At 40.1% G+C, this 225,964-nt stretch overlaps 9 protein-coding genes across 14 annotated transcripts; 2 read left to right on the top strand and 7 right to left on the bottom strand.

Annotated features, from left to right (window-relative positions):
* Positions 1-25,430: 25,430 nt before the first annotated feature.
* On the bottom strand, positions 25,431-30,776 carry plk2b (polo-like kinase 2b (Drosophila)). The gene is made up of 14 exons (XM_026344064.1): positions 30,553-30,776; positions 30,338-30,445; positions 30,112-30,228; positions 29,725-29,854; positions 29,370-29,553; positions 28,996-29,194; positions 28,698-28,845; positions 28,412-28,506; positions 27,979-28,111; positions 27,698-27,778; positions 27,222-27,381; positions 26,748-26,877; positions 26,494-26,604; positions 25,431-26,377 (listed from the first exon to the last, which is right to left on the bottom strand). The coding sequence occupies exons 1-14, from the start codon at positions 30,736-30,738 to the stop codon at positions 26,186-26,188; spliced, it is 1,974 nt and encodes a 657-aa protein (XP_026199849.1). The 5' UTR covers positions 30,739-30,776; the 3' UTR covers positions 25,431-26,185.
* An 831-nt stretch (positions 30,777-31,607) lies between these two features.
* si:dkey-190g11.3 (uncharacterized protein LOC567059 homolog) lies at positions 31,608-34,412 on the bottom strand. Of its 2 annotated transcripts, XM_026342579.1 has the most exons (6): positions 34,303-34,412; positions 33,642-33,818; positions 33,179-33,283; positions 32,869-33,009; positions 32,722-32,772; positions 31,609-32,628 (listed from the first exon to the last, which is right to left on the bottom strand). In XM_026342579.1, the coding sequence occupies exons 2-6, from the start codon at positions 33,804-33,806 to the stop codon at positions 32,443-32,445; spliced, it is 648 nt and encodes a 215-aa protein (XP_026198364.1). In that variant the 5' UTR covers positions 33,807-33,818; positions 34,303-34,412; the 3' UTR covers positions 31,609-32,442. The 2 variants fall into 2 exon arrangements, with proteins under 2 accessions (XP_026198365.1, XP_026198364.1); XM_026342580.1 differs by lacking the exon at positions 33,179-33,283 and having other exon boundaries at positions 31,608-32,628.
* Positions 34,413-35,038: 626 nt separating this feature from the next.
* On the top strand, positions 35,039-45,229 carry rab3c (RAB3C, member RAS oncogene family). Of its 2 annotated transcripts, none has more exons than XM_026342267.1 (5): positions 35,039-35,136; positions 36,904-37,128; positions 40,189-40,307; positions 42,818-42,942; positions 43,076-45,229. In XM_026342267.1, the coding sequence occupies exons 1-5, from the start codon at positions 35,119-35,121 to the stop codon at positions 43,264-43,266; spliced, it is 678 nt and encodes a 225-aa protein (XP_026198052.1). In that variant the 5' UTR covers positions 35,039-35,118; the 3' UTR covers positions 43,267-45,229. The 2 variants fall into 2 exon arrangements, with proteins under 2 accessions (XP_026198052.1, XP_026198053.1); XM_026342268.1 differs by lacking the exon at positions 35,039-35,136 and adding an exon at positions 35,535-35,696.
* A 1,761-nt stretch (positions 45,230-46,990) lies between these two features.
* Positions 46,991-125,528, bottom strand: pde4d (phosphodiesterase 4D, cAMP-specific). Of its 4 annotated transcripts, none has more exons than XM_026342746.1 (15): positions 124,870-125,528; positions 68,265-68,456; positions 66,460-66,496; positions 66,301-66,377; positions 65,804-65,853; positions 62,445-62,557; positions 55,246-55,339; positions 54,561-54,736; positions 54,293-54,391; positions 54,028-54,192; positions 53,712-53,811; positions 51,742-51,896; positions 51,417-51,539; positions 50,963-51,145; positions 46,991-50,868 (listed from the first exon to the last, which is right to left on the bottom strand). In XM_026342746.1, the coding sequence occupies exons 1-15, from the start codon at positions 125,130-125,132 to the stop codon at positions 50,362-50,364; spliced, it is 2,334 nt and encodes a 777-aa protein (XP_026198531.1). In that variant the 5' UTR covers positions 125,133-125,528; the 3' UTR covers positions 46,991-50,361. The 4 variants fall into 4 exon arrangements, with proteins under 4 accessions (XP_026198531.1, XP_026198533.1, XP_026198532.1 ...); XM_026342748.1 differs by lacking the exon at positions 124,870-125,528 and adding an exon at positions 93,404-94,542; XM_026342747.1 differs by lacking the exon at positions 124,870-125,528 and adding an exon at positions 76,047-76,720.
* Positions 125,529-125,601: 73 nt separating this feature from the next.
* LOC113150303 (cAMP-specific 3',5'-cyclic phosphodiesterase 4D) lies at positions 125,602-188,700 on the bottom strand. Its single transcript, XM_026342750.1, has 4 exons — positions 188,555-188,700; positions 176,338-176,396; positions 162,500-162,738; positions 125,602-125,903 (listed from the first exon to the last, which is right to left on the bottom strand). The coding sequence occupies exons 2-4, from the start codon at positions 176,380-176,382 to the stop codon at positions 125,870-125,872; spliced, it is 318 nt and encodes a 105-aa protein (XP_026198535.1). The 5' UTR covers positions 176,383-176,396; positions 188,555-188,700; the 3' UTR covers positions 125,602-125,869.
* A 6,636-nt stretch (positions 188,701-195,336) lies between these two features.
* On the bottom strand, positions 195,337-199,201 carry elovl7a (ELOVL fatty acid elongase 7a). Its single transcript, XM_026344056.1, has 8 exons — positions 199,074-199,201; positions 197,154-197,242; positions 196,833-197,023; positions 196,593-196,673; positions 196,425-196,481; positions 196,219-196,324; positions 195,973-196,109; positions 195,337-195,839 (listed from the first exon to the last, which is right to left on the bottom strand). The coding sequence occupies exons 1-8, from the start codon at positions 199,136-199,138 to the stop codon at positions 195,591-195,593; spliced, it is 975 nt and encodes a 324-aa protein (XP_026199841.1). The 5' UTR covers positions 199,139-199,201; the 3' UTR covers positions 195,337-195,590.
* An 828-nt stretch (positions 199,202-200,029) lies between these two features.
* On the bottom strand, positions 200,030-209,994 carry ercc8 (excision repair cross-complementation group 8). The gene is made up of 12 exons (XM_026343911.1): positions 209,630-209,994; positions 208,416-208,511; positions 208,238-208,339; positions 207,593-207,716; positions 206,428-206,509; positions 205,608-205,676; positions 205,423-205,489; positions 204,722-204,825; positions 204,268-204,392; positions 202,964-203,161; positions 200,935-201,030; positions 200,030-200,395 (listed from the first exon to the last, which is right to left on the bottom strand). Exons 1-12 carry the CDS (start codon positions 209,704-209,706, stop codon positions 200,330-200,332), a joined length of 1,206 nt encoding a protein of 401 aa, XP_026199696.1. The 5' UTR covers positions 209,707-209,994; the 3' UTR covers positions 200,030-200,329.
* A 178-nt stretch (positions 209,995-210,172) lies between these two features.
* On the top strand, positions 210,173-222,430 carry ndufaf2 (NADH:ubiquinone oxidoreductase complex assembly factor 2). The gene is made up of 4 exons (XM_026342988.1): positions 210,173-210,287; positions 218,901-218,990; positions 220,002-220,042; positions 221,896-222,430. The coding sequence occupies exons 1-4, from the start codon at positions 210,173-210,175 to the stop codon at positions 222,136-222,138; spliced, it is 489 nt and encodes a 162-aa protein (XP_026198773.1). The 3' UTR covers positions 222,139-222,430.
* Positions 222,431-222,837: 407 nt separating this feature from the next.
* Positions 222,838-225,387, bottom strand: smim15 (small integral membrane protein 15). Its single transcript, XM_026342990.1, has 2 exons — positions 225,308-225,387; positions 222,838-223,990 (listed from the first exon to the last, which is right to left on the bottom strand). The coding sequence occupies exon 2, from the start codon at positions 223,960-223,962 to the stop codon at positions 223,738-223,740; it is 225 nt and encodes a 74-aa protein (XP_026198775.1). The 5' UTR covers positions 223,963-223,990; positions 225,308-225,387; the 3' UTR covers positions 222,838-223,737.
* Between the last annotated feature and the right edge of the window lie 577 nt (positions 225,388-225,964).

Here is a 225,964-nt window from a genome sequence, read left to right on the forward strand (position 1 = left end):
CTAATGTGTCAAAAAAAAAAGCTGTAGAAAATACATTTTAAATAGAAAACTAACCTTTTTTCTTATGTTGGAAATTGGACATACTGTATGACGTGCTGCATATTTAAAGACAATTTTAAATGTGACTATATGTAGCACACTGAACTAAGCACTCATTTGTGAGATGGATTATAATAATTCACCTACTGTTCACTTCTGTCCACGTCAGTATCCTGAAATGCTTACAAAGTCCAATCAAACAGACTAAATAGCACTTTTTACTCATATTAAATTGTTACATTTCAACATTTCTTAGCAAAGGACAGGTCCTCAGTGTTAGTATTAGATGATGAACAATACCAGTAATTATTATAATCAAGTGATTCTTTCACATCTGACAGAAAACGTGACTCAAGATATTTCATATTCCCCAAACAGGGTTTCTATGAAGACAACAGAAATACAGCACCTTTGAGATGTTCTCTTCTCCAAAGAATGTAAATAAATCTCTCACATTCCAGTTATTAATTAGACTTCCTTTCCACATACTCTGCTTTACCCTCTGGAGGAGCTGATTTCCTCTCCACAACCATCCATATGCTTCCTTTAAGGAAGGATGCTATCACACCTCCTCCTCTTTGAGGGTTCCACCCTTTCCTCACTTTAAACTCTGTCAGGTTCAGTTTGGGTGTGTAGTTTTAATGCTCTGCTTTGTACATTAAGTACTGATCCTATCTTAGTGTGAGGTACAAAGAGACATATGTGGATATTATGGGCGTGCACCTAATAATTTTTATTTGTGTGCATAGATATTGTGCTGCGTCTGCAAAGCACCATGTGAAGAGTAATAGAACCTCAGAATGAGACAAAGTGAAATCTCAATATTCATACCAACAATATCATTTTCTCTGGTAAGCTTAATCCTATAAAACACAGCGTGTTAACTTGGATCCGGAGTCGGTGTGCTGGTATGTGCAACTGTAGAACAATGCATTGTTCATTTCAATGTATTATTTCAGAAAATATGAAGATGTCATACTGCAGACACTTCATATTAAATATATTTCTGTTGAAATGAGAACAATGTGGGGGAGCTTTCTTTTTTCATAGTCTCTAAAGGAGGCTGGATGAGACTCATAGTTGCAATAACGGCAGTTGAGCACGGGGGGCACCATCCACCCACACAGGCCTTCTATATCTGTGGATTCGTCTGTGACTCACTGAGAAGAAAGCAATGGCTCTCTGACTAAGGGGGAAGAGGAGGAGGATTGTGAAATGTTGGTCGGCTCAGGCAGAGAGAGGAGAGGATAACTTTGCTCAGTGAATCATTGTTGGGATCCCATGAACACACAGGGTGCTGAAGCCGCCCCCTTAGCTCCAGAGGAAGCCTCTCCCAGGGCGAATAGGTGAAAGCCAGGGAGCTTCCTCCTGCAGGGGAACATTGACCTTCATAAAAAATCAGGACATCTGGATTTGCAGAAGTGTGGATGAAGTGGGGGTCACTCGTGTCAAACATCACTGAAAAAAAAAACACAGTTTTAAAGTTGCACCGTCAAGCATGTATGGTTTCAGCAAAGAAAACCAATCTGTTCCCCGTTTTTTCAATAGCTATGCGACAAAATGTATGGCACATTTGAAACCTTACTCCACATTCCATGTGAGGCTTATGCTGATTTTTCACACTTGTGTGGGAACATCCCTGTGAATATGCCTTGGCTTGCGAAACCACCATAGGTGCGAATGCGTAGTTTCCACACACCTGTGCGTGTAGCAAGCCAAAATTTGTAAAAGCCTTTTATGTCAGATGGCCAGATTTAGCTCAACAAGACGATAGAGGAAATCAGTGGGCAAGAGAAGACGTCTTAAAACGTCAAGCACGTAACATGTGAAGCGATTATTCAAGGGGAACGTACAGCAAGAAGCACCAACACACAAGTCAATGAAATAAAAGTACTGATATGTCAAATAGAAATACAACCAAGTCACCAATAGTGTAGCACATACTGGACACAGTAATTCTCTCTTCTTACAGAAAAATACCATTCTACCTTTTAAAATGAGCTTCCCTGTAACCAGAATTGCATTTCATTGACTGAGAAAGAGTCACCTTTGTATTGCATGATTGTGTCACTGTATCGGCATGCTTAGTGCCAATGATGTCACATTCTTAACACTGCGGATTGTTAAGCTGCCTGTGCTAATAGGAAGTGTGCCTCGTCTGATTCATAACTTTGCCTGAATCGACTCCCTGCTTGAACACGAAATTCATTTAGTCATCAGGGATTACAGCAGGATTTAAAGAGGATGGGACAGCGTATATAGAAAGTCGTGAAGCACCGGTTTTTCAAGTGAAGGCATCAGAAGACGGCGTCGGCACAACTCTATATAGTTTCTTTGTGTTGTAACTCAGTCATTGATTGTATTGAAATGATACAACTTTTACTTTCAAAATTGACTTGATATTGTGAGTTAAATGCATGAACAACTGAGAATCCACCTTACTTACTAAAATTAAGTTGTTTGAATAGTCAAGCTCTCCAGAGACTCTTTTTTTTATTCTTTGAAGAACAGGATGGAGCCTTCAGTACATGCATGTTGTTTCTTTCATAATAACAAAATAATTCTAATCAAGGTTAGAGATGAATTCAGTCCCAAACACTCGTACAAGTTTTTAACAAACTTACTGGAAACACCCTTAGATGTTTTTGACTGCATCTGTGCATTCTTCATGTCACACGAGGACCTCACACTTGGCAAGGTCTTCCTGTGAAAAGAGATCTAATCTCTGTAAAGCTGAACCATCTTGAAATCATTTACACAGTGTTTTGGTTGAGCCTTGGTCAAGGCTAGGAAACGCTGTGGATAGATATCCAGTACATTATATTTATCATAGTGTGAGTTCAAGTCAGAGTCACAATTACACATTTACATTTTATGGATACATTTAACTGCACATGCATGCAAACGTAATAGCACAATGACCTATCTACACTGAAATTATTAGTATTAGTAATTTTACATAACGTACTTACACTGCTGTAGTAATATAGGGTACCACTGAGGCCCTAAATTCTGTACTTGCTGCAGAAAAAGATGGTTGCACAGATGCTGAATCACAAATCCTTCTTCACCACTCTCTTCCCTGAGGTGATCGGAGGTCTGATTCACCTATCTCTGCAACAACTGAGGTCAAAAGTGCTGAAACAAAACAGGATGAGGATTTTGATTAAACTGAATGAACTCTCTGTTTGGGAATTGTTGTGGTGAAAGCTACTTCGGACGATAAAATCTCAAAGACAAACAGTTAATCCAGATGTTGACCTGCAGACTTTTTAAAAACTTTTTTTTGACAACCTTAAACCACAAAATTACTACTCGCTCTAATACAGTTATTTGTATGTATATAGGGTGAGTTTCGCTCGATTTAGTGTCATATATATATAAGTAATTCATATATTGGTGGTGTACTGTTACTGAGTGCAATGTTTTTCTGTCAACAAACACTGAGGACTTTTCTCTCCTGTTTACAAGACACAGTCTAAGGTAGACGTCACCCAGTGTGTCAATGTTTAATGGTGCTGCAGTGTTAATCCAGGAAAACAAAGGATGAGGTAACACTTCGAGGCAAAAATCGACTTTCTTCAAGGGACATTTTGAATACAGAGGAAGGGGTTGGGGGTGGGGAAAAGAGGAGGAGAGGAAGGGGAGGACCTTTCAGGCCTTGGTTCCCACTGACTGAATGCAGCTGGAGGTGAAAAACAATAATGTGAAACAAACAGTGAAAGGAGTAAACAGAACCACTCCCTCGGCTAAGTCCCTGTGGTACCTGCAGGACAATGTGACAGTGTGACTGTGTTTAGGCAGACTCATCACTTGAAACTGTCATTAAATCCCATCTCATGAACTTCTGTGTCAATTTCAATTAAAAACATTCACTTGATAGCCAGGAGGTCTGTACATTTTTGGCAATACCAGAAGCACATCTCTGGGGATGGAAATGTCAGCCATTCACTTTATCTGTCCACCAGCGTTGGTCCAGGCTGAAATAGCTCAACAGCCATCAGATGGATTGCCATGAAATTTGGTACAGACACTGGCACACACCTGAGGATGCAATTTACTGTGCTCTGTCATTTCCTTGACATTTCCTTTAGTGGCAGCATGCAGAGTAGAACATGCTAACATGTCACCGGTATGCCCAAATCCAGCCTTAATGAGCCTGTGTGAATTTTAAGCTGTCAGGCACTGTCAATAATGACGTTACATTATTGTGTGGATGTGCTTTTCTATATGAATCTGTAATTTCTGTGCTTTTTTTTATGTTAGGACAAAAATCCAGTTCAACTAAACCATGATGAATATTATGCACAAAAAGTGTTCCGTTTTTTTTCTATGAGGTCCTTTTTGCTGACATTTCCTGCTATGCATGTCATTACAATCACCAGCAGCCGAAGAAAAGCTTATTAACATTATTGTTCTCATTATTTTCCCTCAGTATCTGGTTGAGTTTCCGGTGTGTTCTGAGTCATCAGGGATAACTATCACCGAGTGAGAGAGACAGACAGACAAACCGAGAGAGGATGGGGGAGGCTGCAATGTTCTTGGCGTATAAGGCTGAAGTGTGGTTATTTTCACATTGTCACAACCTGTTACTGTTCTATTCTCTACAGTAACTGGTACAAGCTGTCTTAAAAAAGGTATTTTTGTTATGTCATATTAATTTTATTTATTCACAACAAGCTAAATTAAAATACCCCGACACCTAGATGCAATATGGCATGAGACATTTCTTAAAGTCATTTCAAGAATGGAATATATTTTGCATCATCTATTGAGACGTCTCTCGGTTGCTTATCAAATCTAATGTTCAGTAAATGCAGCGTTCCAGCATCTGAATATCTGCTGACACACTGTAAAGACTTATGTTCCGAATAAAGTAGTGGTTAAATATTTTTGCTAGGCATCCCCACAATGGATACACACAGCGTAGCGTATCATTTTTACCTCACAATGTAAGTTCATGTCTTTGATTAATGAGTCAGCTTGGGTTTGTAAATATTTGCCCCCCCCTTTATGCCTGATGGAGCCTGCATTAAACAGACCTGTTTACCCACACACTAGAGGGAAAGAGCTGCCTCTGTGCCCTCAACCCCATCATCTGACTCCTACCTCTGTTTACCGAGCTACATGTGTCCTCATTAAATCGCGGAGTGCAGCTGGCTAGACAACACACAGAGGCTTGTTGTCATGAACCTTGTGGTTAGTGGAGGAAAGTTCACCGCATCAAAAAGCCCCTAGTTCACTTAAGAGCGCTGATGGTCAACCACACACCAGTTGCTGGCAAAGATATGTTGTACACACTCTGGGAAGTTGTGTCTTAAGCAACAACTATTTGACAGGGGTACTCAACAATACCAGAACAAGTCTTTATATTTTATTTCATTTTACCATCAGATAAAGTCACTTTTCAAACATCTTACTGCACTATGTATATTACTATGCAGGACATGGTCTTTACAGAGTTGTGCAGAATATAGAAAAAGAACCAAGATGCTGGAGAGAAAGAAGACGGGACCAGGTTTCTGACCTTTAGTACACAGACTGTAGATGGGAAAGAGCAGCACAATCTTTTCAAGCTCTCTGAGGAGTCAGAGAGGATTCTGGGCAGCTTAACCGTCTGTAATTACATGTTAGTCCATTTGGATGAGAGGACAGAGCAGTCAGCAATGGCAAAGGGAGTGGGAACGGCTGGCACTCTGTGCTTGTGTGTATGCAGCAAGAGAAAAAGTCTGCAATCAAATTTCTGGCAGCAAAATGTAATCACAGGAAATCCTGAAAGTTAATGTGCTCATTCTGACAAATTCTCCATTGTGACTATATTAATCAATGGTGCATTAACCTGAAAGTATTCTGTTAGTTATCACTGGATTGTTCCTGTGATCTGTGTTTGATTGCTTGGTCCGGGTTTTGACTTCACGCCATTTCAGAACATAACTATGTTCATTTTAAATAAGTTTTGTGTATGCTTGGGGTCACTGTCTCACAAATCTTCCCCCGAGCTGCAGTTCTTGTCCACAATAAATCAGGTTTTCCTCCAGGAATCACTGTAGAGAAGCACTTGATACTCACCACCTCTGTTTATGATGATGTGCAGTGTTTGGTTTAAGTCTAATATATCATCTAATCTAATGGGGAAAAAAGGTCAATGTTGATCTCATCACACTATAGAAACTTCAGAGTCTCCCACATGCCTTCTGGCAAATTTGCTTATTGTTTATCTTCACCACTCTCCCATAAAGATTTTATTGGTGACCATCCTGGGTAAAAGTTGTTGTATGTAGGCGGATTTACTTATGTTTCAAATCCCTTCCATTCCTTAATCATAGTTTAATTGTACTTCACTGAATATTTATTGGCTCCAACACTTCAGGCATTTTTTAACACTTGCCGAACAGTAAAGCAGTCTTATGATTGAAACAGGTAATTAATAATCGAGCCAAAAACAGTCAAACCCAAGCCAAGCCCTATCCTGAAACTAGTAGAGGGAGATGGAGGCACTACAGAGAACAAACTGGCAAGAAAACTGCAAAAACGACATCAGCAAACTAGACAATCAGGTACACTGGAAGAAGGGGAAGCGCCATTAATGAATGCTGAGGTTAGAAACCAGATCAGGGATGGGCAGAGGGAGCGGCCAGAGTGAACGGAGACATTAGTGGAGAAAAACAACCAGCAGAATGATCAGAGTGTGACTATGTGTGTGTGTAAATCAAACATGGTAAGTAACAGACACATGGGGCAAGGGGAGCAACACTGTGTGAGTGTGTGTGTGTGTGTGTGTGTGTGTGCTTCAGGAACCAAGGCCGTACTGGAGCAGACAGTAACTGCAAACTTCTTACTCTGAAGCTAACCTTCAGTATTACTGAAGGCTTTGACCAAACCCTGGAAACCACTTTGTAAGGAAAATATTCACTTTCTGTGCAGCGTCAAATCAAGTAAACCTGCCTGTTTCCACCGTCACGTGACTACACAGTGTATGTTAAAACAATCAGTGTTTTTAGATGTAACTTTTAAATCAAATCAGGTCATCATCATTATTACATTGATCACTGCATAGTCTGAATTTGCTGTCATCTGTCTTTAGCCCTTTACAATATGTTCGCTCTCAGCTTTCATTTTATTTGGTTGGATTCTGCGTGTTGAAATGCTGCAGTAGCAGCATTAGCAGTGAATCATGTACTGTAAGCAGGGGAAGCTGTACAGTAGTTGACAGAGGTGACCTTAAGAATAAACAGCTCCTTGATACATCATTTCTGTGCGTCGCCATGGATACCACGACAGGAACCAAGCCAAATCTGAGTTATGATGATCTAAAGCAAACAGACTGTGATGTTACTTGCTCCCGAGAACTTTGTCATGGTAACAAGTTTCGCAGGAGTGCATGGTGAGACTGGATGGCATGGATGAAGTTTAACTTCTCTTTGACCCGAGAAATCGAATCATTCTGTAGACTTGGCAGCTGTGACAAGCGATGGCAGCTTTCCAGCTAATATTGAATTCTGAGGGGTTGTCTTTTTGTAATCCATTTCACTCAATGTTAAAAACCCTAAACTCTAATCTAAGAGAATAGATTTTAGCCTTGTATTAGTATCATTTGTGGGCTCTTTTCCAGTATGATTTTCTCATTACCTGTCAAACTGTCAAAATATAGATTGTGATATCATCATCCAATATTGTACTTGAAGTGACACTACAGTTTTTTTCTAGGCCCCTGATTCTTTATCATTTGTTATCTTCCAATATCTAGTGTGATGCAGTTATTTTACCATAGTTTTATTAATTTCCCTCCAACAATTCACAGCTGCACAGCGTGTCCTTGGGCTACAATAACCCTACAATAGAATGAAAGTGTTACAGCGGAAAGCGGAACGTCTTTCCAATGCAGCCATACTGTACCTTGATGTGTGTGTTTGAACAAACAAGTAAAGGAAGCACCTGATGGACCTTTGTGCCAAACACCACAATATTGATTGAGTTACAGTTTCATAAGGTATTCTTTGATCACAATCGCAAGGAGAACAGAGGTACTTAAACGACACCGGCCTCCAGTAATGATGAATAACCAAAGATAAAACCTTTAGAGTTCAAGGGGGTTGGCAGTTAAAATTAATTTGAATTTCAAAGCTTCAGCTGGACTTTGGGAGAGACCACAACACATCAAGAGGACCAGGAAAGCTTTTTTTTTTTTTTACAGTATTCCTTTAGGGTTGCATAATGTATGCCACAGTTATGTGACCTGGAGGCATGACCATCAGAGGAGCTGCTACGCAATTCAGACAAAGGCCACAATGTAAGGATGAAAGGTATATCCAGCAGCCCTAATCCAATGAGAGACATTTTAATGTCAAATTAAGGACTGCATTTGGTAATAGGGCATAAAATGTCAGAGCAACAGAGCAATGAGTAATGCTCTGCTGAAAATAAAAAATGTAATGTGGCCATCCCACACTAAAAATGTCAGTGTATGGGAATGTTGGTTATGTTTGGAATCAATGAACTATTGAAAATGAACGTTACAACCATACTTGGTACTAACCTATCAAAAATTACCTTGACAATCAATGACGTTGCGTTGTTATTGAGTTGTAAGCTTGACTTGTGTTCAGGCAGAGAGAAAATGGAGCAGACACACTGAAAGAGTGCGATGGCGTCAGGAATGCATTCAGTACACCGCAGTCTGATTATTTTTCTCGACTGCTGCTCCCAGATTGTGGTTTTCATATCAAGACATTCTGTGAACCCAAGCATCGTTTCATTTGCCGTGGCAAATTTTACAGAGGAAATGTCAAGCACTGACCTTGACAAGCAAATACTTAAAATGCCACGTGCGATCCTTTAGAGGTATCGTGTTTGTGTCTTCCTTGCAGGTACATGCTGAATGAGGAATCCAAACTAAAACTAGTCCAGTGGTTTCTACATTGTTAAACAGAGAGTCATACAATTCCCATGAACTCTTACTCTTTATAACTTATGCATATCCAGACCTGCATGAAGTAATGTCCTACTTCTAATAGTTAGACTGTCTGCAACTGCTCACTGTAATACTGTTATTTCTCCCTGGTGTTTTTAAGAGAGAAGTGGCCTTGTCTCACAACAAAATGTCTTATGGTTTCATGATTGTCTGATAATTCCACTTCTCACTCGTGTTTGGCGTTTCATCTCTTTAATGATTCATGCTTCACGTTCATGACCTTCACACTTAACCATTTTCTTTCTACAATCCATTCACGTCGTAAAGGATTTCTTGTCACGCCCAGTCTTTAACACCCCTCCCTGTGTTTTTCCTCTCACACCAGCTTCCTCTTCTGTCCTGCACTGCCTTCATCTCTCTGCTTCTCTCAGCCTCCTGTTCACATTAGTATTCTGTTCAGTCCCAGTCGGTGTAAGCAGGGGGCTGTGGCTGTCTGCTCCTCTGGTTTGAAGCCACTGGAGTGAGACACCCCAACACAGCAGAGCGCTTTATTCATGAGTGTGTAATTGCTCAAACACACAAACCTCACACTTAAAAACTCTGCTAAATCTCGCCCTATCTCTATATCTCATCATGCCCCCACCTTACTTTCCCTCTGCTCCTATGTACCGTTGCACTGTGAGCTGCACCTAGTGCAGTCGGCAGTGACAGATTTCATTAAGTCTGTATTGCCGCCTGTCTCAGAGTCTGCCTTGATAAGTCCTTCAGGAAAACACAGACTCACGACATCACGACACAGGACAACACACAATGCAGCATTCAACAGCACACGCTCACACGCAGCATGACAAAGCATAAAAGAAGAAAAAGAGGAAACACAGCACAACACATCATCTTGACGATCACATTGAAATGACAAGATAATCAACAACTTTTTCTACCAAAAGATAAATGTGTGGTTTGCAAATACACCAGCGCAATTATTGTATATTTCTGGTGAAACCCACATACTTTACAGTGTACTATAAGCACTACATCCTGGAGGACTGGGCTGCACTGTAACATAGTTTTTATTTCACTGAATACCTGTTGTATCTTAGTAACCCAGATAGCATTTGTAAAGACATTCAAATGTTCACTGGAGCAGGATATGCTAATTCTTACTTCAGAGCAGAACTCAAGCAAAGCAAGATGCTTTAGTAACACACACACACACACGCACACACACACCACTCCATTCACCACCACAGGCATCACATAAGACACCAATTCATAGCTGAAAGCTTGATTTTTCTGATGTCGGCTGTGTCACCACACAAACTGTGTCAGCTCTGCATCACTTACAGTGCATTCTTTGAACACAATTAATTGTGAGATTATAATGTTTATGCATTAGCTTTACAGCTTTTCTGTTGTTGTTATCCTTTTCGCTTTGAACATCCTTTTCTGCTACTCAGGTGGATCAGTAAGATGAACCTCGTAAACCTTGGTGCTTAGCCACTCAGTAACGCCTCCACTGCCCTGCATTCAGTTTTTGTCTTTGAGTAGATGCTGTAATTTTGTGGCTGTCTGTGTGTGTTGTGCTTCTTGGTTATTAAGTTGTCTGGTTGGAAAAGCATTTATCACACGTGCGGCACTGAGCACAGATGGTGAGAACGTCAGCTAACTCACACTGGCTGTCTCCATCCACTGTACAGTTCTAACATCGAACTTTTTTGTTACAGCACAGGGCAATCAAAGCGCCTTTTCAGCTGCAGACCTCTCTCTCACTTGATTACCAATATGACAGACATTGTATTCCCAGGAATACAATACACTGTGATAAAGTAATTTCCAGCTGTGGTTCTGTGAGAGCTCAGTGACGTTCTAGGACAAATCAGACACCGAAGTTGTACTCTGCATGAAGCCTGCAGTGTGAGCAACACTTCTGCCACGTCAAATGAATTTGTCATGCAGGAAAAACTAAATGCTGAATAAACTGAACAGCAGATTGATGGGGGGGCTTAGATTCGTCATTGTTTGTAGAAACAGGTAATATTTTATCATTAAAATAGTACCATTTTACAAGTAGACAATGTGGCAGCCTCACCTTAATTCTCTTTTACCTGCTGATGTAAACAAGTGAGTTTGCTTTGGTATTGTTGGTATGCCATTGAGCAACTGATGACTGGTATGAACAAGCTTAAGGTATTTGTAGAAGTAATGATGCTGCTGGAAATGAAGTTAGAGGCCTTGTGTGTGGCTAATGTGGTACACTTCACTGATAAATCTGCACCTTATCTCAAGTTCTGTTGTCTGGTTTAAAATGAACACCAAATCAATTCCATTCAATTTTATTTAAAAGAACCTGTTTTCCGGGTTTGGATGTGATTAATTTGTGTATTTTATTTATTTATTGGATTCAGATTTGAGTTTGAACCCTAAGTATTTTTCACTTTGGCAGTCCAATACAGATGTTGTTAGCAAGACAAATATATATCAAACGCCTGTTCTGCCCAACAGCAAATCTGGCTTTAATTCTTGCCTGGCACGTAAGACATGCCCAGACATCTTCCGTAACGGCTCTGTTAAGCCTTAACAGATTAGTCGAATGATCCTGTTACAACACAGAAGTAAACACTGAGCTTTACACATGTAATTATTATAGCACAAATACTCAGACAGCTGCTGATAATGTTGGAATAGGACTTAGAGTAGCACACCTCCATAAAGTCTAATTCATATTTAATGCTATGGCAACAAAGGGATATGTGGCAATTGTGTGGGCAATGGCAGTCCAGTCAAAATTAAATTAAAATGAAAATAAAGGACTTACACCTAAATCTGAAGAGAACGGCAGTCAATCAGTCATGTTGACAAATACCCTCAATCATGTCTACATTTTGGATACAGAAGTTTAAATGCAACTACAACTACTACATTGTATGTTCTAAAACCTTAACATATAGAACAGCACTCAAAATGTTAACCCTGAAGTCTAAATGGAATATTAAATAGATATTTGAAGCTGCACTAAGAGAGAGCTAATTGCTAAATGTTATTATAAAATTACATTGGAAATCTGAATGCATCAAGTTGATGATTAATGCTCATCATTCAAAACCCAATGTATTTCTATTTGAGTACTGACATTTGTCATGCACTTTTTAAAGTGCATGACACGTTTTTGCAAATACAAAATAATTTATAGTAATTGTTTTTTGGGAACTAAATGATCAGCACCTCTTATGAGGAGATCTTAGCAATAAACTTCTCATCTGACTATTTTCCTTCTGTTTAATGAAAAATGACTCTAATGTCTTGTCTTGTAGTTTCTCTGATTACACATTAGGTGGAATGTGGAGTTTTGCATATGACGAGCGACAGAAATTCACTGGTTCAATGTAATTTGTTTAAACCTCGACTAAGCCTTATTTTATTTATCAGTAATGTAACAAGGTTAATAGTATGGGAGTAAAGCCTATACAGCAGCAGTACGCTATTTGAATATTCTCCCATCATATTTACAAGAACTTGGAACATTACTTGACAGTTTTGTTGCCAGTAAAGTTCCATCTGCAAATTTTGTACTCAAAATAATCTTTAACCAACAGAAGTGTTTGTTGTTATCCAGCTAAATGCACAAGTGCACCTGTCGAGGAGACAATGGTGTAAAAAGAGCTCATCCATCAACTCCTCTGAGCCCTTCCCATTTCTCTCGCCCTGATCTCTGTTTCCTGTTGTGCAGGAAGCGTAGCTAAATCCACCACACCCACTGGTCCGAGGGTAAACATTGCGTGGGACTGAAACATAGAGCCAGAGAGAGGGAGCAAGAGAGAGTGAGTGAGTGCAATAAATGAATGATTAAAACCAAGTGGGGGTTCAGTACAGAAAGCTGATTTCAGTGCACCAAAACAATTTTGCTGAATGTAACACACAAAACAAGGGTTTGCAGCTGCACATTTCCATTGTAAGAGGCTAGCAATGACTCATCAACTCAGGAAACAGTTTGGCAGGAAAAGAACCACTGGGTTAATTTAGGATGCAGGAAGTCTTGTGCTTAGACAGCCAACTCTTTCCTGTTGGAAGGAAAGGTGTGATTGCTTACCCACTCACTGATCTGCAGCTGCAGACCCTTTTTCATGAAGCACAAACAATCCATCATTACCAGATATTGTAGAAGTGTAACTGGGGTAAGGGTTTTTGCTGTTAAGGGTAAGCTATCAGTTAACTATGCTCTGGTAGTAAAAAGTAAATCTTTGTAAATTTTTAGTAAACTTGCCCCCCCAAGCCGGCCCTCCAAAAGAGTCACACACCCGAATATTTCGCTGGACCGTCTTTAGCTTTGATTACACACATTCGCCATGGCATTGTTTTAATAAGCTTCTGCAATGTCACAACATTATTTCAGAGTTGCATTCATTTTTTTTCAGAGTTGGATCGCTGGGCAAAGTCTTCTCCAGCACATCCCAAAGATTCTCAATGGTGTTAAGGTCTGGACTGGGGTGGTGGCCAATCCATGTGTGAAAATGATGTGTCATGTTGTGTCGTGCTCCCTTTCACAATTTGAGCCTGATGAATTGAAATTGAATTGAATTGAAGCCTAGTATTGTCATCTTAGAGCTAGTGGCATGTACCACAACAACTTGAACCTAGAGTTGCATACCACTGGCCACTTTAGAATTTTGGTTCATTGACATAATTTGCATTGTTTATCTTTTGCTCTTGTTGACAAAGACCCTCTTCTACCTTCTTAAGAAGATGTGGATATCAGACTGTTGCTTGAGGCAACATTGCTGACCACTACACCACCATGCCGCCCACAATGAACATTCAGATCTGTAATATTGAGGCAAGATACCTTTTGTTGGAAATCATCTTGGTAAAATGTTGCTATAACTTCATTTTTATTTTACTGTTGACCTGAGTGACAGCTCCTATTCAAATATTAACAGCAGAAGACAATTACCAAATGTGAGGTTTGAAATGTTTTAAAGACATGTTTCACCAAATGTTTTATTTCTTCTGAAGCATAAATCAGTGATTTGTTAGAGGCTACTTAGAGGCTGAGGTAGATATTCTGAATAGAGGCTTTGTACACATGTTTGAGTGAGTGGTGCAGAACATGTGCTTATCAGTTAGCTGTCTGTTCAGCTTTTATCCCAATCCTGAGCAGTTTAATGATTCAGCATAAACATGAGAAAAAGCTACTGAAGTTGTGAAGATGGGTTTAACAGTGGTCCCACAGCTGAATAATGAGCCGTCATTTCTGCTGACATCTTTCAGAGACTTACACAAGCTGCTCAGAGCTGCACTTTTTGTGAACCTGTATCTCCACAGTCTATTCCAGGAAACCAAAAGAACCCTCTGAACATCCCTAATTAACATTCTCAAGGTCCCCTCTGATTTAAAAACATTATTATATAATGTGTCCAGCAACAGAGAAAATTTGGAAATTAAATGGCAGCTTTCTTGTCATATTTAGCAGTCAGCTCTAAAACTATTACTACCTTTTCTCAGTTATTTGGTACTTGTCAAACTCTGAAAAGAGCTTAATGACACAGTCTTTCTATTTTTCCTCTCTCCTGTGCTGAGACAAACAACCATGCAAAACAAACACACACCATCATACACACACACTGTGCCCTAATTGACTTGCTATCTATGTAGCTTGCAGTTTTCCCCCTGTGGTCTGATATAGGATGAGATTGCGTCCTTTAATCAGGAGAGTAGTTTGTCAACTTGAGAGCATGATTTCGTGTTCAGATTTTGTTATTCTTTCAGAACCCTTGCCTCACATTCTCTCTGCGCGTGCTCAGATTTGTTCTGCTCATGTTCAAATCTGTATTTGTGCTCTCAGATTTCCTGTGCTCCTGCTCTAAACTTTCTCCTCCCTCTCAAAACATTTTCTCTCACAATGTTTCACTCCTCTTGAATTTCTGCAAGAACCAGCTGAGTGACAACCCTAACAAAAAACACCAGCCAATAGAAATGTAAATAATCATCTACATGTCAGTATCCCAGGTTAGTAATGTTATGCTCCATTCATTTTTACATTAGCATCAAGGCTAATTGCTTTCCAAAACACAACAGAGACAAATGCAACACAATAACATCCTTATTGTTTCAAAATGACTCTACATGAAATTATATACGTATTATCAGTCGATGATTGTTGACTGTATGGATTTTAAAAAATAACAATAAATGTCTCTTGTTTTATTACAAAAGGTGGTTGATATGACATGTTTTCTATGATATCTGGTTGAAACAGGTATTCTTCTGTAGTCTATATATTCTGCAGTGAGGTTGCAGGTTGTGAAAGCCTCATTAGAAGAGTTGTTGCTCTCAAGCTGCTGTAGATGTTTGCATTGGTTGCTGATTTTTGAAATCACACAATAAAGTCTGTATTAATAACTTAAGTACTACTACAATTCTGTATTGCAACATCGGTTCGCTTAATACAGCAGCTACCACCTAGGGGTGCCCTTAGTTGAAGTATGTGTTCATTAATGTATGTATTAAGAACTACACACAGTTTGCAGTCCATCTGTTGCAGTACTGGCATATACACCAAGGTGCATCGTCCTTTATAAAGTTTTACCTGTATTATCTAGTATAGCAATCTAATTCAGCATCATTAGTTTTAGGTTGGTGGAACTGTTCCCTAATAAATTGCAAACTGAGTGGAGACTGACTTACCAAAGACAAATACCAGACACACTGGTTTTCACCAGACATCTCTTCTGTCGTGAGTTGAGAGGTCAGGTGGCTGTAAAGGTGCAGTTCATTAACCAAATGGTGGTAGCATTTATATATATATATATATATATATATATATATATATATATATATATATATATATATATATATATATATATATATATATATATATATATAGCCCTTCTGTGCTTAGAGTAAGACAATGGTTCATTCTTGGATCCCAAGATGAACCTAAAGGTTCACAATATCATTAATTGGAGAAGAAGCAGGTAAAAAATCTCATTATCTTTATTGTCCCCAAAATGATGTTTGTTCCTAACTCTTTCCCACACCAAGGCCACATGTAATAAAAGTTATATATATATATATATATATATATATATATATATATATATATATATATATATATATATATATATATATATATATATATATATATATATACTTGGTCAGTTTCAGGTTGAATTCTATTGGCTGCAGATTATTGATAGGGTTGTCACTCAGTTGTTGGAAGGGTTTTGAGAGACAGCATAATAAAATAAAAAATGTGAACATGAAATCATTAAAGAATGCTCTCCAATTGACGCTCTTTATTTAAGAAAGTGATCTCCTCCCTTACTCTGACAGTTGATTGCAAATCGAGTGAAACCACAGGTCCTGCAGTTTCATTTTAAATACAAAACAGAGGCCATTAGTCAACTTTTCCTCAATAGCTGATTCATGCTGTAAATCACAAATTCATTCACCTGTCACTCCAAAGTGCAATGCTACAAAGTCAAACTCTAACAGTGGTCTAAATATAAAACCCACAAATGCTGTTTTAACTTCTATTTGACTAGCTATGAACGAACTGATAATAATCATTACATTACATGCATTACCTAACCTTTTAAGCATGAAAGCTCAATGTATTTATTAACACGTGAGTCTGCTGAGGCCTCTGGCAGTTAAATGTCTTCCGCTCTGGCACAAACAGTGAAGTCACTGCAGTCATATAACATTGTCTAGCCAGTGCGTCAGCGTCAGAGGAGAGATTTCCCTTATTTAGAGAAGCAAAGAGGGGGTGGGGGGTGTGACATATGTTAGAGATAAAATGAAATATGCATTTGTAGCTGATTTGATGATTAAACCAGTGATCTAATGTTGTCTGCCCCCTGTGAATGAACAAGTGAACGTGATCTGATTTTGTGCGAGCCCTGTGACTGATGCAAGCAATGAGCAATGACATCATTTTCATGTAGGAGCAAAGATGAGAGAAACATTTCTCTCATCTTTATCATGACATCAGACGGTCTGAGACATGTGCATGAGGGCTGACTCAAAACAGAACAGGAGACAATGTTCAAAATACCCATTGGGAGCTTTTGGCAAGTGGCAGAGAAATGTATGCTGTGACACTTTTCATTTGACTGTGTTCTCCAGATGAACTGCTCTCCCAGCTTGGTAACACTGTGGCAGCGGCAAAAATAAAACGACAGTAATTACTGTGCTCATTCTGTTGCTTTCTGCAGTATTTTCAGCACAGTACTGTACTGGAAATACTAGATTGGATAGACCTTGTTGCATGCACATGTGTGTCTTTTTGTGTGCATATCTTTGTCTCACTGTGTGTATTTCCACTGGATATCAATGCATGTTGAGACAAATGCATTAGGCCGGTAGTGTACATATCTAATCCCGCTTGTCTCAACATAGCTGGCGCCTATCTCATGACTTCAGACACACATATCACCATGTGATATATGGGTATCACTTTTATCCTGTAGTTTTGGACAATGGATCTTCACATTAAGAAACATAAGGAACAATGAACAACATCTTCTTCTGCTTCCGAGATTGCAGAGGCAGATTGCTGTTAAAACACTGAAAGACACAGGGATTGCCCAACTACATACAGTATTTTCCTCATTCTTGATAAGGGAGGTTTGTTGGATGGCACTTTGAGGTGTGTCTGGACTTGTTGATACTGTTACTAAAGCTTGCTTATGAAAAGGATTTCACAAACAGAGCCGCATTTGTGCTTCTCATATACTGCTCTTTCCCAGTTTTTGATAAAAGAGGGAGCTTGAAGCGCTTTAAGACCGTGTCCAACTAAATCCACAGACTGCTACAAGACACAACTCCATTCGTAGAGTTGTAGATTGATGTGCAGAGCTGTCATCCACAGCATGTGCATACAGTGAAAGAAGACAGGGGTGAGTTATCCCACCGAAACCGACTCTCACCACACCTTAGTTTTCCAAAAACACCCACCTCTCTCAGCATAGTCACTGGCTACATTATAATTATACCTGTAATGTAGTTGGTGAAGTATTTAGATCTTTTAATAGAATAAAATATGCTATGTAGTTTAATTTTAAATATATTATGTGTGTGTGTGTGTGTGTATTATGGAGTGGACACACACATTTGTAAGAAACTGAAACACTAAAGTAAGGTACAGACTTTGTAATGTACATCTGCTGTGTTATGAATTCTTATACATACAAAACCGTCACTAAGGGAAGTCAGTAAATCACTGTACTTTTACCTTCATCTACGCCGCTTTTGTTCTTTTTCTAGCTGAATGTTTTGGCACCTGGAGAAGAAAACCTGGGGAAAACCCACACACATACATTAGATCCCCTGAGCCACTGTGCAGCAGCAAGCTGCATGTGCAAATTATTGCCAAAACACACGTTCAGATACATTTAAAAGGTGTTAGTCAAGTCTATATGGGCCTACAGATGGGCTTTTAGCTGACTCACACACAGATGTAGAGACAAAACGTGCAATTACAGCCCGTCATCACATCACTCTGGACTGAAGGTGAGTAAAGCTGTTTGTCTGTGCTGCTGCACTTAGCCGGGGGTAGTCACACAGGTGAACTCACAGTAGCCTCACAGTGTGTGGTGACACCTGCTCTTTAACACACAAAGTAAAGTCATCTGGAAGCAGGCAGCCGGTCCTTATTTGGATAAGAAAATAGATGCTGCGAGGACAAAACAGGAGGTTGTGTTTCTATTTTATATCATATTATGTAGTAAAATAGAATTCTTACATGCAATTTAAGTATTTTTGGTAATGGCTGCTTGACAATGAAGTAGTATTTTGAAACATTTGTGTGTCTTTTTTATATTGTTGTCTACTGTGACATTTTATTGCATGTGGCCTTGGTGTGGGAAAGAGTTAGGGACAAACATCATTTTGGGGACAATAAAGATAACGAGATTTTTTACCTGCTTCTTCTCCAATTAATGATATTGTGAACCTTTAGGTTCATCTTGGGATCCAAGAATGAACCATTGTCTTACTCTAAGCTGTTTGACATTGGTAAGGCTAGTTGTGTGTTGTTAGTTAATATGATGTCTTATTAGTATGTCTTTCCTTATCTACTTTCAGACCCTTGTACTGTTACACTTTTTAGGACTTGGATTACACCAGGATTCTACAAGAGATTGTTGTCCACCTCCTCTCTCTCCTTCCCTAAACTCATCGAGCTTATTGTTCCCATCTCATCCGCCACGCTAAACAGAGGATATCCAGTAGGATGTGTTCCTGTTCACGTCCTCTGAAAGGAATACAAACTATGACAACAGCCTTTGTCCTGTCACATGCTTAACTGTAAATAGCATGACAGTACTTTGTTAATTTGCTACTTAAAGGTTTATTCATAAATGTATGTACTTTAGTCACTGTCGCTGTCAATCAGCCCCGTGTCTGTCATGCTCAGTCAGTTAGTCCCGTATTTCTATAAAAAAACATTTTGTAATATAATGGCTGTATTTCTGAAACAGAACATTACCACAGCAACTTAACAAATCTTAACCGTGTTGACATGTGTGTGTAAGTTTTGTCATTAACACTTAAGTAGTTTAGATTTTTGTCACCCTTCTGTCATTAAATTGTTAACATATTTTTGGTTATTTTTAAATGTTGGAATTTAATTATAGTCTAGGCTGTTGTCAAACTGTCAAAATAAAAGGATGAGATAATACTGTTTGAGTAACAACAGGTTTTATCTGGGTGGACACCTCCTGTTGGAAAAAAAACATTAAAGGGAGTATATAACTAGTGGCACAAAAAGGGTAGAGATAAGCCAGATAAACAGTGGAAAAGAAAACCAACTGAGAAGAGTAAAATATTGTTCTTGCCAATGCAAACATTGATGACAGCAAATAGCCTCGCCTCATCTAGTATCCAAAACCTTTAAGACTTATTATTCTTAAATTTAGTTAAAAGTGCAGCATTTTAGTTGCAGACGTCATCATTCTCCAAAATCAATCAAGTTTGGTATTTAGTTTGACATAAAACAGTTTGTAACGACAAGCAGCAAACTATTCAAATACAACTCGGAAAAAAATAATCACTGCAAATATACAAATGTACGAAAAGTACAAAAAGAGACGTGTTCACCAGTCACATGAAATAATATGATTAACAACATTTAACCGAGAACGTGTGCATGGAGCACAGGATGACTAATAGAGAGCAGTTAAATGAATTGCAGCTGGGTATTCACGCGCGGGCAAGGATGAGAATACCGGTTGCCATGGAAACAGTAGCGTGTCTCCCACTCAACTCAATGGCAGAGCAAGTGGAGACTGGCGATCTGTTATCAGAGATCATGCATTGATTGGCTCATTGATGGGACTGTCACATGAAGCCCTGGAAATATTACCCTTCACCTCGTGCCAGCCTCTCGGTTTCCTCTTTGTCCTGGTATTTTTCTTTTCTGTCACACTGAAGCAAAGAGAATTTTTTATGGATGAGTGTCTAATGAGGGTAGGAATATACAAAACTGACACACACAATTGGAGTGAAACTCCTGTCTGTATTCACTGGAAAAGATTTTTCATTCATTCAGTCATTCTTAAAGCAGTTTCAGGTGCGTAATGAGAGGTGGTTTCTTTTTTTCTTGCTTTGTGCGAATACATTCAGCTATTACCCTGCATGTAACAGCATGTGAATGAATAGTAGTTCAAAGCCCTTCAGTATGATCAGCTGATTATGTCACAGAGCAGGAAAATGTATGTGTTTGTCTCCCATCGAACACTTTTAATTGAACTATTTTTTTTCCCTCTTCAGCAACAAATGCTTAGAAAATGCTTTTTATGTATGTGTGCACCCTGAGATGCCAGTGCGATGAAGCGTCGTCCAGCTGATGAAGCTTAAGCCTTGGCCCTGTAGAGTTCATCTTGCACTAGTAATGAAGTTGGTCCTCGTCCAACCAGCTCCACAGTCTAGATCTTTTTTTTTTTGTGCATCTTTCCAGTGCATGCTGAGAGAACAGTAATCTGGATAACATTACCTTTGGCATTTAACAGATCAAGGCTTTTTACTCTGTGCTCAGACGAGTGCTAAACGCACATGGGTTGTGTCACAGTTACATTCTTTAATAAAACCTAATGAGTCAGTAGTCTAAACCTCTGCAGCTAGGATGGTTCTGATTGAGTAAGTGACTAGTTGAGACAAATGAACATTCCTGAACAAATTACTACACAATTACTAAAGAACAAAAAGCAATGTAGAAAACACAAAGGCTGGCAGGGTTGCTAACATGGAGTTAGCTCCTATAATAGCAGCAAAGTGTGTGGGAAAGTTATCACATCGTGGAATCTATGGAACTGAATCAAAGCAGTCACCTTTTATCAACAATCTCCATCTGACAGCGACACATTTGTATGAAAAGACATGATTTATATAACCAATGCATGTAAATATACATCTGTAGCTACCAGATACTTAAAGCTCCTGCATGAAGCCAGAGAGAAACATTAGTGCTCAAGTGCAGCCCCACCTTAATCCAAAAAGAGATGGTGTGTGCGTGCATGTGTGCAGGATTTACTTTGTCCTTCAATCTCTACTCTGAGTCACAGGACTGAAACCCTGCTTTGAAGCCTCTGGAGTTTCCTCCCTCCACAAGACAGAGTTATATTTAAACACTGATCTTTGCTAAATGCTCAGCTTTCCGAATGTAGTCATACCAGCACTGCTCAGTCTTTGAGCCCCGTGACTTTAATGGCAAAATGGTAATATAACGGCGGACTCATGAGAGGAGGACCTCCTTATATGTCAGGTTGTTTTAATATTTGCATGTACATTTATTGCATTCAATGCTCCACTTCCGCTACTATTTATATATTATCAGGTTAGCAGTTTAAAAAAACAAATAGATATTTTTCAAGCAGCTCCTTTCATCTTTAAAATTACAGATTTAGTTGTAACAGGTTGTAAGCAACTAAATATCGAACAAGTTGAAACTTTGCAAAAGGGGAATTTGAATATGAGAAAGGAAACTTACTATAGGACGCCCTTTCATTTGCTGGTATGGTTGGAATGCAATTTCAACTTTGTTGCAAGTATTCCAAATGACAAGCTTAACCAGTAATTATCTCCCAACCCAGTGCATTTCAATGATCATCTGCAAAATTACTATGCTATAATGACAGGATGCAAAGGTTGATGCTGCAGGACTTTTGGACAAGCTTTAGTTCCCACAGGAATTGCAACCAGAAACCTAAAATGCAGGGGAGAAGAGATAGTTTATTCTGTTGTTTGTGGGCACTTTTGCGAACTATGGATTTGTGAACGAAGTTGTGCATTTAACTGAGCTGCGATTGCGAGTTTTCATACAGAGCATAGAGGAAATGCAGGACATCTGTATGTACAACATACAACAGCCACTATAAGTTTGTTTTTTCTTATGAGCGATAGCTCCAAAAGGGTCAGTGTGTAAGATCTTCCTTTCTTTCAGAGTTCTTTCTCATTTTCTTCTCTTCAGGTTTGTCTTTGTCCTCTGTTATAAGGCTTTCCACACACAGCCATGTGATTTTTACTGTATTAAAGAAGTCAGCAGGTCATTACCCCATTTCGAGGAAGTCACATTGTATACTGACATCATGGTGGAGGGTGCAGTTGGAGGAGATGTAGCACAGTCTCCAATAGAATCTGAACAAAAAAATCTGTCACTCACATGTAATGATTGGCCTCTCGCCGTTGTCGTCACTGCGACAATCCACCGGAAATGTGACGTGGGCTGCGTGCAGTAGTTCATGTCTGTTCACAGTGACTGAGTTAGTTTGACACGTGGTTCAAGTCTGAATAGAGGAAATCTCCATCATGCAATTATGTGATAATTACATGCAAAACACGAAGTCCACATAGTTATGTGAATGAGTGAACCTTTGTGCAAATGTTATATAGGCATTGATTACATTTGGGTATTTCCATGAGCGTACAAAAGGGCCTTAACTACTTTATTCCTTTTTTACTCTTTGTTGCTGAGTTTGGCAAAGACTTGCCAGCACACTGGGATCCATAAATAAATCAGAAGCTAATGTAGCTACCCAAAAGGTTCTATTTAGAGCCAGGAAAAAAGGACCTTTTAAGAGAGCTGATTGTAGGAAATTACAGGTATCAGATGAGGGAGCATTAACGTCACACTTCTAAGCCTATTTATGGCCATGACATATAAAGACTTACTTATTCTCAACATTTCGTGCATTATAATACTGGGGAAGTATCTAAATGGGTTGAGAAGCACCTTTTTGTATGATTGTACATACTCAGGAGACAACTTTGTTTGGTAAGACAATAATACTGTATTTGCACCGGCAACTTTGGAGGTTTGACTGCATTGCTCGTCTCTAACATGATTGATAATTCAGGCTACAGCAGAGAATGGAGAGAATGGACAAGCTCCACTCATCTCAGCTACCTCTACAGTACATCTGTTTTTGTGCACGTAGTAGGAGGAGGAGCACTGACATTTGAAATGCAAAGGCCGTCTAATCCCCCAAGTGCATCCCATGAGTGCACATATCAAAACTTAGTTCTTTTTCTTTCTTTTTTTTTTTTTTTTTAGCAGAATGTGCCTACTATCACTTTTAATGCCAAACTGACTCACCCTTCTGCCTGCAGAGAACTCCATGATAGAAGCTGAGGTATAAAGATCCCCTTTGTCACTCCAGCTTAGACTCATTCCAGCGCTTAGGCTGTCTGCACACACGAGACTGTTCCTTACTGTCAACGTCACATAACAGAAGGTCAGCTTCGTGTGTGTGATACTGAAAACTAGCAGTGTTAAAATGATTTTTCATGACAGTGACACTTGAAAAACATCAAGCCAACTCACACCCATAGCTTTTTAAACTTCACAGTGTTTTCTAATGAGCTTATGTCTGTTGGATTCACAGACGTGTTGAAAGTTCCCATGAGGTCAATAAAGCTGATCAGTTAATATTTGCTGCCTCACGAAAGAGATCCTGACTTGACCTAGATTTTTGATTTCTATAATTGTTGCAGCTGCTGAATCTACATCAGATTAAAACCTTTTTCACTCACATAAACTCAGAGAAACATTCATTTTTGCTCTTGCTCTTTTGGAAAAACCCAGCATTGTGTCATTAATTTGGTTCAACCCACTGTGTCAGATACAGATGCTGCACTCGTGTTCAGATGTTAGGACCGGGGGTTAAAAATGCCTTCGAAAGCCAGAAAACTTCACATCAACAACAGAGTCTATTTCGGTCTGACTGAAGCATCCATTCCAGGGGCCATTACTGTCAAAACACACGCACTCAGACCTGGAGGTGTCGTCATGAATAATTCCTGCTCCTTCCTCTTGTAGGCTACTTCCTGTTCTGCTTCTGTCTGTGTGGGTATGTTTATGCATGAGGCATTCATTATTGAACTCTGAAGAGCACAGATATTCTGAGTGAACATCTAAAGGGATGACTCAAACATCCACGTTCAAGTTCCATCATTATATAAACAGGAAAGGTGAACAGGTGTCGAACAGACAGCTGGATAAAATACTCATGTGGAGAACTCGGAGAGTGCATCACAAAAGTAACAGAAGACACGAGTTACGTTGGTAGCGGACGCATGTCAGGACATGAGTTCTGACATTCAGCAAGTAAAAGCCAATGCAGATGTCTTTTACGCAGCCTACACTAATTTTCAACTCTCACTAAATTGGTGAGTGGTTGCTTGTTTCCATGGTTACAGCCAGTGAATGGGAAAGGATGTCCAAGAATGATTGTAGTCACTTTGCCTCAAAAGCTCTGATGCAATGGCTGACATAGTATGACCAAGTCTGTCCTTTTATTAGTCTCTCTGCCGTCTTTGGCTGTATTTTCTCCCATGTTCTAAACAAGCCTGCCTGCCTGTGTGTTTATCAGTGGCTGTTGGTATGAGACACAATGAGTGCCTGTGTGTATTTGTGTGAAACAGAGTCAGCCACATTGCTCAGTCAGTCATCTTTGCCATCCTACATTTATCAGAAGGGGACATGACCCAGAGTATAAACAACCTCACTGTAAACATTAACCTCTATCATGTATCCACATCACTGTAAGTGCCCATTTCCTGTTGCAAGCACGGGTTTAAAGATAAAGTTTTTGCTTTGACTCGGACTGATCTTGCACAGATATGAGTGTAATTAGATTTGATCTAATTCTCACCGCACTGTAACACAATAATTCCTTTTTACATATAAGGACAGGTTCATCTAAATGCGTATGAACCCTAGTACCAGGCATGTATATTAAAGGCAAAGAAAATGTAAAAGCAGTAAACACCTAATAGCAGAGACAGAGACAAAACAGCTTTATGTTATTGATGTTGCTGAAAATACGGACAAGTACTCAGAGGTAGATTTTTTTTTTTTTAACAAAATGCTCTTTATTATTAAATAAATAAATACTGCACTTTTTTACACAATAAGTTATTCAGGACATTTTCCACCAAAGTGATAATGGCTCTTAAAGGATCCCTAGAGGATCTCTAGGATTTCTTTTTTTTTTTTTTAATGTCATTCTCTCCTCTTACTCAACCCTCTCCCTTCCCTCACATCACCCTTCTGGTCCCCAGCTTGATGTGCTGAGCCCATCTGTCAATAAGGAGAACAAATCACAGTTTTGAAAGTTAGTGTGATATTACACCCCTCCCACTCTCTCTATCTCACACACACACACACACACACACACTCATACATATATTCAGCACAACTCTGTGGCGTCCACGTTAAATCATTTCTTTGCGCTGCTGAGTTAACTGTGACATACACTGTACATCATTTACAATATTCCACAGTCTAGCTCTGGTTACATTCAGAGCATCAGTTCATGGATTGCCTCTATAAACAGCTTCAACTTGACTATACACGGTTAAGCTGGTGCCAGCCCAGCATATCTCTTTACTTTCCAAACATCCCTCTTTCTCTCTCCCAAATCGATTGGGGTCGTACCAACATGCTCAGTCCATTCTCTCCTTCAGCAATCAACATACAAATCAGCCCTTGTCATTCCACAGTCATTGTGCTACATTTCATTTTCTCAGTCTGCTTCAGTGTCTGTGTATATATTTTGCACCTCTGCTGAGTCATGAAGGTGCAACAGTGTAGGAATGTTAATTGATTTCGCACATGTCCATCCTTGGGCCACCTGCTGTGCACAGATCCTAAATGTCTGAACGTTCGGTCCACTGCAGCAATGCAGAAGCACGATCCATTGGTCTTTCCAACAGTGTCCACAACACGCTTTTGTGGGTTTAGCTGCATCTCTGCAGCAGCATGTTGAGGGAGTACACCATGCGCTCACGTAGATCATTGGGACAGCCAGATGCCAGCAGGGAGCTTAGTTTGAAGGTTTTAGAGACGCGGTCCTCATTGATGTATGTCAGCATGTACTCATCTCTCTGGCAACACAGGATGATCTTGGTGTGGTCATGGTAAAAGTTGACCTTTGGAGATAGAAAAGTAAATTATTAGCTTATTCTCCATTATTTTCTTGCATAACGCAATTGCAAGTTATCTTATTCGGCTGCTTTTCCTGTGATAGTGCATTAAATGCATTTACCTGGAAAGTGCCGTCGTTAAAAAGCATCATAAGGGCGCGGTCTGACTTCAGCCACTGCAGCAGGTAGAGTCTGGGCATGTGTGCATCCGTCATACTACCCAGGTCCCCACCCTAGGAAAACAAACGAGTAACACATCAAAGTTAGACATGCTTCAACTTGAAGGAAACCATTTGTAATTGTAGTTGAGTTGGAAATACAAAAGAAGTGGAGCAGCAGGAGAGATATAGATTATAAGATGGAGATGTGTACTTACATCCATGAGGTTCTCCTCCATGTAGTGGGAGAAGTACTTGAGCACAGTCACTTGGCCTACAAAGTGTTGAGGAACTTCACATGTGGGGAAAACAGAGCACTGCCCCAACTCTGCATAGTAATGGATGGTCCTGAATAGATTGAGAGGAGATAAAGGGTTATGCAACCACTTAGATCAATAAATACTAGAAAAAAACAAAGAAAACATGAATATACTTCCTAATATTTCTGTGGTACTACTGAGTTGGCAGAACACAAAAGCTTTTTTGTGAAATGGGATCTAAATATAAACTATGGCAAACAAAAGACAATATGCTGAAGTTTAAAAAGTCACAGTTATTAATTAAAGTCACAGCACTAACATCCTGGATACCTCTATGTACAGTAGAGCAAGAAGCTTTAACTTCTCCATTATACAGCTTTTTGTGACTAATAGCTCAAAATAAGGTGGAGTCCTGCATAGAATGGTACATACTTTCGATCTGGCAGGAGGCTCATGTGAGTGCCATTGTTGAAGAGAACTCCCACGGTGTGATCAGACAGCTGGTAGCCAAAGCCATACTTGTTGGAGTAGTCCACCCATTTAGTCACCCATTGAAGACTGCAGCAGTTTGAGCCCTGAGGAATGTCACTCACTGCAGGGTGAAAACACAAAAGAAGGATCAGAATACAATCACAAAAAAAAAAAGATCTTAAGAAGTGACGACCTTCAAAGAGGTATAACGTATAGTCTGAGATTGTAACAGAACTCCCTCCTGGTTTATCTAATCCAATACTGAAACTCAAACAATGGGCTATGTCTCTTTAAAAACACCATATGTAACATGATTCTGCACTTCTCATTTGGTCTTTAGACACTTCAAGCTCATGTGCAGATAATGAGCTTTAGCTGTATGTAAAACTACATGTGCAGGTAAAGCTTTTCCTAATCGTTTCAATAAGTTGACTCACCTTTAGGCATATTCTCCAGACATCCCCTCAACACACTTGCAACAGTCTCAGCCACACTCCCTGTTGTGCTGTCTTCCAGACCTTCAGGAACAACAACAGGGGGTCATTTAGCTTGACGTCACATTGGTACATTACAAGAAATAACTTTGCACTGTGTCATTCAAGCACTAATTACATGTCTGTGTTTAATTCACAGCTGTGCATTAAAACAGACCATTGCATTAATTCAATTCGTGTCTGTGTGTGTGTGTGTGTGTGTGAAACGAGGCTGGTGAGCTTACATTCGCTGCTGCTGCTGCAGCTTCCCAGACTCCCTCTGACGATCAGACGGATGGTGTCTTGCGTCGTTGGGGACTCACCCTCTGTTGCCGGGGCAACTGGGCTCTCGGCAGATGGCGGAAGTAGACTTCCATTCTGAGGTGGCAATCAGTGACGACAGGGTTTAGAATCTGTGAGTTTAGATCATCCCTTTCTACTATGACTCAGCGGTCACCCACTGATGTAAAGTGGTTGGCTTAAAGGTTGAAAATAATTGCTTTTAGTAAGTTCTGAAACTGCGCTTGTTATAAACTTTAGCACAGCATCAGAATGAGTCATTGGATTCTCCTCTCCATGATATCTCAAAGCTGCCTATTTATTAAATGGCTCTGCGAATAATGTTCCTGAATCAACAGCACATACACGGTTGTAAATATCCTGTTTTTTTGCGCTTACCTCAGAAATCATTTTGCTCTGTCGTTGACTAATCACAGTTCTCTCCAGGTCGTGCTGCAGTTTGTAGATCTCTTCTTCCTCTTTGGTTAACTTATCTAGTGAAGACAAAGACAGTACATAAGCATCAGAGTCAGAGCTACTGTGCATAAACCGACCTCAGTGGTAAACGTGACATGATTGTAATCACCTTAAAAAACGGATTCACTTTGCAGCAACCGTTACCGTACAATGTGAAATATAACTAGCTGGTGTGAATTATGTGTTCAGTGATTGATGTAATACTCACTCAGAGTCTCGTAGTATTTGACCTTGTCTCTCTTCCCACCAAATAGTGCAGCGGCAGCTTTCTTGAAGAAGCTCTTGGCGGGACTTGAGACATGGAAATCTGGTGCTGAATGGCAACAGCTAGGCGGCAGACGCTCTGGACTGAAGCCCTGTGGAGAACAAAAGTGGGTCAGTGAATGGCTGGTGGGTAGGGGGTGACTGTTATACTCCTACACAGTGACATTTAGAGAGAGACAGACGGAAAGTGGAACTGACAGAGAGAGAGAGAGAGAGAGAGAGAGACGGGAATCGTGTCTAACCTGTGTGAAGAAATCATGCCTCAGAATGTGGTCCAGGTTGGGTCTGTCCTCTGGAATCTTGGCTAGCAGGCCGGCAATTAACTGCTTAGCCTGTGGTGACAGGGAGGAGGGCAGGGAGTAGCGTGCTTCTCTAATACACCGGTACGTCTCCTTCAGGTTGGTGGTTTCAAATGGTGGCCTGCCCAACAGCATTGTGTACCTGCAGCAGTACAGAGGTCAAAGGTGAATACTGACAGTTTATCACACAAATTGTTAAGCTACTGGAGTTAAAACAAAGTCAAAGTGCATTTTTACACAGTGATATGATTATTTGTTAAAAAGCAGTGATAATTATTAACATTAGTAATGCACGAATGATGACTTTTGCCACTTACATTACGCAGCCTAGGGCCCAGACGTCTGATTCACAGCCATGACCCTGCTTGTTGAGCACCTCAGGGGACAGATAGTTGGGAGTCCCACAGATCGTCTTCCTCCTGTTTCCCGCCGGCTCCAACTTGGCAGCAAGACCAAAGTCCCCGACCTTCAGCTCCATCGACTCACTTACAAAGAAGTTACCTGTGGGGAAGAAGGGAATGACGTGGTGAGCACTTGATATTCAAGCCAGGATCAAAGACTGGGTTAGCACCAAAAAAAAAGATATCTTCCTTAAGCAGAATGCATCTTTACAAATCTGCACAAAGTCTCTAAGCGATGTTCTGTGTTCAGTGCCACAGAAATATTCCTTACCAAGCTTAAGGTCTCTATGAAGGATTTCTTGTTCATGCAGGTACTTCAGTCCAGAGACAATCTGTCTTAGATAATACCGCACCTCTGGCTCTGTGAGCACTTTGCGAGCCTTCAGGATGTGGGCTAAAGACTGCAAAAGGACAAAACATAGAGAGTAGAATGATTATGCTGCAGCTTCCTTAAATGTAAGCATAGAAACACATATTCTCTGTTATTGTACATTCTTTTATCTCATAAACCTTTTGGGAGTTAAACAGCTTTGCAGTAATACTGTCTAATACTGTCTGTCTGCCTCACTGAGTTTGGGTGCAATGCAGGTGTTATCCAAATCTGAAACAGCAGTGGTCCTAATAAATACAGAGGCTGGATACAGATAAAGACACTTACTTTTCTACTACAGTATTCCAGCAGGATGTAGATGTTCTCCTTGTCTTCAAAATGGTGATAAAAGTGCACTATGTGTTTATGGTGCAATGCCCTGTGCAGCTCAATTTCTCTGTCAATCTAGCGGAGGAACAGACAAAATGGTCAGGATTGTAATTGAATCAACATGTTTTTAAAATCTGTTGTCCAGTAGTACCAGTGCGCACAGGCAGCCGAGCTGCGCGCTTACCTTCTCACGTTGGTGAGGTTTGGAGACGCGCGCATGTGGGATGATTTTGGCTGCGTAAACTTTGCTGGTGGAGAGGTCGGTCATCTCGTAGCATTTAGCGAACCCTCCCTGGAAAGAGGGGAGGAAAAAAACAAAACAAAACACTGTTAACATGCTTTGTCTTCAGTTTATGGGGGTAAATCCAATGCGTGCTTCAGATTCTAGGCTTGCGCTACCTTTCCCAAAACTTTGCCACGGCAGTAACACTTCCCCGTGACGGGGTCGGTGATTATCCTGGCCATCTCTGCGGGCGCGCTGCGCTCATCCATCCTCTTTCGCCGAGGTTCACAGGACCTCTGCGAAGACTCACACATGCCGCTGCTGTTTGAAAGTTGGGGTCCGATATTTCTCTGTACTTCCATCTGACGTGCCTTCTCGTGCCTTACTCGAGAGTGTATCCCGGAGCCTCGCTCTGTGAGCCTTTATACTCTGGCACTTACCCCACCCCACTGTCTGCCTCCCTCACTCTGACGTCAGTGAAATCAGAGCATGAGGTCCGCCTGATATCGATTACCCTGCATGTACATTGGTGCTGATGATGACACAGACATGAAATCAAAGGGAATAAACCAGCATGTGGATTTCGAGTCTATAATTCCTACAGATGCGTGTGACTGCCTGCATCACCAGGCGCCAGCCATACTGATACTGAAACTGATTAGTTCTATAGTTTGCTTATTTTGTTCATGAAGTCCAGCCTGGTGAATTGACCTTTTACATTTTTGGGGCAAAATATCATTCAACGTGTCTGAAGTCTGGTGCATTTAGTTGATATAATACCCACTATGCAGAAGTCATACGTTGTCTGTATTCTGCTCAGGTTCATCTCATCCCATGTTTTTGGAGCAAACTGTTTGGAGCAATAGCGCCCTCATCTGGAGATGTTGGAGACCAGTACAGAGCAGGTTGCAGCTAAACTTCGTTTGCCTTGGATACTCCACATACCAGACTTAGTGTATCTTCATTGCAAAAGACAGTTAACAATTTATTAGACTTTAGTTAGTGGAGTGTGAGCAGTGGTTCACGTGGAAAAGCTGCACTGGTGACAAATCAGTGTGTGTATGATGTCATAACCTAAAAATGATTAAGACTGATTAGTTTCATCCTACTGTGCACTACAGATGCTACTGTACAGCACAGTAAGAGAAAGCACAAGACAATACCAGAAAGCACTCACAGATTCCTCATGAATTTGTAATCTCTGTCATATATTGTTCATGAGAAAGCGAAAGTCATGAAATTCTAATATATGCTTAAAAATAACCTGATAAGAATAAAAAACAACACAACACAAACAAACTTTCTTTCGAGTTTTATTATTTCTTTCCTCTCACGTGCTAACAAACAAACAAAAACTCTGAAAGAGGGGTGCACACATAACTGTGGTTTCAGACTGAAGGACCAATCTGATTACCCAGTTACATCCGAGACACAGGATCAGGTGACAGATAATCACAGTATTTACACCACCTGTGATCTGGCCGTGAAGAACATAAAAGCATCTGTGGGCTTAATGCTGACTGGCTGGCTCAGAAACACTGAATGATCTCAGAGTGGCCTTGAGCTACATATAAAGGCATTCATTTCTTGAACAAACACAAATATCACGTAGCTGGAATCTAACTGCAGTTTGACTAAAGCAACGTGGGACATAAACATCGACCAACAAAGCACTGAGCTCACAATCCTTTCTCTAGCAAGTTACTAAGGAGCATTTTTTTTAATGTTGTTGTATAAATAAAATCATCTGCAGTGGATAAGCCCTTAGAAAGCCGCCGTCATATCCTAGTGAAGCACAATGGTATTTGCAGGAAGATTGTCAGTAGCAAAATAGATTTGGTTGATTATGGCAGTGCAACGATTAAAGATTGTAACAAGTAGCTACAGCAAGTGATGCTGAAATAATCCCTACATCATGCTTAGTCAGAGTTCCCCCTCTATTTTATAAGGTTCAAAAACCTGATTACATTTCAGTACATCTGTGCTCTCTAAATAGTATCTAGAGGGTTTCGCGCTGTTCAGAATGACACATGTTGTTGACCACTTAACCCACAGACTGTGACTTATTACACTGCTGTGTTCCGTACATTTCTCAGGTGCCATCGCACGCTGCTAATGTCATAGGCAAAAGTCTGATCGAGACCAGAGCCGGCAGACGATTGATGCGGCCAGTCAGGGAAAGGAAAACGACAAGCAATGACACGAGCGTCATCAGGAAGCTCTTTGAGCAGCTTCTCACCCAGCAGCCCCATCTGTGAACCATCCAGAATAGGATGAATGGGTCTTAGCGATCAAAAGCATCTGCAGCGGGGAAATAAATAATTCTTCAAAGGAGGAAAACTCACCACGCCTGGAGCTAGGAAAGCGGTCACATTGTTGTACGTAGATAAATCAGTCTATGAGAGGAAAAAATAGACACAAGTATGGTTAGAGCATAACAATTTGGATCAGGCTTAAAATAAAACTAGTTTTTTTTTTTGAGAAATTCTTACCTTCCAGAAGTCTTTCTTAACGAAGGATGCTTGGCTGCATGGCACTCCAGTCCAGCGAGCTTTGTTCCTGGCATATGTCAACAAAATGGAGTTAATCTCAAAGCCTGTGCACTGGAACCCAGCAGACGAGGCCGCAAACACCTGGAAGATCGAACATGACGATGTCAAATACCTCAGTACTCAGCAGGACATACAAATACATGAAAACACTCCAACCTTAATTCAAAGGTTCAATGTATGAAGTCATGACGCCTAATTTTGCAGTCACATTCGCATCTAGTTTCTAGCCTCAATTGCAGCTAAGACTAACCAGTCGTCCATCTCCTGATCCCAGATCTGCTAAACGGCCTGCTCGTCCCTCAAGCAGCTTCATAGTGTTCAGTGTCTGATCTTTACTGGAGGGCAAATAGGGAACCTGGAACAGCGGGCAAACATACAGTAAGTCACAACATGTGACAGTAATTATTGAAGACTTTCTCCGAAGTTCAGAAATGGAACACGTCTCTCTAATTTGTTTCACAGAAACTGTCACACAGAGACAGTCAAGTCTCTTGAGTGTTGAGCTTTAAAACTACATTGTCTTCAGATAGACGATGTTGCAGTTCTCCATAAAACATCATCGTGGTTTCAGGCCACACTTTGTGTCTGTGTGTTGTGTGTGTGTGTGTGTGTGTTGGCTTCTTTTCTTAGACTGCAAGTCAACATGCAGCATTTCATGTTTGAAAGTGTAGGAAGAGGCAAAAACTAAAATATCACAAGGAGATCTCGAGCACCTTGAGGCTCCATGGGATTTTGCGAAAACCGGGCATAACAAAGAGACTCCACACTCCATACAGGCCTGTGAGCAGAGCGCCTGTGCAGGCCGACAACACAGGATGGGGTCTGCTGGTGGTAAAGACTCTGCGGTCTTGCATGATGACCTCAATAGAGTCCTCCATTGCAAACTGTTACTAAAAAACATCAAAGATACAGTAAATGAGTGGAGGCCACTACTGTAACTTGTAATTCTGTTATATAACAACAGGGATTTGGTGTCTTGCTGTGTTAATCATTAACACCAGACAGTCTGCCAGAGCTGCCAAGAGAGAATGTCACCACATCACCTCTTCCAACAGCAGATGGTGCCACAGAGGCCTCAATCCTTCTAGAAAAGTTTTGTTTACTACGCTTAGTATTAAAAACTATCGACAGCTCTGTTTGTTAACTAACTACTGATTGATTCCTGGTGTTATTCGTGACAAAGAGCAGCTACAGCAGCACCGATTGTTTCCAAATCCGCCGTCAAACACGCTCACAACGTGTTTTTAGACTTTTAGAATTTGGAATCGGTGAAATAAATGCGAAAGTAAGAAGAATGTGCCAACATATGAGGAGGAAACCCACTTACACGGTGCAGTTTTACTACATTTGTGAAGCTGTAACACGCAATCTTACCATTGGCAGAAACACACGGGTTTGTGCAGCCTGCACGAAACGCCCCCTGCGTCTGGTGCGCACCGAGCAGCCTGCACACGCAGATCCTCCAGTCAAAGAGCAGTCAGTCAGTCAGTCAGTCAGCAGCAAGATCCCGCCCAATAACTTCATAAGAGCCCAATCAAACTTCGGATAACTCGCTTGACAGCCACAGCGAGGCTTTCTTCCTCCGTCCACACTTATGTAATGTGTGTTGTGCCTCTTGGCTCTTAGCGCACTGGGGCTGATTATAAGCAACGCTGGCCTCTAGTGAGAGGAAGGTAGCAGGGGGTAGTTTAATAGTAGCCATTTAAAAACAGGTGCTCACAGGTAAAATAAGGAAACAGCTGCTGACGTGAGCCCGTTGAGCTTCACTCCCATTAACCAATATAAGATTCACATTTGCACCACATGTATGATCCAGGTCTTATAATGCACCTGAAAGGAGTCGACGCGATTACAATTTCAAAGATGTTGCTCCCCCCCACACCCCCACCCCACTTCCGCTGCGGATTCATTTAGCATTCACTCGCACTGAAAGGTCTGTAATAATCCTATTCATCACCACTCAGGCCTCTCTTATTTGCTCGGCCGCTTGCTCTCTGAAGCGGAGCTTGGCTGCATGGGCGGGGAGACGGACGCACGGCTGCAAGACCCGGCGAGGGTGACGCAAAAGGAGAGAGAGGCTATTATATTTGCTTCCTGAAATAAAAAATAATTTATGCTGCCCAGCTGGGAGGTTATTGACTGCTGGAGTGGATTTTAAAACAAATAGGGTGGAAATTTGCTGGGGACAAAATGGACTTATATGGGAAGGTAAGGTGTTTTTAACTATAATAGAGAAAGAGCATCAAAAAACCGTCATATACTTTCATATACTGCCTGTGATGCATTATGGAGACTGAACAGTGAGACTGGACGTCTCCAGCTTTAGTGATGCTTCCTAAAAAAACCGAACTAGAAAAGGCTTTTTTTCTGCGCTTCCACCGTAAATCATCCAGCTGTTGACAGCTGTGGCGCGTTGCATGCCGAGTATTGTAGTCGGATCTGCACTCTGGACGCCGTCCCCCCCCACTCCTGGGCTCGTGCTGAGCAAAAACTACAAGTCCCATCTGGTCGAGGCCAGCGCCGGTGACGTCAGAGAGGCGCACGACACGCTCGTCCTCCTCTCGCTGATGCCAGCCAGCCTCGTCAGCTCCGGGGTGCGTGCCAGATCCGAAGCGGAGGGGACAGCTCCCAGGTGCTGAAATCTAATCGGAGCCTCACAGAGACACAGAGGAGGGAAGAAAATCTCCGCCTGCGTTAGACACAGATAGAAAAACGGTGTTCTGCAAAACAGGGGCAGATACACGTAAGAGTCGAGGCCTTCAAACCAGGTTTGTTCTCCCGATGCCCTCAACGCGTTTCGCTACTTTCATTTATCCATTTCTGGTGGAGGACTGTCATTCGTAGGTACAACAACCTCTAACGTGATGTGGCCTGCAGCTTCCTCCTCAAACACGTCATGCGATTTAATGTGAGGTCGTTTTTTTTTTTTTTTTTTTTTTGAATGCACTGAAATGTTGAAAGCAGCGGTGTCGATGCGCCTTCACGGCTTCACTGGTGTCTGTCTTTTTTTATTTCTCCGTACACGGAAGCAAAAAGAAACCCAGTGCAGGATGGAGGTCCGGCATCTTTTATCACTTAGCTTGCACATGTTTGTCATGTAATGGCTCTAATGGCTTTTGTCCAAACGTTCACCTTGGAGCTAAGATGACCGTGCTGTTGTAGTGCTGCTCGTAGTTGTCTCGTCCTCTTAGGTCGTCGAGGGGCAGACAGCTTGTACTGAGATGCTAGGCGGATGCTGTGGTGTCAGATGCGTTGCTAAGGTGGAAAAAAACCCCCATCTCTATGGCCAGGACCAGGCCTTATCAGTAAACTAGAGCAGGAAGGTTTGATGTCTGATTATTATTCCAGTAGAACAGCTTTTCAAATCACACATTCAGATCTGCTGACAGTAGAAAATACATTTTAATGGAAAATTGGTGACATCTCTAATACCTTATATGTACATGCTTATTTTACAGAGCAGATAAAAGACAAGTACTGGATCAAAACAAAAAAAAAGCAATAACTAAATAATCATCATTTCGTTTAATTCAATGGTGTTTCACTGTTCCTGCTTTCTAAATTCCTGGTTATCTAATACTCCCCAACACGTCAGCTTGCTGCGTTGGTCATGCTGGTTTGCCTGACACAGCCGTCTGTCTCCTCTGATCTGCGGCCTGGACAGAATGCTTGTGCTTGTGCTCTGTGGCCAACATCTAACTCTTTCTCCCTCAGCTACTTACTGGCCTAGAAGCAGCTGGGGCGAAATAGTTGAGAAGAAAAAAACAAGTAATCTACACACAAAGCATTAAAACGACCTGATATAATGCACAACTTTAATACTAGTATGATGTCAGTATTAAATGTATAGTGAAATGATCACCATCTGGTTTATCAGCATTAGATTGTCCAGGTGTTCAGTGCTTTTTATAAGACACGTTCTCAACGTGAAATGGGGAACACTTGTTTCACCGCCCTCTCTCTCTGTTTTTGCAGATGGCTGCCACTCAGGACATGAAAGGAAAGGGAGAGGGAGGGGACCAAAACTTTGACTACATGTTTAAGTTGCTGATCATCGGCAACAGCAGCGTGGGCAAAACATCTTTCCTGTTCCGCTACGCCGATGACGCCTTCACGTCTGCCTTTGTCAGCACGGTGGGCATTGACTTCAAAGTGAAGACTGTGTACAAGAATGACAAGAGGATCAAGCTGCAGATCTGGGTATGAAACATTAAACGTCTGAGCAATAAACATAAGGAGATCAACTGTTTGTAAAGCCAAACTCCATATCAGAGTTGTATATGATCTAATGGTAAATGTCTGTCCAGATTACAAAGTCACAACAGCTTCAACAAGCCACAGTTACATTTTCCTATTTATCATGACAATCATGGACACATTTCCATTTAATACAGTTAAATCAAGAACACAGTATAAATCTGTTTTCTGTAGTAGTCTTCCTGAGGAGGTCTACTGAGCTCCAAGGGGGAAGGGCTTCGTCAGAGACGCCCTGCCCCCCCTATTTCTCCTTCTCTCTTCATTTTTGCTGTCTTGCAGAATGACACTGGTGCACTGTCCATTCATGCCAAGAGGCCACTTTCTCCCGATCTCTGCCCATATTGTTCTCTGTTGATCAATAGGTTTTTAAGCTGTGGGCTTGGACATACTAAACAGTTGTAATCACGCAGGATCGCCTGTGCATTCATTCAGTTTTAGTCAGTATTTTGGCAGAAGGGCTTTGCACTGCTCTGTGTCACCTTTTCATGTATAGATAAGCATGAACATGTAATTCAGGACATTGGATTCATCACAATCTTTTAAAGGAACAATTTAGACAAAAGCGAAAACAATTTCTCAAGTTAAACATTTGTTTCAGAATCCGAACTTTGCACCTTTATAATATTAGAGTTTGAATTTTAGCATTGCAGTAGTTCCCCCTAAAAAATATGTTCAGCTCTTTTTTTTCAGTACTAAAAACAGGTGCCTTATCATCTGCGGCTCTAATTAATTGAAAACAGCTTCAGGAAAGGCTGTGTTGTGTTTTCAGTGGATAAGACTCTACAATGTAAGGACGGAGACAGATGGAAGTCTCAACATTACTGACAGGAGACTAGTAAGTGTTAGTTTGACACACAGCCTGGAAGAACACAGAAACAACACCTTCCTTACAATGTGTGGGAAACTGAAGAATGTCTGCGGCTGTTTAATTAGGAGTTCATCAGAGCCCCTGAAGCAGATTGTAATCCCACTGAGATACTGGGGAGATGGAGAAGTTAAAGTTCCACTCCTTTGCTCTGTTTATTCTACTTTTGTCCTGTCGGATGCACACTCTCTTTCTTTCTTCCTGTATTTTGGTGAAAGTCAGTTTTCCTTTGGTGGTTTTCCTTTGTGTTGTCAATAGTTGTACTAATTAGTCATCACCAGACAGAAGAAGAGAGAAGAAGCACTCCAGCACGACGTGAGCGCATTGTTTGATCAGTCAAATGACTGGTCAATCGGGATAATGTGTTTTTATCATTAGCAAAGACAAACACAGTCAGAGAATAAAAGGACTGTACTGTGTCTGTCTTCTTCAAGTGGACTCAGACAGAGCTCAAACTTATAGTAAGTGGCCTTTTAAGGTGATGGCTCTAAGCTAATGTCGTTGTGGCAGCTGCACCATTAATTTGCTGAGAGATAAAGCATCATAGCTTTGTTCCTGTTGTCATATTAGTTTGAAGTGAATAAAGCACAGCGTGTGTTGCCAAGATGAACCATGTGAAGAGTTGAAACTCACTTTACTGAATGAAGAAGAGCGTCAGACTCCATTTATTACCCCCCCCCCCCCCCCCCCCCCCCTCTCTTGAAAGAGTCAGCTTCTTGGATTGATTTTGCATGAGCTGCAATGAACAAGCCAAGCTTTCCAAGGAGCTCCAATTCTCAGGACTCAGCATGTTTCTGTGCGTCCTGATCTGTCTTTTTGACCGAGAACAAGAAAACCTAATCACCAAAATAGCCTGGAAATGCTAAGGTCACTGTCAAGCATTCAGCCGAGACTCAGTAGATTAATCAGATGACTGAAACATACTGTATGATGACGTGGTCCATCCACACCATCATCACCAAGTAAAACTCACCATTATGTTGATCAGAATGTCACTGTTTATATAACACACGCATACACAACACACAATAGCTACTGGCATTAAAAATGCACACACAAATCCACATGCATTATTTTGTGTTATATTGTAAACGGACAAAAGCTTTTTAGCTGTGGTGTGTGTGGAGCCTCAGCGGGCTGCGAGCTCTGTCTCTGTGGAGTGAAGGTCAGAGCTGTCCTCTGGCTATAACAGGCACACTATTGCCGCCATGTGCAGACTGACAGGGAGCAAAAACACTGTGGCAAATACAATCCAGTGCTGCCTGTCGGGCTTCTGTTTAACAAGAGCCAAGTGGAGCAGCCAGAAGTCGACCATCGTGATTAACAGAAGCCTGCAAACACACTTGCAGGTGGAACAACGGCAGAGTAAACATACAATACAAACAAGAGGGACGCCATTGGAATTCATTATTATGTAACGTAGCATAAAACAACAAATGTTCGTATCTATAGACCAATAGAGGAACATTTTCGGATAAGCAGTGAAAAATTAAACAGCTCGTAAGCTCATAGCTTCAGAAATGTCTTTCACTTCCACACACTATATAGAAAAGCTTCATCTGCTTGGATTGGGCATTAGCATTTTCATTGACATCTTGTTGCACTGCAGCGGGCACTTGTTTCCAGGGTAATCCGTGTACAATGGACCGCTCCTTGAATGCTCTGTAATCACTCGCCCGCCTTGCCTTTGAGCCTCCAAATGAACAGCAACCGGCTTCTGCTGTTTAAATCATTTTACTTCTATTTTTAGCCCCTTTCCCTAGAAATGCATGTCATACACCGACCGGGCTCCGAATATTGCACCACGGAGCGTTGAACACTGCTGAGTGATTATTTTATTGACAAGAGGAAAGAATCAATCAAATCAGCCAAAACTGAGCCATTGTTTTTGGCATCTCATCAATGCGAAGCTAGTGAGGCGATTAGCGTAGTGATTATTTCCACATCATGAACACAATAAATGAGTAAATGCATCTTTAACAGCACAAGTTTATCTCTGATTTAAACCAAATGATGTATCTGTAAATAAATCTACTCATTTACCATTATGAACATGCATATACTGTACATGTGGTGTGCAGGGTCTTGTCAACGTTTCTAAACCTGACAGTCTGCTAACTCATGTTGTCTGGGTCTAGGACACAGCAGGCCAGGAGCGCTACAGGACCATCACCACTGCCTACTACCGTGGGGCCATGGGCTTTATCCTCATGTATGACATTACCAACGAGGAGTCCTTCGGTGCTGTGCAAGACTGGTGAGTGACGTTGACATGTTTTGGACAGATTTGTGTGACAGTACCATCTCTAGGAGTTCATTGTTGTGAGCATCACATCAACATCATCTAATGAACTACTTGTCTCCATGATGAAGCTGCTTGATATTGCAGATTTCCTTCTGAAAGTCGAAACAGCTTCCTTTCCTTCCCTACTTCCTCCTAACAGCAAGACTTTATCTCTCTGACATTTGACAACTTGATATGCAGTGTATGCTTGTCCATCTTTGGACATTTGGCAAGGTCATGGCTCTGGTCCATTCATGAGTCACACAAGCGTCTGCAGGCTAAACAGTAACTCTGAGCCAAGCCTAAATGTCTGTGATTTATGATGATGCATTCATGTCTAAAACGGGACTTGGAAGGAAGGCTATGTTCAATCAGCTGCTGAAACTAGGTTTCTGGGTTAGTGCTCTTGCTCTAGAAACAACATATTTTCATCAGAACAACTCGTACAGCACAACAACAGCTTTGATGGAAGAGCATCTGCCTTTAGAAATAAATGTGTCTTCCGGTTTATGCCCTGACTCGTCTCATTTCATGTACACGCTGCTGAGCTACAGTTATCTCCCTCTGCCAGCACGAAGAGATAACAGAAGCACAGGAGGAGCATTTTTTAAAAGCAGAGCTTTCTAAATGATCCCGGCAACGTTGTCTACAAGCTGGAAGGAAAGGATGATGTGACGCACACTGACTTGATATTGATGGTAGTATTGTGGACACTTCACCTGCATGCCACATGGCTCGCACCCATTGTGGGGCTATGACAATCATAATAAGGCCAGTGTTTACTTAGCTAGCAGTGCTTGACAGCTGCTTCAGGAACCAGCTGTCATCGCCAAAGCAGCTGAATTTCACCGAGCCTGGTGTTGTTTTGAATTGAGGGATGAAACATACAATGTTGTACTCTATTATTAGCATGACTAATAAAATACGTCGTATTGTCAGCCTGAATTGTACTAAAATTAGTTCCCAGTCATTGTAAGCAAGAATAAAAAGGTCTTTTTATTGAGGGAGGTCACAGCCAGGCACACCTATTATTCTGTCTGACATTTTGATGGACTACTGCAGTCTGGGCACCGTCTGCAAAGGGTATCTTAATTAATAGAGCCAAGTGTGTCACTGACGGTGACAATGCTGGAGAGTTATGTGTGAGTTTACTTACTAAGACAGTACATTAATGTCAAATGTGAACAAATGAAGCGGCTCTCTTTTCCCCTTCACATAACCAGCATCATTCTTTTTTTGCCTTTGCCCTAGGCTTTAATTCCACTTTTCTCTTTTCCCCGTTCCTTGTGACAAGGTTACAGAAAAAAAAAAACGGGTTGCTATGGCAACAGCTCCTTCCCTGTCTGTGGCTGAATTAAGCTCGTGACGTGCTCTTTTCCTGTCTGTGACAAAATGGGGGAAATATTGCAATGCTGACATCAAATGTAGGTCTTGAACAGTCTTGGAAGTATTTTCTTACTTTCATTTTTTTTTGTACCACTGATTAAACAGGTAACACATAATATTCTGCTTTGTTTGATGTGATACAAACACCAGAGGTTTTCTGTCTGTTAGTTATTATCAGCAGTTGGATTCAAGATGAGCCACACACCACTATAACAAGTCAAAACTGGACCCAGAGACAGGGAGTAGACGCTGCTCCCTCTCCCTTTCTTTGTTGTTTCTTCATTTCTTTTATTGCTAGCTATTTTTTCTCCTCTTTTCTGCCTTTGGTATGTTCACTGCCCTACTTTCAGTCACACTGCAACATCATGGGGAAATTGTGTGCAGCCTGCAGAGGTTAGAACAGTGCAGTGATTCACAGTAAATGTCCTATGCAACATTTGGAAGGGCTCACAATAGAGATTATGTCTTTAAAATATGTAGAGAATGTGGTACAGACCGTGTCTAATGTCATTAACTCTATCTAATAATTATTTTACTCAGAGATGTAGCAAAACATAAACTATACAGAATATCAGGTTCTTTTAAGCTCTAAAAGAAATGTACTGGTAAATGAAAAAAGGCTCTGTCAATTTTAAATAACCATACATAAAAACAACAGACAAACTAGTGTTTGCCATATGTCATGGTAAGTAAATAAAATAACCTGTGAGCTACTGTGATCACAATCACAAGCAGGAAAAAATTGAAAGTTGCACATACATCACATGACAAAAGCCAAATAGCTACAAAATAGCAAATAATAACCTACATCACAGAAAGGATGGCTGTGTATTTTCAGCAGTTGACCCACTTTTCCCCTGCTGCCAACAGTGACTCAAATATTTCATGATGCCAAACGAAAGGTGATGTAATCACTGTTCATGGCCAGTCCACATGGTGGAACACGTTCTTCCCTCTGCCATGTTTGAAGTCAATTTCTGAAGGATCCCATCCAACAAAAAGGGGCAGAAATCACTTACTGTATTCACAAAACACAGCAACAGTGAGAATCAGACTGTGATATCATATATATTGTATTGGTTTCTTACTGCACACAGGTCGACCCAGATAAAAACCTACTCTTGGGATAATGCACAGGTGGTACTGGCGGGGAATAAATGCGATATGGAAGAAGAGAGAGTGGTCTCAGTGGATAGTGGCAGACTGCTGGCAGAACAGCTGGGTAAGTCTTAGAGCGACCTCCATTTCTTACATACAGTAGGTTTCCTGTTGGGATTTGAACACTGCTGAATATTTTACTAGTCTCCTTTAAGTCTCCATCTCTTCATATTCTCATGTTTCTTTTTCTATCGAAGGTTTTGAGTTCTTTGAGACAAGCGCCAAGGACAACATCAACGTGAAGCAGACCTTCGAACGTCTAGTTGACCTAATTTGTGACAAGATGTCCGAGAGTTTGGACACTGATTCCGCTGTCACCACCGGAGCCCCCACAGCTAAACTCACAGACAGTGCTCCGCCCCTCCAGCAGCCCGGATGCAACTGTTAGTGACTGATGAAGCAAACGAAGGGCAGTGCAGGTCCCGTAAGGTGGTAGAGTGTGCAGTTTTGTTCACCCTCAGCGTTATCACTCCTGCTAGTGCTGCTTTTGCTGGACTACAGTTCAAACCCTGTTTAGTAGTAGAATTATAAAATGCTGTCGTATTATCTCACACTTATCTTATATCAAGAGCAAATAACCAGACAAACAGACATGGCTATTGTAAAATGTGTAACATTACAGAGTAAGTGAACTATAGAGACACAATATTCTCATTCTTCAGCTAGTTAGTATGGTTGTAAGCCAAGTAAGTTAAATAAGGCTGGAAATAATCAGAAATCATACTGTACAGTTAATCCTGAAGACCTTTAAAATCTTTAAGAGCTAGAATAATCATAAAGTGAGGTAGAGTCGACGAGTGCTTTAATAATTCTTTTATTTTTTGTACAATTTTGGTTTCTTTTATAAGTATATTATGTCTCCTAAAGTCGCTAAATCTATGATTTAGTGCACTATAGGATGTAGCGGCTTTCTTTCGTTTAACGAGCGCGAGCTGTTGCGAGTGCGGGTCTGCATGAGTGTGAGTGTCATGTCTGAGTCACAAATGAGTGCAACTTTGTCGTTCAAAAATCATCTACCTTGGATAAAAAAGTGGCCTTTTAGCATTTCCAACACGGCCTCTGTAAGTCCCCCCATCATACTTACTTTTGGAATAAATCCAGTATGTATAATGTTAATGTGAGTACTTTTCCACATTTTGCTGTCAGTAGATGTTTAACTCCTCTGATAAGTATCTTTGTAAAAAAAAAAAAAAACTGTGCTTAGCCTCTGATGTGACCCTTTATAGTTTGATGCCGTGAGCATGCCGCCAATAAGTCAATCATATGGCTGTTTTATCTAAAGATAGGCCTTACCTGAACTTCTGCTGAAACCTCTGCTCCTTTTTCAGTAAGAACATGGATCCAACATTTCATTAAATAAACATCTCACACTGACAAGTACAGTGTATACTATACAAATCAGCTCTGGCATGGAACGAACAGCCATATATTAAAAGTACTGTTGAATTTTTGAGTCAGCATGCTAAAATTTCATGTTTCTTCTATGAAATAAGTCCCACCTGAAACAAAACTATCAGACAACTGCTTAGAAAACAACATAAACATACATTAGTTTGAAGTGGGAGGCTAGCAGCTACATAGAGTACTGTAGTTTTCTTAATGACAGCTGAAGTGCATATAGTTTAAAAGTTGTAGCTTATTTGAAAACCCAGAAAGCCTTTCAGTTCATCAAGTCATTTGTGCCAAAACATTACAATTCCTTAATCATCGTCAGTTGTTTGTTGAATAGTTGATTAAAACCTCCAAAAAATTGCATGAAGTCAACCCTGACTATCTATGTAGATTTATATAATAAGATAATGTATATAATTCTCTATGTTACAGATCTAGAAGCATCGTCATAGCATTTGCTGTGAGATGCAATGGGCCAATAAGTGCAATATTTTATGAATTAAACCCTGTACATAGTTTCTCCTGTCCTCAAGTACAATGACTCTATCTGCAGTATGTGAGTGGCAGTGTGGTCAGAATGAAAGTGTGACCTAATGTGTGTGTGTGTGTGTGTTACTGTGTGCGTGTACCTGCCATAATGAAGAGACTAATTAAGTAATATAGTGTATTGTTTGTGTATTCCTTTTGTACAGATGTATTCACGTACTTTATGCTGTTCTTGCTAACTGTTGGGTGTTGACTGAACTTGTATTATCATGTCAAAATGCAGTGTTGTTGTAAAAGATAGTCAGGGAGATAACTTAGTCCATGCCATATGCCATACTGTTGTAATTCCAAGAAAAGGGAAACCCATAAACGATCCTGCGCATATGTGTGTACACGTGCTTGGTGCGTGTGCATCTGTGTATGTGTGTGATATTATAATTTTATGCTAATAGCCATTAAATAAATTATTGTAATGATCTGAAGTCAAGATTCATTTCATAGAGAAATAGATAATGAGACTGTTTAGATGCTCAAATATCATTATAGGACACTGAGAAATCACATAGAAATGTATAAAAAGTATTTTTTGCAGAACAAAAAGTTTGTTTTGCAGACTAAAGGGAACAAGTCAGATTCTCTCACAGGGTCTTTGTTGAATGCATGAAGCCGAGACTGCTGTCTCTGTAGCTCTGCCTTATTTCATTTCTAGGCAATGTACACCACCTAGTGTCACAGTGATGTGTCTGCACCACAATCTGAAGATGTTGGTTGAAGAATGAACTCTGCAGTATGAGTCAAATATACAGCAGAGGTGTAATGTATCTATATGCTGTTGTAAAATTTGGAGTTACAGCACTTAATTACTTTTATTATCTGTAGCCTTTTACAGTATTTCTACAATACTCATTATGAATCACTCTGTGACAGTGTATACATATACTTGGGGGGGGGGGGGGATGCTGATTGAGGATGCCTTTTACACGATGCAGAGTGTCCACTCTTGCCAAAGCATTCCCAGATTATCACTTTTCCAACTTTATGCTTCACTGATGGTGTTAGACGGGCATATGTCGTCTTTTCACGAGTTCTGCTTCTGAGCATTTTACTGCAAGTTCTTCTGTTGGATCCAAACAATTCAAATTTAGACTTATCTGTCCACAAAACTTGATTGCAGTTTTAGGTTTCACCGTATGTGCATCTTAGCCCACTGCAACCTTTTCTTCCAGTTTGCCAACCATAAAAGGATTATTTTGTGCCAATTCTACCCATGAGATCAGCTGACCTGAGTCTAAGTGTCTGAGCACACTGGATTCAATGTTGTTTTAGTCAATGTTGCAGCCAAGTCAGGGGCAGTGGAGCATCTGTTTCTCAAGGAGGACACTTATAAGTACTTGTCTTCTTGGACAGATGCAATTGGGCCTTCCACTGCGTCTTCTGACTGGATCCGGTTGCACCATGTCTCTGGAGGCTAAAGTGGACAGTATACATTTGAAGGGCATCTTTGATTTCTTATCTATAGCCTTTTTTTGTCAAGAGAAATATACACTGCCTGTCCAAAAAAGTCTCACTCTTGATTACAACACACATTTGTCGTAGCATCGCTTCAATAAGCTTCTCTAATGTCATGAGCTGCATTTTTCACCAAGATCTTGTATTAATGATGGGAGAGTCAGACTGCTGCTCAAAGTCCTCTTCAGCACATCCCAAAGATTCTAAGTGGGGTTAAGGTCTGGATCTGTGGTGGCCAATCCATGTGTGTCAATCCAAATGATGTGCCATGCTCCCTGAACCACTCTTTCACAATTTGAGGCTATTCCTGGCTTTGTCATCTTGGAATCTGCCTGTGACATCAGGAAATAAAAAAATCCATTGATGTAATAACCTGGTCATTCAGTATATTCAGGTAGTCAGCTGACCACTTTCTTTGAGCACATTACGTTGCTGAACCTAGACCTGAGCAACTGCAGCAACACCAGATCATAGCACTGCCCCCACAGGCTTGTACAGCAGACACTAGGCATGATGGGTGCATCACTTCACCCACCTCTCTTCTTACCCTGATGTGCCTTTTTTTGTTTTTCATTTCATTTTTACATTACTGAAATGTGTTTCAACATACAATAATGTCTTTGTGCTTCCAAACTTTTTCATGCCAGTGTGCAAAAACAGTAATGCAGTAATAATGATACAATAATATGATACAATATAAAGAGTGATGACTCTGAAACAAGGAAAACAAGTGAGTAGGCAGAATCAACCCATGCTTTTATTTAATCCATTGCATATAAAAACTTTTTTTCCATTCTTTTTATTTGTTTTTTTACATAAAGTTGAATGATCTACAGTGCTATCCAATAGACTGCAATTAACAAGGAATCCATTAAAATAATATTTTAATTGTCCTGTGAAACTTCCAGACAAGTTGGCATTCTAAAGACATAACCCAAAAAATAATTGTCCTGAAGACCTTTTTTAAGTTACAGTTTGTGTTTTCCTTTCATACAATAAAAAAATAGAACACATAATGAGAAAAGAACCCACTGTTTCCATTGGTCCAGGGCTGTTTAGAATCTACAGTATGTGTGTCAAAATAAGAGCCCCTGTTTTGGGACAGTGATGCACTCACCCCAATCCCTTATCCTTCCCTCCCATACCCCCATTCACTACAGAAATATACTAAACCCTTCTCCTGTCCAGGCAGAAAGATGTCAGTGGTTTTGGATATTGCAAGTAAAGTGAGTGAAAGTGTGGGCCGAGCATAGATAAGTAACACACTGTCAGTGATTCAGCCATAATTAATGCAGCAGTGGCTGAACATGCAGATGTGTCTCAAAGCCTCTGTGCTTAGCAGGCCATGGTCGAGCACCAACTATACACTCCTGTCACGCCCTATTCAGTGTTTGCTGCGATACAACCACACAGACAACACTGCAGTAACTATGTACGGACACATAGAGGCAAAGCTACTCCAGTTTCGTTTACAGGTTGGGTCACATCTGTGAGTGTAGTGTCAGGACGTAGAGAAAGTGTTAGTGGTCCAGACCAGGCCTACTGCAAATGGGACTCTTGGACATCCGGCTATAGGCCACACATCACTCAGGTAGTAAATCTATGACTTGTGGTCGACCTGAATCTCTACCAACCTCTACTCTGCCAGCATATTTTCTAGCCACTGCCACACTTTTGGCTGTGACAGTAAAAAAGGCAAAATCTTTCAGCTTCACGACAGGAGATCAGGTCAACCCAAATCAAAAGATTCACTAATGCAGCAAAAGAGAACTAGAAAATAAAAGAAATAGAAGGCTAAAGAAAATGACATGAGTTGAATTTAAGGCACAGCCCATGGGCCAAGGAACAGTTTCTTTTTAAAAAACAATTTGGCTTTGCCCCTCTCTTGACCGAGATAGTCCTCAGCTCAGCAACATGTCGATGGATCATTTTTTACACAGAAGCTCGTGTAATAAACATTCTCTCAACAAGAGGTACGTAATACAGCCACGCCATCACCAAAAGGGATGATTAAGAATCAACCATTTACAACAAACTGCATTATGATAGTAATAACATTAATAATTATATATTATATACAGCACAATAAATATATGTTTGTAAACAGCGATAAAACCAGAAAATCTTATTACAGGTAAGGGCATTGGGTGAGGATGAAAGAACGAGACAAAAAACAAAAACAAAACAAACAAAAAAACAATAACATTGGCACAAAATAAAAGATTAAATAAAAGGTTTTGAAATGACACATAGTTAAAACAAGCGCTCTTTATAAAAGCAGTGTGCAGTATTCAAGGTGTCTGTGTTGTCTGCTCTTTTAAACATTTGTAGATTCTCTATATTATATGTACACAGAGAAAAAAAAAAAGTTATTCGGGTATTGTAACTGGCAAGCCTGTACTGTGGTCTATGCTACAGTGAACTATTTACTGCACCACCATACTGCAAAACCGACTTAACAAATAGAAAAATATACCAATAAATAACAGCATCAAGTTTAAAATGCAAAATGGAAAAAGGAAAGAGAGTCTTGGCCGAGCTGTGATATAGCACTGTTCAAGCTAAGTATGCAGAGTGAGTGTTTTGGCGAGTTTAAACATATTAAAAATATTAAGGTGGTAATATATGAATATATCAGTGCATTAGAGTATGTACTCAGAGGATAGTCTTATCTGATGACTACGCAATGGAGCTGATTGTCTTGTCGAAAAGAAAGACAGGAACTGGGTTTAATGCTGTAATGGCAAAATTAAACATTATTCTTATAAAGAATTAACAGAAAACAGTGGCTGAAGACAAGCAGCTATGCAGTTGTTGGTGATGTGTACCTCAAAAAAAAAAAGGGGAACAGAAATAAAACAATAAAGGCTTTTATAACATTGGTATAAAATCACCCCAGTCATTTTTTTAACACCATTACTAGTTCTGCATACTTGGAGCACTAATCAAGCATCTAAAAAAAAGGTGCTTTTTGTATCAACTACAAAGCATTGCATTGTCTCGGGATGTGTTCAAAAGAACTGCAGGCAACAATAAGAAAATGTGAAGGCTTCATCCACATCACAAACTATTTCGATGAGTGTAAAGAATTCAGGTTTTAGCTTGTTTCTAAGTGAAAAGTCACAAAAAATAATCAATATGAATAAATTCATAATTTCAACCCACATGACTAACCAAATCTGAGTATTGTGGCATGGGAATAGTAGTATAAATGCTATTGGAGCAAGTGCAAACACCTCCGAACAATCTTAATGTAATCCAAATGGATATCGTTTTAAAACACTGAATATCTGCGACTCATTTCTGCCCATTGGTTTCCAAAAGTTCTCTCATCTTCTTTGCTAACAAAAGAAAGCCTAGGTCTGCAAAAGTAAATTCTAGAAAATATCTGAATCTTACATACAGTACAATACAAAAATTAAAGAGGTCTAGGACAGCATCATGGCTGTTTAGATTTGAGCTTTGTGTCAGTCAGGTTTTCAAGGAAGACTTCCACATCACAAATGTGTCTCGAAAAGCTCCCCAGTGTGCTGCAGCTTTCATCTCTGCGGCGTCCCATCAGGTTTTCAGCAGAATGGCAGCAAACCACGCCTCCTAATTTGTAGTGGGGCAGAAATGACCTAACAGAGAGGGAGATTCTCCTTGAACACACCGTTAACTGTCTCTGTACAGCATGGGCACTTGATAAAACACAGAAACACTGCTAAACGTTCAGGCAAGGCTGAGATGTTAAAGTGGAGGGAAGGAAAATATGATATTATGTACTGGATGAAGAGCACTGAGCAGACCGAACTGCTCGTCCACGCGCTAAACTTACAGTGGCAAAGGGGAGTTTTAGAAGTGAAATAAAGACACAGCACTTCAGTACAAATGGGAATGGAAAGGAGTTTCCTGAGTGCAAAAAAACTTGACAAAGTACCGGTGGGTGTGTCTGGATTGGCCAATGTGAAGAGCAGCGCACGCTTTGGAACCATTAACATAGATGTATAAAAACACACAGACAGACTCCACAAAACCGAAAAAATATTCTATAAATAATCATCTGTCATTACTAAGAGGAACAGTTAATCAGGTGCTGTCCATAAACTGCTATGTGTCAGGTGATTTCTCCTTCTCCTCTCCCCTCCTCCTCCTCTTCTGCTGCCTCTTCCTCCACTACACATGGTTGTGAGCAAGGGGTCTCTTCCCCTTCCGCTACCTCCTCCTCCTCCTCAACTTCCCCCACCTGTTCGTCCAAAGGAATCTCTGTTGATTCAGAGTCCTGTGTACAAAGTGTTTTAGAGTCGGTACAGCTGTTTTCCTCCTCTTCCTCCTCCTCATCATCGTCGTCCTCCTCCTCCTCCTCCGGCTGGCTGCCGCTGTCCTTCTCAGTGTCCGATTCCCCATCCTCCTCCAGGGTGAGCTCAAACTGGAACTTGTCCCCTCCCGGGGGTCGAGTGCCATCCTCAGGCTCATCCAGGGCAGGAGAGGGACTTTGGGGGATGGTGCTTTGGTACCACTCCCTGTTGTCTTCTAACGTGTCCAGGATGTCTTGGGCATCCGGATGGACCAGGTCAGCCCATGTTTCCCACAAAGGGTGAACAATATAGTCAATGAAACCAACCTGCAGGATACAGTAAGAGGAAAGTAGCTTATATTCAGTGTGTGCACAGCATCCATTTGAATATACATAACATATGTGTGTCTACATGTGTTACCTGGCTCTTTTCTACTGAGGCATTGTGTTTATCACACATGGGGCTGATCTCCATGCCCCTCTCTCTCTCTCGATCTCCCTGACTGAAGAACTCCTCCATGATGCGATCCGTCCACTGCCGGTAGAGCTGGAGAGGCTTGGTGGGGTTGCTCAGGTCTGCACAGTGCACCATGTTTTGAAGAACCTGAACATGACAAACAAAGCCTGAAACACAGTGCTCTTCCTAGGACACATGATCCATAATTTAGGGTTGGCTGAAGCATTAAAAAAGGAAAAATGGAGGAAGCTAGCATACTGTGTTATTCTCCCACATGATGTCACCATTATCGACTTTTTTATCGATGTGAAATACATTCACAAGTGTTCACAAATATTCAAGATGAACCAAAGTACTGTATAAATATGCATGCGGCGATACAAATTGTGCTGCTACTGGTCACAAGCTTTGTTCTGACCTGTATCCTGTCAGAGTAGTTGTCCAGCAGCAGGACACCAGAGCTCGTCACCTTCTTAGTTTCCACCATTGTTTTCAGGTCAGCCAGTAGATTCATGTGCTTCGACATGTCTGTTGCTAGCACCTTAGGACACCCAGAACAAACCATCAGTATTCATTCTAATAAATACAGAAAGCAGTTATTAGCAAATGAATTACAATGTTGTTAGAAGCCTTTATTGTAGGGTGTGTACGTCTCTGTATAATATTCCAACAGTTAACTTCCCCACTGAACAAGCTTCATTTAGTATAAACTTTGTAGCAGACAGGTGAATCTTTTCACTTACTATGTCAATGACCATCTTTCGCAGTGATTGTCTTTGTTTTTTGGTCAAGTTTTGAAAGATGTCACAGTTCTCCTCTTGTAAGAGTTTGAAACCAACTGCTAAATGGTGATTCTCCAGCACCGATGAATCATTGTACATTAGCGCCAGCTCTGAATCTGCAGGGAAGACACAAGTGATTGTACTTTGTGGAAATGCAGTCTCTCAAATAACATATATCATAACTCATAAGCATAATTCATAATAAAATAACATTGATGTTTATATAGATAGGCATGCATTAGTTACTTTTCAACAGAACTGGGTCCTAATTAGAGCAACAAACTGTGGAAACTGTGACACACTGTACTGTACAGCTGCAGCAAAAGAAAGCACCAACATGTTTTTCTGCTGAAAGGTTTCCCCACTCTGGGTCATTTGAAGGTCCTCTAGCTGTATTTAGATTTTCCATTAAGATGCATTTGTCTTGGACACAGTGGAACAGAGCGACAGAAAGGAGAAAGGGGATCCTGCTCTGTTGCTCTGTGGCTGACAGAAGATCAGTCTGGTGGCTCCTAACTAGGATGACTCACCCTGCCTTTACTGTAGGGATTCCCCATTTGGGCTTATGGGAAGCACAACACATTCGGTGTGTTAAGTGTGTGAGACTGCACAGTGCCTTTTCTATTCTGATAAAGTATTACTAATACTCTTATGCAACACGCACATTCATAATAGCTTCCATAATGGGTTTTTAAGGCAATACCCGGTGCATATGAGTTCTATTAGTTTGTGTTTTCCTCTAAATTTCCACACTGAGGTGATTTTTGTGGCAACTCCAGCCGTGAGCGAGTTAGTCAGTTAAAGCAGAGATAGCAGGGGTTCAGTCCCTTACATGAGTTACCAACTCCATGAACCCAGTCTGGTTAAAAGCACAGTTTGCTTGCTTTTAAAGATAAAGAGATAGAGATAAAGAAAGTTTTAAGCAATTTTCCTGAGACAAAGATAGATGCCCAGAAAAATACCCAAGATCAGTACAGCTCAGTAGCCAGAGACGGGACAGGACGTCACTGAGGTGTAGGTGAGATTGAAAAAGCTCTGACAATCTGGAAAAAATATTAATGCCTAAATATTTAATGTTACCAATATGAAGTGGAATGGGGGGGATTTGTTTCCTGCAGAACCCCAGACTACTGCAGAGAGTGGGAGTGTGGTTCATTTGTTCCAGTTTATTGTGGAAATTCAAGATAATGTAAATGTATTAATGATATTAAATGTTTCCTTTAGTGAATCGTAAGGCTATCAATAAGTAATCTGCATAAAGAAAAATTTTACGTCATGAATTTGTGTCCTGAATTCCTTTAATTTTATTATTTTTGGCATAGTGCTGCTGCAAGTGGTTCTATGAAAATGGCAAATCACTCACAAAGTGAGTTACTGGTAAGAAAAAGGTTGAACGAGTAAACGATAAAGTAAAATCAGATTAGCAGGGTAATTTTAACTGGTTAGCTCAGCAGATACCTCAGGACAGAGACAAACGGCACAGTTTAACATGTTTAAACACTATAACACTGGATTTAAATGAAAAAATAGACTTATTAAATTATTTATTTGTAAAAAAAACAAAAACAAAAACAAAAACAGTTTCCCCTATGCACAGACTTATCAGATCGAATGTCTTTGGGAGGATGTTTTCCTTTTTGCTCCTGAGAACACATTAGCCTGAATGATGATGTGCTACACGTGAACAGCACTATATTGATCTCTTCTTTGAAATCCTGTGCCTTGGAATCACATGTCAAAGGCATCAAATGTGACTAAGAAAAGCACATAGGGTGAGGGGGGGTTTGGGGGTGTATGAGACAGAGGCTACAGAGCGCATGTTCCCACCTGTGTATCAGATTGTTACTGCCTGTTCATGTTTATGAGCATGTACTCACAGTACTGCTGAGCCACTGACGTAGCTGTTAACACAATACTGTATTTAGACTCACTGGTGTTGATGAGGAACTGGTTAGAGACTCCAGGATGGTCCACGTCGTGAATTGCACTGGCAAAGATGGCAGCTAGGATCTCAAGGTCTGTGAACACAGCCTGGAAGGAAAAAAAAAAACAAGCAGAGAGGTGGAGAGGGAGGGTTTTGATGAGAGAATCAAATGGTTGGACAAAAATATCCTTGCAAGTAAGAGCCATTGATTGAAGCAGGCGTTTGATAGAAGCTGATTGTGGAAGCGTGTTAAAGCTCACGTGCATACATTAGTGCATGTGTGTTCATTTGCTTCGCATATGTGTGCACACGGGTGCCCTCACCTCAAGGGCAGGGGTGGATAGCAGCACGTGAGTTGACTGGGTGACATCAGCAGCATGAATGTTGTTGTGGTAGGCCACATCGCCATGATAATGGTCTTCTAAGGTCATCAGGTATGTTATAAAGGTGTCGAGTGGAATTTTAAAAGTTTTTAACAAGTCTCTCTCCTACAAACCAGAAGAACACAATACATGTTTATGGTCAGGTAACTTCAGGATGAAAGAAGCATTTATTTAGTATTGAAAGGTGAATAAGTGTTGTTATTACCTGGAAAATTGTGTACATCATGACTGTCAGAGGCCGATTCCCAGAGAACTCCGAGATTTTAAAAACATTAAGGCCCCATTTATTCACATGCTCCAGCTCCTAGAAAAGAAACAACCTTATCATTTTTGTTCTCCTCTTTTTATTCATTATTAGCCTGAAGTAATGTGCATTTCAAATAGCATGTACTGCACTTGTGTACATTTATTTATTAAGACTGCTGCACAGTCCTTGACATGTGAACACCATTTGTCAGGGTACAGAAACACACCTTAGCGAGCTCATCCTCTGTCTCTGTCTTGACTCCAAAGCGAGGGATATTGGAGTTTGTGAGGCTAGAGGAGTGTTGCAGCTTTTTCACCCCGCTGATCTGTGACATGGGCTTATTCTTCTTTTCCTTCTCCTTCTGTGTCTGAGGGGACGGCATCTCAACTTCATGTTGCTTGTCTGGAAAGAAACAGAAACACACCATTTGTCACATTTTACATGTTACAATGAAATTTGTCCTCTGCATTTAACCCAGCAGTGGGCAGCTACATACAGCACCCGGGGAGCTAGCGTGGAGTGTCTTGCTCAAGGACACACCTGGTGTCTGTGACGGGGTGTGAACCCCGAACCTTCTGTATCTCAGGCCAATGATCTACTCATTGAGCCACCAGGCCACCATGATACACAAGCGTAAAGTGAATATGGACATGATGATTCCCCCACTTCATTTTGGGTTTATGCTGTGACGGTAAATCATTCAGAAAAAAATCTCATGTGTTTATACTATTAATTACCTTTGTTCTTTAATTATGAGAATTTTACAAATATGCATGTGTTTAGCAACATAAAAAACAGGAAACCACAGACTTACTCCCGTGCATTGGGTCAAATTAATGCTCACTGTTTAGTCAGGAGGGTGATTACTTTATTCCAAACCAATGAGTCTATCTTACTTTGCCATTACTCACCCAGGAAGGTGCTGGAGATGAACTCAGACACCTGGTTCCCAGAGCGGCTCATCTCTGATAGGTGAGTCAGCTCCCTATTTAACATCCTCTTGAACTGAAAAAGGGACACACATAAACAGAACATGTGTAATATACAACAGAAAAATCGGTACTCAAAAGCCCAGTACACATACTAAATAAATAAAAGAAGGACTGCAAACACAACTGAAGAACCAATGCTCCCTTCAACATAGATATCTTCTAATTATATTTGAGGCAAACTGTGTGAGGTACCTATACAAGAAAACCTTGGTTTTAAAATTGCATCTGGGGAATACATCAAATAATTCCACAACACAGACTATCATATTGTGTTGGCTGTGTCTTTTTACTAATAGAATAATAATAAATTCCAGTCACATCACAAAAGTGGTGCCCAGGTCACCATTTTTTGTGCAGCACACATATATACATCAGAGGGCAACTGGCTGGGCTGTACATAATCAGTAACCCATTTTCCCAGTTTGTTCCTTGCAATTTCAGTTCTTTGTCACACTGCCTGTCCCTCGCTCTCTCTCTCACACTCACTCATTCTCACTTCTTTCTCCTGTACCTAATTGGAGTGGCAGATCCAAATTTAGCTCCAGTTTTTGATTTGAAGACCAAACTGACTGGTGTGGAGCAGAATGCTTGAAATCTGGGATTTTCCAAAGCGGATGTGAAACACTAGTTACAGAGCACGTAGCAAAATAAAAAAAACCTCTTGAACAAGCATCTGTATAGGCTGATTGATGACTTCAGTCCAAATGCATAATGTTTACATTGATTAATTATATTAATCAGTTATATAATATTAATATATATTTATTTAAATCAATACTAGTTGCTTAAAATAGATTAAACTGCATTAAACCACTGCACAGAGTGCTGGCTGTGTAACTGTGTATTGACATCCTATTGAACACTAATGTGCATTTACTGGCTGACATTTTAAAACTGAGACACAAGAGGCAAAGAACCATCTGTGTTATCATCCGATAACACCAGTCAGCAGAGTAGAACAGTGACAAATACATGTGACACGGAGCCATGTGTACATTAAACATAATTATGAATACAAATATGCAAAATGGCAGTGAGTTAGGATTAAGGTAAAAAAAAGAAAAAAAAAAAAATATATATATATATATATATTTTATATATATATCAGCTCTGTGTAAACTTAAAACAACCCTCATTATAGCACATTGCAAAATGCGAAGCAACCCAACAACTCTACTCTACTAGTACTGTGGACCTAAAACAGCCTTCACAGATCTCAAATGATCATCAAGTATATTTACAGGTGCTTTTATATCCAAAATCACTTATGTACCAAATGTGTCTTTCTGTGCAGTAAATCAACGTCATTCAGTATTACACCTGTGAACCATTGTTCGGCGGGCGACATGTTGGTGAAGCTATGTAACGTACACTCTGTGCTTACAGTTGGTGGTCAAATAAACCTGCATCTAAACCTGTCAACAACAAACTTCAGTAATATAAAAAACACATCGACTCTGTAGGAATGAATCTCAACAATCCCACTAAAATAGTTCACACACCAACTTAAGACCACACCTTACCTTTATATATCCCCAGGACACAGAGAGCAGATAATTAGCTTCAGGCATTTTGACAAATGAACAAAAAGGATCCAAAAACAGAGAGGTAACTGTCTATAGCCAAAAAATACAATTTTAATGGTCAATGTCACAAGAAATCCACAGGTCTCGTCAGTAAAACACCTCAACCCAAAGAGCCTCTAGAGCTTGGTTCAACGTAAATTAGGTGCAAAGTCGGTGTCCAGTCCATAAAAGCAGCTTCACGTTCCTGCCCTGCAAAAATCCACAGATACAAGCCCATGTTCCAGGAAAAGCAGAATCTGAGAGAGACGTAGTGGGTATGTGGATCTCCAAAAATCCGATGAGTGTATACCATGACCACACACACACACACACACACACTGCGATACACACACACGCACACACTTGGATACAGGGACAGACTGCTGAGGTTGTGAATAATTGATGGTGGTGCGGATGCTTGGTAGATGCCAAAGCACCAGGACAGCAAAAATTTTCTATCAACAGCTCCCAGGCTGCCTGCTTCTGTGTATATGACACAAGCTCCCATGTGAAGAGCGCAGGCTGCTTCTCTCACAGTGTCAGACCGCAGCAGCAAATCAGGGTGCAGATAGAAGAAAAATGTGAGCTCATCATCACCTCTGATTGGCTTGGATTGGAACAGACTTGAAGTCACCTGCTGTGTGATTGGACGGGACCACACTCAGTGGAAAATCTCCACCTTCCTTTTCCCTCAATTCCTGCAGTGCAGCGGGATGTGACTGTGTGAGTCTGTGTGTGCATATGTTACATACATTATTAAGCTTGTTTGTATGCAAGGCATATTCTCATTACATGCAGCAGTATGGGTGTAAGCATACACACTTGTTGACTGATCTAACCTTCTGTACAGTATGATGAACAGGCCCAGGTTACCTCATCCAGCATGATACAATCTTGAAAAACACAGTATTCACGGGAGGTGAGTCACAATAACATCACTGATGAAATGATGTCAATAAATGAAAACCCATTAATCTAGTAAAAGGAATGAGCGTCACAGTTATCTGAAGTGGGTTTACCGGGACAGAAACATAAAGCACTGTGTCCACACAGGTTGTTGTGTCTGTGAGGGGGCTCAAGAGATTATCACCTTAGTTGAAACCAAAGATCACTGAAGGAGGTTTCCATCAGTAATAAGACAAATGTCATCCTTATACAATGAGGTGTGTAAATATCAATAATACTTTATTATTATAATTTATGTCTATGGCAGACATTTATAATATTTATTTGCCATGTTATTTCTACTTTATTTGAAGAGGGAGTCTCATAGACATTTCCATAAAAGAATATAAACAACTGTACATATAACTACCTAAATAGCAAACAATAACCATTACCATCATCTCTACATTACAAAAAATATGCTCCAAATCATTCAGATTGTTGTAAGGGTTATAAAAACATCTGATAATAAAATGTAATAATCTCCAATGGGGATTAAGAGATTCAGTTCTTTGTGCAGATAATGGAATTTAAAGAGCTGCACAGTACCTAAAACCTGTTCATCTGAAACTAATGATTTGAGAAGTCAAAGGTTAAGTAATGAAAGTGGAATAAGCAAGTGGAATGAGATTATGAAAAATAAAATAAAAGGAAAAGCAACACGGACAAACATCCACCCTCCAAAAGTTAAGATGAGAGGGACTTATCCAGGGTTTAGGAGAGAAGTCTGTTCACATTTTTAAAGGAAGGTATATGACAAATGTGTAGTTTTGCTGTGGTATCACATCAGCACTGGTACTGACAATTCTCTGGGACTATATCCAACCCTAAAGAAGGAATGAAATGTGAGACATAATAAGCTTAATGATGACAGGGTATAGAATCTACAGGTAAAGATGAATGTCTCTTAATTCTTATGAAAACACTTTGTGAAGTGGGAATAATCTGCAGTCTATAAACTAGCGATCCTTTAAAGACAATGTCTCCTCCTCCTCCTCCTCTCTGTTAGTGTGTGTGTGACAGCACAATTGTGCACATATAGTACATGTGTTGTATGTCCATGGGCTACATGTATTGAAAAGGGACCAAATCTGTCTCTGCTTACTTTACACCCCACCTCTACAGCCAGCCTGGCACTGTGAGTAATTTGCAGCTATGCTGGAGCAGATGAGACCACCGGCTAACTGAGATTCAGCAGCTTTGATTGACTCAGAACCAAGCAGGCCAGCACAGGCCCATCACACACACACACACACACACACACACACACACACACACACACACACACACACACACACACACACACACACACACACACACACAGTGAACTCCTTGCTAAAGCCTATACCTATACACAATTGTAATGCTCACAGAAGCCCTCCTCTCCTCACAAATGTTCTCTCTCTCTCTCTCTGTCAAACAAATACACACACATATTGATAGCTTAGTCGAGAGGTGTGAACACAAACTATTGGGTAAAAATTGGAAAGTGTCACACTAAGCTTAGCTGTGACTTGTGTGTAATTTGTTCTTCAGAGGAGTTACCAAAAATATCTGTTCCCTGCTGTATATAGACCACGACACCTCCAGATCTGTTGCATTTGTTTCTTTTCTCACATTGCACATTTATTCTAGCAGCAGACGCCCCCTCTCTACAGAATACAGAGTGAATACGAACACACTAATTGCCTCTACTGTTTTCAATGACTGTACTGTATCACTGACTGAGACAAGTAAGTCTGCTGTCCATTCATGATGTAAACAAACTATGGAGAATGAAATCTTCTTGCAGATAACATTATAAACAGCTAACAGTAATGGTAATGGGTAAGACACTAGTGTGATATAAAGTCCAGTCCACGAGCAGTTGGGAGTTAGGAAGCAAAACATGGCTGTGGATCAGGAGGTAGCAGAGGCCATCTACCTACTGCAGAATTGGTGGTTCAATACCCAGTCTTTCCTGTTAGCAAGGGTCCTAGGTACCAAATCCACAATTACCTCCTGTGCATGTGTCCCTACTTAAAAGTGATAAAAGCCAAATGATTAAATATACATTTTAAATACAGAGACACACATCTCTAGTATTAATGTTTTAAATCCGGTTGGACAGGGTGTGAAAGTATCCAAGCATATAGTGAGTGTAAAAACCAAAACCACACGTGTCCACACCTGCAGTACACACTTTTTTAAGCCTGCAAATGGCCTGAGTTCGAGAACCCTGTTGAGGAAACGGAGTGACTTGGGTATTGGGAAACTATTTCTAGTGTTTGCAATGATTGCAAAAGTTATTCTAAGTAGGAAGGCTTTTACCTTATCAAGATTGCCATAAGAGGCACGACAACTGAGAGGCCATCTCAAAATTTCATGTCTAGACTGTCAAAAATGCATGTGTTGGTAAACAGGCCACATTTCAAGCACTAAGCATGAGTTGCTGTGTGTACCTGGGCCACATGTGACCCCCCTTCTAACGAAACTGCACAGAAAATAGCCCAAATGATGCAGATTCCTGTCCAGCTACTGCGGCTTTTCTCAAAAAACAACAATCTGTCCTGCTGAAATCATGGTGCAGATAAACTGAGATCTACATTTGACCTGTTACAACCTGATGTCAAAGCCAAGATCCAACAATGGCAGCTTAACAAACTGGATGTTGACGCAACCAAAACACAAAAAGGTGCTGCTTCAGGAGATCCAGCCTTCACTAAAATGTATTCTTTCAAACCAAAAATATCTCGAAAAAAGACGTCAGAGTATCTGAAATCATTTATCATCCAATTGTACCTCAGAAAATGGTCCAACCGTGACCATGAAAGGGCATGCTGATCAAACTTTACCAGCACACACTGTTCCTAAAGTAGAGTGAGAGGAAAGCCAGCTGCTGATTCGAGAAACACCTACACCCACACAAAGGGTGGAAATGTAACCACAGGAGCATCCTAAACTAGAATCACAAGATAAGTCACGAGTGCACTACTGAGCTCAATGGTAAGGCTATGTCTGAATGAAATGTATTAGTTTTAGAGCACCGTGAACCAAATGTTCCACTGACGTCTAGCATAGCGATTTGAAAATAATCATATATATTTCAACTGCTGTGTGAATGCAATAACAACAATAGTGAACATGTCCTCTCTTTAGTGTGAGATCCCTCTAGGCAACCTGGTTTAACCTTTTCTTACTGCATGCCCTTCTACCACATATTCAGCGGTGATATGCATTTTTGCATATGCCAAAGCCTGACTACCCCAGCACCAAGCACAGGTAGTGATGTTCAAAGTAATGTCACCGGACATAGCATGCAGAGGAACTGAAGAGCAGATTTAGCTTTAATTTAATTCAATTTACTTCAAGGGAATTCCATTTTATTGTTTCTTTTTTAATCTCAGACTTCCCCTCACTGATGAGTTAAAGCTAATGTTGAGTGCTGATAAATGAGAGTCTGCAGGGTACAGACGCAAAGTAATGGCTATGTGTGGGAGATATAGTGACTGTATTACTTTTGATGTGTGTGCGTGTGTGTGTTGCTGGAGTGAGATAGCAGGCTGGTTGGGCCTGTGGCTGTTGCCATGACAACCGAAGATGGCTGTGCTGGTGAACAGTGGTAAGGTATTGCATTTACCAGTTTTTTTTTTCTATTGTTTCACTTTTAAATAAGTCAGATGTCCTGGTCATGCATGCATCGTGGTGCCATTAGAGGTAAGCATGTGCATGTGTGTAATTCCTTTGTCTGTCCTCCCTGCCTCCTGTCTAGGTCCATCCCTCCTTGTGTGACATCACAGTGTGTGACATCACCAGAGCCTAGAGCTGATCAGCATTCAAAGCAGCACAGCAGCCTCCCTCCACACACACAGACACACACACACACACACACGTACGTACTGGAGGTGAATGAGCATGCTCACAGCACAACCCCCTGCCTGCATGACGATGCTATCACTAACACAAAAAGGCAATACAACACAAACAGTCCAATGTGCACTGTGATGACTGACTGGTCAAAAATGTATGGAAGGACATACGAAGAACTAATAATTACTGTAGATGTGAGCTCCTCGGACTCAAGCTTGTATGATTTGGTAAACACTTGAAAAATTAATAGGGAGCAGGCCCCACACAGAGGAGCAGGTTTGACTAAGACTATACTACACACATCAAAATCAATCAAATCAACCTCCAATGCAATGGATCTATCTGCTGTTGATGGCCTGTCTTTGAGCAATAAACACCATTTTGCTGGTGCAGACTGTCCATACAATATATAGTTAATTGGTGAATTGTAGTATTTACACATTTACCTATTTCTTCATTGATACATTTAAGGATGAATGAAATGTTGTTAACATATTTAAGACTGGTGCATTCGTTAGGATTATGCCGTTTTAAAAATCATTCTCCCTTATCTAACACAGATCCTGGGTAGTAGCTTCTGTGTGTTTTAATCAACTACACTGGCAGTGCACTGCTACAACTGTTCATTTCCAGACTAGACACAAAACAAAACAAACCCTGTATGAATACCTCCAACAGGTGCCATTATGTGGAACTCTGGGGTGAAACTATTGGAAGTTGAAAGCTTTATTTAAACAAGTTGGCATAAACTTTTCTTACCTTGTTGGAGGCCATCTCGCTGACTGAGTGTCTTGTCTGCAGCGTCTCAAGCTGGTCCAGGCACCAGTCCAGCTCCTCCAGTGTCTCAGTTGCCAGTTTCTGGTAGGCCTCCTCTGCAGGGGCAAGACAGGAGGGCAAGGGGTCAGTAAGGGCCCGCTTCAGAGGGCTAGTGGACGGTCCAGGCCCGGGGTCCCCCACCCCACGTACAACTAAGCTGGGATACCCCGAATAGACACATGGATGACTCTTCATACTGGACAGATGAGTCAGCTGTGCAGGCCTGGGAGTTGGGCCTTGTTGTCCTGTATCCTAACCCACAGATGAGCAGTCACAGGTCAACTGCAGAGAAGCTTAATGATTCTCTTGATGAAAAGAAATCCCCAGTGTAGTCCTACAGTTCAAATCCCAGGTTCTTCCTTTTAAGAGTTAATCAGATACAATCCCAGGCAGAACAGCTGCAGGTGATGGATGACAAACAGCCACCCAGTTTGGGTGTCCAAATGAATATCAACTATAAGGAAACTACAGCAAAGAATATAGAAGTAACCCACAGAGCAAAAAAACAGAAATGTCACAAAGACTGACTCACTCACTATCTTTCATATACAGCACACATATCACACATAGTGATCTGGGTGTATCATGGAAAGTGTCACACAGAGTTTTACACTGTCATTCATAAGAGAAGGGTAATTCCAGTCATGTAGCAGGATGAACAGCAGTCTGCTTAGCAGGCCCATGTCTGCCATAGGAGGGATGGAGGGAAGACAGGGACGGTGGAAAAGAAGATCCGGTGAAAGTCTCAGAACCAGTCAAGGTCCGTGTAAATACTGTCCAGTGCAGAACAAACACGAGATCGTTCACAGCATCCGGACATGGTTAACAAATACAAAGACATCTCACACACACTGTCGCAAACAGACACACATGCATACACACGAACACTCATACCAGACGAAATGCTAACCATAACAGATCATGATTTTCTCTTCTTAGCCTCTCTGCCAATAAAAGTATCCATGGTATCCAGGAAGCAAAGGATAAAATCCAGTGCTGTGTGTGTGCCGGGTAGTGTTTCCTATAGATGCTGTGTGTATAGGGGGTGGGCTGCTGTTGCTTCAGCGTCCCTGGTAGCCAAACGTGCTGCTCTCCCCAAGCTGTACCTAAAGCCTGAGAGGACTGCACTGTGGATGGGGAAGGGAAAGTGACAAGACATGGACTGGAGTCATAGAGGAGTGGAGCTAGACATGGGAGCTCCCTATGCTGTGTGTGCATGCATACTAATATGTGTTCTGAATACAAATACACCAAAACAGAGAGGTAAACAAATAGACGGCTGATGATATGGTAAACGTGACAGAGCTTTAGCGTCACAAAGTCCCCTTCAGTTTCTTTTGATTTGAAATCGAAGACATGCCTTTCTCAAAGTCAACCTATGTTAACAGAAAATGTCACCTTGTTGGAAGCCAATTAATATTGATGCCTTGACTAATTTGGGAAAGCACAGGCTTTTAATGTTATGTGATCTGTGATCAGGGAGGGGGGGTCACTTTAGCTGTAATTCAATTACACAGACAGAGGAAACAGTGGCAGAGGACCAAATGTAACCACATGATGCCCTTTCAGCTGCACATTTTGGGTACAGTAGCATTTCGACTCTCTCCAAGGTTTGGGAAAAATACTGTGTTCTCTGGGCTGCATGTGTAGGTTTTGCAGGGGTATCACCACTTAGACTGACAGTTTATAATATTATATTGTAATTGTAATGCACACCTTTGCGCTTTTGTTTCCATGCAGGTGGTGCACATGCATGACCACTGAGCACCTCTTAAAGCTCTTTTGCCACCTTGCATTTTTAGTAATATTGCCCCTATCCTGCTTTATTGTCTTTGACAAATCTCTCCCTCCCCTCCTTCTATTAGTCTCCCACACTCTTCGTTTTTTCCAATGATCTCTGAACATCCTTCCTCCTCCCTCTTTTGTCTCCTTTCTGTCTCTTTTCTGTCTCTTTCTCTCTCTGTCTCTCTCCCTTATGTGGTGTCAGTGGCTGGGGTGCTACTCTTTCTGACAGCAACTGCACTGACGTCAATGACATTCTTCTCATGCTTAGTGCGACATCAGACACCGGCACTCGGAGAGGCCACTCTGCTGCACAGACGCGGGGCTACAGCCAAACTATGTACCGGAACAGCTCGACAGTGAAGTCGGACTGTGAGCAGGAGAAGATGAGAGGAGGAGGAGGAGGAAGAGGGGAAGGAAGAAAAATGCAGAGAGGAGGAGAAGGGAGAGGACGCATGTCAAGGAAGACTATATACTGATGTAGTATTGGTAACTGTTGTGTTAATTCACAACAATATAATATAATGATTATTTGTAACATTTTAATGTAATGTCATCATTTAGATATTAGAATGGCAGATAAAAATGTGTGTGACAAAAGTGAAAATATTAAGGATAATAATAAATTATTATTAATTATTATTATTATTTCACCCCCATGACGCTGTCGTGATATGTGATTCTATGTCTGTGCACACGACTTTAAGATCATTTTACTAAATGAAACACAAGGAAATGTATTATTAATGGTGATGATTATGGTCTCTCCAGCAAACACTATCTAGGTTACAGCCATTGATACTGCTAAAAAAGCAAAGTGACTGTCAAGGGCAAGACTATTCTAACCATCCAACACTGTCTGTACCATGTCCTCCTCATAAAAAACGTCTTAAAGTAGGCCAGGCAGGCCGTGGTGTAGACACTGTCTGTCTGGTGTTAGTCAAAGTGACAATTCTTTCTTGAAGTATTGGTATTATTGCACTTGCATAACAAAGCTGATGGAGAATGGGAAGATCTTGAGGATCATCAAAGTTAACATCCAATACAAAACTGTACCAAATAAAAACACATACTGAATTCTAAATTTCTGCAACTGTTATTAGCTGTCCATAACTAGTTATTCAAACATATCATATTTGCAAAAGGCCACACTGTTCTACTGCTCTTGTAGAAAGTAAACACATCACAGACGGAAAAATAGCAGATCTTTGATTCAGAACTTTTTTCCATTATTTCACTCATTTGAACCAGATGTTAGTGGTATCAGTATTTGTCAAATAACTGTGTTATGATGTCTCATAAGTGTGTCCTGGGCAATTTATTAAATGTTGATATACTTATTTACTGTATATACTTATTTACTGAACGTAACGTAAAGTGATACCTTTAATCTTATGTTTAAGTCTTTTTCTAAGGCAAAATCTTTACCTGATTCCCAGATCACACATCAAAACACACACACACACACTCACACTGAGCACCGAGCTTAAGTCATCATGGCTCTGTTGCAGTCCACATACCTGTAAAGGTAGTTTTGGTGATAGGCGGTGGGTTACACATGGGTGATCTCCTGTTGTAGGGGAAACAAACACACACACTGAGACAAATCCCTCCCAAAACAACACAACTAATTAGGCTCACTCAAAATATTTTATTAAAAACTCTTTATATAGCTCTAAGCCGTAATGAAGAACCACTTTTTGCTCATTTGTCCTCATGTATGGGGGACTTTAAAAAGTGCTGTTGTTGTAATACTCAATAAGAACAGCAGAGGGGGATCAAAGCCAGACTATTAGTAAGCATTGGATACAGTACAAGCAGGTGCAGCATGTGAATGACTTCACATCATTGCTGCTTATTTAGTTGAACATCTTAGTCAGAAAGCGACTGTGATCAAACATTATAATTAACTGGCATGATTATTATTGTTGTATGTAATACAGTCATCCCTCCTACTAAAGCAGATTTCATTTCTATTACAAAAAAACAGTAAATCCTGGCAGCGTTGGCAACTTACTTATTGGACGCTCTGTCTTGCTGTAGATTAGTTAATGCACCAAAGTTGTTTCGTACAGTTCTCAAGCTGGCAAGAACCTGAGAGGAACATAAACTGAATCAAACATCAAATTCTGACAACATATGTATGAAGTCAATACACCAAAGCACAAGCACTCACCTGTGCAAATGGCGTTACAATCATATCGTCACCATGACTGAAAGAAACAAAGACAGTAGTTTTAATATTAGATGTAGGTTCACAGCACAGTTGAGTGAGTGTTTTATAAATTTGGAGGTTTGTCATCACCAGATTTATCTTAGTGTCTCTGATATACTCCATCACAGTGACATGTTTACGCCACACTTTAGCTACCAGCTCAGACCCTGTTTCACAACAGTTTGTGCAACAGTTTCAAAACATTTCCAGCTTTTGGGAGGAGCACTGAGGGGATTTCTTGCTGGACATGTCTGTCCATATAGGACAAATTAGTAAATTACATTTCCAGCATCTAACAAAAAGACAGGACACCGTTACACATGCGAGGTGTCTTTTCACCTGCTGTCCTCTCAGCATTCCTCACACACTAGTTACCCTTCCCCTACTTTTATTTATTCAGGGAAAAGTCAGCTGAGCACATTCCTGACTTAGCTTGACTGTTTGCCCTGGTTGTCAAGTCCCTGCACACACGGCCCCTGGAGTAGGTGGGGGTTGAGACACTTGCCTAATAGCACCTCATTGGGGTTTGTTAAGGGAGTAGAGAGAATATTAGTCACTCAAACTCCAACTCAAGGATTTTAACCCGTACACTTTCAGTCAGAGTCCTGCTGACCACTGAGCTATGTTATGACTGTCAACACTGTTAACATTTGCTCAGGTGACAAGTATGTGTCATGGAGCCCCTTGCCTACAGCTTCTACAAGACCACAGCCACGTGCACACCCACCGACATGTGAGCTGACGTGCCTGGAACGAAAGTCAAAGGAGACACAGACTTGTCATGTGCTCCTGTCTCAAGATAAACAGCAGGTATTCAGGGTAAAAATTATGGGCCACATCATTTCTGAGAGTGGGAAAACAATATTTGCAGAAAGATAAGATGGAAATGACAACTTCACTTCTAAAGCTTTTTAAGGGGAGCAGGTTGTTCTAGATTTCATGTAAAGAACTCTTCTTGTGAAGTTTTCCAACTGTAAAGTCATTGAGATAAAATACACTCAAAATATTTATGTCACTTGATTGTGAAGTTGAATTGTTAAGCATTTTGCAATGTAATAGGAAAAATACATTTGAATGCATTGTGCATAACTGGATTGTGGGCACAGGTCAAGGTAGGGTCATTGGTTTAATACAAGAGTAAGGAGGAAGGTTACTTTCATGATTGTCTTTTATTCTGGCTGGAACGACACTGTGTTTTCAGTCAATATGTTTATTTCCTGTGGCACTAAATGTACAGTACATGTAACTGGATAGCCACCACTGTGTGGAAAATGAGGAATTCGCTATAAGCATACACACTGACTCACAAGGTGCCAGCTGCATATCTTGAAAGTGCCTTATTACGGTGAGGTGATGTGAAGTTAGCATTATAAAAGAAAAAGATCAGGAAAAACTCTGAATTAAAACTCACAGTGCACAGAGCCATCCTTTTGGATTAGCGAGTTACAACATACAGACATAATCTGCAATTTGGAAAAATATCAGAGGTACACTAACTAGATACTTTGCCATTGACTACCTTATTTGTATTACTGAATATGGCTAAGAATAGATTAGTGACACCACACAATCAGCTGTTGGTCATGCACATATCCTAGCAGAGCCAAAGTAATCACTGACAAGCCAAAGGTCTAGTTTAATAAGGCTTTAGCTGGGACACAAACTCAAAGGGGCAAAAAAAAAAAAAAAAGAAAAGAAAAACATTCATTATAATAGCGTCCACTTTAGCAAGATTCAGGTGGAAGCTATATGCATAAAGGACTCACATATCACTGGCAATGGAGGAGTTTCGGGACATAGACTTGGGCGAGAGGTCGTAGTCACTGTCGGAGCGGTAGAGGAAGGACTCTCTCCGTTGACTGTGGACAAAATTGGCCTGCAAAATGAGGCCTGAGCCCGGGCTGGCCATTGGGTCCAGTGGGCTGCGACCTGATGACGTCCCATTGTCCACATCAAAACTGCAAAACAGAACAGACAGAAACAGAAAGGAACAACGGTCAGAAGAGTTGATGTTATTTTACTGTAAACGACAGAACATGTAAAATCAAAATGTAGAAGAAGAGGTAACGTTAAGGAGATTCAATTTCCGCTGCAAAACTTAATGAATTTACCTCATAGAGTTCAGTCTATAGCTTTCTGTACTTGACTAAATGAGATATCTAAAAACATCAGAGGTTTTATGCAAACATTAATTACATGTGACAGGTCTTGATTATTTCAGAGATTACTCACATACTGACTAAACCCACATGAACATTTTCACTGCAACAGGACAGACTCTCCAATCCATTTCTACTGTATATGTCATGAGCTGTGAAATTCAAAGCATTGCACGACATGCCTACACCGCACATGACGTGCACAGCGTAGGTGTGTGGGCCCTATACTAGGCTCCACACTACTCATGCACTGATGGCTGACGTAAATTTAACATAAGTTCCATCTATTAAAATTCTAATCAGCTAGTCACTCATTATCTGGTTGATTGCATGATTATGATTGATGGCAGACTAATTGGCACGACACAAACTAATACAGCAATATTTAAAAAAACATCTACAAGTACTTTGTTTATTTCAAACTGGGCACAGGGCCACAGGAAATACCTCCGGTCTAACACAGCCACTGACTCACAGCTAAAAATGTTTCGAAACCAGTGACACCATTTCCCACTGTGATGAGCTCCTTAATCTCCCAGGTGATTGTTCGCTCAGGTGATGACTAAGGTCTGTCACTAGGGATATCTGTCTTACTTCTAGTGCGACCAAGCACTCTGATAATCCCACCTGATGTGGATGCTAAGGTCAGGGGGGATTCCCCTAAGCCCAATGCGTAATACGAACGCGAATGACGTCTCCTTTGTCATCACCGTCGTCCTCACTATGGAAACAGCCACACATTTAATCCAATATTATCTACGCCTTAACCGGTTCGGGACACCCTGCTCATGTTCCTGCTGGTATGTGTATGTATGCATATGTTGTGGAAGCAGTAGATGTCCTAAGGAGAGAAAAACATACAAGTGTACATATAGTAAGAATTGCAAAAACAAACTTTAGGAGGTAGAAGTCGTCACATCACTGACAAGACTTACACAACCTGAGCTCCAAGCATTTATTAAGGATGGACTCCATCCTTAACACTCTCTTTCTCAACCCATCCACCTGTTGTAGTCAGTGTATCCATTATGCTGCTATATACAGAGGTGTTTCTGTTATTTAGCCTATTCTTCTTTAAATTAATGGACAAAATAGCCGGAAAAAAAAAACTGTTGGTGTAACACAATTTAATCCAACAGCACCAAAACTAAATCTCTTCCACAATGATCAAGCAGTTCAGTCAACAACTCTCCAAATCCAAACACTATCACCTTAGTGAAAGGATGATTTCTTGCAGGACTGTTGCAGGCTCTATTCATTTTAGTTAGGTGTACCTAACGAACTGCCAATTGATTACAATGTCTTCTGTATTAACTGGCTCCAAATGATCCAGAAAAGCGGATGCAAATGCAAATGACAAACACTACTATGAAGTAGAAACTTTCTAAAGTGTCAACTCCTGTTTCTTCTCACATCACCAGAAACAACTGGTTACAGTTGTGTATCTGACCACACGACTGTCATTTGTCAACACAGCTACATTGATGACAGGACATGCCAAGCATATTTTCCACAACAACTAAATGGCTAAATGCTGTCCTGTCCTATCTATCTGTGGTCTCTGTCAGTAGCAGCAGCTAAGTGAGTGTGAGCTTTGGTTGTGGAATAGGATAGTTTGGCTGTCTGCCGATGACTAAGGAAAGGGCAAATGTATTGTCCTCATTCTCTTCTCTCAAACGAGCTCTTAGACACAGTCTTGGACACACACACACACACACACACACACACACACACACACACACACACACACACACACACACACACACACACACACGGGCAATATGTGAGCTGCAGAAACTTTTCTCCTCAGTTGTTTGTCTTCTCTTACAAACATTACTGTGACCTGAGTCCTTGACTCCTCTCACACTGCCTTTCTATATTTAGTTATATTAGATCAATAGTACGTCAGTCTAAACCATTATTAACTGAACTGTAATCTTATAGACGCACATTCTCACACACAGCCCCCTATTCATACCTCCTTATCACATCCAGTGATCCATCTGTGTTTTTTTTACTGCAGGTGTAAAAGCACAGACTCACACAAGTGACTTATAAGTTGTCATTCCAGACACGGGCTAGTCTCTTCTCCAGCTGTTCAGTGTGATAAGTGTGTATGACCACATGGGTGTGTATCATTTTGTGAACAGGACCGAGACTGAGATGACGGAGAGATAGTGAAAGTGTTAACATAACACCCAGCATATGTTTAACAACTGATTCCTTATCACACTTACTCTGACGTCACATGTTACACTCATTCTCAGCCAAACCTCTGACACTCCACTCACAGTGTGTGCACAGTGTGACTCCACAGAAACGCCCTTTTATAGAATGACACAATCAGTCTTCACAACTTGCTTACTGAGGTATTGCACTAGCGCTGGAATAACAGTGGGAAGGAAAGGAGGATGCCAACTCTCCTATGACTGTCTTATGAGAGTCAACAGAAAAACACAAGTGCCACTCATAAGCGGATTATTACAGAGAAGGGAAGTAAATCCAGCATCACTTAAAGGCAGAGACAATAGGAAACCACAGTTTACCCAAAAAGGCAGTGATCCTGAACTGAGATATTACTGGCAAGGAAGGAAATATTTGGTGTGCAAACACTGGCTGGATGACAGAGAGCTCTTTCTGGCTGCTCCAGATATCGCATCTGCTGAACATCACTAACACATGTCCTCAACTTGTTGTTCATCCTCGAAACAGTTTGAAGTCACACCACATAATGTTAGCACTGTGTGCCTTATTCATTTAAACTAAACTAATTATGTCACATTTTATTTGCAATGCAGGACATAGTCTTCAAATGTGAAATCTTATTATTATTATTATTAAAAAAACAGAATTCTACAAGAAATATTTGACATTATTTTATATTTAAACGTAACCAAGTTTAACTGAGCACGGCAATAGAAACTGATCTAACTCCTACACTTATAGATAGACTTAAAAATAATGGATGCTCCGATGCTGCTCAGTCACATTGATGCATAATGACACAAACTTTCTCTCTCTCTCTCTCTCTCTCTCACACACACACACACACACAACAGACACAAACACACAATAATTGGCATAAATCAAAGACTCATTCGTTTTCAGCCCTGGGTCACACGAGTAATTACAAACACCACAGGCGTTGGTGCGCTGCAGCTGTAACAAGACGTACTAGAGAAAGAGGTCAGGGTGTTAAGTGTCTTTGATAAATAATCAGCTGAAGGGAGAAGAGGGAGTCTCTGTTTTCCAACAATCATTTACAGCTGGCTGGCCATGAAAATGTCTAATATCTAATAACAGACATGAAGCAAATACAAAGACAATGTTTTTGTGTTATCCTAAAATGTAAAGAATATAAGGCTTCTACCCTTCTCAAAGCATTTTACACTGTTTCTCATTCACTCCTTCACAGACACAGTCACACACTGATGGCAGAGCTGCCATGCAGCTGGTTCCAACCCATCTGGGGCAACTTGGGGTTCAGTGTCTTTCCCAAGGACACTCGACATATGACAGGAGGAGCTGGGAAATCAAACCACTGACCCTATGATTGGTGGACAACCACTCTACCTTCTAGAGCCGCCCTGCAATAAACAGGCTTCAGTGGAGTGTTTGTAAAGTGTGGAGTAGTGTCCATCAGAGCAGAGCTGTGTGTTGAAGCAAAGAGAGGGAAGACAACACTTATTTTATTTTAGAAAGCTATGAGGACACAGGGGAACAAGCAGTAGATGAAGGACAAGCGGACTGTACTGTGTGTATGTGAGCATTCAAGTGTTTAAATCTGTATATATGCAATATGTGATACTCAACATGCACAAAGTTTCACTGACATTTTCACAAACAGAAACTTATGACTAGAGAAAAGACTCTAAAGATGACACTTAAATACGTGACTTAATGTACGGTGTAACAACACCATGCAGTTGGAAATTTTGGTTTCGCAGCAAATCACAGAAAGGTGCTCGATGTACTCTCAAAAACAGAGCGACGAATCCCAACAGAGACACTACAGGAGATTAGAATGTGTTGATTTACTAAACTTAATTAAAAATACTGATGTGATGAAAGATCATGTGTCCTATTATGAGATCACACTCACAAGAACTGAGTAAAATATCTCTGTTCTGTAATTCAATTAACTTAGTTTGCTGTTTATAAGAGCAGACAAGGAAGTCTTTGATTTAATTCACATGTTGACAGAATTGTATTCTCTGTACATAGGATAATGTTTGTATCTTAATTTTTTCTTGGTCAGATGAAAATATCTATATATTTAAAATATATTTTAAATCAATTTATTGGAGTAACCAACTTACTGAAAGATTTTTTTTACATTATTGTAACAATATATTTGGTTCATACTTAAAGCTAATGTTAAGTATGTATGTAATAAACAAGAAGACCTCAGAGAAATATCCAGTTGTAAGTTATGTGAATATGATGAACAGGTACAGTATAGAGAGGCCATTGCTCATTTAACTCCAGTTAAATATAGAATATATAACTATAGAATCAAAACTCCAAGAACTTCTGAACAAATAAAGAAACAAAAAACTATTTTGTGTCCAACTTTAATTCCTTGTACTAAGGTAGTGATCTAATGTTGTTTTGGTACTGATACAGAAACCCCGGTTCTAACAGACAGTATTGTCACAGCTATCAAAATGTGAAACACCCAGATGTTGGAAAAAAAAAAAAAATCACAAAACTTCTGTCGATTAACTACCAGACAGAAATGTGTGTTTTCTCCCCTTGAGCCATCCTAAACACAGTGCCAACTCACCCAAAGACTTCAATGAGGAATTTTTCATGGTACAAAATCTCTGGTGGAGAACAAATTCATAATGTCTTAGAGCATATACTGTATCATCGTACTGTTTTCCCCAGCTTGGTAATAACACAGAGTGAGCAAAAGTACAGTCAAAGAAAGGTGCTGAAAATGGCCTAAACGTGTAAATACACCAGTGAACTTAATGTTATATATATTTTTCTACATGAAACAGAGGTAACAGGAAAAAAGGAGTGTTGCGTCCACAGGGCACATGACTGAATACTCGCTGCTGACAAGATACAGTTTTTTCTCTATCTGGCTCATACTCACACAAAACATTTCTTAGTCACACATTCACACATGAGCGGAAGCACCCATGCAAAGACACACCATACACTAAGTGAAAATAACACCCACTAGACAGCAAATGCTACAGAATGTTGGTCTTTTTCAAAAGGAGGGATTTGATGCCACATTATGAATTTCAGAGATGATACCACTCTGCTATAAATTACTTGGTGAAGTTAAAGAGCCTCGTTTGCATCAAGGTTATGCAATATTACATTGTTTTGTCTCTCAAACATTTTCCTCACAGATTTGCACACTCTAGTTTCCTTGCTTTCTTTCTTCCCTGTCAGGTATAAACAAACCAAATCCTCCACTTTAGTCATGACGCTGCTTTAGCGCTCGCCATCACTGTGCCATTTAGAAAACTCAGTCAATCATGAGAGACCTACAAAAAGGTCACCATGGCAATGCAGCAATGTCATCTCAGATCACATGGTTGCAAAGAAAGGAAACCATTTCTGTTCCTATATACATAGAGGTCCACTTAACTATGAATCTTTTTTCAGTCCTATTCATCATGACAGGTCTGGCTTAGTAAAAGGTCAAATCTGGAAAAATTATGTTAGATAAACTGCACATTGTTGGGTCCTGTAGAGGACAGATAACACATTATCTTCAACATTTGCTGTCTTCTTGAGATGCACAACTGGGGACTGACCAAGGCCAGATGCAAACAATTAAGTTCATAGTCACACATTCCACACTTCTGCACGCTTTATCTCAGCAAATCAAAACATCCCTTCTGCCCTCAAAAGTGTGGCGCTATCATTTTCATAAACATTCACAACACTCCATATTTCCAAAATTCAAGCCATGTTTACTGAGCTAACGTGCTGATGGATGCTGAAAAGTCTGGGTACACAAACCTGCACTGACACTGTTGAGTGGAGTGGGGTCACATTTGATTTTGGTCGCTTCAGAGGACACAAACACGTGACTGTCCTAAATATACACATGTAGGACGCACAAAGGAAATTGTGCATTCAACAAACACACAAGCAGGCACAACCTGTCACAATCATTCAAGAAACCTATACATAGCTAAACCTGTTCATTTACTGGACTTATCTTAATGAAATTAGTTTATCAAGGGAGCACTCACCACTTCCTGAACACAAACAGCAATACAGTCACCTGTAATTCATGTTTGGTTTTTGTTTTTTTAAGGTATGAGCTGACTGTAAATCTCAAGAAAAGAGAAAGCAATTATGGAAGACAAAGCCATTATGAATTACTGAAAGAAGCCTTGATAAAACAGTAAATAACAGAAGAGAGGAGGGCAGGACAGATGGAGGAGGCGGTATGCTTTGTCCAGCTTAGTACTGCTTTTGGTAGCCATTCAAAAAGATGGCTCATACAAACCTAACACTGCCAGATTCTCAGCTTTTAACATGAGAAAAAGATGCATTGTGCAGTCAGCTCTAGCACTGATGTCAGGTTTGCATGTAGTCACACTATGGCCGTACAGCCATCACACGCTGTCTATCATCTGCACTGCTCAGAGAAACTACGACCCTTGGGGACCTAATTAACGTCTTCATTTCACACGTGCGTCATTTCCTGCCAGGAAGGTGGTGGAACACTTACCATACTTTAACTTCCAGCTACAGGGATGTATTTTTTAACTAAGAAATGAGTTCTGACAGGCAAAGACAAGTTGAGACAGAAGCGGGAGGAGACAAGACGAGGAGGGCAGGGCGAGCTGGGCCCCTGGCACTGAGTTCTGCTCCATGCATTTGTCTGGAGCCATGCACAAGAGAACAACAAGAGAATGTATGGAGTGACACAACAAACTCCTCAATGAATGATGACCTTGCCGTTTTTTGTGGTGTTCTACACAATATATCTGGTTGAATACACAGGGAGGATAAAACTTTAGGGTCACAACAACTCCAGCAAGAGTCATGGCATTACTGAGCGAGTGTGATAAAGTAACATAAACAAGTTAAGGAAAGGGAGAGTCTAATCTTCTGACCCCAGAGCATATCATGCCTTATGCAGACAGACAGAGAAACCACAAACTGCCATGTCTACATATCTGCAGAGGGTTTTTGCAGTGAACCAAGGAAGAGGTTTTGATTGAAGAAGTGAGATAGCACTCAACATTTAAAATATCTACAAACACAGAGCAGAACAAACTAACAGGGACAACGGAGCGAAAATAAGGGACTTGGGATGAACATGAACACATAAAGTAGACACACACACACACACAACAGGATTAACATGGACATTTTCCAACAGGGCAAAGTTCCCCATCTATTTACCATAGTCCCTCCGTGTTCTTCAGTGAGCTGGTAGAGCGAGACCGTGGCTTAAGAATGATACTCATGGTCTGGCTTGTCCTTCCACATCCAGACACAAACCGCATATGCACACTGCCCACACACACACACACACACGGAAAGCCACACACACCCCGTTTGGGCCACCTGGAGCAGCCCACTGTTCAGCCCTCTGCTGTGGTCGGACCACAGTCCCCACTGGTCTGAAGTGATCCAGTGGGAGCTTTCTTCCCTCAGTCCAGTGGGGGCGGTCAGGCCTGTCGAGCCGCTTGAGACTAAACCTGAGTTTAGTCAGATCAAAACCTCCATCCAACAGGATTCCACACTGCTGCTCCTCCTCCAGCTCCAATTGTTTGACAGTAGCTCCTTCTTTACCCTGCTCTCTCTCCCTCTCTGTCTCTCTCTCTCTCTCACGCGTATCTTTCTTGCCAGATCAGCATGCGATCTTCCTCTTTCCTAATCCAGCCATGCACTCACTCTGCTTCTCTCTTTCAAGTCCTTGTGTATTTTTTTTTCCCTGACTAGTGGAAATAAGATCTCCTCTTCCTCCCACATTCCTTCTTTCCCTCCCTTCTTACCTCTGTCCCTCTTGCTTTGTCTTTTTATGTCTGTGTCCCTGTCTCTGAGTTACATGACTTTCCTATGCTCTCTCTGTCTCTCTGTGTGGTGTGGGAGGGGTTGTTTTGGTTATAGTAATTCCTTGAAGGGCGGGACTTGTATCCCCTAGCGATTCTAACAATCATCACAAGTGTCAATCACTTGGCTGCCACAGCACCCTAAAAGCAACAGCTAAAGCATGCAGGTGATCTGGAGAGAGTGTGCACAGTTACTGTAGTGTGCTGGCCGAGTTTTAACATGGTAATCCAATATGACAAGCAGTAAACCGAGACAACAAAGATATACTGAAGATTTCCTGGCAGGAGTTTTTAGTATGTAAGTATGTGATTTGTATGTAGTGATAAAAGTTTCCAGCTTATAAATTCTCCACATGACAGAAAACAATTGGGAGAACATATGAGATCTGTCTAAAATGTGTCACAAGCCCAACACCCTCTTTAAGGTCACTTTGTGCTGCAAAGACAACACGACATTAGAAGTCTCTGCAACAGACATAATTAAATGCAATGCATATCTTTCCCCATGGTCTACAGTAATTTACTGCATTTCAACAATGTCTGCAGGACTTTTATTCTTTTTGCACAAAAGACACTGTACTATGGGTCATTCAGATTTTTCTGTGCATATTTTCTTATGAAACATCCACATTTCATTGGTGGCTATACAACATAATCACCATGTTAATATTTGTAAAACAGGTCAGATTGTGTAGCTTACAGTAAATGGCATTGTATGCTGCATGGCTTGTGGGGCCCGAGGAACACACTGAGAGGTGTGTTGTCTGTCAACCATGCATGAATGAGTCAAGTGAACTACTCCACCTTTGTTTGCACTGTATGTGTAGCTTGGAGTCTTGAGGATCAGAATAAGCCGCTAATCAATCACATAAAAACAAACAAAAAAATGAGTAACAATAAAAAGAAACATGCACGATGAGATGTGAAAGACAACGCACAGATTAAATGTGACATTTTTCCTGCACAGGCAAAATGACTTCAAATCAATGATGTAAAAATTACTTAAAATATCATATCAAAAAGCATTACTGCAGAAGCTTACTTACTTTCTGCTATCACTGTTAAAAAATAGGACACAGCATTAGCTTGTCGCTAAAATCTTCAGTCAAGCAACAAACAAAACCCCAAACCACAAAGCATCAGCATGCACAGCACTGCAGCCCTCTTATCTACAAACCAGTAAGAATTTTTTCAAGTCATCAATCATAAAAGTGGCCACAGACGTAAGTAACGACAGTGTGAAATCAGTCAAAGGATGTTTTTGTTCCAAAAAAGTTGTGGTTTCAAGAGCCACAAAGCAGCAGAAAAGTAAATGAATCCATCCCCAGCACTTGTGTATAAACTGCATAGTGCAGCCATAGATTGAGATCACTGTGCTCATCCATCTAGTCATGTTTCAGAGTAAATCACAAATGTAGATTGTGGCTGCTGTTTCCTAATTTCTTGTGCACATATAAGCAGATGCACATGCATACTTCCATAAACCTTAATGTCAGGCCAAGAATAAATACTCATGAACACACTTCTGAAACCTGTTAATCATTCCTCACTTGACATCTCTTAGTCAATGCTGCTCTGTTTTCTGTTGTTATGCAGCTAAAAATGTGACCACATTTGTGAATTACAGTAAGCTGAACCAGCACATCCAATGCTTTCAGTGTAGCATGGCAGAACGATGTAGTTTATAGCTTTGTGAAGCCGGTGAAACTAATCCTATTATCACGGGCTGAACATTCCTAGGAGAGAGAAGCAAAAAGAATATTTCCTTTAAGAAATGTGGGAAATCTAATTTGATTTTGAAAAAAATACTTTGAAACCACATGGATTCTAAATGAAACAACAACATACAATATAAAATGTACAAAATTCTCCACCTCTTGTTACCCTATTGCATTAAAAGACATATGTTTAGATAAACATCATTCACAAAAACACAGTTTACAATGTGGATAGTCAGATAGAAGCTGGTTCTGAGCATCAAAAGCAAATATATATAAATAAATTCACAATATATGTGTCAGTTTACAGTCTGTAGTTAAAAAGAGGGTAAGTGGCTACATCCACACAAACATCCACTCAAGTATAATTTATAATTAAATTTTAGGCTACACTGCTGCCATCTCCAGGAAGCTGGGATGTAAAACACAAACAAAAAGAAGTGTGAGGTTCATATTAACAAGGGTTAAATTTGAAGGATGGAAGAATGTGTCTTTGCTCAAGTTAGATTTGAATTGTATATTCAGCATAAAATTACTTGAGCTCACCAATAACTGTAATCGTAACTCCTGGTATGTCTTAAAAGATAAGTACCTCAGCCTAAAACAGTTATTAACAGATAATTTATCTCTTAGGTGACGATGTATCCCAATAAGACAAAAAACATTGTAGTGATCTTGTGGATACAGTCCTCACTGGTTTACAGCAAAACAGATGAGTTCAATTAATGCTATAGTATGTATTTATATTATTTATTATCATTTCTATTACAATCTTTATTGTTTTATCTAATATCTAATTTAGTTTCTCTTATATGTTAAATTTTACATTTCATGAGAAAAACTAAATCAATATTTTTAGCAAGAACCTAGTAAAAAAATCACGAAAGAATCAACAAATCAATAAATATCTGGTGTGTTGGTTAAAATGGAGACATTTATGTAATAGAAAATAGCTACTTTACAATAACTAAAAGCAAAACTCACAGTTGCAGTTCCATCTTTTCAGTGCCACCCAAAGAGAAAGTAAAATGGCACCACTGCCACCTAGTGGTGAGACATGTTTAATTCTTGTCATAAAAACAGTTGAATATATTAAGTGACCACAGTGACTGACACCCTTATTGATTGCGTAAAAAAGACAAACCAGCACAAACCAGCTTCAGATAATAAGGTGCAGACAAACACGCTCAGCAAATGCTGATATAAATAGCACTTAGCTACGGAGCAGGCAGTGGGAACATATGGCTGGTCCACTGTATTGACAAGGCTCTATCTGCATCTGTACATCTACGAGCACCACCAGCCATTACTGCCGCTTCATATTCAAATACTATAGAGGCACAAAAACAAGTACACAATTTTACTTCATGTTTATGCACACACTCGCTCCTAGATGCACAAAACACAAGCACAGGTGTACATCAGACGACAGCATAGCTTAGTTTTGGCTGGGGTTGCAGAGTCCATAGAAGTCAGAGTAATGCAGTACCAAAATGCATCTAAAAGGGTCCTACAAATTTCTGTTTGAGCTTTAAAGGACAGAGAGTGCTCTAACAATTAGCTTACGCTCTGCTCTGATTAGTGAACAAACCTGTTGTCCTGGACACCTTAATGATTTAGATGATGTCTGATTGGAACCTGCTTACTTATCATTAACCTTGCTTTTAACCATTTAGTGTTTTTACAAAAGCAGAATAGCTGCTTCTCATGGAACACAGAGATACACACACATACGCATACACACAATTGCACGCACCTGAAGGAGAGTAAACAGCAGGACAGCAAAAAAAAAAAAAATCTAACAACACAACCAGCCACCAGGCCTTGACCATTTACACAGCTCCAGTTTTGTGCTCCAGGTCGAGCTATTTATCAGCTAATGTTCTGATAAGCGGGAATACACACAATATGTGTACATTCATGCAAATTATTCAAACACATAAATGCACACACATCACGGTCACCATTTACACAAGAGCAAGAGAAAAAGACTTTTTAAGCACAGCTGAAATCTCCAAGTTTCCCCTTTGAGTTGTTTTACCACTCCTCAATCTCTAATGGATTCAGTCTCAACTTTTCATATACAAGTCAGAGTAAGACGGAGCAACACAAATATAAGAAGGCATTATGTAGCAACACTGAATATCTAATCTGATAATCTGAAATCTTATGTTACACATTCTCAGCACAAGAACAACAACAAAACAACTTTTAATCCTCTTTCCTTAATACACCCACACAGAAAGCATTTGAGTGTCAGAGATCAATCATACCCTCTCCTGCCCCGAGGTTTGATGTCGATGGGCTTGTTTGTGGCGTAGGGCGAGCCACTGGAGCATGCATGGCGGTAGCGGGCTATCCTCTCCAGAGACAGATAGTCTGAGTTCACAGGCAAACTCATTTTGGTGAGTCTCCTAACCACTACCACACATGCACTTGTCAAGACAGATGAAGGAAGAGAACGAGAGAAGTCAGAGTGACAAGCCTGATAAAGCTATCTCAGTTGAGAAGGGGGAGGGGAGTGTGAGGGGAGAGGAGAGGGCTCAGCATGGGTGTGACTTGAATGGGGAAAAGGATGGAAGGAGATGGAGAGTGAGAGAGAGATGCAGAAGAGGGAGGAGCAAAGTGCAGCAGTAAAGCAAACTCATTTATCTTCTCTTTCAGGCCATAAAGAGTCGGTATTGACAGCAACAAGAGCTATGTTTTAGTGATCAGAGTTACATAATCATTTTATATCTATAGACTAAAAAACTGAAATGGAAATAGATGTCCAGATTAAAACGGCTTCAAAATAAAGTTGGTCCCCTTGCAAGTAATGTTTTTACCATTAATAAATTACAAAAAACTCCAGTCCATTTATAGTACACTATCACACTATAAAGTATTAACCATTTATTTTGTATTGAATATGTCTCAGAAGGTCTATTCTTACTCTTTACTTGTCCAACAGTCCAGCGGGGAAGAGAACTATTTTGCTAATAGTTAGTGTGACAATTTTGTCTTATCCTTGGCTGAACCCATGTGTGTGTCTGTGTGCATGTGTGTGGCATTTAAAACACAAAAGACTGAAGTAAAACCTTCAACCGCTATCAAATAGAAGAACCACATGTCCCTCTTTGAATCATGAACTGTCATTAAAATATAGTGAATACAAAGTAGGGTATTTAAAACATACTGGATTTCCAGGTGAGGTGTGATGTACTCTCCTAACACAAAACAAGCATTAGTAATACTAGTTACTGAAAGAGGTGAAATCTTAAACAAGTCACTTTGTTTTGTAGCTCAAATATAATTTAAATGTCAAACTAGCTGCTGAACGGAAAAAATCAAGCATGATTAACCTCCCATCTGGGTCAACATTTTAAACATGACACTGAAAAAACTGAACTACGAGTTCTTAAAATGTGTCCAGAAGCTCTTCTCACCCTCCAACCTTAGTAAATGCAAATCTACACCACTAGAGGGGAGCAGAGTACCACAATAAACAATCCAGAGCCAGCAATGCTTAAACCTTGTGTCACGACAAATATATGGTGAGTGAACAGCAGGAACTGCAGTTTGAGCAAAGACTTTGTATAAATACTAAGAGCTTCACAGGAACAAGATCAACTAAGCATGAAGATCTCTGGTGTTTCATCTCTGATTGCTGACTGTCATCATTTTCAGACACTACTATCAAGGTAAAATCTACATCACTCCCACTTCTCCTGACTGTTCTCAGCTGCTGGCAGGGGGCAGTCTCCCCTACAGGTACACAGTTACATCACCACAACAGGTACAGTAGCACAAAAGCACAGAGCGGTGAGTGTCTGCGGATTTACAGCTTCTGCTCAGCTCTGACAGAAGCAGCCAGCGTGAGACAACAGGTCCTGGGTGGACGCGGAGGCTGTCTAAGTCACAGATCAAACGACAGACACAACAGGCTTCTTCACTAGTACTGAACATCTGAACATCACCACATGAGCACACCCACACACAGACATACAAGTGCTGACTTAGTCCAAGTATTATGAACACACACACACACACACACACACACACACACACACACACACACACACATACACACACACACACACACTTCTCCTGCTAACTCTCAAAAACACAAAACCTGTAACACAAGCATATGTTTGCCTGGCTGATGAGTTGGCCACACACTGTCAGCGACTGCAATGAGCTGTGAAAGAGAATCAGGTGATGGTGCGACTGGCGTCACTTAATGTCCCTGAGGCTCAAAACCATAAGACCATAACCACTGTATCTGAACATTGAAATGTGTGATGTGGGAGTTTAGTGTGTTCATTTTTTAAATAATACAATACAATGAAAATTACATTTCAAATTAATCCAATGAATATGTTTCATGTTGAGATTCAACCTGGGAGAAAATTCTACTATTATATTAAACTATATTATTTTGTACTATATTATACTACTTAAGTAAAGAGTAAAGTATGATTCTGTATAGTCACGTGTGTCTATTTGAAACAATGACATTTTGGATGGCAAGTAACCTGAAATATATTTTACCTCAGGGATCGGAAGGAAACACAAAAAGAAAACAAATGTAAAGAGCTTCATCTTGCAGACTATTTACTGATTAAAACAGCAGACAGGAGTGCTATAGGTTAAACTAAAAGTGCATAAACTGTAACTAAATGGCTGTAGAAATATGGAGAGAACTTTACGAACAAGTCTTCAATCTTGACTGGCAGGATCAACAAACCTTGACACTAATATACTGATACTAATACTGCAGGGACACCTGTGGTCAGGTACTGACACTGAAACTATATATTTTTTAATTCTTTAGCTTACGCTTTTCTTCCAACTGTTTTTTTCTCTCATCAAACTATATTTAATAATTTCCAAATATAGAGATGCTTTAATTTACTGGATTGGGTAATGGTCATGGTGTGACCAATCTGCAGGTAAAGGGAAATATAAGCCTTCACACTCCTGTCAACAAAGCTCGGGTATTGAAATTTATTAAGAAACAAGTTGGAGCAAAGTGAAGCAAAAACATTTACAATTTGATCCCAGCTTTCAGTGGTTTAATCTTCTACAAATGGTACATCTGGCACATTTTGTGCAAAAAGGTCCTGAAGATTATAAACCTACTGTTGTCTTATGGAGGCTAGGCTTCACAACAACAGTACTGTGCTCTGTCCTGCACTTTAAGTTTCTTTTAATGCGATGACATAGGGCAGTAAGAAGAAGACACAGCTAATATGACTCAAGAGAACTCCAGCAGATGGAACCCATGTAACAAGAGCAGTGACTAATTCTACAGTGTCTTCCCTCTGAATAAAAATATTAAGATGGATTTTGAGGAATTAAGAGATACAGGAAGGACAATGGCAGCGTATTTAGTTGGCACTTTGTGGCAAAGCTTTGTACACAGACAAACAGAGACAAGTGACAAGGAGGAGAGGGATTTGCTTTCTACCTATCTGTCAGGTTTAACAGCACAAAGCAAGACGCTCTATTTGAACTAATTAAAATGTCTCAGAAAGCAACAGTCAGTTGTGTGATAAAGTATAATAAAAAAAAAAGCTATAAACTGTGGCTTAAAGGTGCTGTTGCAGCTTAGTGCCATGGCAACTGCACCTCCACTGCTGTTGCAAGAAAACTGAATATGATTCCAGTGATTGGATATTTGTTTTCAAGTATGTAACTCAGCAAAGGTAATGTGATTAAGAGACAACAATGGAATGGTAATGAAGATTCATGCGGCGCTGCATTTGTGTAAATGGAATAGCTCTCAGCCAGTCACGCTGCTTGAAAGCAGCTGTCATGTGTGTCAGGCAGCAATTCCTTCGCCTCAGCGAGACTTGCACTTCCTGCCTGCCTTTACAGTCCCCTGCTAGATTCATGTTTATAATGTGGTTGCCATGGTGACCTGGCAGAACTCAAAAGGGACAGGTAGGTCCTGACAACCAATCAGCCTTCAGTTGCTAAGGACACGATGGCAGATTGTGTAATGAGAAAATGAGAATGACAGCAACTCAAAAGGGTCAAGGATGGAAAGCTGCAGAGAAGAGTTACAATGGGCATTAACTGCGAGCTCTAAGGATTTACACGTTAGCATACCCTCAAAATGATGAACCCAAACACTTCTTTATAGGATGTGATTCATGCCAAGAAATTAACTATTCACAGCACCCACTTAATATTTCACAGCAGTCATGCATGACTTACCTGTGCTCTATTTATACCTCCTGACTCACAGACTGGGGAGAGAATTTAAGCTGGATGAACTATTGGTTTTCTCACAGACCCGGAACACAAAGGAGAATAGAAAGAAAAAAGAAAAGTCTGCAGAAGTGTGACCTCTGAAGATAAGACTAACAAAAGCCCCTACTTGTGTGGTGCACGTGTATACTGTAAGTGTTTGTGCGCATCTTGCTGCATCCCCTGACAACATGGGTGTGTCGTGATGTATTAGGGCTGGAGCGCTGCTGCATAGTACCAATGTGCAAAACATGTACTGACACCAACATGAGGACATCTGTCTCGCAGCAAAGAAACGCTTTTTTCATCACACCCCTCAGAGTCATGTACTTATCTGAAGCCTGGTAAAGTCTGACTTCCAAAATATAGAATATCCAAGAGGCCATTTGTAGAAAACCTAAAACCTAAAGGAATGTTAAGAACATCTTAAAAGAAAAATAATTATCATGTCTACATTACTACATTAGGATTATTAAACTTAATATCATGTAAACAGAGGTGTTGTCGCTAACAGTCAACTGCAGGAATGGCTGCAGGACTGACGAAGGCGACTGTTTACAATACAGACTGAAGTTATTCAAGGGGTTTATAATCTTGGAAACAAACGAAAAAAGAAAAAAAAAAACAGTATAAGTAGCCTTTGTTGGTTCAAGCCAAACATGACCAGTGTGTTAGCAATTAATCTCAAAAGCAAGTCTGTTAATGAATTTTCCTGAGCCATGTAAGGAAAAGAACAGCACAACAAAATCCTCACATGAAATATCTTCTTAGTATCCCCTTCATTAGCCTGTGTGTGCGTCTGTGTTTTTGGAAACTGTGCAACTGTGCAATGACAGCAAATGTTGAAAATTAATATCCTAATATGCCAAATATGTGTCATAACGGATTCTCATTATCTGGGCTGCCGACCATTCTTAAGCTCTTTGAAGATCTGCTGTTAACTCAACTCGACACATTTTACACTCACTTAAGAACATCGTAGACTTCGGTTTGCCAGCACACAGTCGGTTTGTTGATGGGCACATTCATGGAGAGATGCCCACGGACTGCACAATTTTCTCAATAGGCTTTTACATATCACACATGGACATGCACAGTTCTAGCTGTAGTGCACCACAAGCACATGGTGAAGCTAATAGGTTTAACTTGGCAGCCGTCCCAGTGATGTCAGAGTAATCCCTCATTAAAACCCTGATGACATCACCACACTGGTGAGAGTCTGTGAGAGCTCAGGCTACATGTGTATGGAGAAGTTTGTAGAGAGAGAGAGTGTGTGTGTGTGTGTGTGGTGTCCCTTATGCATGTATGTGTGTGTGTGTGTGTGTGTGTGTGTGTGTGTGTGTGTGTGTGTGTGTGTGTGAGGGATGCCCTGCCAGTGAGTGCTAGGGATGCCATTCCTGCAGTTCAGGTAATCCAGGTTAAGATGTTCCTCAAAACACGTACAGGGAACACTGTGGCTATCTTAATTATATTACGTCCTCATATGCAGATTATTAAGTAAGTCTCCCCATTCACGCAAACAAAAAGAGATGCGTAGGAACCACTTAACCCCATGTGTAGACATTTGCAGGCTGCTACAAACTATTATTAAGCTTTTATTGAGTACCACTTCAAATAAAAAAAAGAAAAACCCCACCACACCAAAACACCCAAACTCAGCTGTGTTTTACCTGCTTGAGATGATAAAATAGAGACATTTCATACATTTTGAATTGTGCATTGTGTTGCAAAAATGTCTTGCAATGCAAATGCAAAGCTAATAAAGAAGCTAAGATTTTACATGGGCACTGTTATATAATTCCTATGAGCTTAAAGTAAGCTGAACTTTCCTCCTGTGTCAAACATATGTCCAAAATAGGTACTGTATGTTTTGGAGTATGCACATCTTAATAAGACCGTACTTCTAGTTTTTTAAGATATTTTTGTGGAAATGTGCCTTTATGTGATAACAGTAGTAGTAGAGTCATGAAATTAGGGACACTAAGGTGTATAGATATTGCTAAAGACAATGAAATATCAACAAAAATAAAAACAAAGCTATATTTTGATGCTATAGTAAGTGAACTGTGGAAAAATCACACAGTCAAACTGATGCAAATAAATATGAAAATGAAGAATGTAAATAATGTATGTGCAAATAAACGGGTGGCACAGGGAATATTTCATGGTAACTTTACCTAGATGAGAGAGCAGGAAGATTATAAAGTGGGCTCATTAAGGACATGATCAAAATGAAACAACTAAAGAGTGAATGACTTTTCTGACAATGTGGATGCCAGGGTCTGAATTTAGCATCAACACAGTTTTCAAAGTACCGTTATCTCAACACAATAGAAGAACATTTGTGCTGGACATAAAACAGGACCTTTGCAGCAGGAATGTGCTGCTGGAAAAGAACAAAATTCCAGTGGAACAGTTCTGGCTGATAGCACCACATTAAATGAATGAAGTGCTGTCACGAACACACTGTTCATTCCTGTCCTGCTGAGAGACTGTTATTCTACACCCTGCAATGTGAGAATCTTTCTTACCGGATGGATGAGAAGAGTAACAGTTAGGGCTGTGCAAGTGGGAGTGTATTTCCTCTAAGGAAGCTTTGTACAATTGAATTCGTAATGTGCCAATGCATGCAAAAATACAAAGGAAGGTGAAATATGCAGACTAAACAATGATAATAAAAAGCTATGCAGAGATTGGAGAGGAAGCGTGATATAACGCACCAATCGGTGGAACAACTGGGAAAAGCAGTTAAAAGTTAACTTTAGTTTTTTTTTTTTATGAAGCATTAACTCGGATCTAATACTATAAATAAACATCTCAACAAGTTATTCACCTTCCTTCACCACTTTCCTAGCACGCATCAAGTGGATTTATAATACTGTACAAGTCTATAATAATTCTAAATCGAGCCAGGTATGTGTACACGCGTGTGTGCAAGGGGACTCCCTCTCTCTGGCTAAGCCTTTCTAATCCGTTTGTATGCCTCCCCATAAACACTGTCGTCATCATGGCAATCCTAATCATCATCATGAGCAGTTCCCTCCTGAGATAAACATCGTCATCACCGTGCTTTCCTGTAAATAAGAGGTAATTCCCACTACGTTTGTAATGTTTTATGTCTGTAACGTGGACCACAAGTGAGGGTGCTGAGCTATAAACAGTTAACCGAGTCTGAGATTTACTGAGAGTGAGTGTAATTTTCTTGAATAAGTCAACACATGTTTGGAAATCTAAATCTAAAAGACACAGACACACACACAAACACACACTCCTAAACAAACACACCCAGGCAGAGACCAAGCAGTGAAGCATAAACCCATCAGTGTTAGTGTATTTTAAAGTAAAACTCTGGGCTGGGCCTCCACATGTTTCCTGAAAATACTATTCTCCACATGTTGTTTCTTTATGGCTCTACAGTATTTTCTAGCTAAGTATACAACAAGTCACTCTCAGAGAGCTACTTTGTTCCTGCAGGAAAGGCTCTGTCCACAATAACATCTGTTGGGTCAAACGGTGACGTACACAGTTGTGAAGCAACACGCAGTCTCACCAAAGACTGAGTAATGATATTTCCTCATTTACTGTATTTTGCCACTGAATCAGCAGTAACATTTGAATGTCAGGAAAATGAGGAAAAAAAAAATCTTCCCATTTGAGATTTCATATAGTCCCCAGTATTTAGTTTAAAGTATCTTTGTAAGGAAGTACAGATTAATAACAGATTAATAACAGCTTAATTACAGATTAATTTGCCAATTACATTTCTGACTAATTGTGTATACTGTAAGTGACATCTTTAGATGATATTTTTTGTCCATCCAGCAGTCTAAAGCTAAAGATATGGTACCGGCTCAGTCACTCAGACAGCTTTACAATACAGGATCAAGCAAAAACTAAGTTATCATTTACCTACAACCCACCCCCACCCATTATCATCTGCCATTGGACAGGTAAAACCAGCTCCCCACAGCCCAAGTTTAAGCGTGTTACCTTTCTATTTTTGATTTATGCTGAGCTCACACAAGCACTTGCAGCTATCCCTCGCCTCCAATATGTCTGGCTGTCATGCTGTATTCTTATTGATCTGCCCATCTTCTTGCCTCTGTCCCAGAGATGAACACAAGATTGAATGCCCTATCTAGCAGCTGCTGTGTGGACAGCAGCAAGAGACAGCACAGGCTGAAATGAATAAAAGTGAAATGAAATGGGTATTTAAAATGAAAATGACGTCAAAGCTGCCTGGAGGGCCTCTGTGAGGAACTGTGGCTCTTGTATGCATTTCACGTGTACTCCAATAAACAAGTTGTATAAGCACGGTGTCATGTAGCCACACCTGTTGAAGCCACTTCGGCAGGTGTGGCTACTATTGTGTGGCTAATATTGGTTGTTGTTTTATTTTATAATGCTGAAAGAAATTAAATAAAGAGGACCAAGCCTGACTTGTTTTATTTGTCAGAGTAAGAAATATATTGCATACGGTTAACTATTTGGTATGCTGTAATGAGTGATGATGGCTGTGGGTAGATACTGCTTATTCTACACTGCAGCTGAAAGAGTGTGAATGTGTGTTTGGGTTAGAAAACACATGAGAAGAGGTGTACATACAAGAAAGTAAAAAGGAAAAGGCATCAACTGTAAATAAGAGGCAGAATAACACAGTAAGAAATCCAAGAGCATCAGTGTGTGAAAGACAAAGTGGGAATCTGTGAAGAAGAACTGCCTGGCTTGGGTACGAAGAGTCTTCTGCCAGTAGTGACTGATTCAGCTCAGACAAACACACATTAACAGCAAGATACCCAGCAGAATAGGTGTGAAATAATAAACTCATGGGCTAATTGAAAGTCCTCTAAGAGTGAGATTCCTACTGGAGTCTTTGTGAGCAACACCAGTGCGTTCTCCCCTTCATGCACATTAAGCAGAGCCTCAAATGTATCAGAAAGAACATGTCTGTCATGCTTCAACTAACTTCATAATCAATTTAACACTACACTGGGAAAGCTGGAGTACACCATCATCCTAAATTTTATAATAATAAAATAATAATAATAATAATAGCTGCTGCAGTATACTACAGTTGTTTCTGCCACTACTGAACCCAATCCAATCCAAATGTGTTTTTAGTCATCTTCTTGTTAGTATGCTCTGGCCTTTAAAAAGTGTAAAATATTCTGTGTATCGTGTACAGGTCCAGGAGGTTATCAAGAAGGTATAAAATTACACTGAAATTGAATGAGGTGATACTGTCTCTGTGGGAGGTGAAACGCAGCATACTGTGAACTCAAAATGTGTTTTCTGCTTTCTCACAAATCCCCTTTCCTTCACGGCACACACAACACACATGTTTCTGAGAGGGAATGCAGTGGAAGAAAAACGTCGAGAAGAAGGGAGCATTAGACTGTGTGGCCTTTAAGGAGGAGACTGCAGAGCGCCCTTAATAAGAGTGAGTAAATCAGCATCACCCCGCACAGTAGGCAGGCAAAGATTGATGCTGTAGGTAAGCAGTGGCTCTGTATTGTGCGTGCACACACGCACGCACATTCATTGCTTGTGGTCCTATGGGATAACAGTGAGTGATGACTTTGTCTTCTCAAACCTGACAGCGGGTCTCTGGTGTCTCCAAAAAGCTCATTCTAAAAGCTCCACCTCAGTCCCGCCAAAGTAACTTGGAGTGGAAGAAAGTAATCTAAAGTTTGGCTTCGAATGACCCAGCATGGCTAGAATCAATGACGATGTGCAGAGTGAGAAAGCCTCACAGAAACGAGATAACAATGCCTCGTGCCTTGTTATCTTACTGATAAAATGTGGTACGTCGGAGGCGGCCACCCTTGGGGCCACTAAGCAAGAGGAAGAGAAGGGGGGTGGGGTGAGGGTGAATGATGCCCTTTAATAAGTTGCATAAAAAAACACTAGGACAAACACAAAAAATACATATAGAAACAATTTATCCACTAAATGTATGCACCATGCAACACTTAGGAGGGACAGGGAGATGCAGCAGTCCTGTTTTCTAAAAATATCCCTGTCTATTCTCTCCCCTTGGTATCTGAGGCGCGGGATTGACTTAATTGGATTACTACACAACACTTTTCATTTCCTTTCTGGTTAGTGTTTAATGAAGTTTAGACAATCATACAGCTCAGTTTATTCATCGTGGTTCTGTCTGTAACACTGCACATTTAAAAATGCAGGATGAAGATAGAGTGCTAGTTATTACATTGCTCCTGAGAGTCTCTACACTTTATGTATGATTACGTTGGCAGACTAGAAGCATAGGGATCGATAAACATGCTGACTGTAACAATAATCCAACTATAATGGAGTCTAGCCTGCTGAGAGAGCATTTGCTCATGATATTCTTTGATGCAATTCACTGTTGAGTGAGTCCAAATGTGTTGTTCATTAACATTCAGTGTTCAGCACTTAGATTTTTGCATTCATACCTAAGTGAATCCATATATACATGTATACATTTGCCATGACCCATCTTTTTTTGCAGAGACAGAGCCTTTGGTATTTACGCCTTTTATACCCAGTTTATACCCAATCAACTATTGGGTTTATTGTTATCACCCAGATAGGTGTCACATGAAAAATGTTATAAAATCTCAACATGTCTCAACATCTTTTTGGAGGATGTTTTTTTTTATACACGCGAAAACAAAGAAAATCTTTTCTTGTTCAACCAAAACTGACAAATCATAGATTTTAAGTTTCTAATACACTTTAGAAAAGTCTAAAAAAAGTATTCTGGAAATGGTGTTTGCATATTCTAGACAGTGATGTGTTTATTTTGTGTGACTGATTATTCATTATTACCTTGGTGTAATCTCAAAATTCTCTCAGTGCTACTTGGCTTGCAGACAGGTCAGGTCTGATACAGAATAAAGTGGACTGGTCCATTATCAAGGTACAATGAATAATACAGATGTTTCTGAAAGCTCCACTGGACTGGTGCACACTCACATACTGTACACTATAGTGGTGCAGAGCTTTACTATGAAGAGAAGAAAAGCCTGCCTGAGGTTTAAATGGAGTCTGACAAGCACATCTCCCATTTTCTAGAGACTAATGCTCAACTTTGACAACCTTGACTGGCTTGAATTACTGTTCCAACATCAACACTAGATTTGCTACATCCATCCAACTCAGCAGCACAATACATTGCAAAAGACAGTGAATCATTCGTTGGATTCCTCACAAATTAATAAAAAGCAACAAGGTAACGTATAAAAGCCAATGCATATCAACATAATTTCTCCGTTTTTCATCGTAATTGTTCCTGTGACACACAGCATGATAATTCATACTGGCAAGTGTGAAGAGATTTAAAAAGAGGAACAGAGATGTTTAGCTGTGTTTCTGTTTTCAGTATGTTCATGGATTACCAGCAAATATTTAACACCACTTCCTGATTGAAAGGCCAGCCCTCCTCTATGTGTGTACATGAGTAAGTTGAGTTGCTGGGTGGATACGCTTGTGTGTGTTTGTATGACTTGACAGCTGCGTAAAGTTCATTTCTTTCTGTGTTCCATTTATTTTACCACAGCTCTATTTTACAGACTCTGCTGAAAAGGTCAGTACATGGTCCTCCATTTGCTCAAGTCAAAAATCTACTCATTTTATAGCATGAGTTTTGCTGAATTTAAATCTAAAACCGATTTAAATTACATCATTTTAGGCACATCTCATCTTCTGAAATATGAACAGATATATCAGAGGAACCAAAGGCTATTAACGAGTACAACTTGTGCCAAATAATGTAAATTGCATTGACATCCAATCCAGAGATCATATTTTTGCATCTTCCTGTCTTTACATGCATGGTACACCAGTGTAAAGAGGGAAATGATAAAATATGGTATGCATGTCTGTGCCTAGCTTCAAATTTAATTAAAATACAGAGTGCAGAGTATAGCCAAAGGCCTAGGGCTGTTTGTGACGGAAAGGAAAACACAAACGTGGCCATGACTGTGCAGCAACAGAGACATGTGTATGCATGTGTAGTGTCACACCACAGAGAAATGTAAAAATAAAGAAACAGTTGACAGACAGGTCTGAAACATAGCAACAGAATCTACTTTCTCAAGGCTGTGACTTGTTGAATGGGCTTGAAATCTTTTTCCTGATCGGCAAGAAAAACATACATCACAGCAAAACCACTGTTGGAAAAATGTGCATTGTTCATATCCCTATAGCCCACTTTTATGACATCACTGACTCCTCTGTGTCCCTCCCAGTTTATAATGTAGCTGGGAGACAACTTATTCCCATAAGACACCCAGCCTAAGTATGACTAATCAAAACAAGACAGCAGAAAAACCCAGCAACACTGCACATTTAGCAAGACATTTTTTTTAAAGTAGCCGGCTCTGATTATTACCTCTGTGTTTCACCACATGCCCCACCCCCACCCTGTTATGGACCTACGCAAGCATTTAGTGTGGGAAAAAATGACAGGAAATGTCTGGCCCATTTAACAATAAATTTCCCTGAATACATCTGAACCGATCTGGGAGAATATGACCCTGGGCTACGCTAAGCTACCCTTAAGGGATCTCGATCCCTATGCCACAAAAACAACACTCACACCCACAAATGAATGTGCATGCCAGTTCACATTTTATGTACTTAAAATAAACTCCCTGCACACCCTTTATTGTGCACAGAGTGAGACAACAGCAATAAACTGACGAAAAAGAGAAAACTCAAAGAAGTTCAAACTGATCCTTAAACCATCATCACCAATACTCACCATATCCAGGAGTGCCTTCTAAAAGGAAAATGGCTGAGATGCATCATGGATCTATCATTGGGAATCCCTGGACATTGTCCAGGCTTCATACCAAGGCTGTGTCTGGTCACCCTGACGGTTAACCTTTCACCCTTTGAGCCCCTGTATATATGTAGCTATCTATCTACAGATACTGCTCCACAGTACCCACAGGCCCCAGCACAATATGTAGTGTCCCATGCAGAATTCCATTGCTGTGATGCACCCATTCAGCCCGGTCTTCCTGTACAGAGTTCCTTTTGAACTTCCAGCCTCACTGCTTGGGTCTTAGGGCATCACTCCAAAAAGTGCCGGCTGACATCCATCGAGAGCATCTTAAAAATCAAACTATATAGCACCGTAAAATCCATTGAGTTCCAGAAGTGGGAAAAAAAAAAAATCCCAATAAATGTAATAACAAAAGTGCACAACATAAACTACAAGGGGCTGGAAGCAGACTCCAGCCCGGTGTGAAGTCTGTTTTTTCAGTGAGAGAGAGTCTCAGCAGTGAGAGCACACAGGCGGCCACCCAGCGGGACCAGCTAAGCTCTCCAGCCACTGCTCTTTTTTCCGTGGGATTCTTCCGGCAAAGGTTTGGAAATCACTGTCCCACATCCACATGGTGAACCAGTTCATGGAATCATTCCTCCAGAACAGCCAGTGACGACAGTTGGAAAGGGAGTCGTAGTCACATCAGCATGACAGAGCATGTTACACACAGAGCAAGTTACACACTCACATTCGCTTTCATTCTCTCAGCTTTGCTCCCTTTTGTCTCTCTGACTTTGCGTCTTCTTCTCTGATCTGTCCTTTCCAAACCTCCCGGGGAGGGAAGTGAGGAAATGGGAACAGATAAAAACTGAAGCATCTCCTTGGTGTCTCCCTGTCTCTCTGTCTCGCTCATCTCTCCCCCTCCCTCCTCGCTCCAGTAAGTGGGATGTCCTGACCCTGTGTAAGAGGTGTGTCTGCTCCTTCGGTATCAGCTAAACCTATTGATCCTCTTACCACATGCTGCTCTTCATTCAGGAACACGTCTTCACATGTACAATTTAGAAGTGCACATATACAAACACGAATCCTCCACTGTGTACAGTAATGTGTACCAAATGTTGACAGAAGCAATTCCCCTCATTTCCTCCCTTTAAATCCTTCCGCTTTTCCACACTTCTCTTCTTAAGAAATGTGTATTTGTGTCTGCTACAGCCCTCCTTCGACTTAACAATGCAAGCACTCCTGTTTCCGTCAGTTTGTTGTTTTCGCCACCGTAAGCACTCCCTCTTTCTGTTTCTCTTCTGTGCAAGCCAACCATGAAAGTTCAAATCCCACAACTAACACAATACTGTATATGCCATGACATATAGTCTGGGTGTGTATGACTATAAGCAGGGGCACCTTTGTTTCAATATACTTGTTATACAGGATGTCATTGCCCTCACTGTAGAATAACTAGTGCCTTCAGGTTCCACATGTAGTCTGTGATCTTGTGTATAACCCATCAGCTAGAGTAATTGTCAGCGTCTTTTATATCCAGGTAATAATAAACATAAAAAGAAAAGTCACTACAAAATGAATGTATGAGTGACTTTGCATGCATGTCAATTTACACATTTGTGTGCAAGTTGTGTTGGCAAGGAAGTTATGAGTCGAGTTTGTGGTTAGCACGCTAAGGTTGTGTCTGTGTGTTTTGCATTAAAAGTCATAGCTGTGGCTAAGCTCCAGTTGCTGCGGTCTGAAAAACAGGATCCAGCACTGCTTCTTACACACATCCTGCCCAACACACACGTCAGCAGCCTCTCAACTCCTGCCAAAAGTCAAACCACCTCACAGCCTCTGTAAGCCTGCACCTTCAGCCTCAACAGCCACTCTTGACTAGGGCGGAGGAGAGCTGAATGTTGAGGAATCTGCTTGCGGGAAAATAAAAACAGATATGCAGTTCTCTAGAGGGATGTGGGCAGTTTTTGTGTGTAGAAGGGCAGAGCTGACACTTTAGGCAGCAATACAGGGAAAAAAGAATAATTTAAGAGGCTTTAAAGATTAAACAAGAAAACACTGAGCACCTGCTATTCATTATGTACACAAAGAGAAGCATCAACTCTCCTGTCTGTCTCAGATTTAGACTTAAAACAATAATACTGTTTCAGACCTTTAACATACAAATGGAAACTGGTTGTAGTGCTCTAGGAATAGAACACATACTGTATGATCTGCACATACTGTATGTGTGTACATGCAAGTGGAATTGCATAATCTGAGTCCCTGTTTGGGGGCTGTCGGCCCCTGTTGGCTCCTTGCTACTCGACACCAGTGAGCCGTCACGACTCATCCTGCAACTTGAAAGAGAGACTGCAGGAGAGAGAAAAAATAAAGAGAGTGTAAAGGCAGGAAAAAATAAATGCACACAACAAGAGAGGGGGTGACAGTAAAAGAGAGAAACACAGATGGAAAGAGAAGGTAGTAGGGTTGAGGTGGGTGTACAGTACATGTGGGCATCTTTAGAACAGCTTTTCTCATAATTTTTTCATGCCAGGGGACCAGAAAAAAAAAAACGGTAGGTGGGTAAATGTGCAAGGTAAGACTGATCAAGATAAAAGTAAAGATGAAATGAACCATGCTGCTGTGACTGGGACCTTGAAATAACAACATTTCACAGCCTTAAAGTACTGGCACAATATTAACTCGTCCTTATCTGTGACCCCTGCTTGTAAAGAGAACAATGCATATTCCATCTACAAAAAAATCACATCATATTTGAATCAGCATGCCTTTTCCATTACATTAGTGGTCTGACATGACTCTCTGCGACTGTGTATCGGGGGAAAGGGGTGGATTACACAGCGGAACAAGTTCATATCGATTTCACGTGTACTGACATTTAGCAAAGTACTTTTCTTCATTTATCTGCAGATCGATTGTCCGGAGAAGAAGGAAGGATGAGCAACCTCAACAGTCATAACATCGAGCTGCTCCAACAGCATCGACTGCCAGTGGCAAGAATATTGTAGCTACAGATTTTTACAAAACAAAAAACCATGCAACTCCTCAGGCCATAAAGATTTGGCAAGGAACGTAAGGTTTGTGACAGGAAAACGGTGTTGTGTACGAACACTCATTCGCATTACAGAACTTCCACACTAAGAAAATTACAGGAATTTGAAGCTCTAGCTGTTACGTAAATCTTAAAATCCTACATACTTCGCATTCACACGGGTAAGTAAATCTCTAGAGATTGAAAGAAAACTGGGGCCTCATGCATGTTTTGTTCCTTTGAGGTAGGCCAGCTGTCCATCATTCTGTTTGTCGCTGTAGAAAATGCCTTGGGCCTGGTCCTCCTCTTGCCATTCACAGATGGTTATGCAGTGGCATTTCAGCAAAGGTTAACTCATTCCCCCTTCAAATCAGATATTTGTAATTAGATTCCCACATCTAATGGGGACACAGAAACTTCAAGGGCCATTTGTTGAATCTTTAAGTGGCCAAAAAGAAAAAGAAAAAACGATTACTTGTCGAGTGGAGAGGTATTTTCAACTGATGTTAAGGCAGAATTAACTTTTTCTGAGGCGTACAACAGGACAGATTGGTGAAACACAAACACAGTATTCAGCATATACTGTTTGCTGTTTGTTTCACATCAATTATTTCACTTTTAAGGTGATGAAAAAAATAATATAATATGGGAAAAGCTATTTTGAGTAATAGCACCAACATGTCATCGCAATTTAAAATAATAACATTACAACAAGACAGTCCCAGACTCACACAAATATAAACATGACTCAAAAATAAAACCAAAGTTCAAAAGCATATATACTGTATTTATGTCCCAGTTTGTGATGATTCATTTTCACATGGTGCAACAGAAAAGAGACTAACTCCTCATTTATTAATCATCTCCATCAGATGGTGGCTCAAGCTCAAAAAGCATCATGACTATCTGGTTAAAAACCTGTAAATGGTGATGCCTACTTTGACTGGTTCATGAGGCTGTATTGCACAGATGGGAGTATACTGAAATATCAGTGGTCCATAACCTGAGGCAATCTCCACTATAACACCATCTGGTAAGGACGGGTCTCATTTACAGTCGGTGCCATAAACTCTGCTCTTCCTTCTGATTTCTTCATTACCTCATTGCACTAACACAGAAAACATCACTTTTACCTTTTTTTTCAAATGCAAATACTTAAATCAATAGGAACATGTTGCAAATGAAATACTGTGTACACTGTTATTTACACATGCTGTTCTATGCTGGTTCTGATTCAATAAAACATGTACTTGTTCATGTTAGTCTTTAATATATATCACAGCTATAAAACAGCACACAGTATGTTCATAAACTGAACTGCTGACCAAAAATGTCAACCCAGTAATTTTGACAACGTGTAACATGAGCAGGATATGCAGGAATTTACTGCAGGCTTCGGTATTCACACTTGACGTCACACAATTGGCATAGACATGTCTGCACAAGCCATAAACACGTGCAAGTTACATATTACAGATACTTTGCTTTGGACTGGTTAGTATGTGATTAATTTGGTTGTAAAATTTCAGTGTTAACTGGTATGCTTAAATGGGACAGAGTCATTGTTAATCACATTAATTATGATTTTCTTCTGTGACAAGTCATAATTTCCTCTGTGAAAAACAACAACAACAAAAGTCTAAAATCAGGAATGTCTTTAGTTACAGACAAAATTATGACTTACAGACAGTAAGTGCACCTAAAACAAAATACAAAAATATAATTTACCAGTTAGTTTAAGGTTATTTAAGGTTTTTTAAACATAAATCTAATTGTTAAATTTACTTGTCAATGATGTGCCTTGCTCAAATTTAAACTAGCATTACAGTGCATTTACCTAACAATTGCCCTGGCTCATACTAGGCGAGGGTTTCTACAAGTGGACACCTCTATAATTAGTGTCACGTGATAAACGTTGTTGATTTTCGGCTCTAATTACCTAACATTGCATGTTACACCTAATGTCTGTTGTGGTTTTCACCTCTGAGCTGTGAGGACACTTCTCTGAACTCAGGCTTGTAAAGATGTGGAAAAGTGAAAAGTGCATGTTGTTCACAAATGTGCTGAAATGGAGAGATGCTTGCTCATACTGTCACACACAATCACAACATCACAGCTACCTGTTTCACAAAGTCTACAGTATAACCATGTTGTGTTGTTGAACCAGTTTGCTCCCACTCTTGCTATTAAAACATCTGTATCCATCGCACCCAATAGTCTGTGCACTTCCATTCCCAGTCATGGTATCCGCTACGTTGCCCAACCACTCCAAAAATAGACTTTTCCTGCATTGCACCAACATTGTGTCCCTGTTGCAGTCAACGCACTCTACTGGCTCCCCCTGCACTGGCTCACTAGCCTGAGCCTTAATCAAAGCAATGGATAGACTGAGAGTCTATCTGGGTGTTATGAGTAATTCCTCAGGGGTGATATGACCCAGTGATGACCTCTGGTGATACAGTAATTACTGTAGGCTCAGGGGAAACCACGTCTGCTGTTACACTGCACGAATGATGAATAATTTTACTTAGATCAGTTTAGTGTAGTTTGATTTTAGGCAGTGTTTCTCATTTAATTTTAGCACTTGAGATAAAATTTACAAATTGGTCTTGTTATTGAAGAACTAATGACTTTCACGTTATGTCCAGCCACTTATTTTAGTATTTCATGTGAAATGAAGTTCTGTTTACAGTATCAATGTCACCATGTAAGCATGTAATTTCCTGGTACAGTGAGAATTTCCAAAATATTACACATTCATCAGTTGAAATAAAACCAAAAGCTGCTTAGCCTATTCCCAGAGCCATGCTAAAAACAGCAACAGATAGAAGAAGGAAGAGGACAAAGCATTTAAAAATAAATAAATAAATAAATCATTTGAACTAATGACAGAGATACATTTTACAGATAAATCTGTAAACCACTGAAAAAATATGCAAATGACTTGAAGATATGAAAAACTATGTTAAAGAAAATATGTGTAACGGAAATTCATAGCACATTTCTTTCTAGCTGCCCTAAATTCCATTAAAGCGCATGAATTATGGAGAAGGAGGAGCATGTAGGAGAGAGCCTTGTGGGGGACTTGTGTGACATTAAACTGCCCAAGTAATTACACATTAGGAGGAGGTTTGTAGGCTGTAAAATGATCTTACTGAAAACAGCTTAGTCTGTGACATTCTGTATGTCTGCAAACTGCGGAGGAAACCACCAAACTCAGAACAGCACACACCCTCCTAAATACTCACACAACAAGATCATATGTAACTTTACATTCAACACGGTAAAACAGAAAGTGGCTGTGTGAATCAAAACTACAGTAGTAGAATGCACAGGAACGCCACGGTTATCAGATGCCATAAACTATTAAAGAAATGTAATTTAATGTAACAAATTTTATATTTATTCAAAGTAAATACAACATAACAAACACATAACACAGAAAATAATGGGCTAAACTGAGATATTTTCAGTATTTTTCAGTATCTATTCTTACTCAAACAGACACAAAATGAATGCAGATTGATTTAAAAGCCTGACAAAATTATGAGTTATTGTGTAAAGGACTTCCTTAATCAGAGGTAAGCTTGTGATCGCAACATTATTCTCCAAAATCTAGTTTTCAAGTGTCACATTTTGGAGTTTGGAGTTTAGGTAATTACAAAATGACGTGACAGCACTGAGAAAAATAATAATTCCTTCCTTCTCAACAACTGAAAGTCTACATTAGAATTACATGTACCGTCACCTCAATCAAGGAATTCATGCTAGTCCCATTTTACAGTGATGCTTTTTATAAAATACAGTGTTGTACAACTGAAGATGGACTGGGAGGTGAAATTGAGTTTTTAGATGTGTAAAGATTCTGTGTAACTGTGGGAATTTGAAGTAAGGAGCATCACTGCAGGGCTTGATAAAACTGTGTGACATCTCTGCAAGGCTCGCGATAAGGTTAAGGTTAGCAGGATGAACAAATATGACATTCTCTGCTAAACTGAAAGCCAATCATTCATTCTCACCCAGCTTCCTAACAGAGGAAAATAGTTTCTTTGGTTGATGGCTGATGAAATTAAGAACGGGTCAACATAAAGTAAACAGTGCTTCATTGTTCACATTTAAACATAAAAGTTAAGTCCAGAAGAAAAAGCAGAAAACGTACAATTACATGACTGTGTGTGTACTGGATATCTTTGTGCACCAGGCTAATAAATGGGCGAGTGAGGAAAGAAATATTAACCACAACTCTAAATTTTATCACTTGAAACACCGGACCTTTATGGCGTGAGAAAAGATCAGACACAAGGATCTAAAAATCTAGTGTACTGCTTTTATGGAAGAACAACCACAAAAACATTCTCTGAAATGTGACTGCTGGGGAAACTGGGGATTCAGCAGGGAAAAGCACTAAGCAAAAATATCCCCCGATCAGCTGAAGAACTTCCCTCATTAGCAGGTATTTATCCCACTGAAGAGAAAATTCCACCCACCGACCTCTTTTATAAAGCCCCCTGATGTTCAGTGCTTTCTAGGAATTATTTTATAATGAAGTGGTATAGACGCTCATCAGCAGTTACTGGTTTCCCATATTTCTAGGAAGACTTTTCAAAAACCTCCAGAGAACATTTTATAACATTTCTGCCTCGGGTGGGTGGAAGCAGTAATGTGACAGTGACAGCATAACAAGTTCTGATAGACAATAAATACAAAGTCCTTTTACCTCCTCAAAATATATTTTAAAATATGGATAATGAGGCCAGTGTTAGTGGAAAAATGACAGCTAAAAATAATACATCAGACTTTTAGGTTTAAAATAATCTCGCAGAAACCAACAAACATGACTGCAGGTTTAGCGGCAGGTTTAGCGGCTGGTTAGTGTAGTGGTAACATCACTGCCTCCCATGTGGGAGACTGGGGTTCAAATCCCAGCTGTGGCCTGTCTTCAGTAGGGGTCCTTAGGCAAGACCTCCTCACGCTGCCCTGCCTACCCTTGTACCTTGTAATGACTTGTAAGTCACTTTGGATAAAAGCGTCTGCTAAATGTAAATGTTTACAGGGAATAGGCCTATGTGGCCCATTTTAGTATCCTAATACCGGAGACGGACATCCAATCCAATCCAATCCAGTTTTACTTATAAAGCAAAACATTAAATACTCCAAACGTAAATATTTAGAGTGCAGATTGGTTTCAGCATTAATTAATATGTACAATAACATAAATAACAGTATTTATAATAATAATCTGTTTTATCTATATGTAAATTCAATATGTACCTAAATTCAATGTGTGCCTGCCCCGCAAAACGCTGTCTATTTATGCTTATTAGTGATGTAGTACCTCCTTGGTGCATGATTCTGTTCTCTTATTAGTGACCAATTATAAAGGAGTACTCATAAAAAAATCATGTTTTCTCCAACTGTGACTCCAGCTGTTTTACAGGACGTTATGAGTGGGTGGGGATGGATGCATGGAAATACAGACACAAAAAAAACTACAAGGAAAGCACAGGCAAAAAGACAAGGAAAGAGCAAAGCAAGGAAAAAATCTGAAAATGAGAGAACTAACAGAATACTGATTGGATGTCTCACAAGTTGGCTGCACTGTGGCACAAACTTTTGAGCCCTGTATCAGCACAAAAGATCCCCTAAATCCCACCCAACTCCACGGCTCTAAAAATTGCTACACTATGCACATACATACAGCGAAACGAGGAATGGAGAGTGAGTGAGAGAAAAGGCAACAGTGTGAGAACAGCATAGTTACATAACCAATAGAAACAGCATGGGAGCTACCAAAGGGGAGCTCCTGGGCTTCTGCAAGTCGCAGAATGACGCATTGCCAACATGCAAACACACACACACACACACACACATATACATCTTTAATGCAGCAAATGGCACACATTCATGTTGATGTGCTCCATGAAAGAGAAGCCACTCCCATACATTTATCAGGACTTGGCTCACAGCATCAGGAGTGACGATACATTTATTACAACACTGGCAGCATCCGTGCAGCAGAAGAGCAGATATGCAACACTACAATCAATTTAATCCATAACCTATATAGAGAGCATAAACAATGGAAGTTGAGAACCAGTGGCATAGATAGAAAAAAATTTATCTTTGGATACATGTTCTCTTTCAGCACGGACTCTTAAAGTGACATGTTGGCCTTTCCCTACATTATCAGAGAGAACAGACAGGTTTTGCTCAAGTGCTGCAGTAGATGTCTAGTGCTAGCTGTCGAAAGGCTGGTCAAACACCAGCCATATCAAAGTATTCACTTACTGATTATGTATGCATATGACAACTGTGGATGAACACAGATTCATTTTAAAAGGTTAGCTCCAAACATTGATGGATCCTTAAAATCATTTGCATGTGAATCTTTTTCTTATCGGAATTATTGAAATATTCCTGAATTGCTCGTAATGGTGACACAAAGTGCATTTCACCACCCTGTCTTTTTATTTGTCTATCTAGATGACGAGTGCTAAAACGATGCTAAAAGTCAAATGTGTCTTTCTCTTCTCTTCAGCTGTCTATAAACATAAAGCATGTCTCTCTAGTGATCAATCTGCTTCGGTAGTTATTTTTACACCAAAGCATGACTAGAGGCACACAAACTTACACACAAGACACACACAGCACAACAACCGTAAGCTGGGATAGGATCGACTGATGAGTTACGAGGAAAACAACCTGCATTCCTCCCATCTGGGAATGTAAAGGCGGGCTGCCACAGAGCACTTTGCTCCAAACACAGGAAATCAATATCCTGCAAGTTAATGAGATAGACCCCCTAACCTCAGCATCTGATTAGATAAACAGATTAGCAACAAAACACAACACCACCATTAGGTGAAAGCAGTGCAGACACATACTGCTCATGGCAGTGCCATTATATGGAGTGGCAACCTTGCAGACAGTGATAAACATAAGCTGAGATTTAATTATGTGGCTGATTCTATTTTGCAGAAGATAATTCTCTGTGTTTCATTAATGTTATGTCTACATGATTACTCACAGTTATGATAGATACACTTGAAGAAATAGTCAACTAGTCCTAGGTCCAAAAAACCCAAGAAACCAGTGATGATTACATTACCTTTTGAGGTATCTCATGTTCAGATAAAATCTCTGCTACTTACCTAAAAAAAAAAGAAATTGAGGGAGGGAGAGGAAGGAGAGGGAGAATGAGGGACACACAAAGAGACAGAAGTTATCGGAACAATCTAATGACTACTGTCAGATGTAATTTGCTCTTAACAAGCACATTGTGTATGACTGAATTCCCTCCTCCTCCTGCTATTTAGTGGACATACCAGACACATACACACACACACAAAGCAGACCAGCAGGGAGTGTCTATCAATATGTAGCGAGAGAAAACTGCTCTCTTTCTTTCTCATTTTCCACCCCTATGTAAACCTATTGATCTGACTTTGCGCTCCTCCTCTACCCATTATCTGAATGTCTTCCTTGATAAAAACACATACAAAACTATAATGGTGCCACAAATTATGTCAGACCAGCTTTTAGGTTACCTTGAATGTCATTAAGGATACAGGATATCTACTGTAGTCTCATTCCTACAGTACGTTCCTGTCGCCTCACTAAGACATTCAGCCAAAGGATAGATGGAAAAATAATCATAGTAACAGAATATCTATTTTTGTACTGTATTGTCCTACTAGCAAACAGTAGAATCTTAGCATTAATGTAATACGATTCAACATCAAATTTAAAACTGCACATTTCAAGCTACACTGGAAAAAGTTTGGAAGCACCTACATAATTACATGTTCTTATTATGTTCTGTTGGTTTTATTCAATCAAGTGGTTGTAAAAGGATCACAAAACACAAAAAGAGAAGAATAACACATGAGTACATTAATGCGCATAGAATACCAGTCAAATTTAATTTGTATATTAAACTTTACTTTAATCAAAAACTGCATTTTGCAGAGATAGCTGCCCAACACATTTGTGGCATTTTGTTGCCACAGATTTGATTTATCTGTTGTTCCTAACAGGCAATCTGTAGCACAACCCAAAGGACCGCTGTGCAGGTTGGGAAGTGTTCCCGAACTCCAGCTTTCACACCATCTCAGCGGGGTACACATCTGGTGATTGAGCTGGCCAAGCCATCACTGACAGTGTTTCAACAGCTATGTTCTTCCACTATTAATTCCTAAAATGCTTGTGGTCATTCTCCTGCTGCAAAATTAAGTTTTTTCAAATCAGTTGATGGCCAGAGAGAATGGCATGCCCCTTCAACATATCGTGGCATCCATGCTTATTGAGGATGCCTTGCACATGATGCAGATCATCCACTGTCCCGGATTCCTCAGATCATTACTTTTCCACCTCTGTGCTTCACTGATGTCAGGTGTGCATTTATCATCTTTTCATCAGCTCTGCGCTTGAGCTCTGGAAAGTATGCTCCTTTCTTGGACCCAAAAACCTCAAACATGGACTCAAACAGTCATTTATTAAAGTCAACTATTTGTGCATGTTGACGAACTGTAACCTTTTCTTCTTATTTGCCAGCTTTAGTAATTGATGGCTGTAATTTATGGCTGAGTCTTGTCTGTGCATACGGTTTTCTCTCTTAAATGATGCAGCCAATTCAGAAACAATGAGACATTTCTTTCTCAAGTACAACTGCTTGGAGGTACTTCTTACTTCTCGGACAGTTGTGCACTTCCTTCCACTGTGTTTACTGTACTGACTGGATCCAGTTGCAACATGTCTCTGGAGACTATATTGTACACCTTTTAAAAGAAATCTTTCATTCCTTAGCTTTATCTTGAAGAGAATAACCTTCCTTTTCTCAAGACAAATATGGACTGACTTTTTGTTTCTCTTTATCAAAAATAAACTGAAATATTTGGTTTACTGGACATTATTATTAACTTATTTTAAGATGTTTTAACACCTGGGGACGTGCGTGATTAAGACCTTCCACATTTGCATGTCTGAAGAAAAACAGATACTGTAGTCGCACAGCCTGTAGCAATTGGTAGTTGTTTTGTAAAAGTTCATCTTTGAAGTTTTAGACAGTTCACCTGCTGATTAAATTGTTACAGATGAATGAGGAACATGTTTTATCTGTTTTGGTATTTTTGGTATATATTTTTTTACATTACAGTGTCCAATCTAATAATGTCTAACAAAACTTCTAGCTGTGCTTAAAACCTAATTTCTAACACTCTCTTATTATGTGAGTATCAACCAGATAATAACCGTGTGTGAGGTACGTGTTCAAAAACAGTCTAAAAACTAAAGACGTACAAACCCGGTACTTAAGCTAAGATGATATTAGGGTCAATGTAGAATATGTAGGTAAAAGCCAAACTGCAAAAATATTGTGGTGTTTCCCAAAAATAATTTTTTAAGTCACCAGTTGAGCTGAATGTTTTACTCCTCTGTGGTGTCACGAGGAGACATGGAATCTCTTCATAGCTACAGAGGTGTTTGCATGAAAATCTGGTTGTGTTTTAGTTTCTATTTATGCAGATTTAGAGAAAATTCTAAAGGGATAACAAACTTTTAAGTGTCACTGTATGCTGATGACACATAGCTTTACGTGGCCATGGCTCCTGAGGATCCATAACCAATTGGTGCTCTGATTATGCCACAAAATCTTTTATAGCTTAGCCATGATAAAACTGAAATGTTAGTTATGAGTTCTAATGCTGATAGGGAAACTCATTCTAAAATGAAACCCTGTATGACTGGTCCCTGAGCCAATAGGCTAGAGACCTCTGTGTCATTATTAAATCAGAATCTAACTTTAAGGTGCTCTGTATCGATCCACATTTCTCACCTGTCGGCATATTTTTCCCCGTTTCCCTCTAAGACAAGTTGACAAGATATCCAGTTTCAAATGTCAAGCAGGCACATTAACCAAGCTGAATACAGCATATGGCTTGACAATTGACAATGTACATGCAGCATGACAATGCAGCAAAAATGTATCTGTGAGTCTAGAGAGTAGGATAGACAGTGTTTGATACAGAGAGAATCAAAGCCAGACATACAGATATGATGATAAGCAGGGCCTTAGTAAAAGGATACAGGAAACTACCGTCTCACAGCCGAAGCAACCACATTAAATTTAAGATTCTGACCTACTCTTGAACACCTATTATGTCACTATGTTGTATCCAACCACACACTCATTTTTGATCGCGTTTGAGACTTTTGCTCAGCTTTAAAGGCAGACCCAAAGATTGGATTATATTGTTGTGCTATTAAATCACAGTATTATTAATCACAGTCCATACAGTTTGCTGTCTTGTAACCCTGCATGATGGATTCTTGTAAGAAAATTACGCAAAGAGACAGCCTTAAATATTACCTTCCTTGCTGGGCAAAAAACCTTTTAGGGAATAAGCTGGCAGAGACGTAACATCATCCGTCAAAATTTATCAAGGTGAGCAAAGAGGAGCAAAGACAACAGTGTTAAAGACCTTGGGACATTATACAGGCTCTCAGACTCATTTCTCACCACAATGGCCACAATGAAAACTGAAAAATAGAATGGAAAACAGCAAGCGCCTATATATAACTAATCCAAGACCTTCTATTGCAAAACTGAACTCTGTGTGTGAATATAAGATGGATTCATGTGTGTGCTCGATTGCATTGAGAGAATAGGGAGTAAATTATAATCTCTCATTTCTGTCATGGTTAATACCATAAGTGACCTTTGCCAAAGCTCAATGATTCACAAAGCTGGGCATCACTGGGACTTAGATTGCACACACAATGAGCTCATGCTATACTGCATGCATTTGGTGCCAAAGGCAAGGCTGAAAGCTACAGTGAGTAAAGCATGTTCTGCTCCAGCACTTTGTAAAGGACAACTCTCTTCAGTTAGCTGATTTTAGGTTCCTGTTTCTGCGGTGACTAGATTGGCTAGTGATTTATGGCATCACATAGTCATCACCTCCAAAGCGTCTGGTGCTGGAGTGAAGGGCGACAGCTTGTGACTGGGAACAGCTGTGAAAAACAGGTGTGCGCTTCTCATTATGGCCATACCAAGATAATGACAGCTTTTAATCACTAGCTCTGGATAGCAGAATGTACGAGTCTGAAAAAATTCTACGCAAAAAGTTCTGGTGCTAAATCCCATTTTAACACAAACTAAAAGATATCTTCGTTTTCCAGGATGGCCTGGAACCATCTAATCATCTCTTTTCACTCTACCTTGTCTGAGGCATTAGAGGTAGAAAAGTGAAAAATCTGATGGAGGTTGGGGAGGATGGTTTAAAGAAGAAAAAAAAAAACAGGAAAAGGAAGCAATACAAGTCTTAAGCCTTACCTCGAAGCAGTACTCGCTTAAGAACTTAAGCTCCACAACAAACAAAGATACCAGACCGGAGCTCTACCTAATCGTAGCAGCTTATTCTCTATGACTCTGTCTACAATTGGGAACAAACCAATAGCTGCATTCCCACCGCTGGCAAAGTATAAGCATACAAGTAAACGCACATACTAACAGTCAAATGTGTACTGCATACAAGGAAAAACTTGCACAGTATACACACATCCATACTGGCACACCTTTACATTTTGTGTGCATCAACATCAACCAGCAAAAACATGTCAACACACACACACACACACACACACACACACACACACACACACACACACACACACACACACACACACACCAACAATCGCATCACCGACTCCATTCAAGTGGGGGCTGCTAAAAAATGTATTAATTGAAACTTATATGAGAGACTGATTTAGTCATCAATATGTAGGATTACAGTTGAAGTGCTCTCATGAATAAGCAATACTAGCGACAAATACGGTACCTTCAATTAACTGCAAATCATTGCTCTTTCTCTGCAGCATATGCATCAAGTTCTTGCCAATTCTTTCTCTTGCTGAAACTGATGAAGATGCAGATCATGTGCAATTATACAGCATAATGATGCAAAGGTGATGGAAGGGAATATATAGAAAATACTGATGTCATTCTGACATCTGATCCTAACTACTTTCACAATCAACACTGAGTGGCCAAACAAACTTGCAGATGTTGATGGTGGTCTGTAGGGACTGTAGGAGTAAGCTAACTACACAGATCACACTTCTGTTTTTCTCAGGACACAAGAATGTTCAGTTTAATTTAGGAAGACAGAAATAAACAGTAAAGAATTTAAAGTCGAGAGATACTTAATGGTTGTGCTCATTTGTATAACACCCAGCCTTATTGTTTGAATTATGATCATTAAAGTCCTTGAGGTATTTCTATACAAAGTGGCATCTACAATAAATCAGTTATACAGTTAGGAAGGGATTCATTACTATGAATGACCCATTGCAAGATAAAATACAATATAAACTGCTGTAGGCTGTAAAGGATGCCATGCTGTGGATATTCTGTGGCTATCAGTACATAGCACTCAGTTATGTTTACAAAATACTTTTACTCTCAATGGGGTGTCCATCTGATTGTAAATTAGGTTCCAAAGAAAACATATGCCAGTAATATGTAATGATATTCAAATATTACACTTTCAACAAGCTCCATGTGATGCTCAGATTTCAGACTCTCCTAATAAAAAAGGTTTCTTTTTCTTTCAGTTATAGGATAACAAAAACTGGGATATGATAGAAACCTCTGCAAATCTTACATTGCTTTACAGAGCTCATGTTAAAATGCTTTCAGCTGCACCATACCTAAGCACACTGGAGTGCAACTTAAGAAAATGGTCTATGCATTGTAGCCTGCTGATGCATGCTATTGCTATTGCTACTCTATTCCTGCTCTAATAGATCTTTTATCACCATTTGCATCATACAGCAGCAGCTCAAAAGCCCATCAAAGAGAGATACTAAGAGACATACTGTGAATAAACTGTCTGGTCTATTCTAATCACAAAGAAAACAGGGAACCAAATATGTAAGGGAAAACTAAATGCTGCTGTATGCTGTGATAGCAATGGAAAAGGAAAACACTGAAATAGACAGATATTCCAATTCAGTTTAGAGAACAAACAAGAGTAGTTCTTTCAAAGGAGAAATCACAGTTGTGCATATTTTATCAATAATCTGTTGTATTACAATAAGCACAGGAGGGAGATTGTATGTTTTGTTCAGTGGATCATTTCCTGGTGCAGCACATCACCATATCTCAGTGGCATGCCAAAGCCTCTTTCATGAAAACTTTCTTGGATATATACATATATTTTCATACTGCAGGTAACTTCTATTTAACAGCTATTGCTTTATTATATACTGCACAGCGTTCTAAAGAGTAAAAAGAAAAGGACATCAGTTGTATTACAACAGTGTGGTTACTTCATTGGCTGTTCTCCAAAAACACAGATTACCATTCCCTTGATGCAGTTCCCATGCTTTGTCCAGTGGAAACAGGTTAAGTCTAAACAAAGAAGTCAATGCAGAATCAGGCCAATGACGCACAAGACAACAATCCCACTTTCATGTCTTTTCCTCCACTCCTTTTTTCTCTCCCCTCAAACTCCCCCTCTCTGGCTTTTGAGATAAGCTTTCTGTCGAATACCAATTTTAAGGGGAAGATTAAGCAGTTCTGGTTCTCAAATCAATTTTACCCCCCACCGCAACAGCAGGACAAGCACGTACACATACACACCACACATTTCAGACGTGGCCTTGCCCCGCTTTAATCAAACACACACCAGAAGTAATTAAGAAAAGCTGTGGTATGATAGCCATTATTTCCTTAGACAAATATCAGGGTACATGAGATTCTAAAATTAGCTCCTTATTTCTAGCTTGTTTATATTATAACACAGAAGTTGTGCAAAGTTGAAAATATAAACACACAAAACTAAACCAAATGATCGGGAATTTATACAAGCACGTCAGAAAACAAACTAAACATTGCATAAGAGTTCTGGGTGAAATTAAGGTGTAAGCACCTCAGATTAGACAGTGTTGACAAGACACGCAATCTAACCTCATGCCAAGAAGAGTGAAGGGACCCAGAGATACAGAAAGGTCATCTCTCCACAGGAGAGACAAAAGCACAGGGAGTTTGAACACAAAGCTTTCCAACAAGCTTGGACAAGCAGCACTCCCTTAATGCTGTTGGCACAAAGACTTCATTTCCAGGTTATGAACAGTTCTCTTCACTGAGAAGCTTATTGCATTCCAACGTTTACATACAGTACATCCATGATTGTGTGTGTGTCTGTGTGTATGTCTGTGTTTTTGCATGTGTTAGAGGTCTGTGTAATACCATGAACCTCAGGAGAAAAAACTAAATCAGAAACATGCGATCCACCTATAGTGGATATAAAATTTCATAAAAAGTTAATGCAGGCTGGAAGCAGACAGTGCAGGAGATTTTCATTCAGACCAGGTCATTCAGAGTTCACGATGTGTGAATTGCTCTTCAATGTTAAAATGGTATACAATCTATGTTCACGGTTGAAAGGACACAAACCACTTTCTATCCAAAGCAGCACTGTCATGTTGTTTCTTTACGGCATGTATCATTTCACAGGTCTTCATATATAAATCTGATTCTTAACACTCATCTGAATCTCACTCTACAGGAACTGAGCTCTGTAAAGGTGAACATCTGGAGGGTTTTTTTTAACAAACCTAATTGCTTTTACTGCAGCCTTCACAGAGGTAACACAAATGTGATGGGAGTCTAAAAACCAACACAACACTGTTATTGCAGTCTGGGAGACAATGGAGTGCTTCAGTACATGGACGGTGAATGAATTCAGCAAAAATGACGCCACATTCAGTAAAATATGTGACTTTAAAAAAAAAAAGAGTAAAGGCAAGTATGATACTACACTATGATCATGCTGGCTTTATCTGTCCCACTGGCTACAGCTTGTACTATTGAATCCAGCTAATCTACAGCAGACAGCTATAACTGACAGTACTTCTTGTCCAGAATTAGTTTTATCCTTTCCTGACTCAGAGCTGAAAACTAAGACTGTGTTGACCACACTGTACTGATATTTAAAGCTTTCGAGTCTGAGAAAAAAACACATTATGGGATAGCAACAACTCAGTGTGCTGGCCATTGTAATTACACTGGTTATTTCAACAACTGCAATCTGTAATTCTCTTGTCAGTCATATTTCCAAAATGGTTGTTGCCCCAACATCTTCCACAGACAAATACCACTGCAATAATGAAACCCTTTCAAATCCTACTGCTGCAAACAATACAGATGTCTCACTTTTTGCCAGCAATGAAGGCGTTCAACACAAATACTGTATATATCACTTATTAGCATAAGACAATTTACATTTATTGTCTCACAAGACCCTGTATGTTATGATAGGGTCTTTGCCTGTATGCCTGTGTGACGCTGTGCGCCTGTAATTGTGGGGGACGTTTGGTCCAACTGTCTTCCTGTGTGTTTTAGTTTCCATGTTTACACTGTGTGTGGGCATTTCTAAAGTGTGCCGCTTTAGGTAGTGAAATGCAGACCCTGTTCAATTTGCTCCATAAGCTAAGAATGTAATAAGAGATGTCCAAAAACAAGAATCTTTAACGTGTTATTGAGAAAAATAAATACGAATAAAAATAGATGTATTTGGTTGGCTTTAAAAGAGACAAATGTCTTGGAAAATGAAAGAAAAAAGACAACAATCTGTGTGGTCAGAACTGCTCAGCAGTTTACATACTCATCCTATGAACTTACAAGTGGCAAGAAAAAGTATGAACCTTTTATAATTGTATGTTTTTCTGCATTTATTCATTATTTTAGGCACAATGTATTTGTTAATATTCTTTGACTTAGTTGATGATCAGATCACATTTTATCACAAATAAATGCAGAAACCATGAAATGCCATAAGGTTCACATACTTTTTCTTGCCACTGCATGCTCCTATCTTGTCTCTCTCCTCGGGTTTTACAGTTGCACTGGCCAGGAGCATCTATTTAAAGCCATGAGGTGGTCTGAGGTAGTGATTACTTTCAAGTACCAGCATTAACCCTTCCACTTCGTGCCAACATCCAGACATTTCCTGAATGCTAGCAAAAAGACCTTATAAGTGCTGGCAGACACAGTACACATAGCTCGTATTGCCGCACACTCACAAATGTATTTCTATAAAAAGATCTCTCCACAAAGTGCTGGGAGAGTCATTAAAAAAAGTATAAATACCGAACACAAAAGATACATGTATTATGTAGAGTAGTTCACCAAACCAAACACGTCTTCTCTGAACACTCAGGACAATTACGATTATGAGCCCAAATATTCTGTTAAAAACTGTGTTTTATTATATATGAAAATGAGAATATCTATGATTTCTTTGAGGCATTATGTAAAACAATCACAGAGAGAAGCTAGGATTACAACAAGGCTGATATGTACTATATCTATCTTCATAGTACACAACTTAATATACAAGATGAGCACACCTTTCTGTTTTATACTAACACAAGACATTTTATATTTTCCTTGTTTTACATTCTTAATTGTTCCATTTTCTGACATTGTGATGTAAACTTTCAGTATATATTTAAAAGTACACGAGCAAAACTAGTGTTACAATTAACACTAACAACTGGTTACAAGTAAAACTGGTGCTAAATTTATTTTAGCATTTAATGCTAAATGTATTTTAGCATTAGTTTAAAGAAATATTATAGTAATAATAATTTTCAATCATTTACATGTACGGATTTCTTCTAGTTTTCTGGCTCCAGATGTGATTACTGCAGAGTTCAATAATCGTATGGTTTCCTTTGACACACAAACACTCTGCCACTTCCAATTTTGGTGGTGCTAGGCAGCTTGACAGAAAGTTACACCATCCATCTCCGCTCTCCTTATCCTCTGAACTTTTCCTACTCTGTGACATCTACCGACTTCACAGTAATTCCTCTAAACCACCTGCTTGTTCACAGATAAACTTAACACACAGGCATCTGGCCGAAACAGCAAACTAGTAGCTCTGCGGCTTCTTTACCGTGTATATGCTATGACATATCAAAAAGTCACATAATTATATTACTCAATTAATTTGAATAATTATATTTTTGATCATTCTAATTAACAATTAACAATTACAGAACAGATTTGTAGGTGTCTTCTGATGCCACTAACATCACAAGACAATTTGCAAGTATAAATACTGAATAGTGACAAAACAAAACATCAGACACCCTGTTTTTGCACATGCACACAGAGTAGTACACACACAGCTTCCTGAGAACAATAAGAAACTAGGTGCAGGCCAATTACCTCATATTCAGAGCACCCTATAAAAATAAAATATAATAAATTCTCTTTCTTTTTTCTTGTTTCATTACTGCATGTAGCAGCACTGAATTGTGGCAATCAAAGGAGACAGCCTCAGTGGTCAGACAGACACGCCGAAGACTGGTAATCAGGATAAGTACTGACACAAACAAGCACTTGTAAAGAATGACATACACACAAACACACACGTGCACGCACGCACACACACATTAATACACATGCATACAGATTTATATGTGTGTATATACATAATGCACATACACAAAGGCGCCCATGAATCCACCAGATGTATTTGCACAGTCTATATTTACACACACATAGACACACAAATGTGCGCACATAAAAGATGAAAACACACGCTCATAAAGAGCAGGATATTGGAAGCAGCTGTGTAAAATGATCAAGGGATGACATCAATAACAGGATGGCTCTCACAACACAGGAGGCAGCTGCATCTTAATTGGACATGCAACTCATTAGAGCTGCTAAAGGTGGACATTGTCGCTCTGTAGTTAAGGTTCCATTCAGACAGACAACATAAGGTGGATTCAAGAAGCTGGATGAATCACAAATGCAGATGAGAAACTGATGAGTTGCGACTGTCCACCCTAAAAATACAGGTGGGTAAGCAGATTGGTTTGATTTGTACTACATGTCCTCAGGAGTCGACCTGTTTTTTCACACTTTGCAACAACAAAAAGCAGCAAGGTCACAATTCTGCCTGGCCGCTGGGAGTCACAGGAGTCTACAATTTCTTTGTCCTTCTACCTCTTCCTGTCCTACATCATCTTTGCAATTGCTGCATGGATGACATGATGCAACCTGCAATGTCATTACACATCTAGCTTAAGACCTCAAACCTAGAGGGAAGTAAACTAGACTGAATTCAAAGGGATGTACCAGGGCTGGGGATCTTGTTAGATGATGGAAGCTTACCCCGAACTCTGATGAGCCATACACTGTAAATGCTTTTTCATGCTGCTCTTCAATATCAGACCAAACCTTGAGATGCTGATATGAGATGCAGACAGAATACCTATTGTGTAGTAGTAGCCAGAGGAAAACAAAGGGTGAAAGAGCAGTGTACAGAAGAAAAACGTAAGGAGGGTAATAAATTCTCACAACTTTCTAGGCAAGGACAGCGTTTTTATTTCCTCTGCTTTTATTTTTACAGAGAAAGACTACAAGTTCCTTCAGGGCATTATTTCTTATGCAGACATCGATTGCACATCCTTTAACAGATAGTGTAAAACACTTTTTTCATTTCTGTGATAAAGAGGAGTCATCCAGCTTTGCCATCTTTGAAACACATAAGGCATCAAAGTTAACCTAATTGTAGTAAATTACTTTTTGTTTTGTCTTACACTCTTATTTAGAATTTCAAAGCTAGAGGAAAGGTTTTCTGTCCATAAGTTGGCAACAGCAGCAGAAGGGTAGGTTTTGTGTGTTTGGCATGTCTATAGAAAAACAGGTATTATAACTTGAGATAGTTATAGTTTGAATTGTTTCTTGAATGAGATGCGCCTGCCAACAATAACAGACGTAACCAATGGATTTACCACAGCCGTGCATCATTAATGGGTCTCACCTCAGGCTAATAAAGCTCTCTTAGCAAAGATGAAAGCTTTAAACCACATTCAACTGTCATTTTGACTCATGAACATTTTCTCGTTCTGTTATTAGGAGGTGAGAAAAAGGAACGGAAGTGCAGCCAGTATCTCTCAACCTTCAAAGTGGCAGTTATCAGATATGCACAAAAGGGTACATGGCCATCTGCAGTCCATTACAAAAATCCTCAGCTATTAAAAACTTCCCTTCACATTGCACTTGTCTTCTCAACTCTCCCCATCCTCAGGCAATTCTAGTGTGGCTGTGGTGCAGCTGCATTTATCATAGCAGCCCCCTAATCAGCCACTGAAGTCTTCCTTAGCAACCAAGTCAAAGTCCTGGTGGTGGAAACAGCGTTAACACAACACTGAAGCTGAACATACTGAAGGTGTAAGCAAAATAATTCAAGAAAAGATTAAGAACGTGGGATAAGATACAAGGACGGAGGGTGTTAGAGCAGGGAAAAAAAAGATACATGTGCAACCATGTGTATCATATATATGAACTTATCTCACCTTCTTGAGATCATCATCCCCTTTTTCTCATAGATTATTGGATAAAACTGAAATCAGGGTAGCAAAGGCTAAAATGTGCAATATTTTCAACTGTATCACTGTAAAAAAAAAATATATATATATATATATTTCTAATTATATAACTATAACTTACTATTATTATTTCCAAAATGCCAAAGTGCCCCTTTATGTTTTATTCTCTTCACAGCCATTATCCTGCAACAGACGATCGACCTGTCCAGGTCATACCCAGTGTTAGCTGGGATCAGCTGCAGCTGTCCTGTGACCCTCAAGGATAAGTGGGTATAGCTAATGGATGGATGGATGGATAACCATTATCCATCTGTCTGAATGTTTACTTTGGGAAAAGGGTTTACATTAAGAAAACCTCAAAATTAAAGCAAAAAAAAATAAATAGAATAAAGAGCTGTGAATTAAACAAACCACAGTAGATGTACAGCTGACATGTTGGAGCAAGCACTAGCAGAATTTTTAATGAATCAAAAAGATATCAACATATCAAAAGGGCTTTGATGAAGCCCTGCAGCTGTGGCCTCTTCAGCCCAGATTCATTCTGGTCATCATTTAATTAAATCTTCTAGTGCAGTAAACACTGCTAACACACCTTCATGTGTCCGGACCTGTCAGATGCAAATGATTATCAATATGCACACAACCCTTTATTTCAGTTCATTGAAGACCTGCCGAACTGAACTGAATGAAACACACGGCTTCAGGAAAAAAAAAAAAAAAAGTCTATTTAGTCTCAAAACTTTTAATAGGTAAAAAAAAAATCTCTGCAAGCAGAACTGGAGGCGGTATTAGTTTCCCCACTGGTTTGCAAAAGGGTTATAGAATTTGACATGTAATGGATGTGAGCCTGACTACTTCTGGCATTGCACAGGGCCTGATGATCACGATGTGAAGAAAATGAAAAGCGGAGGAAGGAGGCTGAGCTGAAAGGCCACAGAGGCTCACCGGAGATTGGACAGACTCAGATGCACAAATGTGGAAGAATCCACTTACAAGCTTTTTTCCAAATCATAGAGTACAAGTTGGTTTGTGGTGATCTCTCTGTCTGTCTGGCAGCACATTCAACACTGACAGAGAACGTGTTATGTGTTTGTACATGAGGTAAAACCTGGTCATTTAGAAAGCTTGTGTGTCTGATGTGCAGAACATTACTTCTGTTCCTCCATTAAGTCAGTGAATGCACATTTATTAATCTTTTACTTGACTGTGTTACAGTTTGTGTATGTATTTGACTAACTCGGAAATGAGAGATATTAATATAGGTTGTACATTGGTGCCAATTCAGTCATGTATCGGTTGATTGGTATTGGCTAAAATAAAATTGATCAAAAGCCAGTTTTTTCTTTAGTGAACCAAATGAACGTGTTTTGTCCATCTCAGCCTGCTTTTCCTCACAGCTTGGCTTGTATGAGTGAAAATATCAGCGTGTGAATGTGAAAACCAATTTGGGCACATTTGCGAGTGACTATAGTTTTGCAGTACACTGCTATGTATCGTTAGCGAATGGGAGTGTACAAAAACAAAACAAAATCTGTACATACTGTCAGAGTTTGTGAGAGAAGATGCTCCACTCTGTAAACTGATTTTGACTTGCTTTCAAATTTTCAAGTGAGAGCTTCTTTTAAAACCTGGCTCTTTTCTTCATGCAACTCCTTCGTAGAATCTCCTAGGTAGAGCTCACTCTTTCTTTCATTTGAAACTCTTTTTTTCTGAAGATGTAGACTGTTACGCAGTCATTTGAGGTTAGCCAATGCCCACTACACTCAAATACAATGTACAACACTGAGTAGAGCATCAGGAGTTCTATTTATAATTGGGCTGTGTGGCACCGATGTATTATTAATTTTCAAATGAATCCTCTTCTGTTCTATAACCCCACACTAAATGTGATGATTGGATTACAGCAGGAAGGGTTGTTTCCTTTTTACAAGCGAGGTATTATCGTTGGTATGACAATTTTAGTATATCAAATATGAAAAAAATACTTCCTCTAGCCCTCCCTTCCTCAGTCACCCTTCTCTCTTTCACAGTCTCTCAGTCACACAGTTATATAATCTTAGTTTTCTCATTCAGCTCAGCCAACATTGACTCGGCCACTAACACAGAATTCAAAGTCAAAGCTGAGTCATATAACTAGCGTCCTGCCTAATCTCTAATAGTGAGATAATCATACAGAGAGAGTGTGTGTGTGTGTGTGTGTGTGGGTATTTAATAATGTGCATGTATTGTATGCAAAACTATGTGTATGTGATCTTATTGATTTGACTAAATTTGCCAATAGAAAACCTGTCCAGTGATGATATGTCACACAACAAGCACAGTTAACACAGAAGCACTGCTCAAATGCTTATATGTATGCAAATCACAGTTGCTCTATTCTCTCGTGTAGAGAGCATGCAGGACTGATAAAACCTTGAGAATCCTCCTTGCTTCTCAGCATGACGGCGGCTGCATTGCAACGAACGGCACCTCAAAGAAAGAGAAGGTAATTACGTAAACAAAGATAAAAATAAAATGTTAGGAAGGGATAGATTAGGAGGCTGGGAATACAAAAGAACAACAGGCAAAATGGCGCTGCCTATTAATAGAAATGTCATCAAAAGCTACAAGCAGAGGTGCTGTAGAGTCCAATTTCACCTGGAAAACTCACTGTGCAAACGATGAAAACACTGTGGACACTGTCACTGAGGAGGTTTCAGTTGTGATGAGTGGACAAATTACCTCTGCATCAAAGCACTGAGAAACAGAAACATGTTTCTGACAGGCAGTGCTAAAGCCTACCATTAGTTGCACCTCATCTTTAATTTGTATAAACAGAACAGTTGACAGGAAAAAAAAAAGAAGTGTTTTCCAGACACAGTTTACTTGCGGCGGCCCAAGACAACGACGCCATTCATGATCCATTGACTGAGGACTTTTTGCCTTGTGACTTATGTTACTTGTTTGCTGCTTAAAATGGCAAAGAGCAGCTCAGATCAGCTGTCACTGTGACTGACACAAGTAGCTCTTGGAAAATAAGACTTGTCAAAGTCAGTAGGCTGTTAATGTGCAAATACAATCACATACCATACTAATTAAGAGTCTTCTTCTGCTACGCTATACAGGGCTACACCAGCATCTATTTCTACCATTTACAGTGGCAAGAATAATTATGTTATGTTAACAGTTATTCATTCCAGGGGTTCACATACTTTTTCCACTATGAGGTTGTTATGGTTGTTCTCAATAAAAACATAAAAAGATCTGAATTTTGTTTTTGTGTTATTAATAATATGATTGTATTTGTTAGTACTTTTGACTTAGATGAAGATCAGATCACAATGTATGACACATTAATGCAGAAACCATGAAAATATTGTATATGGGGAAATGTTAGAACACATATTTGATAATAACAGTTATTTATATGACCAATCAATCAATCAATCAATCAATCTGCTGATTAGTTTTTCTAAAAATCAAAGAATCATGATTGATAAAGGAAAGAATTAAAGCCTGGGGATGATTTAACAACTTAGCTCAAAAAATCGCATAGAGTCAATTAATTCAAATGTAATGTAATCTATGATAAATTGGTTTAACTCTAGTACTCATAATAAATCAAGAACACCTAACGAAATAACAAACTCCTAAAGAAATATTCTTCAATTCCAAAAATACACTTTTATATTTTCTGACAGAAAATTATTCAAAAGATTGATCAAACTCTCATCTCTGTATTAATGAATGTAAGCAGCTTCCACAGCCACCTAGATTAGCTTAACATAGAGACGAGAACCATGGTTGTGTCAAAAAGTAACAAGATCTGCCAACCAGTTCCTCTAAAGCTCACTGATTATCACATTATGCAGTCTCTTGATTGTTTAATCCATCCAAAAAAACAAAGAGTAAAAACCACAGTCATGAATTTATGAGTCATTGTCAACTTCATTGTTTAAAAAAATGCCGGCTTTGTTTGAGACTTCAACAATGACTTCTTACTTTTAAGAGGTACAGAACTTGTAAACAATTGCAAGACTTTGACCAACAATTAGTGGAGCGAGACTGTCAGCTGCCTTAAAGAAATCAATGACAGATAGACGAGAAATGAGAGAGAAAACAGGAAAGATATATAAAGAGATGATATAACCAAGTGAGAAGTAGATAGAGTCATGCTCTGCCTAGATTAGCACCACTGTGTTTAGCTTGAGGTCCTATACTCCCACTCTCTCTCTCTCTTTATCGCTCTTCTGCCCTGACTCCTTCCCTCGATCCCACCCTTCTTGCATTCATCTACCCATCAATCAATCATCGATCATTCATCCAGCTGTCCATCACTCCATTATTCATCATGTCCACAGGCCACCAGCCATCCCCACCAGAAATCCCCCTTTCAGGCCACTTAGCCAGAGAAGAGGTACTGGCATCAGCACCACCAGCTGGAGCCACCTGTTCTCCCCTCGCATCCCCCTCTCTTGTTACATAAAGGCACACTTGCACTGTTGCAATGCAGCATCCAATGCTGTTGTGCAACAGCATTAAAAATACTTCAGGGTCAGAAAAGAGGAAAGTTGAAAACAGGATATCAACAGAGTTATTCTGGTAGAAAGAATACAAAGAAAATAAGTCGAGATTGTCGCTCAATCAATACTCGATCGAACCCTTTATATATTTACCGCGTGCCTTTGTAAAACCGAGATCAGTCAATGACAAACTTTGTGAGAAAACACTTTTCGTCTCACATGCAATTTAGTGATCAGACAGGCAACCTATACAGTCTATGACAACACTGTCATCATAAAGCAGACACGGACTCTTAAAAGCAATTAACCTCCTGTCATATTGCATCACAAGACCGTACATGTAAAAGATGTTGTGTGTTGGTAATGAATGTGTCAAAATATTTGAAAAAGGTTAATTATTCTGTACATACAAATAAAATCTCACATTTACTGGAAGATCAAAGAAATGTTAGCCACTGCAGTGTCTGTAAAAAACTAATTTGTCATCAACTCTGCATCATTCCGGTTAGGGCGGAGCTGTCGTGCCTTAACTATTGTGTAAAACAATGGAAATCCTAAATATATACCTTTGCAGTACAACACAATGTAATACCAAGTCTTAAGGCTGTTGTCAACACACCCAGTTTTGCAGATAGGCCCCTTTAATTCCATAAAGAGAGCCTGCTGCTGCTAGAGGTAGTGCGGGAGCTTAGGTTGTAATAATACTGGCAACAACTGAAAAGGACCAAAAGTTAAAATCCTCTTAGCCAAATTAAGTCCCACTCAAATATTTACAGTGCAGCTTTCACAATTACATTATATTCTTTTGTCAACAGGAGTGTTTGGACTGTTTGGAAATGTTGCTAAAGAGAGTAGCAGAGTGGTCACAGCACATGTCCCATAGGTGCAGCATCCAGCTGGGGACATTTACACACTGTCAAACAAAAGCAAAAATGCCAAAAACGTCTTGCAGAAGACCAAAGCCTTTCTCAATTAATCAGCAAATCGTTATATCTCATTAAATGCCCTGACATATCTTCTTAATGTCTTTATAAATTACAAATTACGGGCAGAGAAGTCAATCAGCATTTTGGATGCATTCTCCAAAGTCCTCTCTAAGTAATTGTACAACAATTTGCGTGTGGCTTTCATGGTGTTGCGTCCATAAGAACAGCGAAGCAGTACATCAGACCAATCGGTCCACGGAGAAGGATTGTCTTGTTAATGAAGTGTGGAGTCGAGCCACTGAGGGCTGTGTATGTCACCAGATTTACAGCACAGCGGCCCTGTGATTCCCTGCAGCTGTAAAACAATCAGGAGGTGATTGGAGTAAATTACACTGCAGTTGTCAACCTCCCAACTGCTTACAGCCATTTGATGGTGTCTCTCTCCAACAAACAAGTTCTCTGCCTCCCGTTCCCATGTGTTCTCAAATACAGCAATTTTTCTCTTCACCTCCCACACTCCTTTTATCTCTGTCTGATATTCTGTCTGCTGCTTGTTTTTTTTTATTCCAAATGTCAAGACACACCACAGGTACATGACCAACAAGTTGCACAAAGATTAAGTAATCATGGTTTCTTATTATTGTCTTTTCGTACTGTTGCTCACCTGTCACCCTAACAGCGGTGTTGCAAAGACCAGTGTCCAAGAGTTTTACGTCCAGATTCACACACATAAAACACATTTCTTCTTCTCGTCTCTCAGAGACGTTTCCTGCAGCAGGCTCAAGTGAAGGCCAAGCATCAAAGCACCAAACACTGACTGTGAAGGATGTGTGAGCGGAAACCAGTTTTAATCCAATTTTGTAGCCATGGATAAGCACCAAAGTAAGTGTTAGCTGTGAGATTTCAAAAGCCCATGACTGACATTTTAAATAAAAAGTTTAGTGTTGGCATTTCATCAGCATAAAGTGTCTATCAAAAAAAAATCTCAAGGCAAAAACCTACAATGAAATTATGTTAGCTTTATCTCTAGATCCACATGTTTGCAGCACACTCAAGTCACAATGACTGATGTAATTTCTTGTGTTACTGTCATTGAACATGGCTCATGGTACAATTTTAATAGGGTTATCCTGTGTTTTTTTACTATTTACTGGAAGCCAGTAGCATTCTATGGTCATCAAGGTGTGGCTCTACACACAATACCTGTTAGCAGAATAGATTCACTGTTTGTTGTTCATTGGGTTCTTCAACAGGAATAAAAATATTAAATGGTATTCAAAATTCTTCACAGGATTAATTTCATGACATTTATACAAGACCAGTGTACAGGAAATATAAAAGAATAGGGAAGGCAACTGCAGCTGCATACTTGGAAGCTGGAAACAACTGGATATTACAATGTTGTCCTAAAAGCAATAGCAATTAACAATAGATCTCCAGGAAATAACTTGTGTATGGCAGCAGTCCCTTGAGATTCTATTCAAAACCAATTCCCCCGATAAAGGAATGACCAGTAGGTCCTTTCCATGCATTTCCACAGTATTGTTTTAAGTCTAACAACAGAGTTTGTTGGGCGGCATTTCATCAAAACATATAAGCTAACACTGGGCTTTTTGTAAAACAACACGGCTGTATGTGTAGGTGTATAATTACCTGTAAACATCACCATCGTCATGTTTGCATCAGTTGCAGATATTTTAACAAGTGTGGCTTCCTTAACGATTAGACTCACTTTTCCAGAGTCATGCTGATGGCCAGCAGTGGATGAAGTACATACGACAATGTAGAAATGCTCTCTTACACTACATTAAGCAAATAAGTAAATACTCTGCAGTATTAGTTAAAAAAAATACCTGAAGTCCCAAAAGTAAGTACTCTCCATTCATCACTGGTAATATTAGATTACATTTATTTATGTATTTTGTATTACTAATCCTATTTAGTAACTAAAAGTAAGTAGTAACTATAATCATCAAATAAATGTAGTACCTAAAATTGTATTTAGGCACAGTATGGCAAACTTAAGTATGGATACTTTCCACGACTGCTGATACCAACAAGAGGGTAAATCCACTGCAAGCAATGGAGTGCTTTTATTTCTTAATGTGGAACTGTGAGAAATAGCTCTGCTTAAAGCGACACATGGGAGAACGATCGTGTTGGGTAAAATTACATAATCTGAATTAGCAACCATGTACATGCCATCACACTTGCATGTACACACACACAATGAAATTCTGTACACATATGATTTATTCATAACATTTAAATTATACTAACACACAGGGTGCACTGTGTCTTAAAAATAGCAAAGCTGCCATGAGATACTGCATATTTTTAAGACCTAATAGTGCCATCAATTATAAAAAGCAAAGGGAAAGAAGCAGATAAGAGAGATGATAAACACAAAAGAGTGGATGAATACGTAATGAAAATAGGGCATTAAAAATAAGAAGAGCAAGAGTAAAGGAATAACATTAAAGGAAACTGAAAACAACTGTCTGCAATCAAAAATTGAGATATAACACATTTCAAAGTAGAAGTTAAGTGGGAAATAAAAGAGATAACTGGAAAGTAGTAGAGTTAAAAAAATTTTTAATCCATGGGAGAATGTGAACTTATGAATTACATCATGAGACGGATCCAGATGCCAGAAGGGAGATGTGTAATGGCAGCAACTGGGAGCAGAGGAAATGGGACACAAGACGTACAGAGAGGAAGAGAGAGAGGGGCAGAGAAAAATGGAGAAGGAAGAGAATGAGAGATGAGTCTTAAAAAATGGAGTAGATGAGAATGCTGGGAGGTGAGAGGGGAAGCGAAGGGAGTACGGGGGGGGTACTAAATTGGTTAAAGGGGACAAAAAAATGAGAGTAGGCTGAGACATGCAGCAAGGAGAGGGAATGGGGAATATACGTAAAGCGAAGGGAGGGGATGAGGCGTGGGCGAGTGCAACAGAGACTGATAGACAGCCAGGAATAGAAGACTAATTAATAGTCAAAAATTGCAGGCAGGCAGGTGTGGAGGGAAAACCACAGCAGGAGGGAAGAAACGACGTGGCGGATGTCTTCTTACTCTGCCTTCCTAAAAAGACAGGCAGTTTTGGGGACTATCTCTTCAGATACTGCACTACTGTATGTCTATATATCACACAGAGGTAAAAGGAGAGGCAGCACTATAAGGGGGAGGGAAGAGGAAGATAGGGGGTGTGAGAGAAGTAAAATGGTAACAGAGACACATGGGGGGAGAGGAGGAGAAAGACAGACATAGAGATAAAGCTGGACAGAGGTGAAGAAAAAAAGAGAAACTCGTTGTCTAAGGGGAGAAGATGGTTCGCTACAAGATCTGAATGCATTCCAGTTCAACCGCAAACAAACTTCAATTACACATATGGCTTATCGCGCTGTGTTTAACAAACACAGACCTGACCTTGAAAGTTTGCAATTCAGGTGCAGGTACGGTTTAGACCACGAGTCTGACAAAAGACACGTATGATCACCAGGGATGCAGCTCCCAATCCACAAACACACATCAGTGACATGAGCTATCAATATTCTAGACACTATCTGTTCATCTGTGTCTCACCATGTGTGTGCAACAGTGAAGCGCCTCTGTTTGTGGATGTTGTTGTTGAGCAGCATGCGGCGAAGCAGTCGTGGCGAGTTGCGGGGAGAAAGGCGGGGGGAGATGGAGGAGGGCGACCGTCGGTGTCCTCGTGGCCTCTCTGGCTGCAGCAAGTTCTCCCGCAGGATCTTCACCAGGTCTTCATTCAAGCCAGAGTGTTTGGGCATGGGAGGCACTGCCAGGGTGTCCTGGTGGGTCACCCCCATGCCTGCCTGCTGGGCCATGCCCGGCGTCACCACCACCACCAGCAGCCCCAACTAAATCAATTAACAGTAAAGGTAGCCAAGCTATGTGAGAGATAAAGAAATAGATGCACTAAATGTACGGCTCTTCTCTGTGAGACTCCAAGGATTTCCTCAAAATTTAGTAATCAGTAAAAAAAAAAGACATACAAAAATCCTCTGGATGATGAACTGGAAAAAAAGGTAATTCCTTACACCAGCAGCCCCTTCTGTGCAAATACAGGGGATACAAAAGAAGAAAAATCCCAGGTCGCTCTCTCTTCCCGTCTTTTCAGAAGCCAGCGGATGAACAGAAGCACCGAGGGCTGCTGCCTTTGTCTGCTCTGCAACACTGGATGTCTGCTGTGAAAGTGTAAGCGAGAAGATGAGGGGAGGATGGAAGGAGGAGAGAGAGGGGGGGGGCAGGATGCAAGAAAAAAAAAAAAATAGGGAATTCCGTCCAGCTCTTCTCCCAGGCCTGCAGGCAAACTCAGCACAGTCCAGTGAAATCAAGCCCAGCAAGAGTTCAGCTGAACTAATTCAGTCTATGCAACACTAGAACAGCCCAGCTCTGTCTGATAAAAGCCAACAGGAAAGCCGTGTTGTTCACCAGTAAAAAGCCCCAGTCCAGTATGACTCAATCCAGCAAGGCTCGGTGGAGTTCTGTTCCATCGAGTCGAAGCAATTTATCCTGCCGTTCTCTCCCTACATAGAGAGGCTGACTGCTGACTGCAGCCAGTTTATAAGCTACTGATTCTTTGGAGCTGAGCTGAGCTGAGCTGAGCAGAGCAGAGCAGAGCAGAGCAGAGCGTGTGAGAGAGTGTTTGAGAGTGAATGTGTGTGTACACAATAGGGAGAGGAAAAAAACAGGGAGGAATGAAGAAAGATATGGTGAGCTGGAGTAACACTGTGCAAAAAATATTGTATGCATGCATGCACCTGAGCATCAAGGCACATGCATCTGTTAGGGTGCATTTCTTGATGCAGAACACTGCACTAAAAGCATGCATTAGTTACTGAGTAACCCTCAGTTCAGGCGCAGTCTCAGCCTGAGGAGGAGGATATCTCTGCGATCAGCAGAAGATACCATAAATATACAGTTAAGATAAAGATTGTTTTGCTGTTTTCCAGTACACCACTATGCTTCACTTAATAAAATTTAGCTTAATGTGCAGTAAGTTCTTCTCCATCAAAGCATTTCAGATAAACAATACGTGTTACAAACCAGCAAACAGGGCAACCCAAATGTGGAAACATGAGAAGACAAACATGATGTCAAAAGCAAGATTGCTTTTTATTAACAATATATGTAATACGAAATCACAGCACAAGCTGGCAAAAATGCAGTAGCAAAGGATCTAAGTAAAACAACACGAGAGAAATAGTAAGCAAACAATAGGCAAAGCTACAACATTAACAAGTCTAGGAAGCTAACCAACAAGATCTCTAACGAACTCCACAAAATGCCATGATCAAAGCTGGTGGTCAGGGAATAGACGAACAGGAGAGAGGGTCAGAGGACCAACGCTGATCACCTGTGGGAGGTGAGCCAGCTGGGGCAGAAACAAACAGGTGAGTAAACCCAGGAAGTGCTAGATGGAAACTGTAACTATAACAAAAAAGTGGAAAAACAGATCAGAAATCTATTGTATAGAAGTTATGTTAATGCACTTTAGTCATTATTTTTGGAAAGGTCCATTAGCACCAAGTCGACCATACTTTAAAGATCTGACATCAGCTAAAATAAAGTCTATCAAAAACTACAGAGCAGCATTTTGCTGTATAGGAAAAAGAATAATTTGGGGGCTGTGCCAGTGAGTGTGAATTTGGTTTCTAGGTTGGCATAATGCTCTAAACCGACTGACACTATTAATCATTAGCCAATGAAAATGTACAAATCAATCTGTGTCATTTGCTCCTTTGTATTTGCTGTTTATAATGACAAACACTGTCAGCAGCAGGTCATTACAGCTGCCATAAACATACTGTATATCTGTAAATCTGATCTGTAGCCTGTGCCTGCTCATAGCCAAAGGCTGTTTGGGAGAAAAGAAGCTCCACCCGCTTACACCGCTGTACAACTTCAGGTAAACTGACTGATACTGTGGTACATGGTCTTGCATTTTGGAACTAGCATTGGCTCACCATGCTGTACACTGTACTGCCGAGTAACATCTAGTAAGCCTAAAAACACTAGCATTAGTAGTCAGTGGATTGCCTTCCTAACAATGTATGTACCACAGGAGCAACACATCATTTACTCCCCACTACTCCAACATAATCCTCTATCAACAACTTGGCAATAATCTTTTAGCACACTAAAAGTGGAAAAGTAGAAATACTCAGCTACTTCCCAACAAAGCAAGCTAATAAAAGCCATGTGACACCTTTAATCTAAAATGTATAACCATGTAACCACTATAGCAACAGCTTAGCAGTCAATTCTAATGACCAAAAACACCGCTTCAAATAAGTCCCTCATAACATCATGTTGCAAAGAATCCATTTAAAGTTGGTGCTTTTACTGTGTTTAACAGACTAATGAGTTTAATGTTGTTTAATGTACAAATTTTAATGCAATGCACATTCGAACAGTAGCCAGTACTGTGTAATACACTATATTATATAGGAAGCTCATTTTTTCCTACATCAACTCCTCATTCTTTTGTGCTTTCAAACCTTTATTTCAACTGAAGGAGCACGGTTTTCTTTAAATGTATGAAGTCATTTTAATAGCCTTAGAAAACTCTTAGTTGCTAAAAATAGGACATTTCTAAGCTGTAATAGTTGGTGCATTTGGCTTTTCCATCTCACAACTCAAAGGCTCATACTGGCAAACGTGACACTTTGTGCCATGGCAGTAATAGAGAGGTGTTGGCCTACATACAGCTTACAATTTATCATCACCTTACAATTGTGAAACGGGATAAATATCATTCTTTCAGAAAATGTTTTGTTTTACTCTCACATAATGAAAACACACCATTACTGTCTTTTTTCCCTTCTCACTCTTTGGCCTCTCTCATACTTTTTTCATTTCCTCTCTTCTGCTACCTGTCTTAGTGTCTGCTTTTTCCTTATAAAGCATTTGTAATAAATACTCCCTGTAGCTGAGCTTGACATCTATGTGCATTTCCCCCAGTTACCAAGGGCAACATGGATGGAGAGGGACAAGTGGATTTGTGAAGAACTAAAGGCTGAAAGAACAAAGGCAAGGAAAGAGAAGTCAATCTGCAGGACAAGCTTAAGAAGACACTCAAACAGGCTGCACTACGCAAACATTTACATTTAGTCACTTGGCAGACGCTTCTATCCAAAGCCACTTACAATAAGATACAAGGTAAAAAAAGCAGGGTTAGCGTAAGGAGGTCTTGCCTAAGGACTACTACTGGAGCTATCCAGCCACCAAACACTACAACACACGCCAACGCCAACACTGGCATGCACTGAGAATAAAAATGGAAGCAACATTTGCACCTGGCACACACTTGAGCACGCTGTATGACAATGACTAAACAGAAGGCACAGGAAGGAAGTAGACACTAAAGTGTGAACATATATCACAAGCACTTCAAAATGAACACAAACATGAATTAACACCTCTGTGAGAATCTTACCAAAAACTGCAACATTATAGACTTAGATGAAGGCAGCGTTTCACGTAGGTGTTGATAATATAGTTGCAAGCCTCGTACATTATGTACTAGCCTACGGGATAACAGATGAATGATTCATACCTGATCGGCAGACAATAAGATAATAGTTTGGATGCTATTTTCTAACTTCACTGTACACCAAAGGAAACTGAACATCAGAGGATTCTGTTTGATTTGTATATCTTCATGCATAATTCAGCTCACACTCAGTTTTGACAAATGGTTTGTCTAAATGCTTTAATTTGCCATTTCTCTTCATTGCTTAACAAAACCCTGAGTAAAAAAATGAAAGGGGGAGGACACTATCCACTCAAATAATGCATCGCATCTCTGTGTGAATATGAGCTCTTTGCCCATAAGCTTGTTGCAAAATATTGTTTTGTCTTGACAGATTGGATGCCTTTCTTTTGGCAGAACACAGCATGCAGTCACCTCACAGAGCGCAGTCTGGAGTCTGGGTTGTTATGGCCAAAGTCTTCTCTGCATGACACTTGACTATCAAATAAGTGCACTTTTTTCATATCATGTCTAAGATGACTCAGATGTATTTCATGTATCTGTTGCCATAGGCACCACTTAAGATTTAATATGCATTTAATGGTACAGGGGTTATGCATATATGTGCAGAAAGGTGAAAGCAGTTTGAAACAGGTGGGGAGTGTCTAGCAGATAAAATGCAAAAGAGGATCTAAAACACCAAAGAGCCATTTCTACAATTATTTTAGACCCTAATATTTTCGAGCTACAAAATTCTAAACATACACAACCCTAATGCAGCTTTGCCTCCCTCAAGTGGACATCCTCTACAACTGTTCAGTGACAGCTCCAGGAAAAAGGCAACGTGGTAAATAATTAAATAAATATTCCTTCTTGTATTGTGATTTTTGTACATTTACATTAGCTAGCTGGCAATATATTTAATTTATTAATATAATAATACTAAGAACACATGTGATTACAATGAGCCTGACCATCAACCGGTTTCAGATTTAAAGCCTTTATCTGCTAGTGTCAGGGTTTGTCTATGGAGTTTTAATGTTGTGTTCTAATATTTACTTTTTTTACCTTATTTTTTTTTACCTTATTTTATTGTTGTATACTTGCTTTTCCTTTATTTGTAAATCAGATGAGGCTTTTATTGTTAAGTTGAGAACTGTGTGATTTGCTTTGATTTCTATTTAATTAAATTTTAGTTTATTTATAAAGTCATCTCAAGGAACTAAGACGTTTATATGCATAGATATAACTATATTTGTTTATGTTGTTTGTTTGAATCTTGGCACTCTTTCAAGAGATTCTTAATCTCAATAAGGGTTTCCTTCAAATGTTAATAAATATATATACACCTCATCACACAACATCATCAACACAACCATTTACTAAATGGATGATACAATTTAGTACAGCCCTAATCAACTAAATCATATCACACACACACGTTCTCATGCTGTTGGAGTCGGCACTCCAACAGAGCTGAAAAAGTATATTTATCCAGTACAAACACATCTCAATACTTACTGAGATACTGTATGAATGTTGCAGGACAGAGTCCTACTTTGCTACCCTGTCTCTGACATAAAACAACATCCTTGGGTTACAGTATTTTGGTACAAATCCAAATCCCACTGTACCAATACTTAATGTTATGAAGCTCTACTTTACAACATAGTACTTTTTAATTGTTAAAATCTCTTCAGTGATTTCAGTATCTAGACCGTCACTGTTTTGTCTTTATAAATATTTTTTTTCAATTTAGGTTTGAACTAAACAGCACAAAACTGTTTCTATTACAAATACATACACATATCAAGTCAATTTCTAATGCACTCAATATTTACACTGACACTGTGATCTCTGAAATGCCCACAGTTTATCTTTGTTGAGTAAGATGAGTACAGAGGTGCCTTCAGTATTTATTTGTACACAGTTAAGTATAAAGCCAAATCTAATACTAATGCTCAACATGCTCTTAGTGTACATACACTAGAATTGTCCATATAATCAGCATTGCTCAAGAAGCTTCTAGTGGATTCTTCAATAGTAAACTAAGCTAATATCATATATTTGGCCAATAGATGGCAGCATTTATTCAGAATATATTTCCAGTAAACAAAGTTAGCAGAAATACCAGGACTGCATACTATAGTCCTGGATATAAACAAAGGCAACTTACCTTGTCCCCACACTGTTCTGTGTGACTGCTAATCCAGTTACACGTCTGCTAGTCGTTGATATGATGTTCTCTTTGTTCAGGGCTCACCTCCTAAAGGCATGTGGGGTCACTCCAGCTAAAATGTTTTAATTCCATCATAATATAGCAAATTAACACTGCCATTTAGTGCTTTTAAGAAGCACTGTGTTTTCCTGCTGTTGAGCAGGGACAGTTTTGTTTATAGTTTTAACATTCAAGGACTCTTGCATCAAATGACTCAGCCTGAAGTGAAGGCAGTCAGCCCTGTGAATGCAAAATGGAGCCAGTCCACTCTTCTGAAAAAAGTGGCAAACAAACTGTATATTGAGTGTGAAATATCACAGTTTTAGGAAGGACAAAATGACATAAGATATAACAGCAGTGCTCAACCGACCCATGGCTCTACATAAGAAGGTTTTGCTTTGGTCCCTACAGTATTCAGCCCTGTATCACAAGGTAGTGCTGGGTTATTTGCACATTAAAACCCTAAACTCCATGAGACACACTTAAATAGCGGTGCATTTGAGGACTCTAATCTATCTTGTTTTTATTCACAAACTTGAGGAATCTGGTTCTGTTTTTTAATTCTGACACTCTGGACTACACGATGCCTATGCCACTCTCCCTGTTTAATGCTGTCTGTACCTGAGTGAAACACAGATTCTTTAACCTACTTTTCCTGTTCTTTTTTAGCTTCATATCTTTACCTGCTGTGCCTCCTTTGCCTATTATGCAAGCCAATGTTCCTGCTGTCCTGTGCAGCTGGTCTCTCATCTACACAGAGGTTATATCATGGACAGTTAGTTGACTAGCACAGCTGTCACAGTGACCCTGACAAGGACTGTTGTCTAATTCCCTCCTTCCTACTGATGGTCGCAGGTTATACCCCCTTACGAGACACACACAGTAATATACACAAAGATGATATACACAAAGATGATTTAAACTGTTCAGGATGGTCTGGTTATTACTTATATAATGGCCCACAAATGTTATAATTTGAAGCAGATACTGTAGAGCTCATCATCAATTTGTAATTAGGTTCCTTCTGACTACAGAAACAGTAAGCTATGGGTTATGTTTTCACAAGAATTGATATAAAACCAAGTGCTCTGATGCCTACTAATGCAACAAAAACATTTCACATATCTGCTATCCAACATAAACAACAATGGCTCTAATTACGTCAAAGCCAGGCGTATAATAAAACCAGAAAAGGGAAAATCATAGAGCAAGATCGAACACAGAATGAGCATCTATTATTGTTACAGTTAATTTGATGTTGTCCTGATCAGTACAGCAATTCCCAAAGTACTATGAGTCAAAGTCAGTGTGCGTCAAGACTGAATAATGACCCAGTAAGCTAAAACTTCAGGGAGCCTTCAGTTGTTTCTCGGTTCACTGCCAAGGAAAGAAGTAATCTAGACCCTGGTTTGATTTACTCTGTGTGCAATTAAGTCTACATGTAGCTGAATGGCAACCTTGTATTTATTTCTTATGGCTAGTTGCTTTAATACTGAAGAATGACAATATATTGAGCAGCACTCGGGTATGCACACAGTCTGCCTCGATGAGAGGATACGGACAGTGGGAGGGACAGATCGAGGGAAAAGGATAGTGAGGGAGAAAAACGAGTGGAGCAGCTTGCTAAGCAAGACAGGAGCTCAGAGCAGGCTGTAACTGACGCAGGGTGACAGTAAATGCAAGTGGATGAATACAAATGACTACTGGGATATGGAAGAGTGAATGAGACAGGGCGAGGGGGGAGGAGGACAGAAAGATCAGGATAACTTCAGAAATAGCCCCTGGTTATAAACATGGGGGTCCCAGGGTCGGCTTGTATGTGTTTCCTCTGGGTACATATAATGTATACGTAATATGCAGGTCAGCAGAAAATACCATGGCTTTATTTATGTGGTGGATGAGGGAATAGAGAACAGTGTGCGTGAGACAGAGGTGAAGGAGCAGAGGAATGAAAATGGGTAGAATAGATAGGGGGTGGGTGCAGGTCAAGGTACTTCAGGAGTTATGATTATATACTATGCTTTCAGTTGAACAGTGTTATACCACTAAAGAGTATAATGTAGTACTGCTAATGACTTTTTTTTCCTACAGAGGATTTCAATAAAGAATAAGCTCTAATTCATCAAATGACTAAGGACTGCAAATGACACATGGGCTACATTTCAAATAATTTGTTAATTAAGAATAATACAAAATTATAATTGGGCTCATTTAGGAGATGAATCATAGAAGAAAGGTGATGGGTTGCAGACATGGGTGTGAAGTGAGTTGTTGAAGAATCTTCACAACAATCAAACACTGAAATATTTTAAGTCAATCCAACACAACGATGTCTTGTATAAGTACTGGCTATAGCAGATTGTGGTCTATAAACACTTTGATGCAGCAAGATCAGGACAAGAATAACCTGGTCTTGAAGATCTACAAATATAATGACAGGCCATGTACGTACAGTAAGTTAAAGCACAGGTGGTCAACACAAAGATTAATGAGTACTTCACTGATTTATCATTGCACTTCTATAACACTGACTCATGGCAGTTTAAAAACAGTAGCAAAATTAACATTGACGTAACGCCTACATTACCACAATGTAGTTTCACAGATGTCCTTCTGTGTAGTTTCACAGATGTCCTTCTCTATATCCATTTTGTTTTTCCAATTTCAAATGTATAGTTTTCTGCACCTTCACTGCTAGAGGCAATTTATTAGACTTTGTGCAGCTACAAAGAGCCTTATACACTTTTTTCCACATACAGTATGCAGTAGTATTCCCCTGTACTTGTAAACAGACTAATGTGGTTTTGGTAAATTTGCGTTTCTTTTCACAGAGGATATTCTACGTATAAGTACAAGGTTAACTACTAAAATGAATAATTACTAAAATCCATGTAGCTGCTCTGGTTTTAGGACAGCTGCTCGCATCATGCATTGACTCAATGTCACAACTTACTGGTACACTTGAATTGAACAAGCTTTCTATAATAACAGCAGTGCATTTCTTATGACAAGCGTCAAATTCCTTTAAGTTTAGTTTTAAATTTAAACATGTCATAAACTTCAAGTGCTACATGTTGTGCAGAACCCTATTTCTATGCAAAATAATATTTACTGTTGTTCCTAAAAACTACCAACAGAAGCATAGTATTGCTGATTCTGCAGAAAAAGCTATGTCATACAAAACTGTTAACATGAAATGGAAAAGAAAATCAAGTTCACAAAAGGACACTCTATGGTACACTACAATAGTCAATAAGACATTCAGCCAATTAATATGTTTATGGAAGGGATGATAATATTTAGTGTAACAAGTGTCTTTATCATCCACAGCAACAACATGGAATCAGGAACAGCACAGTACATACACATTGTAAACATGCAGCATGTTCTATCCATCTATTTTAATAAAACATGTACTTGAACTAGCTTCATCTTCTATAGATGATCTCGGGATTTCTTTCTTTCATTTACTACAGATCTGGAAATAAAGTAAACTGACTCTCAAGCAGTAGACAGTATTATTATCTATTATTACAATTAAAGTGCTATTTTATCTTATTACCTTCATATTATTCAGGTTGGGGCTAAACTGTTGCTACATCTGGTTGGTTTGGTATAGAGTCACACAATTCCACTGTCCTGTCCCACTACTAACTCCTCAGTGCCTCCTAATTCTCCAGCATACTGGCAGGGAGACGGAGAAAAAAAAATCTCAAACAAACATATTAATCTTTCACACACCCACACAATAGTGTGGCACATGTTTTGACACCGGCCAAGGCAAAGCACTTCAGTTTCCCAGCCACACTAGCAAAACAAAGAGCACAGTGGAAGACCCCAGGAACTGCTAAGTGATGGGAATAAAAGAGAGGCAAACAGGAAAATCAAAGTTCAAAGATATTTTATTTCAGCTGATCTCATCACAGTGGACCAAAGAGACCAGAGTCAATTTGCTTTTATTCCCACACACTTTTTATTATTCAATTTTATTACGTTAATTCACTACTTTGTTGCTTACATTTGACATTTGGTTTTATCCATTTCAAATTGAAAATTCAAATTTTCTGTTATTTAATATTCTTTTAAAATATAATAATTTAATGACTGAAATATCAGATCTGACATCATGAAAAATGAATCACTTCATCCTGCCCCCTCATTTTTTTTAAGACAAGAAAAAGGTAAAGTCGTTACTGGGTCTAAAGAAGACTGCAGTGATTTCTTCACCACTCCTATTTCTGTCTTATTATATATAATTTGTTACTAATGGTGTTCATTTCCTGCAAAAGACAATTGACTTGGAACCTGAAACATTTTAGAGCTGAGTGACTGAACTGTAAATGGCTTTTTTTAGTAAGATGTACAGTAAAAGTTTTATCATTTAGTTTGAATGTAGATGTGATCACTGAAAGATTTGAGGCCTGAGCCATTTTAATTTTAAACCATGTTCATAAAGATAGTTTTTGAAGCACAATAAAAAAAAAAAAAATTCTACAAAGTTATAATGCAATGGAGGAAGCTAAATGCAGAAATATATCTTTCCACGATTGTCACTACAATCCTGTTTTTCCTTCTATTCAATCATCTTAGTAACTAAACATATTCTCTGCCTGCCAGGTTGACAAAAATGAGAAAAAATGTTGATTATGCCAGAAAACAATTTGTATCATATAATCTTTTGTGACAGGAATCTAGATTGTAATATATGAAAAGGACACATTCAGACTGCAAAGAAAGCTAGGATACCAGAAGTTTGTTTCGAAGTATGGTATGTCAGGTAAGGTAATTAAATGACATTTTGAGTTTCTGTATAATTCATGGCTAAGAAGTGTACAAAACAGAAAAGGTTCAAGCTTGCTGGCTGAGTAAAAAACAGACCAGACACAAAAATGCTAGTTGAAGGCTTGAAATATTTTGAAACAAGTTCTTTCTGATTCTGAATTTCAAAAAAAAAAAAAAAAAAACTGTACTGAGATCAAGACGTTTCACATGGGACTGCATTAAATATCAGAAAATAACTAACTAGCTTGAAATGAGCTGTCTCTGTGCTATGAAAATCTGTAAATACAAACACTGTCATTTCTACAACAGGTAAGTGTGGTTAGGTGTCTCTAGTGATAGATGTATCATCCTGGCAACACTTAAAAGCCGGCACATTTCAATATTTGGCTTTATATTAAACCCCGAGGGCAACAAACTGAACTGTGCATATGCCCCAGGACAATAGTATAATAATAAACATGATTAAATAATTAATTTTGCATGCTATGAAAGATGGATCAGCAAAGTTACTTTTAAAGAGAAGACACTTGAACTAAAGTTTATTTATTCAAGTAATTGTGCAATAATTGTGAGCATTTTTTTTAAGTTTAAACTTGATACAGTAGTATAATTAATAAATAATATTTTATTGCTTGTCATCACAATTCAAATATTGACATTTGTTGTTTGAAAGAGACACAGGGTTATGTGGTTATGTACTGTACTATTAATAGCAATGAGGAAACTAATACAGTTGGCATGTGATTATACAAATTAGGCAAACTGTTTTCAGCTAATTATTGTTCCACTTATGAAGCTGAATATAAATTGTTTTTGTTCTAAGAAATCTCTGTAGCAGTAATAGGGCAGTGGTTTAACAAAAACAACAGCCGAGCTGTTAGTGTTGGTGTTTCGACTATTAAAAATTACAACTGCGTATATTTCTGCTCAATAAACTCAAGTTTAAAGTTTGTTTTTAAACTTTGGGCATAAACAAAATTGAGATGGCATTCGCTGGCAGAGCGCAGTGGGCAGGATGAGGGAGTTCATGTAGGCCAGTGCTGTTGAGTTGACCACTTTGCAGGCAACGGTCAGGGCTGAGCCGCCTGCTCTGGAGGGTGTGTACTTGTGGTTGTAAATATGGGAAATATGAAAGAAACCACACCATCAAGTGTGTAGACGGCCTGATGGTTAATGGTTTATATTATGCTGTCATGACACGATAATTTATAAATGAAAGGGCTGGCCAGGATGCTTATAAGAAATCAGGTTAGCTTACAGCCACTTCCACCCATTCTCATGAGGCAGAAATATGAGAAAGTAATGTTTATCGACTAGAAGATCAACTCTTCCAGGATACTCTACACTGGTTCCCACATACGATAACATCTTAGAGTCAGAGGTTTTAATCTAATTCTCTCCACACACATGCTCATTGCAGTAATAGCTTTGTATCAGTTATCTTCATGTCATCATGTTACTTTTCTAGACGCAGCTGTCCACCTCTTTGCTTTTCCACAGAGCGCTATAATGTCTGCTCTAGCCCCTGACTCCTGAAGCCTCAGAGCACAGCATCATCCACTCTACCTCCCACAGTTTGTCTCCCTTTTCCTCCATCCTAGTGTCCCTAGTGGTGGAAGCTGAGGAGGAGTGGGGGGTTGGGCTCTTTGTCCTTTCCACTGTTCTGCTGTCCCTTTTCACTCCTCAGTGCTTGCTTTAGGCGGAAACATGCTCAGTGCCTCTATGCACGTGCTATGTCTTCTCTCAGATGTGCATGAGCCATCTGCAACTTCAGAGTAATTACTATATATAACTGCTGCTTCACATTTTACAAACAGACCTTTGCATGGCATCAATCTTCTCATACAACCCCTACAAAGGAAGAAAATGTGTTATCTGCTGTTGGTCAGGCTTTACTGTGTAGTGTTTTGCAGACTTATCTTACTGCAAAGGCACAAGCTGCTGCACGCAGGGGGCTTTGCTATACATATGCCTCCTGTAGCTCTGAGGCTTTCTTATCAAACCAAGGGCCTCTCAAGGTCTCCTCCCAAACACACTAATAAGAGCTGTCTCACTTGACCCCTGAGCGGCCATATTGTACCACTCACTGTGAAAAGCTCTCTATTCCATCTCTAGAGAAATTCAAGTGGTCACTTAGAGATACAAAAACTTAACAGAATAATATTAAGAGTTGTGCTCTAACTTAATATTCAATTCAAAATCCTGAACAGAAAGTGCTTTTCCAACTCTTTACCAAGATTAAAGATAACAAACAAGAGTCAGTAAGGAGAGGGACATATGGGAAGATGGGTGAGAAAATATGAAATAAAGTAAAAGTACAAAAGACGAAGGAAGAAAGCCTGAGATCGTAACCTCACAGACGGTGTAAGATCGAGGGTTCGTACTCTTGTTGCATAAAAAACAACACTACAGTGCAATTCTGACTGCTCAAATTCACCCTGCTCTTTTTCTGCGCTTGTTACTGAAGAGTCACTTAAGGATCTGAGCTCTGCTCCACTTTCATCTCTTCTGGTGTAAAGCTATCAGACATTTAACTGCCTCTCACCACCTCAAATAACAACCGCATTTCTCAATGGACCTCTCTCTCTCTGCCTCTAAGATGTATAGCCTATTAGTGCATCCATGTACAGTACATGAGATTTAGCAGTGTGATAAATAATTCATTTGATTTGCTCTTTGCCCCTTTTGTGAATTTTCTGTGCTACTAGACAGCTCTCACACACACTCTAATGTTGTTGTCTGACTGTTTCTATCATAATTTTATTCCTTTTAGCTTTGGGTGATTAAATTAAACAAGCAAATGAGATTTACACGGATCAAGTAAAAAGTACGAAATGCTGCTTGAGTTTCAGATCAGAGAAAGTCCTGAGTCAGACAATTTTCATATTTCAGCAAGTGCATCTGCAGTAATTATTTGTCTAATGCTTTTCACATTGCATAAACTTGAACAGCCTCGGCCTTCTTCTTTAACCACTGAGCAGTTTTCCTGGGTAGATTTAGCAATCAAGTCCCTTGTTCAAAAGTGTATCAGCAGAAGTGCTTGAGAAAAGAGAGAGCTTTTACACTATTCAGACTGCTGACTTGTCTGGGATTAAAACCAGTCACAAATGTATTTGTTCAATCTCTTGACTAGACTCTAGGCTGTGTCCTCAGTCTTACTCACAGATCAAAAATGACACAAACAAGAAAAACTGAAGCTTAAAAATTGCAACACCTATTTGTATGGTATGAGGAGAACAGGAATGCATGGACATGGACATCTGAGCTGCTTTTATTATCCTTAACAGGAGGGTGCATGTGACCCGAGTCAGACTTGAGTGACAGTGCACCTTTCAGCGTGACAATGACCTAAAGCATACAGCCAAGACAACACTTGAGTGGCTTTGGGATAAATCTCTGACTGCCCTAGTGTGTTCCACCCAAAGCCCAGACTTAAACCTTAAAGACCCCTAACCCCTAACCCTAATGTGACAGTGTTAGAGGATCTTCCAGGAGGAATGGGATAAACTACCTAAATCCAGGTGTGCAAAGCTTGTAGTGGCTTACATAAGAAGTCTGAAAGCTGTGATTTCTGCCAGAGGGGCTTCAATAAAGTCCTGAATTAAGGGTATGAAATGGGAGATTTCTGTTTCTGACTGACAGAATGAAATGTTTATTCCATTATCCACTGAAAGAGCGAGGAAGAATACCACTTGGCTGAGCGACTGACTGAATGGCTACGTGCTCGGCAGATGGTGAATCACCTGACTGGCAGCGTGCTTACTGAATACATTGTGTGGCAGGCTGTTGCTTCTGCACTCTCCTCAGCTTGGGAATTGGTTATATGGCTGCCTGGCTGATTGGCCGACTGGTTGACTGACCCACCTTCTGTTTCCAAGAGTGCAGAGCCACAGAAAACACACACAGACATAGTCACAAACACATTTAATCTCCTTTTTTACTACACTCTTCATATACATCAGTTCCCCAAGGTGTTGTTATTGATTAATGCAAAGCGAAGATGCTGGAAAAAACATTCACACGTTTCACCATACTCATCAACGCCAAAGCTGTAGAGCTAGTGTTTGTTATAACAACATAAATTTAATGAAGAAAAATAAAAATATGCAACATGGGTGATCAATTTTTGTCACTGTTACTCTGCACTGTAAAATCTGCTTTGCCAAATTCAGCAACAATAGAGAGCAACAAGGCATCTATTTAGTTGGAAAACAGCACATTACACAGATGTCTAACAACAATCAATGGGCAACATTGATCTGTGTTTGTCTGAACACTTTATTTCAACTCACAGCTTTCATATACATCACTTGTAAGAGGAGCATGACCTTTATGACCTCAGCTGACCTCAATAATGCATTTCATCTATAAGCAATACCCCTTTCCAGGAGAGATCACATGCACACTTTTGTCTCTCAGTCAATTACCTTCTCAGACAACCTCTGCAAAACACTCACTCCCCATGTGTGTCAACATACCCTCAATTCAATTTTTACCATTTGACATCTGAGACTATCACCTCCTCTGTGAGATAGGAGCAAATACAAAGTAGAGCGTGTTAGGAGGGAGGACTGCCTGTTGCTATCTAACTGTTAGCAGCCTATCTCTAAAACATATTAAGTATTTAAGATTAAATAAACCATTACATAAAGGAAGAGCAGATCAGAGTGTAGCCGTGATCCAAAACAAATGTGTTTGTAGACTTTTACGAAAGAAAATTTGATTTGATTCAGTTAAGAGGTAATTGTCTGCAGAGGTTTTCATCCTTTACATGTCTTGTGATTCAAATAAAGAAGAAAGTTTGATGTGGTTGCATAATGTTTTTCATGGAGACCCATACAATTAAATTAAGGATTTTAATGCAATTCTTCCTTCAATAACAGCTGCAGAAAACATAGAAGACTTATTACACCGCTGTGCTTGTCGGTAAAGTACTGGCCTCCAAAAAAACACACAAGCTTTCAGTTTTATAGCTGCTTTTGATGGCAACATTCACCAACTAAATCCCAGAGGATTATAATCTATAACTACATTCCCCAAGGAATCCATCAGGCTCATAACAAAATCAACAATAACAATATGTAACACAGCAATGACAGACAGCTGAGGTCACCAGCAGAGGGGAAAGCCAATGTGTGATTGGCTGTCCATTTATGTGGGCCTACAATTAAATCAGGAACTCGGTACGCATCTGTGCTGGTACTGTAAACAAATTCATCCAACATTACACAAGTGTTGTGTAATGCTGAACTGTCCACAATTTAATTATCCACTAAAGAAAAAATGGACACACTGCATGTGATAACAAAATGTTCAATAATTGTTCAGCAATGTTCAGCATTAAGATTTTTGACATTTGAACACAACCACACAGCCACAAAACACATAGATTCAGTGCAGTATCTAATTTTTTTCACAATCCATATGTCTTACTAGTCCCAGGACAAAGCAGGTCCTTGGTGCTTTCATTATCCAGCTTTAGAAGGATCCAGCAAGCCTGCTAATTTAGGTAGCCCCCTCATTAGTGCAGAACAAATCAGGTGATAGACATCTGCAGAAGACTGAACCTTGTAACACTTCAACTACTCAAGCCAGATGGCAGAGACAGGATGAACCCCACAGAGACTACTTAGAAACAACATTTATCACATATTAAGAGACAAAATTGGAAGGTTTTACTATAGTAGTGCAATTTCCAAACCGTGAGCAGATATATGTTTTAATAAGAACAGTAAAACTGAAAGCTGGAAGTGCAGTGGAATATAAAAAACATTAGACTGTAAATTACATTAGAATACCAAATATATTTAATAAGGTGTTTGACTAAATACACTTGCATTAAATTACATGACAAAATAAGCATAATTACTCCATGCTGCTCTCTGCCCTGTACTCTAGAGTTTATTTCAAAGACACTAGGACATTTTGGATCTGCCAGAATGTTTTTGTGACATTTTAAACCCCATGAGACCGTTTGTCCTTGCATCCTGTAAAAAACATTACAAGGTTTGAATTTGAACCCAAAGAGACTTTTAGTCTAAATTAACCGTGTATTTTAAAAATCACAACAGTGTGGATGTGCTCAATGTATGTTATGTTACAGTGAGACACTGGCTACTTGTGTGAGATGAAACATTAATAATCAATCAGCTTTTTCAAGCAGAGGGTCAACACCAGCATCAAGACACTATAATAACACCAAAACACCTAAATAAATCCAATTCATGAATATGTGCAACAGTCTGAAATTATATTCATAAGGGCCATTCCCAATTAAAATCAAATGTACAGTCAGTCTCAGTAGTTTTAGATGTACATGCACAGCTCTGGGTGGGCATGAAGAAAGTGTAACTGGAACCCCGAGGTGAGGCGATGGTAGTCACAGCATAAACGCCCAAACAAGCAGTAATGGTGCAAAACGTAGGAAACGTAATGTTCAGCAGACAAAACACAGTTAAAGCCACAAGTGAAAATTTCCACATTTGTGACATCTGATGGAGACAAAAAACTGGCTTCTACCAATCAGATGATTTTAAAACAACAGGATACAACAAAGGGACTTCAATATATGAAAGCCAGTTACCAGATATTCTGTAAAAGTTTGACGTTTTAGAAACACACTTTTACACTTAGAGTAAAATAATGTGCACACATCCACAGAAATGCTAATCATATATTTAATAATAATGGGTACATGTACATGTACATGTACAGTATCCAGTAGTTACATACCCCGTCATGAGCAGCATCCATGTTCTTTTCTTTGACTCAGAGGCCGTTTTGGATTTACAATGTGGCATTTTGCATGTTCTGCTTCAAATTTCTCTTTGTGTACAAGTAAGCACCAATTCCAACAGCAGCTTTATCCATTGCCAGGTCTGTGTCTATTCCCTATCTGGAACAACTATACTGACAAGGCAGTTTCCAATTATAGAAGCCAGACACTCATCAAGAGGAGTAAGTTTCACTGTTCCTTGAACCCCTCCAGTGGCACCTTTACTTTGCCAGCATGCAGCAACACATTTACTGGTGTCAGGTTTGATACCCAACTACTTCTTCTTAATTTCCGGAGTAGCTCAGCTCTCTGAGGTTTGTGGCTTTTGCTATTTCCCAGACATCTGGCAATTCAACTCATTCTTCTACTCCGCCCCATAGTACAGCCTGTGTGGCCTACCTTTTTAAATAATCCCTTGTTTTTTGACGACTTTCTATTTGTCATTTGTTCATTTTGATTAGGTGTTTGCATGGGTGAAACTTGTATTTATTTTTATTACTGATTTCATTGCTGTATTCATTGCTATACTTTGATTATTTGTTGAAAATTGTAATTTTAGTTAAGTATGTTTATTTTTAAGTATTTTCCTTGGATACAATATAAATTGTCTCTGTAACACAGATTTCATTTAACCTGTCTAAACCTGTCCAGGTAAGTTAATTAACCGTAGCCACTGATTTTGCAATTTATTTGTGGTAATAATCAGTAGTTTTGCTAATATTGCAGAGTATTAGTGGCAGATTTGATGATCTAGAAAACCTGGTCGCATGTTTTAATGCTACATTTATTGGGTCTAAATCCTGATAGAAGTTGTGCCGTGTAGCACTATAAATACATGGGGGAATGTGTCTCTTTGCTAACAGAAGCAACAAAACTTTTGGCCTGCTAGATTGCAGTTTTGCAGTCAAGAATATCTGTTAAAGATGCTGAAAACACAGCATTAAGTCAAAGACTGCAATGCATCAAGTGATTTGCTCTTCCAGCAAATACATGAATATAACACTATAAATGTATAATACATTTTCCAAAGACTGCTTCAAATATATCAATCATATTCATGCTTTATGCATTGCCAAACCTAGTAATCTATTCACTTTAAGTTAGGCCCATATTGCTATTGAAAAAACAACAGAGGACAAATTCCTAACCTTTAGTTTGGCTTCAATAGATCTTGGTTATGTGGCAGCAAAGAGACAATAGTTTATAGTCACTGTGTATTTGCTGCAGTTTAAATCCTGACTCCTCTCAGATCTGTGGAGCTCAATTCATCACCAGAGGATTCTCAGAGACACCTGGGAACAGAGGCACAAGGATACTGGGGCAATGTTATATACACAACTGCTCCGTGGGGAGCACAGAAGAGAGCAAGCGAAAGAGATAGAAGAAAGTCAAGTCACACTTGAAAGCAACATTAGAGAATCTGTAAATATCAAAGGGGTGTGGTCTCCTACCAAACAGGTATGCAAAGAGTACATAACTACCTAAATTTCAGAGTAAAAAAAAAAGATTTGTCTCTTGACTGTGTTGGCTCCCAAGAAGTCTTGTTGTGCCGCTCTATTCCTAAAAAGCCAGGAACTGAGTGAACTGCATTGTTTGACTGGCATTGAACTGTCAAATGCAGAAAAACAAAAAAGAAAATTAGCTTGACAATCTGTGCGTATTATCTTAAAACATAGTCAAGAACGTAAGGCACAAAACAACAAACATTATAAAAGCTTGTTTATATGATACCTGAACATTGCTGTACTCAATAAATGACTCATCAACAACCTGTACACATGCAGCCTCTTGTCCACTTAAGCAATTCACCATTAGTATTGTGCACTATATTTGTGAAATGATTATAAGTAATTGGTTGCAGAATAATGCACACTAGACATATACCTGGACTACACAAACCTTTTATCCGGTAGCATGACTATCATACCAGCTGCCACAGCTACTAATATGTGCATACCTGCAATACAAGAAGATATGTCTCCCCAATGAAAGGAGTGTCACATCTTTCACAACAAAATAAATCAAGCACCACCATCTAAATGCACGGCCCACACAGCTGACTCCACTTATTTTTTATCAGTGTTATCTCCTAAAGGGTAAAAATTAGTGGCTTTCTTCATGGATGTAGCTATTCATTGTGGCAAACACAGCTGTGAAAGGTTTGGGTTTTAATTGTGATTTACTGTATATATAGAGAGTCATTGTCTTATTGCCCACATATACATCCCTAAATTCTATTATAAAGCAGTTTGACAGACTGGTAGATAATGCAGACAAGAGTCACTCTCTGAATTGATTCACACTGTCAACATCATAATGGCAACATAATGAAATAAAATGTCTTCTATGATGTTATCAGTCCAGCTGTGTATACCCACAGACATTCTCAGACTACGCACTCTTGGAAATAATGATAAACTTTGTTCTTGTAACACTTTGTTTAAGTGCTTTATAGAAAAAGAGAACTACATCACATCTGCCCTTGTGATGATGGCAACAACTTTAAGCAGGCAAGAACAAACTCCAGTAAAAACTTTAAGTAAGAGGAAAAAAAACACATTTTTTGTAAAAAAGCAGCTTTCTGTTTGTTCATATGGTAAACACCATATTGAAAAGTGGCCCCACTATAAATTTCACAGATGGTTGTTACAGGGTTTATAGACACATTGAGAAAGCCATTTGTTCCAGGAGTATGAGCCAGTTTACACTATATACAGTACAACATGGAGATGGGACTGGTTTGGGATGAGAAGACAAACAATGATTCAATACAATTCTTGCAAAACCTGCAACTTTAAAGCCACAGTGCACAGAGGGTAAGAGCAGAATTGAAGCATTTGTGGATATTACATTTACAGTATTAGATATTGAATATAGCAAAGTGCTCCAATGCTTAAATATATATTAATGCATTCAATAAATTATGGTATTTTCAATTTAAATGCACTAGATCTAGACTTTTACAATATGATAAAAATAGTTCCTCCTTTTCGTTGTTCTCTCTCTCTCTCTCTCTCTCTCTCTCACTGTGTCCTCTTTAACTGACACTACACATTTGTAGCCAGCGTAATTCCTGACTGTGGGTGCGTATGATGAATAGAGCAAGACACAACAAGACAAATGGGTAAAAAGGCCAGTGAGATTAAAGTCCCTTATGATGAACTTATTCTATTGGGATTCCATAGTCTCAGAGTGGTAGGTAAGGCTGAAGCAAGTGTTGGTTGTGAGGTGTGTCTAACAGTGAAGAATGAAACTGCTATAAACCTCCTCAAGCCAAAGCATGGCTTGCTGTAGTGTATCAAAGGGAAGGCACATAGTACTTGCTTTTAGAGTGTTTTTGGTCTTTTCAATTTGTTATCTTTTTATCTGTGCCTTTTAGAAAGAAGTGAATAAAAGTGGATGGGTCATTAACATAGAAACAATAGCCCCACACCAGTAACTTCTCGATAAATAACAATGATTGATTTTATGAGCAATAGCAAAACCAAGTTGTGTCTCAAATAAAATGCAATGTTAGATGTTACAGTTGTGTGCAAAAAAATGCCCACGTGCAGGTAGGGCATTCCTGAGAGAAATGATAGAAGTAGGGCAAAGTCAGTCAGTGCTCTAAGATACCCTGCAGACACATCAGAATCTTCATTGCTTCAACAGACCACCACATTTTCCCTAGTAATCCCTTAATGTGTACATGTACACCTACATTAGCCACAGCATCAAATGCACCTCACGGTGTCAGCATTGTGGTGGACAAAATGGTCATCGCGGGAAAAAACTGAATGCTGACCATGATCGACATCTGTCAAAACACAGTGCACCTCAGCTCCCTGTTGATGGGACCACACTGTCAGTGTCAGTGTCCACACTGACCTTTAACATCAGGTAGTGTTCATTTTGTGGCTCATCAGTGTAGAGTCAAATAAATAGTATGGCAGAAACAGCAGGGTCTCTATAACTACTACAGTGTCTGCACATTGAAGCTGTGCTTCAATGCACAACAAGACTGACAGGGAAACTTTTCTCGACATCCGAGCAGCTGTTAAATGCAGCAACAAATCCTTATATCAGCGATCAACATGGAAAAACTACTAGCCACCAAAACTAGCCACGTACTGTGTTTTAAAGACAGATACCGCCACACACCAGTAAGCCTTAAAGTTTAAAAGACTTCAAAATATGATCACCTGGACTGAGTATGAAGGAAACTGCTTTAGACAGGAACTTCCCCATATTCTCTTCCTCTTTTCTAATAATCTCCCTGTACTTATCTTTCCTGCATTCTCCTCACTGTCCTCAAAGCATCCTCTTGAGATCTCATCACTAATGAAATCAGTGCACCCCTCTAACTAATGTAGCCATAGCGACTATTTCCCAAATGAGCAAGGTGACCTTCTGTGAATGCATTCAGGGAAAACGCAAGCAGATTATGATTCACCTCAAAGAGGATGGATCTGTTTCATTCTTAATAAATCAAATTTAATATACAACTGGCATCCAAGTTGTGCATGTCATGCAAATGCACAGTTCAAGTAAAGGCATGGACAGAATTGTTAAAAGGAAACCAACATAACGTCTAATGGGGGCTCAGGTTGCACTAGTTTCTACAGATTTTCTATCAAGATTTGTATTACTCGCATTGTTTAAGACAGCTAGAGGCTAGTCTTCTGTACATCTGAAAAACTGCTGAAGGCGTGCTGTCAGGTGTCACAGCTTGTGAAATGTGAAGGTTACAGTCCTTACTTTGTGGTTTTAACCACCACTTTCTGTGGGAACAACACTGACATTTTGGCATTTTTATGGCAAAATATCTACTGTATGTTTAAGGTCAGACACCACAAAACAGGAATGGAATGTAACAGATGTCACAGCCACATGCCAAGTCAAAAGTGAGTATTTGTACATCTCATCAGTGTTACACTGTGCAGACAGTGTAAAAATTGCAGGGAGATGTTGTGACGGTGGGAGAAACACAGACAGGCACCCAAGTTGTCCTATAGGGCTATATGAAGAACTTTTACCAGTAAAACTGATGAGAAGGGAGGATTAAGACCTGGGGAATCAGAGTGAACATTTCTAGGACAGCATTTCTAGAATAGTTTCACATGCACAAAGAGGGTGGGAGCATTTAATAATGCTACAGTGCCATAGCCAATGCACGGCCAGTAACGATTTAGCAGAACTAATATCGTTTCATTTGACCTTTTTAAATGATGTGACATACATTACAGCCATTATTCAGTTGCTGTGTGTTACATCCACGAGTAGTCTAAATTAAATGTCAATTTCACAATAGTAAAAGCAGTGGCACAAATACAATCATTAGTATGGTAATAACTTACCAGATGTCACTGAGCACTGTAAAATCTTAAATTTAACTTCTTTTTCTCAGTTGCTAGTGTATGCATGTGTTATTTAATTAATGAGACTTGAGAATAGCTGAATATGATACAAACTTAACTTTTTGCAGAGGAGATCACCTTGTAAAAATACTGTCAGGAACAGTAACTATTGTCAAGGTGATAAACAAAGCTGGTTAATCCTAGTGTGCCACATCAGATGCAACTTGTGTACAGCAGAACGGTCTCTAATGATGATGCTGTAGCTATGATTGCCACACAATCTGAACAGATCTACTAATGGCTCTGTAATAGGAGCCATCAAGACTAGGCTCTCTATTCTTCCCCATGGGTCTGCTATGAAATCCATCTCCTGTTAATAAGCAAATGGTCCTGGGCCAATTTATTAACCAGTCAAATCCCCATAGTGACATAAAATCAACTCTTGAGTCACAGCCTTAAACTGTTACTGCACCTTTTCAATATTAAATATGCATATACTGTATTGTGTATTATGTTAAGGTCAAAACTACTAGTAAAAATTTCATTCCATCAGTTTCAGTGAATTACCGCTGTAGAGACATCATCGGGGTTAAAAACTGCAGTACAATTGACTTTTTTTTATTGCTGACCCATCACTTTGACTATATTTTTAACACTCATATTTGGCAAAATATGCTAAATGGCATTTGTATATACATTTGTATACCTTTTAGTAATGAGGTAAACAACTACATTACACTGTAAGGACTGTGGTTGATAACATTACTGTGGAACCTTGAATTATGCATGTATCTCTGCAGATTGGTTGTTTTTGTTTTTTAATCTATCTAAGGGAAACAAAAATGCTAATTACAGATGACCTTGTGTGTCTTCAGGGAAGTTATAATGTACTGCATAAAAGCCATGTGATAGCTGCTGGCAACTCTTGCCATTCAGTTATTCGTTAATGCTCTGTCATCACAATCACCTACTACTAACACTGTGTTTCGCTTGATTACAAATTGAATTTCATTTACCTTATTACTACCACAACACAAGTTGCTAGTCTACATCATTTATACACCCACAGCTGTGTGACTACAGTGGTTCACATGATGTAATGTGATTTCTTTCTTTTTCTACATGGACAATCCACATCCTAACTACAATTTAGTACCACACAGTCTGTTCATACAGAGCATAATATATGTGCTAAGTTGCATGTGGATGGGTTAAGGCAAAGAACATCACAGTGTCCCAGTGTGTTTGTGTATGTGTGTGTCTTCAGATGAGAACCTATGCGGCATGGAACATATGGACCTAAGAGGCAAATCATTCAGCACCAAGATGCTGAAACAGGAAGGGAATCAATAGCTATAAACAGCATGTGAGAGAGAGCGAGAGAGCAAGAAAAAGACAATGGGAGTAGCTATACAGTATGTCAGTTTGAGCCCATGTGCACAAAGCACTGTTATTTGTGAGTGAGTCCCTGTAATTGCATGAGTGAATCAGGAGATGGAGAAAATATATATCTCATGAGAACACGCTGATTGAAAAATAAAACTAAAATTGTAGAAGGGAAATAATCAAAGGCTCAGGGAAACAATTTGCGAAGCCAAGCACCATGCATGAGGTACTGAAGCCTAGCATGACTGACAGTTCCAACAACAGCTGCCTTCATTACAGTATCTGAAACCATGATCATGTTCAGGATACCTTGCAACTTGCTGTCAGGTTGTTTATTCTTAGTCCTTTTGTTCTGCAGGTAGTACCTTCCTACAGTATTTAAACTGCTACTGGGGATTGTGATATTGGGGCTGAGCAATATATGTGTTTATACAGTAATTTTCAGTAAATAAATACTTAGTAATAAAATATTGGTGAGAAGGTGTCCTCCTTCCGAGAAGCCACCTTTGACTATTTACAATGCACTTTAAAACGCCGCCATAAAGGCACTGCAGTGTGCGTTTCACACAGGTAACTGCCACCATTACCTGTGTAACGGCTTTAGACATTCAATGCGCAATATAACACGCACATCGAATATGCAGCTTTCAAAACATTACCGGTAAATGAACCGCCATGTGCTTTTGCAAGTTTTGCACATTCCAGAAATGTTGGGCTACGTCACTAAATGAATCAGATTTTAGTGCTTGGCTTCAAATCACTTCAAAAATACTGTTTCCTATCTAGTGAAACAGCCACAGCATCTGGTACTGTAAAGCCGCTTTGAAAAGCCAGTGTGATAGAGGCTTTATTATGACAGTTATCAATGCTAACTGACCATATCGCTCCGCCCGAACTGAATTCACATTGTCACTGTGACATCACTGAATTTAGGGAACATCTTGCTTCACAAAAAAAAAATTATGTAATGGCTACTAAACACAATTTGTGGATCCATGTCATACAAGACAATGAGCCATTTTAAATGTAATCAATACTGACAAATAATTTTTGTTTCCTTGTTTCCCTTCACAGCTTTGGTACAGATATCCTGACAGAAACAATAAATCATTCTAAAGCCTGTACGGTCTCACTCAAAGCTGTCAGCAGGCCCTAGACCAGCCAGTTGCGTGCACATCTAGAGTCGTTATCACCCAGTTGAGTGTAATATGATCAGTACTGCACAGCCAACCAAGAGCTCAGGGAATCACCCAGCACTAAGCAGGCAGACTAGAGAGGTTTTGGCTTGTAGCCCTTTACAAGACTGTCCTTCAAAATGTTTTTCATGCATTTTAATGGCCTAGCAGATGACCAATGTGGAAAAGGCAGCCAGGGGAGAGCTATGAAAAACAAATGCCTGTTCCTGCTGGTAAAAATTAGATGACCAGTCCTCTCTCCTTTTCATACGCTGCTGGAGCTCTGTTTCTATTTGAGAAAGCAGCATTTCAGCCAAACTCTTCTCCTTAATGAAGCAATAATGTTTTCCTGCAGCCAGTCACAAACGCTGGCCCACGGTTCCTACTGGACCTTATTCAGTTTTCACATTGGACAAATAGGTTTTCTCATGAGTATCCCACTTGTCTAACAACAGTGTTCTCGAGATCTCAACCCTAATTTAAAATAGTACTGCTTGGGTGAAGGACATGATCTAACTGAGAAATTACACCACTCCACAATTATTTATTTATTTATTTGCCTTTTGTACAGTTTTGATTTTACATGGCTGAATAACTGACAGACTTTAAAGTCAATGTCTGTTTAGTTTCTAGCTCTGAACTCTTTGTTTGCTGCTAAATGTGCGCTGAGATGACAGACCCCCAGATTGTCTGCCCCACCCCATGACATAGATAGCAACAGTGCAGAATATATCTGTAGGAAATTATTAACCTACAATCTCATTTTAAGCACTGGGTTAATGTACATTAGCAAACTTTTAGCCGTCAGTCATATGATAATGGGGCTTAAATGCTGCAGCACCTGTAGTTATGCTTATATAGACTGTTTTGACATTTACCTATCCCCATCTCATTTGTGCAAACTATATAATATGCTTGGCCTACATCACTCTGCAGTGTGTACTGTGCCCTGCTTCAGTCGGCCATATAGTGTGATACAGTAGAGGTAGGATCGCCTACTGGAGTTGCTTTGGATAAAAAGTGTCTGGTAAATATAAATGTTCTGGGTGCATTAGTAAATGTTCCCTCACTGCTCTCCACACCTCCCTGGTGCCAATACTTTCCATCTGTTTTCTTACTCAACGCACCAGGTCAGAGGGGACACAGAACATGATAAATTGATCAAAATTAACATGTTATTTCAACAGCTCGATTTTTTACATTAAAAATAAATAAACCCCCATTTAACCCTGCAGTCAATCTTCCTCCTTCGAACTTGTGTCAGCTACATAAAGATACTCATACAGGTTCCTGGTCACTATGCCAGTCACTTGATTATGGCATTCCACGTATCCCCTGCCTGCTAGCATCTTAACACCCTGCTGGACTATCTCAAGGGCATCTTTGCACTGCCTGCAGCTGGAGTCCTGCCTGGTGTGGTAGATCCCAGCTTCTATTGATCTTGTACTTAAAGCCTGTTCCTGTGCTGCCATCATTAGTGCCTCTGTGCTGTCTTTCAGTCCTGTTTTGCCACTGGACTGAAAGACAGCTCAGAGGCACTGGTTGGATTCATTTTTACTTATTTTACTTACTTTCTTTTAAGTTTTGTTACAAATTTCCAACTAATGAAACAAAACAGGCTTCCTTATATAGTAATTTTAGGGGTGTTGATTATGTTAATGATTAAATCTCGTGGATGTGCAGCTCCTAGTGAACAGGTGGCACTAATCAGTCTGAAACAAGCAATTTATGACATAAGTCTGCACAGCTAAGAGAGTTTGAAGAATCTGACATAGAACACTCTCAGAAACAAGACTCATAACATTTTAAGAAAAGAATAGGAAAATATTCTTAGGCTCATTGTTTACTGTCCTTTACAGCTCAGTATGATGTCCATCAGAAACAGGAAACCCCACTAAAAGGATTCCAGAAACCTTTTATAATGCAAGAAACCTTAATTTATACCTAAGGATGAAACAAAGCCATTACTGATTTTACAGTAACATTTTGTGTCAAAGTCAGGGTGCATGATTGTACCTTGTAGTTTAGATGACAAGGTAACATTAGGTAACATTTCTACTGCATTACAGTCAAAGATTGTCACTTTATGAATGTATTACAGACAAGGTTGATAGACTGAAACAATGAATATAAATATTACAGACTTGCCAATAGATTCTGAGTAGCTGTCAAGTGGCATGGACTCATGGTTTCCCATGAGTGTTTCTGGCTATGTTCTATCAAATGGTTAAAGGAATATAAGTATATTCAGTAGACTTCTAAGCATGCACAGGTTGTAAAACCACTAAACTAAACTAAACTAAACTAAAATCAATCATCAATTATTCCCTTGGTATCAATATTTACTGTACAGCTACTATCAAAACACTTTACCTATTGCCTGTAAACCTAACATTAGCTGTACCTTTTGGTTTTCTTTTAAGTAGTTGTGACTTTACTCATTTGTTTGAAAGGCTTAAATTGACTGTCAATTTTAATATGTCTGCATCAGTAACTTCCTAATGTACTTGCTCATCTGTCAAAGCCAGAATAAGTCAGAGGGCCCATGTAAAGAACATACTCAATACACCTTCTATTTCTGCCTTAATGAACAGGTCAATAAGACGGGGCTGACATTTACATAATTACCAGATTTGTCTGGCTTTATTCTGCGACACTCGACACAATAGAAAATCAGAAGTCAGAAATTATCACTCACGGCCCATTTCATTACCCACCCTACATCACCCATGTCCAACGATGGTCTCTGCTAATGGAAAGTTTTGTAGCACGTATTCATTAGCATTTTACATGCATGTCACAGCCATACACTAAAAGTGTATAGTGCTAGTGGTGTAGTAGCGAGTGCAGTATGACTGTGATTATGACCATGATGGGGGTTATATATAGCCATGTACCCAAGAGCAGTTCCTGTCTCGCTCACTAACACCCTTAGGATCTAATGACATAGCCAGGGGGTTACACTTCATGCTGGCTAAAAACCTCACTTTGGCAATTGCAGTCATTGCAGGAGAAGGACAACTGGCAGGAGAAAAATCAACAACAGTTAAATACTGTACAACGCAGAGTGAGAGGAATCTGCTGCCGCTGAGGGGACAAAATGTCCATATGGAGCACCTTCCTTCCTTTTTCCTGCTCTCCTTAGATGTTTTTGTTGTGACAGTCAGTTTTCAACCCAGTGTAATGACAAATCTTGATTGCAGTTAGACTCAGAGAAGAGAAATCATGATACTGCTCTTTACTGACATCTCCACTGAAAAAAAACCTCTGCAGCATCCCCATAGCTTAGACAGGCAAACCGCAGGAGAGAGAAGTGCCGCCTCCTTATCAAAGGATGCCCCATATTCTTGCTGAGGTCTCACAAAAGCCTTGAGCAGCGTCCAGAGCCAGCCTAGATTGTGACACATTTGGGTGATGTGTTTTACCTTGGAGCTGCTGGACCTTGCGCCAAAAATGCCGCTCAGGCACACAGAGCAACATCCACAGACCTCTAAGGAAAAGATTTGCTGTCGGTCTCTATACACAACCCTGTTTTCAACTATGTATGTTGAGCATGTAGCTGGCTCCTTTTATATGTTTTCTAGAGGGACACTGCCTCAGACATTGTTTATATCTGTCTGTTATAATTAGCAAATATGTCTTGTTTATTTGACTTAGAGCAACGATTTGCAAAGATATGTGACCTGCTGCTACTTTGTTATTTGGAAAATTCATGACCTTAATGGCTAAACAACAAGACTTAAACGTATAAAATCACAACTATCACACAACTTTTTTTGTGCATCTGAAAAACCTGACTATGTGATTAAAAGCCCTCTAGTCTAAAGGAGGAGTTAGCTGTCTTCTTTGTCAAGTAACCACAGCTTAGCTGCATGTTCACAAAGACTGTCGAAAGGCTTTTAAATGCATCAATGCGAGTAAATGCCAGGAGGGCAGACCCATTGGTGTTTGGATGACACACTCAAAATGGCAATATGCCAAGCTATGCTGTTTTTATGCAACAATGGATTATGGATTTTAAATGTGTCCTTTTTGTTGCTAATGTACTATTTTTAGATTTCAGTTAAACGTAATTAACATAAGAAGGAAAAGACTGTACATTTTAACTGACAATCAGATAATCGGAACAGCAGCTGTTCAGCTTTCACACAACAGCTGCTGTTCTGATTGTCTTGCAATATGCTGTGCATTGCATAATTGTCAGAACTGTTACTGTGGACAATGTGTCACGATAGGATTGTATATTATGATTTCGAAGCATTATATAAGAAGTGTTCCATGAGTGACATCCATGCCAACATTGAGACTTGCAGTGAGGACAGACACTTCAATTTGCAATCCAGAAACATGCATCTCCATGGGTGCACATATCAATCAATCAAAATCAATCAAGTGATGTTTTTGAACAGTTGCAATTAATGGTGTGCAAGGGCCAAAATTGGATTCAGCCTGGTGCTGGTGTTCCTCTATACTGTACGCGCTGAAGTGCAATGTGGCCCTTACGTAATTAGCCTCCTGTGTGAAATTTGATTTGTTTGAGATAATCTATGTGTAATTACCCTCCACAAGCAAAAGTGAAAAGTGCCTGAATGATCTTCGGTACAGTTGTGCTGCGTGAGTATCTTCTGTTACCTTTCACGTTGTGAGGATGCAGTGTAATCAATACAAGATTTTAACATCACATGGGTGTTTTAAGTACAGCATACCACTCTGCAATGTCACTTCCATCTGTGCTCTCATCACTCCCGCCCTCCCTCACCGCCTTCACTCTTTCCCTCTCTGGCTTCTCCTCCATGTGACTGTTCTGCCACTGTGACAGGGACCATTCTGTCTGTCAGCTAGACAAGCCAGAACGCTTTCTATAGCAGACTGGTGACTAGACCTGCAGGTGATTATCACTCATATCTACACCAAAATTCATAAAAGGAGGAAAGAAACAGCGAGGTCGCTCACAGAAACTTACAGCACATCCGCAAAAGTCACTTAAGCCACTGAGCTGAGGTGACCTTCTCAGATTTCATTTTAGTTGGTCGTTTTTTTTTCCTCCCTCTTTCCCAGAACAAGCGAGTAATTAGAGCAGAAACATTTCCCCACACTGGGGCTGTCTGAGTGCTGATCTGCTTTTGTGACTAGCTATGTGCAGGCAGGGTTCACAAACACTGTTTCTACAAACATCATATCGATAGTAACTACTCGGCTTGTATTCAAGCCACATCTGAAGACCTAGGATTTGTCATGAGTGTGCTACGATTATCCTTATTGTCACGTGTAGAGTGTCAGATTGTTGTGTCATTTCAGACAATGTGGTCACTATGCATTAGGGATGATGTCCTGCATCTCTTCCACTCTCAGGAGAGGACACTCTTTAACACTAGACACTCAAACTAAGTTGTATTAGCCTAACCCGTGCAGGTTTTAAAACTGGCTGCCTGGATGGGACGTGTTCAAGGCAGGACACTGAATTATTCTTTGCAGCCTGGCTTTGGTCAATGCACTTTCATTTCCACGGTGTCTTTGTCCACTCTACCCTGTGTACATCTCTACTCGCCATCGGGGCAGATAAACAGATATAAGCATAAAGATAAAACCCCATCTCAACTGTATCTGTATGTCATCATCTGTCTCCGTGTTTTTCTTGTTTGACCCAAATTGCACGGGAAAGCGTAATCGCCACATACTTCTAAATACTGAACCGATTGAAGTTACGAGCTTACGAGGTTTAGTTTGTTTAAAACGCACTGTTCTTATCACAATTATTTTGTTCTCGTTTCTTTCTCCAACCTTTCAGCTGCCGACTGACCGAGCGTGGGCTTTAGTTCACCCTCTGTCTCTTCTGTACCATCGCATCAGTGCCCGCCTGTGAACGCTTTCGCTGGTGCGATAGAAAAAGTGATGTAACCCAGAGGTCGAGCACAGACTGAGACAAAAAAAAAAAAAAAAAAATGAACCACAACCTCCTCAAAGTTAGGACTAAATCTGAGGCCGGAACACTTCTCCGCTCCGGCGCGTCCGCCAGGCGCACAACGCCCATCTCCATCGAGGGGGAATCAAACAGAGACACGAGAGGAGGAAAAGCAGTTTCCTCGTTCGTCCTTACCGTCGAAGACCTTGAAACGACGACGGCCACGACATCCTGGATTTCTTCAGGCCGGGTCGGTGGCCCGTGTCCACTGCGTAAGTCCGGTCCATGTTCCTCGGGTTGAGGTATCTCTCGGTGTCCGAAAAGCCTCTTTGTCTCACTCGGTCGTTCTTGCGCACTACCAGCGCCTGGTGGAGCGGAGAGAGCGCTGCCTGGTTCTGCTGCCTCCACAGATGTTTGGGCGCCTTCGCACTCACGCCGGTTCCGCCGCCGGCAGCCAAAGACGCCGTCCCCACTTTTCCCGCAGGCAGGGTCCATCCTACTCGCCAGGTTGCTTTTAAAATATGTTAAAAGAAATGTGCACTCATTTAAGTGAAGTGGGCCGGAGGATATGTTAGGAGGGTGAATGGGGGGGGGGGGGTTAACGACACTGCGAGTTTAGGTGATTAGAATAAAGCTCGAAGGCAAAAATGATAACCCTAAAAGTATCAAACAACTTTTTCTGGTCACTCTGGGTACTTCACATCCAGTTTGCCTTTTTTGTTTTGGATCACGTAATGAGTTTAACTCCATCAACTTTATCCTCTCCGTCCTGCACAAAGACACTGGACGCAGCCCAAAATGAATCCATGTGTGCATCAGGAGGTGGACCTCTGGAGGTGACAGGTGTCCCTGGGAGATGAGGAACTCTCTCAGTTTAGTTGGGTTTCCAAGTGCTCCGCTCCTTGTCCGCGCAAGCCCATTTCAGAAAGGTGCCTGTGTTGATGCGGCAGTGCGAGACATCCTGCACAGGACAGTCCGGACGGGCGGGTTCGTTTCCCAATACAACATCATGCAAACTTGACACAGGTTATGAGTGAGACGCCTCGGTCCTGCCAACACTGTTCCTCCCTTCTCCAGTCCCCCTGCAGGAACATGCGGCGTCGGGATATAGGGAACAGGATAATGCATTAAACATGAGGGACCCACCCAAAGCACCTCCCCTGAAATCCTCCATGAGGGAAAAGCAGGAGTGGGAGTGGGCATGTAACAACACTAAGCCAGTCTTATTATCCAGAAGGTTCATATTAGATTTAGATTAATCAAATATTAGTTTTTGTAGGGCTGTAGAAGTCAACACACACTGTACAACATACAAAACTGACCAAGCTGCAGCTGTACCTGTAACAAAAGATGCTGCACGTACTGCAGGTAAAATAAGATCCCCTTTTTATTAATTAATCTCAGGGTCATTAAAGGATGTGTGCATCTTCCCGTGATATCCACAGGGCACAGAAGAGTGCAAACATCCAGCCACCTTATTAAATCTCTCCTCCTCTGTTGTGATTGTCTTTATTTGCAGGGAAAGGGACCTTTTCTCCTGCTCTTCCTACTCTTCCCTTGCTGCTCAGACCCATTAGTGTGAAAACGTAACAGTGTGGGGACGCAATCTCTCCTGCTTTACCAGCAGAAAATAAGCTGAGTGAAAACTGTAGGGGCAGGTAAGTGAAAAGGTGACAGGACAGCACACACACAGAACGACAATAGGAGCATGTGCGTACCATGCACGTACACGAGCAGATTATATGTGGACTTTGTGCTGGTCTACCTTTGCTTATACTGAAGTTAACAATACTCTCTGGAGAAACACACTAGTACAGCCTGTGCAGCAAAAGCAAATACTGACAAATTCATTTCTTTATTTCACCCATTTTCCATTACCTTGTTTCTTAACAAGGTCACGATGAAAGCTATATCCCAGAGTGCAGCGGGACACACCTTCACCAAACAGTATACTGGATGGGCAACATTTTAAATTTAGCACACTTTTCATGTTTGTCTCTAGACTTTGCAAACATCAAACATATCATGAGTCCAAATAACATGAGCAGGTGTAAGTAATAACGTTGACCACTCTACTACATACATAATATATCTGCTACATCACTGATATGTTTTTAAAACATCATCAATTTATATATTGTTTGTATGTTTTTCTAAAGTTATATTGAATTTCATTGTTAATTTGGGATGAGATCATAACCGAGACAACTACAGAGCTGTCAGTAATTACTGATTGTGCTTTATTGGGATCAGCACCAAAAGACACTGTCCAACAGAGCAAGTTATGAAATAAATAAAATATGCACAAACCTAAATAAAATATTCATATAGAAATATGTTTGCAATCTCATGTTATTTGTAGTACCAGTAAATCAGGGGGTCGTTATGTCAGTAGCTCAGTTGGTCCCTGAGCCCCAGGATTAGTGGTTGATTCCTGGTTCCTCCTGACTACTTGTTGAAGTGTCCTTGACACCGAGACCCTGTAGTAGGGCCAATATGTCCTGTCTGGCAGCTGTCCAACCATAATTGCCCCAAGGGGAATCAATAAGGTTTGTCATTATTATTAAGTAAAAGCTGTCATACTGTAGGTGAATACCAAAGAAAGGCAAATACAATAGCACTGGTAGCCCACTGTTTCATGGACAGAATCATTATTATGATTCACATTATGAGAGCAACTAATGGAAACATAGTGCACTAATTCGTGCTACTTTGCCACTTGTGCATTAATACTGCAGACAGTCTCATTTAGTAGCGTACAAAGTTAATGTTGCTGAATTCACTCAAAAGTTGCAGTTTAGTGTAGCACGTCGTCCATCCTTAATGCCTCACAACTGTATATTACTTTCTTGCTGCTATGCTGAATTATAAATGAATCAGGCTTCAAGCAAAGTTAAGATCTATGGCCTTTGTTAAAATCTTCGCCATTGCCCATTTTCCTTCCTTCAGTCCTTTCCTTAAATTGCTCATACTAAGCATGTTCTGTTATGAAAGTTGTGTTAACATGATTGAGCATAGCTGATGGTTTAATAGGTAGGTTTGTTCACAGCCACAATTATGATAAATAATAAATAATATTAAATGAGTTTTATAAAGCAAGATGACTTTAGATTTTGAAGTTCTCCTCCACAAAAAAAGAGAAGACCAAGAAGAAAAGATGAGACCATGACAGGCCTGTCCTGCCCCACAACCAGTCGCACACAGCATTTTGTAAAGTTCACAGAAAGGTTTGCTGACAGTAATTCATACAAGATGATCCTTTTACCTCCAAAGCCTGCCTTATTTTTGACATTACCATGATTATTTCCAGTAAATTATTCAGTATAGACTATGTTTAATTTTATGTAGTAATTTCTGTTGGTAATGCACTAGACAGTGTTATGAACAATGTAGATGTGCGCTTCCTACAGTAGCTTCAGGCAGAAATGTCCAAAGCACTGACAAAAAGCAACTCCATTTCCAGAAATCAACATATTTTAACCACAATTTTGAAGCGGAGGAAACTATTTCAGTATGACTGTGCTCTTGAATTGTTATAAAAATTGTTATCTCTGCCTGAAAATATTATTTAAAACTGAGTGACACAAGCTTTCCTTGTTTCAAGAAAGTCAATAACAATTTATTCTTGTATAAAGTCTGTCCTCGGCCTCTTATATTCTATAATTAAAGGCCTTTTAACAAGCTTAGGTCCACTTAATAAGCTGTATCTCACTGATCATGTCTCTATTGTTTAATGTTCTCACTCTGTGAGACACTGCAGGTCCCATCACCCAAGGCAGAGAACAAGACACACAGGGACAAGTAGGGGAAAAAGGGTAAGCTGATCCATTTTCTTTCTCATCTGGCACATGACAAGTCACTGAGCAGTATTATGCGGGTAGCACGATGAGTGAGATGCTGAGCCTTTTGAAGAATGCCATCACGATCAAAGACAAGTTAGAGTAGCACCACTTTCTCTTTGACTGACAAGGGAATTTTCATCTGTTTTCATGTAATTCTAACCCTGGACTATGGGGATTTTCCACTGACAAATAAGTCTGAACACTGACTTTATAAGCTCTTTCCAGCTATCTGCATATATTTCTGCTGTGTTCTTATGACTTGTTATGATATGTTAAATTATGACTTCCCCATTGGATCACTGTCTTTGATACAGAATGCTGTTTGGTATGTTTGTTTCTGTTTCCCCTCAGAGAGTCAAGCTGGTCGGAGACTTGGTGCCTGTCTCTGCCAAAACCTCATTTCATCAAAACCACTCTGATACATACTCCAGCACTCTCCAGATAGGGTGTGATTCTTTTCTTAGTTGTTGTACGGTCATGTTTTCCAAGTGTGGAGAGACTGTCAGTGCATACTAAAAGCAATGTTGAATATCTGTTATACATTTCTTTGTATTCTTTCACAAAACCGTTTTCTTAACCTCTAAAACTGCGACTTAAACATTTGCAGGCTGTACAATAAGCTTATGTGATAGAGTAATTGTCACAAATGCTCAGATAATTACATTTGAAAGGAATAAATAAAACATACATCCAGATGTGCTGTATAACACCACGGATGCATCAAAACATCAAATGTAAAAATACTGCTGTAGCAAAGTTGTTTTTTTCAAAGACAAAAATTAACTGATCTTTACTTAAATGTTTTTTTATTATGCCTCAAATGGTGAATTACATATCCTGTATTAAAATTTGTAAGTGACAGCGGTAAAAAACATACATCTATTAGGCTTAAATATTTGATGATTCACACTTCTTAGAAGCCAGTCAGGGATAATTAAATACCAGTGGTTTGCATGTTATCAAGAATACTTTACATTACTGCCAACATTTTCCAAATAATACTGTAATTGATTTTCTACCTGTTAGGAAGCCACTGGTTTTTGATTCATGGTATGAAACAAAATTTGCAGAGTTGTCTATCACATAAACATTAAGTCGCCTAGAATTGTATTTATGCTTTTCATTTTAGCATATGAGTGAAATGAATATCACAAGGCAGCATGCCTTTGTTCTTATTTTATATATAGAGAGACTGTTGATTAACAGGCTGTCACACAATATTTATTCTTAATCTTCCAATATTATGACTTATATACGACCTCATCTACCACCTGTGATACAGTGTAACAGCCTTTTAATGCAAGTCATGTTTTCTTATTGTTTGTCTTCTGGCACCATCTGAGACAGGCCACACTAATAGTGTAATTAATACTCAGACTTAACATGGATGGACAAATTAATTTACTCTATAGATCTTGACTGTATTAACTTGGACAAATTTGCACCATAGACTGAATTAATTAAGATATTTTAACTTAAAAATATGGCTAAGCAAGCAACCCTACTGAACTGTTTGCCTTCTGAAAGAATTCAGCATTTACAGTTCAACATTTTACTGGGAAAATTCAGCAACGCAGTGAAAACCTATAGCAGAGCTGAGATGTGGTGGCTTCTAAATTTGGCAGGGCTCAATACTTCTGCTACAGTAACTTGTCAATCAGGCCGAAGATATTTTCACAAATGAAAACAACTAATGATGTCCTCACTGCTATATATTTTCAACAGGCCTGCTAAAAGTCATTTCTTTTCTTACTTACTCAAAATGGCTCACATTGACAACTTTTTAGTCTGTGTTTATTTTCCTGAACCTGTATTACTTGCATTCGATTAATGTAACAACATTAAGATTGGTTTAACACTACAGCTAAAATATCTTTGTGAACCAGCCAGTCATTTTCATAATGCCAAACAGTTTATTGAATGATTAATTAAATTATTATGCTATAACATATTTCATACTGCATAAAGTCTCTGTTTTTTTATTAGCCTGTGCTGGTACGGACATAAACAAAAGCACAAAATGTGCAGTGTGCCTGGAAATAAATTCCTTTCATTTAAACTCAGCTAGTAGTTGATGTCTTAAAAAATTGCACAACTGGTAAATCTTTAAAAATGCATTGATTTCCTGCTTTAAGGACAGAGATAATTAGTGAGCCGTGTGTCTTCAGTCACTTCAGATAGCAAGTGTATTGATCTACGAAACTACTCCACTGACCCGTTACTCTAATTACCAATTCCACTGAAAAACATTTTGTTAGTGAAAAGACACACATATACACACATATGTCCACATCATCCTACCTGCTAGTGTCAGCAGAAGTGATGGCGATGAGAGGTGGGGTGCGTAGTGGCAGTGTAGTGGGACGTGGTGGAGCAGTGACTGTGTCTGGCTCTGGCTTACGGTCACAGTAGTACTGCTCTGCCTGTCTGAACACCAATGGAGGTAACTGGACCGTCCGGCAAGACAGCCTCCGCACGAGGAAAGGCTCCATGCAGGTGACTGGCTCCGGCTCTGGGGAGTCCAAAGAATCATCTGACACCTGAAAGAGGAGGAAAGAAATGTCAGTGATCTCTGAATTTAAGAAAAAGATAAATCAAATCAAAACGGGAATCATCATTCTTCATACAAGACAAATATTCTCCCTTCTGGGATTGAACAGAATATGCAAAGGGAAAGGAAAGCAACAGCAATAGAAAGAAGGGTCAATTAGAGTCAAGCATAGCAGTTTTCATACACAATAAAAATTCAATGTGCCTCTTATCTGCATAAAAGTAAATCAATTAGTATTAAAATCATATAAAAACTAAATAATATTAGATAATGTCAAGGTCGACCTTTACTTAAGTGGACAATATCTAAAATTTCTTTTGACTGAATAGGCCTATTCCAGTTAGCTTGTATCGGCTTCAAGTAGTTTATATAGTAGTAGTTAATACTTAACCAACTCTGCATTTCCCCTCACCTCTACCAAGTCTTTTAGCATCCTTCACCTTACTGTTTTGGTTTTATATGATTTCTTTTTTTCCAATTTAATTTCATTTGTATAGCACCAAATCACAACAGATCTCATCTTAAGGCACTTTACAGTGTAAGTTTTAAGACCTTACAAAGTATAATTGTATACAGGATTGTATAGAAAACCCAACAACCCCACTTGAGCAAACATTAGGTGACAAACTCATACTCAAACATTTAGAAGTCAGGAAAAACTCCCTTTAGAGAAAGAAACCTCCAGCAAAAACAGGCTCAGGGTGGGCGGCCATCTGCCTTGACCGGTTGGGGTGAGTAGAAAGAGGAGAAAAAAAACAGAAACGACAACAAGCAGCAAAAACATTGGGCAGATTGGTAAGGCCAGTAACTGCACTGTGGAGATATAAAGCTCCAGGTTTGAGGATACCTGCAGATGAGTACAGAGAGAGAAAGTAAGGAAGCAAGCACAACTATGGTACAGAGAAATGACATAGTTATTGACATGCAATGGTAGCATTTGAATGGATAGATGAGAGGATATGATAGGAGGAGAGAGGAGATGAGCTCATGTAAAAGTAGAAGTCCCTCAGCAGACTAATCTATATCAGCATAACTAAGAGATGGTCCAGAGTCACCTGAGCCACCCCTAACTATTAGCTAGTTAAAAAGGAAAGTCTAGTCTTAAATGTAGAGAGGGTGTCTGCCTCCCAAACCCTTATGTATGATGTAAAGGAGATATCCTGGCCAAAAATGACTAATAATGAGATTACTTGCCAATGTTATCTCATCTAGGGTAAGCGTATGATTAGACATCATGTCACGTGTCTGAAGTTTTTATGACCAAACAAATTAATGTCTGTCTTGTGTGAATTTAGTAGTAGAAAATCAGGCATCCAAGCCTTTATGTCTTTTAAGCATGCTTGAAGTTTGATTGAATAGTTTCTTCTGGTTTCATAGATAAATATACTGTAGCTGGGTATCATCTGCATAACAATGGAGAGTTTTTGTGTTTCCTAAAAATATTGCTGAAGGGGCACATATATAGAATAAAAAGCATCGGTCCACAGAAAGTGTGGACTGTGAAACTCTGTAACTATCTTTTGTGTGCATGGAAAACTCATCATTTGCATACAAGATTTAAACCAGTCTGGTGCTGTTTTGTTTAACCCCGATGACATGTTCCAGTCTGTGTAATACAGTGTTGTGATTTATAGTGTCGAATGCAGCACTAAGATCTAACAAGACGAGTAGAGAGAGAAGTCTGTTGTCTGACGCTAAGAGGAGATTGTTAGTGACCTGTACATGCCGTTCCTGTAATGTGTTTTCTCAAATAGTTATGATTTTATTAGTAAAGAAATTAATTAAGTCATTACTACTGAGAGTTAAGGGGATGCTAGGCTCGACAGACCTATGACTCTTTGTCAGCCTGGCTACAGTGCTTAAAAGAAGGCTGGGTTGTTCTTATTTGCCTCTATTAATGAGGAATAATTTGTGGTTTTAGCTTTACAGGAGTTTTTTTTTTTAATATATTATTAAAGTGTATTTCCAGATTAGGCAACATTCATCATATTAGTGGAACACCACCTCCTTGAGTGTCTAATAGTGAATTAATTGCGTTGAGGCAGTTATTATTCACTTCTACAGGAGTGTTAAAGTCACCCACTATGACTTTACCTGCACTAAGAAGTAAATCAGACAGAAAGTCTAAGAATGAATAATGACAAACAGGATCAGAGAGGCTAAGAGTGACTCTCTCAAATGAAATAAAACTATGTTAAAGTCTGGGGTTGATAAATACGTTTGAGTGGAAGATTGGTGCTACTCCTTCACCCCGACCCGTGTTTCTAGGAACATAATAATTAACATTTTGTTCTGCGAGAGGAGTCAAAGGCACACACACAAAGTTAGCAACCACCTGGTAAGCAGCACATTTAGCAGTTATACAGACATACATATTTAGCAAGACTCTGTAATATCTTTCACCAAAACATAGTAAGAAAGAGTGTATTGGACTTACATTTACCAAGTGCGCAGAAATAAGAGTCCAAGTTAAATGTCTCTCTGTGAATGGTTTATTCCCCTCAAATTTCTACATCATAACATCGATGACAGATTAATGTTAGACATAAGGCGTGAGATTAGTAAGACCCAGAATAAGTTGTCAACAAGATGCCGAAAAGCAGCAGAAAAAACAAAAAAAAAAATGTCTTTCACAAACTAAGTAGAAAAGATTCCTTATAATGAAAGAGAAAAAAATGAGAAAAAGAGGTAACACAAAGTGAAAATGATACAGCACACCAGGTCAAGACAGAGGGGAAAAAAATCTGATGATGAGAATTTCAGCAGGAGGCATCTGAAAGCTGAAACTGTGTACATCTGAGGTGAGACCCATGTAAGAGGAGAGAACCTCAATCTACACTAGCAAGTAAACCTGGAAGGAGCACATCATGTGGTCAATGTACCCTTAAGTGGTTATCAGAAAAGTTGACTCTGCTGCAGTGATGGCACAGCAGAGCCTGTGTATGAAAAACAGGACTGTTTCAGGGCAACGTCTCCCACATAAACAAACCTCTTCTGAATTTCTGCACCTGGAAATCCATTTGTAGATATCAATTTAGTTTTGAGGAAAAAATTACAACTTAAATTACTCAAATTACTATGCAAATTGCTCTTTTGCTTTATCTAACTTTATTCAGCACACAAAGCATATATCCAAGACTGCTGAACAGAGGTGGATGGCACAGAGTCCTTAGGGGGAAGTAAGAGGTAATCAGTTATTTGCTTATTGAGTGGTTACAGCACTATGTTTGATTCAGGAGACACTTGAATACACAAGCACACACATGTATGCAAGGAACCGGTGAGACAGCATGATAAATTGAGGCAGATTCTGGGCCATTAATCTTGTTGAGGAGTTTTCATTTGTTCAGCTTGAATAAAAGGGCTTTCTTAAGGCCCGACCATTAAAATGACCATCTTATGCCTAATTTAGGGTTTATATTTTATTCTGGGGCTGATACAAAATTATATGATTTTCAAGTTAGAACAAAAAAAAAAGGTTATAATGTCTGTCTGTGCAATGGCAAAGACTTGTTAAAGCTCCTGTGTCTGTTTCCGATTGGCCAGCTTGGGGAAGCTGCACCATCCTTCAGCAACAACGGTGGCTCAGTAACTGTATCCACTGTTGTTTTATGGTTTTGTCTTGGGGAAAAGTAAACAAAGGTTTTTTTCTTCACAGCTAAAAGAACACTTTCTGCGAGACTTATCAATCTCTGCACAAACACTTCAACTAGCGATAGATGTGAGCAGAGCTGTGGCAGCCTACCTGTGGGGGTGGGTGGGATGGCATACTTATGGGGTCGATGAGCCCAAAATGAATGGTCAGTTGTGACTTTTCACAACAGTGCATGACATCAACCGATGCAGTGTCTTGAAACAACTTTTAAGAACAAACCAAATTGCCAGACTGAAACTTCACTAGCAGCGTGCAAACACACAGTCACCTCAAGCTACATGTAACATGGGCACCCGACTCAACTAAAGTGTTAAATCAGAACACAAAATGCACAATATGACACATTTATCATCTACCGGTGGTAATTATTTTACAGGTGATAACACTACATTATAGGCTTTTTCAGTGAGTACAGTCAGGACCCTTTTAAGACAAGTCACACATACTGTCCAGATGAAACCCTAGTCTGCCTCTAAATTGTAAACTTTAAGGGATCCAGGGGCAAGAAATAACAGTTTGGCCCATTTGGACACAATGTGTATAAAAATAGTAGCTGGTACAACCAATAATCATATGCTGAAAAAAAAAACACACCATGTGTCTCAGTTTGTGTTGACTACATTAAAGTCATGTTAGGAACATGCCTTACGTAAGCACAAGATAACAAAGGTCATAAAATTTTACATTCAGTTTCTCCATGTCCACAAAACCACAAGGATAAATAGCTGATGTTGCATTCAAATGTTGATAATGATCTAACAAATTTGTAATGAATGAAATTACCAAAACTATTTGACATGCAGTGGACCTGGCACTGCAACAGCCAGTTAGCTAGTCTTATTATAATCATCTAGTAACAACAGCAAGCTGAAACTAATTTGTGTGTTGTGTCTCATTTTGGTCTGTTTTGTGTGTTGCAGGTTTTCATACAGATGATTGATTTGTTTTGCCAAGCAGAGTTGCTCAATGGTCCATGCATGGCCTGGGGCGGCCTGCTGGATAAAACTACCTATTCACCCTCCAAGTGCAAACAAATGAATTATCTTGGCAGTTAGCATTACGCTCTGCTACAGTATTATACATCTCTATTAGACCAAAAGGACTTCTCAGAGCAGTGACTTGTGTGCGTAGCATTTCTTCCTCTCCTTCTTTGTCGTGACTGTTCTGCCTCCCCTTCATCATACAGCCGAAACACATCACCCAACCCACCCCCACCTATCCACCCCAGCATCCATCAAGATGTCAATCTTTATCCAAGAAGGCATCGAGGCTTTCATTCCAATACAATTACCTGTACGTAATTACCATAGATGGTGGTTTACACGAGAGCCGATATGATTAACCCTATCTTTTCAGCAGGATTAATATAAAGCGCACAGACACGATGAATCTAAAGAATCAGTGAAATTAATTTAGTATTAACCATGCACTCCTTTAACAGTATGTTGAAAGACCAAACTTTATGCGTTTTGTAATGATTTTTATTACCCACTGTACTTGTTACATACCATTAAATCACTCTGTGAATGATTTATGCACTTAAAGTCCTTCTTGCTTTTACTTTATTGCATGGGTTTGACAGTAAAAGTAAAAAGTCAAGCACATTCACGATAAAGGAGCAAAAAGACAGTGCCCTTTCATGTGGAATATTTAAAACTACTGAATACTATTTTTAACTGAATTTGTCAAAAATAATAATACATTTCAGCAATAAACAGACTCCATAAAGAAAAGAAAATGACATGAAAATGACTAGTCGTGTTAAAGACCAGGAGAACACGCTACAAAGGTTAGGACATCTGAGCACATGTGTGTATGTGTGTTTTACACTGTAGATCATGCACACAGTCCTTCATTTTCACTCACTTGCGCTGTCTCTGCTAATGCCTGAAGTGGCTTTTTATGATAAGTGGGATCAGTGAAAGGTTAATTGGTCTGCTGTGACTCCTCTGTGCTCCCTGTGTATCACTCCACCGTTGGTCAGGTCGAACTGTTTGGGCAGACATAGCCACGGGTCAGATTTTATGAAATCAGCAGAGAGTAAACAACAAACCTGTTGTGAATATTGTTCTATTGTGTGGGAAAACATAAATGTTAATAAAGGAGATTATTTTATAGCTACCAAAACAAACCAAAACAGAAATGTATCATAGTTGACTATTTGGTAAACCCTCACCTCCTGGGCTACTGTTGCTAAGCCTTTCAGGTTACGGCATCTTTGTAGTTTGCAAGAATGACTTGCATGTTTTTTTTCCATTTGTTATTAATAGTAACTGTTGAAACAAAGACGTTTGAAGACTGGAAAGGAAACAATTCTCATTTTTAGCAGGAGTTGACAGTTTTGATATCAGAGAAAGCATTTCTGCCAGATCTAATTAAAATTGGTTCTGTGGACTGGTTGAAAACACACAGGTTAAATCTGTGTTTTGTTGTTTCTTTATTTTCAAAGAGAATGTGTCGCTTTTACAGGAAACAAGGTTTCGAGTCTAAGGTCAAACTCTCAGCTGGAGTATAAACTTTCCTAAATCCAACAAAGAGGACAGAGCCACTGAAGCAATGGACGTTTATCGTGTAGATAAAGTGACAGTTCAAGTCTATAAATCAGCCTTGAGCCATAGTGATATCCTCTTTTTATGTCATGGAGAACAAGTGCTTCATTCACTTGAACAAGATGTGGTTTCCGTGAGCATTTAAGAAAGGGAGTAAAAAAAAAAATCACCGCAAAATGTGTCCTCTAACTTAAGCCTCAGCTTTCATATGTTTGCACGGCCCTGACAGAAGAGTTACCGTAAGGACAGAAAGTTTGTTTCAACAGCCTGAGGGTACTTCGATCATGCTAGAAAATCACTATGTATTACTAAGTGAAATCTCTTCACCCGTTATAAAATAGGTGTTGGCAGATTCAAGGACCAACCCCTCGAAAGACTTGAGAAAACACAACACACATTGTGCTTTGATTTATGCTTTCATTATGGAAATGGTTAAAAATGTATGTGAATTGGAGTTTATTCGGCATTCATCACCTTTTCTGCTAGAAGCTGTAGCCTTTGATGATGATTCTTGATGTGAGGCTTCTTAGGTATGCAGCTGGTTCAATATTGGCTCCATTCAGGTATTTTTCTGACATGCAGATCTCATTTATTCATGTTAGGACTGAGGTGCAGCGACATCTTGTTTCATTTTAGAATAAAACCTTCATCCTAATTCATATCCCTCTTGGATTTTTCATTGTTTCACATCTCTAATGGTCATGCTTCACATCAAACATATCATCTGCATCTCTGTTTACCTTTCATTTCCATTTTCAACAGGAGATCAAACAGTATCTCATGGGCTCCTGCTATTAAAGGTTATAAAGTTCTCCCTGCACTTGTACATTATTTATGAATTAAGTCATATCAATTAGTCCAATTTTTAGCAAACAGGAAGCCATCCCTGTTTCGTGAACTGAATTATTCATTAGTACCTTTCTTTCTGTTGACCTTTTGAGAGATGATACCAAACATCAGTTGGGTGTTTCTTGGCCTTTCTATTTTTGTTCACAGCGGAAACACCATCTGGACAAGATCTCAGCTTTGAGTTATTTTTGTTTTTAGATAGCTGTGCTCACATAGAAATAACTTCATAGACAAAACAACGGCGTGAAATCATCAGTATGCAGTGCATGTGTCAACGTCTGGAAGAGCTCTGTTCCTTGATGCATCTTTCTTTATCTCTCTGCTGTTTATCCTACTCAAACCATCTGCTGAGAGAGTTGGAGCATTACCTCAGGCACGCCGTAAGGCATTCCCTTTCCTACTCTCTCTTCCAAAAAATGTCATCACAGTTTCAGTTTCTGATGACATTGTATTGATATATTAGTGCACATGTTATATTCCACGATTAAAGAGGTTGAATTAGGAAGTATGTTAAAATATTCCAAAGAAATAAACAGCTGTGTTGTGGCCATAGAACCTAATCAAAACAGCAACACTACAGTGGTTTTTCTATAAGCTACTACAAAACAGCTGTGATCGTGAAATGCGTCAACTGGCAGATTAAAAAAATGAAGAAATGCACATTAAAATGTGGACATTAGTAAGTATGTGCAGCACCTCACTGTCAGTGCCATGATTCATCTCTGTGCTCTGGACTTAGCAATTGGTTTTTATCAGCGAATGAATCTTCAACGGATTGTGGGTAAAGCCCGGGAGCAATGAGAAAAAAAAAGTTAACGGATAAATGGAGGAAGAGCGAGAGGGAACAACAGAGGAGATGACAGAGAAGAATATGCTATTGGAGGAGATACAGTAAATCACCTGGTTGAAAAAACAATTTAGTTTTTTCGGGCGGTATATAGACTGCTCTCCGCTTTCTGGAAATCAACACTGCAGTTGAAACAAAGCAGAGTAGATCTACAGGCTTATCTACAGCCTCACTTTATTGATAGCTTCCTTTTCTGTCTCCATGCCCTCCTCTTCCTGAGTAGCATTGGTTCTGAGGAGAATTCATACTGCACGCAACCTAATTCATTTAGTCAAATTTGATCTTCACGGCCTTTGTTACTCTGCTGTCTCCAACGGTCACAGGTTTGCTCGGCACATGCTGTCTTAGCAAACGGGTTGCTGCATCGACACAAGTTTATCTGTCGCTGCATAGTGAGAGTTGCTGGTATTTACAGCTGAGGTGTGTGTTTTTACTGTGTGATCTTATGGTTCATGCAGCTGTAAACCACAGTGGGATAATAAAAGTGGACTCTTTCTTGCAGATTTCACAGAAATCCGGATCAAAAGACAAAGGAGCAGTTGGTTGGTTGGGAATAATATGTTACAGAATAATTCCAAAGACATTTATATATGTATGTATGTATGTTTATATTTGTTAATATTAGAGTTGTCCACAAACAATATCTTTTCTTTTCTAAACTACTAAACTACAGAGAGAAAATCAGAAATAGATACTGATGAAACAGAACATACTTCATTGAAATTGGCTGCGTATTTAGACCTTTATTGACTCTCTAAGCGTCTTAATCCTCCATCAGATTTCACGCCTAGAAACCTAGATTTCACACATATTTGCTGTGTGCAAGGTCACCACATGAAGCAGCAAATGTAATTTTCAAACATTCTTCCCGTTATTTTGCCTCTGGTGCATTTATCAGCTGCCACTGTTATGTGTAAATCATTTTTCTATTCTTAGACATTCATGGCTTAAATAAAGCTGTGAGATTTCAATCCTTTTCTATCTATTTGTGACACTGCCATCTCCATTTCGATTTACTTTCCCCCTCTTTGGGTGCACAATATTTTTCATTCTGAGGTGACATAGGATGCATTACATAAATTATATACTGTATGCTTCTAACAGCGCTGCATAAATTGAAGAGTTTTGCAGCGTGGCAGCAGATTACAGTAGGCTGCAAATGAAAAACAAACACAGAGGACGCATATCCTCCTGCTACCTATTTATCTGTGCAGCAAAAGTAATCAAAATGGAACATGAGAAAAAATTAAATGCGAGCAAACTAGCAGGACAGGTAACAAAGAAGTACCAGCGGTATACTGAAGAGTCATACTGGAGGTAAGGGAGATGAATCATTTTGTTTCAAAGAGCCCCTCTCTAGGACCTTGAGGCGGGAGAACAATGTGTCGCACGGACTAGCTCTAGAGTTTTCCTCAGGCATGGCCCTGGGAGGAATAGTGTGTGCGCAACAAATTGAGATTAAATATCCTGGAAGCGCCTCGAGCAGAGAAGGGCAAACTTTTGCGGCAGATGCAGATAGAAATGCTGGATTACTCCAGCATTAGGTGGTTCGTACAAAAGGTTCAAGTTACTTAAAACTCCCACAGCACATTTTCTGTGTTTTCTTCATCTGTGCAAAGGGTCAGGGTCACGGCACTGTAATATAGAGAGATAAAGCGGGGCTCACTTGCAACGTTTTGTATCCACACAATAAAGCTGCTTTGGAGATAAAGGACTAGTGTCTGGATTCAGGGAGGTGAGACAGTAACATGCTGCACGTGTCGTCTATGAATCCAATCTGGGTAACCTTTGACACCAACAGGATGGCAGATACATCACTCCATGAATCCCTCATGTCAGCGTTCCCAGGCAGAGTTCACACACCACTCTTCATCCATCACCTACACACAGCTCTCTGCCAAGCTCCTTATGCAAGATTAATCACACTTTAAACAGACTGTGAGACTGAAAACAATAAGAAGGGGGTAGTGTTTCTTTACACAAGGTGAAGAAGGATAAATGCATTTTGAGACAGCTTAACTCTATGTATGTGCAAAGTTGATCATGCACGTACATGCCCCACACAGCCAACAGCACAGATAACATGGGGACCAAAGTGATAAAACAAATCTGCCCCATTTAAATTTTCACAGGCTTGAAGGAGAACAAACTATTTTACACGCCTGAGCAGTGTGTGTCAATGTCCCTTTTACATGGATAATCTAATTATATGTTTCAAATATGCAGTAGATTGCTCCACTCTCCAATAAACAAATAAGCAGGTAGATAACCAGTGGCTCAAAAACAATTAACGCTGTTTGCGCTCAGCCTGGAAAATCATTGATAAGAAGAACGCTATTATCAGTTTATCACGACAATGACCTCTGCCGTATGTATGATGCAGTAAAACGTTTATTTGAGAGAAAAATTAGTGGAACATAGATAAAGAGGGGAGATAAAGAGCACTTCCTCCCCAGGCTGAGATATTAAAACATATTGCTTGGCATTATTGTTTTAGATAAGTGGTTCCTATCTTTAATGGTTCCAATCCTGAAGGGGATTCCAACAAGCAGTGGCTTTTTGGGAATTTATCGTCTCGCAAAACTACACTTCAAAGGGTTCGTGCTTTTGGAAAGACGGACTGTACATAAAAGAGGATAGGGATTTATATAAATCATTACAAGCTGTCCCAGCTCTTTATTCCATTATCCCTCTCCCATTTTCTTCATTTCATCTTCTGCAGCTGGTATGTCCTTAAGTTACTTTCCGGCTTCTCTTACAGTGCTCCCCCTGCTCTGATGCTGTTCAATCTAATTTCCCAGCTCTTTTTATTTAATATCTTGTCATCGACTTCCCCTCTACCCATTCTGCTGGCCTTCACCTGCATGTACGCTGTCAACTAGCTTCACTGGTGATTAATATGATTATGTATCATCGAATAATTCACGCCAAATCAAATCCACCTCCAAATCCCCTTCCTCCTTGTTTGCTGTTTGCACCCTTCCCACGCATTGAATCCCTAACCATCTTCTTCACCATCTCCCCTTCTTCCTTTCTCCTCACTCAAAACCCTCTCCCTTATCCTCGAGGCTGGAGAGGCCCAAACACATGGCCTGGATGCTCCCCTGCTGGGCTCTAATTGGTGATCAAGATGTGTGCGGGAAGGAGGCTGAACGCCGTTTGGCCCATTTCTATTCCCTCATCACATTCACAGGGCCACAGTCGCATCTGTGTAACCATGGTGATGCTGATAAGGTGACTCATGACTATTCATCAATGGCGCTGCCTGATTGGACAGCCCCCGAGAGCCATGTGAAACGTATTCATCAGCATAGCCTGTGTCCCTGCTCTACCTCAATATGCCCCTCAGGATGATGAGGGAGCATCTCTGCTGCTCTCGGTTTGTTTTTTGTATTCACTTCTAGTCTTAACCTCAACCACCCACCCCCCACCTCTCCTCTCTTCTAATTACCTGTCTCTCTTGATGTCCCACCCATTTCTCTCGCTCCCCTGCCTTGCTCTCTTGGCTCTGTCTTAATTGATTAATCACAGACACATCTCACGTAAACTATAATGTATTATTGCCAATTAGTTCGAATACTTATATCTTACAGGCGCATTTTCATAAAAATTCAATCACAACACTTTTTCTTTTCAGTCATTTTCCCCAGGACATGTTTTAAGTAATGAACAGCTATGTAATTTCAAAACTTTTTTTAATAACCATTTGTATTTATGCAGGCCTTTCTACCATTGCGCCGGTGGCAACACATGCTTTTTGTTTTAATATTATGCATCAGTTTGAGCACCCAAATTTGCAGGTAATGTTGTCCTAGAGTGCTTTCTCATTGTGATCTCTGGCACAAATGTTTCCAAATAGGATACACAGAGTCTTTAAGTTGGCAGTATACTGTTTCAGTGTGCCTTATCCTTCACCACGGTTCACATAGAGATGTGGATAATGTAGCACATGTACAGCAGGAATAAAAATATATCAGTTTTCTCTGGTTAAATCTGTCATTTATATTTTGGCTGATATTGCCACTAGAGTCCTTTTCAATCTGCATGTATTTCTTCTACTATGCTATTTAAAGAACGCACACACTGACCGTGAGTCTGAGCAACTCAAGGTCAACCACCAAAAAGTATGATTGAATATCTTGTTCAAGCACAGGAGGATAAACCTGATAGCATCCGCTGCTGTGCTGCCCGAGCTCCATCTCTAGTTAAGCACAGTAGCTCTGACCTCTCTGATCTGTTTGATTTCCAGGAATCTGCCTATTAAATCCAGATGGATAGTAGGTGATGGACAGCTTGCACACAACTCTGACCACACCATGTGAGAACACAGAGACATTTGGTTAGATGTTGATGGTAGAGTAGCTGTTGTGTGGGATTAGTGATGAAGGACACAGAATGCAATTAAATGAAAATTGTTTGAATAAAATAGCACTAAAAATACCACAGCTGACAGTATTGGACGCTCCACCTAAAGAAAGGATTACTTCAAATTACTGGTTGTTAGTATTTTTCAAACACAAATGCTAGACATTCTCTGGGTCAGTCCTTTTCTTTATCTTAAGTAATGTAAGACATTTGACTTTTGGACTGTTGCTTGGGCAAAATAAATAAGTTAAAGACATAATATGTAGTCAAGGATATTGGGAAACAGGCATTGTTTCATGATTCTGTGGAATGAAGCCAAATATTTTCTCAGTTATTATAGAAACTAAGAGTACGTATGATGATGGGATATTTGCCAGACTTTTTGAAATACAACGATCCACTGCGAACAATAACTTCTCTTGTGTCAAGCTCCCAAAAAAACACACAAAAACATTCTCTTTTTAAAATACAATCAAATACAACTCAGCTTGTTTTATAGTCAGTCCAATTAAGGACGTTTTACAATGGAAATTGTACAGAGTTGAAATCCGATTTTTAACTTGTTTCCAGTGGTTCTACTGTGGAAAGTACATGTATGAAGTCATCCGCTTCATTATACTCTATTAGAAAGGAGCCAGTGCAAGGTGCAACACTATTCATAAACGTGCACTGTCCAGACTAAAATAATGGGAAGGAGGATACTAAAAAATGTGCCCTTTAAATCATCGTATGTGTTCAATCTTGATTCTCATGAAAAACAGCTATTTTGTGTAGGAAGTGTTTTGATCTTCTGTTTAGCTACTTGTAGTGTAAATGAAGAACTTTGACTTTCGCATAAGGAGATAAAATGTTTATATTCAAGGTTTGTGACAAACACCAACAGACCATCTTTCATTGTGTGTAAAAAGGAAACTGCACTGTGCGCCTAGTATATTTAGAAAAACATAAAAAATATATAATAATCAAATGAATCCAGGCATGTGCATGCAAAGTACCACAGTTAAAGGTTTTTTTTAATGAGCAACAGAATGGGTTGAAACAGTCAGAATGTGAGAGTAATCTCACATTGTTGTGTCACACTTCCATACCACAAACGCCACTAATAGCCAAAAGTGGTGTGAACTTCCCAGAACTTATCAACTAGCTCTGTAATTAGCTGTGTTATAGACTTATAAAACTGTATAAATATCCCTCTGACCGCACATACTCACATGTATAACACTGTATAATAAGACATTAGACATGCTTTGTTAAATATGAAGAAGAAAAAAGAAGATTTAATGAAAAGGGAAAGAAAAGGCACAAAAGCTGGCTTTTACTTACACTGTCCCGCTGGCTGTCGTCCCCGGACCGGTCATTCTTTTGCATGGTGTGTGCCACCTCTGAAAACAAGCAGGGCTTAGTCACAGAGTTCCAGATCAAAGGTAGGGCTTGCAAGAAATAATTATGATAATAATAATAATATAAACACAAGTAAAAAAGTAGTAAATTCAAAATTGGATGTTAACTAAAGAAAGTACAGCAAGACTTCTACTGATTATCTTTTTTAAATTGCGTTATGTGGCCTCAAAACTTTGACCAAATGGAAAAAAAACAAAACAACAAATCTGTGAAAACGGAGGAGTTCTTGAAATTTGTTGTTGATGGTTTTCAAGTAAAAGAACATTATCTCGACAAGCTAAGGTAAGTTTATACCACCACCCAGGGGTTTTGTGAGTTGAGAATATAAAAGCTTTGATCTCCTAGACAACCTGGTACTCGCATGTGTGTGTGTGTGCGTGTGTGTGTGTGTGTGTGTGTGTGTTGGTGAAAAGGAGCCATGCTGAGATCTGCTGGCCCATTAGAATGCATTAGAGTGTAAAAGGTAAAGGTCAGTGAATTATCAGCCAGAGTTACACAACCATATTCTGTTTACCTGGCCTAATAACCCCCAAGCCCACACCTGCCCCTCTCATTCTTTTCCTCATACACGCACACAAACACACACACGCACACATATAACACGACCCGCTGTGCTGAACTCGATGTCCGTAGCAGTTCACAAAGTGTTGTGACACAGGCAGAAAATCCTGTGGAACTTCAAAGAAGTAAATAATCAAATTCTCCTGTGGTCTGATTGAAGCGTATACGGAGAGTCTATTTATGGTTTAACATTCTTGTCACGTCTACGGTTTTCTTGTTATAAACCTGCGAGAAGTATCCAGAAAGTGAGAAGACAATTCACGAATCCTCATTTTACTCTGCTTCTTTATAACAACTCTACCTGTCTTCTCTGTACGCTGTACGTCTGTAAAGTTTTCTATGAATGCCTAGCTGCAGTCTCTGAATAATATAGTGTCGCTATAAAAGAGGCTTCCTTTATGGCTGCCTGTGTTCCACATGAGTCATACCTATTTGAATAAAGATTTTTCATCAACAACACATATACCTGCAAGTCACCTGCCATTTACTGCATAAGCCCTTCATTGCCACAATCCATGAGGCTGGAAATAACACTAACTCCACTCCATCCCTGTGTACCAGGACTCATCAGCAACATTGGATGTGCTTTAAATGAGAGATCAGTCAAACAGGTCGCACATTATCCCCCACTCTGGTCCTTTAGCTCAGGCTCATCATGACAGGTAATTACCACAGACAGAAAAACAGACAGAGCTGGTTGGACAGCCTCCATCGATCGAGCTCGGGAGAGGAGAGGAGAGGAGAGGAGAGGAGAGGAGAGGAGAGGAGAGGAGAGGAGAGGAGAGGAGAGGAGAGGAGAGGTCTGTCCTTCATCTTGAAAAATATGTGCATAACTCTGCATAGACGCCAGAACATGCACTGCACCAATCATGCAAATATATAGAACTCTTAGACATAAACGTCTGAATCCTTCTTAGCACACTTAGCATAGCACACATACATACTGGTCGCTCATCTTCCCGCTGTTTATGAAAGTGGAAACCGGCAGGAGAAATATTGTGTTTTTTATTTGTTTGTCATTTACAACAATATTATTTGAAGCATTTCTAAATACCTACACCTACAGTTTACACTATATATTAGTCCAATATGTTGTGTAGCAGTCTGATCACTGTCGCCTGCATTACAAGTTTGCATAGCTACCGTAATCTGATAAGAAAAGATCAGAAATACAATGTCATACATGTCATTTTATATATTTAGATTTACTATACCTCTTTAAGTGTTATAATTAGTCAGCTCTCCATGAATATGCTCTGGCTGTGTTGTACTTGACACGTCCTACACAGTTGCATTTTTATTGTACCACTGCGTGAAGGGAAAACCCAGTCAATTATATTGCATTTGTCTATACTGCAGTTTGGAAACAGTAAACATGCTTGGCACAGACTGACAATGCTGAGAAACCCCTAATTAACAGACAGACTAAATCTGCTGATGCAGTTGACATCTGTCAAGAACATCTGTCATAAACCTCTTTTGTCTTAGTGCACACCACGCTGTCATTACAAGTCAAGGTAGCTCTAAGTCAGTTGAAGGTCTAGCGAGGCATAAATTAAATCGCAGGAGCTGGTAGAATAACATAAATACTCCCTCCTCCCGTCCCTCACTGTTTCTTCAGAGTGGGTCTAGAGCTCGAATGTGATGATTTTCCAAAATAATGTGAAGGATTTTAGCCTTGAACGCACAAAACGTCACACTCTTCGATCCAGTCTGTTATTATTACTCATTTTATTATGCATGTTATTTAAAGGGATTCGAGAGGATAGAGAAGAATTTCTATGCAAACCCTGAAATAAAACCCACCAAGTATTCAAACTCTCTAAATCTTAGTCATCGAAGGGATGTGACCTGGGTTGTAGAAAATGTTCATGAACTGTGTGTGAGGACATGGCATGAATATATTCTTAAAACTGACTAACCAATCACATGAAATAACATCAGCGACAGCATCACATCACAGAAAGATTGTCTTGCTGATGCTTGCATAATGTGCCAGTCAGCAACACCGTTGTTCGTGCCCTAAAACAAACAGATGCCGTCTGCTTTGTTGACAGGAAGCTCAACCGTGTGTGATGTGTCAGCGTGCCAACGACAGGGCGCTGATTACTCTCTAGGCTCATGATATAGCTACACGAGGTGCAATTAGACCTATAGATGCCCCAACCAGAGGGCTTCAGATGTGAAAACTGCCCTCTGCAAATGCTAAACGTCTCTTTTTTCCTTGTTGAGCTCCCACAGCTGCTTATTGAATAATCGCTCAAAAGTATTTCAGCCTTTTATTGCAGCCATTCAATCAGCTGAGATGAGCAGGCGCTGTGGCTTTGCTGAAATAGCCAGTCACTTCTCTTCTCTTTGTAGGCAGGTCTGTGTAGCCCATATTAATCAAGTGCACCTTTTGTTCAATTTGTCAAGCTAATATTTTGGAGGGAAGCTACTGAAAGAAGCTACTTTACAGACATTAATATTCAAGCTTAGACGGTAAATATTAAAACAAAGCAATCAGTAAACAAATCAGTCAAAGCTGCTGCAAAGCTTCATCTTAGACTCTTCAAATTAAAATAAATTACTACCCATTATACGGTACATCACGGTGTTTACAGAGTAAATAGGCAGTGACACTTGTTTGATGCTCACTAAAAGCTCCCCATGTACCATCCAATCAGTCTCACATTTTCAGCTATTCACTTGATTCACATCAAGTGGATTTTTCCACCTCATGGAGTTCATTCACTTAGCTACAGATGGTGCACATTATTATCTTATCGATTTGCTAATTTTTATTTTGGTCACTGATTGCAGCTTTAAGATCAGAGCGGAGCCACCTCTGAAGTAAGGGGCTTCGGTAGATGTGGTAAAAGGAATTGAAAGGAAGCCTCGGAGTCAAACGGCGAGCATCAATCTCCCCATCCGCTGCTGGGTAAGTTGAAACAGTGGCTCCTCCAAGTGGTGCTGCACTTGCTAGACAGAACGGCACAAAATAGGATGGATGAGTTTGATTTGTGTGATGGTGTATGTGGAGTGACGCTGACACATTGCTCGGCTGACTTTATCCTAACCTGTCCTTTTACACACGGCGGACTATCAAATGCCACAACCATCCCTCAATCCATTCATCACATGAATCGATAAATCCCGCAATACAATCACACTCAAAGGCATCCCAACATTCATGTGCACACACGTGCCCTTGGAACATGACCTGCAAATGACAGATGTGCTGTCACTTGGCACGCTCTCACTTTGAGGACTGGCGCTCCTTATTCTATATTAAACTGTACCCTTGATCACGTGCAGTGCCTGTAGGAGCTCAAATCCCCCCTCAAGTATGGACAAACTGAAAGCCGTTGTTAAAAAGCCACATCAGGCAAAACAGCTCAATTTCTTTTCTATTCATTTCTGTAGCATATTGTTGACAATGATGAGCCCTTTGTAGCAGCTCCAAACAATTTCAAAGTATGTGGACCAGGGCTGAAAATACAATAACATTTACTTGAAATGTAAATTAGGTCTCACACCTCAAGCTCTCTGAAAATAATTGCCTTATATTCCGTTTATTGTCTGGCAGATGCGAGTATGAGTCACACATTTTATTGTTTGCTTTTTGTGCTGTGAAATTGAGGTCATCAGATGTTGGAGTATTTTGAAAACAGTTTGATATTCGACTGTGTCTCAACAATGAAGCGCTGTCTGACCGAAATCGCTGTTATTGCACATACTTCACATGATCTGCTGGATCCTCTCGGCACCTACAGGTGGATTACCGTTTTATCATTTCTCACTTTTAGAAGCATGCATGTTTTTGTAACTGTTCTCTCTTCAATGAGATACAAAAATATGTATTTATATATACATATATGGAAAAAATAGTGTAAGTTGATTGTACATTGATTTTAACCGGTTGGTTGACTACTACTCAACCTGCAGCACAATCACTTCACAGCACCAAACAGCTGACACAGCTAACAGACAAAGTGACAGCAGCTAAAGCATTAGATTTTCCTCAGGGGTTGGTGGTCATCAGATTTACCAGGTGAACACAAACTCCAAAGGAATAGTTAAACATATACAGTGTATGAAGCACAGGCTGTATGACAGTACTACATCAAACTGTGACCCCAGTTACCGTTAGCTCATTGTTTAAAATCAATACATTGAAATACATTTGAAAATAATTTACTTCTGTGTTTTTCCTATTTTCAACGTCGCCAACTGGGAGCCATTTCCAAGGCGGAGGAGGTGAGCAACTGTATTCTGTGGTAATTCTTTCATTTTATTGCTGACTTATAATTAAGGAAGCTTTTGTGCAAGCACCGGTTTATGGCTCTCTGTGGACCAGTGAAAGCAAAGAAAGGGTTGTGAAAATCCTGCAGTGAATTAGTACGGTGTCAGCTACAAACAGCAGCTTTAACACACTTTCATAAGCTGTAGCTCAGTAGTAGGATTCAGTAAAATAACACCAGAACACTTTAAATCTCACTCTTAAATCCTATATTTTAACAATCTTTACATTTAAATTAAGCATACCTGTGACTCCTTAAAACAGAGTGCTGCTCTGCTTTGTACTGCCAGCAGAGGTTCCCAGAGAGCTACTGTTGCCTGTGTGTCCCACATCACTCTCTCCTGAAACCTTCTCAGTTCACCGCAATAATAAAAAACACGCATCTAAATATACATTTTACATTTCTACAGCGCATTTATCATGCGTTTCCCTTTATTCTGTGCTGTAATGAGAGCGTTTTCCACCTCTCTTACACACACAAACACACACACTGTGCAAGTGGAATTGTCAACTACCCCATTTCTCTCATACACATGGACTACTACAGTCTAATGACATCACTGACCCAAGGCGGTAGTTGGTACTGCAGAGCTGGGGATGAGTCAGTCCTATGCATACAGCCTGGCAGAAAAGAGCAGGCGCACAGAGGTGAGCTGAATCCCAGCCTGTATCTCATCCCATCAGATTCAATATGGACACTGACGACTGACTGAACACAGCAAGGCTGCTTCCTGTCGAGGTCACGAACCCAGTCCTTGTAGTTGTTAAAGGCCTGGCTACAAATGACTGGCAGCAGAAAGTAGTTAATGCTTGGTGCCTCACCAGTCTGTGCATTCGAAAAAAAAAACCAAAACAGCCTCAAAATCTACCAGATTGATTCATTTAGCTTTTTCACGTTATACCAAATATACTTCAGGACTCCCCCAAAGAAAACCACTGCACTAACATAGGATTGGGCAAGGCAAGCACTACTAGAGCATTGCTACACACACACACACGTGAAAGAAAGAAACCCTGACACTGTGTCCAACTACATTAGAGCGTTTTCACCCAAGGCGTGACATGATTTTTCCTTTGGCACGATAGCTTCAGCTCCTGTAAATGTGCCTGCTTTGTCAGTGTTACACCTTCGCTGTACCACAACATTTTAACAGGCCAAATGTCTTCAATATAAAACGCACACACAGTACTACAGAGTACAGTGACTTTTAAATAACAGAAGAAATACACCATGTATGTGTATTTATTTTACTACACAGCTGCCTCATTTTTGAAACAGTCCGATATTATATCTGTAACATGTGTTTGTAACAATTAGTTGAAGCCAGCCAACTTAATGCAGCAAGAAGCAGAAGACAATCACAGTTAAACGTATTAGTGTCAGCTTGTTCACTACCTAAACGAAAGCTTTATGAACACTCTCACCGACTGTGAGGACACGACACAGGAGGGATGTGGCTCTCACCGACACCTCCGTTGTCTAATTCGTTCATTAATAGCACATAAAGGGCGATATGATACCTGAGTGGAGTGGTTTGATCTGGAGTCTAATGCCCTCTAGCTTGATTCTCAAAAAGTGAATATTGTAGCTTTCTTATTAGTTTGTGCTCCGAAAGCTTCTTGTAACAAGCTGTTGTGACAATTTTTGATAAAGGCTGAAACAAACATTTTCATTTCAAGGCTCCTTTGTGAACGCTTGTTTATTTCAACAGTTTATAAATTGAATTTTAATGATTAATGTCTCCTGCTGAAAGCCAGCAGGCAAAAGTTTAGATACTAGATTAATTAGTATTATTATTTTAATAATCTTCTAAGGTGACAAAGTAACATTGGACTGTAGAGCAGATACAAATCCCTGAAAACCTTCCTCAATCATTTATTCCAAATGAAAACAGGTAGTTAAACTCAGCTGAGCTGTCCTGAAACATATAGATGCTAGAAATGATGGTGCGTGTGTGTGTAGTGCATGTTTTTGCCAGGGGAGGAGCTCCCTCCCCTGGGCAGGGTGTGTAAACATTACACTGGGTTAAGTTGACCAAAGCGGACAAAGCAAATACATCAACTGAGGGAAAAGTCTGCTGCTCTGATGTGATTTGTCTTTTCCTTTTTTTTCTTTTTTTGTCCTGTTATGTAAAATAGGCCCACCCTCTGAGGCTTAGTCTGTCCCCAGATTATATGAGGTAGCCAGAAAGCTGATTACATATCTGTAATCTTATTTTTCTAAAAACATTTGCATTGGCCGAAATACAAGGTGTGGCAAGGCTGATTTCTCCACCAAACCCCCTGTGATGACCAGTTTTGCAAGTCTGAAGCAGCACCAAACCGCAGAGAAGTGTTGGCATCACGTCTACATAATAACAGACAACCATAAAACCAAATATTTTCCAGCAGATGTGCTTACACAACTTGTTCATCTAGAAAAAAAAAAAACTCAAAACAAATCCCATTAATTAGCCATAAGCAATATGTCTTACGTCCAGCATCTTTAGATGGTGACATGGAATTAGACTCTGAGACCTTCCTGAATCCTCCACCCTCTGCGTGGACAGGAACGGGGAGTAGGGGGTGGGAATGTAAACTAGAAAATGACATTTAACTACACAAAACATTATCAAGTTTAAACCACAAAGGAATCGAAGAAGAGCAAACAGCCAAAACCTGTTTACATACACAACAAAATTTGTACACGGACAGATGGAATTTCAGATGATAAGGGACAAGTTGCTGACTCTACAAATCCAGCAGCAATGCTGTGTCATGTTATATAAAAACAACACTTCTTTTTGGAATTGAGTTAGAGAGTTCATGATTTCCTCCTTCTAAACACTTTCTAAACAGGAAGTATGCTAAGTAAAATGAGTTAATGTGACACTGTGTGAAAACCATCTATGCTGTGTTTCCCATCAACAAAACAAGACAATAAGTACAGCATATAAATAAGTTACAACTCATTTTACAGTATCTCCTTCATTGCTGAGTCAGGTCTGAAAGAGATTCAAGGGAAATCCCTCAGCAACCTTGGGAGAAATATGCTACAAAACAAAGTTAACACTGATAATGTTATTTTTGTTGCCATGTTTTAACCCTTTACTTTGTGATGGACAATCAGGTTTTTCTGAATCTCATACAATTAATGGAAATTATTCAAGCAAACAGCATGAAGGAATCTTACACACAATGAAATCAGATCACACTGAATATCCAAATAAAAATTTTGCAAGTACTGCAGGTGGATGTCACTAGTTAAAAAGCAAATCATAGCAATCTAAAGTTATCTATGTCGTCTGATATTGCCAAGGACACAATTCTTTTCTGAGCAGAACGATGACATTGACATATTCTGTGCATCTAATCTGTACTATTTATTTGTATTTTTGTCCACCTCAGTTCCGCCTCTATCCTGTAAGAAAGCGTGAGTGTGGCAGATAAGACAAGCGTAAGATAAAGCAAGTCATTCTGGCTCTGTTGCAGGAAAAGAAAAATGTAATAATTCATATGCCACCACTGATGTTTATCCATTCCTTCCTTGCACAAATACTAGCTGTCAACAGCGCTTAACTCCAGTTACTCTGCAGCGGGTGCTCACTCCAAGCAACGCAATCAGCTCTGTGTGAGAGAGACGAGCCAATATGTTACGGTGCAACTTTATCCAGTTGGTTGACTCGGTTGGAAACACTGTGGTGAGACTGGAATGGTCATTAAGTGCTGAAATTACCCTGTACTCTCCTGCTCCTCTCCTAAAATGCTGAAAGTCGTGTTATAGCGTCAGTGTGTTTTGCATGTGTGACTGTGAGAACATAAGTAAAAAGAGTTGGGTTTCAAAGAAGACCACGCTCTGCAGACGCCCAAAGCATTTGTGGCCCTTTTGTCTACACGTTATGTTTTCAAGAGCAATGTTTCCGTGACCCAGTCTAAACACAGAAAATATCAACAGTTGTTTATGGAAAGTTTTCTGTGATGCAAACAAAACCCAAGGATATGCTCGACAAGAAATGACCAAAAGATGACCAGCAAATACCATCACCCTCTCGAGACATCATTAAGACCCCCCCCCTCAACCCCCACCCATCCCCTCCACATTTCAGACCGGGACAAATCCCTAATTACTGTGCATCTGTAAAAGTAGCATAAGCTGTAACTCTTTATATAAAAAAAGCCTAACAAACACAATGACAGGACTTCCAGCGTGGAGAGGGGAAAGGGATGTGCAAGTGAGCGCCAGACTCCAGCTGTTTCTCTGTTCTTTTCCTATCTCATGTCCCTCGGAGGTGGTTTTTTTCCTGACTAACGTAACAAAGTCAACACGCACAGATGCTGCTGTCGAGACAGAGATCTTCTCTAGTACTGTCATCTGTTTCGTCAGTCCCTGCTCATACTGCTGTACATGACATCAGTTCAAGGCAAACACTGTCCCACTGCTGACCAAAACAGCCTGGCTTAAAAAGTAAGAAGCGCTGTGATTCCCCTGATACCATCCAGATGTGCTACAGGTTATAGTTTATTGGGTTCCACTGCAGGAGGAGAGCAGATAAACGTATCTTCTTGTATATTGTCCTCTATGTTGTTTTGCACATGTCTGTGTAAATCATTATGGGACATGGGATAGTCACAGAGATGCCTATTGAACTTCCTTTTAAGGCTGTGAAAGGGAAAAGACTCCATTAATAGTTCAGAAGTCACATTTGTCCGTAGATTTAATATCACATTATAGTACATTAGTCACTGACTTCATGACAATGTTGCCAAACATCTGGATGGAACATATTTTACCTAAGTAGAAAACCATTCCTGACTCCATAAACCTGTCAATTAAACATTAAAAACTGTTGAAAATAAAATTGGTACTGATACCTTTTGAGGATTTCTATAAAACCACAAGATGAGTGAACAGGATCTGACTTTTACAGTCAATTAACCAGTCCAGTAAGTAAGTTGGACAAAGCAGCAAAGTCCCAGAATAACCTCTAAAAGCACTTTCCTACTTATTGTTATGGGAACAGTGATTCCAATAAAAATTAATGCCTTTGGCATTGTTTACTTATATGTGTTTATGTGTGCACATCCATGTGTATGTATGCACATTGCAGTTCCTCTGCATGAGAGCTTTGGAGGACTTTTGCATACTCTCCCTTGTGTCAGAGAAACTGAGGAAAACAAACAGTGCCTTTATTACAGCAATGAATATGCTTTGGGAAGCAAATTATATAATTTTCCATTAACTCCCACACATAAAATGCCAAGAAAGGCTCAGGGAAGCCTGTGACATTTGGCTTTGTTGGAACAAAACTCAGCAGTCCACTGCTATTACTTGAACTCTGACCCATCACCTCCTAAAATTCTTAAGAAGCTGCATAACTCAGTATATCTCTTATAGTTGCTGAGCCATCGGAACACATAAGTACAGAACACAAGGTGGCGCTGTCACGTTCTGCTCAGGTCCTGCTCACCACTGATCAGTGGAGAATTTGTGCACATGCAGTGCAGATGCAAACATCCAGAAGACTGACATAAGGACAACAGCAGGCACGCAGACGTGTCTTGTGCCTGCACAGTGCACACAGAGTAGGCCTACATTAAGCCAAGCTCACTCACACTGTCAAGCAGCAACGGTCATTCAGAAAGGAGACCAAGAACAACATGACTACAGAGCCGACTGTAGGAACAGAAATCATGTGTGCTCTAAAATAATCGTCATTAATGCTGTGTAAATCTTAGCAGAGTCAGTGCAGCCGTCTATTACGCAGCCCAATCTAACTCGGTCTCACCTCTGCAAAGTAGGTACTTCCTCACCAAACTAGAAAAGAGGATGACGGTGCAAATGCTTCTGTCAAAGAAGTCAAATTCTCAGCCTCTATCCGAGTGTACAGGTGAAACAACGTGCGCAGTGTATCACTGTCCTCTCACACTTTCATCCATGTGGATGTGGTTTAATATCTCCGTCTGTTGGGATATGTTTGCATACCGCAGGTCAGAGACAGCACAGGACTCCCTGTTTCCTGACAGCCAGGTGGATATTGGAAAGCAGGCTAATCCTTCTGTTTTGTTGGAGCAATCAATAGCATAAAGCAGCTTATTTGTTTAGATATTATAATACTATACGCACAACCTTTTATAAAAATGAAATGAAACGCGGATTGGAGGGGCTTCATGCATGACAGTTGTTTATTAAACATTTCATAACAGAGCCATTTTAGTCATTGTCTCCCTCCTAAGAGGGCAGCAGAGATACGAAACACATGCAGGTCCGTATGTTAGTTAGTTTCTCAGCTGGCTCCACATTAACTCCTCTAATTTGTGCGTAATGATATGATGTCACGTTTTAAACTCACACATTCTGCGTCCATGTAAGTGAGTACACAACGTAACAGGACACAGCTCTGCTCCATGTATGGAGCAAGCTGCTTTGACTAGTAGTTTGATAAGTCCGTCTATGGAAATTAAGTAAGTTAGCTGTGGTGATAACGCTCCTGAAAACTGAGAAGAGTTACCGAGTGCTGCTCTGCCACATGTGGCAGTTTAACAAGGAAAACTCTGACACATGCAAACACTTTTCATGCCTTTCACACTAAGCTGAAGCAAAAACACCCGCACACGCTGAGAGTGACGTGCAACAATTTCTGTCTACTTCTATTGTCCATGTCTGTTTATCTTTCACTTATTCTCACCCCTTTTGCTGTTATACAATGCAAGTTTTTTTTTTTTTTTTTTAATAAAAAGGGTATTAGCCTGTTCTCTAACTCAGCTGTGTTTACACTGGAATCATACTTTGCTCATAAGACAGCTGCTCAGAGGTGCCTGCAAGTTGTATACAAACAGTTTTTTGCACTGTCTGAATATATGTGTGACTGCAGCACAGTTTGGAGCAGGCCTATTTATAGCCGACTACTGCCACTGCCACTGCTACCCCGCAGCCTGAAAGTCACACCAGGAGATTTTAGGAGTCCTTGAGCTCCTCTGTCAATGCAAAGCGTTGCAGTGACAAGTTTGCTGATGAGGTTGGAGACTGAAATCGCACTGCGTTCCTTCTTGACGTCTGTGCATCCTTCAAAGACATTGTATGTCTCAGCAATCTAGCACATGTACACAGCGTGCACACACTTGCACATGCACACACAACTTCACATTGGTGATTAAATACATGGAGAAGAACTGGTGATGGATTTCTACTATGATGTGTCAGCTTTTATATTGATGTCACTGTTGTGTTACTCATGCTAAACAAATAATAAACTGCTGCTGAGGCACAGCTATCAATAAAGAGAAACAGGGAGACAGATGGTAATAGGAAAAACTTACTTTATATGTGGTTTGGAAAGTTCCAGGAATTGTTATCCAGTCCTGGCCGGTGGACAGTACGTGCTGTGTGCTCTGTGAGAGTCCCCGTCAGAGAAACCCAAACAAACAGAAGTATCTGATGCTCATCTCTATCACAGCAAATCCCACTCTGCTGCTCACTGATGCTGCCTGAAATAAGGAGGGAATTCTGCTCCCAGCTCCCAGGCTCACAGCCAATCATATTAGAGTAGTTCCTGCCTCTTGGCCAATCACGTGCTTCTCAGCGCTCTGGCCTCCCACTCACCCCTCCTCCTGCTAAAAGTTCCCATGGTTGTGGACAAACTGAAAAAGAGAGGGGAAGAGAGGGAGAGGAGGATGACAGTGGGAGGAACCGCTGTAGTATTTACAGTATGGGGAGAACAGCTAGGGAAACATTTCCATTAGGAAATTTTAATGTACAAACAGACAGTGAGGGGAAAAGAAAGTTGTTGTATAATCAGCTTGTGGTTCTCAGAGATCCTCTAGCAGCTAAGATTTACTTATTATTTACAGTATCAATACCATCAATGAGCTTTTCTTTCATATGTTGATCTAACATGTTTGTTTATCAGTTATTTTTTGCTGTTGTTTGCTTTGTTTTTGGGTGGCAGAGATGCTGATATGTCCATATTGTCCCTGCTTTACTTCATCCTCCAATAGTAACATTTAAGGGATACTTTAACATTTTGGGAAGTACATTTTTTGTCTCTCTTGTCAAGAAAGACAACAGATCTCTTCATTAAATAAGAACTTACAGCCGGGAGCTCACATTGCATGAGCAGCAATAGGGAATTGCTTTTGGAGATGTCAAAACAAAAGATGAACGACAAGTCGGTGAATTGTCAAATTTTGTTCCAACTTTAAAAAAAATATATTTTAAACCCAGAAATAAAGGCTGGGATATGAAAAGTTTTACATTTACCACTAGACACTATTCTCAGAGGTGTTGTGACGCCCTCTTGTTTCAGTGAACACGGGTAACACAGCAGACAAACGAATTACGAATTACAATTGTTCCTGTAAAAACACAGATGAGGCTTCGGCTGCAGAGTGAATGAACATCTATTGAAGCTTGTGTACTGCTTAAACCTGCACTATCATGTTCATTTAAACTCCAAAGCTGTTGGTGACACACACTGATGCACACACACACACACACACACACACACACACACACACACACACACACACTCCTTTCACACCTTTCTTTTTGCCCTGTAGGGAGCCATGGTGCTGGGTTAAAAGAGATTCTCGCTTCAGCCAAGACATGAATTTATTCAGGCAGGACTTTGAACTGCTGCCTGGTTAACACAAACATGTGGATAAAAATGTGGAGATAAAAACATATTTCGTTTGCACAGTGTCGACGATGACATTGCAACGTACAGTATATGCATTTATACGACGTGTAGTAGAGCTCCGTTGTGCTAAGTTACACAGTAAAGGGGCACGCCACTAAGTTTGCAAATGAGTTTTCCTGGTTGTACACTGCTGCGAGTGAGTTCCTTCTTGACCTTTGATAATGTAGTTCCACAAACAAAACACTTTTTGACTTTCTCATAGAAACATCGATGATAATATTGTACCTGAATAAGAACAGTAGCAACAGTTTGTGTGTGGTGAATGTGCTCCACAGACCAGCCAGTGCTGATGATAAAAGCACAATGACCAAACACTACCACCACTGCTGCACACTTTGGCAATGAAAACATTGGAGCGTACTGTGCGGTCAGGTTCTCTGAGCTTGTCAGCTACACATGACATTTTGCCGTGACTCGAGGTCCACTTCCACCTTACTCTTCACTTGCAGTGTTCCTCACAGGATGGATAATATGAGATACAGGTGACATCTCGAGAAAAAGATAACCTTGAGGATATGTGTTGTGCAACAACCTCTGTCAGGAGGTGTTAGTCTGGTGATGTCATCTGGGTTATCTCAGCCTGGGCTAGTAAAGTAAATTTCAAATAGGAAAGCCTGCACTGAAAATAAGGGGCATAGAGATCCAAAGATGTGGACAATCGCCAGGTAGGGAAGGTGTGATGAAGAAACATGTATGACCCAGCATTTAGCAACTCAACCCATACAAGGGACTGACATTTGACATATTACAGTTTCTTTTCCAATGCACATATGAACATCCTCCTATGTTAGGAACGTAAGGCTATAGTACCTCTGATCTGATCTAATCAGTGATGAAATCAGCTCGAGGGGTAACAAAGAGTGCAAAGCACTGCACACGTAACAAGACTACGTATGGCAAACATCAGGAATAATCAAACCAAATCAAATAAATGTGCCTGTCTCAGTCTTGCCATTCTGCCTCTTGTCTGTTCGTACATGTCTGGCACACAGAGCTTCAGGCCATCAGCCAAAGACATCATATTAGCATATGATGTCTTTGGCTGAAGTGTACGTGAACTTTGTCCATGTTAAGACTGTTAAACTAGAAATGATGGCAAACAGAAACTACAGCAACAAGGACGAGCAGAGCTCTGAAGAATACACAGCGAGATGAGATAATAGGAAGGAAATGATGTGCTGTTGCTTCTGCGAAATATATTTGAAGGTAATGTTCCCACTGCTCGCCAGGTGAAGAGACGATGTTCCTCACCCAGACAGTGGATAACAGTGACGATATCTGAATCAGATAGCTCATCAGGTTTTATTCATCAGGATCGTGTGTTGGTCAAAGATAAACCAGCTGGTGAACAGTGTGAAGACTAGTTCAACATTTGAAGAAATAACCCAAAGCGTACCAGCACCTCTAAAGCTCACCATAAACAGATTAGATTATGTTTGTTTAACAGATTTTACTAGATGTAAACTGTTTATTCTCAGCAAGGAGCACTGACTTCCTGGAGTTTTGAAATGACCAAGAGGTTGAAATGTGAATCTTAACTCAACTAACTAAAATAATCAAATTTTTCAATCAGGCCCCGAGGCTCGTCAAACTCACAGGGGTGGAAGGGTTATGCTAATGCTATTCAAAACGTGCACGCGTCCTCTTTTCCACCGAACTGGATTTCCATGTTTAATTGCTCAAAGGAAAGGGAAACTGTTTAGTCGTTGTCTAATCATCAGTAAACCCTGAAGGACGTGGAGCAGAGAGGAGAGCTACAGGTCCTTAAGCAGATCCGACAGCTTGTGGCCAGAGTGGCAGCAGCTGACACACAGCAGACCACACTCACTTTACTGAGACTGTGATCAATATGTTAGCTCTGGGACAGACTGATGTACTGCTACAGGGTAGATACACACCTGTAAGGCACCCAGAGCTGCTGCAAAAGCTGTCAGCAGTGGCCATCACAGACAGAGAGTGAGAGATGTTCATCATCTCTTTCAATCCTCTCTCACCCGAAACATCAGGCTCCAGTCCTAAACATTACCAAAACTATTTGACATCGAAGTGCTTTAACTCAATAGCAACGTCACGTCATCCACAATAACACACAAGCCTCAAGCTAACGCACTAAAACCAACTTTTAATGTGCTTAATTATGTTCTAGTCATTTCAATTTTTCACCTGCACATCTTCAATTTGGTGGTTTTGGGAATGAAAGCAGATTTTGTTAGGGTGGTGCAATAAAAAGCAGCACGCTGGTATTACTGTGCTTTTTATGAGCCAAATCACACTTAATCTACATTTACACTGAAGTTACCTTAGGAGAAGGAGATAAGGAGACAGAGAAAGGGACAGAGGCAGATTGGGTTATTATTAGGGCAACTAAACACCGTCAATTTTCTCAAATACCAATAATTATTCTTAGAGAGACATCTGCTCTCTGCTGCCACACACATGCACTGTGCCCTGCTCTGCTTTGGCTCAATTCATTCTGCATAATCACCATTTAAAAGGTTCAAGAGATGTGACTAGATTCACCTTTATCGTTCATGTTCACACGAGTGTATGTCTGTGTGTCATGGAACGAACTGCTGTGAAGGCCGAGGCCTCGTCTCCTCTCTTTTTTTTTTTTTCTCCTCTTGTACTTTTTGTGGTCTAGTCTCCCCCTCCGGCAAACTCTGTTCTCTCTTACCCAGCCAGTACTTTTCTTTGTCCGTTGTCGTCCTGGAAAACCTCCAAGGCCGTCATTGTCACAAGATAGAAAATTCGGAAACACATGGATGAATTCTTTCCAAACTGTTGTCAGACATGCTCAAACCTTGTCACTGTTGCACATAATGTTCCACCGCCTGGAAGCGACATAATCTGGCGAATTACATTGTCCACAAAGAAAACAAATAGCTTTCTAGCCTTGTTTCATTCTCTTATATGTTATCAGTTTGTCCTGTTCTGGCTAAAAATCTATTTTTTTACAATAACAATAAATCACGTGCAACAAAATTAGATGCTATACTCCATTGTTTTTATTCATGTTTCTTATTTGTCTCTGTTTAAGCAACCAAGAATATAAAAAAAACACAAATACACTTTAACATGGAGCAAATATTTGATGTAGAGGTAGATTTTATTAAATCAGAATGAATTACTTATTTAAAACAAATTCAGCTGCACATAAAGACAGCGCTCAATGATCCATTCACAATGTGCTGCACTGCACAATCACATTGATGTATCTTGTGGAAAAAGGAAGGAACAAATCCTGCTCACTCGCTCACTTTATTTATATGTATTCGCAACGATAAGCCATCTCACACATGGAGCCTGATAATGACCCAGTTATCCCTGTTTCACCCACACTAAACCAGAAAAGGACCCGAGGGTGGTGTTGAGACAGACATGGGTGGTTGGAATTCATCATGGCGCAGAGCGATCATCCATGGCCTCCAAGGGTTGGTGTGCCCTGCTGTCTGCTTTCATCTCTCCATTCAAGCGATTAGTTTCACTACTACTGCCTCCAGAAGTCGTTTCACTTTAATGGAAATAAGGCCACCACCACCAAATGTCTCCCTGTCAGGACCTTTTTAATCTCTTCTGATGTCAATGATTTCTGTAATTAGTTCTATCAGTTGAAAAACTGGATATGCCTTCATGACAATGCATGGACGTAGGGACTAAGAAGGATTTTTTCCAAGTCAAGTTACAAAATCTAACTTCTCTAGCACATTAACACATTGTTATTGCGTCACATTGTGCAGTTTGAGCTTTATGGTGCCTCTAATTGTTTTTTCATCTTCCCCCCCTAATACATAAGTCACATTTCCACAATTTAACCCTCATGATTTACGTAATTAAATGTATGTGCTCCTCTACTGGTTGAGAAAAGGCATTTGATGTGGTGAAATTCTCTCAGAATTCCTTCCTGCCAGTTAAAATAATGCAACGACGGGAAGATGAAAATTTTCTGTTTCGTTTCACCCTCCTACTGTTCATCATGCTGACACAGAGAAAAAAAAAATGGAAATATGCTCAGTGTTCGGAGATTAAAAACATCAGCATTGCTCAATGCAATACAGTCACCAGATGACTTACAGCAAGGGTGCCGTTTCCCCATGAAAGTGTAATTAATTGGATCTATTGTGTGTGGTCATCAATCTTGCCCTAATAGACTAAAGGCCAAGCAGTAAGTCCTTTGGTCTCAGTTTAACAGCGCTGCCTACTGGTCAGAGGAGCACATTACAAGTCATAGCCAGCACTGACACCAAATCCTAAAATCAGGGACCTGTGTATTATATAGTTTCTGGGTAAAGGGTATTGATAAACCATCATTAACTACCTTCACTATCTAAGTAAGGAATTATTTCAACCTGAGGTTCTCTTTTTGTAGTTTTCCTTGTAGAGGTTCATCGAGTCGTTTCTGTATAGTTGCTAAACGAACCGTTTTCTAGAGACTCTTTATAACATTTCTTCCATTACTTTGGATGATTGACAAAGATTCCACAAATTATTCAGACAAATCAAATCCCATGAATAAAAACAGTAAAAACAATTTTGAAAGTACATCATTTATTTTATATAAATACATAAAAAATACAGTATAAAACATGTTTCTTACAACAGGAACCATTGGTGTAATAAAGAATCTGACAACTGAAAACTTTACCCACATTTTTATGCATTTTATAATATATAGCAATAAATCTTTAAGACTGATATGGGCTTGCACCTGAATGGAGGTGAACCTCTCTCCACACCCACAGAGCTCAATGCAACATTCTCAGTCACCCAAAGAGCAGAGTGCTACTCACTTTTCAGATCATCATAACTAGATAGAAAGCCAATTCAGACCTCAGTCCAAAAGGCACCGCCTGAATCCAGCCATCATTAGCTTACGTAGCTTCAAAAAACACAGGCAAGCGGGGCTGCTTGTGTTTTCTGACTGGTTGGCTAAAGAGTGAATGCAGTTGTGCATACTGCAGCATCGTAATACAGCATTATTTTGCAATATGCCTCAGTAAGTAGTTAATCTATTGCTAGCTCTTCTTAGGATCCTACAAGAACCTCCATGAGCCCCCTCTGGCATCTGTCACGTTGCTTCATAGGAGAACAAACAAAACAAAAACAAACATTCCCTTTTCACTAAATGTACCATCAGCAGCAGTTGTGATTTGAGCCATAGAGAAGTGGGCGTGCACATGAACTCCATTCTGTACACATACAATGATAACCTGAACGGGACATGAACGTAAACAAGCATTTTGTAAATTATCAACCGAGAACAGTCATTTTGTGAATGAAGTGAAATAAACCTGAAACTTTTCAACACACCGCTACATGAGGAGACCTGTTATGACAGACCTCTTACCATAGGTGAAGGTGAAGCCTATGATAAGCCAGTGACCAGTGGAGAATTTTGACGCTTCGTTTTTTTTTTGTTTGTTTTTTTCTTACTGTAGCAGAACAATTACCAATAATTGGGTGTTTCCATGGCAGAACTTGGACTTTACCTTCAATGTAAATAAAACTGTTATGCTTTGGTCAAAATTTAAGGATCGTCTTTCGCAGTTGCAAGTAGAAAAGCAATCAAAAATACAGTCCAAACAAATTGGGGTTTAATCGCAGACTACCACAGTGGTTTGCTTACGTAAATGAGGTCTACCCCGAAAACGAGTCCTGCGTCACTCATCTTTTTCATGACTGGCGTTTCCATTCATAACTCCGTTGGTGTGGTGTGACCATGTCTGGGCCTGCAGCACTTTAGGCAGCCTCTTGCCTTTGGTGTAGGCATGGTACCAGAAGTTGAGGAACAGGAACCAGAAAATCAGGCCGTACGAGGCGACGATGTAGATGAAGATGGGGAACCGGTAGAAGCAGTCCTTTATGAAGAAATACTGAGAGATGTGGCTGGTTACCATAACAAACTGGATCTGGGGAGCAAAAAAGAAAAACAAAAAAACATAAGAGGCAAAGTTGACTTCTACTGCCATGAGGTTACGAGGTTCACATTTAAAAACAAGAAGAGGGAACAAAAGCAGTCTTTAATTACACTATTTAACATACCAGCTGGATTGTAGTGAGGTATTTCTTCCACCACAGGTACTTCTGGTAGTTGGGGCCCATTGCAGTCAGACCGTAGTATGAATACATGATGACATGGACGACACAGTTGAGCAGAGCATGGAATGTCCCCATACCACCTGAAATAGGGAGCGAACCGGGAATGGTGTCAGAAAAATATCTAAATAAATCTGTATCGTATGGAAAATACTGCTTGTACTGAGGGAGGAGAGGGGAGGAGAGCTCTACCTGGAGAAAAGCGAACACCGAACCACCAGGTGAATGGCATGATGGAATGATGATAGACGTGAAGAAACGTCACCTGGCTGTTCTTCTTTCTCAGGACAAAGAAAATCTGGGAGAAGGAAGAATTTGAATTTTTAAAAACTTTTAACCATTTATTCAGTGTGATGAAGTCCAACAGCTTTAGTTTTGATTTAATCTCTGTCACTTACTGTGTCCAACATCTCGATGAACTTGGAGAAGTAGTAAAGCCAGCACGTTGCTGCCATCTAGAGGGAACAGAGAACATTTCAGTACTGGTTCCAAAAAGAGTTGATTTTCCACCACGTTAGGCACCATGATTGAGTCAGTGCTGCTCAGTCTGTACGGGGACATCTTACCCTCATAGCCTGTGGTGAATCGGAGTAATCCACTGGGTCGCAGCGAAAAGTGTACCCTGTTCCCCATCCTGACATCACAAACTGAAGAGGAGAACAGTGAAAACTTCAGTTAGTGATGTATCAATAGTACAATGTCAAAGGTGTACTAAAATTATACTGCCTCTGTCAGCACTCTTCATGAAAGCAGGTTATGCACAGCTATGCTACAAGACTACAATAGCTGAAGACAAGAGGATTCACCTCATAGCACATGTAGAGGGAGAGAGCCACCACACTGAAATTGTAGACAATGAGAACTCCTTTGAGATCAAAGGCTTTGCGGTTCTCCATGATCCGGGGCCCCAGTGACGTGACAAAGTAAATGTACGCTGCGATGATGATGGTTTGGGGAATGGGAGACGACATGAGCAACCACTTCTCCGTCCGTGTGTCTGCAACAAAAGCACAACGACAAGTTAGAGAGTGCCATGGTGTTATAGGCAGAAATAAAACCAAAACTTGTAAGAATCTCGTTAACATTTGAAATAATGGTTGGTCGTCTTTGAGCGTTTGAAGACTCACCTGCATTCTGGAAGAACTCATCGTAGATGAGTGCAGCTGATGACTTTATATTAAAAAATTCCATCCTCAGACCAAAAGCCTTACAAAATCTGAGGAAAAGAAAAAAAGGAGAACGTTAGATAAGTTATTTTGAACCACACAACCTCACTAGTAATCAACACCTGTTCAATACAGAACGTAAGGATCAAGCTGCAACCGAGTGTTCTCACGTTGAGGATCTGTTGCCTAACAGGAAGTACCTGCCCAAAGAGCCTGTGCAGTCGGCTTTTCAAAAAGGGAATAAATAGCCTGCACAAGCAAGTGTGACAGATCCAGTCACTGAAGCAGGCAGGGACACCATTGTTTCCTCCGCATGCAACTAGTATTTCATTTCAGGGTGGAAATTTAACATCTGATGAGGCCTGAACCACATTCAACCCATGAGATACAGGCAGCATGTGGCCATTTGTAAATATATTTTAGAACAGCACACAAAGACTGGACTTCATGATAAAAAAACAAAAGGAAACAGACAATGCAGCGTTCTTTGCTGCAGAGGCAGATAAAGCCGAGCGCGCACAGCAAGTACGATGAATAGAAGTCTGTGTCTCAGTTATCAGAGATGTAACGACAAGAGACGTGCACATGGCTACTGGAAAAAAATAATGTTATTCTGTTACAGTCTGAAGGACTCCTGACTCTTCTAAACTATCTTTTACAATTACAAAAACCTGCAGCAGAAAAAACAACTCTAACACTGTCTGGACAATTTTCTAATTCAACTATGGGATGACATGATCCATTTAGATCATGTCATCCATAAGACTTTAAACAATACATCATTTTATGAGCACTTGAAAGCATCAACTTGAAAGTGCTACTTATTCACTTTATTGAAAAATAATCTGTATTAATTAATACAGAACAAAGCTAGTTGAAGTCCTACTGACCCAACGGTAGCAGTTCATGTGTGAATTCTCTAAGACGCTCTCAATGTGTAAAGAGGTTTTGGATTTAAATGGTCAATCCAGGTTTCATTTAGGTAAAAGTTCATCACAACTTGCTCAACAGGTTTATCGTGCCTGTAGAATGGGAAATATGCCAAAGGAAACTTGAACAAGTTACCCTGACAAACCAGAATTCAAACCAAATCTTGGCACTCCATAGGGTATACTGTTTAGTTCCATTAGTGTGGAGCTATGAGGAAACTACTAATGATCAGAGTATACAGGTCTGACTGAAGGCAGTGAGAACATAAACAGGACAAGGTGGAAGTCAAGGTGGAAACACTGCAGCAGACTGATGAAGACGTTCAGACACGCCTTGAAACGCCAATTAACGCCAGTGTCAGGGATCCTGATGTAAAAGCTGATACTCCCGAGACACACCTCCAGTGTGCGGACATTTAAAAGCCTCAAACGTCAACGCCAAGAGTTCACACACACACACACACACACACACAAGTTTGTAGTTGAGAAAAACGTGATGATAAAGTCTGATCCGACTCTGAAACTGCTCAATAATCGAGAGGGATTTTTTTTTTTTTTTTTTATATAATAAAAATATTCGTTCTCTGAGCTAAAGAATAAAACACGCAGCGTTTTCTCATCCTGACAAACTGGAATTTCACTTTCTGAAAAACGTGTCCTCGAATCACAGACAATCAGAGTCCATCAAGGGGGGTCGGAGGCTTTAAGAGTTTAAAGCCACAACAGCCAAACCAAAAGCGCAACACTCCGAGGGATTCGCTTGTTGTTAGGACCGTGTGTGATCATTGTGAACACCCGCTTCACTGGAGTCATCGACAAGCTGAGATGATGAGGAGCAGGTGCCGCACCTGACGACACACCCGCCCACCACAGGTGCGCTCCTGCGTCGACGTGTGGCCTGTGCGTAACTGGGACTTGTTGCAACATTTCAAACTAAGGTTAAATCACGAACCTTTCGCGCTGGCGCCGCTGATGCCGATCAATGAAGCTCCCTCGTGTTCCGGCTTCGTGTATCATCCACCGCCGCCGCCGTCGCCGACTCACCTGCAGCTCTCCACCAGGTGCGTTCCGCCGTGCCGCGCGCTCTGCCGTGCGCTCGCTCTTTATGGCGGCCGCGCCGGGGGGCGGGGTGCGCGCTCCGTCCGCGCCCCTCGCTCCCTGATTGGCCCGCTTGTGGTCCAGCCAGGTCAGAGCCATTCTCCAGCGATGGCTCATCGAAACGACGCCGCGATTTTGCAACGAGGCTGTTCGTCTACTCCAGGAGTAACTGGTTTCACAAGGGGGGGGGGGGGGTGATTAGCAGCTTTACTATATTTCCGATTACCTCCCTGCAGCCACAATAAGGCTACGCCAGGTGAAGCAAAGAAGATGGCTAAGATCCCATAATAAAGAAATAAACAAACTAACAACCTCAAATACTACATATAATTCAATACACTTAGTTTGGGAAAGTATCCCAGTTATAAATTATTGGAACTTGTTTACAGTAAGTGGATTCATGTATAAGTTGTAAAAAGATAATAATCACTGTAAGTGTTTAGTTTTGGGTCAGTGACTGACAAGAGGAATGATTTCCAGGTGTTTCCATTTTAACAAAGCCTCCAAGTAAAGTGTGGTGTGGTGTGGGGCGGGACAGAAAGAGGGGGTTTTCAATCTCTCTCCTCTCTCCTAGTTTCAGCAAGAGCTGATAACAAAAACTGTAGATCTCTGAGTGCCTGTTTTCACTCCCATGAAAAGATTACGGTCTCTTCTCAACTCATCTGCACAATCGTAGCATCTTGAAAGACTGGCCCCACATGTGTTTAAAAGGACCCTTTCACCAGAAGCTTCCATGCATAATCCATACACTTAACGATAGCATCGTGACAAAATGACTGAAATGACAGCTTATAATTTGCATAAACAATCCTTTAATAAAAAAAAAAACATAATGGATTTACACTTAAATGACAAATAGTAATAAACAATGACAATACCATATCAAAAAACAAACATCATTCAAAACCTTGTGTGTTTCTGTGTGTGTATACAGTCAGACAATCATTTACACATACCATTTTAATTATAAGGCCTTTGTCCGCCAATCACGAAACAGGTGAGATTTCCCTAAACCTATAATTATCCACACAGGTGTCCCTGAACCACTCATGTTTTTCTTTTTGACAAGTAGAAGGCCACCGCTTCGTCCACACAAACAAAACACCAGCGTCAATCTTCATCACTGCTCCACGTGTCCTGAAAGGCCGGGTTCACTGACGACTGGCCAGCAGCACTCTGTCAGGAACGAAAAGACATTCAGCTTAACATATCAAAACTGAATCAAACATATTCCTCTTTAAAAAGAATAAACGATTACATATTACAACAATTACAACCATATATGGGCACTGTAGGAAAAAAGGCACACAGGTAACCATGCATCTCTGTCAAGTTTGCCCTGACAACTATTTGTACATGACTGATCACAACTATCACTGAGTTCATCTGATAAATGTAAAAACCAGCTAAACTGGAAAAAGGGCAACTGAGAGAGAACTGCTGAACACAGAAATCGTGGGAGATGACAGAGTGGATCACAGGTGTGTTTCTAAATGTGTACATCACTATGCATCAAGTAACACTGAGGAGTCATAACTGAAATTCCTTTGATGATGCACCACTTATCTCTCATCTCACTGCTGCCATAACAGCAAAAGGAAAGTTTAAAAGATGTTGATTAAGCAGTATGTAAGCACGCAGTGTTACATGATTTTACAAATTCTCCCAATATTCTTTCCCTTCCTTCTACTGTTTCTGGTCGTTGTGGATTGTACCTTATTTGTACAGGCAGACTCTTCTTCCACATCTGAGGTGCGAAGGACAGGAACCCATGCTAGGATGTTACAGTCTTTACCTCCACTATACAGCTCCTACACAAAAAGGAAAAGAGCAGGGACAACTCAGCTCAGACAGGAAATGAAAAAGATCCGTTGGTGCAGCTTAACCTTCACCTGAATGCACATCCAAACAACGACTTTAGCACCAGCAGAAAACCTGCCTTACAAATAAGAATGGGACCAAGAGAAGAATCATTTAGTTCAAAATTTTCCATGCAACACAAGTAAACCCTTGGTTTTTAGGACAATATGTCCTTTTCCTTGAACTCCCTACAGTGACAAGCTGCTGAACTACATTCTTAAGACCATAATACACACAAAACCTTTGTGTCACACCATGAATTACCTCATAGCAAGGGCGTGGGTTGGGCATCCCTCTGCATTTGCGATGATTATGTAAAACTAGAGTTGAATTATCTCAAATTATTAATCTCAAAACAAAGGTATGCTACTGATGCCTGGGTTAAGATAGGAAAGTGAAAACAGATAACATTTGCATGGAAAGACACAAGTAAACAAGCATACTGATCAACTTTTGTCTTTCAATAGCTTTATTGTTGGATTTGCTGAGGAAGTCTGTGCAGCAATCCAATACAAAAGACCTTCTGTAACACTCACTGTGCCTGCAGCTGTAGTTTGTGGTGCTGCTGCATTGTACTGTGCTATACAAACAAGTATTTCTGTTTATTTTGTATATAAATAAGGCCAAGAAGCATCTTTCTGTGTCATGCAGTGCAGTTCAGCAGCAGCACAAAGTGCAGCTTCGAAAATGAGAGTCGCTGCCTTGAAAAGACATTTTCTTCAGATGTTCCTGATATATTATGTTGACAAGAATGTGATGGACGTTGACCTTTGACCCCAGTCAGTTCATCCTTAAGTGGATGTTTGTGCAAGTTTATAAGAAAATTCTAGATATTCCATTCATGAGAATGAGAAGTATGTAGAGACAGACAGACAGACAACCTGAACACGTAATGCCTCTGGCAACAGCTGTCGTCGACTTAAAGCTGGATTTGGCACATTGCTGTGTCCACTGTTAAACCAGCAATACAATGAAACTTGTGTTATTTTTAGAAAGAAATCTTAAGTTTGTTTGGTTTGTTTAGTAATTATCTCATACGCCTACTGATATTGGAATGATTAAACCTGTGCAGGACAATTAGTATTAAAAATAAAATGCTGTTTGGCAAAAATGTGTTCTACTGTGCATACGTTCCATTTTACAACATGAAACCTTAGAAACAAATGTATAGATGCTGGCAGCTCTCCTCACCTTTATTAGACCTTGCTAGACCATCTTATATAATGTTTTTTATTCAATTAAATTGCAAAAACACATGAATAAAATTGATAACTGTACTATTTTTTTAATACATACTGCAAATACTTGGAGTGTTGGGGAGTAAAAAAATGCCACAAAGAAGGCACCAACACCACAGTGTTGTTTTCTGACAATCCTGTTTGTCAATCCTCAAATATTATAAAGCACAAACAGCCTATTGTGTATCACAGATAATGGTGAAACTACAGTAATTGCAGCAATCGATAGCATTACCTTTGTTCTAATAATTCCTTCGTCACGTGACTTAAAGCAATCCAGTGCCACAGTCAACACATCAGGTGAGAACAGTCCACAGGACACCTGTATTTGCATTGATAATAGCTCAGTATAGCTCAGGAAATGTTGACTTTACTGTGTCATTTGGGATCGCCATGGTGATTGCAAATTTCTAATAGCACTTACTGCACTAACGTCACTGCAACAGTTTGAGATAACATAGAAAGACGATGGAATGGAAGAGAAATGGACCTGAATCCTCTATGCACACAGGAGCCTAAACTAAACTGGCAGAACAAACAGAACAGAGCAGATGGAAACACAAATGACGGCAGGAGTGCAGATACTGTACAGGGGTGTACTGGCAAGATGGAGAAACAGTCTCGACCTGGGCCTTTTGTGTCTCACCTGGTAGTCTGGGTGGAACGCGCAGCAGTCAACATTGTTATAGTGGCCCCTGAGCATAGTGACCAGCGCTCCTGTGTGGAGGGCGTACACTGCCACTGAGCTGCCACATGGCACAAACACAAACTCTGGGCTGCAGCCGCGTGACACTGTAAACTGTAACCTTTTACGACTCTCATTGCAGACCTTGCCATAATTCACCTGAGGGACAAAAGAGTAAAGGGACACAAGGTTGAGGAGAAAGGTGTATAGAAGTCTGAATATACTGAACAGAGCTACAAAAGACTTTTTAATGCTACATGGGAAAATGACAGCAACAGTAGATCTAACAGACACTCTTAATTAAGGTTTAATTTTTCATTAGAATAATAGCACAGCAGGAGACAGCAGGAATCATCCTAAGACTTCTAAAACTGAACCGAGGGCATAAAACACCACTTTTAATTTTTTTCCAAAACTATTTAAGATTTGGAATTTTAATAGCATAATTTCTGTCAGCGTAAGACTTTGTAGAGACCCTGAAATAGTAGCAGTAATATAAACAATGGACTTCACCTTGATGGTATTGAACTCATCAGTCAATTCATGTCTGTGAAACAGATTTCAGCTGTGTAATCTATTCCTTTCACGTCCAACGTATGGGTACCCAAATCTCCACTAGATCATGTAAAGACAAACTCTGGTCTTTACCCAGGGGAGAGGGTAATCTAACCTTTAAACCAGTACAGTAGTTGTCTAAAGCTTCAAGATGGAAAAATGCCCACCATGGCAACTGCAGCATGATGCAGCAGAAGGAGACTGTGATAATAGCAATAGTATAATTTACCAAGTCTTAATGCTGTAAGTATGTTTCTGTGGCACAAGGTTCAAGATGGGACTGGATACGCCAGCTTTACTGTTTTGTTTTGTATTTGTGTTTTTTTACTTAAATCAAGGCTACAAAGCAAAGTTTTCTTGGCTTCATCTGTGCAAAAACAACTATTCGTGCTACTTGTCACGCTCTGACTGATCTGATTTCTCTTTTGAGTTTATATTAATATAAATTAGTAAGATAGTCTGTCCTGAAGACCCTGGATTAACTGTGATGTACACAAGGCTGTTGAATTAAGTTAAGGGTAGCTGACTGTTGATGTGGGTTCCTAGTGAGCCCACCAACAACAGTAACTGTCGGATATTTAGTATTTTTATTCACTTGTTCACACTTCTTTTACAAACTGGTTAGCGAAAGGAAAGTGAAACATGTCAAACTGTTGCATCTATATTTTTGTGTTAATCAGGTAGGCTCGCCATCATACCAAACACCTTACCAGTGTGTTTTCCCCAGTGGCACTATTCCATAGTCTCATACGGTCATCTGTGCCGGCAGTGAGGAGGAACAAGCCATCACTGGTGAAGCAAAGGCCGTTCACTCTGCCATTATGGGCTGTGTTGACTGGTTAGAAACAAATAAGTCATGGTATTTCTCATCTATGTCCTCCTGCATCAGGGTTACTGTCCTACACTACATGTTTTTTTGTACTTACACACATCTCATCAAAAGCATGCTCTAAGTGTATTTGTTGCTAAAACATTTTCTCCCCTGTTTTACACAAAAGTATTGAAATAACCTGGTTTAATTATAACCTGGTTTCTTCTAGAAGGTATTTTATAGCCTTCATATTTTCTTTTTCACTACATAAGGGCTGAAAACCAAATTCCTACAGTCAGTATAGAAGATGTAAATTCTAGTGGACAAGTAGGAGAAATGAGAGATAACAGTACCTGCCTCAGAGGAGGCTTTTGACTTGTCTCCATTGTGCTGGTCCAGAGTGAAGAGACTACCAGAAGCCCGACGCACATCCCATACTTTCACCTTGCTGTCTGCACTTAGAAAGTAAAATTGGGGAATTATCTGTTTTACTCTCTCATTTTAATGATATTAGAAATGAACTGAATGACCCACTAGCTGAAGCAATATAGTGATTTATAGACACATTACATGCAGATAGATGAGCTTCCTCTAGTATAAACTAGTGTTTGTTTATAAAGGTCGGCTTTCTGTGGGGAATTAAAATGCTTCTCCGTCATAGAATATTTCACACTTTTCTTTGCGCCTCTCTGTGCCAGTTGTTTTCAAAATCACTTACTGTCCACAGGGACAGCAGCATAGTGATCCCAATGGGTTAATTAGCAGGTCTAATGTAGCATAAAACAGGTGGGGACTGTATCTACCATATGCTTAATTGACAGGGCTACTTGAGTGCCACAGTTCCTATCTACTACCAATGTGGCCATTATCCTTGACTCAGAGTTGCAATGTGGCCAGATGGCTGGGAACTGAGATGACAAGAACTGCTGGGACACAACATGGTGGGGACTGTCCTGTACCTGGCATTATACTTTGATGTGGCTCTGAGGGCAAACTAGGTAATGGTTTCAGAGGCTGAATCTGTACAGAAAGTCTGGCAGTTAACAATGCTTACCTGGCAGTAGCCAAGATGTGCTCATATCTGGGCGACCACTGTACAGACAGGACCTCTGCTCTGTGGCCTGGATGGAGAAATAAGTTATTTTTTATCACTAGGCAGTGTGTGGGTGCAACTATACATACATATATGTGTATGTGGCAAAACTGGGAGGACAATTATTTGTGTTCTCAGCCACTAACCCTGAAGAACGTGAATCCGTGAACCAGACTTCAGGTCACACAACTGGATTTTAGGGTTTTTTGTGCCAACTGAAAACACAGAGACAAAGTACCAAACCATTATTTCTTCTTTTAAAACAATGAAAAAGCAGATAAGAGGCGGTAAATGCACACTGATACTAACTTCTGACAAACATGAGCAAACACACCCAGCATGTATATATGGGAGGAGGGAAGAGAACAGAGACAGAACAAAAAAAGCTAATTAGATTGCTAAAATAAAAATGGCTTGAATTATACTAAAGAAAAGATTAAAAAAAAGACAACTTCAAGAATGTTTGCAACCTGTTTGAGGTTGAAAAGAATACATTAAAGAAAACAAAAAAACAAACAGACACTGTGCCCCTGGATCAGAAACAGGCGTGTCAACACACTGTGTTTCTTCTAACAGGGAGCACCTGTGTGCACATCTATGAAGACATGCTCAGCAGGCATGAGAAACCTGTTGGTCCTGCTGGGTGATATGGCGTGGTAGCACCTAGATTCCTACAATGGAATCTAGGTGCTACCACATAGAAGTCTGTCTTTGTCTTGAGCAGTTTCAAACACACTTCACTCCCTTCTAGTACATGTCACTTTATAATGTGGGGTTAAAGGTAGGGTGCTACGTAGCGTGTCTGCTATTGGGAAACATGTAGGACTTGCCATGTGGTTCATGGAGACGCACATGGCAACTGACTTTTAGGTTGAGTTTTACCACACATTGAAAGACGTTCCAGCAGACACTCCAGCTTGTCTGTTCTGCGACACTGATCAGTAAAAATTGTGACCTCGAACACACCTGCGATGAGACTGTGTTTCCTGGCGATGGGGGAGAGGTGATGGCTGTAGACATTACCCTCAAACTCAAAGACCTCAGCAGGCTAAAGAATGACAAAGAGAGAGAAAGAGAGGTAGATGGACGCACAGACATCGTTAGTCTGCTATTTTAGAAAATCAGCTGTATCTATTTTATGTTTAGCTGTGTTTGTAATCTAAACATATTCATTTTATGATAAAATATACAACTATGTCCCTAAATAAAGGCACGGCCTTAATGTTCTATTGTGGCCCACAGCTGAGGGAAGGAGCACAGAGCTCAGAGCTGAGAAGGCAGCTCACCCAAGCAGTAGTGGCGGTTACAATGCAAATTCTTCAGCAAATATAAAAAGCCTCTCTGTGCCCCATCTGTCAGTGTGTGCCAGTACCGGCAGGGACTCAGCCAATGGGCACACACAAACAGAAGAGGTCCTGTTTGCATAAAAAAAAACCTCACATACACATACACTAGAGCACAATAATATGCAGTACACATTAATGTGCAAATACACAACCACAATAAATAATTTAATAGATATGTGAAAGAGAGAGAGAGTGTGTGTGTGTATGTGTGTGTGTGGTTGAGACAGAGACACTGAAACACACAAACAACAAAAACAAATGAAAGGTCGGTGGGTTCTTTTCTGTCCCTTTCCTGACCTTTTGAGGTAACCGTGATGCCAGTGTAACTCTAGCACAGCTCGGGGCCTGCCATATGGGACTATGTGGCACAGAAAGGTAGAAAGCGTGAAGCAGAAAATAAGAAAGAGAGGGTAAGAGATAGTGATAAGAGCAAAAAAAGGGTGGAAAGATGGTGGAGCTATAAAAAACGCCAATGAACAAATGTCCAACGTGCACTGAGATACCTGCTTATTAGAGTAATTCATGCAATTTAATGCAATGCAACCAACCTGAACCAATTTTTTAACATGAATATTTTGACACGGTATTACTCGGTAACTGAGTACACTGGACTGCATTATGTTTCAAGGTACTTCTAACTTTGTCCATCACAGCTGTATAAACCGATACACAGAGGAACTAATTGTACAGATGTACTATCACAGTAACTCACTGTTTATCTCATTTCATTGAATGTACTTTAATAGGCTTATACAAACAGAAAAGATACTGACAGATTGCCTTACCTTCAGTGTTTCAGTGTCCCAGACTTTCACAGTCTTGTCAAAGGAACTGGAGACAAACATGCCTGTGTCATAAGGATACCACTGAACTGTCTCAACACTGAATTTGTGGACATACCGGCTAGACCTGCATAAAATAAAAACATAGATTAGCAGTAATTTTATACTTACTATACTTTATAAAAACACAGCAGATACACTCACACACTCTGTTCTGGTCTGGTCTATGCATTACAGTAAATTGAGGTATTCTCAAATGTTAAATTATGAATTAATTTGCTAATTATGAAGCTAAATTCAAACTGTGTGTCACAGTGTCAGTTTCTCCAATAGCCCGGTCCAGTCATGTGCTTTCACGATAAGTGTTGCGTGAAGCAAAAACAAATAAATTCTGATTTGACCATTCAGACTGAGGTCACATCATCAAATTAGACATGCATCAGATTCCAGTTCATCACTGGACAGGTTTTTATGCTCACATTGTTGTTAAACAGACCAGAGGAAGCATTTGTTAGTAAATATCAAAAAGAAGTGGCTTCCGGCTCCTCACTTTTATGAACAGTATGCTGCATACCTGCAAGACAGCAGAGAATCACAATAGAATGCTGCCCTCTAGTGGACAAAATTAGTAAATGGTGTAACGTTCACCTGCCTACAGTGCACATCGCCTTGCAGGTGTATTGTGGTTTCCCTCCGTAGTTCTCCAGGTCATAGATAACAATCACTCCATCTGCACCTCCGGACAACATGCTAAAGAACAGAAAATATTAACTTTAAATTGCTAAATGACTTTTATCTGAGGTCTGTAAATTAGTCTTCGACTTACTATCTGCCCTCTATTGCTTCAATGTCTATGGTGTTGATGCCATTTCCATGAATTCGTTCCACATCTCTGTCAGGATTCAACTGCAGACCAAGGACTCTATAACATACAGAAAGAGGAAGAAATCTGCATGATGAAGCCTGTAACTGACTCACATAGATTAAATATGAGACTAAATAAACCTTAAATAAAAAAGAAAAGGAAAAATGGAAAAAGGTGAATTGCATTTACATACACCATCAACAGAAAGTCATGAATACTACTGTGCAAAGGTTTTATGTACGTCTGCAATAGTTCTATGAACTTCATACACAGACGTCTAGATTCTTATCCATCACACAGTACCATCAGGAAGGCATCCGATCTGTACCAAATTCCTATTGCAGCATGGCAACAACATTAAACAGCGGCAGTGTCACAAAGATCAGTGTCACAAAGATCGCTAACAAAAAGAAGGAAATCTGCAACAGATGGTTTGGCACCGTTAGAGCCCTGATCTCAACATCATCTACTCAGTCAGGGATTATATGTACAGACAGGAGACACTGAGACAGCCTAATCCACAGAACGACTGTAGCAAATCCTCCAAGATGCATGGAACTACGGGTAGCTGATATAGACTTAAGACTATATAAAAATATTTTCAAATGTTTTCTCAGTAACAATATAAATGACAGTATGTCAATGATAATATGTCTTCTATGTGGGAGACTGGCTGTGGAGAAATTGTTATGATGTATCGTGCAACAATCCTACTAAGAACAACTCTCCTGCCAAATATGCCTTGAAAGATCTGTGCTAATTTAAAGTCAAAAGATGTTGAGATCAATCTTGACTTGATTTGGACTTTATGTTTACTATCAGAATGTTTTAGAAATAAAGAGTATACTAATATATCCTTTTTTTAAAACATCCTTAGTTGACTTTTAGCGTACAGAACTGTGTGTAAATCATTTTGGGGTATTTACTATGTGAGGAAACAGTAATTGTGTCCAACACTATGTCACTGTATTTAAATGTATGTAGCATTCATAACGTGCATTTCACACATGCAGTATTTAAATAGCAACCACACCTAAATTACACAAATGCAATTTAAGATTCCTTGTTAGTGGACTTCTTTATTAAGATCTTGAAGAACTCCTACATCAACACGTCGCCTTCCTCCTCCTGAACGTGTCCTCCGTAGCTGAGCTAACTCGTTTTCTCTCTCTCACCTTCTGGTTGATTCTGCACGTCTCAGTCGCAGAGGGTCGTCCAGACCAGCCTGCCGTGCTGTCAAAAACCCCAACATTGCTTTGAGTTGGACAGAAACCGACTTTAATACAAGAGCAGGGTTGGTATTTAACCTATGCTACTGTTAGCCAACCAAGCTCAAAAGCTAGCATGTTACAATAACGTGAGCTTTTAATCCAAGCGGAAACTGTGCGTCCAACAAAGCATTGTCTTGCACCCAAAACGCCACAATAGTTAAATGCGCCATTGGAATGCTTTCATGCCACTTCTTTTATTATTTATTCTTCATTGTACAACATATTCGACTAGCTACGTATCAAGTCAACACAATAGGCGGCCATGATGGAACGCAATAGCAATTCCAATGACGGAGTCGATGATTGGCTGGTCAAGTGTAGTCGTCCAATCACGAAGCGGTTTGTTGACTCCATTCCTAAACCGCAAGCGCTGTGCGTAAACAACGAAGTGAGAGGACACACGGCTGCGAAATACTTCCCCAGGACCTCCGGGTTTCTCCCGCAAACATGCGCGGGATTGCTGGTTTTGTGCGGCGTGCGTTTGGAATAGTACGAGAGCACGTCGGGACAGATCATTTAGGGAATAAGTATTACTTAATCCCACAACAGAAGACATGGACAGGTAGGCAGCGTCTTATGGTGCTAAAATTAGCCGTGCGCGATTTCGGCTACAACCCTGCAGACATAACTTCAAAAAGCTCGTTATAAACGTAGTTCTGACATGTTGTACCCCTGACAAATGTGTGTGTTCATCGCCCTAAACTTATCTACACCAGCCCCTTTTGCTCTTGCACCGTTATTGAATTGTAGTTCAAAAAGTATTGTTAATATAGATTTCGTTCTGTGCTATTCTATTATTTATTATTCTGTATTTTGCATCACCTCTGTGTTTTGCTGTGCATGTAGGTTCACCTTTACCTTTTTTTTTTTTGCCCTTGTAATAATACACGTTTACCACTAGATGGCGCAACAATCTCAGTGAGAACACTGTTATTTTGAGTCATTAATAAGATTTTAGTGTGTATTTAGGGCATTTAAATACAGTTAGGATTGTTCATGGCCTTCACAGAGGAAGCACTCTGCTGTTGCAGATGAAATGACTGCTTGTCTGTGACTGGTATTTAGCAGGAGGTGACATATCTGCACTGGGACACGGCAGTGTTGCAGGATGTAACGCTCAAGCCAAGCAGAAGATCTGTGTCATCAGGCTAATCCGCAGTGAGATGCCAGTGATGTTGTTCACACCAGCTCTCGCTCCCAGAAAGCCAAGGACACACTTGTCTGCCCTGCCCGAGCTTACTGCGAGTTCTTTTTCTAGTTGTCTCATCGTCTTCGCAGAGCGTCCTCAAGAAGTGTGTCTAGGACAGGCCGATGATGAGGTGTAAGCTGTGGTGATGATTCACCTCAGCATAGGGAAGGGAGGTAGTGGCTTCCTGGCACAGGGGCCTTTCTTAATTTGAGAAACAAATAATACAATTATAGCAGGATAAGTAGGATGTATTGAAATCAAAAGATGCAACACTATTCCTTATTTAGCTATTTAGAACAACATTTTTTGTGCAGTGATTATGTTTCATACCCATACCTGTACAGTAAAGGGTTTTGGGTGGAATTGTTCCAATTCATTCATTGTGTCCTGTCATTAGCTCACTTTAACTTAAAGAATCCCTGTAACCATGCTTTATATTCCCTGTTCCACTTTAAGTCGTCATGAGCAGTGGTACTATGCAGTCTACAGGCCACGGGTCAGGGGTGACAGGTCAAATACCATGACTTCTGTCTGTTGCAGACATGATACTGCTGGTTAATCGTCTGTTGTCGTTTGGCAAACGCAAAGCATTGCCAACAAAGCAATTTGCTTCATGATGCTTTACAGAATTTTTGTGGCTTAGCCGAGTTCACTCCCATTCTAGATACTGCACATCAGTAATCTGAGCAGTAATCTATTTCACCTACACATTTGTGCTTGCGTTTGTCTCCCTCTTTTGGTGTCACTTCATACAACATAAAGTATATCTTCACCTAGCATAAGCTGAGTAGATAACATGCAGTGTATACATTCAGTGATACATTTCTCAGAAGGGTAAAAAGAACCAAGCTGCTTTGCTTCTCTGTTTTGCTGGAAAGGGCCAGACCTCCCGAGCGTTGAAAGCCTGGTTTCTCTCTGACTGAACTTGACTTTGTGCTTCACCTTTTCTCAGCAGTTTGCAGGGAAACTTGCACCCACCTCGTATTTATAATTCATTACAAGGCTGCTCCTCCACCCCTGGCTGTCAGACTATTCAAATGAAACATCACAGAAGCCTTTTTTCTAGCACGCTACTGGCTACCGTATTTAACGTCCACCAACAATGACTGACAGTAGAGGGGCTAGTTGGCCGGTAGAAAAGCTGGTTCCTAACAAACACGCTTATGAACACCAGACAGGCACATACACAGAGTCCTACTGTATATACATTTATTATAAACAAACAGAACCATATGGCACACATACTCATCTCCTTTTTTTCCTGCCACTTATACTGTCCAGCCTTGTGGAAATAAAGCAGATGCATTATTCAGTCCATATGTCTTGCTTAAGTGAGCTCTTTTTGATCTTAAACTGATAGGCCGAGCGTGGGCTCAGGGCCTCAAGGCATGGACTGCAGGGCTTTCCACTGCAGCACATGAGTAGTGGAAGCAGAAGGTGAGGAGTCTCTTTTTCTATTCAAAATATCAGAGTAATTCAGCAGAGTGGAGTGTTACGCCCAGCAGAGAGCTTTCTATTCCCCTCTCCTCAGATGCTGCTGCACATCGACATGAAAAGGCCTGGGTCTGAAACACACGCCTTGAGAGAAAGAGATTCCCTGTCTCTGTCTTTAGAAAAAGTCCAGCTATAGAAGCCTGCTGTGTGCTGCTGTCCCATAGAGAGAACTATGCTATAAGCTGTGGTGCCTCAGTGATTGTTGTCTGTGGCAGGTCTACAAGAGAAAGCCACTGGCAATCTGGCCACTGGTCTTTAGAAGGTCTTTGCCCTAGCCTTGGCTCCATAGAGCTGAAAAGAGAATCTATATTCTCCTCTCTTTCTGTGTGTGTCTGTCCCCCAGGCCCAGCTCTGCCTCACGCTGCATGGGGCGCCATGTCATGCTGCCCAGATGAAAGCAAAGCATTCTGCGGATGGGCTCATTCGTCTTCAGCAGTGGGCCTGCAGCTTTGACGCCTGCCTTCCCTCCCTTTATTTAGGAAGAGAGGCACGCTGACATTATCGGCCGCTGCAGGCACATTTGAAAATAATTGCCTGTATGATTGCTATTTTTCTTACCTCTTTGAGGAGGTGTAGCCTTTGTCTTGGAATCAATGGCTACTCAATACTGGACAGGGGAAAGGCAGTTTCCTTTCATGTCTCAGCGAAAAGGATGTATTTTTAGCGCTATTCATTTTAGCAGTGTTTGCCATGCAGTTTTAATCTATTGGTCCTCTCCAATGTGCAGAGAATGGAAAGGATTCAGGGGTTCTTCAGAGCTGCACCACGCTGTTGCAGAGAAAAGATGCATTGACTTGTCATCCTATCACTATCCCTCTTCTGTTTGTCTATTATTTATTTGATTCCCCAGCTCTGTTCTATGAAGTGAAAAACTGAAAAGGCCTCAGTTCTGGTATTTCAGGATGGGCGACTCTAGGGACTGAGGGAGGGAGGTGTGTGCTGTTGCATTAGCGTGTGCATCTGTGATTGTAGGCATTGTGTGTGTGTGTGTGTGTGTGTGTGTGTGTGTGTGTGTGTGTGTGTGGCTCAACAACTACACACTCTCTGAGTGTGCATGTGTTTGTGTGCATTTGTATCTGCTTTGTATTTTTGGAAAAAAAAAAAAGAAAAAGAAAATCCGCATTTGTGTGTTTTCTCTCCACTTCATGCCCTAACACACTTAACACAACAACAGATGGCTGTGTGTCATCAGAGCGTTGATTCAAGCCGCACATTTCCGTGGAAGGAGTCACAGCGGAGAGAGACGAGGGTCCAAATGGCTGTTTATTCTGCCACAAGTCATCCCGGGGGTGTGATGAAGGAAGGTCTATCCTACAGTAGGACACCAAGTCGGTGTTTACCATGGAACGGTTATGTCCAGAGCCGCTACAGTAAATCATGTTAATTGATCAGCAGCTTTGCAATGCATGGGGTTTAAATGAAGGTTGTTTAATCATTGTAGGGAAACCAAGTGGGTTTAGCTCATGTACTGTGTACTGGTTGCCAAGTATGTATTTGTATGCGGTGAAGATTATAAAAAGTCTTAACTACTTCATTAAAAAGGCATTTGAAAAGCTAGCATCTCAAAATGAGAAGCAGGCGCATCCATTTCCTATGGTAGAACATTTCATATGGGCTCAGATCCAATATTAGTAGTTTAAGAATTTCACAGGTCTATTAAACACAGTAGACATGTATCTCTAAATGACTCCACCACTCTCACAACCTACATTTTTTTATGTGAATGTTACTGTTTCTACCTCCTGCAAACAGCTTTTCTGTTTGGCAAACAATGATAGACAGTTGATGATGCCAACAGAAGGAAAACAACATATTAATCAAAATAATTTTTTCCATTTGGCCTAGATGTAATTCACTGTCCAATGCATTCCAGTCTCTGTTTGGTCAGATGGCCAGTGAGATGTTTTGACACCTCAGGGCTCCTTGTCTGTCAGAAACTCAGCTAGGAAGACTGACAGACCGACCGACACGCAAGCAGACATCTCCTGGAGCCTGCCGCTGCTTATTCAATTCAGAATATTTTAATAAAGCAGACAGGCAGAGAGAAATAAGGCTAGGAGTAAGGGAGGAAAGATAAGGCCAAGGGAGAGGCACACAGAGGGTGGAGGAGAAGGTGGGGTACAGAAAGTGAGTGACAAAGAACAAGGGGGATGCTGACATATGGGGTGAAATTATAGAGTGGGGAAAGAATGGAGAGAGTGAAAGTGAAAGGAGGGTTTCTGACAGAAAGGGGGTGAAATGAGTGGGTGGAACAGGCAGGCAGATAGAGGGGGAGAGAGAGAAGGTGGAGGTAGGTTAATGGAGAGAGAGAGTTGGGAGACTGAAGGTGCAATGGAAGCAAAAGGCAGGGGGTTGGATGAGCGTGATGGAGGTGAATAGAAAGGGGTGGACAGCTTGGTGTATGGACATCACATGCATAGGCCTCAGAGAAGCCATGGAGGAAGGAGGGGGCCCACAGCCTCACAAAGGACGCTGACTTCCTGGCTCACCACGTCCTTTTCTCTAACCCATCAACAAGGAAGAGTCTTACAGAGGATGGGTGGTCTTAAGGAAAGGGACTTAGGTAGGGTATCACTTCCATATTCACGTACACCTGTGTTTAGTTAAAAGAAACACGCAGGGGAAATCACAGTATTTTTATTACTTCCCTATGATTTATTCTTCTCTGTTCTGCTATAAGTCGCTCAAGCCTCAGTGGGACCAACAGCAAGAGGGACAAACAGAACGAGGGCCGAAGGAAAAAACAAAACAAAAACAGCAGCAGCAGCAGGCATACTTTAGACCTAAGCTCCTCCTCCCAGAAGTGATGCAAAACAATGGCTGGCCTTTTCCCTCCAAACCTCATCCCGCATCACTAGGCTTAGGGCTAATGGGTAACCATGGTTACAGGCCTCACACATCCCATCCATTTTTTTTTTCCAGGGAAACAGATTGGAGGGAGAAAGAGAGCGAGAGAGTGAGCGAGACGGTGTCAGTATTGGTACCTGGTTGCCCTTGTATCACTGATGCTTATCGGATCACTCCATCTTCATAAAGCTGTCCATTACCATGCACATAATGGTCCCGCATCCCTCTCCAGCACACTGCTCAGCTGGAGAGGAATAAACTAGACTCAATCCAGGTTGATGGGTGCGATGCTTCAGGACGGCCTTTTGTTCCACCGTAGTTTCAGGCCTAAAACGAGCTGCTTTAGCTCTCACAGTCATTAAGACTGAGAGAGCTGCTATTTCTGCTGTTAAGCGGGAGAGAGCTCGAGTAGAGCGCCGTGCTGTTGCAAGTGGGCGCTTTTGTCTGCAATGCAACCTGTTCAGAGAGAAGGGCATGTGGTCTTTTCTCCGGGTAATGTTTAAGCGTTCATGGTGAGGTGTATGAGATGTAGGATCACCAGTTGAAGTTTTTAGGGCTTTTCTTTACCTGGACGTAGCCAATCGAAGTGTGTTCCCCTGACATCCACCTATGTAATCAAAGACAGAGTGCAGGAGAAAAGCATACAGTGAGAGAGGCAGCACAACACGCCCGGAATGACATTGTAGAGGTGAAAAAAAAAAAAACCCAAGCAGTACTCACCTGGGAGCTGATGTGTGAAGTTCGCAATTTTGTGTGTGTGTGTGTCGAAGCAGGTGATGGAGTTTAGCGGTGTGTGTTCAGGGTTCAAAGAGCAGCCCTCGGCGCGCATCACGTCTTATTCTAACGAAGAGGAAGGCTAGGAATACCTGCCGTTTGATTGGCTCCCTATCTGGCTGCCACGGCAACCCCTCACCCATCCTGTCTCCTCCCTTCCTTTCCTCAGTTCCACTGCTAGGCTCACAGATGAGTCGCGCTCAGACAGGTGAGATGGCTCATGAATATTTATGTTGTGGGATTTCATTTCTCCTGCCGCTGGCCCCTCCCCTTCTCCAACGCAGTGCTGCGTTTGTCCTTCACGGTAAAAGGCAGCGTCCTCGCTCCTGTCCCTCAGGTTAATCTGCCTGCTCTCTAGCCAGTTGTGTGTGTGTGTGTGTTTGTGAGGGAGAGAGAGAGAGAGAGAGACTGGGTATTTGACTGGTAAGTAGGTTTCCCCTAGTGACTGATGAGAAGGCAGACCTGTCACAAGGGGGCCCACTGAGATTGAGAGCTCCCAACACCCACCTAATGTAGTGTGTGTGTCTCTCTCTCTTTTCCTCCCTCCCCGGTTGGGTAGTAGTTCTATATATAATTCACTTCATCATCATTGGGGGGAAAAAAAGTAGTGACTGTGTTAAATATATAAATGTCTTTTTTAATAGATGTATAGATGTTTTGTGTTTGTATTCTGTTTTGTGATTTAAACAACATTTACTTTTCCTAGAAAATGTTTAATGTCACTGAATCACTATACAAACAAAATACCAGTGTACATTTACATTTTTAGAAAACTACTGTGTTTCATGTGTACTTCTGTTGTAAAAACATTCTAGCGTTGGCCTGTGCCTTATTACGCAGTTGCCCCAGATCAGAGATTACCAAGAGAGCGAGATTCACCCCAATCAGACTGACAACCCTCCTCCCAGTGCGTATGTGGTGGGAGGATCAGCTGTGTTTCATAAATATATGTACACACTGTATTTGGTATTCAAATAAGGATAAAAGCCATGGTGGAAGGGGTTTAGTCATGCTGCAAAAGCAACAAGGGGGAAGCCATGTTGGAGTGTGACGAAGTAGTGAGGAGATGCAACCTTGTAGAGACAGAGAAAAAGTGAGTCCTTCTCTTTATGCCAATTAGTTTGGCATTAGCTCTAGCTAAGCACATTGCTTGTGGGGACCGTATCATAATTGTACCATTTCAGTCTGCTGCCACCCACACCCAGTGCAAATATGGATATGATCTGTTTGTAATTAGCATACCTGTTAAATGTATTTGTTGGCATTGCCTAGAGAACAACCTATTGTTTGCTGGAAGTTGTTTTTATTCTGCCGTTGTTGTTGTTGTGGTCGGGGGGGGGGGGGTTCTAGGAAACAGTTTCTTGGATTTGTTCAGAATCCAATCCTGTGAGGGGGTTCACAGAATGTGTTTTACAGGTTGCTGGACAAGCTTTGCAGATGAGGACAGAGAGAGGGAGAGACAGAGAGAGTGCAGCATTTTTTTTCTTGTCAGACCTGAAAATTAGAAAACTAAAGCTGCAGAACTGGAGCCTGTGAGGCTCTATAGTGACAATCTAGTGGGAACCAAACCAGAACCAAAGCAATACTAGCCTAATTAGCTGACCTGATTACTATATACGCTGGATAGAGTATGGAAAGGAGTCATCATCGTAAGACATAATTACATAACAGCACATGCATATAAAGTGGTTTTTTTTTTTTTTTTTTTCAACCACTGGAAGTAGTTTAAAGCCCAACAGATGAACTGAAGTTGAGAAGGCACAAACAACGAGACGACACAGTCCCCAGTATACACACCTAGCCACTTTTGAGCGCCATCATTCATTCCTCCTTGTGCCATAGCTATCTGTTATGGCTGAGGTAAACATTAAGGCTATCAGTCTGCAGCGTGCATGGAGGTGGTTGCCTCCATTTGTCCATGTCCAGTCAGCTGCGGAGAAACGGTGATGGAATCCTGACAGATTGTCTGTGTTTTGGAGCGTGTTGTTTTCCTTGCCCATCCATTTCTCTCCTCCTAGCAATGTTTGCCATGCATCATCACTCTCACTCTCTCTCTCTCGCTCTTTCTCCCTCTCTCTCCCTCTCTCTCGCTCCTTGCCTCATCATTTCTCAGAGGGATGGAAGCGATGGATGGACGTCCGGCTACCTGCGAGGAGAAACTATGGAAACACAGCAGTTATTAGTGAACACTGTAAAAAGCTCTGTAGTACCACACAACGACACAATACAACCGGCTATTTTTAATTCACTTTCGCTCTCTCAGTCTGTCTGTCTGCACCCCCACCCACCCCCTCTTCTGCCTCCATCTCCATGTCATTGTGTGCCAGCTAAACTTGTCTAATCAGCAGATTCGACCAAAATAATTGGCAGTGGCCTTGCTGCTAGCGTCGTGCTGTATACAGATAGGGAAGGGAGCACTTAATATTCCACGCAGCTCATGCTTCTCCTGTTCTCTGTGATATCTGACCTCTTTTGTCTCCTGCTCGACTTGATGTTGATTTTGGAGGGCATTGTTAGCCAGAACGCTGTGATTGGAAGAGGTTGTCAGCGAGGGGGGCTGTGGTTGGTTGGGTTAAAGGGAGGCTGATTTGCATAAAGGCTTAGCCCAGATTTGGAGCCACTCAGCGAGATCTGAGGAGAAGGGCCCGAGGGCCACGAGGTAATCATCCATGGCCTGTCACAGCGCTGTCATCCCTCAGTGTATTTGTGTGTCTGTCTGTATCTGTGTGTCTGTACGAGCAGGAGACGGAGAGCATTGTGTCTGCGCCTCTTTGTGTTTGTTTGTATGCCTTTGCGTTGTGTATGCATCATTGTTGAGGATCTCTATCTCATTTCTGCTCCATCTCACTCTCTTTTTCTCCTTTTTTCCAGGAAGGCTTGTCCGTGCCAAACGGATGGTAGTGGCAGCCAATCCTACAGAATATGAATATATAGAAGGCAGCATACCGATGGAGTGGGATGGTAAGTCTGGACTGCAGCATCACTCTCACATACTTTTGCTATCACTAACATGGATAAATGACAACGTTAACAAAAGAGTCACTCAGCAGAGTACACAAAGTGCTTTACAAATAAAATGGAATAACAAATTCATAGCTGCATCTATTGGGGCCTAGGCTAATCCATTGATTTTCTTTTTTTTTTTTTTTCATACTGCAAGATGGGGGTTGGGAAAAGCGTATTCATGAGTTTATCAAAGACGCCTTCTGCTGGTGTTATACAACCGTACCATAAAATAGTGTTTCACATTTCTTACAACTGGATACAAACTGTTCCCTCTGTCTCAGACTGGCTTTATCCACCTTAAACCCCTCATCCTGCTTCGCCCTATCCCTCATGCATTTTCATCAGGATGCAAATAAGAAAGGGATAAAAGAGGCCCAGAATCCCTGCGCTAGCTGGAGGAAGAGTTAGAAAATCTTTCTTTCTTTCTGGCTGCCTTTAACCTGCTCTGCTGTGCAGCCAGCTCAGCCAAACATAGAGCTTCTTAAAAAGGAAAAAAAAAAATACGGGATGAGAGACAGACATAGTTCTACTCAGGAGGAGAAAGAAGGACAGATGTATTAATGGAGAATGACAGTGTCTGTACTTTAAAATGTGAAGATCAGAGCAGACCCGCACTTGCTCTTCTGAGACGCTGAACTCAGTGGCCCTCCTCTGTCTATGCTAAAGCAGCATTAGTGTTTTGACTTTATCACGTCTGTAGCAGGCGTGCTTTACCATTCTGCAGGTTTTCCCTATAGTCCACTAAGTGAAATGAAACAAAGCAAAAATAAAAGCCTGGATACACTCTCCCAACGAGTTTGGTTACTCTGCAGTCGCGCTGAGCTACTGTAGAGCCCTGAAACTCGGTGATGCGATAGCTGCACCCTTTAAATATGACTGCAGGTTTTGTTTGTGCAGCGTATGTTTGTGTGGGTGTTCTCACTCGTCTTTTTTTTTTTCTCTTCCTCCTCTCTACTCCTCCTCCAGCTTGGATCCGAGGCAGACGGAAGGAGCCCCCCACCGTTGAGGTACGCCCCACCCCCCACCCCAGCCTCCCTGCTGTGCTGATGGTTGGACTCTGGGGGACTGGTTACAAGGGAGGGAAAGAAGCAAAGATGAAAAGGAAAGGCTTTGATTTGTTTTATCTTACAGTTTCAAACTGAATCCAGGAACTTTGGGGGACAGGTGTTAAAATAAACAGCAGCTGAAGTGCATTGATGGCAAGACAGCCTCTGAACAAGGGGCTCACTGACACCATGTCCTAGTTTACTTTTTTTTTTTTTTTTTTCCAGCAGAAGCCTGCGTCTCGGCTTTTTGTGTTTTATTTCTGGCAGTCGCCAAGATGGGAATGGTGAAGGAGTGCAGTTTTTCCCCTCGTGTACCTCTCACTGGGTTTATTGGTCTTTAAATGTGAGAATGCTGAAAATTATTTGGCCTGAGAAATGTGGGTCTATAGGAAATCCCTTGGAAGGCCAATACCCAGGCACTTTTTCTATCTCTCTGTCCTCTCTCCCTGCCAGTGGCCAATGCCATCCCCTGCCTCTGCTGCCAGAACATTCTCTTCTAATTTTCTGCTTTGCGTCTGCCCAATAGCTGCCATCGACAGCTGGACAGTGTTGATGTGGCCAAGCCTTCACTCCCAGCACATTACCCTACCCCTTGTCACGCTCCCTCTCTTCCCAGTCCAAGCCGACATAAATTGATTGGATTAAATCCTGTCATTAACAGGCTGGAAAAGCAGCTCAGTATGTTTGTCTCCCTCCCCAAAGCGGAGCTTTTTGGCCACGGCTCTCTCCCTCTCTTTTCCAGTCCTTCAGTTCTGCCAGCACACAGCAGCATCGTGCCCAGTCCTCCCTTCCTTTTTGGCTTCCCATGCTAGGGAGAGGCTAACATCACTGGACACTAGCAGTGGCTCAAGTGGGTAACTGTTCCACTGGTGGACTATGTTCAGGTTATAATTGTTTCCATGAGTTGGAATGGTTGTTTGTATTACACGTGCCTCCTGTCATGTGAGTTCACCAGTCTGTTCCAAGCACTACATTTTTTTTAACCAAGGTTTATTGGACCAGTATAGGTTAAATGAACACACACGGCCTTGAACGTTTGTTCCTGGACACCACCCAGTGAAACTTAGACCAGTGAGCACCTGACGTTTGCTCTATGACAGAACAGAGGTCGTTGATTAAGGAGGGGTTTTGCTTTGCAGGACAGTTTGGAAGTTCCAATAAATAATTTTGTAGTCGCACTCTTATTTTCTCTGCTGCTGCCACCTCAACATTTCCAACTCCACAGAACTTGGAAATAACAATACTGTAAATTTGTCAAGTGTCAGGCATTTTGCCATACTGTTTATATTGTGGTAGATGTCCATTTAATATATCTGGTTAGCCATGGGGGCAGTACTGTAAATTAATGAGTGGAGCAGCTTATTGGATTTTTGTGTGACTTTTACATCAATGTGATGACGAACGTATGCCAAGTATTTAATATACTGTAATTAGCCGAAGTATTTGAGTAAATTCCTGTTGGCTTCATTCAGTAACAAGTTTTGAAAGAATTTTCCTTAAAATGTAAACATCACAAAATCTATTGATAATATGAGATGAAATGGCAGATGAACAGTACAACATGTACAACATACAATTTTTAAACACTTTGTTCATCCTTGTCATACACAGTAACATTAGTTGTAACTTTTTAAATGTTTTTAGTCTGTTGGGAGACTTTAAGTTTGCTGTGACAGAAGATTTCATGTAGTAGTAGGTTGTTCAGTATTTTTCTTATTAAATTTATATATACGTAACAATATAGTAACCATGAGTTTTTCCAGTCGTTGCAGAAATCCTGAATATGTATGTATTTGCACCTTTGTATTTTTTAGGAGCTGCTGAAGAATGAGTCTTACAGGGAGGAGATCAAGCTCAGGGCAAAGGAGGTGGAGGAGAGAGATCTGGCTGTACGGGCTAAGGAGTATGAAGAAGGCCTGGTGGCAAGTCATGCAGGAACTGTGGCCAGAGGCCATGCAGCTGCCACCAGCTTCGGCAAGCAAGAGATCAGTGAGGACCCCTCCAGCACTGCAAACACGTTCCAGCCTGGCTCATGGATGCCCACTTCAAAGAAATAGACAGAGACGACGACATATACTGAGACTGCTGTACTTCGCAATGCAACCCAATCAAATAGCTCTGCAGTACAAACTACCTTTGTGCAACAGATATGCACCTTTTAGTTGAGACTTTGAGATTTATTATTAAAAATACCTTTCAGTAAAATGCAGTGGGAAGAAAGCTGATTTCAATTGACAGACCAAAAAGAAATGGTTGTTCTCAGGCCACAAATATCTTTAAAAAAATATTGGAACATTAATTTAACTGTACATGATTGTAACTCTAATAAATCAGTGTTAACCATGCTAAGCATATTTGTTTATTATCAATAACTTTGCTATGACCAAGTAGTGATGCAGTTATTAACTATTGTTTTTGACTGTAAAGATGAAAAGTCGCAAGTCAGGATCGTGAATCATGTTACACTATATAGATTCTCTTCATTGGAAAACATGGTCTCCCTACTCATGCATGTTTTTCTAAATGTTTTCAAAATAATACAATCAACCCAGGCAGGAATAAAACATAAGGAAATCCATTAGCTGAGATGTGCATTTATCCAATTTGTAGACTCACAATCACTTAGAATTAAAGCAACTAGAAAAGATCATAGATCGGTGGACTTGTATATTTCAGTATAAACCACTGTGGGTGTTATACTAATAGGTTCAAAAAGGACAAATTGAATACATTTTGTAAAAAAAAAAAAAAAGTGAATAAAAGCTTACAGCACATTAAAAATATATTGTTTGTGTAACAGTAAAACCTGCCCCAAACAATCCTGGTTCAGACTTCATGTCAATATTTAATGAATGCACCACTGGTGGCAATGATCTTTTACAACCATTACATATTTATGTTTTTATGATTGACCTTCCTGTACTGTGATCAATATTCAGTGCCTTGGAAACTTTCCTCTTGGTCAGTGGTATCCTGACTGTAGTTTTAGAAACGGACGGACCAGAGGTTAGATTATTAACCTAAATTCACTTGTCACATATTTGTAATAAGGTCTTTACATTACTGTCTCTTCTGCTGATCACGACATAAAAGCCTAATTACATGCACTCAGATTCAGTGTTGCAATACAAGAAAACATGAGGAGGCAAAAACATTTTATGTGCACTAAATTAAATGCACTTGTGATACTATTAAATCCACAAAGACAAAATGAGAGTTTCTTAACAACCATGAAAACTTTATTGATTAGAAAGTAATTTGGATATTTTGCAAGTGACTTGGAAAAAAGTTCCGGTATGCTTCTGCAATGTCAATTCAGCACAATAGGGATGCTAAGACTGGAATGCAAGGTGTTGCAACAGCTGCACAATATTGTCAGTGGATCTCTGTATAAAAACATTATACAGATGACCACTGTGCTCTTGCTGACCAAAGTCCCACTGGGACGAGCGTCCTCCGGGCAGTACTGTCCGTCTCACCACTGGTAGGTCTGTGGGGCTAGTGTCCCTTCTCCTACCCGAGACATGAAGCGTGCCAGTCCTGTGCTGACAATAGGGCTGGGACGACAAAGGGCACCGTGTCATTACTTGAAGTAAGGAGGGCTGTGAGTGGGGTGGTTGCTCCTCCTTTTCTGCCCTCATCCTACTTTCACAGGCTCAGTCTTTCTTGGTCCTCTTGGCTTTGGCTATGTTTTCCTGACGTTTCTGCTTTTTCTTCTGTTCCCGGTCACGTGCTTCGATCATCTTGGCCAGTTTCCAGGACAGCAGTGCACTGGCAATAAAGAGAGGTGTGAGCGCCAGTATGACAGTGGTAAGGAAACCGTAGGGGTCTTTGGCAGCCCACTCCACCACATATTCTGCCCATGCCCGAACGTCAATCATCTTGACCAAAGATGAAGCTAAATCAAACCTGAGAAAAGGCATCAGGAGAGAAATCGGTGTATAGTTAAGAGTCAGAACATGTCATCTTCAAAAACACTGTACCACTATGTTAAACCATATCAAGATTTGCTGGGTTTTCACAGTTTTCTTACATTTTATAAGCTAAACAATTTAAAACGATAAATGTAAATAATAGAATGTAAAGAATAGCTTGCTATAACCTTAAACCAGATATGCAAATGTTATAGTATGTTCTCACACCGATGAAACATAGAAAAGCACATAAAAGCTTTAAGCAGTCCTGCTTATTGACTGGCAAAAATGTCCACAGAGATAATAAAGGAATAGCTTTATTAGTGAAGTTGGGATTACTATTTATCACAGTATTGCATCAATGATGTCAGTTGTCAAATATATGTATTTACAGGGTCTTCATAATCATACATGCAATTTTATATATAGATATTAACAAGGCTGCCCACTTTTGATTTATACGATTTAAAATCAAGACTGCAGCTGTTTTTCTGAATCACTTGGTCATATGACTTACTAAATGAGCAATTTCTTAAGAAAAATATTAATATTTGTAAGGAAAATGTTGCTGTTTCCAGCGTCTCATCGTGTCTTTCTTTGCCACCTGTTAACTTAGTTTATTGATCAACACTGGACATTACAAGGTGTTACTTGCAGCACATGCTTTTAACTGTTATGTTGATTTTATAATCAAAATGATTCATGAAAAATAAACATTAGGTACATCTCTAAAAATAGTCAAACATGTGTAACTATAACAAAGCATTTTTTCTGAATATCTGGAGAGATTTTCAACAGTTCTTATGTTTTACGATTCTTTCTGGGGAAAAAACACCTGTGAAACTGTGCGTCAAAAAGAAACACATGAAATGTCCAAAGTCCAGTGCATCCTAGTTTGTGAAGCATTTGATCGATCCTTCCTAAACCTGCTAACGACATCCAGGCTAACTAGCACCGACCCCCGTCGCAGCTAGCATATGTTAGCTGTCTTCGGAGACAAACCCGCTACAAAATACTTACTCTCGCTAAACCCTCATACCGACAAGCTGAACTTACAAATCACACTATCTGCAACTATGATTAGATCAGAAATTCTTACATAGCCGTAAATGTTTATTTGCCGTTAGTCGCGCTAACGTTAGCACCGGTAGCTAACCAGCCGCCCATCCCTAATGGCCTAACTTCAAGGAGCAAAAGCACTGACTCTCAGTAAAATTCGCAAGACTACTTCATACAAGTGCAACAAAACATCGAAATGATGTGTTCGTTGGTCAATGGTAGTAAAAACAGACTAAATCTAAAATAAACTTACCGAGGTGCTCTGATTTCTGTTTATATCAAGCTAATAAATTCCAGCACCTCACGGTAACAGGAAGTGAAACTAGTCCCAAGTAAGTGCTCGCTCGTGATTGGATATGAGGCTTCCCTTTAAAGATGGGAAATGTAGTCCTTAAGTTACACAAAACAAACTGATAAACCACAGGATCCTGTTGTGCTTAAAACACTGAAATTAATATTAAAGCATTGAGATTTGTCCTTTAGTAGGGTTCACAGGAGGACCCGAAATAAAACAAATGTTGTGACAATGACAACTATTGGTCCTCATTGCATAGCAGTTTTGTTTTTTCGCTAAATTATCCAGAAAAAAACAGAACTCTAGATGTTAAAGAATTTGATGATTAATCAATTAGTTTAATTTAAATAACAAATGTTTAATCAAATTTAATACTCATTTAAGTCGTTTTAAACCTAATTGTCCAAATTTCAGTAGAACTTCTTAAATGTAGTTTTCTCAGATTTCTAGAGGCTAATACTACCTCACATTTAAATTTAAAGGGCCACAAGATGGAGAATGGAAGAGTTTGTATTGTACTTCAGTCATGTAAAACTCAAATTTACTATTAGTAAATCAAATTATAGAACCAATGTAAATCTTTTGCTGGTCCACAGCGTTTGGGTTCAAGTTTTT

The sequence above is a fragment of the Anabas testudineus genome, chromosome 9 (assembly GCF_900324465.2).
Source record: "Anabas testudineus chromosome 9, fAnaTes1.2, whole genome shotgun sequence".
Taxonomy (NCBI): domain Eukaryota; kingdom Metazoa; phylum Chordata; class Actinopteri; order Anabantiformes; family Anabantidae; genus Anabas; species Anabas testudineus.

What these genes read in the sequence shown, in the direction of transcription:
- ercc8 (XM_026343911.1), bottom strand. Translation starts at nt 209,706, where the DNA reads ATGTTGGGGTTTTTGACAGCACGGCAGGCTGGTCTGGACGACCCTCTG. An exon ending in GAAGCAATAGAGGGCAGATA is followed by an intron (nt 208,340 to 208,415) that starts GTAAGTCGAAGA and finishes TCTGTTCTTTAG; the next exon opens with CATGTTGTCCGGAGGTGCAG. An exon ending in CCACTGGGGAAAACACACTG is followed by an intron (nt 203,162 to 204,267) that starts GTAAGGTGTTTG and finishes TTTGTCCCTCAG; the next exon opens with GTGAATTATGGCAAGGTCTG.
- rab3c (XM_026342267.1), top strand. An exon ending in GGATCAAGCTGCAGATCTGG is followed by an intron (nt 37,129 to 40,188) that starts GTATGAAACATT and finishes GTCTGGGTCTAG; the next exon opens with GACACAGCAGGCCAGGAGCG. An exon ending in ACTGCTGGCAGAACAGCTGG is followed by an intron (nt 42,943 to 43,075) that starts GTAAGTCTTAGA and finishes TTTCTATCGAAG; the next exon opens with GTTTTGAGTTCTTTGAGACA.
- plk2b (XM_026344064.1), bottom strand. Translation starts at nt 30,738, where the DNA reads ATGGAAGTACAGAGAAATATCGGACCCCAACTTTCAAACAGCAGCGGC. An exon ending in TGGAGGAGAACCTCATGGAT is followed by an intron (nt 26,605 to 26,747) that starts GTAAGTACACAT and finishes TTGTTTTCCTAG; the next exon opens with GGTGGGGACCTGGGTAGTAT. An exon ending in TTAACGACGGCACTTTCCAG is followed by an intron (nt 26,378 to 26,493) that starts GTAAATGCATTT and finishes CTATCTCCAAAG; the next exon opens with GTCAACTTTTACCATGACCA.
- ndufaf2 (XM_026342988.1), top strand. Translation starts at nt 210,173, where the DNA reads ATGCGCGGGATTGCTGGTTTTGTGCGGCGTGCGTTTGGAATAGTACGA. An exon ending in CATACCGATGGAGTGGGATG is followed by an intron (nt 218,991 to 220,001) that starts GTAAGTCTGGAC and finishes CTCCTCCTCCAG; the next exon opens with CTTGGATCCGAGGCAGACGG. An exon ending in AGGAGCCCCCCACCGTTGAG is followed by an intron (nt 220,043 to 221,895) that starts GTACGCCCCACC and finishes TGTATTTTTTAG; the next exon opens with GAGCTGCTGAAGAATGAGTC.
- pde4d (XM_026342746.1), bottom strand. Translation starts at nt 125,132, where the DNA reads ATGGCCCAGCAGGCAGGCATGGGGGTGACCCACCAGGACACCCTGGCA. An exon ending in TTCACTGTTGCACACACATG is followed by an intron (nt 68,457 to 124,869) that starts GTGAGACACAGA and finishes TCTGTTTTGCAG; the next exon opens with TTTTGATGTGGACAATGGGA. An exon ending in TGATGTACACAATTTTCCAG is followed by an intron (nt 54,193 to 54,292) that starts GTAATAACAACA and finishes TCTGGTTTGTAG; the next exon opens with GAGAGAGACTTGTTAAAAAC.
- LOC113150303 (XM_026342750.1), bottom strand. Translation starts at nt 176,382, where the DNA reads ATGCAAAAGAATGACCGGTCCGGGGACGACAGCCAGCGGGACAGT. An exon ending in ACGACAGCCAGCGGGACAGT is followed by an intron (nt 162,739 to 176,337) that starts GTAAGTAAAAGC and finishes CTCCTCTTTCAG; the next exon opens with GTGTCAGATGATTCTTTGGA. An exon ending in ACTTCTGCTGACACTAGCAG is followed by an intron (nt 125,904 to 162,499) that starts GTAGGATGATGT and finishes TGCTCAGCTCAG; the next exon opens with CTCAGCTCAGCTCCAAAGAA.
- smim15 (XM_026342990.1), bottom strand. Translation starts at nt 223,962, where the DNA reads ATGATTGACGTTCGGGCATGGGCAGAATATGTGGTGGAGTGGGCTGCC.
- si:dkey-190g11.3 (XM_026342579.1), bottom strand. Translation starts at nt 33,806, where the DNA reads ATGGAGGACTCTATTGAGGTCATCATGCAAGACCGCAGAGTCTTTACC. An exon ending in GATCAGGAGATGGACGACTG is followed by an intron (nt 33,010 to 33,178) that starts GTTAGTCTTAGC and finishes TCGATCTTCCAG; the next exon opens with GTGTTTGCGGCCTCGTCTGC. An exon ending in CTTTCCTAGCTCCAGGCGTG is followed by an intron (nt 32,629 to 32,721) that starts GTGAGTTTTCCT and finishes GATGGTTCACAG; the next exon opens with ATGGGGCTGCTGGGTGAGAA.
- elovl7a (XM_026344056.1), bottom strand. Translation starts at nt 199,138, where the DNA reads ATGATACACGAAGCCGGAACACGAGGGAGCTTCATTGATCGGCATCAG. An exon ending in TCATCGAGATGTTGGACACA is followed by an intron (nt 196,325 to 196,424) that starts GTAAGTGACAGA and finishes TCCTTCTCCCAG; the next exon opens with ATTTTCTTTGTCCTGAGAAA. An exon ending in ACCTCACTACAATCCAGCTG is followed by an intron (nt 195,840 to 195,972) that starts GTATGTTAAATA and finishes TTTGCTCCCCAG; the next exon opens with ATCCAGTTTGTTATGGTAAC.